We start from the raw sequence: 266549 nt of genomic DNA, 5'->3' as shown, positions 1-266549 counted from the left end.
ACATTTCAGCCTCAATGAAGGAAAAAGTCAAAAGTGACACAAAATGTTATTGTGCTGCTAGTGATTAATAAAAGAGTATTTGTGGCTCCAGTGACTTTGACCCATTATTGTTTTTTTTGTTAAACTATTGATAAAAAATAAATGGTTTATATCACCTATTGCCATTTTGAGTAAAAATATAGAGATATGAATATTGGTCCATATCACCAAGGCCTAATGTAACCAAAGCAGTAACGTTTTATCTTGTAAAGGATATGATTGTCTAAACTGTGTGAAATGAGGCGTTCAAACACTGATTAAAGTAGGATTTTATTAAAATGAGTGTTACTTCAATAACAAATGGAAATCACTAGACTGATCTGCTGTCTTATGTAGCAAGTGTTGCTAATGCTAATGCTACACCACTTGAGTTCAAGTAAAAAGCCGTAGAAAGATCCAAACAAAGCTCCATTTCTCATCTTTCAGTGCGCTAAGCAGAGCCACAGCGACAGCGTGGATTCTCTCAATGACTTACGCCTCAATCATTATTCTTGGAGTAGATTAGTGGAGCTGATTACATCACAGCTCTGTCACATTAACGCATCGCGGCGAGGCGAAGCACTTCATCATGCGGGACGTAAATTTCCCGGCCGGACGGATTTACATTGATTAAGCGCACAGAAATGAGCAAGGCACGCCCCTCCAGGTAATAAAGTGCCACAGTCAATCACCCATGATGACCTCATCTCAGCGTTCACGCACCATCCGACAGGTTTACCCCCCACAGAGGTCTACCACTGGGGAGACTGCAGAGAGAGTTAAAAAAACAAACAAACATAAAAATACTAAATCAGCTTCTCTTTTTAAACCAATTTATAGAGTTCAGTTTGTGCTGCTCGTGCTTCAGTACGTTATAATAATATTAGTATTATACTAATATTATAACGTACTGCTTTTTATAGACAAGCTTTTTCTGCTGATCCCCCCCTTTGAAGAATGGAAAACTGTCGGCGCCCCCCCCCATCGTGAGAAAGTGTAAAAAATGGCGGGAAAAAGTGTCATTTTTTTGGAAAAAACTAAAATGTATTATTTTTTAAATCATAAAAATTAAGTAAAATTTGCAATAACATATCTTAGAACAGGAATAAAGCTCTTTATTAATAAAGCGCAAAGTGAGGCCTTTCTAATGGGAATCCCCCCCTCATCACGTCAAGGGGCGTGCCCCCCCGTTTGGGACCCACTGTCTTAATCAAACTAGATTATTTATTTCTTATCAGAGACATTGATGTCAGTCGGTTTATAATAAAACAAAGTATGGTCTGTATTTCTACATGGATTGTAAGCTTGTGTTATTTATTTTAGTGGGAGCGTTAACAACATCGGATTTATCCATCGCATGGTTTACACTGGCTCTGTTCAATTCTGTTTAATTTTGTGCAAAACCCTTTTTATACCATGGTCAATAAATTAGCATTAATTGTTAGGTTGTTTTTCTGTATAGATTACTCACAGAAATAATATGTGCTTGGAAATGATCTTAATGTTTAGTTTTTAAACCTCTTCCCAAAATATTTTATTATTTTCCTTTATTCCCACATGCAGTTTACTAATGTTCCTTTGGCTTCAGCACATTTTACATGTGTCTGGAATATTCTTATTATATTTGTTCAGCTTTTTATGTGTACATACAACATTATACAATTATAATAAGACAATTTAAAAAAAAAATGTTTACATTGAATGTAAAAGTTTAAAAGCTCTTTTCAGTTATTATAAACAATTTTAATTTATTTTATACAAAAGTAGTTATTTTTACCAATTTGAGGTTGTGCGCGTGTGCGTGTGTGCGCGTGCGTGTGTGCGCGTGTGTGTGTGTGCGTTGTGCAGACAAACAAACACACATCAACTAAATGCAAAGCTGACATCCTCTGTCCTGGGAGGAGCTGTTGCCTAGCAACTGGTTTTCAACTAAAGCATGTGGTCATCAAGCAACACACACACACACACACACACACTTTATTTAGCATATCTCATATATTTATAGTTTAATTGTTGTTTTTTTATAGAAATGTTATCATGATATTAGTTAAACTGAGCCGAGAATTAAAAAACACGTAAAATACAATATCAGATTATTTCTATTGACCTTTTCACTCCAAATATTTATTATATTTAAATATCAAAATAAGATGCATGTGAAGTGAATGAGATGTAATAAAAAGTTATTATGACTCCTCTCGTACCTGTGTTTCCATGGTAACGGCAAACAGTTATCATACCGTTGTAAATGAGTTTTAATAAAATGGGAACTCAAACTATTTATAACTTTATTATTGGGGGGAAAAAAGGCTAGAATTACAGTAGGTGTATAAGTAACCTAATGTGTGTGTGTGTGGGGGGGCGGGGGTCACTGCTGTTGATTTATACACATATTTAGTTTGTTAGTTTTTAAATTGTTCAATTAATCGGTCATTTCAAGTTTTATTTTCTATATTTTATGAAGGTTGGGTTCAGTAAGGTTTGGGTTCGATTCTAAACTACAAAATAAACTTTAACATAAGTGTGAAATAAAGAGTAAAGAGTATTTGTCAGAAAGGTTGATTGAAAATTGGAAATTAGGTTGAAGTGTAATTTTAAAATAAAATTTCTTTTCAATAAAAATCAAAATGTTTATTTCGTGTCATTTTCTTTGTAAAAGTAATTTTTTTGTATCTTCAATAAAAAAAATTAACAAAAACTTTAATTAAAAACTTGTTTTTAACTTGAATAATATGTAAAAGTAACATTAAAATAAATAAATAACAATAAAAACAAAATAATTAAGAAGAAAAAAATATTTTTAACAACTTTTTCAATACTTATTTTGAAAAAAATTTTACACTTACTTGATATTTGTATATGATGACATTTTTATGTATTTTCTGGATATGACCTGATAATAAAATGTTTCTTGGGTAAACAAACATAATAATATAATTTTCTGAGCGCTCCAACACAAAGAAGCAGGCAGCGCGCGGCTCTTTATATGTTTACTCGTATATTTTCACCGCTCATTCCCACAGTGGTTATTTTATTTATCTGGCCTTCATCGACAGGCGGCAACAGATAAACGATCTGCTCTCCGAACAAGACGCCAGGAATGAACTCATAAAAAACGGAGCGTCTTATGCTTTATAACAGATTAAATCACCGCTGTCTATGAAATTTTATGCAGACACCAACAAAACACAGGTTCCTGTGCATCAAAGGTAAAAGAAAAATGGCAAAAAATGATCTGGTCAAAGGTTTTAATCCCTACTTTAAGTTGATAAGATTCAAGCTAATTACAGTAAGTTAGCGTTAGCGTGACGTAATTAGCATTTTATAAACGTTCCTAACAAACTAAACTAAGTAAAACACTGCTTCTTTTATAGGTTATGTTCACAAATTTAATGCATAAATATTATTTATGTCCTCAAAGTCAATTGCTCTACTCTGCTCTACTAAAGGTGTTTGTTGGATTGTCGCTCCCGCGTGTTTCTGCCATTTTTCATTGGAGGTTTTTGTTTAATCCTAAATTGAAAACGCTCTAAATCAAATGTTCTCGACATGTGAAATTGTGCTTTTTTTATGAAGGAGATTTATTTATGTAGCAGATGCTAACTTTGCACACTGGATAGCGAAAATTAAGTGCTTAATTCTTCCAAAGTGTAACTTTACCACCTAAATGAGACAATTTTAAAGGAAATATTCCCTGCTTTAGCGTTATTACCTGCTAGTAGTCCAAGTTTAATCATAAACGTTTTATTTAACAATAAATCAATGGTTCGCAAACCTTTTTTGGCTCAAGTACCCCCTTTTTTTTATTTCTGAATACAAGTTCCCCCGTGTGGTATACCAACACTGACACTTGTCTTTTCAGTTCATGATCTAATCAGTGTCATTTACATCATCATTACTGTTATGATTATAGTTTTTAACTAGAAATAAACATTATAAAACCCCATATATTGAATTTTTAATCTCAAGTACCCCCTGCAGTGTCATCGTGTTCCCCTAGGGGTACACATGCCCTTATTTGAGAACCACTGACGGTGTAAAGGCTCCTTTTTTAATTTGAATTTATTCCTTTGTTTGGGTCACTTGTTATTTAGATTTAGGGAAATGGTGAGTCACGAACCAATCACATTATATTAAAGCTGCAGTATGTAGAATCCTCTCCGCTCCGTTTTGAAACCGAAACAAAAACTTAGCGTCCCTTACCGGTATATTTTGGCTCATCCCCACCAGAGAGCTCACAGAGACGACTGTAATCTCAGCCGTATCCAGACTGTAAAATTAATTCACTTTGAATAAGCTTCTCTTAGGTTTACGCGTGATTTATCCCATCTGTTCTCACTATCTCTCTGAAGTTGTACGATATAAAACTGAACTATTATTATTATTGAAAAAGAATATGAAAACATTTTAAAATACACTTTTAATTAGTATTTTTTTATTATTATAAATTGTTAGACATTTTATGGGACCCCATTTGAATTCCAGGCATCCCCACATGATGTCACGACCCCAAGTGGAAAAACACTGCATTACATAATATGTATTTTGTATTAAGTGTGCAGCATTAGGGGGTACATATGGCTTTAGGTTAAATGTCTGAAGGGGGTACTTGACTGTGAAAAGTTTGGGAACCACTGATATACAGTGTGATGGAGCTGCACACACTGGTTTTAGGTGATAAAAGACCAAACTGTGACCACTTTCTTTAAACACGCACTGACCTATTCGTTCGTATTGGGTCAGATCCCCCACAATGACAAGCTGTCGCCTGTGGATGGATTCCTGAACTTCATCTGTGTCTGCTGCCACTGATGGATGCTCCCTCCTCCCTCCTCCCTGTCCTCCATCACTGCTGAGGAGGAGGAGGAGGAGACAGAGACCAATCCAGAATCAATATTCACTGTGAATGAACGGGCTCGATGGTCTTGTTGTTTTACAACGGATGGAGACGTATCGTCTTCCCACCACTCACCTGTGGAAGTCTGCTAGTGTCAATGCTCAGTGTCAGATATGGATGTGTGGTTGTAGTGACTGCCCTCCAGGGGGAGCTCTACAGTGTGTCCAGACCCATCAGGTAGAAGATATACGAGCGTTCTGTGTCTAACAGATCCAATAGATAGTTACCACAATATTAGCCGGTGTGCGTTTTTCACTTCCGCCCAACATTTTGTTTGGCATTTCACAATTAGACGCATTAGACAAATTCTCAGAAGGATGTTAACAATGGGCAGCAGTGATCACTCAAAAGGTAAAGTCGTACCAGGAGAGCCTCCAGGCAAAGGAACTCCAGCGATACGATGAAATATGAATATGAAAATAGGACTGATTAAGGAGAGAAATCTCTATAGAGGGTTTCCACGGTGCGTCATCAACCCGGAAGTCGCCATTTTGGAGATAAGCAGCAGGTTTACAAACCGCACACACACAAGCAAATCCCAAATTTTCAGAGTAAATGGTGAACGACTGTCATGTTTGTGGCTGTACTAAAAACACGTGGAGTTTTACAGACTGCCCACAGTTTTCCCGTTCTTGTTTCCCATGTTATTTGTGACTGTTCTTCCATGTTCTCATTAGACGGGATGATACTGACATTTGTGTAAAGCACTTTGTGGTTTTTACCTGTGAAAAACGCTCTATATATAAAGATTACTTACTGATCAGTCCCAGCTCTGTTAGCACACCCAAGTACCCTGCACAAAATAACACTTATCTGCTGCAAATATGACTAGAGAGCGTATCTGTGTCCGTAACCATAACCTACTTTGCCAAAAAAAAATAGTGGACACACCAACAAACCGGACGTGATGACGTCACACGGCAGCTAAGTATAGATGGGCCTGGACAGGAAGTGAAGGAGCGTGCTTGTATTGATTCTCCTCAGGGCTTCCTGTGAGCAGCAGAAAGTGCTCATGAATAAAACATGGCTCAGAATGTAAACGTGCAGAGAACAGACAGTAACTGTACGCTTTTCTCTCTACTTTCTTCCCAGATCTTTAATTGAACAGCTCAGAGAAAAGATGACACGAGTAGTATTATTTCAGTCTAGTTTATTCTAAGGATGCGTTCACATATACCTCTTTGGTCCCCACCATGCTTCTTTTCCTCGGATAGTCTGGTTCGTTTGTGGTGGTGTGAAAGCTCAATCAAAGTCTGGTGTGGACCAAACAAGCTCATTCTGGTCTGCTGTGTTTGTGTAGTTTCAGAGTCAATTGTGTTTTTTTGTTGCCATTTTGTACATTTTCTTGTTTAGTATATTGTTGTTTATCTATATCGTTGTTGTTTTTCATATTATTGTTGTTTTATGTATATTTTGTTATTGTTTTCTATATTGTTGTTGTTTTGTATATTGATGTTGTTTTATGTATATTGAGTTGTTGTTTTCTATATTTTTTTATCTTGTTTTGTGTTTTTATGTTATTCTGTATGTTTTTGATGTTGCTTTCAGTGTTTTTGTTGTGGTTTTGGAATAATTTATTTTGTAATTTTGTGTGGTTTCTGAGTCAAAATCTGCGTTTCTGTTTTTTTTTAATATTATTGATGTTGTTTTCTGTATTTTTGTTGTTGTTTTGTATTTTAATGCTATTTTGTATGTTTTTGTTGTTGCTTTGTGTGTTTTTGTTTGTTGTGGTTTTGGAATCATGTCATAATTTTGTGTGGTATCAGAGTCAATTTGTGTATTTTCGTCTTTGTTTCGTATATGTTTTTGTAGTTACTTTCTTGTTGTTTTGGGGGCCGAGGGTCCCGGCCTGCTCACATGGTTCTAAACTAAAGAAACCATTCTGCTTTGTCGTGGGTTCATAGCTTTGTATAAAATCTATAAAAGGATATGCCAGTAACTTACAAACTTAATGCGTTTCCCGATCATTTATCTCGACCACACATTACAAAGGTAAACCAGGCGTGGGCAGATGTAAGATTCCTCTGAGTGGATCTTTCCCATTGCATTTCCTTCCTTTTCATTTAAACCTCATGGTGATGTAGGCGGACTATACGCTGACACTGTGATTCTCCTTCTTCTCTGACTCTGAGGCTCAAACCCAGAGGCCGTTGCCAACACTCTGACAGATACCCCAGGCTTAGATTACTGCCTTGGACTCGGCGCTATCAGTCACTTTCAGGCTAAAGCTCAGTGTCCCACAACCATCAGTCTGGCCCAGCTCCACCAGAGAATTTTCAGAGTTCAATTCAATGAGGAAACTCTGCTCTGAGTCAGCGTTACCTAGAAATGTGATTTATCACAGCCTGTACATGGGAATGAAAGCCCACTGCTGTAGGAAAGCTGCATGCTTTCAGTAGCATTACATACAAAGTGTGTGGCATGAGTCGAAAGGATAAAAAATGACCAATTAATTGCAAATAATTCAATAAGATTAGCAATAAGTGTATTATTGCATTTGTTTTTACAAAGAAAAATAATGAGTGCAAACTATGCAGACGTCAAAGGTTTTGGCTATGTTAAAGATCAGTCTGTTGTTATTATCAGAAAATATGACTTTCTGTTTAAAAACAAACAAACAAAGATAGTCCAGTAGAAAGAAGTGCACAAAGAATGTAATTATTACATTTAGAAATTTTCAGCGTCAATATTTGAGAACTGCTGAATAAATGTAAACATTCAAATAAGAAGCCTCCAATTTTTGTTTACAAATTTCCCCAATTCTGTTGAACACTTTAGTCATTTCCACGTTAGTTTACATATTTCCGTTTTGTTACCGTTTCTTCCTCTTTCCCTATCAGATGTCACTGCAGGCTATGAAACTTTCCGTAATTGTGCCAAACATGTTTTTTTGTCAGCTGTAGAAGTACCCTGAAATCACGCAGCTTTATCCAACTCGTAATGTGTCCATAGTTGCAACAGTTGCTAAACATTGAGACAAAGATATGGTGTAAATGTGTGAGATAGTCCCAAAACATTCACGTGAGGGTACATTCTGTATCATATTGCCATTAATTGCCTTCATTTTGTTACAATTTCTGTTTCAGGAAGTGAATTTCGTAATTTCCGTCCGTTTTCTGCGATCCAGTAAAATCAGAGGCCGTATACAAAGCGGACACAAATTATTGCTCTTTTACATTCTGCTGCTGAGGCACAGCAGTCTGTCCAGATTACAGGAGAAAGGAGCAGCTCTTTTTTTCTAGATTACAGAATTATCTGCAGTAATCTAGATGAATATTACTTGGACCTTCTTGTGTGTCGTGTGTTGTGATTAAATTAGCATCAGTTGTAGATTTTGTGGCTTCGTAAAAAGCCTTGTATTTTTTTAACCTGGACTTAAGTGTATTTTCAACTACACCATTGTGTTTTGATCTTTATTTAAGATACACACATAAAACTTTGAGGACTTAAAGATCTGACAAGGCTTTGAGATCTCTGGTGCCCCCCTGTGGGCGGGTAGGGAGCCACAGGGTTAAATTAAGGAAAACTTAGTGGATTTTTTCATAAATTTTATGTTTATTAGATTTTCATATAAATGTTAGATATAGTATATTTTTATATGAATTTCATATTTTTCATATTTTATTTTATTATAATTTAGTTTATTTATTCATCATTTGTTATGTTATTTATATTTTATCTTCTTTAATTATAGCAAAATACTTCCAATATTGTTTTTTTTTGTTTCCCATATCCCTTCCCTCCTACAACACACACACACACACACACACACACACACACACACACACACACACACACACACACACACACACACACACACACACACACACACACACACACACACGTGTACATATTGTTTATTGTAGAGTTGATCATTTGTAAATATCCTTTCCAGTAACTTCTCCGTCTATTGTATTGTGTTATTTGTCTTCGTCTTAGTTTTTTAGAGAGAGAATGACGCCCCAAACCAATTCTGACCCACAAAGCTTGTTTACATCAACCCTGAGTTTTAGTCCTGAGAGCCAGACTGAATCTAAACCTGTCTAAAGCCTCAGTTGCACACCTCCATCCTAAGAACCAGAGATTTGCAGGTTTCCAGTCTCCCTGGACCCCATGGGTGTATCTGATACCTTGAATTATTTATGTCTCCTCCATATTTGCCCTCTCGGTGGTGCCGAGACACTTTACCTTTGAAACGGAGAGCGCGGGATGCTTTAAGGAGGAATAATGTGTCGTTTATGCCTTTTAAATAGTCATTTCTCCAAATGAGCTGCCAGGGTCGTTGCTTTAATCGCTGTTTATTAAAGACAATGAGATCCTTTGTATTGATTTCTAAAGAGTGAGTAAAAAGGCAAAGAATACGCTGCTGATGATGGAGGCGGCGGGTGGTCCGTCATTACATGAATCACTTCAGGTGAGAGTACAAGGCCCTTTGACATTAGCCTCATAAAAGCTTCATGGAAAGCCATCAATCTGCGGCTACTGCAAGGAATGCTGGGAGATCTTGTGCGGAGGAGGTCTTTTTTCTCTCCCACGAGGCCTTGAAAACTGGTGTATTCCATGAATGAAAGTGGTATAACTGGGGGGGCGTCATGGCTACCAAACTCCAAGTGTGGGATTTGAAGGAGATTTGGTCAGGTTGATTTAGAAATGGACGTAAAGCCTCATTTAAAGGATGGTTTCACGTGAAATACAAGGGACCAAAGATACCAACAAGTACTAATGGTTGTGGATTGTCTTAATGCTAGTACTTTCCAAGCATAGCGACTTAGCTTTGGACATTAAAGGGACAGTATTATGAAAAAAAAAAATCACTTTATGATGGTTTTGCTACAGTGATAAACATCCTTTTAGCCTTATTCAGAGGGCCAAAGTTGAAAAAGTTCTGCTTCCTTCCCCCCTTGTTATTCCACATTTTGTAAAAAGTCAGCTTCAAACGACCAAGTTGGATTTACTAACGGAAACTCCTCCTCCTGACTACCCTATAGGAATGTGAGCTCCTCCCTCTCAAACTACATCACGGCTAAAACAAACACTGCAGTTTAATATAAAATATACATCATACTTTATTGCCATATATGTAAAGCTACATACACAAAATGTGTTCTCTGAATTTAACCTTTCCCTGAGGAGCAGCCCCTGTGGCATCACAAGTGAACTCTGTCACTGCCTGATTGGCTCGATAACAGAGATGAGACACGTCGGAGAGATGGAACCGAGAAAGGAAAGGATTACAGGAAGCTGCAATCCTGCAAAGCCTTATATCTCTCTGGGCCCGTGGGAAAGTAAAGGTAATGCACCTCAATACGTGTAGAGACACAGACAGGAGCCCAAACTGTGAAAAACATCCAGACACAAAGATATGGATTTCATGTTGGTTTAAAACAGGGGTGTTGAACTCATTTTTGCTCAAGGGCCAAATCCAGTGCAGTTTGAGCTCAAGTGGGCCGCAGATTAGTTTGAAATACAGTGCAATTTATGCAATAATGTGCCCTAGTTTTCACTTTCACGTCTAACTGATATATACAGTTTGAAAGGCGCCGACAACATTCAAGCAACAAGTGACGATATCAGTACCTGCAAAACAGTTTTGAAGAGTTTTGTGGGAAAATGCTGGAATTCAGAAAAATGTAGTGTTATTTTCACTATTTACAATAAAATAAGACTGCAGTCATGTAATATAGGCATAAAACAACAATGTTTGCCCCTGCAAGTTAAATATTTGGTAATTTATGCAATAATTAATGTTTTCTCTTCCATTTTTACTTTTTTCCTGTGGGCCACATTGGATGATCTAAAGGGCAGGATTTGGCCCCTGGGCCTTGAGTTTGACACGTGGTTCAAAATGACAAAAAAATCTAAACTTGGTCCAGACTTTCAATTGAGTATTAGCTCCTGATCTTTGAAAGATTGTTTCTTGACAAAAGACAAATGTTACTTGTAGTATCCTGGGAATTGATATGCATCTAGAGAGAGCTCAAGGCGCCATCTTGAGTTAGCCTGACAGGAAGTTATAAAGAGCAAGAACTGCTCATGTCACTCTCTCTCTGTGTCTGATGCTGTGCTACCATGTGCAAGTAAAAGCCAGTGCAAGTTATCTTTGGTCTCCTGTGTCTTCCATGGTTTTTCTGGGCCATGATGTTATATTGGCAACGAGGAAAATCTGGAGAATCGTTTTATGGATTCTTTTTTTTTTTTTGCCCTCCTCTCCTGTTCTGTAGCCACAGTGGAAGGATTGAGTGCATGATTGGATGATTGGACTCCAGGTGAACAAAGGTCTTAGTGACGTGGAGCTGAGATGGCAATAAATGGATCCCTGCCACCATTTGATTCAAAAGTACAAGCTCGGGAGGAATACTATGAAATTGTGGAGCACTTCTTTACTGCAAATGATATCAATGAAGAAGACAGAAAGAAGTCCATATTGCTCAGTATGGTAGGAGCACAAATTTAGACAAGACTTTTGGTAACTTAACGAACCACTTTAACACCAAACCAAGTGAAATCGTCCAAAGATTGAAATGACGTATGAGAAGACTTCTTGAATCAGTGGCTGAATATGTGGCTGAGTTGAGGAAACGAGCACAAGATTATAATTATGGAGAGACTCTCTCACCACATACAGAGAAGATTAATGTCAGAGACTAGTCTCACCATTGACAGTGCCTTGTCTATGGCACAAGCAATGGAGGAAGCAAAAGCTCCCTCATAAAAACAAAAGCAATTATATATTTTACATATAGAAATCAAACATGTATTTAATTTGTTTTGCAAGAGGAAAATATGTGTTTAGTATAATTTGTTAAATTCTTCTTTTATTGTAATTATAAAGGGTTCAGTTTTGGTCAAGAAAAATGAGAGGCAGAGATTGAGGAGGCGGAGCCTCAGGCCTCTAAGGCTGAGCAGGAAGTGAAGGTGAGGAGAGGAAAAAAAAAGCCAAAATGGCTCCTGCAGCACCTGGAGTGGAGATGTTTGAGCAGGTCTGAGCTGAACACTTTGTTGGATAATTTGTTTTTGGAAGATTCTCCTCTTTTTCCTGTTGTTCGTAGAACAAATGCTGTTTTGGACTGAAAACAGAAAATAAATCGAGTGATTTTTGGAACCTGAATTGCTCCCAGTATTTTTGTCCTAAGCTTGCCATGACACAACCCTTTTGCCTTGTAACACTGCCTATAAACAATGTGCAGGACTTCTAAGTTAAGACAGCAACCATGTCTCTGTAATGCAGTGAGGAGTAGTAGAGAGAGAGCATGGAGTAGTAGAGAGAGAGCAAGGGAGGAGCAGAAAGGTTATAATCGATGTAAAGGTCAAAATGCACCTGAAGAAAAAAGAAAAATGTCACACATGTGGAATGACTGGACATATAGTTCGAGCCTTTTGAAATAAGAAACAACTGTGGGAAAGATTTTTACTTTTACGTCAGTAATAACTTTCATTCAAAGTTCTAAAGCATCAGATAAGACAGTTTGGACTGATTTTAGTGGTTTCTGGGTCAACATTGAATTCATTAACAAATCATTTTCAGACAATTGCTGCTGAAAGAAATTTAATTGTAACTTCTTCTCCTCCTCCTTTCTTCTTCTTCTTCTTCTTCTTCTTCTTTCTTCTTTTCTTCTTCTTCTCTTCTTCTTCTTCTTCTTCTTCTTCTTCTTCTTCTTTTCTTCTTCTTCTCTCTTCTTCTTCTTCTTCTTCTCTTCTTTCTTCTCTTCTCCATCAAACACACACGTGTCAACTCAGGCTCAGGGGCCAAATCCAGCCCTTTAGAGCGTCCATTTCGGCCCCCATGAGACAGTAAAACAGTCAAATCATGAATCTTTTTGTAAATTACCAACTTATTCATTTGCAGGTATCTTAGCTAGATATAGCTCAAATAATTCCAAAATTCAATGAAACTTTTCATATTTTCCCCATGCTTATATGACATTCATGGCAGCCAACTTTACATTTTTCCAAAATCCTTCAATTTTCTTGAAATTATTCTACAAAATGTCCCCAAATTACAAAAAAATTGGCCACAAAGTCTGAAAATTGTGATGATCCTGCAGGAACTGATATGTGTCACTTATTGCTTTGATATTATCAGTGCTGTACATATTTTCTCTTCTTTATACGCGAAGGTGAAAGCTAGAGCACAATAATGTTTAAATTCTTATTTTTTTTGCCTAAAATATGAGGCTGACTTAAGATAAAGTGCTCTGTATTTGGCCCTTACACTAACATGACACCCCTGATCTAACACATGACACGTTACGTTTTCAGTGGTTGGTTTCAGATTTGAAAGAATAAGAATAAGAGAAATTGTTTTTTCAGTAATGCCACAGATGGATGGAGCTTGAAAGTTTTATCTTCTGCTTTTATGTGAGTCCATGCATGGCTGCAGGTGTGTTCAATCCCTGTTTACCCTTTAGGCCGATTGACGACACATTGTTCAGATCTGAAGCTTTTCTCGTGGCTGAAGTCTCTTGGCTCTGAACATCTGCTCCGTCTGTCCTTGAAGTGAAAGACATCCTAGCTAAACCAATGGCACTGAAGGACCCCTCGGTCTCTCTCTTTCATGAGCTGAGGAGAAAAACTCCTGTTGCTTCCGGCCCTGATTGGCTGAGCGGGGTCCCAGTTGCCAGGCAACCACCCAGCGGTGTATATGGGGCTGGTCTTATAAGGCAGCTGCTAATGAAGCCTGGGCGGTGGGTGGATGCAAGAGACTGAGAGCTGGTCGACCTCCGTTGTCAAGGAGACGTGGGTGTTTACATCTGCAACCCCCCCCCAATAGTCTTTGTCATGGCACCAGAAGCTTCTCCAGAGGGAAATCTCACATGAATGGATGTTTCATGTGCACCTTTACCTGTTACCTCCCCCCCCCCCCAAACATCCAGTGGATGACTGATGTTTCCACAGCTGACATAACACCATACAGAGAAGAAGTCATGAGGTTTCCTCCCTGAGTCACATATTGAACCGTCAAACTCTGCATCTTCCAGAATCACCTCAGGAAGTCAGGCTTACGTCACAGATGACGTTAGCGGTAGTAAATAAATGGGCGCCATCTTAAAATGGGGGGAAAACGACTCGTCCGCCTCCTGTTTGTGTGATGACAAAAATGTCTTTATTTCACTACAGGTGTGATTTATATCCCGGTATGGCATACAACCATCAAGAAACACTAGCAGAGGAGGCCAGGAGCCGATATAAGACTAAGCTATCAGTGCTAGGGATATCTGAGTGTCCATACAAAGTCCCAGCCAACACTTGGATGAACAATCCAAGACAATGGCCCAGGTTCACCTTTACCCAGATCTTTACAATGACCTAAATTGTAAAGATCTGTCTTGTAGCGTCCGTCTTCAACCTGATCCCACTCCAGCAGGTTGTCAAACAGCTTCTTCCCCTGGGCCATACAAACCTCCATCACCCATGGACTCAGACACGCATAACCCCCACCTCGAAGCCCACCTGCCCCTACCTGCACTCCTGCAAAACTACAGTCACTTTAAGATTTGAATGCACATATTATTTTTCAACACTTTTATTGTATACATATTATTCCTGTTTCTTCTTGTTTTTGTGTGCACGGCTTGATGTGAGGTTTCCTATGTGATGTAGTTGAACACAAAAATCAAACAAACTAAAAAATGACAGCGTTCCAATTGAATAATCACAGAACAATTGGTAAAAATTTCTGAATATTTTTTAGACCAAAGTATGTGGGTCATTTGTGAAATGACCCGGTTTTACCTCCTCCTGGCTGTATTACAAGGACTTTTAAAGAAATTAACCCGACAAAACATCTAGTTTGATACATGATCTTTCAACGCAATTTCACGGGGAAATGTGACACACGTGTTTCCATTATCCTTGGAAATGCGTAAAATCTAAATAGCGCAATCAAAACTAAAAACTAAACAAAAAATGTTCATGTTTTCTTGAGGTTTTTCAGGTGTTGAAATGTAAAAGCACAAAGGACACACTTTCTGAGGCTCCAAAACAACCTTTAATGGAAACACGTTCAAAGTGCAAATACACTTTATCGAAACTTTAGAATTATCGCTTTTATTTTGCAAAAAAAACTGTCACAGCGACTGTCAAAAAAAGAAGGGTTTCTATTTTATTTAATATACACCAACACAGTTTACATATTCCTTTTGTGATGCAGGACATGATTTTCAAACTCAAGTGTTTCGATTGGAAGTTATTTTGTGCATTTTCATACGTACATCTTCTTCAGACTTAGGTGATGCATAATGAAAACGAAATGAAAACAATAGTTTTTAAAATGATAATAATGATAAATATTTTAGAAAACTACTAGACACTTGTTTTCATGACGACTGAGGACACTTTTATGACGTGTGTGAGACTAAGAATAGAATCTTGTGACTCAAACTCTTCTTTGTGATCTGAATGCTAACTACACTATGTGTGCATTAGCACCATCTGCAAGTAACCGTACGAGCAAAAAAAATGAGATAATATTGTCTTTTAAAGTTAAACAAATGCATTTTTTTTTTCCTACCACGAGGACGATTGGCCTTTTAAAAAGAACAAGCGGGAGTCTCTGGTTTTGTTTTTGGGAGATCGTAGGGAGGTGTAAAGACACAGATGGCATCCAAGCAAATGTGATGAGCATGAGTCACGCTCAGGTCACACGTACAGATCCTGCACAGCGAGCAGTCGCAGTGAAAAACAGTTTAGTGGAGGACTCTTTAAAGGGGCGGGGCAACAGAAACATTTTCAGAACCACTGCCTTAGATGCATATTTTTGGACAATATCGCACATACACACTCTCTTATTCCCCAGAAAATGGGTGACTGAATGTGTAGCAAGTGTAGCAAACAGAAAAATATATCAAAATTCACTCATAATCTCATTTAGAATCTCGCACAACGTAACCACATGGCTGCGTAGGATTTTATGTAAAGTGAAATGGAAACACAAATTAAATCCTCACATGTTTTGGGACAATATCACACTTTTCCATGGTTTTTTTCTCATAAAATGAGTGTCCTACCCCCTGTACTACACACTCAATGAGTATATAGTCTACTATATAGTAAACGAATGATTAGGATGATAAGAATGATGAGCGTTACCATTACAGTATACTTCCAAGTTTCCCAAGATGCATTTGGACAAAAACCGTTAGCACACTGAGGCTAAATACTGTTGATTCTCCACCTTTACTTTGAAAGTTCTGAAAACATTTGGAGTGAGAAAGGGACCAAGTAGAATATCAACATGTGCTCATTTCATTCATAAAACTCACGTAGACCCTCCATTGTGCCTCTTTATGAAACTTCCTGTTAACTTCAAAATAAGAGCCCTATTTACAAAAGGGTTAAAAAACTAATGGAAGACGATAAGTAATGCTTTTGTTTTGAGTATACATTCTGCTCGCAATGCATCATGGGACAGTTGAGTATGACTTGTGTGCCCACAATGCATCCTTCAAAAATGTCCCAATGTAGTATACATCCAGGTGTTTCTCGCATACTCAAGCTTTCCATACTATCTAATGTAAATGCACAACATACTAGATTTCACGTCAAACTTAGTGTGAGTAGTACCTTAGTATGACGCAACACCAGTGACGTGCCATCAGGGTAGGCAAGGTAGGCAGTGCCTACCCAAGGGTGAATTTATATTTTAATTATTTGTTTTAATTATAATTATTTTATTTTATTTTATTTATTTATTTTTTAATTTTTTAATTATAATATAATTATAAATTATTTATTTTTCATTTCCAATAGCCTACAGTACCTATAAGTTTGAAAGTGTCCGCATTTTGTGCGTTTCATAGCCCAAATTACTAAACAGCGCTATTTCCTGGAACAGCTGCACAGTCTTTTTTTTTTTTTTTTTCACTCCGCTATAAGGCAGAGGGAGGCCACGCCCCCTCACAAAGGCAGGTTGCTCCTCTGCCTCCGTTCCCATTGCATGGTTTTACGTGTTTGCGCATGCGCAGTCAGGTCCCCAAGATGACAACCATTTACGTCCAAACTCAGTGTAGAGAGCTGCCTTTGGATGCAACCGCGCTATGCTAAATGCTATACTAAGTTCACAGTGCATTAGTGAATAGATGCCACGTGACCGCTGCTGCTATGTTCTCTAGCTAATGGGCGGGATAACAGGATGACAGCGCTAGAGATGATAGAGAAACTTTTTTTTGAGGAAAAACGTCAGCTTTTAACAGATGGGAGACCAACACCTGAGCTACCAGACCTTCAGCTAAGTTAAGGTCAGAACATGTTTTGTGTTTTATACAGTGAATGGTACAAAAACAAGGATTGACTTTGCGGATGCTATTCACTGAGGTTGTTCTGAGTTGTTGTTGTTGTCATTTTCTCCATGTTTCTGTGTTTCCAACACAAACAACAGATGTGCTGCCGTGTCATGAGATGTATCTTGTTGTGAGAGTATGGAGGCTATATTAAATAATTGTTTATGTTTCTTTAATGGTGTTTATGATGTTGATTTTGTTAGATGGCTAATCACTTGTTCATGTGGATCTTGTTGGGTTTTTTCTTTCTTATTATTATATATAAATTGATTTGAATTGAATTAACACTTGACAGCAGAAACATATGAAAATGTCATTGGTGGTCTCGATTTGCAACGTGCCTACCCAACCCTAGTGGTCACTGCTCGTCACTGCACAACACAGCATAAAACTTGTTTCATCTCGCGATAACGTGTGGACTAGGGAGATCTCCTTAGTAATAGAGATTCCTGCTTTCAGTAGTTTACTCTTTTAAACCTATTTAGCATGTTTGGTACGATTTCAGGAAGTTTAATAGTCAGTAATGTAGACTAATAATTCCAGCAAGTCAATTTTGTCTGCTTTATGCAAGAAAACATCAAAGCAATTAGCAGACGCCTCTGAAGAAGACTGGCAGTTGACAGTCAAAACATGTCAGGAGATCAAAGTAAATTTTCTGGAAGAAAAGTTGTTTGAATAAATGAAACCATAACTTATGAAGTGTGTGTGTGTGTGTGTGTGTGTGTGTGTGTGTGTGTGTGTGTGTGTGTGTGTGTGTGTGTGTGTGTGTGTGTGTGTGTGTGTGTGTGTGTGTGTGTGTGTGTGTGTGTGTGTGTGTGCGTGTGTGTGTGTGTGTGTTTTCCACCTTGTGTTCAGGTTAATTTGGATTCATTAAAGTCCGTTCACTGTCTGGGACAAATATTTGCATAACATGACGAAAGTGTGCATCCTCTGTGATTGGTTGTGAGGACACACTGTTAGGAGAACTTTAGCATTAGCATTAGCATGACGTAGAGGAAGGAGTAGACGTGCGATTGACTTAATGACACTGGCTCATTGAGCGTGTGGAGGGATGAGGAGGAGGAGGAATTAACGTCACAGGTTTCTTTAGCTTTTCATAGACGTCTTTTTATAGCTTTTTCGTTTGCTTTTTTTGTCGCTTTGATCTTGGCTTTTGAACCGTTTTGGAAACATTTCACATTAAAGGATCCACTGCGACTAAATACCTGACAGACAGCTGGTGTGTGAGACATTAGAGCTTCCAAACATCCAGATAAAAGACACTTCTCTGCCTGTATTAGAGGCTTTTACATGCAGAGGGACTGATCTAATCCTCCTGGGACGGGAATGTGGATTAGATAGTGATGAACATAGTGAGCACATACAATCACCACCTGTACTATGAATACAAGGAAATAACACATTTTATGTCAAAAACATACATTATTCTTAAATTTTAAACCAAAGATGGGAAACTTTTATCACAGCTCTGTTCGCAAAAATGTTAATATTCATATCAGCAGATAGAAAAATTACCAATCTGAGCATTAACAAAGAAAGAAAAAATTGTTTGTGTATGTGTGTTTTAGCTGTAATTCATTTTCCTATATTTTTGTTAATGTTCTGTTTTTGTTTTTGTGTAATTTTTGAGTATTTTTGTGTATTTCCTTCTTGCACTCAGAGGAGACGGACGCTATTTTCCCCTCGCTCCCTCTTTTTTCCTCCTCCTGCTCTTTGTCTTGTTTTTGTCTTGTTCAAATCTAACATTAGCCTCTGTCAGCATCCCGATCCTGAATCTAATCATGAAATTGATTATCTGGTCTTTCTTCTCTTTTGGTCAAATCTCTCTACTAGAGCAATGGGAGAGTCCACAAGTCCTGAGGACGTAGAAGACATCCACCACCAGATTGGAATTTATGATATCAGGTCTTCTGCTGATTGGATCTGGCATTTTCCTGATTTATCACAAAATTGGATTACGTTGGCAGCACTATTGGAAGCCGCAGTCATCGACGAAAGCAGCCAAACTCTCCGAACTCTCTCAGAACTCTCAGATGGATTCCACCGTGGAACTTTAAGAGGAGTGGATAGTTTGTTTCACAGGAAATGGCCACACTATTGGATTACTGATTGAACTGACCAGGAACAGTAGGGCTGGCAGTCATGTTATGGCTAGCCTGTCTCAAAACACCTTCTCTAATCTCATCCCTAATTTTACCTTTTTTTTACCTCTTCTTCTTATTTCTATTTTCATTTTGTAAACTTTTCTCTCAATTTCTGTGTTTTTTTGTTGTTGTTTTGTCCATCCATCAATTTTCTAATTTCAGGGTTGTCAATGTCTTGTGTATTTTTTGTTGTTGTTTTTACTGTCATTTCTTGTGTTTTTGTGTCTTTTTGGAATTATTTTGTATATCATCATATCAACATACTGTGTATTATTTTATCATTTTGTGTATTTCTGTTCTCATTTTGTAAACATTTTTCTCTCAATTTCTGTGTCTACGGACTCAGCGATGATGTCATCACTCCTCGCTCTACAGTGATGATGTCATCAGTTAAAACATGGAAAATGGGCGGTAATGCTCCTTGCTTTGGTTGCTAACAGCCGTAAAACTACACAGAAGAAGAAGTAGAACATGTGATGATGTCATCCCTATGTTCCGATTTTCTAATGTTCTAATATTCCAAATATTCCAATGTTCCAATGTATTATAGAGCAGTATGACAGCAGACTTTTTTTTTTTTTTTTTTTTTTTTTTTGCAGTCAAGAAAAGAAAAGATTAGACTGAGCAGAGACTTTCAACACGGCTGCTGCTTGATTCAAGAGTGCGCAACGTCGGATTTGTTTGGACTACAATGATACCGTTAATAAATTATTCCATAAATGCTTTACAAATTCCGTGTGCATCTAAACTGACTGTTGTAGATTAATGACACCAAACGAGTCCGGACCGAGTCTGTTCTGGTCTGACGAGATTCGGATCCGCGAGGACAACAAACTGGAATGACAATAGATGGAGTTCAACTCCCTACAGTGTTGTTGCTAAAAGCCAAAATATATGAAAACACAATAGTTATCACTCTACACATTTCACAACAAACCTAAATGTCCCTGACGTCCCACCTTCAAACACAACCTCATTTAACATCCATGAAAAAGAAACAGAACCTCCCACTTTTCTATAGCAACACATACTGTACTTCCTGCAGACACTGCACTAGTGATTTAAAAAAACACAACTAGTATCTTCTCGTTGTTTTACTCAGGATGGCTGTAGTCTCTCCAGTGGTAATGCAAATAAGAAACATTTGTTAATTTGTTTGTGTGATTTTGTGTACTTTTATGTTATTTTGTGTATTTTTTTTAAATAATTTAGTGTATTTTGGTTGTTGTTTTTTGTATATATTTTGCATAATTTCCCATCATTTTGCATGTCGTTGCTGTAGTTCTGTGTGTTTTTGTTGTCTTGTGTATTTTTGTGTGTTTCTGTTTAAAAAAAAAAAAAATTGTGTGTTTTTGTTGTTTTGTGTACTTTATGTCATTTTGTGTGTTTTTTCTGTCCTTTTGTGTGTTTCTGTAATTGTCTTGTGTGTTTTTGTTGTATATTTCTGGGTTTTTAATGTCAGTTGCTCACATAACGGGGACAGAAGCAGCTTTTAAGACTTGTAACATAAAAAATTAGATTTTACACATTATCTCTTGCTTTTATGATCCCACCAGTGGCTCCAATATGGAAACCTGTGTTTTCCCGCTGGAAAAATTCAGCGCGGCTCTCACTTTATCCCTCAGCGCTGAGTTGGTTTGGTTAATTTGTCAAACAAGAGAAGAAGAAGAAGAAGAAGAAGGAGGGGGAGAGACTTCAGAAAGACTTCCTCCTGCTGGGATTTGATGCTCGCTAAAGAGGGAAAATAAAAACAGTAAACTAGTGCAAAACACATGTTAATTAAACATCTGAGCCAGAGACAGACGGGCAGAACAGAAGGTTTTAGGAAACAAGGAATGCAATTTCTCAGCAGAGGGGATTCAGCACCACGGACAGAGGCAAACCTAAAGAGCTTCATGGATGGAGGTCATGTGACCGTGGAGCTCCTGGAGGTCAATCAACCTTCATGTGGACGAAAGCAATTTGAGATTGTTTCATCCAGCGCTCCTCAAACTAGGGGACCAAGACCCCCAGGGATTCTCAAACTTGGGGTTGTGACCCCGTTTTGGGTTGCAAAACACTAGGAGGGTGTCTCCAGATGCTTTTAAAGGGATTCTCCACTGTTTTTACAAATGTGGCATAAAACCTTTGAAATGTCCTTATTAATTCAATTCAATTCAATTCAACTTTATTTATATAGAGCAAAATACAACAAAGTCATCTCAAAGCGCTGAACAAAATATAAAGTCCATAGTAAAAAAGAAGAAAGAACCCAAAAAAATCCACATGAACAAGCATTTAGCGACAGTGGGAAGAAAAAACTCCCTCTTTTTTATAGGAAGAAATCTCCAGCAGAACCAGGTTCAGAGGTGGCAGACATCTGCTTCGACTGGTAGGGGTTAGTGAACAGAGGGACAAACAGTATAGGATAGAAGGATAGACCATCCAAGTGTTCCAGATTAGTTGTACCGTGAGCCATCCATCAGGAACCGCTATCTCCAGCATCAAGACACCTGAAAGAGAAAAGAGAGCGGAGGGCGAGGAGAAGGCACAGACTGCAGAAAATAAATAAATAAAGATATATATATATATATATATATATATATATATAAATATGGTGGGATGGATATCAGTGTAAATGGTGTGAAGCAGTGTGAGCAGTATGGAACAAAAGTGGGGGGTTGTCTACAACCTGGCACAACCAGGTCATAATAACAAGTTGTGCTGCTTTGGGTTGATCTAAGAATCAGTAAAAGTTAAAAAAGTAGATGTAAACCTCTTTTGTTTACCAAAATGTAATAAACAAAATCTGTTCCCCGAAAACATCTGTGACCGCAGGGGGCGACCGTTCAAACTCTGCTGTTTCGTAGACGGCATGAAGAAAAGAAGAAGAGCAAAAAATCTGGACTTAAACCATTAAACCAAACCTTCAACCATTTCTGACAAGAACACCAGTTCTTTGCAGCAGGTTGATTTTACTTGGGTCGGCATTAATGAGCAGCAGTGGATCCTGGTTTCCTGTATTTACATGCATGGAGCTCTTCTTCTCTTCTTCATGATGCCGTCTACGAAACAAGCTCTCAAACGGTAAAGTAGTCCCATTTTTAAAAGTGAATAAAACCAATATGGTGCAAAGTAATGTGTTTTGTTTGGCATAGATCTTCTAATAAGTAAATTTCAAAGGATGATCCCTTTAAGAAACAGAATATTTTCTGAACAATTTGAGTCACTTTTTGCTTATTTTTACCCTTTTTCTGCGACTACACCAAACTTGCCATATTTTAACTTATTTTCATCACTTTTTCTTGCCATATTTTCCTCCTTTTAATGCATTTTTGCTACTTTACTCCCATTTCTGACACTTCTCCATCAAATTCCAACACGTTTTCTGCACCTTTTCTCCACTTTTAAGACATTTTTTTCACTTATAAACCCTTTCCACCACTTTTCCACCTAATGTCACATATGTTGACCCATTATTGTCACTTTTGACCTCTTTTCACCATATTTCAGCATTGGTTTTTTTTTTTTTTAATTCATTGTTCCAATATTGACACTTTGAACTCTTTTTCCACTTTTTCCGTCTGTTTTTTCTGACTCTAATTTGCACATTTTCACGAATTTCTGTTTCACCACCTTTTCCAGCATTTCTTTCTCACTTTTAACCCATTTTATTTCTGATTAAAACAATGATTTCCATCTTTAAGATGACTATAATAATAATAAACATCCTGGATAACAGTGGATATTATTCAGATGAATAAATAAATGTGGTTATCACAGATTCATAGAACAATGGACCATCATTTTACTGACTTTATGGATTGAAATCTCCCCTTTATTCCCCCTTATAGATGGTCCTGTCTCCACATGACTGTTCTTCAATGTTCATGTCTGTGTTCAACCACCTTCAGCTCCACTGGGGGGTCCCCACTCTCTGGAACCTTTATTTTGGGGGTCACGGGCTGAAAAGGTTGAGAACCACTGATGTAGACAAAGTTAATTCTGGCTCAGTTACTTTAAAGATTATGTTAGGTTTAATAAAAAACAAGTCTAGTTAATTTATCTCCATCACCCACTGAGTCTTGGTAAAATATATTTTTTTAATTCTCACATCTTTATTTTTAAATTGATTAATTACCCATTTATTTTAATAATATCATTAAACATGTTTTTATTGTAGTTGTTTAAATACGACGTCACTGTGTCCCAGAGCATTGATTAGAAAAGCCTTTATTAGGATTATTTATTTATTGATGATGATGATGATGATGATGATGATGGTGCTGCTTCTTTAAGACCCCCCCCCCCCCCCTCCCCCTCCTCCTCCTCCAATGCTCTTCTCCTCCTCGTGCTGAGCTCATCACAGCCTCTCTAGTCTCCACCATGCCATCATTTCCCAGCCGGCGTGTGCGCGTGTGTGCGTGCGTGAGTGAATGCGTGTCCCCCGCCATGACCCCACGCAGATAATTAGCCCCCCCTGTGTGTGTGTGTGTTTTCTCCTCCTGGACTAATGGGGACCGACCGCGCCTTCACCGACAGACACAGAACCGGAGCACGAGCCGCGGAGGAGACGCGCGGGGAAGCGTCGTAGGACGGAGAGGTGACGGAGAGGAGACGGAGAGGTGACGGAGAGGAGACGCGGACGTGGACGCGGACGGTCCTGCATGTGGTGATCGAGAATCCCTGAACTGTGAGTATCACGCACCCTGTTGCCTCTGTTGCCGTGACCTACATTGCCCTCGTGCTGCGGTGCTCAAGGTGATCTCTCCTCCTCCGTGTGTGGATGGATGACGGATGGATGATGATGGATGGATGGATAGATGGAGGTTGGAACCAGAACCCTGTGCGTGTTTGGCTCTGCAGCAGCACAGAGGGAGGGGGTGGGGGGGGGGGATACATGAACGGATGAGAGATGGTTGGATGAGAGGATGGTTGGATGGATGCAGACTGAATGATGTAATGCACTTGAGACAATGGCCAAGGATTCTCCCCCTATTACCATTTACACAGGGTTCAGATCTGCAGTGTGTGTGTGTGTGTGTGTGTGTGTGTGAGCACCAGCTGACCCTCACATTAACATCACTATTACAGCCTATTATGGAGATACAGGCCGTCATATTGGATCCTTGATGAATGAATGAATGAAACACATGTATGTCTATCTGCTGACGTGCCATTGGCTGCTGAAACTGCTTCCAGCTCTCTTTGATCTGCTGAAGTAACACTAATGGTGATATTTCCGATAGTGTCGTATATCTGTCTTCTATTAGTCAGACTGATGTAGACTGTGATCCAACCAGGGCCGTACAGAGGCCCTTTAAGGACAGGGGCTCTAGGAGCTTTTATAATATATTCTCTTCTTGTCTAAAGATCAGTTTAACAGAAGAAAAAAGGTTTGCGCTCCAACAGGACCAAGTTTTTAGGAGGAAATCCACACATTATGTCAATACGTTTAAACCATGCACACACATGTAAAAGTCAATGTGGACCAATTATCCAACTCTGACACACACGTATCCGTGAGAAAAGCTGCATTCACACTGCAGGTCTTAGAGCTCAATTTGGATATTTTAGAAAAAGCCAATTTTTTTGTGTGCTCGTTCATATTTACACATTAAATGTGTCTTATATCAGTTTGGAGTATGAAAGGAATGCAACCCTAAAGTGACCCGCATTGGCAAAAGGTCCTGAGCTACTAAATAAGGCACGCACTGTTTACCGAAGTAAATATGGAGGCGTCTGGTCTCAGCATGTCTGTAGCACTGATAATATGCAGAATAAAATAGATATTTAATAACTTTAAGAATTCCCTCTCCTTCCTCCGTCTACTTTTCTAGTCACGTCCTCCACCAGGGTCCTCCCCCTCCGCCGCTCCGTCTAGGACACAGAAACATAACTCTATCGCATTTTTATGACATAAAGGTTGGATAGAATGCGACCTGGCCGTTCAGACAGCGGTCGCATCGCAAACTATCAAATACGTATCCGATTCATATCCACATCTGAAAGTGGCCTGGGTCGGATTTGAAAAAATCTGAATTGTTCATTTGACGTAGACGTGAAAAAATCAGATACGAGCAAAACAATGAAATGTACCAACAGTGTGAACGTAGCCTAAGAAAGAACGTAATGAAGAAGATTTTTAACACACATTCGTGGAGGTTGACGTGTTTGACAAACTGTGACGTACTGATTACTCACAGAAGTGCTACATTCACTGAACTCACACTGGTTGGATGAGGTTAAAGGCATCCAATGGTTGCCATGGAAGCATAGACTTCCTGTTTTAAGGTGTCTTCTTTGTTCAGCTGAAGGCACGCGTGGATCTGTAGTTAGGGTGGATGATAGTGACGTCCAAATGCTTTGCTCACTGCCATTTTCAACGTCCAAATCTACCGTAATGTTCTTGGTCTTCTTTGGAAAAATGTGAAAATGTTGAAGGAACAGGATTTAAAGCCTGTGATTTTGTGTTTTCAGAGATTACACTTTTTACGTTTTGCAGAGGTGAAAGTAATGGATTACAAGTACTCACGTTACTGTAATATAGTTACATTTTTTAATCAGTCATTTTACGTGTACTTAAGTTGTTTTTTTGTTCTTTAATAATATATTTATTAGGTTTTTAACAGCTTAACAAAACACACACACACACACACACACACACTTGGCTCATACGTATATACATTATGATCAGGGCTTTAAATTAACACTCACCAATTGCGGTTAAAAATGAACTTTGGCGGGTAACGTTGTAGCGTTACGAGCCATTTTGGCTGATGAAGAACAAAACAAATACCACTGTGTCTGTTTGAATCGACAGGCTGCAGAAACGATGCAACAAGTCATTGTTGCCAGTTTGGGCTGTTTTTCCGCCAAGAAATTTGAGGGTTTTTGTGTTTGTTTAGATTTTAAAATGTCATGTATACCTGGCAACACTGCTTGTTGCACTAATCCTACATTTCCCATGAACATCATATCGTGACGCGTCATACAACAATTGGCTAGGTGCTTACGTTAGCGTGATTGTTATGGTTTGGTATCGAAGAAGACAAACGGAACGGCGCAAAACAAACAGTAGGAGCTGAAATGAAGTTGTAAAATTAGTTTGGAAAAACAAATAAACTTGTGGAGATGTTTATCGGGTGTTGAAAAACCTGAACTGTAAAAAGGAAGGATGCTGCTGACTCAGGGGAAATGAAGACGAAAGAGGATCTGAAAAGAAGAAGAAATTGAGGAGTTTTATTACTAAATGGATGTCGGGTCGTGAGTTGCTGGTATTCTACCAATTGTTCCCCTTTAAAATTTCCACTATACAGTTTGTTTACATTTGAAGAGCATGTATGTTAGTAAAACATGTTTTCTCTACAGTACATGTAATTCTTAGTACTGTACTGATTACTTCTATTCTTTCTAACTTCAAACAGTGTTCCAGTGATCCAATTTTCATCTGAGTTAGTTTTAGTGTTTATGAAGTTTTGAGAATATACTTTATAAAAGATTTACTTCTCAGACACACCCAAAGTTCCATATTACACCTTTTAGGCATTGTTACAACACTGTTTGTAAATTACTATTTTAATGTATTTCTGCAATCAACTAAAATAAAAACTATCTTAGGAAAAATGAACGCTTAAATCTACTCTGTGGCTCATAATGTAGTTTATTTTCACTGGAAAATAATTTGGCTGGTTGAAAAACACTTTATAATGGTTTTGCTACAGTGATAAACATCCCTTTAGCCTCATTCAGAGGGCTAAAGTTAAAAAAATTCTATTTCCTCCCTCATTTGTTGTTCCACGTTTTGTAAAAAGTCAGCTCCAAACGGGCCAGTTGGATTTTCCCCGTCTCGTGATGTCACACACCGGGAACTCTTCCTCGTTTCACCTTGGACAAAACAGTGGACTATCACCTTGAATGGACTATTCCTGTAATCAGTAGTGGAGATGATCACACGAAAGCTACTTAGCAGCTCCGCGAAGCGTTTGAAGTGTTCGAGCTCCTCTGCTACTGCTGCTGCTCTGGCTCAGCAGACATATAGTGTTTTTCTGACTCACAATCACAATAGCCGCTTAAATAGCCTTGTGTTTTGGCTGAAAACCACAAGAGTGTGTGGATAGTAAAAGAAAATCGTTAGTGATCAGCTGTTGTGTGGAGTCAGCATCTACAGATAAGCCTACAAATGAATATGAGTAGGCCCCAAAACAGCTGTTTTTAGAACTGCTCAGAAAGTCTAAAACTCTAGAGGCTAAAACTCCAGAAAACAGGCGAGTTTGGGAAAATAAACCTCAAATACTATGTTGTTGGAGTTCTTAGACCAAATGGACATGTGTGAAAAATAGCATGATATTTGACCTTAAGGATGTTCGCATTCTTCCAAGCATCATCCAAGTTTTAATCTGTTATACCAACTCTGAGTTATCTCTCCCACATGCCTTTCAAACATGATGTATTTGTCGTGTACGTCTCTTTAAGTGTGTTGTAAAAGAAGTTAACAGAGTTGGTATTAAGGCTGAAGGATTAACCTTAGTCGCATTGATATTGAGGTTTTCACTACTGCGATAACCTAACCTCATATGCTGAGGTTTTTTTCTTCCGTCTCCATCATTTAAATGACATATTTGTTCACCAATCAGAATCGCCAAGAACTGCCTTCCTGGGCTGCTGGCCAATCAGAGATGGTTACAAGACGCAAGCTTGGGTGCGCTGCAGCGTTACCCCTCAGTTAAGTGCGCTAACAACAACTACACTGGGGCCCTATAAAATCCAGGTTAACGGAATCACGGAATCAACCAGTGAAAACGGAATCTACAGTTGAACGTGGAAATGGACAGAATCGGGTTGAAACGCCGTCACCGTGAGGAAAATGAAGTTTTTTTATGGGGAAATGTTTCTGATTAGATGCACCGCCCTCCCCCCTCCCATCCTGTCCCCTTCAAACACCACCTAAACCACCCAAAACACTGTCTAAACTGCTAAAAAACTATGCAAATCATCACTGACTCCTACATCATTCTGAAAGAGTAGGTGGAGCTGTATTACTACACCACATTTCAGTTTCCTATGTGATGTAGTTCCTGAGATATTGGAAGCTGAAAATGGAAGAAAAATAATGACGCGCGAAAATCGACACATACCCCCCCCTCACTTAATTGTTCATATCTCAAAAAGTCTTCATCAGATCACACTAAGAAAATACAGTGTGTTTATTGAATAATCACAAAATAAGTGGTAAAAAAAATCATAATTTTTTGACCATTACTCTGTATGGGTGAATACATTGGTACTTTGTTTTTAAAGAATTGTATCAGTTCTTAGTTCTTACCATGTTAGCTTTTGTCTGATGCCCAGACAGACGGTGATGCTAATGCTAACGCTAACCTGCGGCGCAGTCTGAAGCCGCTACAGCTCCAGCTTTATTGCTTTTTTAAAAAAAAATTTCATCACCTCATTGAATCAGCATCGATTCACGGTTTGCGTGACCTTGCTTCAGGGGGATTGTGGGCGAACGTTTAAGGCTGCGCTCGTGTCCTTTTATCCTTTCATGTGACTTATTCTTAATACAACACACACACACACACGTGCTGGGGCTCACACACAGGTTGGAGGTAAAGTGCACTCTAAAGACAAAGGGAGACACACGCATACACTTGATGCTGGGCCTGCTGGGTGTAACCCGACACCCGTCTCAGCCTCATTCACATTTTCCTGCTCAGCGTTCACACGAGAGCATCAATGAGTGCAGCAGAGTAAAGTAGTAGTACGCAGTTTTTAACCCTTAAAATCCTCTTCTGATCCGTGATGCCTTCAGGCTCCCTTTGTCGGCAGTTGAGTCATCCGCAGATCATTTATGGAGTGTTTCTTTGCACCATTGTTTGGGAAAACTGAGTAAAAAAAATCCCTCGTGACTAAAAGTCAGAGACAGATGAAGCTTGTTTTACTTCTTTCAAATTTTACTCCACTTCGTGACAATGGCTTTAATTTGAATGAATCTGATCTCATTACTGGTTATTAAACATCCCTGAATCAAGCTAAACATGCTTAACTTTTTCTTGTTTTGTGTTTTGCAGTCATATTGTGTATTTCAGTTGTCGTTTTAGTTTTTGGAGTCATTTTATGTGTTTTTCAAGTCCTTTTTTTTGTGTGTTTAAAGCTTTCTGTGTGTTTTATGAATCATTTTGTGTATGTTTCTGCCATTACGTACTATTGTGTTGTAGTAGTGTGATTTCTCTGTATTTTTCCTTTTATTGTGTGTGTTTTTGTCCTATTTTTGTGTATTTTTACTTGTTTTGTGTTTTTTTCAATTCATTTTGTTTGTTTTTGGACTCTTTTGTAATTTTTTATTATTTTGATGTGTTTTTGGATTCTTTATGTGTATTTTTCTATTGGTTTTATGTATTTTTGGCCTCTTTTTAATGTATTTTTCTAATTATTTTGTGTGTTTTTGGCCTCTTCTTGTGTAATGCTCTATTTGTTTTGTGTATTATTGGACTCCAGTGTATTTTTCTATTTATTTGGTGTGTTTTTGGCCTCCTTTTGTGCATTTTTCTCTCTAACTGCTTTCTAAGCTCTTACACTTTGTGTTCAAACGTGTGCGTCTCACACGTTTGAACGTGAGAACATGTGTGTTATCGTGTTGTGACTAAATCAGCTGATCAGGTTCTAACAGAAAAAGTCAAGCTTACATTTACTGGTTTGTCTCGACACTAATGAGTGATTTGTTCTTCTATATCATCAATAATTCACTGCCTCGTGTTACCAAGGCCTTTAAACACACTATTAAATAATAGTGCTTTTACTGTACTGTCTCCTAACAGGCGTACAACACGGCCGCTTATCTCCAAAGGCGCAGAGTGTGCACGTTGCTCAGAGTGTGCACGGTGCTCAGAGCGTGCACGGTGCTCAGAGCGTGCACGGTGCTCAGGCCGGCGCTCCTCGTGTCTCTTGATGTTTCTCAGGTGGTGATTTGTGCTGAGTCGGCGTCCCTCGCTCGTACACAAGCGCAGAGACACGCAGCGCTGCTGTTTGGTTAATCTCATTAATGGGAACAATAGTGTGAGTAGATAAGGAGCAGAGAACCAAAGACGTTGGGGAATTAGCTGCAGTTTGCTGATTCGCTCTCACAGAAACGGCGTAAGTGGCAAGAATTTACATCTGTCCTGGAAAGAAGCTCAGCTCTGCTCAGCAGCCTGAGTTCATCCTTTAATCAGTGTCTGAGTCATTCCAACCATCAATAACATCAGCTACAAACTCAACTTAGCTTTAACTGACTAACATTGTTTCCCTTTGTCTTTGGGACACTCATCATCACCCTGTAAATAACCCAAAAGACGAATGGAAGGTAAAGTTATAAGATGTCATTATTCCTGACTGGAACTGTTATCTCGGGCTGGGCGGTATGACCAAAAATGTATATCGCGATATTTTTCAAAATTCTAACGGTTTCACGGTTTATGACGGTATTTTTTTATGCATAATCAGCATTTCCTACTGGTTGAGAGAGGAATTACTGCAGTAGATTAATTTAGTATGATCTATTTCACTGTCATGATGAGTGAATATTGTAGAATAACTCCACACTAGTAGTAATACAAGTTTACAACAGCAGCCCAATGGCTCTTTGCCGCACTAGCTTAGCTTTAGCATTAGCATGATTTCTAGCTTTAAATGCACATACTCAGTGGTTTCTTGTGGTGAATAAAGTAGCGTTTTGTTTCCACCACAACTTAATTCTGCATTATAGGAATTACAAATGGCGATCCTTTGCTCTCTTTCTTTTTTTATCACAGCCAAAGTGCTGACATGCTAAGCTAACCGTGCCTCCGTGTCCGTGAGTGTTGTTCTCCTGTAGCAGAGGCATGCGCACGCAGTCACATGCTGCTTCACAGCTTTCAATTGTGTCTTTCTGATCCATTTACACGTATGATTTACACCATAACTAACACCAGAGCGCTACTGTTTACCTTCATATTTAGAAGTGCAACGTTGAAAAGGGTCTGGTCTGAAACGCAGCGTAGCATTCAGAAAGTTGTGTAATCAAATACACCTGTATGGCAGTATATTAAAAATTCATATCATAACAGAAATATATATCTGTATTCGGTATGAACCGGAATATCGCCCAGTCCTACTGTTATCACAGCGAGGGCAGGAACATGTGATTATATCTGATTTGAGGGTCACATGATCAACATTCATGTCAGCATTTAGAATAATGACAAAACATTAGCATTAATACAGTTTGTGTATTTTCTGAGTCATTTTGTGTTTATATTGTTGTTTGGAGTTGCTTTGTGTATTTCTGTTGTTCTTGTGTGCGTTTTTCTGTCATTTCATCTATTTTTGTTGTGTTTTTGGAGTCCTTATGTGTATTTTTCCATAACTTTGTGTATTTTTCCATAATTATATGTACTCTTTCATAATTTTGTGTTATTTGAGTCATTTTGTGTGCTTTCAGTGTTGTTTTTAAATATTTTTGTGATTTTGCAAGTTTTTGTGGTGGTTTTGTGTATTTTTGTGGTTGTATATTTCATATATTTTTGTTGTTTTATATACATTTTGTCTTATTTTGTTGATTTGCACATTTTTGTCATTGTTTTGTATATTTCTTATGTTGTTTTGTGTATTTTTGTGTGTTTTGTGTATGTATATATATATATATATATATTGTTATTTTTTGTATTTTTAAGGTTTTTGTGTATTTTGAAGTTTTTTGTGTAATTTTGTTGTCATTTGTTGTTGTGCTTTGGTCAGATTATTTATATGCCTCCTATTGGTCAAAGAGAGATAAACACTTCATAAAAAGCACAAAATCTCCAGGTTTAGCTAAACTGAGCGGTCGATCGCGATCTCGTAAGATTTGCTGTGATTTGAGCGTAATGTTTCTACTTCTAAATCATTGTAAAAATAAAACTATTTACCTTAGATTGAACTCATTTATTCCTTCTATGTAGACCTTACTCAGGAAATGACTCAGCAGTTGTTTGAGGAACAGATCCAGTATGTTCTGGGATCTTCTGACTGTAGAAGTGAAGTCAGGTCTCAGTAACATCACAGATCAGTGATAATCCAGCATTTATCACTAATGAGTGAATCTGAGTTTGTTTCACGTATCAGTAAAAGAAACATGTCCTCCTGCTTCATCTGAATAATTTATTGTATGGCATCTGGTGTGGAGAGAAGATCCCAGTATGTCCGTCTGCAGCTCAGATGATGATGTTTAACGTCCTCAACCTGCTGCACTCATTGTTAATGTTTCACTTTTCTAGTTTTTAGACCTTTATCAGACTCAAAACGCCCTCACTTTGTTGTTGTTGTTGTTGTTGTTGTTTACATGAGTTAAAATCACTACTCCTCTGTTATTCGTGAACAGATCGTGCTGAAATATGTTAGCTATAATCTATGGATGTGTACGCATCGACCCTCGGGGTCGATTTCTCATTTATTTGTGGACGGTTGGTGGCACCGAATCATTGACACATACCAATATATAAATGGGGACCATTACCCCATATGGGTCACGGGGTGCCCGGTGGCCCCATTTTTCAAATGACTACTCCTCCGTTAGTTCTCGTTAGATCAGAATGCAATTTGGTATGAATACTTTATGAATGAATATGATGAGACGCTCTGAGCCCTTTTTTGGTCATTTCCAAATGCATGGGAACATAGTTGTGTGATATATCATTTCAAAGGTAATTCAACGTAGGTTATGATTAAGCCTCGCACAATTTGATTAGGGGCCCGAGGGGCACCCCCCTTTTTTCAGCAATTTCCATTAAAGTCATTTTCCAATTAATTTGTGAGTCAAATATTGCGACAGTTGGTGGTAACGAATCATTGACACATACCAGTGTATGAATGGGGCCCATTACTCCGTATGTGCCACGGGGGCCCCGTTTTTTTAGTCGGTGCAACCGAGTCACATGACTGAATTCTCAGAAACCGTGCTATTTGTCGTGGAGACGTTGCGCGAACCCGGCCGTAGTTCATCCAAATTGATGATTTGGTTGCTACTAGCATCCATGTCCCAGTGCAGATACAAATCTTCCATATTCATGTTGGGGCAGATATTTATGCAAAGCCATCTACTGACGTGCTTGAGGAATTTCAAGGAAGCTTCTGTGGTCTGAATTATCATAATGAGCCGTGAGTGGAGACGAGAACAGAGGGACAGACGCTTCTCAAGGTCGTCTACACCAGGGTTTCTCAAATAGGGATACGTGTACCCCTAGGGGTACGCAATGGCACTACAGGGGGTACTTGAGAGAGAGAGACAGAGACAGAGAGAGAGAGGAAAATTAACAAATAAAGAGTCTGTCTTGGTCCCACTCCACATGTGAGATGGCTGGAAATGATAAAAACTATTGAAATAAATTTATTCAGGAACCACTACATCAGTGTTTTTCAACCTATACACATGTATACATATATACTGTATATATATATATATATATATACACACACACACATACAGAACAGACCATTACACCCCAAATCAGCAGCTTGGGTTCTGTTCCTCGCCCGACTTCCTCCAAAAGAGGACCATGGACCACTGACCAACAATCCAGTCCTTCTTCTCCTCTTTTTTTCTGCAAAATTGAGAAGTAAATGGTGATTTCTTCACAGTGTTTTTTTTTATTCCTGTTTTCGTGGGTTTTATGAGCTGGAAGCCCAAGTTATGTAAAAATAAACAAATAAATACTTGAAATCATTTAAATTGTTGGCCCTGAATCTATAAATGGTAAATGGTAAATGGACTTGATTTATATAGAGCTTTATCACCACTGAAACAGTCTCAAAGCACTTTACATATCAGCTCATTCACCCAATCACTCTCACATTCACACACCAGTGGGACAGGACTGCCATGCAAGGCGCTAGTCAACCATTGGGAGCAACTCAGGGTTCAGTGTCTTGCCCAAGGACACTTCAACACATAGTCAGGTACTGGGATCGAACCCCCAACCTCTCGATCAGAAGACGACCCTCCACCACCTGAGCCACGGTCGCCCAATATACGCGCCATATAATCTATGAAAGTATAAACCTGAATCACACTCACTGTCCTCCAGTGTGGGGGTTCTCAACCTTGGGTCAGGACCTTATTTAGGGGGTCGTCAGATGCCTTCAAGAAACTAAGAACAATTTTTGAACAATTTGAGCCCATTTTTGTTCTTATTTTTACCTTTTTTTTGCAACTACACCAAACATGCCATATTTTTGCTCCTTTAAATGCATTTTTGCTACATTTCTGACATTTCTCCATCACATTCCAATGTCTTTTCTGCACATTTTTTTCATTTTCAAGACATTTTCAGCACTTTTAAACCCTTTCCACCACTTTTTCACCTAGTGTCACATGTTTAACCTCTTTTCACCATATTTCATGCTTATTTTTGCCAATTTAACCACATTCATGATTTGTCATGACCATTATTTGCCAATTTAAACAAATAGTTTCTTCTTTTTCTGCCACTTTTAAGCTATTATTGACACTTTTTACCAGCTAAGCGTTCAGGACTGAATCAGCAGAAACCACCGTGGTCGTGTCTCTTTAAAGTCTGGATCTCTGATAACGCTCAGAATTCAGTGCGATCATGAAATAATGATGATGTGTTTGTTGTGCAGTGACTGATATAAAAACCAGTGAATAACACATGACTTTAAGCTTTGGATGAGCGTCAGCAGACTGACAAACACAGAACTGTTCCTCATCACCACAACAACATCGGTTCTCAACCCTGGGGTCAGGACCAACTAAGATTCTCTGAACAATTTGAGCCAATTTTTGCTTTATTTTACCATTTTTCTGCAACTACAGCAAACTTGTCATATTTTAACCTATTTTCATCACTTTTTTCTTGCTCCTTTTAATGCATTTTTGCTACATTACTCTTATTTCTGACACTTTTCTATCACATTTCAATGCCTTTTCTGCTCATTTTTTCCACTTTCATGACATTTTCACCACTTTTCCACCTAATGTCACATGTCGTCCCATTTTTGTTTTCTTTATCTTTTTTTAACCATATTTCATGCTTATTTTTTTGCCAATTTAATCACATTCATGATTTTTCATGCCCATTATTTGCCAGTTTAAACTAATTGTTCCAATATTGACACTTTGAACCCTTTTCACCACTTTTTCTGTCCGTTTTTTTCCCACTCTAATTAAACTTTTAACGAATTTCTGTGGTTTTTAAAATCCTATTTCACCACCTTTTTTACCATAATTAGTCATATACTGTATAATCATTGGTTCTTGAGTGACAGTCTTTTGAAATCTGTCCATAAATGATCTCTTTTTCAATTTATGATATCCAGATTAGTCTTTATATAGAACAATTTTTCTTCATGAGACTTCTTCATTTTTATTTTTTGGATCCAAACTTTGGGTTATTTTACCACTCGTGAATATTGAAAATCCTTTACATGAGGACAATAAATAAAAGTGGTTCCTCAGAGTTCTACACAGGACGTCATATATGGCAGTATCAAAATATAATAAATTGCAAATTGAGAGCGTTCCTGAAGCCCCAGATACAGTGTGTCCAGGCTAACGTTAGCATGACGTTTACAGAAGCTACACATTTAAACTTCCTGTTTGCTCTATTGTTGACCATCTAAAGTCAAGTCTCTACTTTAAATGCAGCACCAGGTCCTCCCACAGGCCTCTGGTCCTGGAACACGACCTGGCACCGACACACGTGTGTGTGTGTGTGTGTGTGTGTGTGTGTGTGCATGTGTGTGCAGTCTCGCTAGGCTAAATGGTAGCGGATGGTGTCTGAATGGTAGCTGTTGGAAGCCTGGCCTGATGCCTGGATGGAGAAGGTGGAGGACCGAGGCTGCCATCCCAGAGCTCCCAGTCTGGGCACTGGGAGCTAGAGCTGGTTTAGAGCAGGGATGGGACCAGTTTGATCACATTAGGGGCAAAAAAAATGTAAATGTGAGCGTCACGTTATTAACGTTTATTGTCAGTATTTAGAATAATGACCAATCTGAAGATTAATAAAAGAAAAGGTTTGTGTGTTTTTGTTGTAGTTTTATATATTTTTTGTAATAATGTGTTTTTGAGTCATGTTTTTTATCTTTTGTGTTTTTGGAGTCGTTTTAGGGTTTTTTTTGTATATTCTGTGTACCTTTGTTTTTTATATTGTCTGTGGTTTGGGAGTCAATTTGTGTTTTGCTTGATTTTTGTGTCGTAGGAGTTTATTTTCATGTCGTTTTGTATAATTTTAACATAATTAAACTTAATGGAGCCTAACTTAACCAGAATTCACCTAATATTTGCTGCTTGGGGATCAACAACTTAGAGTAACAGGATAGATTAAACAGGATTATGATTGGCTTAACCAAACCTAACTAGTGGTAGTTGATATTAAACTGGTGGATTTCTTCCCTGTCGGTGCTGAAAACGTACACATGGGTAAATATTAGTGGACGTTGACGTTAGCATCACTGTGCTACAGTTGAAGCTCACCCATTGGTTGTGATGACTGGTGAAGCTGCTCCACTCTAGCATAGATAGTGAGTATTATGTAAGCGTTTACTGGGTCGGTCCATTAAGCAGCACAGGCGTGAAATGTAGGGCAGAATGCTTCCAATCCCAAGACGTTTGTGTCGCTTTGCTGCTCAGAGAGAGCTGCAGGACACGCGTGTGTGTGTGTGTTCAATTACAATTAAATTACAATTATTTTTATCCTCAGAAAGACGATTAAGTTCTCAATTACAAAAGTTCAATTACAATTAATTAGGGATGTAACGATTCACTCAACTCCCGATACGATTCGATTCACGATACTGGGTTCACGATACGATTCTCTCACGATTTATTTTACAAAATGGGACTGTAGACAATTTTTTTGGGGGGAAATACTGTATTATTTTCCTTTTATTTTTCATTGTCAAAAGAATTCCTTGATGAACTATTCAAAACAATGCAATTTAACTAAAAATAAATCTTGAATGAAATAAATAAGGGAATAATACAAATGAAAATGAAGCCTATTAATTTAAATTCTGGTTCTATAATAAACAATGCAAAACTGCATAATAGTTCTTTTTCTTTTTAAAAGTGCAACTGAAAATGTATTTTGTGCCTTAACAATTGGACTTAAAAAAAAAAATTACGTCATATTTGTTTGGACCAGCAGAGGGCGCTGGTAACACAGTGGTCGGTTGGCATGCAGATATCTTGCAGTGAAGAAGAGAAGCTATGCTAGCAGACAGAGCTAATAGAAAAACGTGACTTTTACAGATATTCAAGTAATATTACAGATATTCTTTCGGTGCTAAAGGGGTAATGAATCATTTATGAACATGTTTAAGAGTAGAAGGCAGCCAGAAAGAAAGTATTAGCAGACTCCGCCCGCCGCCTACACTTGTGGTCAAAAAAAGTACTGCAATTCAATTTTCAGAAAATCGATATCAACCGTGATACCTATGAATCGATTTTTAACTGCCTTACGATTAATCGTTACATCCCTATAATTAATCACAATTACTGAGCCTGAAATAAATAACAATAATAAAAGTGAAACTTCCTGTTGTGTTAGCTTTCTGTTAGCATCGCTGCTCCTAAATCAGCTGTAAAATACATTTAAAACAAATATTTATCATCTAATTTACATGTGTAAAACTCAAGGCCCGGGGACCAATTCTGGCCCTTTAGGGCAGCTATTCTCAACTCGTGGGTCGGGACCCAAAAATGGGTCGTGAACCTGTACTGGGTGGGTCACAGACAGCTGGGCAAAAATAAATAAATAAATAAATACTTAATGTCGTTTACCTTGGATTTGACTTTTATTTTGAAAGAAACTTTTCTTTTGACAGGCATGCAGTGAAATGCATGTTGCACAGGAAAATATATAGTTTTATGTTTTAGAAAAGATTGTATGGGTTTTGAAAAGCTATTTTTGAAAAATTACATTGGTTGGTTGAATTCAAAAAAAAAAAAGAAAAAAAAAAAGTGTGTCGTGATTTAACGACCGTGGCAAAATGTGGGTCCCAGGGTGAGTTGAGAACCCCTGCTTTAGGGCATTACATTCAGTCCACAGGAGAACGTCAAAATGATGCAAAAAACATGAAGAATCAATGTGTAAATCACTAACTTCATTCAGTTCTAGATATTAGTTCCTCAAAATACACAAATTTCATGAAACTTTGCAATATTTACACTCACAGTTTACCCATGTTTATATCACATGATGGAAATGATTTTTAGAAGCAAACTGTTAAAAATAACTCTCAATTTTTCCCAAAATTCTGCAATTTACCTCAAATTAAAAATGTATCACAATTTACAAATGAAGTAAATTTAGGTGATGATACTGTAGGGACTGATTTCTGTCATTTATGATTTGGATATTTTCTGTGCCTTACATCATTTAAAGGTGGAAGTGCAAAGTAGGGCATTTTATTGTTGAAATTCTTTGTTTTCCTGCCTATAATCTGTGGCCCACTTGAGATCTATCTATTGATTACCTTGTTAGGATTCCTAATCAATGGAAATATAGATTTTATTATTTTTGCTGTGGGCGTCTGAGTCTTTTTTGTGTCCGTAAACCCCTAGATTTAATTTTTTTTAATGGTAAAATGTGAGAAAGCTTGATATGAATCATATTTTAATATTTGTTAACTACAGTACATATGTATTGAACTGTAACATGGTTCCCCAGTTTTGCGTTGTTATAATTGACAATTTGTATTGAATTTTCATAACAATTACAAAGTAAATTATCTGAACTCAATTACAATTTCATTACAATTACGGCACGACGTGTCTCACCCGTGGGGAATGTGGGTGATGTGACACCCACACTTTCATAAAAACAAAAATTCATCCCCCTCACTTTTCACAGAAAGATTCATTGTTGAAAACGCATTGATCCAGTTAGATGTGATTAAATGGTGATCAAACCAATCGCAGACATTTGACTAAGTTGCTGTTCTGAGAAGGTAAACAAAGGGTTAACAGTGATGAGTAAAGTGACAAAAATGAGTAACAGGTGGCGAAAACATGGCAGGAAAAGAGTGAAAAGTGACTAAAATGGGCCAAAATCAGTCAAGAGTGACAGGAAACAGGTGATATGTTATATTGGCAAAAAGTCGCTTAAATGAGCAAAATGTGGCAAACGATAGTGAAAAAGGGACAAAATGTGGAACATAAAGAGGCAAAATGTAGAGAAAAGGGGAAAAAGTGTTATTTATTGAGCAAAAGTTAGCTTATTTGGATGAAAAGTAGCAAAAAAAAATGGTTAAAGAATCAACAAAAATTGGATAAAAGTGTCAAATTGAACTTGCAAAAATGGACAAAAATGAGGAAAAGGGGATATTTATTGGCAAAAAGAAGCTAAAATCAAACAAAAAACTAAAAAAATTGAAAGTTTTTGGGAAAATGGGACAAAAGAAGTAGGAAAATATCCAAAAAAATGGGTAAAAAGAGGTTAAAAAGTTTCTCCCTTTTAAGGTTTCTGGGGAAATAATGCATAAAATGAAGACATAAAGAGCCACATGTTGAGAATCACTGACGTAATTACAGTTTTATAATAGTTTTAGTTAATTAATGTAATCAACTAAAGTGGGAGTTGACAGTTGCCGTACACGTACAACACCCTCACTGCTCCACCCCTGACGACAGCAACAGATTTTAAACATTTCAATTACAATTATAATTACAGCATATTTGTAATTAATTATCACTTCATTGATTACAATTGTATTTGACCCTAACCCATGTATAGGTGTGTGATTAAATGTCCTCTCTGTGGTCGTCCACAGAGCAAAGATGATGTGCGAGGTGATGCCCACCATCAGCGAGGACACGGCGCTGAGTCAGCGCGGCTCTCAGAGCGGGGCCTCGGACCCCGACTCACACTTTGAGCAGCTGATGGTCAACATGCTGGACGAGAGGGACCGTCTGCTGGACACGCTGAGGGAGACGCAGGAGAGTCTGGGACTGGCTCAGCAGCATCTGCAGGACGTCGTCTACGACAGAGACGCCCTACAGCGCCAACTAAGCTCCGCCCTCCCACAGGTAGGGACCAACCACGGCTGAGTTGGAAAGATCATCCTAACGTTCTACTCATACTAAGTATGAGTAGAACGTGTATGTGAGAAATACGTGGATGTATACTATATGGGGACATATTTCAAGTATGCACGGTGGGCACACTAGTTATACTCAACCTCCCATGATGCATTGGGAGCTGAATGTAAAATGGTCCTGGGACCGTTGTCACGGTCTGAGTTTACCTCCGTACTGAGATTATAACCAGAAACTAACCCAATAAACAAATAAAACACACGTCTGTTCACTTTGAAAACAAAAATAAACAAAAATGAATATTTTTTTTTAGCAAAAATTTATTTTCCTGAGTAATTTAGTGTATTTTTGAAGTAATTCAGTGTATTTTTGGAGTAATTTAGTGTATTTTTGGAGTAATTTAGTGTGTTTTTGAATTAATTTAGTGTATTTTTGAATTAATTTAGTGTATTTTTGAAGTAATTTAGTGTATTTTTGGAGTAATTTAGTGTATTTTTAAAGTAATTTTGTGTATTTTTGGAGTAATTTTGTGTGTTTTTGGAGTCATTTTAGTGTATTTTTGAAGTCATTTTGTGTGTTTTTGGAGTCATTTTGTGTATTTTTTTAAGTAATTTAGTGTATTTTTGGAGTAATTTTGTGTATTTTTGGAGTAATTTTGTGTATTTTTGGAGTAATTTTGTGTGTTTTTGGAGTCATTTTGTGTATTTTTGGAGTAATTTTGTGTGTTTTTGGAGTCATTTTGTGTATTTTTGGAGTCATTTAGTGTGTTTTTGGAGTCATTTTGTGTGTTTTTGGAGTCATTTTGTGTATTTTTGAAGTAATTTTGTGTATTTTTGAAGTAATTTAGTGCATTTTTGGAGTAATTCAGTGTGTTTTTGGAGTAATTAATTGTATTTTTTAAGTCATTTTGTGTATTTTTGGAGTCATTTAGTGTGTTTTTGGAGTCATTTAGTGTATTTCTGTAGTATTATTCTGTTGTTTAGTATAGTGTCGTTGTAAATAAGTGTATATTATTATGTTTTATATTTGTGGACTATACCATTGTCAACCTGAGTGGGGGTGAATGAAGAGAAGAAGTCAAAGGTGAAGGACAGTAGACCCCCCCCCCCTTCTGTTGCTTGTGTTACTTGTGTATGAAGCCCTGTGGGTTCCCACACACACACAGTCAGCTGGTTTCTCACATGACTCCATCATTACTGTGTGTTCTGTTGTTTGTGCTGAATCCGCTGCAGGCTGGACGTGCAGCTGATCCACGCCACACACGGGTCAGAGCGAGGAGCTAGGAGTAGAGAGGAGAGATTTAGAAACATGAGATGGATTTAAGAGCAGAGACAGTGATTGTTCAATACGACTGATTATTTTAAGTTATTTTGTGTTTTTCTGTCATTATGTGTATTTCTTTGGCGTTATTTTGTGTATTATTGCAGAAACTTTTGTTTCCATCATGTTGTATTGTGTATTTTATTATCAATTTGTGGATTTTTGTTCTACTTTTGACGTCATTTAGTGGGTTTTTTAAGTTGTGTGTGTGTGTGTTTTGGTGGTGTATATCTTTGGTGTTCTCTGGTTGGTATTTTGTGTATACTCGTTGTAATTATTAACAGTAATAGTAATGCTTTTGTGTGATTTTGCTGTCATCTCTTTATTTTGTGTATTTTGTTATCAATTTGTGTCTTTTGTGGAATTTTGTTGTATTTTTTAATTCGTTTTTTGTTTTTTCTGTCATTTTGTGTATTTCTTTTGTGTTATTTTGTGTATTATTGTAAATATGTATTTGTACTTTTGCTGTCTTCCTGTTATTTTGTCTATTTTGTTAACAATTTGTCTCTTTTTTGGATTTTTGTTGTATTATTTGAGTCGTTTTGTCTTTTTCTGTCATTTTGCATATTTCCTTGTCATTTAATGGATTTTTATTGTAATTTTCTGTATTTTTGTGGGTTATTGGTGTCATTTTGTGCATTTTTGTTTGCAGCTTTGTGAGTGTTGCCTGCTGAAAATCACATGATTTGTGCTACAGATAATGAAAAACAAGCAACTCTTTACGCTGTCGGAGTTTTAAAAAGACGGCCGAGACTCATCAATGCAGGCATGAGATTTATAGCCTGGAGCGACTTAAAATCTTTTAACTCTAGATAAGAAGATAAAACTTTCATTTTCACGTGTCTTCCTAAAATAGTATGTTTCATAGAAAGTTCATTTCTAGTGAAACTAAGTAATGAACTATTTCTTTGTGCATTTATTTATTGATTTATTCATATGTCAGTGAGGAACTATTTTTTAAGAACACATAATAACACAGTTTGCATGTGTTTTACTGCTTTCGGTGAAGCTGAATCCACCAACTTCTGTCATACACGATGGGAAAGACTTCGAACACCAGAAAGAGCTGCAGTGTTCTGCTGACTCAGCGATTCATTGTAATATCATCGACTGTAAACTGTATCTGGTGTGTATCTGGTGTAGAGTGACAAGATGAGACAAAATGAAACAAGACTTGAATAACACAGAATGAGAATAGACGAGATAAGATGAGATCATTTGTTTTGTCATATCCTAAAATAAAGCAACATCACGGAGCATCAGAAACAAAAATGATCAGAAGTGAGTTAATAAAGTTTCTAATCAGGTGCTTTATTCTCATTGGTTGTTGGGAGGATGTGTCACATTTAGAGGAAGATGAGCTGTGTGTGTGTGTGTGTGTGTGTGTGTGTGTGTGTGTGTGTGTGTGTGTGTGTGTGTGTGTGTGTGTGTGCGTGTGCGCGTGCGTGCGTGCGTGTGTTACATGCAGCTGCTCCCATTAGTGAGACGTTTCAGCGTGTCTTTGCTCTACTTGACGGCCAGAAATAGCTGTGATGTCAGTGGCTTTGGCTCCACTGACCAGTTTAGTTCAAGGACTCACAGAGAGCCAATCACATGATAACGAGCCTATCACATGATAACGAGCCTATCACATGACAACGAGCCTATCACATGATAACGAGCCAATCACATGATAACGAGCCAATCACATGATAACGAGCCATGATAATGAGCCAATCACATGATAACGAGCCAATCACATGATATTGAGCCAATCACATGATAACGAGCCATGATATTGAGCCAATCACATGATAACGAGCCATGATAATGAGCCAATCACATGATAACGAGCCAATCACATGATATTGAGCCAATCACATGATAACGAGCCAATCACATGATAATGAGCCAATCACATGATAATGAGCTAATCACATGATAACGAGCCAATCACATGACAACGAGCCAATCACATGATAACGAGCCAATCACATGATAACGAGCCAATCACAGGACAACGAGCCTATCACATGACAACGAGCCAATCACATGACAACGAGCCAATCACATGATAACGAGCCAATCACATGATAACGAGCGATGATAATGAGCCAATCACATGATAACGAGCCAATCACATGATATTGAGCCAATCACATGATAACGAGCCAATCACATGATAATGAGCCAATCACATGATAATGAGCTAATCACATGATAATGAGCCAATTACATGATAATGAGCCAATCACATGATAATGAGCTAATCACATGATAACGAGCCATGATTATGAGCCAATCACATGATAACGAGCCAATCACAGGACGGCGAGCCTTCACACTTTGGCTCATGTACAGTATCATCTACACACACTGTGATGCTCAGCGTTGCTGTTTATCACCTGTTGGTGTTCAACATAAACACTCACTCACACTAATAAGTCAATTAAGCCTGAAATAACAAGTGAGACGAGATAGAATGAGATAATAAATATAAAACTAGATTAGATGAAACAGGATGAGATAATAAATATAAAACTAGATTAGATGAAACGGGATGAGATAATAAATATAAAACTAGATTAGATGAAACGGGATGAGATAATAAATATAAAACTAGATTAGATGAAACGAGATGTTGTGTATTTGTGTATTTTTCTGTCATTTTGTGCGTTAACTTTGGGTGTCGTGTGTGCGTTACAGTGTAACTTGTGTTTCACTGCAACATCACACAGAGTTTATTTGTCACTGTGGGGGCGGGGCTTCACTGTGTCTCTGACACTGCCAAAGATCTTGTATTTATGAAAGATTACCACGCTTGTTCGTATTGATGAGATGACTCTGCACACACTCGATGGTCAGAGGGACGCAGTGATTGGTCGACGCTTCTTATAGTGTGAGAACTTCTAAAAGTGCTAATAATGGTGATCAGCTGACACTGATGGAACCTCACACAGCCTGATGTGGCGTTTATAGCTGTGATTAGAAGACTGCGCTGCTGGTGGCGCTGGTTAATCAGCGCTAATTATTAGCTGCTTGGTTGGTTATGCTAGCAGCGCTGTGAGATAATCACAGCCTGACGGCCGCGTCCCTCCCATCGCTCCAAACAGCTGCTGGTTTTGTTCCCAGTGGTGAGGAAACGTCACTGTGGGAGTGTTTGATTCACACCAGTGGAGACTCACACACATTTAGAAACAAGTAACATTAAGCTAACGGCTAACTGCTTTTATCACAGCTGGACCACAAACATGTAACTGTATCTGATGTGATGGTCACATGACCAACATTTATGTCAGCATTGAAAATGAAGACCAATTAGAGCTTTAACACAGGAAACAACAAAGAGTTTGTGTGTTTTTGTTCATGTTTGGTTCATTTTTCAGGTTTTTTTGGATGTGTTTTTGGAGTCACTCTTTTTTATTTTTGTTGCTGTTTTGTGTGTTTTTGTAGTTATTTTGTTTAGTGATAGATCGATAATATTGGCCGATTTTTGCGTTTTTAACGTGTATCGGCATATGCGGCCTGCTGGATTTGCCGATCCCCATTATTTACAGAGAGCAGAAATATTTTTCACTTGTCCTACATCACCTGTGTTTAATATTTGTTCAATATTTTTTACTTGTTGTCGCTCTACCTCACTTTTGTTAATTTGAATAAATGTTGAAATTGAGTCTTGTACCATTTGTTATTGAGGGAGAAAAAGTAGTATCGGCTCCAAATATCGAAATCCATAAAAAATCCATATCGGTCGATCCCTAATTTTGTGTATTCTTTTGTTGCCATTGTGTGTTTTTGTTGTGATTTTCAGCATTTTTAATTTGGGGTATTTTTCTCCCATTTTGTGTAGTCTTTTGTGTGTTTTCGAGTCATTTGGAGTCAATTTGTGTATTTCTTTTGTCGTTTTGTCTATCTTTCTATGCTTTTGTGTGTCTGTTGAAGTTTTGTGTGTTTTTCATACTCGTTTTGTGTTTCTTTTGTATTTCTTTCCTATTTCTGTTGTCATTTTGTGTGTTTTAATTTTGTATTTTTTTGTTTGTTTTGTTGTCATTTTGTACATTTTTGGTGGTGTGTGCCGTTAGCGTAGCCTTTAAACGGATTGAAGTAGCTGCTTGATGAGGTCAGCTATTGCAGTGCATTCTGGGAACTGTAATACCAATAGGAATCCGACCAGTTCTCACTGGTCACTGGCTTTGTGTGGATAGATCTGATATATTTGATATATTTTATGTGTTTGAGTTGATTGTGGAGGAGGAAACAAACTAATCTGAGTTATTGGATCCATGCCAGAGGAGATGAAGAACACGTCGGTGTTTCGTATAAATATAGAGTCGTCCGTGGCCGTGTTCAATGTGGCGTGAAATGATGAAAGCTCCGTCTTTGTGGTTCCTGCTTTCATCGTGAATCCAGATTCTATAAATAGATCTGAGACGTAGACAAACGGCTTTGAACCTAAGAAAGAAGAAGAAGCTTCACACGTTCACACACTGAGCCTCATGTGTGGTATCACTAGGACTCCTCAGGACTCAGTCACCTGAGGCTCCTTCATCATGTTTCAGTGTCTATGTGTGTGACATCACATGCTCAGTATTTAGCGTGAAAATGTTCCTAAGTTTTTGGATTTTTCCCACCCAATGAAAACCAGTGGAATAAATGCTGACTCATCATTTAATCTGATCTAATCTAATCTAATTACATATAAATGGTAATATGACTCCATCTTAATCAGATCTTCTTTAGAACTAGTGTTGATGTGCATCCGTGTGTCCTTCATTTCAACACAGTGGTCCTGGTCAGGGTTGCTAGGCAACGCAGGCTGTGTTTTATGGCTCTGATTAAAGCAAATCAAAGGATCAAAGGAGCTCGTCCAGTGTTAACAGTGACTTATGAGGAGCATCCAACCATCCATACATCCATTCATTAGTCTGTTCATCAATCCATCCATCCATCGATTAGGCCGTCCATCCGTATAGCCACCTATCCATTCATACATCCATCCATACATACATCCATTAGTCCATTCATCCATTCATACATACATTCATTAGTCCATACATACATACATCTACACATTCATCCATTTATCCATCATCCATTCATCCATCCATCGATTAATCTGACCATTCATCCATCCATACATACATACATACATACATCTTCACATCCATCCATTCATTAAAGCAAATCAAAGGATCAAAGGAACTCGTCCAGTGTTAACAGTGACTTATGAGGTCACAGGAGCATCCAACCATCTATACATCCATCCATTAGTCTGTTCATCAATCCATCCATCCATCGATTAGGCCGTCCATCCGTACAGCCACCTATTCATTCATACATACATCCATTAGTCCATCCATACATCCATCCATACATACATACATCTACACATCCATCTATTCATCATCCATTAGTCTGTCCGTCCATTCATCCATCCATACATACATACATCCAGTTATCCATACATACATTCATTAGTCCGTCCATCCATCCATTCATCCATCCATACACACATCCATCCTTTCATCCATCATCCTTTCATAGGCAGGAGGGGGAGGGAGGTGGTTCTGGGAGGGGTATTGGGGGTGAGGGCTGGGCGGAGAGGGGAAGTGGGTATCCAGCCGCCAGTGGGCGCTCCTCCAGAACCTTCCATGGGCACAGTCGGGAGGGAGGACGAGTGGAGGGCCAGAGAAGGCGTAGACACAATAAACTTTGCTCTACTCTGATACAGTCAGATGTTATGGTTTAGAAGACGAGAGTCCAGATGGTAATCGGGATCGGGGATCTGGGGGGGAGGAAGAGGACAAAGCGTCAGATCTCTAAACATCTTTGTGAGATTGAAACATCCTTGAGCTGGCGAGTTGGGGAGGCTAATTGGTGATAATGAGTTGTTTTCCGTTCAGGCTAGCATTCATTTCAGTAGCCTTAAAAGTCCTGGTCACAGTAAAATCCAATATTGTGGATCAAACAGTAATTGGCCGAGACATCCTCTCCATCCTTTCCAAGATCGATTTGATTCCAGCGTTCCAAAGTAGTCTCTTGCTTACTTCTGAGTTTGTTCATCATGATAATCTGAGAGTTCATGTCCTGCTCCATCCTTCAGAGATGACTGCCAGCCTTCCCAAAAACAGCTGCCAACGTAATACACACTTTAAAGGGGCCATATGTAGAATTTGAAAGCAATTTCTACCACCACCAGGAGGCGATACGCCGCTGAGGCGTCTAGTCTGCCGGAAATTAAAAAGAAGAAGAGGAATCCTCCACTCTCAAGCTCTCAAAACCTCAACCGGACGAATACAAGTGCATAGTTATTTCAGAAGATGACATCTTCAAGTATTTCACCTCCAAGTGAACCAGTAAGTAACCTGCTCCCAGCAGAGGCTGAGAAAAATGAGTTCACGCCCGAAATGGCCTAGTTCAGGGACGGCTCGGCTGTAAATAGGCTTAAACTCACCCTGGCTGTGTTTCTTAACACACACATTTTTATTTGAGCTTTTTCAGACATATTTAAAAGTTGAAAATTCACAATAATTCTACATATGGCTCCTTTAAGATAGATCAGATAGTCGCCAGCATCTCTGCTACCATGATTCCAATCATGTAAATATCCTTGACGTCCTCAACGAAGAATAAAGCCAAGCACACGACTTTTCACTGGCTCCAGGAATCCATCGTGTATCCAACTGCAAACGTTCCATCAGGACACGCAGGCTCACCTCGGCCTGGTCTTCTCATTGAGAACATTTGATCAACAGCATTAAGTGACCAGCCGACCAAATCCATCGTTTTGGTTTTTAGATGAATACAGAGATAATCTCTAATTAGCTTCACTAGACAACAGACAGAACAAGCAGCGAGGGCAGATAGGGGAGGAACGCAGGACCAGAAACATGTGACCGCCTTCACGAGAAGCAGAAGAGAAGTCAATGCGTGCTGTGGTTTTTGTGACTGTGTGTTTTTCCTGACTCTGTTTTTTTTGTATGCCAAGAGGTTTTCTCCTGGTCGTGTACTTTACTGTCCTTTAGGGCAGTGATTCTCATCTGGTGGGTCGGGACCCAAAAGTGGGTCGCGGACCTGTACTCAGTGGGTCGCAAACAGCTGGTCAAAAATAAATAAATACTTAGTCTCTCATGTTGGACTTGTCTTTTATTTTGAAAGAAACTTTTGGTTTGACAGACATCCTGTGAAAATATATAGTTTTAAAAAAGAGAATGTGTGTTTTCAACAGCTATTTTTGAGAAAAGTGGGTCGTGATTAAATGGCTGTGGAAAAATGTGGGTCCCAGGGTGAGACCAGTTGAGAACCCCTGCTTTAGGGAATTCAGTTCAAAACCTGCTTTTTCCCCCTCACCTCTCCTTTTGTTGTTTTTCCCATTTTTCATCTAAATTCGAGGCGCCTCCAGGGCCCTTGGCGACCCACAGTTCTCCCGTTCTTGTTTCCCATGTTATTTGTGACCGTTTTTTCATGTTTTCTGTAGACGGGATGATATACTGAAACGTTTGTACAGCACTTTGTGGTTTTTACCTGAGAAAAGCGCTCTATAAATAACGTTTACTTACTTACTTACATTGATCCATTTGTCCGTCAGTCTAATCATCTATCCATTAGTCCATACGTCCATCCATACACCCCTTAGTTCATCCATCCATACATCCATACATCCATCCATCTTTTAGACTATGCAACAGTGTGCCACACACAGAGTGTCTCAGTTTGATGAAGGACTGCGTGTGTGTGGTGTGTGTGGTACTCAACCACCTGCCAAGAAGTGATGTCACCATCTGTGTTTAGACACACATTAGCCCTCTCTCCTCAACCTCAACAAGGACAAAGCACAGCCAGCTCCCTTTGTCTCTCACACACACACACACACACACACACACACACACACACACGCACACAGGTCGTTGTGGTGACACACTGACATGCTTCTAAGGTTTTTCACTGACCTTATCTGAACTGGTGGTGATGTTTGTTCCCAGTGAGTCACTGAACACAGGACGAGCTGATGTGATGTTTGATTTGACACTTTAACACTGAACAATCAACCAATCACTGCCCTCTAGTGGTAGACCTGTCAACAACATTCTGTGTCTCTTACTATTACTGGACAGATCAGGTTAGTTAAGGCAGGGGTTCTCAACTTTGGGGTCAGGACCCACTAGGAGGGGGGTCACCAGATGCCTTTAAGAAACTAAGAATATTTATTTAACAGTTTTAGCTCATTTTTGCTTATTTTTACTCTTTTTTACAACTACACCAAACTTGCCATATTTTAACCTATTTTCAACACTTTTTCTTGCCATAGTTTTGCTCTTATTAATACATTTTTGCGACATTACTTCCATTTCTGACACATTTCAATGCCTTTTCTCCACATTTTTTCCACTTTCTAGACATTTTTCAGCACTTATAAACCCTTTTTACCACTTTTCCACCTAATGTTGCATATGTTGACCCGTTATTGTCACTATTAACCTATTTTGACTATATTTCATACTTATTAATTTTTTTTTACCACTTTTTCTGTCTGTTTTTGTCCACTCTATTTTGCAACTTTTAAACCAATTTCTGTGCTTTTTAAAATCCAATTTCACCAACCTTTCCACCATTTTTGGTCACTTTTAATTTTATTTCTGATTAAAACAAGAATTTCCATCTTTAAGATGACTATAATAATAATAAACATCTTGGATAACAGTGGATATTATTCAGAGGAATAAATAAATGTGATTATCACAGATTCATAGAACAATGGACCATCATTTTGCTGACTTTATGGATGGACCCCAAAAATCTCTCCCCTTTATTCCCCCTTATAGATGGTCCTGTCTCCACATGACTGTTCTTCAATGTTCATGTCTGTGTTCAACCACCTTCAGCTACAGTGGGGGTCCCCGCTCTCCGGAACCGTTATTTTGGGGGTCGTGGGCTGGAACGGTTGAGAATTGGCTTAAGGAATAGGGATATAACGATTAATCGTAAGGCAGTTAAAAATCGATTCATAGGTATCACGATTCACATTGATACTGTGAAAATTGAATTGCAATACTTTTTTTATCCAGCAGAGGGCGCTATCCAGAAGTGTTGGCAGCGGGCGGAATCTGCTAATACTTTCTTTCTGGCCGCCTTCTACTTTTAAACATGTTCATAAATGATTCCTTACCCCTTTAGCACCAAAAAATATCTGTAATATTACGTGAATATCTGTAAAAGTCACGTTTTTCTATTAGCTCTGTCTGCTAGCATAGCATCTCTTGTCCACTGCAAGATATCTGCATGCCAACCGACCACTGGGGTACCACCGCCCTCTGCTGGTCCAAACAACTATCTGACGTAAATACAGTGAAATGACTGTTTGTTTTTTTTAAGTCCAATTGTTAAGGCACAAATTATATTTTCAGTTGCACTTTTAAAAAGAACTATTATGCAGTTTTGCATTGTTTACTATAGAACCAGAATTTAAATTAATAGGCTTCTTCTTCATTTGTATTATTCCTTTATTTATTTCATTCAAGATTTATTTTTAGTTAAATTGCATTGTTTTGAATAGTTTATCAAGGCATTATTTTGACAATGAAAAGTAAAAGGAACACAGTATAGTTTTTTATCGTCCCATTTTGTAAAATAAATTTTGAGAGAATCGTATCATGAACCCAGTATCGTGAATTGGGAGTTGAGTGACTCGTTACATCCCTATTAAGGAACGATTCGGTTTAAAGAGATGAATTGTTGTACTGAATCAGGATTCACAGTGTGTTTCCATTAACCCAAATCCTCTAAAGCTGCTGAGCAAACTTGATATTCTTATGAAAACACCATTTACAAGCAGAAACAAATCAGAAGGTAAATGATGTGGTTAAAGGACTACGGCTCATTTGTATCACACTAACGTAGTATTCATACTAGGTCTGATGTCAAAATGAGTATGTAGTGTTTGAGTATTGAGATTGAGTACGTGAGAAATACCAGGATGTATACTTTACTAGTCATACTCAACCACCCATGATGCATTGCAAGTGGAATGTAAAATGGTCCTGGGACCAGCTTCAAGCTAAAAATCAAACATCCACTTTTCAGAATAAAAGCATATCTTCTTGTCTTCCATTAGTTTTTTTGTTTTTTTTTTAAACACTTTTGTAAATAGGGCTCTTATTTTGAAGTTAACACAATGGAGGGTCTCTGAAATGTCAACATGAAATATGTAAATGTTGCTTCAGGGGCGTCAAATCCATTTTAGTTCAGGGGCCAAATACGGATCCGTTTCAAGTGGGCCACAGATTTTAGGCGGGAAAATTAGCAATTTCAACATAAATGTGCCCTAGTTTGTAAGGCAACAATAATATCCAAGCAGTAAGTGACAGATATTAGTCCCTGCATGATATTCTCTTTTAAATTTCATTGATTTTGTGACACATTTTTATTTAATTTGGGCATATTGTGTTAAATGATTTAAGAGTTCTTTGAACAAATTGAGATATAAAATGCTCTTAGGTTTGAATTAATGTTTTTTCTGTCATTTTAATTTCTCTTTGGGGCCGAATGGTATGTTCTAAAGGGCCGGATTTGGTCTCCGGGCCTTGAGTTTTACACATGTATTCTACTTGCTCACTTTCAGTCACTAAAGTCCTGAAAGTGATTAGTCAGAGAAAGTCACCATGATGCACCACACATCACAGTTGTCACACTCTGTCTGAACAATGTTTTTCTTCTTCTCCTCCTCGTTTTATTGTGTGTCGTCCTTCGTTGGATGGCTGCGTCCTCTGACCTCGTCCTCCACCCACAGGTAGGAAACCTTTACACTTTGCCTGATTCCCTTTGAGTGATGCTGTTTATGTTGTGTGTGGTCTAGTTGGAACGCTAGCTAACTCACCTCAGTATGAATAATCATTGGGTGTGTTAATATGGTTAGGATTTATAATATCAATGTTTGACGATAGTATAATGTAATTGTCATTCGTGAAATTTAATCATTTAGCAATAGAAATCTCTCCATGTAGTTTAGTGAGGAACGTCCTTAAAAGTGCCCTTAAAATGTCCTTAAAGTGTTGTCAGTTCCATGTTGCACCTTATTGTGAAAAGATATTTATTATGTATTTATTGACATGAACTTGAAGGCAGGAAACCTGAAGCTCTTCATCTACTCGTGTTATGGGTTTCTACCTCTTTCTCTGTTTTGTTGTGCTACACCGCCCTCTTGTGGCCCAGTTGTGTAGCACAGTCACAAACTGTGTCCTGAGGTTTTGTTTATTTACCTTTTTTAGGCTTTTTTTTAAAAAACAGGTTGTTCGTAGTTCATCTACAGAATGTTTGAGCTCCAGCACCATTACAGTAAAAAGAAAGGACACTGTATCAGATTTGTTAAAATACAAGTGTTGCACGTCCATGCTATAATATGTCGTCTTATATTAAACAGAGAAAATAATATATTGTACAACTTAAAGAAAAATCCTAGAGCTTTTATTGTGGTAGGGGGTGATTTTCTGGTCTTCGTGCATAAGAATGAGGTGGACTGACATTATTTGATGAATTTTGGATTTATTATGTATTTTTATTGTAGCTGTTTTTTTGTTTGTTTGTTTTTTGTGTGTTATTTTTATCCCCCACCACGAAGTAAAAGGGAATTTAGGTTTGAGCTCCGTCCGTGCGTCCTTGAGTTAAAGTGGACAGTAGGGATGTAACGATTAATCGTAAGGCAGTTAAAAATCGATTCATAGGTATCACGGTTCATATCGTTGCTCTGAAAATTGAATCGCAGTACTTTTTTTTATCTATTTATCCTTTTCTTGTCCAGAAGAGTAGAGGGCGGGCTGAATCTGCTACGACTCTCTTTCTGCCCGCCTTCTACTCTTAAACATGTTCATAAATGATTCCTTACTCCTTTAGCACCGAAAGAATATCTGTAATATTACGTGAATATCTGTAAAAGTCAGGTTTCTCTATTAGCCCTGTGTGCTCACGCGTAGCATCTCTTCTTCACGAATATCTGCATGCCAACCGACCACTGGGTTACCAGCGCCCTCTGCTGGTCCAAACAAATATCTGACGTAAATCAGTGCAATGACTGTTTTTTTAAGTCCAATTGTTAAGGCACAAAATACATTTTCAGTTGCACTTTTAAAAAGAACTATTATGCAGTTTTGCATTGTTTACTATAGAACCAGAATTTAAATTAATATGCTTCTTCTTCATTTGTATTATTCCTTTATTTACTTCATTCAAGATTTATTTTTAGTTAAATTGCATTGTTTTGAATAGTTTATCAAGGGATTCTTTTGACAATGAAAAATGAAAGGAAAATAGTACAGTATTTTCCTGAAAAAAATAAAGGAATCGAATCGAATCGTATTGGGAGTTGAGTGAATTGTTACATCCCTAGTGGACAGCTTTTCTCAGAAACTGTTTAAGATAGGATAACCAAATTTGGTATGTGGCTTCAGGGTATCAATACCTTGATGGAGTTCGAAACTCACATATGTCCGCCAGCAGGTGGCACTATAACCAAGGTCAATGTGGTTTGGCCTATAACTCCCGCACCGTATGTCACACATTCAAAAATTTCATATCCACAGATACCCTGAATAGCACTGAATGAGCTCAGCTAGGCCACGCCCATTTCCGCCTGTAATGTTCTTGGCGCAAAATCGCAAAATAACTCCTCCTTTGAGGTTTTGTCCATTCAGCGTGAAACTTTTGAATTGTATACATTGGGTCCCTCTTGAGACTATATCTCGGAGTTAATCACGATTGGTCAAAGTGGGCGTGGCTTATTACGACAAACATAAACAACAAACATTTATTTCAGCTGAAGTATTATGTTGAGGGCTGTGTAATTTACAGGGTATGTATAGACGACCACACTGACCACCCACACCAAAAGGTGCGTCACTAGGTGGAACTATAATGGGTAACTTTCACATTCTAAATCACATGTTCATAGATTTTATATCCACCTGTTCACTGCAAATGGCACGTTGTCCTGTGTCCTGACGCTCAGCCAAGTCTGTCATCCTTTGTGACGTAAATACTTAGGCTCCGCAAATCCTGGTGGCCGAGTCGCGCGGGAAAGCTTGGCCCCCTTTCATAACTGCTTGCAGTTCTAGTTATTATTATTATCCAGGGGGATATAGGTTTGAGCTCTGTTTGTCCGTTTCAGATAGTAAGATAGTTAGTATTTAGATATTCTGATAAGATAATATTCTCTTATGTATACGTATAAGTTCTTGGGTTTACTACATTTAGGAAAAGGTTGTGAGTTATCATGACAACCAATCTCACGAGGGATGTTGATGACTATGTCTTCTTGTTTTTAATGCAAATGCAAATGCATTTGTATTAGGGATTGAACAGACTATTCGATTAGTTGACTAGTCAACTTTAGTGTTGTCCGTGACGTCGACTAGTCGCAGTACCTGACTTTTGCCCAAGATGGCGGCGCAACACAGCAATCGAGGGTCCTAGTACCTCTGCACGGCAAGGCAGCACAACATCAAGTGTTTCTCGCTCCTTCCTGGTTTATACTCAAACTGCAGCTGGTAGGCAGATACTACGGCTAATATACTGTACATGCTAGTGTTAGCTGTAGTGGTAACATGTCTTTGTATTAAGGAGATCTGTAAAACATCAATAGCACAGGACAGAGGCTACGCTGTTGACTGCTGTTGTGCCAAAATCTGTGACCCAAAAAAAATCTGTGACCACAGTTGGCGACAGGTCCAACCCCTGCGGCTTCTCTGCGGACATTTACTCCCCGTTAAACACATTTGTAATTCTTCTCCAGTCTGCATTTACTTCACCCACTGGAGCGTCATGTTTAAGGGGGAGTAAATAGCTCCTTAGTAGCTACAACGAGGTTTAGAACTCTTCTTCTCTACCGCTGAGAAGCCACAGCGGTCACAGATTTTTTCGGGTCACAGACTTTGGCACAACAACCACCAGCCCCTGGAACAAGGGACATGCTATAGAAGCTAAGTAAACCCAGGAACACTGCCGTTTCACCTCCCGTGAGTCTACGGTAACTGTTACGCCCCAAGGCTTCCTCAGAGCCGGGCGTTTAGACTTTGTTTTGGCTGTTTTTACGGTAGATTCAGCTTCCTTCACAGATTTTGGCACAACACCGGCACTCGGCTGCAACTCGGCTCGGCTTCGGCTCTTGGTGACGTCATCGACTAGTCGACATCGACTCGACTAATATGCACATAGAGTCGACCTTTAAAATTGTGAAGTCGTTCAACCCCTAGTTTGTATGTGTATTATCTATGTATCTATACATTTATTTGTGTGTTTTTTTTTGGTTTTCTGTAAATACATCTATAATTTATAAAAAAGTATGACTGAGAAAAAGAAGATAGGACATTAAAAAATACTTAATTAATAAACAAATATGAGCAGTTTTTGTGCCACAATGACAGAATAGTACACATAAGATATGCATAATTAATAGAAATAAATTGTGTAGATGTTAAGTGTAGTTTTAAATTGTTGAATATAAGAAGGACTTTTTCAATAAATGTTAATATTATATAATAAATTAATAAAACAAGGATTATTCTTTAGTGTTGTTGGAAGATTCTCAGATAATAATAAGTTGTTGCACCCAGATTTAAAATTTTAGTTTTTGAGTTTCTCTCCAAGTTAAACATTGGATATATTTTATTTAGAATATTTAATAAAAATTGATTTGACGTTTGGAAGCAGAAAGAAGGCTAACGTCTTTTTTATAATTATATATTTGATTCTACATTGGTAACTTTGCTCTCACAGAAGGATTTTATTGTATAATAAGAATAATATAAAGGTTGTACTTTGTGTTTCGTGGGCCATACCCAGTATTACCAGTAGAGGGCGCTACATAACAACAGTTTTGTATCAAATGTTCTGCAGGAGCTTCACTGTGGATGTTCATGCAAAACAAACTCCTTTTTCTCAAATATTGTATTAATCCCATAATAATATCTGACTAGATTTGTGTAGTCAGACTAATTTTAATATCAGGTATCTGCAGCTTCATCTTTTCATTGTGTAAATATTATATATATATATAAATTGAATCAAGGAATTTAAGAAATTATTTTAAAAATTACTAAAAAGATTTTTTAATAAATGGATTCAAAAAAAGTAAAATCAAGGATTTAAAAAAATAAAAATAAAATTAAAGAATATTTAATAAATTGATTAAATTTAAAAATAAACGATTGAATTAATTAATTTAAGAATTAATTAGAAAATATACTAAACATATGTTTACTGAATTATTTAAATTGAATAATATAATTAGTAAAATATTAAATCAAGGAACTTTAAAAATTTATGTTTATATTAAATACTTAAAATAAATGTTTAATCAATAGATGACATTTTGAAAATATAGTTTAAAAGATGTATTAAATAAAAGAAATAACTTAAAAAAACTAAAATAAATGTTTAATAAATTATTTAAATTAAAAAAAAATAAAATAATAATAATAAAAGATTAAAAAAGGTTAAAAAAATTACTATAAATAAATGTTTGATAAATTGATTAAATTAAAAATTGAGTTTAAGAATACATTTAATAAAAAATAAAATAAATGCTTACAAAATTATGAAAAGTGAATTAAATAATAATAATAATAATAAACAATAAGATAACATGGTCAACTGAAATAATTAAAAATTAGACAAACAAAATAAGCACTTCCTTGGCTTCCCTCCCACCAGGGGGCGATAAAGATGACAGATTAATAACAGCCTAATAAAGAGAGAAATCAAGAAATATAACGTGTAATAACTGCACCTCCACCCACGTTGAGGCCTCAGTGAGGCGTTAATGGTCTCTGTGTTCGTTAATGACTGTGATTTGTCTTCATATTGTACGTTTCTGCTCATCCTGTTGTATTTTTCTCTCAAACTCACCCCAAATATTCCAACGGCTTCAAATCTGGGAGGATTTTAACCTCGTTTCCTCGCGCTCCGACGCTCACTAACTTAATGAGCTCCAAAGTTACAAGACAAAAAGAAAACATTTGGGTTTTAGTGATTATCATCCTTCACTGGGGCCGGGGGCGCTAATGAGAGACTTATGAGATCGCTGCAGAAGAATGATGAGGCGCTGTAAAATAAGGTGAAAACATGCAGGGACACACACACACACACACACACACACACACGGCAAATAAAAGGGTGTGATTTTATCCTTGTGGAAAACTGATTGTGTCATTATTCACCTTCTTTTATCACTGATTTACTCTATTCTGTTGTTTCTTATGTTAAGGTTTCATTTATTCAGACAAACAGTTGTTGAGGAAATTGACTTTGATCTTCTGACATGTTTCGACTGTCTGGAGATCAAAGTAAAATACCTGAAAAACAAAAACAGTTGTCTGAAAAAATCAAACCGTACAGTATTATGTAAAAAGAACTTGCTGCAATTATTACGCGGAAGTCAAGGAAACATCAAAGCGATCGGCCGAGGCCACTGAAGAAAACTGGCAGTTGAAACATGGCAGAAGATCAAAGTAAATTTCCTGAAAAATAGTTGTCGAATTAAATGAAACCTTAACATATTATTCAAACATATCGAGTTGGAAATATTACACGGAAGTCAAGGAAACATCAAAGCAATCAGCAGACATCTCTGAGGAAGACTGGCAGTTGTCAGCCGAAACATGTCAGGAGATCAAAGCAAATTTCCTGGAATAGTTGTCTGAATAAATAAAAAGAAAAATAAGACAAAAACAACTTTTATACTAATTATTCTAATTCTAATCTTTTATTTTTTTGCATCACAGCATTGTAATTTGACTCCTGCCTCATATTCTCTTTTAAATGACTTTAGAGAAATTTTCACAGTCTAACGTTGGTTCTTGGAACATTTTCTCTCCACAAATGTCCAAACATGCAACATTGAGTTTTTGTAATTTGACTCCTGCCTCGTTTATTGATGACATCCTATTGATTCACAGGACATTGGGAGCTTGTTATTTGACACCAGCATCAACTTAAATGTATTGATGCATAGATATTTAAAACAATATTTTAAAGATCCCATAATGGTTTAATTGATGCAATAGACAGCATCCAGTGTTTGTAATTGGACACCAGCCTCACCCTGTCACGCCGTCGTAGAAAAAAGAAAAGGGAAAATCCAAATCAAGTCACATGACTTCACTGCATTTACATGACAGCGTTGTGTGTGTTTGTGTGTGTTTGTGTGTGTTTGTGCATGTGCAAACGCTCATTAAAGCTTAAAAAATGACTCGTCGTTCAGCTCCACGTCATTATGGATGTTCCCGATAAGACGACTCAGGCTGATGGCGTCGTTAGAGCGAGGAAACGGAGGCGATGAACGCACGTTTTGAGGCGTAAGCGTCATTCAGGGGTGAATTATTTACTTCTGAAGCATTAATACCATCAAGCCTGATTGGTTTTGCTTTTATAAAAGTGTTTTTGGGTCCAAATAAATGACAGGTTTTTCTTTTTTGAATCTTATTATTACTCGTTTCCTTAATTTGACATAAAACCTCATAAGACCACACAGTTGTGCTCAGTCGTGCTAGATTTGTGCGTTCCGTTTCATCATCTAAAGCATAGAAAAATGCAAGATTCAATGTAATGTGATTAACGTACAATTAAGAGAAAGCCAATAAAACAGAAATGAAACAGAATTCGGATGCAAAGAAGCTAAATATTCCCAGTAAATTCCCACGAGAACTTAAACTCGTGAATTTTAGGAATATTGAAAAATATGAGCTTTTCATGGGAATTATTTATTGGGATTAAATGGAAATTAAAAATGTATTAAGTAACTGATGCTTGATATGTTAGATGATGCTAAAATATATTTTCCCAACTATATTTAACATTCCACACGTTCCATGAAAAGTTTATATTTTGGAATAATTGCAAAAATTTTTCCACCCCTTGGTAACCATAATTTGATGTAATCCTAAAATCATTCCACAAAAGCTTAATGGGGATTAATTTTGTTAAATAATTTCAATATTTTAACTTTTCTTTGCTACAGAAGTTGAAACAGGACCTTAACATCTCATCAAACAGTTTTGGGAGATTTCGTTGTGCAAGATTTTTTGCATTATTTAAGTCCATTCATTTATATTTTGAAATACTTGCTCTACATTTAATCATAGATTTAACAGGAAATTATGGTGAAATTATGGTTTATTACATGTGAGAAGATATTTTCGTTTCAGGAAGTCCATTTCTGCAGTTTTTGTTCATTTAACTCAATCAGAGTCTCTACAGAACAAGGTTTTACTGGTTTTTGTAGATGCTGAGAAAAGTGAGGGCTTTTTGTTGCAGCTGATGAATTAATCAAAGTGGAATTCAATCCAAGAAGAAGTTCTTTTTGTCACATTGAGCTTGTTTTTCTTCTTTGGTCGATCTATAAAACATCCTGATAATGAATGAAAATGAACACTGAACAAAGGTTGACGATGCAAAGCAAAAAAGAAACATAAAGTCCAATCTGAATACTATTGAAGCCTTTAAAAAAAAAAAAAAGAGAGAGATCAGCGTGAGAATCATTTCCTGTCAGATGTGCATCAGACGTCACGCACCAACGTCTACGGCTAAAACAGATTGACGGTTTGTATCGCTGACTCAGCATGCTTCCTAAGAAATGCTGAGTGTACCGAAGTGTTGGACGTGACGGTCACAGGCACGTTTACAAATGCAGCGTCGATTGTCTTTTCCAGAGACGCTCGCTTCACATTCATGACAGAAGCTGTGGCTCGTGTTTATTCACAAAAACAAACAACTGTCACTGATATATTTATAAAGGAGGTAAATCAATATGTCAAAGAGCTCAAAGAAAAACAGACACGCGTTTTATTATCGTAGTTTTCAATCTAAAGAAAAGGCTGAGAGAACAGATTTATTATTAGTCATTGGTTGCAAGAAACATTAGCGTAATCAGCTGCTAACATCCTACTACCTAAAGCTAACGCGCTAGCACAGCCAAGCTAGTCTTACAATGTGTAGCAAAAACATGGGAATATTTTAGAAAACTTGGTCGGTTGGTCGGATGTATTGGCAAGTAGGTGGTTGGTTGGTTGGTTTGTTGTTTGGAGGTATAGATGGTTTGTTGGTTGGTTAGTTAGTTTGTTGGATGTAGATATATTTGGTTAGTTAGTTTGTTGGATGTATAGATGGTTTGTTGGTTGGTTAGTTAGTTGGTTGGATGTATCAGATGGTTGGTTGGTTAGTTGGTTGGATGTATAGATATTTGGTTGGTTTGCTGGTTGGATGTATAGATATTTGGTTGGATGGTTGGTTGGTTGGTTGGTTGGTTGGTTGGTTGGTTGGTTAGTGGGATAACCTTGCTGCAGAATTGCTGCAGCTAACAGAAATAATAATATTAATATAAATATTATTAATATTAATTATATTTTACCTATAGCGCAAATAAAACAATTTCTTTTTTTTCCCAATTTAAAAAATATTAAAAATTATTTTTAAAAAAATGTATATTAAATGTGATTTGTCATTAAATTTTACTTTTTTCTTTTTAATCTAAAAAAGTAGTAGCAGATAGAAATGTTTAAATAACCAACTTCAAACCTAGATTTAAATGTTGATTAATATTGTAAATATTTTCCAAACTTTTGTGCATCATATTATCTAATTACAGCCTTTATTGCCTCGAAGAAAAGAAGATAAAATAAAAATACAGTTGTTTTTTTTAATAAATAAGCAGTGAAATATGTCGATTTAAATAAATGACTGGAGAGAGATAAAGAGAGAGAGATGGTTTGAGTGTGATTGGTTGGAAAAGGCCTGACATCATTATTTGTTGATGGTAATAAAAACTGTAGAAACTGGAGAGTTTTACAGCTGGAAAAAAAACAATTAGGCTGAGACGATTGTGTTAACAGGAGGTGACAGAGTTGTGAAGCCTGCAGCGAGCCACTGGGCACACACACACACACACACACACACACACACACACACAGCAGAAATTCAGGCTGTCTTGTGAGATACAACACAACTCCTGCTGGATGGATGGATGGATGGATGGATTATTTTTTGGTTTTGGTTTGGTATTATTTGGTTGGTTGGTTGGTTAGATTGTGGAATTGTAGGTTGGCTGGTTAGTTGGTTGAATTGTTGGTTGGTTGGTTGATGTGTTATTTGGTTGGTTGGTTTTGTTGATTGGTTGGATGGATGGGTGGATGGATGAATAGGTGGTTGCTTGTTTGATTTGTAGTTGGTTTGTTGGTTAGTTAGTTAATCAGTTAGTTTGTTTGTTGGTTGGATGAATGGGTTGTTGGTTTGCTGTTTGGTTGGTTGGTTGGTTGGTTGGTTAGATTGTGGAATTGTAGGTTGGCTGGTTAGTTGGTTGAATTGTTGGTTGGTTGGTTGATGTGTTATTTGGTTTGTTGGTTTCGTTGATTGGATGGATGGGTGGATGGATGAATAGGTGGTTGCTTGTTTGATTTGTAGTTAGTTGGTTAGTTGGTTGATTGGTTGGTTAGATGTTATGTTCTGTTGGTTAGTTTGGTTGTTCTGTGTCTTTGTTTATTTTGAGTTTGGTTTATGTTTCTGGTGTTCCTGTTTGTGGCTCCACCCCCAGTGATGTCTGTGTGCTTGGTTGGTGATTGATTAGCTCCCTCGTGTTTTCAGCCAGGTGTGGCCCATTCCCAATCAGGCCTCCTCTACTATTTAGCTGAGTGTTTGGACACAGTATGACTGCGGGATCATTGTGTTGGTGTGTGTGTGTGATGTCAGGTTCGTTGTCGCCTTCCTCGGGTCTGGTCTTGCTCCCTGTTCCTACTCCCCTGTTTTTTGGATTTGAGTTTAGATTTTGGAATTTGCTTTACTAATAAACATGGACTGGTTCCAAGAATGCTATTCCTGCATCCTGCCTCCATCTTTCCCTGCATTTGGGTCCATACCAACAACAGACCGTGACATTAGATTGTTGTTTAGATTGTGGAATTGTTGAATTGTTGGTTGATTGGTTCGTTGGTTGGTTGGTTGGTTGGTTGTAAGTCATTTAGTTGTTTGATTGGTTGTTTTTGGTTCTCGTTGTGTTTCATTAATAATCATGTGTTTTAGATTCACTGGATGGTCTCAGCTCTAAAGCTTTGATCTCATTGGTCCTCTGGTTATAAACACATTGTACAGTTTCATTTATAACTACAGTATATATAGTGATGCAGTCCAGGAGAACTTCTGATCTGTCTCTGAACCTGTGTATCAACACCTGTGTTATCTGTACACACACACACACACACACACATCCATCATGGCCGCTGCTATCTGAACTGTTCTCATAGATTAGCACAGGCTAGCGCTACAACACGCGCTTTCACAGAACTAATCAATGAGTTTGACTGGTTTGATTGATTAATGGAGGCCGTGTGTGTTTTTCCCTCTCGGACGACTTAAGATAGAAAATGGGACACATTGGACGAGACACACACACATGTACGGCCTCTTTGATGATCATTTAATGGATATTTATACACACTGTAAATCAGTTTAAATCAGGTGAACAGTAAACTGTAATTACCCACTCATACCTCTAGGGGGCGCCTGTATATACGCTTGTTCTCTAAAGGAAGAAGTTTTTTATTTATTTAAAAGCTTTGCACTTTATTAGATTTATTGGACTCTCTACCGCCACCTGTTGATATGTTGGAGTATTTAGGACAAAACTGTGAGTACAAAAGTGTTTCCCGTAAGTAATATAGAACATTTATTATAGATATATAAAGTCACATTGTTAAAAAATTAAACAGTCAAAAATGTAATTTGCTCATTTAATTACTTTTCATATAATAATGAAATAAATAAGTAAATAAGATGGATTTTAGAAATAAATAACATTGAGGACTTGAAGGAAAATAAAACATTTTCCCATCTATATGATTTGTTTTAATTTGTCTAAATTAAAAGACGTTGGGTTTTTATGTGTAATAATAATAATAAATATATAAATAAATACGCTGGATTTTGGAAGTATGCAAAAGTTGAGTTCTCAAGGAAAATTAAATATGAAAAAAAATTAAATTTGCCCCTCTATATAACTTATTATAATTTAACATTTTAGACATTTGGTTTTTATCTGTAATATTGATTATAATAATAATTATTAAATAAATGCACTGAATTTTGGAAATATGCAAAGATGAGGTAAAATTAAAAATGAAAATACATAATGTTCCCAACTATAAAACTTATTTTCATTTGTCTAATATTTTAAACACTGGGTTTTTATATATAATAATATTAATTATAATGATATAATTATTTGAAATAATTTGAATGCAGTGAAAATGAAACTATATATATATATATATATATATATATATATATATATATATATCTACAGTGTGCTTTGTCCAAAATAATTATTTCTAAAATATATTAATATATAATAACAAAATATAAAATCTAATACGTTTCGGGTACGTATGCCTGTTTTTATTTTTAAAGTCAAATAAAACATAAATTAATAAGTAGTATAAACTTTTATAAAAATCTAGTTTTAGAAAAAAATTATTTAATAATAATAATAATAATAATTGTTATTATTATTATTATTATTATTATTATTGAGGCTGGTGCAGGAGGAGCTGTGATTGTGAGCATCCAGAGCTGTGGGTGATGCTCTGCGATCATTGGTGAAGAGGATGATGAAGATGAAGAGGAGGGAGGTGATAATCCTCTGCTGTCACAGAGCTGCTGCTGCTGCCGCTGCCTCTGCCTCAGTCTAACAGTCTAACAGACTCACACCACTACCATGGGGCCGGGTTTATTCCTCCCTGTCCCCCGATAAGGACGCAGACCTCCTCTTTGTTTCCTCTCTGAGTTTCCGGGGCTCCCGGGGCTTTGCGCACCGGCACCGGGAGCGCCGTGTCCGCTCCGGGGCTGAACCGGAACCCTCCGTGGACTGTGGATTATTTGTTTCTCAAACAAACGGATTATTATGATTTTCTCCGACATGAGCGCGGGGACGAACTCCCCCAAGGTTCACCCACCGAACGGGACCCGGTTTTACACCTTTCAGGCAAGTGTGTGTGTGTGCGTGTGTGTGTGCGTGTGTGTGCGTGCGTGTGCGCCGTTACGCATTTCATCAGCGGTGTTTCCCTCTCGTGCTGATGCGCTACTTTTTTTCTGTGCTTCTCAACTGGAGGGTCGCGAACCTGTTTTTGATGAAAAAATAATATAATGATCTTTAACTTTTACCTTTATTTTTGTTATCGGTTAATAAGGATACAGGAAAAACATTTTTCTTGTACTTTTTTCTTTTTTTTTGTACATTTTTCTGTCATTTTGTGTTTTTTTTTTTTGTCGTCTTGTGTCATTTAGTGCTATTTTTTGTCATATTGTGTTTTTGTAGTCATCTCTATACCATTTTGTTGTTGTTTTGTACATTTTTCTGTCATTTTTTTGTATTTTTCTAATCATCTTTTTGTCATATTGTTTTTTATAATAACTATATTTTACCTTTTTTGTGATTGTGTATTTTTGTTGTCGTCGTGTGTGTCCTTTTGTGCTCTTGTTTTGTCATAATGTGTATTTGTTGTCATTTTTTGTACCTTTTTGTTATTGTTTGTGCTGTTATGTTCTCAATATGTGTGTTTTTGTGTCCTTCTGTTGTCGTTTCCTATCCTACAAATATTAAAACCAATACTGACTGATACTGATAAGGGGCCGATAATATCTGGTATCACTAATCATCACTACTTATTTTTGTACATTTTTTTTATTTATTTTTTTTGTCATTTTGTGTATTTTTCTAGTTGTCTTGTGTCATTTTGTGTTCTTTTTTCTCAAATTGTTTTTTAAGTGTAATTTTTATATCGTTTTGTTATTGTTTGTGTAGTTATGTTAACAATACGTGTGTTTTTGGAGTTTTTTTGTGAATTTTATTGTTATTTTGTGTTTTTGGAGAAATTTTTGTGTACTTCTGTTGTCGTTTCGTTTTCCTATAAATTACTGCCTCATACAATAATTGCCGATACGTATCACGGGCCGATAATATTGTGCATCACTAACCATAGCGTAAAACCCTTTAAACATCATATTTTACCTTTGCAGATATTTTCTCTTTTGTTGTCATCAGAAACTCTTTAAAGGTTCTATTAACTCTTTCATATACCTAAAGAAATGCACACATATGAAGAAACATATTATGTGCATTTGCAAGGTCAGGCACTGATGTTGGACGACAAGGTCTGGTCTAAAATCTCCATTCTAGTTCCTCTCACTTTCACAAAGCGTTGACTTTAACACATCGTTTGTGATAATTTCATCATCGTTTCACAGCTTACGCAATAAACTTAACTTTTAGCCTCTTTTAAACACGCTTTCATTCAACTTTTATTTATATTCACAATCTTCTATTTTTCTGCAGAATTTCCCCCAATATTATATTTTAGTGGTCGGGTTTCATGCAGCTCTGTTTTTAACAAAAGAAATATAATTTCCCTGAATCCTCACACTGGTGCTTATTGAATAAAACATCTGAGAGTGGAAATGTTAAATCATTGATTAACTTCCGTTCTCACCCACTCGCCGCTAACGGAGCACATCCCTCCCTGCATGAGACGACTGACTGACGTGCTCCACATTGATTATTATTAGCGTGCAGAATCCAGCTCCGCCCACAGTGAACGCAGGGCATGAAGCTGTCAGCGGGCATCGATCCAGCCGAGGTCGCTCGTGTCACTTATTTAACGTTTTTGTTTTCCTGTGGGAGGAGGAAGTGGTTCAGACTGTGTTTGGTCTGCTGAGCGATGGGAAAAGGTGATGACGGGTCAGCGGTCTGTTATTGTCTGTCATTGTCTGTCAATGTCTGTGGACAGCGACTCATACTGCTGGGAATTCATTTTTAAATCCAAAACTGAAAGAAATGCTACAAAATGTCCACACGCAGTAATAAAACTTACTCTGGATAAGCAACATTTTTTCCAAACAGTGCCTGTCCTGATACTTTTGAACATGTTTTCAGGAAAAAAATTACCAATTGAAATATCAAATGTGTGTTGCCTAATACAGGGGTTCTCAACCTTTGGGTCAGGACCCCATTTGGGGTCACGTGACACTGGGAGGGGGTCGCCAAATGCCTTCAAGAAACTAAGAACAATTCTTGTACAATTTCAGCCCTTTTTTGTTTATTTTTACCCTTTTTCTGCAGCTACACCAAACTTGCCATACATACTGTAAACTTATTTATCACCTTTTTCTTGCCATATTTTGGCTCCTTTTAATACATGTTTGCTACATTACTCCCATTTCTGACACTTTTCTGCACATTTTTTCCACTTTCAAGACATTTTCAGCACTTATAAACCCCATTTGTTAATTTCTCTCTCTTAAGTACCCCCTGTTGTTTTTATCCGTAAGAAAGAAGGTGAAACTTGCTCTAACGCAATAAGCCAGTGTATGATTATTAGCCTCCTCTTTGGTTCCAATGCCCTTTAACTACTGAGCCACTAACGTGTGAAGATTACTCCTTGTCGTGTTTCTCTGCGGCACCAGAACCTCTGTTTTATTGTTTCATGTCGAATCATTAGTGCAGAGAAACTCCCCGAGGGCTCGTAGCTACCTGCTAGTAGCAGTGAAACCAAAGCTGGCTGATTACAGTCCCAGGAAAGAGCCTCCATAGAAATCTGTGTACCGTTCCTTCTTTGGTTATTTCGTTTTAAAACCAAATCAAAAGTGTGGTTTTCTTTTTTAAACTAACTTAAAACCAGTTCCTAGTTTTGCGTTGTGTGCAGTTCCTATTTCTATCCACAGTGCATCTTAGTGAACGCGTCTTAGCGAATGCAGTTTAGCAAACGTAGCTTAGTGAACGCATCTTAGCAGGCGCATCTTAGCAAACGCATCTTAGCGAGCGCAGCTTAGCAAACGCAGCTTAGCGAATGCAGCTTAGTGAACGCAGTTTAGCGAACGCAGCTTAGCGAACGCAGCTTAGCGAACGCAGCTTAGCGAACTCAGTTTACCGAATGCATTTTAGTGAACTCAGCTTAGCGAATGCAGCTTAGTGAACGCAGTTTAGCGAACGCAGCTTAGCGAACGCATTTTAGCGAACGCAGCTTAGCGAACGCAGCTTAGCGAATGCAGCTTAGTGAACGCAGTTTAGCGAACGCAGCTTAGCGAACGCATTTTAGCGAACGCAGCTTAGCGAAAGCAGCTTAGCGAACTCAGTTTAGCGAACGCAGTTTAGCGAACTCAGTTTACCGAATGCATTTTAGTGAACTCAGCTTAGCGAATGCAGCTTAGTGAACGCAGTTTAGCGAACGCAGCTTAGCGAACGCATCTTAGCGAGTGCAGCTTACCGAACGCAGCTTAGCGAACTCAGTTTAGCGAACGCAGCTTAGCGAACTCAGTTTACCGAATGCATTTTAGTGAACTCAGCTTAGCGAATGCAGCTTAGTGAACGCAGTTTAGCGAACGCAATGTTAGCTATACATTCTTTTGCTAGCGTCCTTCATTCCTCCCACTTTGTGTTACCATGGTAACAGGCCTTATATATATACAGTATATATATATATAAAGAAATAAGATGGTAGTACCACGTTTTTGTTTCATAGTTTCGCGTTGTGGGCAGTTCCTATTTCTACCTACAGTGCATCTTAGTGAATGTAGCTTAGCGAAAGCAGCTTAGCGAGCACAGCGTACCAAAGTTAGAAGTAAATAAATGCTTAATAGGATTTCTTGTCTATATCCTGAAGAAAGTGAAGTTAACGTTTAAATAATTTGTCTTTTATTCTTCCCATGATGCGGTTTGATGGTGTCACGTCTTCAACAAAGGACAGAAGGCTGTCTAAGCCACAATGACTCATCACGACACAACAGAAATCAGTTTGAATGACAAGCTGACACCTTTCCTTTCTTCCCCTCATCTCTGCAACACTTTGTCCTCCAGCTGATTATCACCGTTTCTACCTAACGTCTACTTTCTTTCCTCGCCCTCGTGTTTTGGTTACTGCACGCCTTCAGAATTTGGCAAAATATCAAGAACATCTCAACAAAGATCTTTGGCTCTAGAGCAGCTGAAGTTCCTTTGCAAACATTTATTCATCACATTATTATAATTATTTATTGTTTGTTGTCAGGCAGCTATATTTCCCAACCCAGTGCTTTTTCTTCTTTGATTTACTGACTCATCAGCATCAGTTAGCATAGAAACTGTAAACAAGCAGTGCTTTGATGCTGTAGACAGGAACTCATTAGGTTTGAGCAGAAAACACTACAAACCTTAAAGAGGACGTAGCATCTCACGCTCATCTACGGCAGGGATAGTCAACTGGCGGTTCGGGGGCCACATGTGGCAAAAGAGACACAATGACTACAAATACCACAACCCACAATGAGAGTAAAACATACAAAATGATACCAAGATCACACACAAACAACAATAAATACCCAAAATAAGGATCCCTCTAGGGACATTTTTTATTGTCAACACATTTCTTACAATGGAAATTTATTTTGAAGCAAAAATATTTCTGTACAGGACATTTGTTTGTAAATCTTTTTGGTGATTTATTTTTATTTATTTTTTTGTCATAACGGCTTTTTTTTCACAGTGGAAATTTATTTTGCAAGAGACGTTTTTCCGTCACTGGCATTTTTGTTGTAATGGATATTTTTTATATTCTAAACATTTATTTTGTAAAATAATTGTAGTTTTGTCTAAGAAAATTGGTTTTGGAATAAATAAATGAGTCTGACCAGGCACTTTTTAAAATAATATTAATATGATAAAACACCTGGTTATGATACACCCAGAAACAGAAGCTAATCCTCATGCTAACCACCATCAGCACGTCACATGACCAGTAACGGTTAATGGGGCGATATTATGCTAATTAGCTCACGCTTCACAAACTGATGGTGTCGCCAAGTTTGACCTTTTCATTTGTCAGCTGTAATATGCCACGAACAAACACCGCTGCTGTTTGTTTTCCATGATGTGTCCAGTCTACAGTCAGTGATGTGTCCAGTCCACAGACAGTGATGTGTTCAGTCTACAGTCAGTCATGTGTCCAGTCTACAGTCAGTGATGTGTCATGTGTCCAGTCTACAGACAGTCATGTGTCATGTGTCCAGTCTACAGTCAGTCATGTGTCATGTGTCCAGTCTACAGTCAGTGATGTGTCTAGTCTACAGACAGTGATGTGTCCAGTCTACAGTCAGTGATGTGTCTAGTCTACAGTCAGTCATGTGTCCAGTCCACAGACAGTCATGTGTCCAGTCTACAGACAGTGATGTGTCCAGTCTACAGTCAGTCATGTGTCCAGTCCACAGACAGTCATGTATCCAGTCTACAGTCAGTGATGTGTCCAGTCTACAGACAGTCATGTGTCCAGTCTACAGACAGTCATGTGTCCAGTCTACAGACAGTGATGTGTCCAGTCTACAGTCAGTCATGTGTCTAGTCTACAGTCAGTCATGTGTCCAGTCTACAGTCAGTCATGTGTCCAGTCTACAGACAGTGATGTGTCCAGTCTACAGTCAATCATGTGTCTAGTCTACAGTCAGTCATGTGTCCAGTCTACAGACAGTGATGTGTCCAGTCTACAGACAGTCATGTGTCCAGTCTACAGTCAGTCATGTGTCCAGTCTACAGTCAGTCATGTGTCCAGTCTACAGACAGTCATGTGTCCAGTCTACAGTCAGTCATGTGTCTAGTCTACAGACAGTCATGTGTCTAGTCTACAGTCAGTGATACAAGCATTTGTCCTATTTTATTTCTTCTTTTTTTCCTGTTTTTAATCATGCTTTTTAAACCCTGCCGGGGCAGATGGGAAAAGGAGTCTGACCCACTTTGGTGGATTCCACAACGATTAAAAGGATGAGCTTTGGGAATCACCAGGATCACATGACGAGTACTGTACTACAGCAGTTCTCAACCCGCGGGTCGGGACCGGAGTCGGTCCGTCAAAGATGTAGGACTAGGAACTTGTGATTCCTTTGAGACCGAATAAAAAACCATAGAATGATGTTTTATTTTTGGACAGACCTCCTGACCTTTGACCTGCAGCTCTGTAGCAACGAGCTAACGTAGCGGTAGCGTTGACTGACGACCGGTGATAAAAAGCGTCTCCACTTCAGGCCTGATCACCATCGACCATGTGTCACACACAAGTTTTACAGCTCAGCCCTAAAGTGACCTAATATCACACAATAGAGGATAAAAAGTCCTGCAACATGAGCAGCAGTAGATTTGATCAGCCTTTATATCTACATCACTTTATTTTTATTCTCTTCTTATTCCTGGAGATTCAAACTTAAATCTAGTTCACCACAGCATTTTCTTCATATTTTTTGTGCAATTTAGAACAAAAACATGAATCGTTATATAAATCCCAATCCATTCAAATTCACAAAATTGCTGACATACAATTAGGGCTGGGCGTTATATTGAGATTCAAGATAAATCGAATTTTCTTTTTTGGCGATACAGAAACATACAATATCACCTATATTGATATATATATATATATATATATATACAGTATATATATATAGCTTATTTTGTCATTAAAAGCACAGTTAGATAGATTTCTGAGTGTGTTCTAACACAGACCTTCCCCTAAACATCCACAATACGGAACTCACTCACACGTGCTGTCCCATATCTTAGAAAAAGCCAGAAGTGGCTCATATTGTGCAGCTGTTTATTATTAAATGTACCTGTGTGGCATTTTGCATCAGGGACTTTAACCTAGAATTGTCTTTTTCTATGACTTTTAAAGAGGAATATTCAGGAGTTAATACTATCTGTAGCTGTGTTTTCATTACTCTTGGACATGTAATTATTTCAATAGAAACACCTGAATTTAAAAAAAAAACACTTAAATATCGCTAAAAGTTTTTAACGCTTTCATGAGGAGGTTTTTCAGACGTTTCGATATTGAAATGTATCGTGAACACTTTTTCAACAAGACGTTCCTGGTCATGTGACCACTAGGTTTTTAACCTTATAAAATAAATTTTTCTTGATGTTTTTCTTCATTTGTTAGACACCCACTGCTTTATACTTCCTTTATACTTCCTTTATACTTCCTTTATACTGTCTATGACTTTAGTTAGTATAAGAGAGTGAGGAAATCCAACTGCTATAGAAGTGGTGTTGCTAGGTCGGGGTTATTATGTGTGAAAGAATGTTTTTAATTAAGAAAGTAAAACGTCCAAAACTTTCCATATTTACACAGTCAGCAGCAGTTTTTAATCGAGAAATTAAACAAAAGATAAAATAGGTAAGTTGAGAAAAAATTACTTTTATTGTGAATTTCCTTTTGTTGTAATATCACTATAAAACTAAGTATATATATTGAATATAATCTGGTAAATATTAAAATGATCATTTCTACACCTTTTTAAATCTTTGTACCTAAAATAAAGTTTAGGCGTTGCCAGGTTGGGCAGTTTTCTCACTTTTTTAAATCTCTTTCTATACCGTTGTTTTTTTGTTTTCCTGTTTAATTCCAGAAGTTTCTCTTGTTTCTTTGGCTTTCAAATCGCTCCTAAACTCGTCCCATGTGCCGTGTTGCACTTCCTTGATTTTCTTGCTAACGCTAGCATAGCCTGTTAGCATATTGGTTTTGATCGTCCCTTAAACGTCTCGTTCTTGACTTGCTTTTTCAGGCTTTTCCACTTTCACCACTCAGCACTGTTTGAATCATTGTGATTGGACTTGTGCGATGTTTAATCCAGCTGTAGCTAATTTTAAAACTCTTTTCTTTCCACATTTCACAGCTATTTAAAAAAAAAAAAAAATTGATCTCCTGTGTCTGGGAGTCTGACATCTCCTTTCTTGCTCGTTTCATTGTCCTCGCTGTAAATTCTGTTACGTCCACTCTGACCTTTAGCATAGATTTCACCGCTGCCCCCAGGAGTCGATAAACAAATGAGCTACAGAGCGTTCAATTAGCAGGACAAGCACACGTAAAGTGAAACGTCTCATCGATGCAGTGACAAAGAAGTTTAATAATACCAGCAAAACCGTTTTTTTTTTAACATGTGGTCCTGCCTTGAGTTTTGTGAGGCTACCAAAGTCCATGCACAAAATGACTCATGAAAACACACAAAACATTCACAAAAGGACAACAGAAGAATTCAAAAATGACTCAAAATGACCCAAAACGACAACAAAATATGCAAAATGACTCACAATATGGCATAAAAATATGTAAAAGAACACCAAAACCCACAAAATGACTCAAAAACCCACAAAATTTAAGAAAAATAACAATAATAGTAATATTAAGGATAACAAAAATATACAAAATGACCAAAAAAATACCACCTTACAACAAAAATACACATATATGATTCCATAAGCACAATAAATGACAAAAAAACACTCAAAAAAATAACAAAAATACACAAAAAGAATTCCCAAAACTCAAAAAATGACAGAAAAATGTGTTAAATTACTCCAGAAACACCCAAAATGAAAAGAAAGTTATACTGAAGGACCACAAAAATACACAGAATGACACAACCAACCAACATCAATACACAAATATGACTCCGAAAACACACAAAATGAAAGGAACATATCACTAAAGGGCAACAAAAAAACATAGAATGACCCCCAAAATCCCAAAATGACAACACAATGCACAAAATGGCAGAAGGAGTTCAAAACATCAATACACATATATGTCAGTGAGTCCAAAAACACACAAAAGAACATCATAAATACACAAAATGATTCCAAAAACCAAAAACAACAACAGAAATGCACAAAATGTCTCAAAACAACACAACTAAGTTGCTCAAAACCACAAAAATACACACACAAAAAGCCTTTATTTGACCTCTATTACTGCTTAGATTGGTCATTATTCTAAATGTTGATAATGAGGCCCTTGGATCAGATACAATCTTATTTTGTGGCCCCTGCTGTGATAAATGTTTCCCACCTCTGATCTGGAGAATTGTTGCAGCTGTTTGTAATCACTCGTATCTGTGAGTACACAGTCTGTAATAATAACTGAATACAGTGAGTCACTACTTTAACCTTTACTTTTATACACAAGTACCACGTCTAATTGTTATAGAAATGAATTCTATCACAACGTGTATAAAATTCTGCTTTTAAACACAGCAGGAAGCCATTGTTGTCGCCTGCGGCTTTGTTCCCTGTATCACCGCTGATATCAAACCTCCCGCTATCGCATTCAATCAATACTGGCATGGAAACAACTACATGTGTTCACACAGCAGGAAAGCACAGACTACAGAGAAGAGACAGTGGGTGGGGAAAAGTTGTTGGTTTGGGTGACTAAACACTGCTTAAAACCAGAGTGACTGTTAAAAACAAACCTAGTTAACCAACAAACACTCCTTAAGTAGTGAGGGAAGGTAATCAAGAGAAAAGGAACAACCTGGGCGGAAACAGGAGGGACTTTAAAGTACCGTATCTGTAATATTAGCCCTATTAGAGAAAATCTAACGGTTTCAGAGAGATCAGATGTTGCTTTTTACAGCCAACATCATGTCATTACAATAATTCAGCCACTTTGTTTGGTGAGCGGGTCAGAAAAAACAAAAAACACAACAGGGTAAAGAAAAGTAAGCAAATATCTACACATTATGATAGTTTTTTTTAAATGACAGCGAATATACTGAGTTTAGTTACTTAGTGTCTGTAAATATGTTTGCATAACAACAGAGGTTCTCAGCTTGTGGGTCAGGACCCAAAACTGGGTTCCACTCGGCTTTCTGTGGGTTATAGGCAAAAAGTGATTCCAAAGGTTTCCGTTATTGCACAAAATAACAGAAAATAACTCAAGAAACACACAAAATACACAAAATGACAGAAAGAAAAAAAACACACAAAATGATATACGTACACTTGTACAAGTTCCATTTTCTGTGATTCTAAATGCACTGTTGTGTATTAAAAAAATATCCAAATGGATGTCCTTTATTTATTTTTGCGATATACATCGTGATAACTCGTAATATCAAGAATTACGAATTTCACCTTTACAAGTACAAAATGGTATATTTTTTTCAAACTTGCGAGAACAAGTTAATGATAACTAACTGTAATTCAAGTACAAATATCAAAAACAAGTGGTATGTTTATCACACTGTCAAATGACATTTAAAAAATAAAATAACTTTTGCTTCTACAACAGATTGTGATTCTAAGTTCTTTTTCTTTTTTTTAAGTAACACATACATCTATAAAAGTGCCCAGTATGTTTTATGAAAATGTATGTTTTTTCTAAAAAAACATGATTAAAAAAAAAATTGGACATTTTTTGGATCGATACGATAATCGCGCCGTGAAATATTGCGATACATTGTCAAATACATTTTTTCTTGTACCCCAGTATGCAGTTGACTAATGCTATCTCTGTTTTTGTGTTTCCATTCTTTAAAAGCATGTTTTTTTTTATATGAAGAGCTTGTCGTGCTCCTCCGTCTCCAAAGCTTAAGATCGTGGACCGCGTTGGTCGTGCGGCTACGCTAAAGGTGAAGTGTCTGATCAAGTGCCTCCTGAGGAGCTAGCAGACGCCGACTGTGAAAGCTGCACTGTTGCTGTGTTCAGGGATAGACGTGGAGGGATTAAAGCGCAGATACACAGGATGACGACGAGGAGGGAAAGCCCTCGTGACTCTGAGCTGACTGATAGTGAAGCAGACGATGCCTCTGTATTAACCCTGATGTTGACGCAAAGCAGGCCGCCAACCAGCACTGCTAACCCTTAGCTAATGTAAGCTGACGGCTAACACAGCCCGGCCCCGCAGGCTGAAAATGCTCCCTGGACGAGGGAGACCACCTGCTACATCACACGCCGCTGTCTCTACGTCGCTGTGATGACTTCTAACATTCACACGACATTTAAGGATGTGCACAACTAGGCCAGACATGCAGCGTACACACAAAATGACAGAAAAATACACAAACTACCACCAAAACACACAGAAAGACTACAAATGTAACTAAAGTAAGAGAAAAATATAACAAAATGACAACAAAAGTAGTCAAAATATATTAAAACACACTAGACAACTACATAAACATGACTCCAAAATACACAAAATTACATTAAAATAACACAAAATGATAGCAAAAATGATAGAAAAGCACACAAAACAACAACAACAAAAAAACAGCAAAAATGAAGTTAAAAAACTATTAAAATTATTCCAGAAACACACAAACTGTAACCAAAATGACAGGAAAACACACAAAATGCGACCAAAATACACAAAATGACAGAAAAATCAACAAAAGGACAACAAGAATAGGAAAGATTACCCCAAAAAACACACAAACAGATTACAAATGTACACTAAAATAAAGGAAAAATATATATATTTACTAAAAAAAACTCATCAAAATAAATTAAAACACACAAAACAACTACAAAGAAACAATAAAATACCTTGAATGATAGAAAAACTACCAAATAACAAGAATAAAAGCAATCCAAAGAGTTAAAGCACTCCAAAAACAATCAAAAGTATTCCTAACTAAGATTACACAAAATGACAGAAAGACACACAAATAAACAACAAAATACACTAAATGACTCTGACAACACAGGAAATGACTCCAGAAACACATAGAGTGCAACCAAAATACACAAAATGACAGAAAAAAACACAGAAAATGACAGAAAAAAACACAGAAAATGATATATATTCAGTTTGAAGTCAGTCAGCTCTTACTTTTCTCAGCATCAAACAAAAACAGCCACTAACGTGACAAAGTCATGATAAATGTGAGTTAATTTTCCTGTTAATAATGTATTTAGTGATGATGTTGTCGAGGTGAACGAGTGATATTATATCTGACTGTATTGGCTGATGCCTTAGCGTTGCCATGGTAATGCGACACAACAGAAGCACGAGTCGATCCCAGAACAGCTCGTGCTGTAAACAGGACTTCAGGAGCGTCCGTTTTAACCGTATTAGATGCTAACGTTAGCACAACAAGCTGCTGCTACTTTCATTAACTCCATGAATGTTAGCCCGTAATATAATCAGTAAATCATTTAATATTGACGTGTCTGTGGATGGGGATCAATGTAAACAGTACAATTAGCTTTATTAGCTCATCCTTCCCTTTTCTATTCTATTATTATCTTGTTAGTCATTCTTTAGCTTCTTTCAGATAATCAATAGTTTAGCTAGAGCTTATTGTAGCTAATGCTATCTTGACTTGTTTCCTTGAATTGTTTGTTTGTTTGGGTTTTTTTTACAGCTGTATCATTTTATATGATGTAGCTAGCTCAAGCTGGTTTAACACGTTCTTTTAGCATTAGCTTGTCTCTGGCTAATTTTACCCTAGATTAAATTAGGACTCAATGTTTGGTTTAGCTAAAACATTTTTGTTTGTTTTGTTTTTTTCTAATTGAATATTTAGCTCATCCTAAATTTTAAATATTTGACTAATCTTCCATTTTAAATATTAAGCTAATCCTAAATAGTTAGTTGGTTGATTATTGGGTTGGTTGATTGGTTGGATGGGTAGCTGGTTGGCTATTGAGCTAGTTGGTTGGTTGGTTGGTTGGTTGGCTATTGAGCTAGTATGTTGGTTGGTTGGTTGGTTGGTTGGTCAATTTGTATTGAGTGGGTTGGTTTGTTAGTTTTTAAGCTAGTTGATTGCTTGCTGGTTGGTTGGTTACCTGGCTATTGAGCTAGTTGGTTGGTTATTGAGCTAGCATGTTGGCTGGTTGGTTAGTTATCTGGCTATTGAGCTAGTTGGTTGGTGGGTTGGTTTGTCGGTGGGTTGGTTGGTTATTTGGTTATTAAGCTAGTTGATTGCTTGCTGGTTGGTTTGTTTGTTGGTTGGTTGCCTGGCTATTGAGCTAATTGGTTAGTGGGTTGGTTGGTTAGTTGGTTATTGAGCGAGTATGTTGGTTGGTTGTTTATTTGGTCGGTTAGAATAATGTTTGGCTGTAATATTTTCTTGATAGTTCGTCAGTAGGTTATTTGTTTGTTTATTGGGTTGTGTGTTTTCGGGTTAATCAGACTGGTTTAGGTAATTGTTCTGGTCTGTTACATCACACGGTGCGTGCTATGATGTACTCCTTAATGTCAGTAGGTGGCACAGTAGCGCTGTAAGGCTGTGGTTTGGTATTTTGTGGATATGTAGACACAACAAACAGAGTCCAAGGTTAAATTGAGACAATAGTAGCTGCTTGTAATGAGAAAGTTTGTCTGGTTTTATGCTTTAATTCCTTTACTGTAACTGAAGGAATGCAGAAAACGTCTGAATACTCTATGGTTGCACACCAGCCGGAGCCTCTGGTCCTCTGTGGACTCAGACATCCAGTTGATGCATGTCTTTTTCTTTGTGTCCTGACGCTATTGAACTTCTTCGACCTGATTCTCCAGCTGCACACGGCCCGGGCCCCGGGGCCAGAGCTGACCTTTACTTTGCTCTCAGACCCACGTGTAGAGAAGCTCAGCTGCACTTTGGTTCCTCTGCCTGGTTTTATGGATTCTACTGTCTTCGATTGGGAGACTCTTATTGTGCTGTGGGTAATGCTTAGCTCAGCACTTTTGTTATAGCACACAGACACACACACACACACACACACACACCCTTCTGCAGGATCATTATAATGTTAGGAGACTTTTTCAATGAGGAAACGTCCTTCAGGCGTCCAAACCTGCATCTTATTTTCTGAGCCTGTTTTATTCAAATAATTCATCAGCCAATCATTGAACGGCTCCACAGTCACCTGACCTTCATCCAATGGAGCAGAGGTTCCCACAAAGTGAGTCGCGAGCATGTTTTTAGGGATTATTTAGCAGTTGCAATGACATAAGTCACACGTGTCAAACTCAGAGGTGGTAAAAGTACTAGTCTACAGTGCTCAAGTAAAAGTAGAGATACTGGTAAAAGTCAAACTGAAAAAAGCTCAAACTATCGAAATTTTGCATCTTTTTATGTCGTGGCGTCATCTTCGAAGTTCTTAAAATTAACGAGCTTATTTTAAAATGTAAAGAGTAGAAAGTACAGATATTTGTTTAAAGAAGTAAGAGTAGAAGTAAAAAGTTGCCAAAAATAAATAATAAATACTTAAGTAAAGTTTAGATACCCAAAAAAATGACTTAAGTACAATAACACAGTATCTGTACTTTGTTACTTGTCACCTCTGGTCAAACTCAAGGCCCGGGGGCCAAATCCGGCCCTTCAGAGCATCCGATTCGGCCCGCTGAAGGAAGTGAAAATGACAGAGAAAACATGAATTCAATTCAACTTTATTTGTATAGCGCAATTTACAACAAAGTCATCTCAATATGCTTATCAAAATATAAAATTCATAATAAGAAAGTGAAAACCCTTGTGAATCATTGTGTAAAAAAATTATAATTCAGTTGTAAATTGTTGTTAAAAGAAATGTTTCCAAAATCCTGCAATATTCCTCAAATTATTCCACAAAATCTCCTCATATGAAATTAAAATTGGTTAAAGAATAAATCAATCAAAAGTCTGTCACTTATTGCTTAGATATCGTTAATGTTTTCTATGCTTTACGTTTAATTTATAACTGGAGGTGCACACTAGGCCACCTTAAACCTGCTTTTGATCAAACTGGTCCCTATTTGGCCCTTGAACTAAGTGTTTTAAAAAAAAACTCCTTCTGCTTTTGTTTTGAAGGAAAGTGTCTTCCAGTTGTGCTTTTAACAATAGGAGGTTGTCATGTGTCTTTGTTTTGAAATGTTTGATTGATTTGTTTTGAGTTTCTGAGTGAACAAAAAAAAAAAAAAAGATTTTCAAAGTAAAAGCTTGTATTACGTTGTGTCATCCCAAAGACAAAAAGCTAAAATAAAAACACCTTTGGGATGTGAAGGACCAGGATGTAGAACGTGAGCGTCACCAGTGACTTAAAGCATCTGCTGTGACAAGAATTAATGAGGATCAACATCAAAGCTATCGTCAGCGTATAAATACACACAGCAACTAAATTTAACTTTGAGGGGAACACACACACACACACACACACACACACACACACACACACACACACACACACACACACACACACACTTCTGACCTAATTACAAAGCAGCACTTTAAAAGAAGGGGATGCAATAATTACTAAAGTGAAACCTTTGTTTCCATTTCCTCATCTTTCCCAGTTTAAATGACTTCACAGACGATTAAACCTCCTGAAAACTGACCAAACATGCTAACTTAGATTAATAGAATCAACTACGGTTATTAATTTAATATTTTTATGCTTCAGATGGCTTACGGAAGTCCCGACGGTTATGTTGAAATTACGCAAGATTACGTCGCATAAAAACCGACATGTACTGTACATTTGAAATACTGCCAACAGGTGAATCGTCCTTAAGTTTTGGCGGAAATCCCGTCAGTCAGCAGTTTTAAGGGGAAGTACCGTGTAAAAAAGTGATGCATGTGAGGTATTTCTGTGTCATTTTGGGGATTGATTTAAAAAAACAAAACAACAATAAACGGTTCAGATTGGTTTTTGCATTTCAGAACGTGAATTCCGGGTTTTCCAGTTGTTTTCAGTGATCAGAAAAGATCAAAGTCCTTACAGGTGTTAACAGACGTTATATTTAGGATTACAATTTCCCATTTAAATTTATTCCAGTCATGAAACCATGTCAAAAATCCTCAATAGGGTTTACTGAGGGGAGACATAACCTAACTCTCACAAACTCTAAAACAGTGGATTGGGATCCAATATTTTTTTTCGAATACTAAACTCTGACGTTTTCCCAAAATTAGGCTACGTTCACACTGCAGGTCTTAAAGCTTCATTTGCATATTTTTTGTTGTATGCTCGTTCATATTTGTACATTAAAGCTGAGTTTCTGATAGAACATCTCCATGTCCCGCCCTCAGCAGCTCTACTTCCTCCCCTGCCTCTGCCAATCTACCAGAAGCCACGCCTCTACGTTTGTGCACGCGCATTGCAAAGCATAACAAAGTCACATGACTACAAAAACTACACATTTATTGTTAGTGTCATAATTTGCGGTTGAAATATGTTTATTACCAAAGTCACCAAATCCTGGAATGTTCGGAATCCTTTTAAAAGCAGCAAGCCCCTCCCCCTTTGAAAAGCAGCTCACAGATAAATTCTGTTGCGGTCACGAAGATGTTGATCTACAAGGTTTGGATCAGGACTTTTCTTTTCTTTTTTAGTAGAAGCTTTATATGTTGGCAATCGTGGAATGTTTAACTGGAGTTTCCTCCATGACGCTACGCTGCTCAGTGATACGTGGCTGCTGTTGTGACGGTGCACGCGTATTCACTTTGATTGACAGTGGCCCGCTCCAGGAAGTCGAAGCCTATTGGCGGGGCTAAGTCAACGCTTTCTTGCATTTGTATAGGGGTCTATGGACGAAGGCGGGACTTATATACATTAATGTATATGAATGACCACCGGCATTTCAAAAGAATGATACATAAACATAGATTTCTCAGAAATTTCAGATATCAGCATTAAATGCATCTTCTATTGATTTGGAGTATGAACGGAATGTGACCCTGAAGGTGCGTACGCAGGCACGAGCTGTTTACGGAAGTAACTATGGAGGCGTCTCGTCTCTGCGTGAGAGGTTCTGGGGCGTAGAATTATGACGCATTTTGATGACGTAAAGGTCGGACAGAATGCGACCTGGCCATTCTGACAGTGGTCGCATTGTAAAATATCAGATGCGTATCAGATTTATATCCACATATGAAAGTTGCATGGGTCGGATTTAAAAAAAATGGAATTGTACTGTTCACATAGACGTGAAAAAATCAGATACACGTCACATGTGGGCAAAAAAATGGGAAGTGACCTGCGATGTGAACAGATAAGACCTCAGTGTTCACCTGTATAATACCAGGTAAACGTTGATGTGTCAGAAACAGGTAAAATTGAGAAACTTATGGACCCTGTAGAACCAGTTTGAGTCTAAACATAACAACCCTGGATCAATCTGTCACTGAGAATGTTCATGTACATACTATTTAATTTAAATGTTCTCCTGCACTACTCATCAATGCACTATTATCTTATTATTATTATATTTTATTATTATTTTTATTTATTTTTTATTTTTATACTATTATTATTATTATTGTTATTATTATTATTATTATTATCTTGTTATTTTATTTAGTTTTGCACATTGTAGTCTAACTACTGTTTATATTTATGTTTATATTTATTATTATTTTTTCTAGTTATTATTTAATGTTTACACTATTAGAGAGAGCACAGTTCACCAAGTCAAATTCCTCGTGTGTATAACTTACATTACTTGGTCAATAAAGTTGATTCTGATTCTGATTTTTGGAGGGAAAGTTAAAGCGTCAGATTCGAACAAATATTCCACCAGTTCACTGTGGGAGTCCATGTGTGTGCACGTTGAACGAGCAGCGTGATCCTTCACAAACGACATGTTACACTCTTTTTTTCCTCTGAATTTCCAGATTTACGACACTAACGTTTGTTTAAATCCATCTTTTAATCGTCAGCGTGTATTTTTAGCACATGCAGAGCGTTTTTCTGCATCCAACCTCTCTAACAGGCACACGATATCTCACCTGTGTTCGCTTTTTAACACACCTTCTGTTCCTCGCTCTTCTCCTGCAGGGAATTCACAGATTTATCTGCTGGTTATTCAGAGATAAAGCTGATGTGAAATATTCAACCTGTGGTCTCCGTCTTCAGCCAGGGTCCTCTCTTTCTTTCCCTACCGTTGTGGATTAACCTGGATGTAAATTCCATCTTTCTTTTTCCCCCTCACTGCGTTGGAATGTCACCTTGGGCTTAGTGTGAGTTGTTCCTGAGATAATTGCTGTTTTGATGTGGTTGGTAATAATTTACCGTAGGAAGACGAGGAGAAGAGGCATGTTGCTGATGAGTTCTCTACATGTGGGCCGAAACACACACAGAAAGGAAAAAAAAACATTGTTACCAGGGAGACCAATAGTTGTGCATCAGAACATGTTTTCCATGATAAACAAAGGCTGGGAGTGAAGTGCATGTCCTTGACTGGTTGAAGGAGCTCTCAGGCATCAGTGAGAGCTGCACAACATGTTGATATCAGCTGATTTAGGACTGATAATGAACATGTGGCACATCAACATTTACATTTTGTCCCTGTTTCATCGTCTTTCCCCGTTTAGACGACTTCACTGTCTATTAAACATCCTGAAATCGTCCCAAACACGTTAAATAAGATAATTTACTATTAATTTTTACATGCATTTGCTTTAGAGCAGTGGTTCTCAACCTTTTCATCCTGTGACCCCCTAAAATTTATGTTCCAGAAACCAGGGACCCTCACTGTACCTGAAGGTTGTTGAACTTATTTATTTATTTATTTATTTATTTATTTATTTATCTGAATTTCTGAATTCTGAAGTTTATTATTATTTTAGTCATCTTAAAGATGTAAATCCTTGTTTTAATCAAAAATATAATGGGTTAAAAGTTACCATTTAGAGTGGCCAAAACTGGACAGAAAAAGTGATTTAAAAAAAAAAATGTTCAAAGTGTCAATATTGGCTTAAAAGTGGCAGAAATGGGGGGGGGGGTAATGCAATTAAAAAAGTAGGAACAATTAGTTTAAACTGGTAAAAAAAAAATGGGCATGACAAATTGTGAATGTGGTTAAATTGGCAAAACTAAGCATGAAATATGGTGAAAAGAGGTTAAAAGTGACAATAATGGGTCAACGTATGCAATATTAGGTCAAATGTCAAGAGGGTCAGATGTCATCACGCCCCTTTGGTCTTTGTGTTCTTCAAATGTTTTTTTACTTGATTTTATTTGCTGCACCATTTTATTTTATTCCACTGTTTTTTATTGCGTGAAATTTTGTTACATTCCAATTTATCAGCGACAAATATCGTTGAATCGTTCTCAAGTTTTCTACAAAATCCCACTCAGCCAAGATTTTGAACGAGATTATGAGTGAACTTTGACACATTTGTCCGTTTGCTACAATCGTTAGACATTCAGTCACTAATTTTCTGACGTAAAATAGCAGGTAAAGGAGTGACGTTGAGGTATTTAGAATGCTTTTTTTTTTTTTTTGGTTTGTTTTTTAACCTAAATTATATGTTTTTCGTTGAAATCCAAGGCTCCACATCCATTGCTTCAATGAACTTCCTGGCTCTGATTTAGGAACATTTTGAAGGAGCTTTACAGCAAAGGAAGAAGAAGTTAATGACTGACTTTGGTGTTGAAGAAGCACAAACTCTGATGATAGAACTCCTTTTGGGTGGTTGTCCTTCAACAGTTCATGATTTACTCACTAACTTCAGCCACCAGAGCTTCAGCCATGCACTGTTTAAGGGAGAGTAAAGGTCCCTTAGGAGAGCTCTTCTTCTCTGCTTCATTGTCTACTACCAAACCTCAGAGTTGGAAGTGTACCCCCCTGCGGTCATAGATTATTTTTCAGCTCACAACTGTTTTTATCCACTTTCGGTAAATAAAAGAAGTTTACGTCGATTATTTAGAGCAACCAAAAACAGCACAAGTTGTTATTTTGACTGAAAAAACTGCTAAATGATCTAAAAAGCTGCTAAATGATCTAAAAACATGCTAAATCACCTAAAAAGCTGATATAAATGAACTAAAAAGCTGCTAAATGATCTAAAAAGCTGCTAAATCACCTAAAAAGCTGCTAAATGATCTGAAAAGCTGCCAAATTACAGGCTGAATCTTTCACTGTTTTAATGTTTCATAGAAAACAATGGGATGTTTTTGTTTATGGGGCCGTGTGACATCATCAGTCACATGATTTCAAGATGGAGGAACACAGGCTCTAAAACTGTAAAGTAGATCCAATTTTTAAAAGTTAATAAAATGAATATGATGAAAAATAATGGGTTTTGTCAGGCAAAGCTCTACTCTACATTTCAAATATTTTATATCAAACTTTATTATATGTTATTGTTTTTGACTGCGGACCGGTCCGCGGCCCAGTGTTTGGGGATCGCTTTAGTAGATGTCTTGGAGTATTGGAGGGTGAGACTCTACAGGTAGTTTTTTACAGTGTAATAAAACAGTGTGAGTGTGAAGGACTTCCTGGTTCCCACATAGTGCACCATGGGAAGGACCTGCAGCTCAAATGGAGGTCGAGGTCACATGCTTCACTATGGTAACGGCGCTCACAGAAGACGAGCTCTTGTTTCCAAGGTGATTTCCTCCATCAGCTCGTCGTGTCATGGCTGATCAGAGCTGATCATCTCTCCGTGGAATCATCCTCCACGTGGGAAATGTGTAATTCCGTCTTTAATCTGAGGACGATCACAGGATTGAAACTCTGAGGAAGAACAGATCGGAGTGTCGGTGAAATCCAGAGAAAAGTGGAGAGAGCCAGAGGAGAGTATCAGAGACGGAGATGATGGAGAGTAGAACACGCTGCCACGCCCTCTACTCATCAATATTTAATATACTCTATTTAAGTGGCTTTGATTTTATACTGGAAACATTTTGCTCTGAAGAAAAATATCAATATTTAGTTCAAATAAATTCAAATTCAATTAAAAGTTGATTAAAATGGATATTGAATTAAATATTTCAAAAGTATTCAATCGAATCAATTTAGGTTAAATTGAAGTTAAGTTAAAATACATTTAAATTACCAACATTTTAAAATTAGTTAAAGTAAGTAATTAAAATCAACCATTTAGATTAGATACATTTTACATTAGCCTAACATTAACATTGACCTAGTATTAGCATTAACCTAGCTATAGCCTAGCAATGGTAATAACCTAGCATTAGCATTGACTTAGCATTAGCTTTAACCTAGCATTAGTATTAACCTAGTATTAGCCTAGCAGTAACATTAACCGAACATTAGCAATCACTTAGCATTAGCTTTAACCTAGCATTAACCTTGCAATAGCATTAGCTTAGCATTAAGCTAGCATTAGCTGCTCTATTTATATTTTAGTTTCCAATGTTGTCAGTGTTTTTAATTTTCATTCACGTACCCCCTATGACAATTTCGGTACCCCTGGGGGTACCCGTACCCCACTTTGGAAACCTTTGTGCTAAATGATTACTGCACTGACTATGTACGTTCTTCTGCTGCACAAACACACTTAATACCAGGCTCGCTGTCATGTGACTCCGACCCCTGAGGGTTAGTTAATGCTGCTAGATTCAACACAACGTGACCCACTTTTAAAGTTTAAAGGACTGGTGATGGTGTCGCACTAGGAGTTTGTTTCTCTGTGTTTATGCTAATCACCTACGACTCAATCCAACAAAGGTTTTTGGCTCTAAACCCGACGGGGAGTCCTCACCGTGCTAAGCTGCTATTTGTATCCTCCCATGTTTACCCTGCGTGGCTACGTCAGGATTCCCCAGAATCAGGGACAGAAGAAGAAAAAAAACACTCAGATTTATCACTCCCTCACTAACTGTGATGCATGCTGGGAAATCAGAGAGAAATCACAGAGGTTTCTCCAAGATTGGCGGTTACATGATGTTTTTTAATTCGGAATTAGTTATTCTGTATTAAATTATTCAGAATTAAAGCGTTCTGCTTCATGTTTACATGGAAATAATAATTCTGAATTGAGGTTTACAAACTGGTATTCAGTTCTGCTTTAGGTCTGGGGGTTGGGAAGGGTTCTGATTGGACAGGGGGCGAACATGACGTATCATGTCTATCGGGGAAAAAAACACACAACAAACACTTTAATTTTCGGCTACAACACAGAAGACCACATGAGAACTGTTTATACGTTTATTTTGATTGTAATTTTGAAGCTCGACAGTAACACACTTGGGTCCACAGACCAGAAGGGAGCTCGGAACTAATCACCGGTAAATAAAGCCCAGTAAAACCACGGAAAACAATAACCAGGAATAATATTTGCTCTCTATTAAAGACAGTAGCTCTAACAACTGGTACAATGATAAACGTGGTGATAATGCAGTACGGGGACACATTTACTCCGTCTCCAGGTTTTAGCACCAGCCGTTTGGTGAAGCCTGATCTGTTCGCCGATGTGTGCGTAATAAGTCCGTGTGAATGTCTGCATGTTTATGGTTCCGTCTATCCACTCTTTTTATTATATCCATATCTTCTAAGGCTCTTATTAAATAAACAGTCTTGGCTCTAGTCCGGGCGGCCATCTTGGATATTGTCATCACCAGCGCGTCATCGCGGCAAGTTGCTCATGCGCAGAAAGACCGGAATTAACTTAAAGCGGAATTAAGTGTTAGCCACCTAATTCAGATTTAAGTTTCATTTGGAATTAATTAGCATTAGGAATGAAGTGTTTACAAGGTCAGTTTAAAGAGGATTTAACTTTTATTCTGAATTAAAGAGGAATATGTCTGAGCTCCCTGTAATTTGATCAGCTTAGAGCTATGGACATAGACTGTTCACATCACCAATGATTAGTCACACATCAGACCCTCCAGGAAATCGCGACGTTGCGATCGCAACTATTAATGCAAATTCAGCCAATCCCCGCAAATTCTGCGCTGCCCTGCAATTCTGTCCAATCAGCGCAACATTTACGCAATTTTAACCAATCTGATTCCGGTCAAGTCGGCGGCAAAACGTGGCTTAAGTCCGTCCGCCTTGTCAAAGCCACATCAACTTCTGAAGCCGGCAGCCGCCATCAGCCGCTGGGAGTCCCCCAGTGTGAGTGGAATCACCATTTAGTCTGATTACAGACTGTGTCGCAACAGCCAAACTGACTCTTTAAAGCAAAATATCGTCAAACGTTTCTCATGAACACAACTGTTTAATGATCTCCTGCTGCTCTAGAAGGACTTTTAAAGAAAATAACCGGATTAAACCTTTACTATTATTTAAGATCTATGAAAAGACACAAATGCACAAAATGACCATCATAAGACTAAAAAAAAAATACACAAAATTACCACAAAAAATACACAAAATTACCACAAAAGTCCACAATAAGGAAAAACTAAAATACACAAAATGACCACAAATATAGACAAAATGACTAATAAAAACACACAAAATGACCTAAAGAATGCACAAAATGACCTAAAAAAATGCACAAAATGAGCACAAAAAGGACAAACAAAATTGAACAAAATGAGCACAGTAATGCAGAGGAAATGATGCCGTTCATCCATCATACGAGTGGAGAGACGCGTCGCTTTAACAGAAGCTCGTTACTCTGAGTGCGTTGACCTTTAAAAGCTGCAAATGAGTTTTTTTCTCCGCTTTGCACAGACACCATGTGTGCATCTGTCTGTGAACGGGCGTCGCCGCCAGCACAGCGGCGTGCCACAGATACACTCACACACACACACACTGAGTCTTCAGTCAGCGGCTACATGAGGGCGGAGCTATGAGGTGGCGATAGCGGACCAACACGTGGAAGACGTTTCACTGATGACCTTCATTCCCGTCAGACTTTGTTCAATTCTCTCCATTTTTACCATCAACCTGTGAAATATCGAGACTTTTAACGAGTTCGTCTCGTGGTTTTTAAAGTTCAGATTCAAATGTTTTCCCTGCGAGTCTCACATTAAGCACTTTTCTTTATAAGTTTTACTAGAAAATTGGTTGTGAGCTCTTTTAATGTTGCAATGTTTGGAAACTTCATGTATTATCAAGACACAAAAACAAAGTAGAGTACACACAATGACTTCTAAAGTAGAAGAAGAAAAATAAACAAAATGAAACATGTATACCCAAAATGACTGGAAAAATATACAAACTCACAACAAAAACAGACAAATCACAACAAAAACACAAACGACTCCAAAATTCAACAGAATGACAAGAAAAATGCACAAAATAAAGAATATATACAAAAATCACTCCAAAATACACAGAAAGACAACCAAAAATGACATAAATACATAATCTGACTTCAAAAACACAGAGAACGACAAGAAAAAAGCAAAAAATGACCTCTAAAAATGCACAAAATAACAACAGAAGCACACATTAAAAACATAAAAAATGCACAAAATAACAAAAAAATATAAGACTTTAAAATACACAGAACAACAACATAAATACACAAAATGACTCCAAAAACACAAAACGTTTGCTGTTTCCTGTGTTAGTGCTCAGATTGGTCATTATTCTGACATGAATGTTGATCACGTGACCCTCAGATCAGACACAATCACATTTGTTCTCGTATTTTTGATTACTATGATCCAAAGTACTCGTCTTCAGAAACAGGGAAAGTAGGAACTCTGAAAACTTAATAACAAAATAAGCTTGAAAATGAAGCTACGTCTACATAAATGATCGTGTCTCGTTTCGTGTGACGTATGAGGAAGAAAGACTTTGCTCTAATCCTGTGTAAACTGCTTCTGTGGCGGTTGATGTTGCGTTGATCTTTGCGACGTGTGGGAATCGGCTCGTCTTCCTCTCCATGTTGGAGAAAAGATGATGGATGGTGGCTTCTTGTTTGGATGACAGACGGAACAATGCACGCGGGAAACCTTTGCCGACCTTTTTAATACTAGCGCTCAATGGCCACGCCCACCAATCTATCACCTCCAGCCTGGACTGGGATTCTTTCCTCCACCGCCTCATTCTCATTTCCCTGATGAAAGAGAAATCATCTTTTTATAATACGAGGCTTTATCTTGACCTTGACCTCAGCAGACTAAATATACACTTATTGCACACACACATACACACACACACACACACACACACGCGCACACACACATTCCATATGTGCATATAAACCAGAGGGCGGTGCTGAATCAGTTCCTCCAGGAATGTAATATGTAAAGCTATGATTTAACACGAAAGCACGTGAGAATAACTGTTTATACAGTTTTTTTTTTTTTCAGCTTTACTCTCACCTTTGAATTAAAATGAATTGTAATTGTAACCTTTGGGAAAACATTTATTACCACTGCCATATTTTCACTGGTGTTTGTTTGTCTGCTCGCAGGATTGTATCAAAATTTTACCCAAACATAGACCTTACGCCAGGGACGGGAAACACTGTTACTACAGCAGGGGCCACAAAAATGTGATTGTATCTGATCCAAGGGCCACATTATCAACATTAGAATAATGATTTATTTGAGCATTAATACAGTTGCTGTTGTTTTCTGTTTTCCTGTCATTTATGTAATTTTTTTTGACAGTTTGTGTTTTTGGAGCTATTTTGTGTATTTCTTTTTTATTTTGTGTGTGTTTTTGTGTCAATTTTGCAGTCGATTTGTGTGTTTTGGGAGTTATTTTGTGCATTATGTTAAGCTTTATGTTCCCTCCAACTTCTTGAAATACAATTTTTGGGGATTTGTTTAAGGGGCCACACAAATTTAGACCAAGGACCACATGTGCTCCCTGTGCCGCCAGTTGCCTATGTCTGCCTTACGCCATGGAAAATTCCATTATGTTTTGGAGGGGAGTCTGGATCAAGATATTGATTCTGGATCAGTTTGAAATATCAAAATCATTGGTGAATTTTCAAAAATCCATATCTTAATTTGTAAAATATCGTACTTTTAAAAAATTTGACTGGATTATGTTGGGTTTGTTCCAAAGACACAAAGTTTCAAGACTGGAATTGGAAATTGTCCGTTCCCGGTGGACAATTTTATGAAATTATTTATTAACATTGCAGTCCAAACAAATCCAACATCGCACACCTTTGAACCAAGCAGCAGCCATGTTGAAAGTCTCAGCTCTGTCTGTCCCTGAACCGCAGATATATTTGAGCCACACACACACACACAGTCAGAGATTTCTTGCTTTATATATATAGATATGACCCTTTACTGGACAAGGTTTATAATGTATGACTGTGTGTGAAGTAAAAACCATTGGCTCTTGGCTGTTTCCTCTTTCTGCTGGTGTTTCCATTTTATCTTCCTCCTACACTCTGTGCTTCCTCTTACAGGTTGATTGATGTTGTTTATAGGACTCTATCTAGTCCTTTTCTCTGTTTACTACCCATTAAACCCACTGCTTGATGTCACAGCTCGTAGTCACAGTGTGATGGAGGTTTCTCGCTCCTAAAGTGCAGTAAAATGAGGATTTTTTTAATTGGACCCATAAAAGGGAATTGGAAATGCTTGAAGTTTACGGGTCAAACTGAAGGTTTTTGTTGTCATGTTGACCTTTGATTGGAAAAGAAACAAACAACAAGTGCCTGGAGCTGGAATTCAGATACTGGCGCTCAAAAAATGCAACGATGACTTATTACCACCTGTTTTAAAGTCTATGGTTACGATGGGGACAGATGAGCCGAGGTGTTTCTTCATCCAAGACTTCCTCCAATTTCTCTCGTTTTTTCACCCACTTTTCAACACGTAGACAAATCTCAAAGTATGGGATGTACATTCAGCTGGTCACGTAACTTATGATGACGTTGAAAATGGCACAAACAGTGCTTCAAACGTACAAATTATAATGTGTGTGGACCTTAAACGGAAAAAAAACTTTATGCTCTGTAATTAATTTACTTAATTAATCTCATTTTTAATCTCACTTAAAAATCAAAAGACTGATAAATAATAAAGTGGATTTATGAAGTAATGTATTGTTTTCAACAGACTTGTTGCACATCATAAACACTTTTCTGAGTAATACAATTATTCAACACCAAACTTGTTGCTTTTTTTCTCCTTTAGAAAATATAATTTATCACTGACTTTGTTCATTTGTCACTCATTTATTTATTCATTTTGGTTCTGAACCCTGTCTGAGTGTCTAGTGTGGATTGGAGACACTGTCTGCTCCACTAGGACCGTTGTCCCTGCTAGCTGCTACATGGTTAGCACTGAAGTGCTAAATGCTAAATGGTTAGCACTGAGGTGCTAGCTGAGGCTGCAAAGCTCTAGTGATCGACAAACTCTTTTTGCACACAGCTGAGCTTTTTTTCTCCACCAGGTGTTTTTATAAGCCAAAATTAATGCTAACAAAGCTCAGCATTCTCCCGTCTTGTATTGTAGTCTGTGCATCAGTATTATGGGTTTACTGGGAACTCTTGAAATGATAAAAGGTTCCGCGCTATAACGGGTTTTTTGTTTTTTTTTTTTTTTTTCTGTAATTAATTAATCGCAATTGATGCATTAAAGTCCCAGTCGCATATTTTATTATATTTAATATTAACATTTTCCAGTCTGTAAGAAGTTAAGGCACACGTTTCTGTCACAAGACTTGATCATTGGTTTGGATGTTGTTCAGAGGTGGTAGCGATGGATTTGTTCTCCGAGTCCGCACTTAACAATAATTTACACTCTCGTAGCAATCCTTTCACTTTCCCTCCCATGGACTCATCCGGCTGGTCTTTGCTTGTGCCACTCACAGGAATTAAAGATCATGAGGGGTAATTAGTCACCCCGCTACAGCTGTGTCTAATAGCCCCCTATCAGCGCTGTTAGCTGAACCGTTGTCCCCTGTCCGTCCCCATGGCTACACAAAACAATGTACCTAAGTGCGTAGTTCTTGCTTCAACTACTGCCACCTACTGACGTGGAGGCTAACATAGACTTAGGGACTCTGTCTAGTAATAGTGAAGGCGCTGATGCTGTGATTATTTATCACTTCATGAGGTCGACTGGTGGTTGAAAAACCCTGATGGGAGCGCCTTTACCGCAGTGTGTGTGTGTGTGTGTGTGTGTCCTCTCTGAGAGGCCGACTGTCGGCACAGATTACAGCAGCGTCCGCTCCACTTCTGCAGGAGAATCTAAAACCCAAACCCCGTCAGGGGTGCGTCAGCAGAGCCGGAGTGATTGACCGCGTGCTGAGTCAGCAGGTGATGATGTGACAGCTGCACAGAGGCTTTGGGGAACGCCACCTGAAGCAGGAAGTGACAAATGCTGCTGACAGCATTGTTTATGAGCTTTAACAACCAGGAGGAAAAACAAACATCACTGGAACTATTTTTATTCTAAGACTTAAAACTTTTGATCAAAAATAGTGTCAGCATTTGGAATAAAATTCTGTCTAATTTTATTGTAGTCTTGTATATATAAAGTCATGTTGTGTATTTTTGCTGTCATCTTGTGTGTTTTTTTTTTTTGTTTTGTGTGGGTTTTCTTTGTCATTTTGTGTAATTTATCTATAATTTTGTGTACTTTTTTGTATTTTTCCACAATTTTGTCTAATTGTGTCTTCATTTTCTGCATTATTCCTTCATTTTGTGTATTTTTATTGACATTTTATGTTTTTGTTGTTAATTTGTCCGTTATTCTGTCATTTTTCTGTCGTTTTGTGTATTTTAGTTGTTGGTGTGTGTGTTTATAAGTCATTGGGGGCTACAAACACAACATGTTCCCATTTTTTATTTAAATGATGTACATAATGTAACATGTGTGTGTAACGTGTTAAATAAGCTGGACTCGTCTTAAAGGGACAGGAATCCCTGCGCCTCGTTGTCAGTGAACAACCTTCATAGAAAACATTTAAAGACCGAGCTCCTCGGTAAAGTTCTTCCCGTCCTGGGGGGGAACGTGTCTTAAACTGACTTCATGCTAATGGTTCACTCACGCCTGGACATCAAGGAGCCACTTAGACCTCCAGGCTCATTTCGCCGACCGTTAAAATATTCAAGACGGCTATCTGTGCTGAGCGAGCACTTCTTCTTTCACGCGTCAGGTTTGAAGGTCGTGGACTCGCGTCACAACATCGTCCTACAGGCTCCACGAGTGACTGCTTCACAAAGTACTCTTCAAATGTTGAGTAAATTCAATAAATCCTTGTCCACCATGTTGATGTTTCCCAGTGAAGGTAATCAGTGGATTTTTAAAGCAGCTGTGAGGAAGTCAGAGACCTGAATATATTTGCAGATAATTGTTGTGTTTCAAATCATGTGCTGTGGTTTTTGTTCTGACGTAGCCATTGTGTTAGCTATAGTCATTGTGTTAGCTATAGTCATTGTGTTAGCTATAGTCATTGTGTTAGCTATAGTCATTGTGTTAGCTATAGTCATTGTGTTAGCTATAGTCATTGTGTTAGCTATAGTCATTGTGTTAGCTATAGCCATTGTGTTAGCTATAGTCATTGTGTTAGCTATAGTCATTGTGTTAGCTATAGTCATTGTGTTAGCTATAGTCATTGTGTTAGCTATAGTCATTGTGTTAGCTATAGTCATTGTGTTAGCTATAGTCATTGTGTTAGCTATAGTCATTGTGTTAGCTATAGTCATTGTGTTAGCTATAGCCATTGTGTTAGCTATAGTCATTGTGTTAGCTATAGTCATTGTGTTAGCTATAGTCATTGTGTTAGCTATAGTCATTGTGTTAGCTATAGTCATTGTGTTAGCTATAGTCATTGTGTTAGCTATAGTCATTGTGTTAGCTATAGTCATTGCTTTGCTACATACTGTAGTAATGCATGAAGTTGGAAGCGTCTAAAACATTTATTACCGCCGTCAAAGAGGAAATATTTTCACTGGTGTTTTATTGTCTGTTAGCAGGATTTTGACCAAACAGACCTTAGGCCGTGGTAATTATTGGGTTTTCTATTCCTAGCGTAGCATTTTCTAACTGCAGAATCTGATCTTTGGATCTTTGTTGGTGGTTTCAGTGGAATCATGGAGAACAGGTAGTTTAGTTTGTGTAAGGTTTTCATTTAGACATAAGCAATTTAAAAGTTTATTTACTAGTACATATTTTTGAGAAGTTGCAGATTAGATTAAATACAGATTGTAGTGAGAATTGGGTTTGGAATATATGTGTTTTTTCTTTCATTCAGTGTGATTTTTTTAGTCTCTTTTCAGTGTTTTTCTAGACATATTGTGCATTTTTCTTGTTGTTTTGTTCATTTTCTTTGTCGTTTTGTGAATTTTCTGTCAATTTGTGTATTTTTGCTGTCATTTTATGTGTTTTTTCCTCATTTTGTTTATTTCTTTGATCATTTTATGAATTTCCATGTAATGTTTTGCATTGTTTTGTCTATTTTTCTTGTCTTTGTATGTATATTTTATCATTGAGTGTATTTTTTTTATCATTTTATGTATTTCCTTGTAATTTAAAAAAAATAAATTGGTCATTTTGTGCAATTTTAGTATAATTTTGTGTATTATTTTGGAGGCTGGGGGCACCTGGAAATTAAAAAATAAAACAAAAGGTTGGATTTATCTAAATACAGTGAAGTATCATCTGCATATACAGTAGATAAACTTTGTGTTCTGAGATCAAGGAGTGAATTTCTTTTCTGCTCAATGAATACATTAAGTTCTTTGCCAAGTGAACACATTTATTTGGAAATTGAATAAAAGATATTCATCCTTTTAACGTGTATATTTGTGTTTCGATCTCCCGTTAAACTTTCCCGACACATTTCAAGGTGAAATCAGCCTGAAACTCTGCTGAAGATGCTCTATCACGCACACTCCAGGGTTGTCATCTTCAGTCTTTATTTATACACCAGGCCTGCGCTCCTCTCGTCCACTGCAGTGCCTTTATTCCCATCTCACTGTTCATTTTTCGGGTTATTTATGAGCGTGGCATCGGAGGCAGCGTTTCCTGGGAATACAAACCCAGCAGGTTGTGTTTTCCTGGAGAGATTGAGTGATATAAATAACAGCAAGTTGAAACCAACGTCCATTTGCTGCTTTTTGGTTGTTGTGAATTATTCAGGGTGAAGGAGTGAATACTGTAAACAACCTGGACGACAGCTTTATGGGTTTTTTACTTCATTTTTATCACCTTCATCAGGGACAACTGTTTCTAGGTAAAATATCATGGGAATACATTATTTTGTGTAAAACTTGTGGTCGAGGGTCTGGTTTGTATCTTATGGGTATTTTCATTTATGGAGGTGAAAATCTAAATAGTGTATCTTCAGATTTTACCTTTTCGGTCTCTGCTATGATTCAAACATCCGTTTATGGGCAAACTTAAGAGTAAATTTAGTGTTTTTGTTATTGTTTTGTGTGCTTTTGGAATAATTGTGTGTATTTTTTCAATATGTGTGTTTTTCTGTCATTTTTTGTGATTTTGTATTTCTAAAAAAAATCTTTTTCTTGTTGTTTTCTGTACTTTTTTGTCGGTTTGTGTATTTTTAGTTACATTTTATGTTCTCTATAGGTTGTTTTGTCTGTTTTTCTTTGTCATTTTTTGAACTCTTGGAATTTGTTTATTCTTTCATTTTGTGTCATTTTGTAGTTTCTCTTTATTATATTTATTGTCATATTGTGCATTTTTCTTATTGTTTTGTACATTTTTCTTGTTGTTTTGTGTATTATTTTTTAGTTTCTGTATTTCTGTTGCCATTATGTTTTTTTGGTCATTTTCTTTATTTTTTGATCATTTTGTGTGTATTTTGTCTATTTTCTTTTTCATTTATGTATTTTTTTTGTTATTTTTGGGGGTCTTTTGGTCTTTTTTTCTTCAATTTCTTGTCATTTTGTGGAATATTTGTCATAATTCGAGCGGATCTGCTCATAGAACTACAGGAACGACTATTTTGTCTTAAAAAAAGAGTGTTTCATGTGTCTACAGCACATGTAAGAAAAAAGGAAATGAAAGAAGCCACTAAACAATGAATCTTGATATCACAGTAACATCGCATGAAAAAGAAATAAAGAGTGAGATTAAAAACAAGATTAGGAGAAATGAAAAAACAATGACGGACACTGGTTATGATGCCATCCATAGGATTGTGATAATGTTAGGACTTTGGTAGAAAATGAGGATTTTTAAAGGAAGGAGGAACCAGTAAGTCACGTTTAATCAGATGTCCAACATACGGACAAAATTAACAATTTTAAACAACGTTTATATACAATCAAAATGTGACCTTTTTCCACATTTTATAAATAAACTTTAAGGATCAATGCTACGGTTTTTAGTTCCAGTGTCTACAAATTATAACGAGAATATACATAGTTAGTGTGACTTGTTTTTTTTAAAAGGGTTTAGTGTCAGCAAGTAGAGATTGATTTTATTTATGATTTGATACATATTATTAGTATTTATATGAGTGTGTATGTGCGTGTGTGTGGGAGTAGGACCTTGTTTTATTTCCTATTTCTATATATTTTCTATGTGAAGCACTTTCTGTCCTTTATAAATAAAGACTGATTCAATGTTAGCATCCTGACCAGTGGGGGGCAGTAGTGTGATTAGAGTTACTGCCAACTGCCAGAAAACTGAACGAGAAGAAGAATAGGAAGAAATGCTGAGTCATTGGGTGCATCCGAATACTCCCTCCTATATCTCCTTTCCTATCCACTTTTCCTTAACCTTGTGGATGATGTCACAGGGTTAAGGAAAGGTGTTAGGAGACTTCCTAAAGGAGTTAGTGAAAGAGCATCTTGATGTTTTGACAATCAGACACACTTTCACTAAGTGACATAATAATCTATTGGTGGTGAAGATTAGTGACGTCTGCCGTGGTGAAAAAACTACACATTTATGACACTTTCTGTTGATATAATTTGAAAAATCACAAGATTGAATGTAAATCAAAGGAAAAGAGGTTACCATGGCTACGAGGAACAAAAGTGAAACTAAAAGAACGTCACATTGAGAATGGTTGCTCACACCTTCCACTCACTCATCAATATTAATTCAAAATAAGTAGGATTTTATGAAATTGTTACATTTATGCCAGATATAGGCCTTTACAACGTTATAAACATACACATGTGCAACCACACAAAACATTCCTAGGTGAATTATATATGTTGAATAAAACATAATATGGATAAAAATGTCTCTGATCCCTTTTTCTAGAACTACAGTGTCTGTTTTATGTCAGTTTTAATCTGATAATATGTCTGCATATCCTAAAATATGGGTTTTGGATTATTTAAAGTTGTTCAAGGCATAATATTGCATTGGTAATTTACATAATCTGCCTCCTTTTTTCAGTCTTTGTGAGTTTCCGTGAACACTCTGATGAGTGGGCCCCTTTAAATGTTGTCGCCACAATGAATTGTGGGTCAGAATTATGTGGTCTCCTTTGGTAAAGGATGCGTCAGTGTTTCCTAGGCTAAAGGAGGTTATAAAGGAAGCATTGAGCCTCCTTTCCTTAACTTTTAGAGAATTGGAACACTCCTTATCATGGCCGCCACTTAAACACTAACTGGGGTTAAGGAGAAGTGGATAGGAAAGGAGATAGGAGGGAATATTTGGACACAGCCATTGTTTGTCATGTTTTCTCCGACTTTTTTTTCCTTTTCTTTTCTTTTTTTCTTCTAAGTTTTTTTTGTTGCGTGGTTTTATTAGTTTTATTGGTTTTATGGAGTTGTATAGTGTGCCTAGAGTTGCATGCTTTCTCCACCCGGACGTGTCTTCATGACGTTTTTCTGGTTGGTCTTTGATGTATGTATTTTTTCTTCTTCTAGGGTTTTTTTTTTTGTTGTCTATTTTATGGACACACTGCTGCCTCTTGCCTTTTGTCCACCATCTTTCCCTTAGATCCTGCGAACAACTTGTCTCCCTTAGACAGATGAACTACTGTCCACGACTGTACATCAGAGTTATGTTTGGATACCTGTCGGCGTTCGTTGACAGATATTCCAGGTGTCACATGTCGCACACATCTTTTCTTTGTTTATATTTAAACTGAAAAGCAAACACACCTTCTTTATGGATTATGGTTTATTCACACCAGGCTTAATTTAGACCAGAGTTTTGTGAGTGACAGTGTCGTCCATCGTTGAGGACGTTGATGTCACAGTCATGTGAGCGTACGTCACATTTATAGATCTAAAGTGTGACTAAGGATGTAGATTCAATGCATTCTTCTCTGATGGTTCTTTGATGGACTGTGTTTGTAGCGTGTGTCGTTTTTAATACAGTATTTTTGTGTTTTGGGACACGAGTTTCTCATCTTTTGTATTTTTATTTCAAATTTGTTATATTATGTTATTATGAAAATAGAATAAAAATAATACAGAATGTAATTTTTCTTTTAAATGCTTGACACTTGTTTATAATTTACAAATATTGCAAAATTTCACAAAATGGTTCTTTAATAAGAAGGTTTTAATAGTAGTCCTGATTATTTACATGGACAGAAGCAAATATTTATACTATAATGCTAACTAACGCTCTTTTAGCTTTATAATAACTGTGTTTTTATTCTGTAATGCTGTCAAGAGGCTCTTTTTTAGCTTCTATGCTAACTGTAATTATATCGTAATGCTAACCAAAGCCCCTTTAGCGTCACAATACAACTGTATTTATACTATACCTTTAACCAACACTCTTTTAGATTTATAAATTATGCTAACTGTATTTATACTGTCATGCTAAACAAAGCACTTTTAGCTTTATAATGCTAACTATATTTATATTGTAATGCTAACCAATGTTCTTTTAGATTTATAATGCTAATTATATTGATTCTGTAATGCTAACCAAAGCCCCTTTAGCTTTATAATGCTAATTATATTTCTACCGGAATGCTAACAAAAGGTAATTTTAGCTTTATAATGCAAATTCAATTTATACCGTAATGCTAACCAACACGCTTTTAGCTTCATAATGCCAGCTGCATTCATCCCGTAATGCTAACCAATGCTCTTTCAGCTTCATACAGCTAACTATATTTATACCATAATGCTAACCAATGCTTTTTTAGCTTTGCAATGTAAACTGTATTTATACTATAATGCTGAACAATACTGGTTTAGCATCAATATGCGAACCGCTGTCAAACAATAATGCTAACCACCATTTTTTTAGCTTTATAATGCTAACTGTTATTACACCTAATGCTAGCCAATGCTCTTTTAGCTTTGTAATGCTAACTCTATTTATATATGTAATGCTAACCAAAGCCTCTTTAGCTTCATGATGCTAACTGTGTTGGTACCGTAATGCTAACCAAAGTTCTTTTAGCTTTACAATGCTAAATGTATTCATACTGGTTAGCATGATGATGCTAACCGTGTTGCTAACGTGTGTCTCCAGGAGTTTGCGGCGCTAACGAAGGAGCTAAACGCCTGCAGGGAGCAGCTACTGGAGAAGGAGGAGGAGATCTCTGAGCTCAAAGCTGAGAGGAACAACACCAGGGTGAGACACACACACACACACACACTTATTTATTGTTGTTCAAATATTTAAAAATAAAATAAAACAACCATAAAAACTAAGAATAATAAAACAGAAAATGCAAAATACTTTTATTTTTATAGTTATTGTTGTTTCAAGTAGACCCTGCACAATATTTAAAGTGAAAATAAATCTACAGAGAAAATAAAACTCCTCTTCAAATCTCATTATAGGTGGACTAATAATTTCTAAAGACTTTTATTGAGGATCAAGAGACTTTCTTTTTATTTTATTGCACTTTTTGTCTGGTATATATTTACATACATCTGTGGAAAAATATAAATAATTATTAAATATATTCAATAAAGCCAGCCAAACAACATTGCTCCTGAATTGACTGTATTTTAGGAAATAAAATCAGGCAAAAATTGACTTTTTTCTTTTTTTTTTTTGAAAAAAGAAATCTGTACACATATTTAGTTTACTGGTAATACATTAAACATATTTTACATTATTTACATTTCCACCACAGGTAGCCTTTGATAGGCGATAATTTGAAGTTTTTCACCCTTTAATGAACCAAACCCAGGCTGTGCACATACAGTGTTGATTAAGTGTGGATTCACTCGTGTGAACTTTTCCTGTGGCAAAGGAAACTAAAGTTATTCTCACTCTCGCGCTTTATTATCACTTCAACTTCAAAGCCAACTTTCCTTTGGACGCTTGTTGTTGATGTTTTTACAGCTGATAATTAAATGTGGAGAAAGGCGTGTGCGGACCGTCGTCTGATGATGATGAACATGTGACCTCACAGTGTTTAGGGAAATGATGATAATATTAGCACAGATTTACCAGATTAAACTGGGACTTTGTCTTTGTCCACACCAGTTTGACTGAATAAATAGGATTTTAACTATGGGGATATCAAATATTAGATGTTACGGTGGCATCTACAACAGTAGGACTGACATGGGCTACTGTTTTCACAGCAGGGGCCACAAATATGTAATTGTCTGATCTGAGGGCCACATTATTATAACACTAATGTCAGTATTTAGAATAATGAGCTTTGTTTTGTGTGTTTTTAGGATCATTTTTTGTGTGTATGTATTTGTATGTTCTTTCTGTTTTTGCATTTTTGGAGTCATTTTATGTGTTTCCATTGTTGTTTTGTACATTTTTGGAGTCATTTCATTGTGTTGCTGCTGTTTTGTGTGTTTTTTGGAGTCATTTTTTATGTTTGTAGTGTAATTTTGTGTGTTTTTGTTCTTTTTTTGCTCATGAGTCATTTTGGTGTGTTTTTGTGTTGGGCATTTAGTAACTTTTTGTGTTTTGTTCGCGTTTTGTGCATTTGTTTGTTATATTTTGTGTATTTTTAGATAGTTTGTGCATTAACTCTATAAGATGACAGGAAATTTGACCAGTTTCCCATGTCTTTATTGCGACGGCTGATGTGGACACTAACATATATTTATGCTCCTCAGCTGCTGCTGGAACATCTGGAATGCCTGGTGTCCCGACACGAGCGCTCTCTCAGAATGACGGTTGTCAAAAGGCAGGCTCAGTCCCCGTCGGGCGTGTCCAGCGAGGTCGAGGTCCTGAAAGCACTCAAGTCCCTTTTTGAGCATCACAAAGCCCTGGATGAGAAGGTGAGTGGACCTTTTTACTGAAACATTCACATCTGTAAGGGCACGAACCTCAGCTTGGATACACTGATTGTGCATTTTTAGAGTAATTATGGTGTCTTTGGAGTTATTTTGGTGTGTTTGTGTTGTCATTTTGTGTGTTGTTGCTTTTTTGTGCATTTTTTGAGTCATTTTGAAGGTTTTTTGGAGTCATTTTGTGCGTTTTTGTGTATTTTTTGGAGTCATTTTCCTGTGTTTGTGTTGTCATTTTGTGTGTTGTTGCTTATTTGTGCATTTTTTTAGTCATTTTGTGTGTTTTTGTTGCTATTTTGTGTGTTTTATGGACTAATTTGTGATCTAGTATAATTTTTTGTGTTTCTGACATTTGTTGCTTTTCTGTCATTTTGTGTGTTTGTGAGTCCTTTTGTGTTTTTGTTGCTTTTTATGTATTTCTTGACGTCTTCATTATTCCTCACAGCCTGTTGACAGTTGACCTTTGACCCCTGTGTGACTTCTTTAGATCTGGTAAATGTTTGACCTTCACTTCCAGGTACGGGAGAGACTACGGGTGTCACTGGAGAGGGTGTCTGCCTTAGAGGAGGAGCTTACAGCAGCCAATCAGGAGGTAAGCACTGTTAAAGCCAGCACTTTTAATCATTTTTTTTGGAACAATTTGAGCTCATTTTTGCTTGTTTTTACCATTTTTCTGCAACTACACCAAACTTGCCATATTTTAACTGATTTTTATCACTTTTTCTTGCCATATTTTTTCTCCTTTTAATGCATTTCTCCATCTCATTTCAATGCCTTTTCTGCACATTTTTTCCACTTTCAATACATGTTCAGCACTTATAAACTTTTTCCACCACTTTTACACCTAATGTCACATATGTTGACCCATTGTTGTCACGTTTAACCTCTTTTCACTGTATTTCATTCTTGTTTTTTGCCAATTTAACCACATTCATGATTTATCATGCCCATTATTTGCCAATTTAAACTAAGTGTTCCTACATTATGAATGACATTATTTTAATTTGTCCGCGTGCAAAAACTAGCATTTAAAGTGTCTCTGTAAGTACTTTAAGACGTAGTGCAAGAGTTAGCCACATGCTGTTTCTGAAGCAGGTCAGAAACACAGAAGATCTTACAAAGCAAACGTAAAAGGTCAGATATTGAAGTCTTTAGCAGCATTCAGAATGAGCCCAAACAGAGAGTTTTTCTGGCCCGACTCTTTCCTCAGCTCTTACACTGCGGACGCTCTCACTCAGGCTGCCACTTCACAGCCCGTCACACAACAGTGTGACAACAGCACAGGGAATAAAAGTCAGCCATGAAGAGGAGGAATCACATGATTCTATTCTGTAGATAAATACACAAAATACCTTAAAAACGACAACAAAAAAACATAAAAGAAGAGAAAATTATATGAAATGATGGAAATTTACAAAATGACATCAAAATGACAACAAATAAATAAAAAATGACTCCAGAAACACACAAAATGACAACAAAAAGCACAAAATAAGAGAAAACTATACAAACTTACAAAAATGATGACAAAATACACAAAATGACAATAACAAAAAAAACACAAAATGAGAAAAAACTATACAAACTAGAAAATTGCAAAATATCAACGAAAACAGAGAACAACAACAGCTATACACAAAAATGATGTAATGACGACAAAAAAAATACAAAATAAGAGAAAGATTTACAAGATGACAGAGACATTTAAAGAATGACAAGATAAATACACAAAACTACCAATAAAGCCAAATACAATAAAAAATTACTTAAACATCACAAAATAATTTCCAATTATACACAAATACAACTCCAAAAAACACAAAATGACACAAAACTACACAAAAAGAACTCCAAAAACAAAAAAAAAACTACAAAAAATACACAAGACAACAACAGAAATGCACAAACTGAAGAAAAATACACAAAACAACTACAAGATTTCACAAAATAACACCAAAAACACGAAACAAGAACAATATTACAACAAAAACACACAAATCCTTTGTTATTTCCCGTATCAATGATCAGATCAGTGGTTATTCTAAATATCTGTGATCAAATGAGTCGTATAGTCAGGTTTCCCACTCCAGCTTATAGAGAATTTTATCCGTGCGTCGTTCAGGAAATGGTTCCCATCGCTCTGTCAGAAGTGGAGACGAGGGAGCGTTGGGAGGTTTAGAGACGTCCACACCTCAGAGGCTCCTGGGAAACGGGTCAGACTGCCAGTCTGCCAAATGGTAATTGATTTGGGAAGACGGTCTGATCCGAGGTGGCGTTCCCCGTGGAGGACACGCCCACGTCTGATGAAATGATGGAGCTTTGAGCAGGTGGTGAAGTGGCTGTGGTCTGATTACAGCTGCTGGTGGAGTAGAAATGAGAATCAGTCGTAGTGGTTTCATTTGTTTATTTATGACACGGACATGGATCATAATCAATGCCTCCCTGCTCCCATCAGGGATTACAACCATTGATTACTCAGGGTTTTAGGAGGAGCGGGGGTCGCAATAAATAGGATTATACCACCAATTTTTAACATCGTAGTATTCATTTTGTTTTGCAAATATTTCATGTTTACAACTAATTGTAAATGCAGTAAAAACCCTCCTACACATGGTGGCGCTGTTTTGTGTTGCTTGTTGCTGCGGTGATTGGTTACCAAGTAAAACATAACACCGGACGTCTACGCACCAGAATACTGAGACTTCTGATTGGATCCTTTTTCAGCCAATAGCGTGCCTTATAATAAAATAACATAAGTTCAGCTTTGAAAGTTATCTTACTACTGTACATATTTTAAACCAGACATGCACACATTCAATCCGCGATGGCGTTTTGCGAGGGCACACGTTACGTTTCCTCTTTTAAATTTTACCATTATCCGTTTTGGGGTAAACCCGTTTTCGATTTGTTGGAGTTTTATTGACTTTCCCAAATTTTTATCTTACTAAATTGCCCCAGAATCATGACAGAAATGCTTATTGAAATGATTGAAATCATTTTTCTATGCCTCGGAAGTCCTAAATCTTACCAAATATCAGGAGATCAATCACAACCGAGTAGTTTTGTGATATTTATCAACAAGGGCCTCTAATTATTTGTGATCGCAGAAAACATACAGAAATTATTCAATTCACAATCTGAAATGCAACTGGAATTTTGTTTTGTGTTTTTCAAACACTCTTAAAATTAAAATATGGTTAAATTAATTATGATTAATTAATTACAGAAAAATAGCGCACCAAATTTTTTTTTTTTTAAATGTTGCACTCCTAACAGCGCGAAACCAGAGGAGAAGTAATTGCTGTGCTTCGTGGGCATTAATTTTAGTTTAAATAAAAACACCAGATTAAATTAAAAGCCTAGTTTGGTGCAAAGAAAGAGTTTCCCGATCACCGGAGTAGTCAGCTAACACCTCAATGCTAAATATGTAGCAGCTAACACTTTAATGCTAAACATGTAGCAGCAAGCATCTCAATGCTAAACATGTAGCAGCTAGCACCTCAGTGCTAACATGTACCAGCTAGTACCTAACTGCTAAACATGTAGCAGCTAGTACCTCAATGCTAACATGTAGCAGCCAGCACCTCAGTGCTAACATGTACCAGCTAGTACCTCAATGCTAACATGTAGCAGTTAGCACCTCAATGCTAACATGTAGCAGCTAGTGCCTCAATGCTAACATGTAGCAGCTAGCGCCTCAATGCTAACATGTAGCAGTTTACAAAAAATCCTAAAAAGCATGAATATGACTTTGTAAAATTTAAGTTAGTGCTTTGTGAACAATAAAATCATAATAATCTTTATTCATATTACACATTATGTTAGCACTGTTTTTTAGTTTAAGCTGATTTATTATTTTCATTGATTCAGTCTTACAGAAAAACATTGCTTATGGAAACAAACATTGTTTTGAGATGAATTTAGATGAATTCATTACTATTGTTCTAATTAATTTGATTATTTTTTAATGGAGTCCCACCACTACTTGTTACACATGTAAATGTTCAATATGGTTAAAATTGTTGAACCTGTGATTTACTTTAGTCAGTTTCTCACAATCAGGGGCTAAAAAAAAGAAATGACTTTCAGATGGAAATAAAATGCCTAAATCATCATAAATGTGACTGTAGGAAAGACTAAAACTAAAATGTCCTTGTGCCACGCCTCATTATAGTTGTGGAGTTTCTACATCTCATTATCTGATGCAATCGTCTCATGAAGATCTTTTCATCCCACCTCTCTGTCCGTGTCCATCAAACGTCTGCCTTTGATTGGAGGAGGATCAACAACATCAAACAGAACGACACGTCAGATCTGACAAACGTCTCCATTCTGTAATATTTAGAGACCTTTGTTTGTTGCTTCGTCGACATCGTTTGAGCTCTGAACTGGAAAATTACAGAGAATTTGGGAATAATCATTATCACTGATGGTTATTACAATTATTGTTATTACAAGGCAATGAGAGGCAAAGTGTGTGAGTGAATAATTATTTTTAGCTGCACAATCTTAGAAAAAAACTGCAAAAAATCATTTCTGTTTCATCTGTTTATAGTCACTTTTATTAACAGCAGCTGCTCAATATCAATGTGTGAAATTGAATTAGATCAAATAAACCAAATCAAATCTAATTAAATCAAATTCAGTAAAATGAATACACCGATGTTTAATTAAATCAGATTTTATTACATAAAAAATATATAAATACATTTCCTTTACTGGAATATAGAAAATATAGCATGAAATATGGTGAAAAGAGGTTAAAAGTTACTATAATGGGTCAATATTTAACATTTAAAAAATATTTTTAGTTTCTTGAAGACACCTGGAGACCCCCTCCCTCAAAAAAAAAATACACAAAATCCAAAAAAAAACTAAACTAAAATAATTCAAATGATTTTAAAATTACAAAAAACACATTTAGCATTTTTTGAAATTACACAGGACTCCAAAACTACACAATGTGAACACAAAAACACAAAGAGACAACAAAAATTCACAAAATTATAAAAAAAATTACACAAAATATAAAAAAAAATACACATGGTTTAAAAATACACAAAATGACCAAAATAATACCCAAAATGATTAAAATTACACAAAATAATTCAAAAAATACACATCATTAAAAAATATACAAAATGACTCAGAAAATACACAGGACTCAACACACAATGTGAAAACAAAAACCCAAAAAGAAAACAAAAATATGCAAAATGACTCAAAAAATGCACAAAAACAAAACAAAAATAATCAAAATGATTTTATAAAATACCAAAAACAAAAAGTACAACAACAATTGTCAAAATGACCAGAAATAGGTTGCGGTGGCTGTGCACAAGGATGGAGCAGAGGTGAGGAGGGGGCTGTTAAAAGGGAAATATGATGGAATCGTGACCTTGGGCGAAGCTGCTGAAACATCTCTGAGAATGTGATAATTACTGTGATCGTCCACTTCCTGCCGTGCAAACTTTAAAATAAATGAGGAAAACAACACTCAGGCCTGTCGCTGCGTGTCACTAGCTCTGATCCTGATCTGTGCGTCTAAACGTACTCTGTGTGTGTGTTCTACAGATCGTGGCCTTACGAGAGCAGAACGCTCACATTCAGAGAAAAGTAGCATCTGGAGACGGAGCGGACGACATCCTGGATGGAAGTGAAGCACAGCAAAAGGTCCATGGAAAGGTAAGCCACGCCCCCTTAATTCAAAGACTGCTAAGTATGACTTTTACATTTACTTATTTGTTCTTAAACACATCTTGATGTTACTGGTTCGATGCACTAAACATACATTTAGGCTTTTTTGTAATTCCAGCAAGTTACTTTTGTTTTTCAGGAAATTTACTTTGATCTGTCAAATTATGTCTTGAGATCAAAGTAAATTTCCTGAAAAATAGTACTCTCAATAAATGAAACCTTAACATATTATAAAAAAAGAAGATAAAAAGAACTTGCCGGAATTACTACGCGGAAGTCAAGGACACATCAAAGTGATCAGCAGATGCCTCTAAAGAAGTCTGGCAGTTGGTAGTCTAAACATGTCAGGAGATCAAAGTAAATTTCCTGAGAAACAATTGTCTGAATAAATAAAACCTTTACATATTATTCAAAAAGAACTTGATGGGGAATTACTACGAGGAAGTCAAGGAAACATCAACGCGATTGGCAGACGCCTCTGAAGAAGACTGGCAGTTGACAGTCGAAACCTGTCAGGAGATCAAAGTACATTTCCTGAAAAATAGTTGTGTAAATAAATGAAACATGTAAAGGGTTATTTTTCTATCTGTTCATGTCTTGGACCAAGCAGTGGTTTGTGTTTGTTTTGATGTTGCCGCTGTTTGAACCTGATGTTGAGGACGCCTTTCATAAGCTCTGGTCAGGTGAACGCTCTGCAGCGGTTTTTCCCTTTAATGTAAGCTAGCTGAACACAGGCTGCGGCGTGCTCGATTACTTGATTATCCTGTTTTTATGTCTGGAACATCAGAGTTGAAGATGACCGCCCTCTGTCAAAGTGGACGCTGGAGAGCGGGGAACCCTGGGGGGATCAATGGAGATGCTATTATGGGCTGGCCTGTGGTGTGTAGGAGCGATAGCAGCGCTAAAAAGACAAACATGATGCATGCTGGGAGAGACGCAAATAAGAAACACCTATCAGCTGCTGCTCGACTGTGGGTCAGTTTTCCTCGTCTTTTGGGAATGTGGAAAAATCAACCAGTTTTGCAACTATAGGATGTAAACCAGCCTACTGTCAAGGTCGTGGGAAAAACATGCTATAGAAAACTAATGCTAATAAACTCCATCCCACACTCAGGAAGAGAGCAACAAAATATCCTAGAAAGCATAACAGCAACAAATATACACAAAATAAATCCAAACATACAAAAAACAACAAGGAAAATACACAAAATAACAGAAAAACGCACCAAACGGCAACAAATAAACACAAAATGACTCCGAAAACACTACAAACGACAAAAAAAATACATGTAATGAATCCAAAAGTACACAAAACAACTAGAGATAAACACAAAATGACAAGAAAAATACACTAAATAACAGAAAACACATAAATGTGCAACAAATATACTGTACACAAAATGACTGTGAAAAAAGGAAAGATATTCAAAATGATGACAAAAATAACACAAAACGGCAACAAATATACACAAAATAAAAAATAAAAAAAAATACACAAAACGAGAAGAAAAATACACAAAACAACAGTTTAAGTTCATACAACTCAACTAAAATCAGCAAAGTCCTCTAATGTTTAATCTCTTCAAACAAATTATGAATGGATGACACTTAAAAACTGGAAGAACAGACATTTAAGAAATTAGGGAGGTTTCTTCATGAATATATGGGAAGCATTTTTGGACCATTTTTGTAGTTTTTTTTAGTCGCTTCTTCTGTTTTTCTGTTTATAGCATAAAGGCAGAGGCTCATGCATTTAATTACATTATATATCCAGTTATTCAGAAGTTTCTTTCACTTTTAAACAAGGTTATGTTGGTAATGTTATTCTGAAGTTTTTCAGAGAAGATGTTGGTCAAAACCAGCACAAAAAGCATGTCATACGCAAATAGTATGTGGGCGTGGCCATTTTGGAGATTTCCGCCAATCAGCCTTCAAACCCTAACCTTCCCACGTGTTCATATCTCTTCCTGGTTGGATGAAACCCTTGTGCTCTCCTGCCCATCTCTCACCCTCAGCGTCTGTCCAACGGCGCCCTGGAGTCGGCCCACGAGGCGTCGCAGGTGGTGGAGCTGCAGGACCTGCTAGAGAAGCAGAACTACGAGCTGGCCCAGATGAAGGAGCGCATGTCCTCGCTGTCCTCTCGGGTCTCCGAGGTGGAGCAGGAGCTGGAGACGGCCCGCAAGGACCTGATCAAGTCTGAGGAGATGAACAACAAGTACCAGAGGGACATCAAGGAGGTTGGCAGCACACACACACACACACACACTGACTTTCTTTACGATTGTGACACCGTCATAAAAATAGAAACAGAAATCAGACAGTTTGAGGTTGTGTCTGTGAAATGTCGGCCATCTTCCAGGGACTAACTGCACACAGCAACCACCATGTAAACAGTCTGAGTCCAGTTATAACTAGATTTTTAAATGTATGGAAACAGGTTAGCTAGGCTGGAATTAGCTTAATTAACAAACTCAGAGTGTTTGACAATCAGGGCTTATCGTGCATATAGAAAATTTGGTTTTCATAAGTGAACCCTGTAGACCAGGGGTTCTCAACCTTGGGGTCAGGACCCCATTTTGGGTCACGAGACACTGGGAGGGGGTCGCCAGATGCCTTCAAGAAATGAATAATATTTTTTGAACAATTTGAGCCCATTTTTGCAAATTTTTACTGTTTTTCTGCAACTACACCAAACGTGCCATATTTTAACCTGGTGGCCCCATTTTTCAAATGACTACTCCTCCGTTAGTTCTCGTTAGATCAGAATGCAGTTTGGTATGAATACTTTATGAATGAATATGATGAGATGCTCTGAGCCCTTTTTTTAAAAATGGGGCCCGGGGGCCCACCCCCCATTTTTGGTAATTTCCAAATGTATGGGAACATAGTCGTGTGATATATCGTTTTAAAGGTAATTTTTTAGGCAATTTCTATTAAAGTTGTTTTCTCATTTATTTGTGAGTCAAATATGGCGACGGTTGGTGTTACCGAATCATTGACACATAGCAATATATGAATGTGGCCCATTATTCCGTATGTGCCACGGAAATGACTAATCCTCTGTTAATGCTTGTTGAATCGGGCTGTAATTCCACATGGATAATCCATGAGCAGATGTCAAGAGCCTCTCGGAGACCTTTTTGAAAATATATCGGAACATAGTCATGTGATATATCGTTTCAAAGGCAATTCAACATGGATTACGATTTTATGTCGCACAATTTCATTTGTTTTACTCGGTGGAACCGAGTCATTTCATGGAATTCTTGGGAACGTGGTACGTGCTTTTCATCAGAACTTGTTCCAGAGTAAAAGACAGGTTTCTGGGCTAATTCTGCTACATCCCAGATCCAGATCACACCTCCTACTCTCGAATCCTTTTACCGGTTTTATTTACTTCCTGGTTTTGTGCATTGTTTATCTGTCCGGGTGCAAAAACCAGCATTTAAAGTGTTTCTGTAAGTACTTTAAAGCGTAGTGCAAGAGTATGCCGGTATCTGGCAACTTTATTTTAGCGGTCGCAGGCTGAAAAGGTCGACAACCACTGCTGTAGTGGACTGATTATGTATTATGGAGACATTATGCTATGGCTAAAGGCTAAAGGCTAAGCTATCACATAGCTGTAAACACATCCCATAAACGCACAATGATTCAGCAGCACAAACCTCGGGAGTGTATAAACACTTTTTATGAACACGCTGCTATAGAATAACCTCCTGGCTGTTGTTCCTAAACTACTGGTGGACCAATGATTCTCTCTCTGAGCGATGCACACAGGATGTTGTCTTCAGCACAGGCCCCTGATGGACCCTCAGCTGAAATGACTATTGATTGCCTCATGAAGTCCAGCATGAGGCAATTACTGCTAACCACGCCAACGTGAACTCATCACGTCGTCCTGGGATTATCACACGGCACGAGAACAAAGGTTTATTTCCACAGTGGATGATTTTACAGTCAGACACAAAACAGGCAGGAAATGAACTACAACATCCACAGATAACATGGCCAGGGACGGGTTACTTTTATCACACAAATGTGTTTAATCTGATCAAAGGACCGCATTCACATCAACATTCATGTTAGCATTTACAATAATGACCAACCTGAGCATTAACAAATGAAACAACAAAGAGTTTGTGTGTTTTTGTGGTTGTTTTGTGTGTTTTTCCATTGATATATTTTGTTCTGGCATTTTTTTATGTTTCAGGAGCTTTTTTGTGAATTTTTCTTGTCGTTTGGACATTTTTGGATTAGTTATATGTATATTTGTTGCCGTTTGGTATGTTTTTTTGTTATTTTGTGTATTTTTCTTCTCATTTTGTGTATTTTGTATTTTTGTCTGTGTATATTTGTTGCCATTTTGTGCATTTTTACAGTAATTTTGTGCATATTTGTGGCTGTTTTGTGGGTTTTTCCATTTTGTGTTTTTTTATTTTTTACGTTTATCATTTTGTGTATTTTTATTGTCGTTTTGTGTATTTTTTTAATTCATTATATGTATCTATTTGTTGCCATTTGGTGTGTTAATAATTTATGTATTGTTTATTGTAGTTTTGTGTATTTATGGATCGTTATAAATTTGTTGCCGTTTGTAGTACTTTTGTGTATATCTGTTGCCGTTTGGTGTGTTTTTCTGTTAATTTGTGTATTTTTAGATTTTTTTTGTGTATATTTGTTGCCGTTTGGAGTGTTTTTGGAGTCATTTTGTGTGCGGTATATTTGTGGGTTTTTCCATTGATATGTTTTTGACATTTTATGTATTTTTGACATTTTGCCCGTTTATGGAACTATTTAGTATATTTTTCTTGTCATTTTGTGGATTCATTATATGTATATTTGTTGCCGCTTAGAGAGTCATTTTGTATATATTTGTTCTTTTTCTGTTTTAATATATTTTCTTGTTGTTCTTGTAAAAAGCTGAGAATCTCGAAGTGAAGGGGGTGTGTGTGTGTGTGTGTGTGTGTGTGTGTGTGTGTGTGTGTGTGTGTGTGTGTGTGTGCGTGTGCCTCAGGCCATGTGTCAGAAGGAGGACATGGAGGAGAGGATCGTCACGCTAGAGAAACGCTATCTGAGCGCCCAGCGAGAGTCCACGTCTGTGCACGACATCAACGACAAACTGGAGAACGAGTTGGCCAATAAGGAGGCTTTCCTGAGACAGGTGGGAGAGAGCTCACGTTACACTGTAAAAAAGTCTTTGATTTTTTGAGGTTTTGTAAACTTAATGTTTTTTTAAGTTGGCAAAAATAAATATGGTGAAGTTGACCTAATGTACTAAAGCGTAGAGCACATGGGAAAATATCTTTTGGATCATTACATTGTATAAAAAATTTGATTATATTGTACAAACATGATATTACTTTCTACGTACAATATACTATCATCATCATATAGTGAAATGTTCGTACAATATAAGCATGTTGTTTGTACAATATGAGTACAATATATAGGTGTTAATATTTCTGGGTATTATTATTTCTGTTATGAGCGTCTGGGTCTTTCTTTGTGTCAATAAACCTCTAGATTTCATTTTTTTTTTAAATAGTAAAATGATCCTGAAGAGAAGTGACAGGTAGTGGGAAAAGTTCATATGAAATATATTTTAATAATTATTAACTACGTATGTGTGCAAGACATAGAACTGTAACATGGTTCCCATGGTTTGTGTTTAATTACATTGTATTTTCATGACATTTACAATTACAAAATCATAATTCAATTATGATTACAACAGCATCATATGTTTACAATTACAATTACAATCATAATTACACCACAATTGTAATTAGTTATCTATTGCTCGATTACAATTATAATTGACCCCAACCCTGGTTCACGCTATACTTCCTGTTACTGTTGCTGATGCTGTGTGTGTGTGTGTGTGTGTGTGTGTGTGTGTGTGTGTGTGTGTGTGTGTGTGTGTGTGTGTGTGTGTGTGTGTGTGTGTGTGTGTGTGTGCGTGTGCGTGCGTGTATGTGTGCGTGCGTGTGCATGTGTGTGCGTGCATGTGGTCAGATGGAGGAGAAGAACCGGCAGCTGCAGGAGAGGCTGGAGCTCGCTGAGCAGAAGCTCCAACAGACCATGAGGAAGGCCGAGACCCTCCCTGAGGTGGAGGCGGAGCTAGCTCAGAGGATAGCGGCGCTCACAAAGGTAACAGCGAGTTAAATTTCACCCTAACACACGTGTTTAGATTGTGAGAACATGCAAACTCCACACGAGAAGGTCCAAGAAACCCAAGTTGTTTTGCTCCACCCACGCTGCGTTTCAACTGTTTGTGAGTTTTGGTAAAAACGAGTGAACAACGTACTGCCCCCTACTGTTAGAAATGAGAAAAACTGTTGCTACGCATGAATGTATGCCCTTCAAAATAAAAGCACAGTAGCTTTTTTTATTTTAATGCCCATGACACATTAAAAATAGTTTTGCGACCCACTTTTGAGTCCTTGAAACCCCCATTTAAAAATAAGTTAGAAATAAGAATAGCTGTTACCATGCTTGAATGAATGCCCTTCAGAATAAAAGCACAGAAGTTTTTTCTTGAATTTTAAGTCTTTGAAATTCCCGTTTTACGAATAACTTAGAAATAAGCATCGCTGTCGCTATGCGTGAAAACATGCCTTTCAAAATAAAATCACAGAAGCCTTTTCTTGAATTTTAATGTCCATGACACATTAAAAACAGTTTTAAGACCCACTTTTGAGTCTTTGAAAGTCCAGTTTTGGAACCCTGGGCCTGTCTTTACATCAACTTTGAAAAAAAAAAAAAAGTTTTTCCTATGTCTTCACTTTTATCTGCTTCTCAACATCAACTTTTTCTGTAAATCAATCGTTTCAAACAACGAGAAAATCCAAGAAATGTTTTTCCTCCACCCGTGCTGCGTTTCAAATGACCAAATTACTGCCCCCTACTGTTAGAAATAAGAATAGTTGTCGCTATGCGTGAATGTATGCCCTTCAAAATAAAAGTACAAGAGTTTTTTTCTTGAATTTTAATGCCTGTGATCCACTGAAAACAGTTTTGTGACCAACTTTTTATGTCTTTGAAACTCCCGTTTAGAAATGAGTTAGAAATAAGAATAGTTGTCGCTATGCATGAATGAATGACCTTCAAAATAAAAGCACAGGAAACTTTTTCTTGGATTTTAATGCCCATGACACACTAAAAAACAGTTTTGTGACCCACTTTTGAAACTCTAGGCCTTCCGTTTCATCAACTTAGATAAAACCTTCAGTTTTTCCTCCGTCAGCTCACTTTTATCTGCTTCTCAACATCAACTTTTTCTGTAAATCAGGCGTTTCAAACAAACTCCAGTGAAAACATGAATCCTTATGTCAGGGATTCTATCAGCTCCTCTATACTCACAAATTTAAAAAAAACATCTTGCTATGATTGCATTTATTTATTTGGTCACCATGTATTTACAGGAACGCTCAATTGTTTCTAAAATTATTCCCAAACACTATTTCCACATAAAAATTGTAATTTTAGCAAAAACTGGTTAAATATTGAAGGGATTTTGACTTGTTTTGTAACATTATGGTTCTTCACAGTGAAACAAAAACTGGGGCACAATATTGATGAAAAATCTGTTTTTCGTGCTATCAGACTTGGTCGTATGTCGTCGTCTTTTGTTTGTTGACCTCTGAGTGTGACTCACCCCCCCCCCCCCGTCCTTGTCCCTATTATTAGCGTTCTGTCTGTGCCGTTGTCCGTCCACAGGCCGAGGAGCGTCACGGGAGCATCGAGGAGCGAATGAGGCACTTGGAGTGTCAGCTGGAGGAGAAGAACCAGGAGCTGCTGAGGGTGAGTCAACGTAGCGCCGCCGTTAGCCTAGCATGACCCCACACAGCTGACAGCTCATTGTTGCTAATGATGGATACAGTCATGGGCAGCACATGTCATATTTATCTGATTTAGATCAAAATAAGGCTTTTTTTTAAAGAAATCAACAAATTACAGATAAAATTATCTTTTTTTTAATTATTACTTGAATGTAGTGGTTGAATTTAAGTCTAATCACATATTTTGTGCTGTCAAAACCATGGGTTCTCAACCTCAGGGTCAGAACCTCATTTTGCGAGACACTGGGAAGGGGTCGTCAGATGCCTTCAAGAAATTAAGAAAATTTGAGCACATTTTTTACTTATTTTTACTATTTTTCTGCAACGACACCAAAATTGCCATATTTTAACCTATTTTCATCTCTTTTTCTTGCCATATGTTTGCTCCTTTAAATGCATTTTTGCTACATTACTCACATTTTTTCACCTTCAAGACATTTTCAGCACTTATAAACCCTCACATATTTATTTACTCATTATTAGCTACTTGTTTTTAACAAAATGGAAAACACATTAAAAGTCTTTGTTACACTTGAAATAGAAAAATAGTTTTTGGTCAGCATTGGATATAAACTAAATTCTAGCAAGCTAGTTATCGATTAGCAAAAACATAGAAAATGACTTTGAAAATCAACTTAAAAAAACACGACTTCAAAGACAGAAAATATCCATAAACACAAAACAATTAAAAAACAGAAAATGACTTTGAAAATAGACAAAACAGCTTCAAAAACACACAAAATAACTCCAAAAAGACACAGGACATAAAAAACACACTAAATGCCTGGTTGTGTAACTAAGGCTTGTGTTTCCTGGTCCAGGCTCGTCAGAGGGAGAAGATGAACGAGGAGCACAACAAGCGTCTGTCGGACACGGTGGATCGACTCCTCACTGAGTCCAACGAGCGTCTGCAGCTGCACCTGAAGGAGAGGATGGCCGCCCTGGAGGAGAAGGTCAACCATCATCACTTTGACCTTTGACCTCTGAGATCCTCACACCATGGACCTTCTGTCATGTCTCTGCAGAATCTGCTGATCCAGGACACTGAGGGCTACAGGAAACAGTATGAAGACTCCATCCATGAGAAGGTAGGTGGTACCTATGCTAACTCCTCCCCCTCACTGAACTTAGGGTCATTAGAGACCAGTAACATGTTGGTGGTGTGTTGGTTTAGTCCCAGTTGGCCGAGGAGATGGAGAAGCTGCGAGTGGAGCTGGATCAGTTCAGATTGAGGGCAGGATCCCTCACTGAGCCCACGCTGTCACGGTAACGGTCACTGTTTTCTGTATTTTCTGGCATTTTGTTATTTGTATTTTTATGTAAAGTGTTGTTGTTTTATGTGTTTTTGATGCTGTTTAAAACACTTTACTGTCATTTCTGTGTTTTTCTTCTCATTCTTTTTAGTTTTTGTCATTTCTTTGTTTGTTTTTGTCATTTCTTTGTTTATTTTTGATAGTTTTATGTATTTTCATGTCAATTTTGTGTAATCTTTTTATTTTAAGTGTTTTTGAGGGCGTTTTGTATAGTTTTCTGTCATTTTAGTGAGTTGTGCTCTAGATTCGTAGGACAGCTTCTGTGTCTGACAGAGAATGTTTGGTTAGGTGAAGCTATCGGAGATAAATCCAGGATATACTTATCTAGCTTCGTAGTACAGGCTCACTGTATCTTATCGCGCTAACTTCTGGGATTTAATCAGAGTGTGCTAGACTACGAAGCTAACGTCTTACGGAGCTAAATCACCATGGTAACTTAAGCTAAATCACCATGGTAAATTACACTAAATCACCATGGTAACTTAGGCTGAATGACTAATCTGGTCGGGACCAGGTTTTGTTCTGGATTCTTCAATTGTGACTTAAGTTGCTCTCCAGTTTCGCTGTGATTGTGATTGGTCTGACGCTGCAATCTCCTCCTCTGTTACTAGAGCGCGCACGTAGCCAGGCTGAAATCACCTCGTTTAACTTAGTTTGTTGTAATCTAGATTCGTAGGACAGCTTCTGTCTGACGGACAATGTTTGGTTAGGTGAAGCTAACGGAGATAAATCTAGGATATAATTATCTAGATACGACATTCTCTGGTCTTTGGAGACAGCAGACGTGTTTTCGTTTGCTCCGATAACACGACCTTGGCTACAGCTGGCTACAGCTGAACAGCCTGAACAGCCTGAAAAACTGGGCCCAAGACTGAAGGAAAATGGTGAAAAAACCGCAGGGAGGCCCTTCAGAACCCAATTCGGGTTTGGAAGAGGTCAAGGAGATGATACGCGAGGGTCTACAAAACCTATCTGCCGAGATAAAGTCGTTGGAAAAGACGCTGGAAAACTCACTGGAAAGACTACAAAGCGAAACAAAGGTACTGAAAGAAAAGAATGAAAGAAATGCTGAAGAGATAAAATTGTTGAACGCGAGGGTTGAACAGCTGGAACAAAAGGAAAGAGAGAAAGATGTCATCATCACAGGCCTAAAGATAAAACCCAGGAGTGACGAAGAAACAAAATCGATTGAACAACAGGTCGTTGACTTCCTGAAGTCGAAGGACATTGTCCTGAACCCTGACATCATAAACTCCTGCCATCTCCTACCAAAGAGAAATGATACCAGAGCTGTAAAAATAACCTTCACGAATATAAAATTCAAAGGAGAAATACTCAAGCAAAGAAATAAACTCAAGGGAACGAAGGTGTACATCAATGAAAACCTGACGAAACAAAATGCAAGCATTGCATGGAAAGCACGCCAAATAAAAAAAGAAGGAAAGATTATGAAGACTTGGTCAAAAAACTGCAGGATTTACATCCTGGAAGAAGAGGACGGAAAACCAGTTCTCATCAAAACGATGGACAACTTGGGAAAATACGAAGGATCCACCTAAACAACAACACTACTGATGGTAATCATGGATATGGACCCAGATCTATATAAACACAGGAAACAAAACTCAGACTGTAATTATTTTACGGAGACCGATTTAAATGTGAAACCAAGAGTAAAAAAGGTCTGTCATTTATTCATTTCAATTGCTAGGTGGTGGGGTGATTAAGGATTACATTAAATTTAAATTCAAAGTGTTTATTGTCATATGTGCAGTTAGAAACACGTTTTTTTTTATACAATGAAATTACTGCCTTGCTTATGAGCTGGGATATAATAATGTGTTTATACAAGTTAAATCTAAAAGTGGAAAATACAACACTGCCAATAAAACTAATAACAGCAGTTAGAAACACGCTTATGAACTAAGATATATTACATTAAAATACTGCCTTGCTTGTGAACTGGGATGTAGTGATGTGTTTATACAAGTTGGATCTGATCCCATCATCAGACAGTGGAGGATACAACACTGCCAATGGAACTAACAACAGCTGGATTACCCTTGATGTAGAGACAAAACAAGGTGACATTGTGGATGAAAAGGGAAAAACCTTCCAAACACCTTCGAAAGAGGAACTATTCTTGAACTGGAGGAATGCTAACAATGTCTGGCAGGGAACAAGGTCAACACAAAAAAAGATAGAGAGGACAACACTGACTACAGATGGACGTTCAGAAGAAATCAAGAATGTTTGACCAGAGAGACATGTAAACCCATGTAAATTTGCGATGGTAAAACAGGGGACGGGACCCGGATAAGCAAACTGCTTCTCTCGTCTCCTTTTTCGGCATGTACAAAAAAAGAAAAAAAAAAAAAAAAAGTGAATGTAACCATGTCGGAAATAAACTGAATAAATAAATAAATAAATACGTAGTACAGGCTCATAGTGTCCAAACACAGGATTTGACTTGTTTGCACAAACTCTTATTTTGGCGGTTTGTCTTTTACGGTTCAACGCCTTGCTCATGATTTGAGGTAGAGATGGGCAACTTTTTTCCACATCAGGGGCTGCAAAAATTAGATTTTTTTAAAAAATCCCAGATCCAAGGAATAGAATATTGACCAATCAGAGTATTAAGAGTGTGAATTTTAGTTGTTTTGTCTGTTTTTCAAGTACTTTTGTTGATTTTTGTTGTGATTTTGTGTGTTTTTGTCGTCGTTCTTTTGAGTATTCCGTCATTTTGTGTAGTTGAGACTTTTTGCGTATATCATCTCATTTTGTTTGTTTTTGTCATTCATTTGTGTATTTTGGTGTTTTGTGTACTTTGTGTACCAGAGGGGTCTTTTCTTCTTCTGTTCTTCTGTTTTTTATCCTTTTGCTGTTGTTCTCTTACATATACCGGTAGGTCATGCTAATGTTTAGGTCGCGTTTCACGAAATGTAGGATTTCTTTGAGGATTTATGTGAGAAGCGACTCAGCACTTCCAGGGACATGCATGTTTTTAGCCACTAGATGGCACTGTCGGCTGAAACATCCTCAGATAGGATGATCTGATCAATAATAATAATATGGTAAATATACACCTTTTAATGGATATATACGCATGATTCTTATATAACACTTTATAATCAATTCACATTTTAACCACTAGGTGGTCCAAAATAATAATATGAAGGACGCATTAGTGGATAAGTCAAGTATGAGATATAAGATTTAAAACCAGTTGTGTCACGATACAACTTTTTCACTTCCGATACGATACCGATATTGCCCCCTTGGGTGTTGGTCGATACCGATATTAAACTGATGCAATATCAGCACTTTTATGACTTATTTTTATTATAAAATGTTAGAAAATACTTGACCAAGTGATATTAGTCAAACAGCAAACAATAGTTAGCAACAATAGGTACGAGAAAAAACTGACCCATTTATTATTAATCAATAGGTTACAGATATTTTAACCTTAAACTGAAGAATATTATATAATTAAATTAAATAAATAAAAATATAACCAAGAAACCTTGAAAAAATAACATTAGTAAGTACAATAACGAAAGAAATCAGTTTTTAAAATGCAAAATAACTGATAGTTTAACTTGAACATAAACATATTCTACAATTAAAAAAGAATAAAGAAAAAATAACCTCAATAAATCCAATAAAAACTAATTATGATTCTGATATTTTAGGTGTAATATTAAAGCATTATCTGACGTTTGATGCCTTTATAACTGGTTGGTTGGACCTTAATAAGTGTATTAAAATGAAACGACTCTCCATCCCTCAGTGACTGACGCTCTATTGTTAGAAAGTGCAGTTTTCCTGAACTCTGGGAATCTATTCTGGGACTTTTTCCCTCCTTCCTTTCACGCTGCATGAAGCTCTAATATTATCTCTGGAATTATTAGGCAACACCAAGATTTGACTTGATTGCACAAACTCTTATTTTGGCGGTGTGTCTTTTACGGTTGATTTGAGGTAGAGTTGGGCAACTTTTGTCACAACGGGGGTTGAATAATGACCAGAGTATTAACACAGGAAAAGGACAATAGTTTTTGGAGTCATTTTGTGTATTTTAATTGCTTTATTTGTTTTTCAAGTACTTTTCAAGTATTTTTGTTGTCATTTTATGTGTTTTTACTGTACTTTTATTTGTTTTCTTCATCATTTTGTGTGTTTTTGTTGTCTTTTCTGTGTTTTAAAGTCGTTTTGTATATTTCACTAGTTATGTCTGTTTTACAAGTACTTTTATTTATTATTGTTATCATTCTGTGTGTTTTTGTTATTATTTTGTGTGTTTTGGAGTCAATTTGTGTATATTTTTGGTTATTTTGTGTGTTTTGTTCTCTTTTTGTTGGTTTTTGAGTCATTTTGTGTATTTTTGTTTGTATTTGTCTGTTTAGGAGTCGTTTTGTATGTTTTGGTAGTCATTTGATTTATTTTTGTTGCAATTTTGTGAGTTTTTGGAGTCACTTTGTATATATTTTTGGTAATTTTGTGGGTATTGTTTTCGTTTTGTGGGTTTTTGTGTATTTTTGAGTCATTTTGTGTATTTTTGTGATATTTTTGTGTGTTTGTGTCATCATTATGTGTGTTTTTGTTGTCATTTGTGTGTTTAGGCATCATTTGGTGGATTTGTATTTGTTTTGGGGCTGCACAAAGGTAGAGTGAGGGCCAATGTGGCCCCCGAACCTCCAGTTGCCCCTGTCTGATTCAAGGTTGTGACATATGATTAATGTCTTTTTAAGGTCTCATCTGGACACCTCAGGAGAGCTCCGGTTCTCCTTAGGATCCCTGGCTGAAACCCAGTCTGACCATTACCGCTCAGCCAAGGTCGTCCGTCGACCCAGGAGAGGTCGGCTGGGCCTGCGGGAAACTAAGGTGGGCCCCCGAAAACCAGCTGTTGACATCAAGGCGTATAGAGTCTTTGCCTCATGTGCTCTCTGTCACAGGTTGATATGTTTCCTTTTTCAAGTCTGCATTTCATTCAATAAAAAAATGTTTTTATTTTACTGTAATCAGGCTGCTTTACTTTACCATTGTTAGGACTTGAAGGAGCAGCAGCTCTACTCTGAGCTCCTCAAAAACAACAAGAAAAATACTCAAAACGGCTCCAAAAACAATGACAACAAAACCACACAAATCGACAAAACAACAACAAAAATACCGGACTTGGAGGAGCAGCGGCTCTACTCTGAGCTCCTTACCCTCTCTCTTAGGCTGCCGTCTCTCTCTCTCTCTGTGCACAGGCCAAGTCTCTGGGGGAGCACGAATGGCGTTCGCAGCAGTTAGGGGTCCTAGGGGGCCATCACTATGAGAGCGACACGGAGATGTCGGACATCGACGACGACGACCGTGAGACGATGTTCAGCTCCATGGACCTGCTGTCACCTGGTGGTCATTCAGACGCTCAGACGTTAGCCATGATGCTACAGGAGCAGCTGGACGCCATCAACAAGGAGATAAGGTACACACACACACACGCACGCACGCACGCACGCACACACACACACACACACACACACACACACACATCTGAAGTTGCCATTTATTTCCATTGACCATCAACCAGGGTTTGCTGTCTAATGCTAATGCTACCTTAATGTTAATGCTAGGTTTATTCAATTAAATTAAATTCGTCTTTATTTATATAGCACTAATTACAACAAAAATGATCTCAAAACGCTATCAGTAAATAAAAAGGAAAAAACCCAACAAAATGGTTTTTTTTTATTAGCAAAATAAACACAATTTAGCATTAGCAAAATGACTTTATGCTAATGTTAAGTTATTGCTAGCAAATGCTAATGGTATGTAAATGCTATTGCCAGGTTAATGCTAATGCTAATATCAAGTTATTGCTAATGTTAGGCTAATGATAATGTTAGCCCAATGCTAATTTTAGGCCAATGCTATTACTAGGCTAATGCTAATGCTACATTAATGCTAATGCTAGGTTTATGTTAATCCAAAGCTATTGCTAGCTAATAGTAATGCTAGGTTAATGTTAATGCTACGCTAATGTGAAAGCTACATTAATACTATTGCTTGTCAAATGCTAATGCTGTGTTATTGTAATTGCAAGGCTAATGCTAACGCTGTGTTATTGTAATTGCAAGGCTAATGCTAATGCAACTTCAATGTTATTGCTAGGATAATGCTAATGCTAAAGCATTTTTATTGCAATATCTAAGCTATTTTTTGACCAATTTGCACCAAATTACCGACCCCGGCCGCTTCTCCAGACCCCACAATGCCGCTTGCGGCTTTAATTGAGAATGTAATTGTATCGGACATTCACAAAGATAATAATAATTGTAATTTTAATTAAAAAAAATTCTAAATGTTGGTTGCCATAATTATTTGAGTTGTAATAGAATACATAATTGTAATTGAAACATGTAATTGACTCCAACCCTGGTCCAGGTTGATCCAGGAGGAGAAGGAGTCCACGGAGCTCCGGGCAGAGGAGATTGAGAACCGCGTGGCCAGCGTTAGCCTTGAAGGTCTGAACCTGGCCCGCATGCATCACCACGGGGCCATCACGGCCTCAGCCACCGCCTCCTCCCTGGCCTCCTCCTCACCCCCCAGCGGACACTCCACCCCAAAGCTGGACCCCCGAAGCCCCGCAAGAGACATGGAGCGTATGGGAGTGATGACGCTGGTGAGACGCAGTAGATTTAAAAGGTCACGTTCACGTGTGGGGGGGGCTTAGTTAGTGTGATGGATGCAGTGAGGTGGGACGCGGGAACAGGATAGACCTGACTCAGCATGTGATAATACATGGGTACCTGGCAAAAAAACAAAATTACTCAGAAAACACAAAATTACATAACAACACACAAAACAACAAGAAAAATAAACAAAGCAACAAGAAAAATACGCAAAACAGCTCCAAAAACATATAAAATGACAAAAATAATCACACAAAATGACAGAACAACACACAAAACAACAAGATACCAGCCTGTCATTGCCTGATCTGGTTAGATCTCTGAAGCTAAGCTGGTCTGGGCCTGGTTAGTAGATGATGGAGACCACTGAGAATTCCAGGGGCCACAGTGGGGGACAGTCATTGTAGTGGTATCTGTCATTGTGTCCATGAATGTAGTGTGTGAGTGACTGTTGGTGGTGGTGGGAGGGGCCGATGGCACACCATGGCAGCATCACCTCCATCAGTCTGCCCCAGAGCAGCTGTGGCTACAATAGTAGCTTACCACCACTAAGTGTGGAGTGAAAGAATAATGCCTTAATTCTGTAAAGCGACTTTGTGTGTCTATGATAAAGTGCTATATAAAATTGATGCATTATTATTATTAAGAAAAATACACAAAACAAACAAAAAATATGCAAATTAGCTCCAAAAACATTCCAAATGAAAACAAATTCACACAAAATAAAAACAAAACAACAAGAAAAATACAAAAAAAGGCTCCAAAAACATGCTAACTGACAAAAAAGTCACACAAAATATGAAATTATTATGTTAATTTGTTAATTACGATGTAATGTGAGGCTTATCAACAGAGGAACAAAGAATATGTAAAAATAATAAATATACGTCTAACATCCACTTTTTAAAGGCTGTATTCTGTATTTCTGTGACTGAGCTGATGTTTCCATGTGTGACACACTGACTGACTCTGGTGTTGTTTTCTTCTCTATTCTCAGCCCAGTGATTTACGGAAACATCGGAGAAAGGTTCGTCCTCACGTTAACGTTTTCCATCGTCTGCTCTGAGGACATGATGACGTGTTTTTTTTTATTCTTACGTCCGTCAGATCGCAGCCGTGGACGAGGACGGACGTGAGGACAAGGCCACCATCAAATGTGAGACGTCCCCGCCCCCCACGCCCAGAACCGTTCGGATGACGCACACACTGCCAGCCTCCTCGCACAACGACGCACGAGGGTGAGTTTCACAGCCCCAGAATTATGACCAATTAATGAGCATTTATTACAGGAACGGACAGAATGTTTGTTGATCTTTTGTATTTGGAATTCATCTTTTGTATTCGGAGTAAATTTTTGTGCATTTGTGTTGTTGTTTTATTTACTTTTCTGTTATTTTTGTAGTTGTGGTTTTTTTTGGTGTAATTTTGTGAATTTGTGTTGTCATTTTGTGCATTATGCATCTGTTTGTAGTTTTGTTTCTTTTTGTATATCTTTAATCGTGTTGTCTTTTTTTTAGTGTAATTTTGTGTTGTCATTTTGTAAATGTCTCTGTTATGTTTGTGTATTTTTACCCGTCTTTTGTGACATTTGTGTATTTTTGTTGTCATTTTGTGCATTCATCTGTTTGTATTTATCTGAATTAATTTGTGTATTTTTGTAAATTCCTCTGTTTTTTTACATATATTTTTAGTAGTCCTGTCTGTAATTTGGATATTTTGTTGGAATTTGTCCATTTTCTATCTTTTGAGTAATTTTGTGTATTTTTTGTTGTTATTTGGTTTATTTATGTATTTGTATTTTTCTGAATTAATTTGTGTATTTTTGTTGCCATTTTGAAAATTTCTCAGTTTTTTTGTATGCTTTAGTTGTCTTGTTTGTTTTTTGGTTAATTTTGTGAATTTCTTTGAATTTTTTTATTTCTCTGTATTGTTCTGTGTTTTTTAGTAATATTTTGTATTTTTGTTGTCATTTTGTGTATTTATGTATTTGCATTTTTATCTGTTTGTATTTTTTCTGAATTAATTTGTGTATTCTTATTAACATTTTTATAGATTGTTAATCGTCTTGTTTGTTTTTTTAGGTAAATTTTCTGTATTTTGTTGTCATTTCTTAATATTTTTGTTGACCCTTTATAAATGTATTTTGTATTTTATTTTTCCATTGTTTTTTTTCTACCCCAGTTGCCCATGTCTGGTGTAAATGGGAAAAACCTGCATCTCTGACACTTTACACTGTAACATCTGGGGGCTTGTCCAGGATCTGAACCGAGAACATAATATTTTACATGGAGTCTTTGGGTGATGGGGACGTCCTGCAGACATTTGGACCACAGGCCTTGGTCACTATTGAATAGATGTGAATAATGTTGTTTTGTTCCTACCCAGGATTGTTGCCTCTCTGGAGGCCGAGGCCAGCGCCCTCAGTAGCGTAGCCAGCAGCCAAGACTCCCTGCACAAACAGCCCAAGAAAAAAGGCATCAAGTCCTCCATTGGACGTCTGTTTGGCAAGAAGGAGAAAGGTCGGCTGGCTCACCTCGCACACCGACATGTCATGGTGGATCCTCAAGGTGACTTCTGATGATAATAAATGTGTTCATGGGGTTTTGTTGAGTGTGCTGAATTCATTTTTAATGGGATCCACTCTGGCAAACCAACGGTTCCCACAAGAACCAAAAAAACATATAAAACAAAAACATACAAAAGGACAATAAAACTATACAAAATGAGATAAAAACACACAAAACAACAAGAAAAATACACAGAACAAGAGGGAAAATATGCAAAAGGCTCCAAAAACATACAAAATAACTAGAAAATCACACAAAATGACAGAACACACAAAACAAAGAGAAAAATATGGGAAAAATGGCTTCAAAACCACAACACATAAAACAACAAGAAAAATGCACAATACACCAAGAAAAATACACAAAACAAACAAAAAATACCCAAAATGACTCCAAAAAATATACAAAATGAGAACAAAATTACACAAGATAACATAACCACATAAAACAACAAGAAAAATACACAAAACAAAAAGAATACACTTAATAATAATAATAATAATAATAATAATAATAATAACAATAATAATAATAATACATTTTATTTAAAAATGCCTTTCAAAACACCCAAGAATAAACCAAAAATACCCAAAAGAGCTCCAAAAACATACAAAACGAGAACAAAATCACACAAAATAGCAAAAAACACTCGAAACAAGAAAAATATGCAAAACGGCTCCAAAAACATACAGAATGACAGAGTGGCTAATGATCAACATCACTATTTCATACACGTCATCCTCAGGCAGTGTTCGGCCCTTTGGTTGTACAGTACGGGCCAAGGTTTCAACACCAACCTCGACCAATGCAGACGTCCCATTTCTAGCTCAGCTGGCATCGCTGATAGCATAAACATACGAATGTGAGTGTGAGTTCTAATTTGTTCTGTTTCGTCTGCCCTGGCAGCAACGATGATGGACGTGGACGCTGCGGGCCAGGAGGTCGGCGTGAGCAAGTTAGGAACGCAGGCTGAGAAGGACCGCAGGTTGAAAAAGAAGTAAGTCCAAACCCAAAACACATTTCCACCTAAAAACAGCCTGCAGGAAATGTAGTGTAACTGTAGGAAGTGTAGTGTAACTGCAGGAAGTGTAGTGTAACTGTAGGAAGTGTAGTGTAACTGTAGGAAATGTAGTGTAACTGCAGGAAATGTAGTGTAACTGTAGGAAGTGTAGTGTAACTGTAGGAAGTGTAGTGTAACTGCAGGAAATGTAGTGTAACTGCAGGAAGTGTAGTGTAACTGTAGGAAGTGTAGTGTAATTGTAGGAAGTGTAGTGTAACTGTAGGAAGTGTAGTGTAATTGCAGGGAGTGTAGTGTAACTGCAGGAAGTGTAGTGTAACTGTAGGAAGTGTAATGTAACTGTAGGAAGTGTAGTGTAACTGTAGGAAGTGTAATGTAACTGTAGGAAGTGTAGTGTAACTGTAGGAAGTGTAGTGTAACTGCAGGAAATGTAGTGTAACTGCAGGAAGTGTAATGTAACTGTAGGAAGTGTATTGTAACTGCAGGAAGTGTAGTGTAACTGTAGGAAGTGTAGTGTAACTGTAGGAAGTGAAATGTAACTGCAGGAAATGTAGTGTAACTGCAGGAAGTGTAGTGTAACTGTAGGAAGTGTAGTGTAATTGTAGGAAGTGTAGTGTAACTGCAGGAAGTGTAATGTAACTGCAGGAAGTGTAGTGTAACTGTAGGAAGTGTAATGTAACTGCAGGAAGTGTAGTGTAATTGTAGGAAGTGTAGTGTAACTGCAGGAAGTGTAATGTAACTGCAGGAAGTGTAGTGTAACTGTAGGAAGTGTAATGTAACTGTAGGAAGTGTAGTGTAACTGCAGGAAATGTAGTGTAACTGCAGGAAGTGTAGTGTAACTGTAGGAAGTGTAGTGTAATTTTAGGAAGTGTAGTGTAATTGTAGGAAGTGTAGTGTAACTGCAGGAAATGTAGTGTAACTGCAGGAAGTGTAGTGTAACTGTAGGAAGTGTAGTGTAATTTTAGGAAGTGTAGTGTAACTGCAGGAAGTACAGCTGGATTATACACTCACCTTAGAGGAAAATGCTGTAGTGTGTGTGTGTACGTGTGTGTGTGTGTGTGCGTGCGTTTGTGTGTGTGTGCGTGTGCATTTGCCATGCCCCCTGTGCCAAATGATAGATGTCATTTGCTCGACGTGCACAATGAAGTTGTGACGAGGGATAACTTTGCGTCCCCCGTGTAGCGAGTATTGTTTGTGGTTCGTTGACCAAGGTGTCGTTTTCCTCCTGCCACGCCGTCGCCTCACAGCAGACGGCCCCACAAGCTCCGCCTCCACCACTGCCACCGCCACCTCCTTTTTGCATCTTAGCCCCGCCTCCTCCTGCATGCAATCAGGCTGCCTGCTCTGCCTCTTCATTCCAGCATCGTGGTGGATGGGTTTGGCTGTGCTCTCGTTGGTGTGTCGTGGTGTTCTCTCTCTCTCTCTCTCTCTCTCTCTCTCTGTGAATCTGAATCTGATCTGAATGTAAACCAGCATCTGAATGTTTCGACCAATGAGGAGGAGGCGTTTTTCCCGTGCATTTCTCTCATTCCCTCTGCTGCACGCGTTGTGCTCAGGACTGCATTGTAGAAGATCCTGAGCGCTCTACAGATGCTCCTGTCAAACCTCCATTGTGAGACCTTCTTGTTTGTGTGTGTGTGCGTGCGTGTGTGTGTGGGTGTGTTTAGACACTAAGTGCTTAATAAATGGTTAACGTGTGTATTTTTGTCTCCCCGTGGCGCTCTCTCTCTCTCTCTCTCTCTCTCGTCCCTTCCTCTCCCTCTCATCACCCTCTGACTCTAACAAAGCGGGTAAGTCGTGAGGATGTCTAACCAACCTCCCTCCTGGATATCAACCATTGTCCTTGGCTGTGTTCCAAATGACATACTAACCTACTACCAGGGTTGGGGTCAATTATAGTTGTGGTTGCGTAGTTGATAATTATATATAATTATAAATGTAATTGAAAAAAAAAATGTTGCTGTTGTAATCGTAATTGAGTTCAGGTAATTTACTTTGTAATTGTGATAGTCATGTAAATTCTATAAAAACGGAATACAACTGGAATATTTGGATTTCCTGAAGAATGCAGGTGCTGGCCCGCATCTTCGAACACTGCATTAGCGTTAGCATTAACCTAGCATTGACACTAGCTTAGCATTTATCTTGCACTCGTATAGCATTAGCCTAACATTAGCATTAACCTAATATTAGCATTCACAATAGCATTAATGTTAGCGTAGTGTTAGCTGATCATTAACTAGTGTTAGGTAGCATTAGCATTAACCTAGCAGCAGTATAGCATTAGCTAGTATTAAGATTGGCATTAACCTAACATTAGCATTGACCTTGCAATAATAACAAAATAACATTAACATAGCAATAGCATTAACCTAGCAATAGCATTAGCCTAGCATTAGCATTGATTTAGCAGTAGCATTAACCTAGCATTAACATTAGCCCAGAATTATTATTAACCTAGCAATAGCATTAGCCTAGCATTAGCATTAACCTAGCAATAGCAATAATCTAGCATTAGCATTAGCCTAACAATTATAATAACCTAGCAGTAGCATTAGCTTAGAATTAGCATTAACTTAGCAATAATAATATTCTAGAATTAGCATTAGCCTAACAATATAAATAACTTAGCAACCGCATTAGCCTAGCATTAGCATTAGCCTAACAATATTTATAACCTAGCTATAGCATTAGCCTAAAATTAGCATTAGCCTGCATTAATTAGATTAAACACAAACCAGGAGAAACATGTTACAGTTCTATGTCTTACACACATACATAGTTAAATATTAAAATATGTTTATGCTATCAGCACGCTACCACAAGAGGAAGGTTACATTTTATGGGGTTTTTTAATATAGGCTCAGTAATTGTGATTATTTGTAATTGAGAATGTAATGGCAATTGACTTTCAGGGAGAAAACAATATTTGTAAATGTGATTGTAAATGGAAAACATGCTATAACGGTGGACACACTACTCATACTCAACCGTCCCATGATGCATTGCGAGCAGAATGTAAAACATTCCTGGGACCAGCAAAAATCCCCATTTCAAAATAAAAGTCTCTCTTCATGTTTTCCATTAGTTTTTTTAAAACTGTTTTGTAAAGAAGGCTCTTGTTTTGAAGTTAACTAGAAGTTTAGTCAGTAGCACAATGGAGGGTCTACCAAAATCTTCAAAATGTCGGAATGAAATGTGTCTACGTGAGTTTTGTGGATGAAATGAGCACATGTTGATATTTTACTTGCTCACTTTCTCACTTCATATGTTTTCAGAACTTTTAAAGTAAAGGTGGAGAATCAACAGAGATATTTAGCCTCAGCGTGAACAAGGTTTTTGTCCTTGTAGGTTCCAAATGTATCTTGGGAAACTTGGACATATACTTCAGTGGAAATGCTCATCATCCTAATCATACTAATAGTATATAGTAGACAGAGTAGGGAGTGTGACATTTTGAACACAGCCCCTGTCTACCATCCCTCCTGTCCGTCCACCATCCGTCCCCTCAAACAAAGACCGGCCACAGCCTCTTTATCTGTCTTTATCGATCTATCCTTCATGGCTGATGGTGATGATGATGATGTCGTTTTGCTTTTATTTTTATTTTCACCATTATGACCACGTCCCTCTTTACAGCCGGACTGGGAATGTGCCGAGGCCTCGCTCTTTCAACCCAGAATGTCTTCTTCCTCTTCCTTATCCGTGTCTCTTTCTATCTGTGTCGATAAGCAACTGGTTATGGGAATGCCAGCGGTTTTTCTTTCTTTTTTTCGTCCTTACGACTCTTCATAACTGTTTCCTAACTTCCCTCTTTCCCAGCTATGTTCAGTGGAAGTATTTCTCCATGACCTGAACATAAGACATCAGATATCTCTCCATGCGTTGGATAGATGAGGTTCCATCACCTCTTATGCTTCTGTAACCAGTCATGTTTCGGGGCAGCACGTGTCGAGTCCTGCACTCGCCACTTTTCACTCTTTTATTCTGAAATGTTTCCACGGTGTCGAATCAAAGCGTTTCCCTGTTGTATCTAACGTGTGTGGGTGTGACTGTGTCGTCGTGTGACTGAGGCTCATTTTTTTTTCTCTGGTTCAGGACTAAAACCATGGTCTGAGAGCAGATGTTACTTTACAAAACCCCGTATCAGAGTTTACACTTTTACGTTTCGTCATCTTTCCATATTTAGATGACTGACATAGAGTTCATGATACATACAATAGACCCTAGGTTCCTAAAGTGGGGTACGCATATTTTTAAAAAAGTACAAATAAAGATTATTTTTTCACTAAAAATGGCAGTAGGCTAATTAATTAAATAAATCGAGTGATAATTCTGAGTAACATGTTTTATTGTGTGCTTACAGATTATTATTCCTCAACTGGATAGGTATAATTCAGAGCAAAATTCACTGTCGGGCTACAATGTACTGTATATGACATTACATTAATGTACTGTATATGACATTACATTAATGTACTGTATATGACATTACATTATTGTACTGTATATGACATTACATTAATGTACTGTATATGACATTACATTAATGTACTGTATATGACATTACATTAATGTATGGTATATGACATTACATTATTGTACTGTATATGACATTACATTATTGTACTGTATATGACATTACATTATTATGTTTTTAAGTGAGTATGGCGATACAGGACTGTGGAAAGTTTAAGAACCACTGCAATAGACAATAGCTGTGTTTCTATTACAGTGATATTACTAAAGTTTCGACAAAGTAAAATTGCGCTTTGAACGTGTTTCCATTAAAGGCTGTTTTGGAGCCTCGTATCTCCTGTGAAATATCATCTCATGGATGCTCAAAACCTACGTACAGTATAACATTATATTCCTTTGTTATTTAACGTCTAATTTAGCACTAATCATTTTTAAGTCTAATGCTGAGAAATGTCTGGGTTTCATCTTCTGTCCACACGTACCGCGTCATGTTTTCTCAGAGAGAAGTGGTCATGTATGTCACGTCATGTGCAGAAAAAGAGTTTCCGATACCGATACATTTCAATATTGAAACGTCAGGAAAAACCTCCTCGTGAAAGCGTAAAATACTTTTTACCAACATTTGAGTATTTTTCAAAATTGAAGTGTTTCCATCAAGAGTTTTTTTTGCGCTAATTAGATTTTACGCATTTCCAAGGGTAACGGAAACACAGCTAATGATGTTTTTTTTATAAAGGAAAAACACCAAAAATATTCAACTCAAACGGATTATTAAAAAAAGTTACAGATACATTTGTGGAACAGTTGAGCCTGATTTTAAATAAATGAATGAGGAAAAAAAAAAAAAAAAACTTTTTACCGTTTCCTAACTTTGAAAAGGCGATGATCTTAAGCACCAAAACATATAAATATATTGTCTGAGATAAACTGTTACAGGAAAATAATCAAGATGAACGTGAGAATGATGAATGCTTAAATTTTCAAGGGTTGCAAGCAGTAGTCATGGCAACAGTGTTGGAGTTGCTCTTTTTTACTCAGAAAATATCTGAATTTGTGCCTTAAGAAAGTTAGCTTGCTGGAATTACTACGCGGAAGTCAGGGAAACAGCAAAGCGATCAGCAGACGCCTCTGAAGAAGACTGGCAGTTGACAATCGAAACATGCCAGGAGATAAATCTAAATTTCCTGAAAAGCAGTTGTCTGAATAAATCAAACCATAACATATTATTCAAAAAGAAGACAAAGGGAATTTGCTGGAATTATTACGCGGAAATCAAGGAAACATCAAAGCGATTATTAGACGCTGCTGAAGAAGACTGGCAGTTTGCAGTCAAGATATGTCAGGAGATCAAAGTACATTTCCTGAAAGAGTTGACTGAATAAATGAAACCATAACCTATTATTTAAAATTAAGACAAAAAAGAACTTGCTGGAATTATTACGCGAAAGTCAGGGAAACATCAAAGCGATTAGCAGGCACCGCTGAAGAAGACTGGCAGTTTGCAGCCGAAACATGTCAGGAGATCAAAGCAAATTTCTTCAAATATAGTTGTCTGAATAAATCAAACCTTAACATATTTTTATTCAAAAAGAAGACAAAAATAACTTGCTGGAATTATTACGCTGAAGTCAAGGAAACATCAAAGCAATCAGCAGACGCCGCTGAATAAGACTGGCGGTTTGCAGTCGAAACATGTCAGGAGATCAAAGCACATTTCTTGAAAAACAGTTGTTTGAATAAATAAAATTTTAACAGTATTATTATTATTCAAAAAAAAGCTTGAATTAAAAACAATCTGTGTAATGCTTGCAGGTGCAGATTGGTGCAGAAATACCTGTGAAAATACTTGATTTATGTTCTTAACTACAAGTTAAAAGTTTATGTGACTTGAGGCTCTTTGAGGTTCTTTGTAACTCAAAATAAAAAGGTCACAAGTGTTAGAAAAAGTTACGAAACAAAAACCGCTGATTGTGTATCAGCAGCTTTGTGATCTCTCTGTAGACGTCCTCGTGTCTTTTTTTATTTCTTACCTCGCCTCCATGTTGACGAACGTGTTCGCCTAATTGTAAATGTCAGGCGTGAAGATATGACACGAGGCAAATGGCACGTGAAATTAAAACGATGTAAGTAGGGAGACGAGTCGAGAGGAGGATGATGAATTAGATTTGTAACGGTGTTAGAAAGCCCATGTTTACACGACTGAGTGTGTGTGTGTGTGTGTGTGTGTGTCCACAGCCTCCCAGCCTCTACTACAGGGGTGTCAGAGTGTGTTAGTGTAAGCTACGATGTAAGATGGAGTCTTAATTCCATCTCTGCTGTGTTCCTGCCCTCAGACACGAGCTGTTGGAAGAGGCCAGGAGGAAAGGCTTACCCTTCGCCCAATGGGACGGCCCCACTGTCGTCGCTTGGCTGGAGGTAACCAACACCACACAGACTCAGGGGTGGACAACTTTTAGCACAACAGGGCCACAAAACTGTGTTTGTATCTGATCCAAGGGTCACATGATCAATATTAATATTAATGTCAGCATTTAGAATAATGAGCAAACTGAGCATTAACACAGGAAACAACAAAGTTTGTCAGTTTTTAGGAGTCATTCTTTTTTTTCTTGTTGTCTTATCAATATTTTGCTTGTTTTTATGTATTTATAATTTTTTTAATTTCTCTGGTATTTTGTGTGCTTTTGCTGTGATTGTGTGTACTTTTGTGTCATTTTGTGTAGTTTTTTGTTGTTTCTTATGTTTTAGGAGTTATATTGGTGTATTTTTGTTAACGTTTTCTGTCTTTTTGAAATTAATTTAGCGTATTTCATGTTTTTGTGTGTTTCTTGAAGTCTTTTGTTTGTTTTTGTGTATTTTTTGTCATTTTCTTAATTTCTCTGGCATATTATGTTCGTTTTGTGCGCTTTCGTTGTGTACTTTTATGTCATTTTTTACCTTTATGTGTATTTTTCTTGTTGTTTTAGAAATCTGTTTATTGTTTTTGTGTATTTGTTGTGATTTTCCTAATTTCTTTGGCATGTTGTGCACTTTTGTTGTAATTTTCTGTGATTTTGCTGTGATTGTGTGTACTTTAATGTAATTTCTTTTACATTTAAGTGTGTTTCTGTTGTTGTTTTGTCTGTTTTTAAGAGTTATTTTTGTGTATTTTTCTTGTTGTTTTAGAAATATTTTGTTTGTTTCTGTGTACTTGTCATTTTCTTTGTTTGTCTGGCTTTTTGTGGTCATTTTGTGGGATTGTATGTGGTTTTGCTGTGATTGTGTGTACTTTTCTGTAATTTTTTTACATTTATGTCTATTTTTGTCTGTTTTTAGTCATATTTTTGTATTTATCTTGTATTGTTGGTGTCCTTTTCTGCTTTTTCACTCATTTTGTGTATTTTTATTGTTGTTTTAGAAATCTGTTTTTTTTTTGTTTTTGTCATTAACTGTTTTAGGAGTTAGATTGGTGTGCTATAATTTTCTGTGTTTTTGGAGGTAATTTGTCTGTATTTCTGTATTTTTGAGTCACTTTCTGTATTTTTCTTGTTTTAGACATTTTTTGTTTGTTTTTGTGTATTTGTTGTCATTTTCTTAATTTGTCTGGCATTTTGTGGGTTTTTGTTGTGATTTCGTGTGGTTTTGCTGTGATTGTATGTACTTTTATCTATTTCTTTTTTTTACAATTATGTGAATTTTGGTTATTGTGTTTTTATAAAAAATTTGTTGTTGTGTGTTTTTTGAGAAATTATTTTGTATTTTTGGCATTTTCTTGTTAAAAAATAGTTTGTTTAATTTTGTGTACTTGTCATTTTCTTAATTTCTTTTTGCTGTTTTCTATGTTTTGGTAGTTATTTTGTGTGTATTTCTTGTTTTTACATCTTTTTGTGTGTTTTTTGAGTGTTTATGTGTATTTGTGTTGCTATTTTGCATGTCTGTTGTCTTCTATATCTCTGTTACTTTATCTTATTTTCATAATCTATAGTATAGTATTTTTGTTGTTGTTTTGTGTGTTTCTGGTGTCTTTTTCTGGGAAGATTCTTTTGGCCATTTTGTGTATTTTTGTTTTGTATTTTTCTTGTTATTGTGTATGTTTTTCTGTATATTTAATTTTAATTTTTATTCATTTTGTGTATTTTTGTGGTTTTTCTTGTTTTTCTTATTTTTTTCAACCTTTAGAATAATCAAATCATGTCTTACGCCCCCTAGTGTTCAATAATGGCTCAGACTTGGACTGATATTCAAGCTGCTGACAGACATTTGACATTTTTTAGCTGTTTTGTATTGAAATAATTATTTGTCCCTGTTTATAAGTCATATAGTGAAGCAGAATTATTTATCTAATGTCAGCAACTGTAGTGATCTTACTGGTACATTTTCTATCTTTAAGTTGTGGTTAGGAATGCCGGCGTGGTACGTAGCGGCGTGCCGCGCTAATGTGAAGAGCGGTGCAATCATGTCGGCTCTGTCCGACACTGAAATCCAGCGGGAGATCGGAATCAGCAACCCTCTGCACCGGCTCAAGCTCCGCCTCGCCATCCAGGAAATGGTCTCCCTCACCAGCCCGTCAGCCCCGCCCACGTCCAGAACCGTGAGTCCGACAGCATGTTTGGTTGCACGGAAGCAGCCGGAAAATAGTCCAACAAATATTTGCTGTGTGGTGTTTGAAGCTTGGGATTAAAATGAGATCAGGGAGTATTCACACCACCACATTAACATTCAAACGTGTGACTTATATCCAGGTGCGACTACTTTGTTTGGATTTTTGCTAAAAAATGACACATTTCATGTAAATATTGATTAGAAAATCCCAAATGTATCCAAATATCTTTATTATTTCACTTTGTCCTGTTTTCTACTTACATTTTACAATATTATAACACGTTTCAATTGTAGCACGTTAGCAACTTAGCTAATATAGCTAGCTCAGTGCAAAAACCCAGACTTTTTGAGTCTGTCCTGTTTTACCCGGACATGTCCTCTTCTGGCTGGATTTTAAAATGTCCGGGTTTCCCAGGGACCCTGAATGCATCTCAGGAACATGTTACTTTAAACTCTGCTACTAATTTGCTCTATCGGAGAAATTTCACCAGTTTCTGAAAGCTGTGAAGTTGCTATTTAAAGCCAGTATCATGTCATTACGGTAATTATTTGGACACGTGAGGGAATCATTAAAGATGCAGCAGAGAGAAGAGAAAGACTAAGGCTGTGTTGTAAATATCATACTCACGTACTAATCATAGTAAGTCTGACGACAAAATGAGTATGTAGTGCGTTCACATTAGATACAAGATGGATTGAAAGAGACCAAATACTGGTGGATTTAATGACAAAATGTTAGCAGGAAGATAAAGGAGAGGGTTTGAAAAAGAAGGAACCACTGGGAGAAACTTAGAATGTATGAAGTTAGGGGTAAAATAAGGTACATTTCTGGATGAATATATGTTGTTTTTCTTTTCTTTAGCTAGTATTTACATGTGTGTACATTATTTTTTTTATGCTTTTTAAACATTGTGTACAAGTTAATTATCTACTATATTGTATTTTGCCGTAACAATGTAGATTCAAGAAAACTACCCTAACGTTTCTACTGCTGATTTTAATTCAGATTTAAATCCTGGTTGTTTTCTGCTGCATTATTTAATCACGTAAAGCACATTAAAATGCCTTGTGTATGAAATGAGCTTTACAAATACATTAGCCTTGCCGTATGTGAGCGCTATTAAAGCTAGCTCAGTGCAAAAATTTAAATTATGCTAAAATGTACTTTTCCCCTTTTTAAAAATGTTTTATTAAAATTGATAAACTCTTTCTATCATGGCCTGAACAAATAAAATGTAAAAGTAACTCAGCACAAATCCTTTTCGCAGACATCCACATTGTAATGCATGCCGCTAACTAGCTTATCATGCTAAAATGATGCTAAAATGAGTAAATATGAGAACCCTAGAGATTTAGCTTAATTTTTCTCAACTCGATCTAGTTTATTCTAGATTATTCTTTACTCTATACTTCATAGGCTACATATAAAACCTTTCACTTCAAACTCTGTTACACAAACTTTTTTTTTTGGATGTTAGCAACAAAAAATGGGTCGCATTTCCTGTCCCTGAAGCAAATGTTTGTTGAACAGAATGTTTTTGGGCTTCCTGCACCACACCTTCACACGTGGTTTTCCATTTGTCAGCACATTTTTTTATCTTATGCTTAGTCATAAGTAAACGAATATTACTGTGGGACTGTGGGAAACCTGCCTGTAAAGCCCCAGTGTGTGTGTGTGTGTGTGTGTGTGTGTGTGTCCACTCACTTTAGCTCTGCCGTTAGCTTCACTGCTCCCTGTTGTCATGGTAATTGCATCCTTCCTCCAAAGACTCTGCACTTTCTTAACGATAGTACAGCAGAGACTAACATGAACACACACACCAACTGTGTGTCCCATTTATCATCTTTACACTGGTGTGTCTGCAGATACAATGTTTTAACTTTAAACCCAAGTCTGACTGTTTTCCCCAAAGTGAAGCTTTCTTTTAAAATGTTTTAATAATGCGTCTAAACTCTGTCGTTTTGGCCTCAAAGCCACACAATTAAAATGTCAACTTCTGAACCCAAATATTTCATCATCTTTAAGCTGATGATGATAAATAATGAGTCACAATTGTTTCCATTTAAAATGTATATAACGACTTATACAGCAAAGCGACTTAAGTGCCAAGAACGGGCTAAAAAAAAGCAAAATCAGATAAAAATTTCACAAATTAAATTAAATTAATTAAACCAATATACAATATAATGTAAAATACAATACAGTATAAAGATATGTATATATATATGGTCTACAAGATATACAGTATCTAACAATATTCACACACAAAATACTGAAAACAGCTACTAGTCTGTGACTTTATAAAGATTTTAAGGCCTGTATCGCCATCTAGTGAGTAAAATGTGAATTGGCCATTTTCGTTTTGGTCGCTCCTTTATATCAGTGTTTCTCAAATGGGGGTACATGTAGCTCTAGGGGTACGCGATGGCATTACAGGGAGTACTTGAGAGAGAGAGAGGAAAATTAACAAATGTGAGCATGAAAAATATGGATTTTATCATGTTTTTTTGTTAAAAATGATGATCATAATGATGATGGAGATAATGTAGATTAGAACATGAAATGAAAATATAAAAGGTCAGTGTTGGTCTCACGTTGCAGGAGGGAAACGATCAGAAATGATAAAAAGTATAGAAATAAATCTATTCTGGAGGCACTAAATCAATGTTTTTTAACCTTGGGGTTGAGCTTTTTTGAGCTTTTAACCTTGTTACAATGTTAATTCCTCATCAAAAACACCCCCAAAGTATTATTGAGTTTTCTCCCTGCATCTCTGAGCTGCTGCTCCGCCCTTTTCTGAAAAACGAGCGGTCAGACTTTTGTGACATCACAAAGAACAAATTATTCATTATTTTCATTTTTCTTTAGTCAAAGAGAGGTTAAATATATTCTGATATGACTTATAGACCAAATATTATGGCAATAAAAGGAGTTAGAATATTATTGTGTTACTTCCTCTTCTTATCTTAGTGGTGTGATTGAAGCTGTTATTCCTGCCAGCAGGGGGCAGTGCTGACTCAGCTTTATTTTGCCTGTGCGGTTATTGTCACTAACATGTTGTGTGTTTGTTGTCGTGCATGCACGTGTTGTGTACGTGTGCGACTCCCCGTGCAGAGCATGTGTTTGTCTGTTTGTTGCCCTTTGACCTCTGACGGGTTACCATTATCTGACCGTGATGCTACGACGCTATTGGCTTACAGTGGTGCTGCTCTTCTTCTTTAACACTGCTTGCCCCTCCCACCGGACTCCGCCTACTACCAATCCTGCTGCTCCGTCTCTCTGGCTCCGCCCCCTCTGTAGCCGTCAGGCAACGTGTGGGTGACCCATGAGGAGATGGAGACCATGGCGGCTCCTTCCAGAACGGTCAGTGTGTGTGTGTGTGTGTGTGTGTAGTTTGGGGGGAACTGGAAACTCTGGGATTAACAAAGCCTGGATTTATTGAGTTAGACCAAAGATGAGCCCACTATTCTTATCTTTGTCAACATTCATGTCAGCATTTTTGGACTAATTTTGTGTATTTTTGTCATACTTTTGAGGGGTTTTTTCTATAATTTTGTTATGATGTGTTTTTTGTCTTCAACTTGTTTTTTTCTTTCATCTTCTTGGTTTTTGGAGTTATTTTGTGTATTTTTAATGTTGTTTTGTGTTTTTGTGTGTTTTTTGTGTTATATGTCAGTTTGTGTGTTTTTGTTGTCGTTTTGTTTTTGTTTTTTTAATTATTTGGTTTTGTGTGTTTTTTGAGTGACTGTTTTTTTGTTGTACTTTTGAGGGTATCTTTCTCTAATTTTGTTTTGCGTGTTTGGAGTCATGTTGTGTATTTTCTGTAAATTTTTTATGTTTTTTTTTGCATTTTGTGTATTTCTGCTGCTGTTTTTTTCTTTTTGTGTATTTTAAGGTTTTTTGTGTTACGATTCAGTTCGTGTATTTTTGTTGTCATTTTACTTGTATATTTTTTTCTTATTTATGTTGTCATCTTGTGTATTTTTGTAGTACTTTTAATTTGTTGTTTTTTCTGTCATTTTATTGTTATGCATGCAATGAGTCATTTTGTATTTTTTGTCATCGTTTTCTATATTCTTGTGTATTTTAGTGCTTTTTGTCAGACTTTCAAGTTTTGGTTTTTTTTCTGTAATTATGTTGTTTTGCGTTTGATGAGTCATTTTGTATTTTTTGTGTATTTTTTTTCTTCCTGGTTTTCTAGATCCTTATGTATTTTTTTATCGTCTTGGTTTTTGGAGTCATTTTGTCTATTTATGTTGTCCTTTTGTGTATTATTGAGTCATTTTGTATGTTTTATTGTGTATTTTTGCTGTTGAGATGTTTGTGTGCGTGTGTTTTTTGCAATTCTGTGAAAATTAGACCATGTTTGATTTACTTACTTTGATGAAAAAAAATCAATCTTTAATGTAATCTTTTCCATCAGTTTAATGTGATGTATTTTTCCTCTTTTGTCTTGTGTTTGACGCAGAAATCTCAGTCTGAGGAAGGAAGCTGGGCTCAGGTAAACATTAACTTAACCCTGTTTTTTATTCCTGTTAATAATGATCAGAAAAGTGAAAACTTTAATTTCAGTCCATCTTTTAATTTTCATTAAATCCTACACATTATATTTTGACTTATGCTACTGCAGCTAAATACGCTTTGTTTTTGTTAAATGCTGAGGAAAGTAAGGGTTTATTTTCCAGACTATACAACGTTGATACATTTGTTACTTAAAAATGAGGGAGTGCCTAATATTCTGAAGCGACTTATCTGTGAGATGTTTGTCAGATGTCTTTGTGAATGCATAGTGGCTTCACACGTTGCCGTGGCGACGCCCTCTAACCCCTCAGACCCTGGCGTACGGTGACATGAACCACGAGTGGATCGGGAACGTGTGGCTGCCCAGTCTGGGTCTGCCCCAGTACCGCAGCTACTTCATGGAGTGTCTGGTGGACGCTCGCATGCTGGACCACCTGACCAAGAAGGACCTGAGGGTCCACCTGAAGATGGTGGACAGCTTCCACAGGTACGTGCACACACACACACACACACACAATATTATTATTGTATTACAATACATTTTCACATTTTTTTAATATTTTCTTAAATATCTAATTTAATATATCAGGTATTGTATATTTTTTCAATATAAAAATATGTATTCAAATGTTATAGAATTATATATATATATATATAGTAGGGATGTAACGATTAATCGTAAGGCAGTTAAAAATCGATTCATTGGTATCACGATTGATATCGATCTTCTGAAAATTGAATCGCAGTACTTTTTTTAACCATCAGGGGGCGCTATCTAGAAGTGTAGGCGGCGGGCGGAGTCTGCTAATACTTTCTTTCTGGCCGCCTTCTACTCTTAAATATGTTAATAAATGATTCATTGCCCCTTTAGCACCGAAAGAATATCTGTAATATTACATGAATATCTGTAAAAGTCACGTTATTCTATTAGCTCTGTCTGCTAGCATAGCATCTCTTCTTCACTGCTCGATTTGCTGCATGCCAACCGACCACTGGGTTACCAGCGCCCTCTGCTGGTCCAAACAAATATCTGACGTAAATACAGGGCAATGACGTTTTTTTTTTTTTTTTTTTTAAAGTCCAATTGTTAAGGCACAAAATACATTTTCAGTTGCACTTTTAAAAAGAAAAAGAACTATTACGCAGTTTTGCATTGTTTATTATAGAACCAGAATTTAAATTAATAAGCTTCTTCTTCATTTGTATTATCCCTTTATTTATTTTATTCAAGATTTATTTTTAGTTAAATTGCATTATTTTGAACAGTTTATCAAGGGATTCTTTTGACAATGAAAAATAAAAGGAAAATAGTACAGTATTTTCTTAAAATAAATCGTGAGAGAATCGTATCGTGAACCCAGTATCGTGAATCGAATCGTATCGGGAGTTGAGTGAATCGTTACATCCCTAATATGTAGTGATATGTTACTTTAAATTAATATATAGATATTATAATAATATGATTTATTATAGTATAAAATAAAAAAAATATTATACCTGTATTAAATTAAATTATATTTTTTGTCTTTTTTGGAACTCAAAGCTGCTTTACATAAAACCAACACAAATAAAGAAAAGAAAGAAAAAATAGGAAAAATGGGTTATTGGGGTTTTTAAAGTAATTATTTTATTATCTAGTATTTTGAATATTTGTACACAAGTTTTGGAGTAAATATTTATGCATTTAAAATGCTCTTAGAATTCAAAACAATGTATTTTTGTGTGTGTGTGTGTGTGTGTGTGTGGTAGGACCAGTTTACAGTACGGCATCATGGGTTTAAAGAAGCTCAACTACGACAGGAAGGAGCTGGAGAGACGCCGTGAGCAGAGTCAGCACGAGATGAGAGGTGCGTTCCCACAAAACAGCCTGAAGGAGGCGCTGTGACGTCCAGTCTGAACCCGTGTGTGTGTGTGTGTGTGTGTGTGTGTGTGTGTGTGTGTGTGTGTGTGTGTGTGTGTGTTCCCACAGACGTCCTGGTTTGGAGCAACGAGCGTGTGATCCGCTGGGTGCAGAGTGTGGGTCTGAGGGACTACGCCAACATCCTGTTGGAGAGCGGCGTGCACGGAGCGCTGGTCGCACTGGACGATAACTTTGATTATAGCAGCCTCGCATTACTGCTGCAGATACCCAATCAGAACACTCAGGTACTACATAGTACACTCAGATACTACATAAAACACTCAGGTACCACATAAAACACTCAGGTACCACATAAAACACTCAGGTACTACATAGAACACTCAGGTACTACATAGAACACTCAGGTACTACATAAAACACTCAGCTAACCTGTTTTCTTGGTTCAGGCTCGTCAGATCCTGGAGCGGGAGTACAACAATCTTCTGGCTCTGGGAACAGATCGCAGACTAGACGAGGTGAGGAAGTTAGTTTGTAGCTGATACTCAGCATTGCTGGGTGCGTCTTTCAGAATAAAACGTATTCTTTCACATTAATCCTTCACACTGTGGGTAATCTTTGCATGTCATCAAGTTTACTGGTGTAGTGGTGAAACCGGTGTCCTTTTTAACTGATGACTGAGTTTTGAGAACAACCAGCTAATATTCAAGACACCAGTCGATTCTAAACACCAGTGGGGCAAACTTGTCAATACTAAATGGCACAGGTTGTGCTCCTCACATACATCAGCCTTGAAATAAAGTGCTGAGTCATTGTTTGTGTAATTATCTTTGTCAGTGCGACGACAAAGGTTACCGAGGTCCTTCGTGGCGACGACAGTTTCCTCCTCGGGACGTGCACGGTATCAGTATGATGCCCGGGTCCGCAGAGACGCTCCCTGCAGGGTTTCGACTCACGGCCACGTCGGGTCACTCTAGAAGGCTGCCCCCTGAAGGTGAGCCTCTGTCATTACATCTATAACTCACTCAGTGGTTCCTTTATTAATGAGGATGCAGGTGCTGGCACGTCATTGAACACTGCATTAGCATTAGCTATCATTAACATTAAGCTAGTATTAGCATTTACGAGCATTAGCCTAACAATAATATTAACTAGCTTTAGCACTAGCTAGCATTAGCTAACATTAGCATTGACCTAGCATTAGCATTTGCTAGCATTAGCCTAACATCAGCCATAGCCTAATATTTGCATTTGCTAGCAATAACCTAGCATTCGTTGAACATTAGCATTAGCCTAGTATTATCAATAGCCTACCATGAACATTAACCTAGCAATAGCACTAGCTAGCATTAGCTAACATTAGCATTAACCTAGCATTAGCATTTGCTAGCATTAGCCTAGTATTATCGTTAGCCTATCATTAACATTAACCTAGCAATAGCATTTACTAGCATTAACCTAGCATTAAACAAACATTAACATTAACCTCGTATTAACATTAACATTAACCTAGCACTAACTTAGCAATAGCATTCGCTAGCATTTACCTAGCATTAGCCGAATATTAACATTAGCATTGTATTAACATTAGTCTAGCATTAACATTAACCTAGCATTAACCTAGCAATAGCATTAGCTAGCATTTACATTAACCTTGCAATAGGATGCAGGTGCTGGCCCGTGTCATTGAACACTCCATTCACCTATTAGTATTCGTCTAACATTAGCATTAACCTAGAATTATCATTAGCTGGCATTAACATTAGCCTAGCATTAACCTAGCAGTAGCATTAGCTAGCATTTACTTAGCATTAACACTAGCCTAACTAAGCATTTGCGAGCATTAACCTAATATTAGCATTAGCATAGCAATAACCTAGCAGTAGCATTTGCCTAGCATTAACACTAGCCTAGCATTAGCCTAGCATTAACATTTTGTTCGCAAAGATTTTTAGGTGAAAATTGGACTTGCTCTACTCTAAAAATGAGATCGTAAAAAAAAAAAAAATTTGGTCAAAAGCGGAAGGAGTTGAAACGCGCCAAGATTCTGTGACGGAAGAAAAAAACGTATAACAATAAATTTCTTCTGTCAGAATGTTGACGCGTTTCAACTCTTTCAGCATTTTATCAAGTTTTTTTTTTTTATATAATTTTTTGATTCAAACATTTCCTCATTTATTTCGATTGGGAATTTCAGCGTTTTAAGAATTAACGGTTTCAACTTTGAACTTCAGCTGTTCGGCCATTCTTCAACGGATTTTAACCATTCAATTTTTTAAATATTTAGCTGTCGGTTGTCTTTCAACTGTAATTCAACTTTTATTTATCATCAACAGTTTTTGACCTACAGCCCTTTATCTGCAGTGACTTTTCAGATCCAATCCCGTTTTTTAGAGCCAAGAGCTTGTTAAGCTAGAGTGGAGCAGGTCCAATTTTAACCTAAAAATCTATGTGAACAAATTGTCATAGCTTCCAAAATCTTCAACCCAGAGTCCTAATTTTCTCAAAAGTAGTAGCTATATCTGTCTAGCCGCTCACTATACCACATTTTTTATGATAAATTAACTGGTTTTTGAAATATCAAGCCTTAAATTAAGCTAATCCCACAAATCTGCAGGTTTTTTTTTTTCATTTATAGATTTGTCAGGCTTTAATGCTACTGTAGGCTAATGCTAACGCTTGGTTAATGCTAATGCTAGGTTAATGATAATGCTAGCTAATACTAATGTCAAAGTTAGGCTAAGGATAATGCTTGGCTAATGGTAATGTTAATGCTAGGTGAATGCTAATGCTAGACTAATGCTAGCTAATGTCAAAGTTAGGCTAAGGATAATGCTTGGCTAATGGTAATGTTAATGCTAGGTGAATGCTAATGCTAGACTAATGCTAGCTAATGTCAATGTTAGGCTAATGCTATGTTAATGTTAGGTGAATGCTAATGCTAATGTTAGCTAATGCTAAAGCTAACGCAGTGTACAATGACAAGGGCCAGCGCCAGCATTCTCACTTGCATTTTCTTCAGGAAATGCAAATATTCTTTTTGTTTATCTTCTTGTTTTCTCTTTAACTAAACATTCACATTGAAACAGTAATTGTGTGTTTACTGTGTACTTCAGTGTACATGTGAATATATACAGTATGTGTTGTGTTGCTAAATACAACTGATGATTCCACATCAGAAGAAATACCACATTTGCAGGCACAAAGAAAACCAACCTGGCAACGCAGCTCCTTCAAACAGTGACGGTTTATCTCCTCCGTAGGGTTAAAGAAAGTAACAAAGTTGATTTTAAAAAGCTTGGTTGGATGGAGTGAGGAAGTATTTGTACTGTGTGCTGACTGTGTCTCTGTTCCTCAGTGCTCTATGAGCTGGATGACTGTCCTGACGTCGTGTATTTGGATTGGTTTGAAGGTTAGCCACGCCCCCTCTGAGGGCCGAGCTCATTGGTCCTTGACTTCCCCACGTGTGCCCTCATGTTGACTGGCTCTGATGTGTGTTTCCTCTCCTTCATAAACCATCCAATCATCCAGTCTCTCCCTTTATTATCCAAACACAGTCGTTCACTGGGACGATCAATAAATAGTTTGACCCTGGTTTGACCTTGCAGGGTGTGATGACATCTTTAGTCTGTATTTAGTCTGGTTCTTTGTCACTTTTTAGTCTGTTTTTATTCAGCTTTTTGTTTGTATTTAGTTGGTTTTTACTCTGTATTTAGTCAGTTTATATTCTGTTTTTAGCTTGTATTTAGTCAGTTTTTAGTCTGTTTTTAGTTTGTTTTTAGTCTGTTTTTATTTGGATTCAGTCTGTTTTCAGTCGTGTTTTTTTTTTGGTTTCTAGTTTATATTTAATCTTTTTTTCAGTTTGCTTTGGTCTGTTGTTACTTGTTGGTCGTTTTTTATTTTGTATTTTATTTGTATTTACGATGCTATCAGTTTGCATTTTGTTCATTTTCAGTCTGTTGTTGTTTGGTCTGTTTTTAGGTTGAACTGATTAAAGGCGTAATGACTTCTACGTGTCTTAATAGCAGGAACGTTTACTGCCTAGCATTATACACATATATTTACAGTATATTAATTCACCTTTTACTCACTAGATGGCACTGCTGGACACATTGCGCCACCAATTTTAAATTAAAAAAAGTTGTAAATATGAACATTTCAAGAGTATTTAATGAAATATCATTTGATTTAATGATATATTTTGTGTCCCAGGTTTAGATAAGCCTGCTGTGTGAAACCAGCTGTGGATTAGTTTAGTCTGTGAGGATGAGGGAAGCTGTTGTTGTGCATCATTACTGTGACGTTAAAAGAGTTTTCTGACTTTAATCACAGGATGTCGTCAGTGATGAAGCATCGTTTTGTCTCAAAGCTTAAGATTTAAAACTCAACGTAAAACAATGACATCTGTGATGTTTGGTTAGAGTTCTCCTTTAACTCTGTGTGTGTGTGTGTGTGTCCTGTACTCACTCCTTTTCCCCTGAAGGTGGCGCTACCAGACATTACCGTCACATTTCCTTTTTCCACATGTTCCTACATAAAGAATGTAATGCTAACTTTTGACCTTTGGTATAAATGATGCCTGAGGTGTTAGCGGCTAACGATTAGCGAACCATCCTTTCGCTGAATTACATGTTAAACTCAAACTCGTCGACTTTTACGTTTTAGATACTTTTGTTTAAATGTATAAACAATACACATTTATCATCTGAGCAACGTGACACAAACGTGTTTTTATCTGATCTGACGGTCACATTTTTATTTTTTTATTTTGTCATTTACGGCAGTCACTTTACGTGATTTTATATTTTTGTTGCCATTTTGTGTGTTTTGGTTTAATTTTGTGTATTTTTCTGTCATTTAGTGTATTTCTTGTTGTTTTGTGTGTTTTTGGTAGTAATTCTACTGTGTTTTTTAATTCTGTCATTTAGTGTATTTTTCCGTCACTGTGCAATTTTGTATTTTTATTGCCATTTTGTGTTTTAGTTTAATTTAGTGTAGTTTTCTGTAATTTTGTGTTTTTGTTGCCATTGTTTTGTGTATTGTTTGATTCATTTTGTGTAATTTTTTCTGCCATTGTGTGTATTTTTGTATGATTTTTTTTGTTTTTTTTATATAATTTTTGAAGTAATTTTGTGTTTCTCTTATTTTCTTGTTTGTTAGAATATCAATTCTTATTTTAAAAAGCATGTCATTTCTTTAGAATGTAATACATTCCCCTAAGTCTTTTTTTTTTTTTTTTAAATAAATTACCTTTAATAACATTGCTGATCGTTTTTTATTTTCAGTGTTTTTGAGTCGGCAACAATATTTCTGCCTTTTTTTTTGACTCTTTTTCCTTTTTTACGTTGTGTTTTTCATTTTTTTGTCTATTCACATTTTTGCTAAATTCGCAGTGTTCGCGACACTAAACACTAATGCCTTTTTTCCTAACGGGAACACCTTGACCATAAAGAGCTCTCCTGTGAACGTGAATGTGTTTGTTGTTGTTGTTTGTGGGCGTGGCCTAAACATAGCTTACGCCCTCCGTCTCCCCCTGCAGTCGGATCGTCGACGGTGCAGCGACTGGACAGCTCCACGGTGAGAACCTACTCCTGCTGAGAGGATGAACCAGACCTTAAACTGTACGCTGTATGTAACCCCACGCCGACGCCTGCTTTGTCCAACTCATCGCTAACGCTAATGCTAAAGCTCGCTAAAAATAAAAACACCTGGAGAATCCAGGACGGAGGTTTTCTGGGACAGTATCTTGTCTAATCTTCAAATTTTTACTAAATAACGATTAGCTACAAAAAAAACGCTGAGTCACTTATCAACATACAAACGTTTTTTTTTTTTGATGAATCAACAGGAATTTCGTGACATCAGACTGTGATTTTTTTTTTTTAAATTAAAGTACATTGTTTATTATTATATAATATAATTAAAAAAAAACATTTATGATGCTGAAATTCTATGATGTTTAAATAAATATTGTACTATTGCAAAAAATATACATAATTAATAATCTTTAGTTTCCACTCTGCAGTTTCTTCAGAATATTACCGGTTGATTATTTCAAATCTTTCCATAAGATTTATCTTAGTTTTTAGAGAAAAAAATAAAATGAACATATTTTTCAGCAAATAAAAATATATTAAATAGTGATTTAAAAATGTGAGGTTAAAAAAAAAAGTTAATGCTTCTTTGCGAAGAAATAAAATAAATATATCGAAAATTATTCAGTTAATTTTTTTCTGTAATCCGTTTTAATTTATATGAGCAAAAATCTTATTGTACGATTATTGTGATGTTTTACAGCTGTTTTTATTGCTTGTTTTTTTTCATGTCGTTTTTTATTCATGAAAGTTTAACAGTATTAAAGTCCATTTTTTAAATTGTTTATTCTAAATCTACACTTTGAGTTTTTTTTTTTTTAGACGGAATTAAATTAAAAATAATAACGTTGGACTATTCTTTGACAACCATGTCATTCTCAGCTTCCTTTCTGAACGCTGACGTTTGATTGGAGCTGCTGGACGGGCTGATCCGAGGAGGAACCAATCAACACACTGCCAAGAAGCTCCGCCCCCCTCGGTACCAACAGGTGCTATTGTGTCCGTTTCTACCTTTTACGTGTACAGTTACATGTCCAAACATTATGTTCTGTGTATTTCCTCGACAGGAGACGTGTTGCTTTCATGTAAATGATTATAAATACACAGTTTTTAATATATAAATATATGTATATGTATAAATATATAAAAAAAAATATACATACACAGGTCTATGTATAAAGATATTCGTCCCTGCCACCTCATTTAGTGGACCATAGATTAATATATGCTGCTCTTTAAACTCCCCACATACCCTCGGACTTCTCAAGACCATTTTTGTACATAATATGGTTTTATTTTTTCATTGTGATGATGATGATGATGATGATCCATGTGTGAAAGTCTGACCCCTGGTGGTCAAGAATTACACTGTAAAACTCTGAGAAACTGCTTTTCTTGAACAAAGTGGAACAAAAGAGAGAATAGAGGAACGTTTTTGATACGTCGTTATATCGACTGCGTGTGAACAAAGTCAAGAAAATATCGCACAAAACCAGGGATGTGTAATATTTACTTTTATTAGCCGATACTGTCCAACACTTAACACGTCTGATTTGGATATTGACGATATACGTTGGCTATTTTACCCCCAAAACTAATCTTCAATCACGTCATGGATTTGCAATCTAGACGATGTTTTATCGACAGAAAACCAAACGATTATTATGCTAATATCAGGCAGAATGGTGTTGTCGGACATCTCTTCGTAAAAAGGTAATAATGACAATGAGAAAGTCTGCCCCCTGGTGGTTAACGATTACACTCTGAAACCCTGAGAAACTGATTTTTTTTTTTTGGAAAACAAGTGAAAAAAAAGAATGAATCAAGACGAGCATTTTGATATGAACTTATCAGAGCGTGTGCGAACATACTCAAGAAAATATCGCACAAAACCAACACTATCCGATATTGACTTTTTCCGCTGATATACCGACACCTAATTGCTCTATATCGACCGATACAGATGTACGAAAGTTTTTGAAATTAAAATGAGGTTACATTAAAGATCTCCAATCAAGGCTTTCGTTTATCGGATTTACATTTTTGACAATAAGCCCTGATGTTGATGTGTAACAATGTTACCTTCATATACAAATATCAGGCCGATATTATTGTTTGGTCAAAAACTTTACTTTAAAACTCTGAGAAAAGAGAAAATCCAGATGAGCTTTTTGATAAATCTTCATCAAAACTGTGAACAAGCCCAAGAAAATATTGACCGAAACCGGCGACATCCGATATTTACCTTATTGTCGATAGTGTCTAAGACTTAAGTTCTGATTCAGACATCAACCCGTTCTGCTATAGGCAGGCTTTTTTTCTGCCTAAAAGTCGAGCTTTCTGATACATCGTAATCAAAACTGAACAAACCCAAGAAAATATTGACCGAAACCGGCAACGTCCGATATTTACTTTATTGTCGATACTGTCCAACACTTAGGTTCTGATTCGGACATCAACCCGTTTTGATATACGCAGGCTTTTTTAGCCTAAAACTACTCTAAGGTCCTATCGTTGATCTCCAATCCAGGCATTACTTTATCTGTCTTTCATTATCAGAAAAAAAAACCCAATATCGATATGCACAACTAATATCAAGCCAATAATATCAGACATTCCTAAAAGAAATGTGTTCTCAGAGAACAAACGTGTCAGCAGTACTGTAAACCTTTAGGTCAACTTTGAGCCGAGCTGGCCTTCTTCCCCTGAAACCCTGAAATAACTGAAAGACTGACGCGCGGGCTCGTGGCGTGCGTAGAGTGTAAATGACCATGTTGAATTGAGGTAACTTCTTAAGTATTAAAAAAAAAAAGAAGAAGAAGAAGAGTTTCCTGTTGCTTGCTGTGACTTACATTTTGGTGTAGCTTTGTTTCCGGCCCGTGCCTTTGTCTTTGAGTTATTTCGGCCTCACAAACTCCTGTTTTTACATTTGCACGAATGATGGGTCTTTTTTTTTTTTTTTTTTAATTTGTGTCCAATTTCTTATTTTTAAATTATTTATTACTTCTTGTACTTTGGTCAAACTAAGTGGTGAGCAAACAGATTTTCATTGTCAATAAAAAGAAAATCTTCTGTCACTTAAAGAGTCAAAAATGTTGTTTTCTTTGTGTTAGATGACATCATCTGCATATTTGTTCATGTTTCATAAGAGCGAGGTCCTAAAACACCACCCAACTAAATACAAGAAAAATACTTTTAAAATATATTTTACAAACCCAAAAAAGTGGTTAATACAAAGTGTATGACCTTCTGATATTAAATTGGAAACGAAGCCTTTAAAAAAAATGGAAACCATTTTTTAAAAAAACATGCAAAGTAATATAAATATTAATATGGTACATTAAAAAAAAAAAACAATGATATGATTTTGCTCTGAATGTCAAAGTGAATTTCTGTGATTGCAACCATGTCGGAAATGAACTGAATAAATAAATTTTAAAAAATGATAATACAAAAGAATACAAAAAACAAAGAAACTTATAAACAAGGTAAAATTCTAGTGTTGCGTGACAAGACATTTCTTTAAAGGAAGTGCATGATTACATAGTTTCTTTAGGGAATAAAATGCTAGAAACATCAATTTATTTTTTTAAACAAACATTTATTTTTAAAACAGGAATGCTTCAAATTTATTCAGATATAAACTAAAAAAAAAAATCACAGAAACAGAAAAAAAATCAACACAAAAATGGTGAAATTCACAGTAAAAAATCTTAATTGGGCAAATGACCTTATTTCAGGAGATTTATCTTTGCCAATCAAGACACATCATGCTGACATCACAGCATTTGTCCAATCAGCAGTCACATGATTTATATGGGGGAGTGGTGGCCTAGTGGTTAAGGAAGTGGGCTTGTAATCAGAGGGTCACCAGTTTGAATCTCTCCCAGACGGTGATGAATTAAGTATGCAGTACATTATTATTAAAAAGGCCTGAAAACAATAAAAAACCAACAAGTTCAACTTCAAATATCAGCCTCTAAAATAATGTATTAGATTTTATAAAGCATTTTATCATAGACACTTTACAGAATTAAGGCATTATTCTTTCACTCCACACTTAATGGTGGTAAGCTACTATTATAAGATAAAGAGTCGTGACCGTTGGTTTTTCTCCATCTTTCATCAGACACTCATGGATTTATTTTTTAACTGCCTTTCGATGTCTTTAAATACCTCGGGGTCTTCGATGGTCGGAGTGATCTGTGAGAAAGGATTGCCTGATTAAAAGGCATAAAAAGAGCAAAAGCCTTGAAAAATTAGGTAAGTCACTAAAACTATTGGAAATATGATAAACACACTTAAACAAAGGTGAGACTGCGAAAATTTAGATAAAATAATAGTAAGATCCTAAAAACTAATGCAAACATGACATAAACACTTAAATTGGGTTTAAACTGCAGTAAGCCTTAAAAAAAGTGAAAAATATCTAAAAAAATACTGAAAACATTTATTGAGGAAAAATGACACAAAAAACTTTTTTTTTTTAAACTTTTTGTTGAGAAAAATGAGAATGAAATCCTAAAAGCACAGTTGAACAGGGATGAGACTAATAATGTAGAAAAAGTTACAAATATTTGTCAGACACTCTAAATCTGAGGTATTCAAGTGTTTTATTTTGAAAAGAAGTATAAAAGTATGTGTGTAGTTTGTACCTTGTAGGGTTTTCCGTTGACCAGGTCAGAGAGCGAGGAGCGAGGAATCTTCCCGGATCGTGTCTTGGGCAGTGCGTGCACAAACAGAACGTCCCTGAAGGAGGCCAAGGGCCCAATGGAGTCTCTGACCAGCTTCACCAACTCAGACACCACCTCCTCATGAGGCTTCTGCACACCTGGAACGAACACACACACAAAGATTTTTTAATTATTTATATGTGAATGTAAAGAGCCCTGTGTGAAAATAAACTGGTTGTTAAGCACATTTTATCACTAAAAACATTTATTTATGCTGCATCAGGGCCCTAATGGTACGACCCGCATGTGCTGTGGCAGGGAGTCTGATCTGTGGATGTGAGATAGACAGCAGCAGGAAACCATGTCTTTCCTCAAGAAAGGAAATAAAGGAAAGGGAGAGAAGGTGAAATGAGGGAAATCAACTGTTTAATCAATTCTTCAGCTTAAAAACACGTCTTTTTTTTAGGTTATATATTATTTCGATTGAAATTAACTACGTGCACCTTTGCGCGTTTAAATGATGGAACATTCCCTTTGCACGTCAAATCTTAATTGGAAGTAAAATTATATTTAAAATTGATTTTGAAGACTAAATGTTGTAGGTGGTCAGAGTGTCATCATGATTCTAGTCATTTTATAAATAAATAGTCACTAAATTGTAGCTAAAGTCACAAACACAATATAATAAAGCATTAAAATATACAGATTTAATAAAATACAAACAATGGATATTATGGAGTCATTAGGTTTTTGTGAAGAAAAAAAGAAAGATTATATAATAATATAAGAATACTAGTATAGTTTACGGGGGAAAAATAGTGTTCTTAACTTACAGTAGGGACCCAACACACACACACACACGTTCTCACCGTTTTTGAGCACACACAGAGCAAAGGGAACGTGGCCCTTCAGCTGGTCCTCCAGTCCAACCACAGCACAGTCTCCCACTGCAGGGTGAAGCAGCAGCGCCTGAACAACACACACACACATTAACCATTATACACACACACACACACACACACACTAACCATTATACACATACACGTTAACCATTATACACACACACACACTAACCATTATACACACACACACACGCACTAACCATTATACACACACACACACACTAACCATTATACACACACACTAACCATTATACACACACACTAACCATTATACACACACACACACACTAACCATTATACACACACACTAACCATTATACACACACACACACTAACCATTATACACACACACACTAACCATTATACACGCACACACACACACACACTAACCATTATACACACACACTAACCATTATACACACACACACACGCACTAACCATTATACACACACACACACACTAACCATTATACACACACACTAACCATTACACACACACACACACACACACACACTAACCATTATACACACACACTAACCATTATACACACACACACTAACCATTATACACACACACACTAACCATTATACACGCACACACACACATGCACTAACCATTATACGCACACACACTAACCATTATACACACACACACCACAAACTTTTCATTCTCAATAATAATTAAAAAAACAAAGTTTTTTTTAAAATTATTTATATAGCGTAAATTACAACAGTTTCATCTCAAAGCGTTTATCAAAATATAAAATTTGTAAGAAAAAAAAAACGTATTATTCTGTATTTTTGTTTTGTCCACTTTTGTAGTCATTGTGAGTATATTTGTTTTAAATATGTGTATTTTGTAGCTTTTTGTTGTTTTGGGTGTTTTTATTTTCATTTTTTAATATTCGTTGTTGTTTTGTGTATACTTATTGTTGTTTGGTAAATCTTGTAGTTGTAATGTCAATTTTCCTTTCATTTTGTGTTGTCGTTTTGTGTATTTTTATATCATTTTGCATCCTTTTTTTGGCACCTTTTCATATTTTTTGTGTGTGTTTTGTTGTGTTGTGCAATCTTCTGTCATTTTGTGTTTTTGTTGTCATTTTTGCGTTTTTATTCTGTATTTTTGTTGTTGTTTTGTATATTTTTGTAGTTTTTAGTGTTTTTTTATTCTCAATTTGTTCATATTCGTTGTTGTTTTGCAGGTTTTTGGAAACATTCTGTGTGTTTTTGTGCGTGTCAGTGTCACACCTCCTCCAGCGCTCCTGTAGACAGACGGTGACCGGCCACGTTGATGACATCATCAGACCGTGACATGATGTAAAGGAAGCCATCCTCGTCTAGGTAGCCTGCGTCCATGGTGTCGTAGAAACCCTGGAAGAGGTTTCGAAGCTTCCTTTAGACAAATGATCTCCACTATACCAACTTTAACTCTATACAGTATATACAGTAGATGTTTTATAATAATCTCAGGTACTTGTCTTAAAATATCAATATTTGCCTGATTGTTGTCTGGTCATTTCATTTTTTTATGTTTCACAATTACTATTACACAAAATAGTGGTTTACTCAGTAACTGTTAGGTGTAGAAATGTACGTAATTACTTCTTTTAAAACGTATTTAACCCTTGTGTACTCTTTTAAATGTACAAACACTTGGACACAAACGATCCGTCTCATAAAATTGCAATAAAAAATGTACTCCATGAAGTTTATTTATTTACTTCCACCGCATCAGATTTTTTAAACTACTAGTTATAAAATGTATTATACATTTCAAACCCTGTTTATGTTTCCATGGACTTTTTATTGTGAGAAACTCAAATTTTTTCAGCAAGAAAAAAAAACTAAATATGCAGTATTAACTTTTTTTTTTTTTTGCGTGCGCCTGCGTACGCACCGTCGCCCCCTCTGCCAACCTGCAGTACTGCAAGTTTGACGATAATGAGGTGTTTGTTGGAGTCAACAATGTGACAATCGACCTCCATTTCCTGTGAAAAATCTATTCCTGAGTCTTTTCCCGTTGAGTCTGAATTTGCACTGGAATCCAGAACGGTTACACTCATTTCCTCTACTTTGCTATCAGATGCTGTTTGCTGCATCACTTTCTCCATCTACCTGAGCCAAATATTGCTGACTCTGCAAACACAAATCCTGTTTCAAAGCAAAGCAACTTTATCTGATTGACTGTATTGTCGATTCCTAAGCACACGTGGCATATCAAATTCAATGAGTCAACGTTCAATCAGAGCTTCAGAGAACATGGAGCAAAGTGTGTTAGAAATAAGATCTCGTCTCTCATTGGCCACCAGCAGAAGGCGTGGCTAACAGCAGCTCCTGGTTAAAGTTAAAGTTTGATTCTTAAAATTGACAGAACAGCATTAAAAAATACACATTATACTGTACATCTGGAAAAGGATAAGATTACATTACATTTTTTGGGGTGTTTGGGACTAAATGTTCATATTTCACTTTAACCTGTGAATACAGATCAATTCATCCAACAATTGGATTTTGGGATCATATAATATGTTAGGTTGTCATTCCAACCAATAGGTTGGTATAGGCGGTCATTACACCTAAAACATAATTTACCTTAGATATATTATGTGTTAATTGAAAAATCATTATGATACATCATGATTACAGTGTATGAAAAAGGTAGTCAATGCAACAAATATGGTCACAAGGTTATTAAGTGTTAGTATGATGTATAATATACTGTATCTCCTTTTCTATATACTTCTAATACACACTAATAAAAACAATAGTGGTAAAATATTATACAGCTAGCCTTAGAAATGACTGGAATATTGAGAGGCAAAATGTCACTTTTGGTCACAAAGTACAAGTAAATGAAATTACTGATTTAAAAAAGTGCCCATAGAAGCAACTCCATTATAGTAATGTGAGTACTTGTAATCCATTACTTTCACCTCTAATATTTAATGTAGCAAACTTGCAAACCAACGACAAAATATTGTTTTTAAAGCCGTATTATTATCTTATTTGAAATATATTGAAAAACATTTAAGCCCCAAAGTCAAAAAATTTTATCATCTGAGATTTATTCATCCTTGAGCTCTATTAGAGATATGAAACTGTCTTTTATCCTGAACACTTCTGTACTTTTGTGTATATATTTTGTCAATTAAATAAATAAATAAAAACGCACCGGGAACTTTGTGAAGTAGAGTTTCTTGAAGAGATCGCGGTTTTTCCACAGAGACAGAGCAGCACCGGGAGGCAACGGCAGCCTGCGCACAGAGCCAGGAAACAAACTCTATTAAATCATCATCATAACAGCAGAAAAACACTCAAGAACTGCCAAACCTGAATCCTAATTCCTTTCCTATCCACTTTTCCTTAACCCTGGAAGTGTTTAATCAATAAGGAGCATTCCAATTCTCTTTAAGCTAAGGAAAGAAGGCTCAATGGTTCCTTTATAACCTCCTTTAGCCTAGGAAACACTAATGCATCCTTTACCAAAGGAAACCACATAATGATGACCCACAATTCATTGCGGTGACAACATTTAAAGGAACCTATTTATTTATACTCGTGTTTCTCAAATGGGGGTACGTGTAGCCCCAGGGCCACGCAATGGCGCTACAGGGGGTACTGACGAGAAAGAGAGAGAGGAAAATTAACACTGAATATACCAATAAAAAAACAGACAAACAACAACAAATTACACAAAATGATAACCAGAAAAATACTTAGCATTACCAGCAACACGCAAAACGACAAAAATGACACTAAATAAGAGAGAAATACACACGTTCACTACAAAATACACAAGAATGACAGAGAAACACACAAAACAACTAAATAAGAAACACAAAAAATAAGAGAAAAATACTGAATGATGAAAAAACAGACAAACAATAAAAAAATACACAAAATGACATAAATGATAAAAACTATAGAAATAAATCTATTCAGCAAACACTGAAAAGTGTTTCAGTCCACTTATTTACAAAACTAGTACAGTGCCTGTCGGAAGTATGTATTCATATAGTGGGAGGAGCTTAAGTAGAATTGTCAATTATGGTCATATGAATATGTGTTTTAAGGTAGGATGTACAAAGAGGTGTACATACTCTGTACTCTGTGTTCTAAAGGGGTTTATTTGTAGGTGAAAAGTAAAATAGTGTGTGTGATTTCCCTGCTTTAATTTTATGTGACATGTGCATAATAAATGTGTTTGTTTTTTACTCATTTATATATTTTTTTATTTGGTGTATTTTTTTTTCTATTTTAGTTTTTTGGAATCATTATGTGTATTTTTGTATCTTCCTGTTGTGTTTTTGTGCATTTTTTGTATAATTATTGTTTTTTGTTGCCATTGTAGTGATTCTGGAGTCATTTTGTGTATTTTTGTATCGTTTTAGTGTAGTTTTGTGCATTTCTGTTGTCATTTTGTGCATGTATGTATAAATATTTTGTTTTGTGTATTTTGACTCATTTTCATATTTTTGTTGTTGTTTGGTGTATTTTTCTGTAATATATGTTTTTTGGAGTCATTTTGTGTGTTTTGGGAGCCTTTTTGCTTATTTTTGTGCATTTCTGTTGTTGTTTTGGGTAGTTTTCTAATTTACTCATTTAGTATATTTTTATTATAAATACTTTATGTGTGATGAGGGCGTGTTTTGAGATGTGTGTGTGTGTGTGTGTGCGTGTGTGTGTGTGTGTACACGCAAAATTACAAAAATACACAAAATGAAGGATAAATATGAGAAGACGCAAACAAAACCACTCAAAATAAAACCAAGAGACACAAAAAGACAACAAATATAGGCAAAATGACAGAAAAGCAACAAAATACACATATTTACAACAAATGTACTCACAAATGACTACAAAAGTGGACAAAACAAATAAGACGCACTTCCACTATGTGACGTAATAATCAGACGATGGTGAAGATTAGTAACGTCTGCCGTGGTGAAAAAAACTACACATTTCTGAAAATGAACTAAAAGCACATTTATAACACTTTCTGCTGATATAATCTGATAATTCACAAGGTTTGAATATCAATCAAAGGAAAAGAGGTTACCATGGCTACGAGGAACAAAAGTGAAACTAAAAGAACGTCACATTGAGAATGGTTGCTCACACTCACCTCACTAATATTAAATATGTTGAAAACATAATGTGGCTAAAAATGTCTCTGATCCCTTTTTGTTGAACCACAGAGTGTCTGTTTTATGTCAGTTATAATCTGATAATATGTCTGCGTATCATAAAATATGGGTTTTTGGTTATTTAAAGTTGTTCAAGGCATATTATTGCATCGGTAATTTACATGATATCCATTCCTCGTCAGTCATCGTGAGTTTCCGTGAACACTCTGATGAGCGGGCCCCTTTAAATGTTGTCACCGCAATGAATTGTGGGTCAGCATTATCTGGTCTCCTTTGGTAAAGGATGCATCAGTGTTTCCTAGGCTAAAGGAGGTTATAAGGGAAGCATTGAGCCTCCTTTGCCTCCTTAGCTTGGAGAGAATTAGAACGCTCCTTATCATGGCCGCCAATTAAACACTTTCTGAGGTTAAGGAAAAGTGGATAGGAAAAGAGATAGGAGGGAATATTCAGACGCAGTCTAAGTGAACATCAGGTAAATAAACAAATGAAACAACATTAAAATGCAGCAGTGTGGTTCTATCACTACCAACACTAGAGGGCAGTGATGTGTCACATGTCTTTTGTACTAAAGTGGTTTAAAGTGTGTATTTTTTTACACACATTCCTTTTCATTATAAATGAAACACAATCTTTGACAATCTGTCATTAGTGAAACCTCTAAATTCTGCCTGTACAATAAAAATGAAGGTAGTAACATTAAAGTTCTATATTAATCATAATATCTTACAAAAAGCCAACCTGTATTTAAATAGATTTAACTCTGAGATTATAATCACACCTTTTATAACTTGTTCCCAGAATCAATAACTCACGTCTTCTTTCAATGTTTGTGGATGGATGAGGAAAATATATTTAATAAAACATAAACATACAGAACAATAAAGTAAGGATAGATTTTAAAAATAGAAAAGGCCACAACTCTATTTTAGTGTGGAGAAAATATAGATAATAAATTAAAACATTATGATGAATCTGATTATTATAGTGGGCAGATATTATATTCTTAAATCTAAATGGGCTCAAATAGAACCTAAAATGACATTATTTCACATTGAAATTAAAAAAAAAACCTAGACATTTATAATTCAATGCAAATTTAATTATATGTGGAAACAATAATCATAATAATGTTATTATAATAATGATTGTAATTATTTTATGGAGCCAGAACAATGACTTTAATACTCAGCATCAAAAAAGAAAACTGAAAAAAAAAACTTTTGGCATTGAAATTAATAACTGGCATCAAAAATACAATGTTTGCACTGAATAAAATAAATCTAATTAATAAATAATATGCAAAGGAAAGGTGACATAAGGTTTATCGTAAAAAACCACAAGTAAGCATAAAAAACTGTGATCAAAAGAGAAAATTGTCATTGAAAAATATATTGTGTCATTGATAAAACGGTGACATCGAATAAACAAATATGATTTTCATTCAAAAATACATCAGTAAACAAACAAATACAAAATAATATTAAATTATTAGATTTTATTATACTGGATTTATACATTTGACATTTAGATTTAGATTTAACATTTAGAGTTAGCTTTTAGATTTACATTTAGATTTGGATTTAACATTTAGATTTACATTTAACATTTAGATTTAACAGTATCTACGTCCAAATCATATATATATATATAGTACATATCTCTAGAGTGATGAGGTCATCAGAATTTATTTTGTAATCTTTTCATTTTATAAAAAGTATTTTAAGTTTATTTAATTCATAGTTTAAGTTTAACATTAAATCATTTCCATACTTCAATGGGTGTAAAATTATGATTTAAACCTTTAAAAGTACTTTTTCTTTCATAAAATGGTACGTGATGGAGGTTGTGGGCGTGGCCTGTTGTCAGGGTCAGGGAGTGTTTTATGGGATTGTTTGAGCTGAATTTGCACCTGTTTCTGTGCGTTTATGACCCACTCTGTGTTTAGTAGAAGTAAATTCACTGGGAACGCGATGATAAGGACGCAAGATAAGACAATTGCGAAAGGATATTGAAGTTATAGTAACGCTTAGTTGGCAAAAAAAAAAAAAATCACATGAAAAGTATTAAACTCGACCTGTTATGATCCTGTCAATAAAAAGGAAAAACACGTAGAAAGTGTGATGGATGAAATATAGACACAGAAGGTTTTACCTCACAACGATATTTCCCAGAGTTCTCGGCTTCACCTCCTGCATGTCATCATCGATCACTGTGACTGATGCAAAGGCAGAGAAACACATATTTTATATTAAGCAAAGAATCATCAGTAGACAGAGTGAGAAACAAAGTGTGGGGGTGAACAACCGACATATTTTAAACATTTAGATTATTTTTATTTCATTTGCAACAGAAATGCAGGTAAAACAGCATGTTGATACATATAAATGTGTACACATGAAAAATAAATCTACTCTAAATGTTAAATGTTAAATGTAAATGTAAATGTAAATGTAAATGCTAAATGTTAAATGTAAATGTTAAATGTAAGTCTAAATGTAAAATTTACATCTAAATGTTAAATTAAGTCTAAATGTAAAATGTACATCTAAATCTAAATATTAGATGTACATCTAAATATTAAATTTACATCTAAATGTTAAATTGACTTCTAAATCTAAATGCTAAATTTGAATCTAAATATTAATGTTAAATTGGAATCTAAACGTTAAACCAAAATCAAAACGTTAAATTTGAATCTAAATATTCAATCTAAATATAAATGCTAAATTTGAATCTAAACGTTAAATTTACATGTTAAATCTGAATCTAAATATTAATGTTAAATTGGAATCTAAACATTAAACCATAATCGAAATGTTAAATTTGAATCAAAATGTTAAATCTAAATTTTAATGTTAAATTTGAATCGAAATGTTAAATCTAAACCTAAACATTAAATCAGTTGTCAAGTCTAAAGCTAAATGTTTAAAAATCATACAAAGTGGGCAGGTCAGTGCCTGTCAATGACGAGGCCCCGCCCACACCACCGATTGTGGCTTAGTGAGTGAGAAGAGGAAAACAGGCAGAGACATGGTGGGATCATTTCAACCTCAAAAAAGCGGTAATGAGTGGTGTACGGGCTGCACATCAGCCAAGGAAATGTGTGGACCAGTGCCCTCAGACAGTTTAACAGACATAGACTCACTCACAGTAACGCTAAGTATTGCTGTACATCAACTCACTTTTGTTAGTGGGCGATGTGAGGTGACCTGCCCACTTTGTACAATTTCTAAACGTTTAGCTTTACACTTGTCGACCAATTCAACATCTACATTTAGATTTAACATTAAGATTTAAATTTAACAAGCGAAGTGCAGCCACGGCGGTCGCCGAGGCAAAAGCCCGGACATGGGAGGAGTTTGGTGAGGCCATGGAGAACGACACCCTGATGCCCCCTGAACGCCTCACTAGGGAGGCGTTCAGGGGGCATCAGGGTCCCTTCCTCCGGAAGGAGGCCCCGGGGAAGACCCAGGACACGCTGGAGAGACTATGTCTCTCGGCTGGCCTGGGAATGTCTCGGGGTCCCCCCCGGAAGAGCTGGAGGAAGTGGCCGGGGAGAGGGAAGTCTGGGCCTCCCTACTGAGGATGCTGCCCCCGCGACCCGGAAACGGCTAAGCGGGAGAAGATGGATGGATGGATGGATGGATTTAACATTTAGATTCAAATTTAACATTTAGATTCAAATTTAACATTTAGATTCAAATTTAACATTTAGATTTAACATTTAGATATAGATTTAACATTTAGATTCAAATTTAACATTTAGAACTTAGATTTAACTTTATTTTTCATGTGTACACATTTTTAACAATGATATAGAACATGCTGTTTTACATTAAAAATTGAGTTAAACATGGGGAAAGTGAGCTAAATTTTTATATTATGTCAGCTATGAAACAGTGAACGGGTTTTTACATTCGACGCCCCATTAGCAAGAAAACAAAAAATAAAAAATATAAATCAAAGTATTATTCAGTTATCTACAGCTAATACCCAGCAGTTTAAGTGTTTCAGACATTTATGACCACATATACTGTATGTGGTCACTAGCTGACAAGGCATCAAGCTACTGCACAACACCAGCATAGCAAATTTGTCAACAAAACACACAAAATGATAAGATGTTAACCGACTGACTGCTTTAATGAGTGCGTGCAGCTTATTTTCAGCTCCTCGGCCAATTGTTAGTTTATTAAAGTCTTCTTTCGCTTACTTAAAGGCTTAGAGTTCCATAATAAATGAGCATTTACCTAAAAACATATAGAAAACAAAGTAAGTAATATTCCATGTATTTACGGCTAATATCCTGCATTGGTCTTCCAGTGCTGTAGGGGGCAGTGATGTCACCGTTAGTTGGTTTTAGTTGTCCGTCACAGCAAAGCAATAAACATTAAAATATCAGAAACCTGGCGACCAACTTACTGTACATATCCTCATATTCATGTATCTTAGGTTTAGCAAAATGTTCAACTAAACAAGTAAAACTATGAATATCTGTTATATTTTAAATGTCAGACTACTTTAATAAGTTAGTTAGCTTAGCTTTAGCTACTCGGCGTAACCTTCATTCGTAGAAAAAGTATGTTTCTCTCACTGAAAAGGTTAATAGGTTAAAATAAACTGAATGTGATGTTTGTATAAATCCAGTTTTGGATGATTAAAGCACTTTTAGAACTTTATAATAAGGTAATAAAACTTTTATTGCATTAAATGAAAAAATGTTTTGGAAGGGTCATTCCATGTCATTTCAACACATTTTCAGGACATCCCACTCACTTTGGTCTCGAACAATTCTGAAATTTTCACCAATTGTTCCCTAATAATTCAATAGGCACACTGTGAATTTTCAGTTTAATCTGATGAATACTTTTGAAGATATGGACAATTTAGTGAGGAACTACATCACATAGGAAACTGAAATGTGGTATAGTAATAAAGCTCCACCTACTCTCTCAGAATACACAAAAAGATCTGCTATACATCCTATCTGGTATACGTACCCCCCTCACTAAATTGTCTATATCTCAAAAAAGATTCAACCTATTAAATAAAAAAATACTGTGTGCATATTGGATAATCACGGATCAATTGGTAAAAAATTCTGACTTTTTTTTTAGACTGAAATGCGTGGTTAATTTTTTGTGAAATGACAGAAAATGACCCGGAGCCAAAAGTCCTCATCAGGAAAGGACAACACATAGAAATCAGTCATAATATGAATCGTTGTGATCATTTTGAGAGACTCTTACCATTATAACCTGGAACAGCTCTCCCAGCCTGACCTGCTGGGGGCGATAGTGAGTTCCCCAGCCCGACACAGGTGGAGGTGATGGCTGAGCCTGTTTCTGAGGAGACATAACATAAGGGTCGGTTAAACATAAGGTAGTTTTGTATCAACAGTGAGTTAAAACCTTTAAAATCCCAGCTGTGATCAAAGCGGTTTCCCCCGTGAGCTGCTTTACAGTGAACTCTGACAGCTCCCACAGGCTAGGCTGCGATTACATCAAAGGAAAGCTCAGCAGGCCCGCTGACTTCACTCATCCACCTGCTCGACAGACGATTTCATCAGGAAACACAGGCCTGCTCTACTGAGGCCTCTGAACCAAAGGAAACACCAATGAAAGCTCCATAAACATATACTTTATACAAAACATATCAGGGTTGGGGTCAATTATAATTGTAATCATGTAATTGATCATTAAATTAAATTATGTTGTAATTATAATCGTAAATGTACTTTTAAAAATCTCTTGCAGGTGTAATTGTAATTGAATTGCAAATGCGTTCAGATAATTAGGGGGCCAAGCCCACGGGGCCTGGCGGGAGCCGTCAGAGTTCACTGTAAAGCAGCTCACGGGGGAAAACGCTTTCATCACGCGGGGCATTTTGACAGCACCTTAACACCTACAATAAACAGCACTAACCATAATAAAACACACGCACACACGATAATCACCCCTGCACTAAGAAATGTTAAATGCTAAATAAATTGTCTTTTACCAGATTGTACCAATGCGGCAGTTTAGGTAGAAACTTTATTTATCAAATCGTTATGCACATGTCCCATAGAATTAAACCAGGAAATCGCACACGCAAATAAACCCCTTTATAACACTACGGAGTACAGAGTATGTACACCTCTTTGTACATCCAACCTTCAAACACATACTCATTTGGCCATAATTGACAACTGTACTTAAGCTCCCACATGAATACATACTTCCGACGGGCACTGTACTGGTAATAATAATAATACCTTTTATTTCTCAGGCACCTTCCAAAACCTCTCAAGGTCACCTTACATTGAAAAAAAAAAAACAATAAAATATATGTATACAGTGGGGAAAATAAGTATTTGACAGCCATCGATTGTGCAAGTTGTCCCACTTAAAATGATGAGAGAAGTCTGTAATTTTCATCATAGGTATGCTTCAAATGTGGGACAGAATGTCTTGAATGTGACTTTTAAAGAACTCATTTGTATAATGGTGCAAAAAATAAATATTTGGTCAATAACGAAAGGTCAACTCAATACTTTGTAATGTAACCTTGGTTGGCAATGACAGAAGTCAAACGCTTCCTGTAGGTTTTCACCAGGTTTGCACACAGTGCTGTGATGTTTTTGGGGCTGTTGCTGGGCAACACGGACTTTTAACTCTCTCCACAGACGTTTGATTGGGTTGAGGTCTGGAGACTGGCTAGGCCACTCCAGGAGCTTGAAATGCTTTTTATGGAGCCACTCCTTCATTGCCCGAAGGGGGGGGGTTCATCTGTTCCTTAATACGGATCAGTCGTCCTGTCCCCTTTGCAGAAAAGCAGCACCAAAGCATTATGTTTCCACCCCCATGCTTCACAGTGGGTATGGTGTTCTTGGGATGCAACTCAGCATTCTTACCCCTCCAAGCACGGCGAGTGGCGTTTATACCAAAAAGTTCTCTTTTGGTCTCATAGGACCACATGACATTATTCTAGTCCTCCTCTAGATCATCCAGATGTTCACTGGCAAACTATAGACGGGTCTGGACATATGCTGGTTTAAACAGGGGGACCTTTCGAGCACTGCAGATTTTAATCCATGATGACGTAGTATGTTATTAATAGTGTCCTTTGTTACTGGGGCTCTCTTCAGGTCATTGACCAGTCCCCCCGTGTAGTTCTGACCTGATCCCTCACCATTCTCAAGATCATTTGTACCCCAGAGTGAGATCTTGCATAGAGCCCCAGACCAGGGGAGATTGTCAGCAATCTTGTATTTTTCCATTTCATAATAACTGCTCCAACAGCTGATCTCTCCTCACCAAGCTGTTTGTCTATTGTAGATTGGCTCATCCCAGTCTTGTGCAGGTCTACAATTTTGTCCCTGGTGTTCTTAGACAGCTCTCTGGTCTTGGCCATAGTGGAGGTGGAGTCTGACTGTTTGAAGGTGTGGACAGGTGTCTTCTATACAGATAACGAGTTCAAACAGGTGTCATTCATACAGGTAACAAGTAGAGGAGCTTCTTAAAGTAGAAGCAACCGGTCTGTGAGACAATATATCTTGCTTGTTTGTGGGTGCCAAATACTTATTTTATGCAAGAATTTACAAATTCATTCTTTAGAAATCATACAATGTGATTTCCTGGATTTTTTCAATATCAGTGGCTGTCAAATAATTTTGTGCCCCACTGTATATCTGTATACTAATATATATATATATATATATATATATATATATATATATATATATATATATCTTCGAGTCTGCTTGCACATGCTTCATCACCATTTTGGACAGTCCTTCTTTATCTCTTTTCCCTGTAACCTTTGTCTTTGTTCCTCCCTCAGACCTGCAGTGTGTGCGTGGGTGTAACCAGGAAGTGCTGAGCGCTGACACATGCTGTAAAGTAACTCTGCACTCAGTCTGGTTTCAGGGAGTGACAGTGACAGACTGCTGAAATGGAGCAGCAAGGAGCTGAGCTACAGACAGAAACCTTTTCCTGTCCCATTTGTGTGGACCTTCTGAAGGAGCCGGTGACCACTTCCTGTGGACACAGCTACTGCAGAACGTGTATCAGCAAACACTGGGATGCAGAGGAGGAGAAGCAGACCTATAGTTGTCCTCAGTGCAGAAAAAGGTTAAAAAAGAGACCTGAGCTGGGGAAAAACATGTTAGCAGAGTTAGTGGAGGAGCTGAAGAAGAACAGACTTCATAATGATCCTGATGATCAAAGACTTGCTGCAGCTGAAGACGTGACCTGTGATGTTTGCACTGAGAGGAAACTGAAAGCCTCCAAGTCCTGTTTGAACTGTGTGGCCTCTTATTGTGAAAAACACCTTCAGCCTCATCATGAATCTGCTGCATTAAAAAGACACAAACTGGTGGATCCGTCCAAGAAGATCCAGGAGAAGATCTGTTGTCGTCATGATGAGGTGATGAAGATGTTCTGCCGCACTGATCAGCAGTGTATCTGTATTATCTGCTTCATGGAGGAACATAAAGACCACAACACAGTTTCAGCTGCAACAGAAAAGACTGAGAAACAGAGAGAGCTGCAGGAGAGTCTAGCTGACATCCACAAGAACATCCAGGACAGAGAGAAAGATGTGGAGCTGCTAAAAGAGAAAGAGAAGACCATTAACCTCTCTGCTGATCAGACAGTGGAGCACAGTGAGCAGATGTTCACTGAGCTGATCCGTCTCCTCCACCAAAGAAGCTCTGAGCTGGAGAAGGAGGTCCGATCCAAGCAGCAGACTGAAGTGAGTGCAGTCCGAGCACTTCAGGAGAAGCTGAAGCAGGAGATCAGTGAGCTGAAGAAGAGAGACGCTGAGCTGCAGCAGCTCTCCCACACTGAGGATCACATCCAGTTTGTCCTCAGCTACAGCTCCCTGTCAGCGCTCAGTGTGTCCACACACTCCTCCATCATCCACAGAGGTCCTGGAAGCTGCTTTGAGGAGGTGACAGAAGTTGTGTTAGAGCTCAGAGAACATCTCCACAAAGTCCTGATGGAGGACTGGAACAAAGTCTGTCAGACTGTGGAGAGAGTGGATGATATACTATCACTAATGACCAGAGCTGGATTCTTAAAGTATTCACAGGAAATCACTCTGGATCCAAACACAGCTCATAGAAAACTCAGATTATCAGAAGGAAACAGGAAAGTAACAAAAATGTTTGTAGATCAGCCTCATCCTGATCATCCAGACAGGTTCACTTTTTGGCATCATGTCCTGAGCAGAGAGAGTCTGACTGGTCGTTGTTACTGGGAGGTGGAGTGGAGAGGGAGAGGAGTTTGTGTATCAGTCACATACAAGAGTATCAGCAGAGCAGGGGAAGGGAAGGAATGTTTATTTGGATTTAATGATAAATCATGGGTGTTATTATGTTCTCCAAACAGTTACACATTTTATCACAACAGCATCAAGTCTCCAGTCTCAGGTCCTCAGTCCTCCAGAATAGGAGTGTACGTGGATCACACAGCAGGTATTCTGTCCTTCTACAGCGTCTCTGAAACAATGACTCTCCTCCACAGAGTCATCACCACCTTCACTGAACCTCTACACACTGGAGTTTATGTTATTGGTTGTTATGGAGGAAGTGCTGAACTCTGCAAACTGAAATGATTTTATAGGCACGCACACACACCTGTTAATGTTCTTTTGTTTATTTTATTCTGTTATCAACACAATTGGTTTTAATTTTGCTCCTTTATTTGACCTGTGTTTTCCTTTGTGTTAATTTTGGTTCCTTTATTTAACCTGTATATACTTTTTAATCTTCATTCAATAATATGTATAAGTTTAGAGGGATTTAAAAATCCAACAGCCAATTTTCATTATCTTAATTTGAGCTCAAAGTTAATCATTAATTTCTTCACCTCTCACATGTGTTTTAGTTATACTGTATAATACCTGCTTCACTGATTTTATTATGCACTGTTGAATTTTTTATAGTAGATGGTAAACCTTATTCTTGGTCTGGTTAAAGTTAATGATTTTTTTCTGGTTATTAAAGAATAGATAGAGAGATCAAACTCTACCCTAGCTCATTGGAGTTTAATTGTGATATCTTTAAAAACATTTTTCTTCCCCAAAAGGGAAGTGGCACCCGGCATTTTAACATCATAATGTATTCAATTATATCATAGTATTAATAAATATCATCTAACCCTTACACAGACTGTGACTGCAGAGAGTGTTTGATTCTCATTAAATCTGGTTTTTAAGTTTCACCTGTAAAAAAAAAAATGTTTCTGTTTATTCATCAGCTTGAGTTTTTGTCCCAAACAATTAAACATTGATCATTAAATGAAGTAAAACACATGTTGTTATTGTTATTGTTGTTCACTCACAGCTTCACCTGAGGTCTTAGGCAAAACAACATTTCATACACAAGGAAACTCAATGTGCTTTACATGATCAAAAAGTGCAACAGAAAACATTCAACAGCCTAAAAATCAACCAGAACATTAAAATCAGCAATAAAAACATTTTAAATCAGCAACAAACAAATTACATTAACAACATGACCAAAAATCTCCCTCTTTTACTACGTTAAATCACCATGGTAACTTATACTGAATGGATAACTTGTTCTGGAGCAGGTTTTGTTCTAACAAAAATGATCCGCGAGTATAAAAACCATTCCGTTCTCTTGGAAAATTCTGCTGAAATCAGGCCTCAAAAGTTAGACCCGAGCATGGGGACTGTTTACACTGTTTAAAGGCAATGAAAGGTCCCTTAGAAGTATCACAGACTTCATCCACCCGAGGTACCAGATTTGGTCTACGACATACACTGCGGCCGCTGTTTCTCACAGACGAGCCGGTTTTCCTCCTCCTGGCTGCTCTACAAGAACTTTTAAAGAAAATCATTATTATTATTATATTGTATATGATCTTTTGATAGAGTTACCCTTTAGAAGCCTCATTTTTTATTGACTATGTAATCGGTAATCCCTAATAAACCCAAAATCCACATTCAGAGAAGAAAAACAAGTTTAACTAGAATATTTGCATTTCTTTAAGAAAAGGCCAGTGAGTATGCAGGTGCATTAGCACTGCATTCGCTTAGCATTAACATGGCATTAGCATAGCATTAACATTAGCTAAAATTAACATGAATCTAGCATTAGCACTAACCTAGCAGTAACCTAATATTAGCAATAACCTAGCAGTAGCATAGCAATAGATTTAACATAGCATTAGCATTATCCTAACATGAATCTAGCATTAGCATTAACCTAGCATTAACCTAAGATTAATCTAGCATTAGCATTGACCTAGCATTAACATTCACCTAACACTAGCACTAACCTAGCATCAGCATTTGCATAACTATAGCATTAACCTAGCATTAGCAATAACATTAACCTAATATTAGCAATAACCTAGCAGTAGCATAGCAATAGATTTAACATAGCATTAGCATTATCCTAGCATGAATCTAGCATTGACATTAACCTAGCATTAACCTAAGATTAATCTAGCATTAGCATTGACCTAGCATTAACATTCACCTAACACTAGCACTAACCTAGCATCAGCATTTGCATAACTATAGCATTAACCTAGCATTAGCAATAACATTAACCTAATATTAGCAATAACCTAGCAGTAGCATAGCAATAGATTGAACATAGCATTAGCATTATCCTAACATGAATCTAGCATTAGAATTAACCTAGCATTAACCTAAGATTAATCTAGCATCAGCATTGACCTAGCATTAACGTTCACCTAACACCAGCACTAACCTAGCATCAGCATTTGCATAACTATAGCATTAACCTAACATAAGCAATAACATTAACCTAATATTAGCATTAATCTAGCAGTAGCATAGCAATAGCATTAACCTAACATTAACATTGGCATAACATTAGAATAGCATTAACATTAGCATAACATTAACCTAACATTAACACTAACCTAGGTTAGTGCAGCTCTGCCTCTCAGTCCTTTCTGCTGCAGCTGATACTGTGTCGTGGTCTTTATGTTCCTCCATGGAGCAAATAATACTTTAAAGTGATATTAGCATTCACTTTGCTGTAGCATAGTAATAGCACTAATCCTAACAATAGCATTAGCCTAGCATTAACATTAATCTAGCATTAACTTAACATAAGCATTAACCTAGCATTAGCATTAACATATGTTACGGCTGGTGCCTCCTGGCCTCTCAGCCTGCCCATCCTCTCCTCTCCTAACACACCAGGCTCACATCAGTAATCAGGTAAGAGAAGGAGGAGGAGCTTATGAAGGGCTGAGAGGACCAGAAAGCGGGAGGCACAACAACTGACCAGTAGCAGACATGTGGGGAGAGTTCTTCAGCTCCCCACTGGACATCTTTGTAAGTTTGTTGTTTTAGTTTGGACTGGAGATTTCTGGTAGTCCTGTTTTCGTGTTCCTGTAGTTTAGTGTTTTGTATGTTTTTGTAGTTTAGAGGGTGGACGCTGGGACGACGGCCCTGTATAGGGTTGGCCCAGTGTCCTCCCTACTTTTCTTTAGTTTGGCCAGGGTCTCCAGTCCCTTTTTAGTTTGTTCTGTTGATACTTTTAGAATTTTGTTAATAAATACTTTTGATAAACCTTTGATTTCTCTGTGGTGTCTTGTTTATGTTGCGGCCCCTCAAGCCTTGACATAACCACATAACATTAGCATAGAACTAACCTTAGCCTAGCATTAACACTAACCTCGCATTAACACTAGCATTAACCAAACACTACCATACTGTAGCAATAGCACTAACCCTAACAATAACGTTAGCCTAGCATTAGCGTTCGTCTAAAATTAGCACTAACCTAACTTTATACATTAACATTAATCTAGCTTTAGCATCAACATTCAACTAACATTAGCACTTACCTAGCATTAGTATTTGCTGAGCTTTAGCAGCCATGAACCTAGCTTTAGCATTAGCCTATCAATAGCATTAGTCTAGCATTAGCATTAACCTCACATTAACAATAATCTAGCATTAAAATTAATTTACAGTAGCATTAACATTCGTCTAACATTAGCATTGACCTAGCATTAGCCTAGCAATAGCATTAACCGAGCATTTGCATTAGCATTAACCTAGCATGAGCTAAACATTAGCAACAAGGTTGAAAATGTGTAAATATGATGAACATGTTAAAGGTTGAGTGGTTTTTAATGTTCGTTAAAGATTTGAAGGTAATCTCTAGAACTTTCTCAATGTTTTGATGGATTATTTGTCAAGATGCCTCCTGCATCCTCACTCATAAACAATAATCATCCACACACTGATGTTCCTCTCATTCTCGTGTCTCTGTAATGTTATTTCAGCCTCTCTGTCACACGTGCACAGACCTAAACAAACGTGCACGTGGGCCCCGCCTTCGCACCACCTGATGCCACCGAGCAAACCTCTGCCCTGATGAAGCCTGATCATAATCTCACTGCTATTTTAAGCGTTTAGAGGGGGATGGAGGGTTGCTGAAGTCACCGTTGTTGCTTAGCAACAGGTGTGTGTTGTATTTCCAGCAGATTTTGGCTGCGTCGTCATTGGTGACGGTGATGGATTGACCCCCCCCTGCCCCCCAAGCACGTCTCTTTGTTTTCTCAGTTTCATTTCATCTTTTTTTATTATTATTACAGATTAGCATCAAAAGATAAAAACACAAAGTAACGAGACAGAAAAGCTTAGAACTCTATATCTAATCTCTTTGTCCATCTAGTCATATATTTATTTCTTATTTATTTTTTTAAGCATGTGTAAGATTTTCATATTTATCAATTTGTTTATTGTTTTTCATGATTTATTTTTTAAGTGAACTATAGTATCATGTTTGCTCTATAGAAAAATACCCGTTACCCTTTATTTTTCTATTTATTTCTTTATATACTGTATGTCATTCATTAATTTATGAATTTTATGAATTTGTTTCTTTAATAATTTATTTTCCTATTTAATAGTTTTTAATTATTAGTTGGTTTATTTCTACATTTACTTTTGTATTGAATTGTTCTTTTAATTGTTTGGTTCTTTCTTCAGTTTTTTCTATTTAATTGTTTTTTAATTATTTGTTTTTGTCTATTCATTTATTTTTATTATTTTGTTTCTTTATTCATTTATTTTTCTATTTAATTGTTTTTCAATTATTAATTTGTTTCTTTATACATTTATTACTTTCAAACACAAAAACGTTTTTTGGAAGAGTGTGTGTGTGTGTGTGTGCGTGTGTGCGCGTGTGTGTGTGTGTGTGTGTGTGTGTGTGTGTGTGTGTGTGTGTGCGCGTGCGTGTGTGCGTGTGTGCGTGTGTGCGTGTACACGATAACTTGAAAAGTTATGAATGGATTTTGATTACATTTTCAAGAAATGTTGATAATGGGACAAGGAACAGCTGATTATATGTTGGTGATGTTCTGTCAACCATAAGAAAATATATAGATATATATTCCATTTATGTTCCCATCCACACTGTGGAACTCCTGTTAAACATCATCGTCATCATCGTCTTCAACAGTGATGTCATCATTGTATGTATGTATGTGTATCGTGTACACACACACGCGCGCACACACACACGCACACGCACACGCACGCACACACGCACACACACACACACACACACACACACACACACACACACACACACACACACACACACACACACACACACACACACACACACACACACACACACACACACACACACACACACACACACATTTCCGAAAACCGTTTTTGTTTTGGAACAGTGTCTCCGTGGAGACGTACGGATCCGATTGGCCGTTTTCGTAAGTCTGCGCTAAATGAGCGCGGGTTAATTTTAGTATGTAATTGGTTTTTTTTTTTATTCATAGTTTAATTCTTTCTTCATTTTTTTGTTTTGTTTTGTTTTATTTAACAAAGAGCTGAGGTTTTACACTGCGTTTATTTGTCTGTTAGCTAGATAACTTATGGTTATGAATGGATTTGGATGAGATTTTCAGGAAATGTTGATAACGGGACAAAGGAACATGTGATTCAAATTTAATGATGTTCTGGCTTACCATAAATGTGAAAATACCACTCGTTGATACAGTATGACGATGTGGATGGACGTGAGCTTTGCCTGAGCCTAGTCCTTTAAGCGCGGTGGCTTATGGGTAATGTAGTAGTGGTAGGGAAGCTAGTTCATGTGATACCTGCATGATAGCAGAGACGTTAGACGTAACCAGCCAATCCGGATCCAGATTTTCTGCGTGATTAGTGAGCAGGAGTTTGTCTCCACACTGGACAGCAGAAAGCGACACACCGAGATCACGATCATTACTGGGCTGTGGAATGTAGCACAGAGGTTGGATCTTTTCCCTTCTTCTATGAGGATATATATTTTTGTTGGAATTATTATGAATTTGTGTTGGACGGGTGAAAATTTAGCCGTTGTGTGTGGCGCAATTTCAAAGGAGATGTGACTGACTTAATGTTGTCATCTTGTGTGTTTTTTAGGTGAATTTGTCATTTTAATGGTCCTTTAGTGTTTTTTTTTTTGTTGTGCATTTGTGTATTTTGTTGTTCTTTTGTAAATTTTTCTATCTATCCTGTCATTTTTGTGTATATACTGTATGTTGTCGTCTTGGGTGTGTTTCGATTGCTTTTGTCTTTTTCATGGTTCATGTGATGAAAGGAAGACGGACAAACCTTTGTGTGTCATTATAAATATAAAGACCTAAACCACAGCCTCAGATTTTCCCAAGTCTGTTTAAACATTTCCTATGTGTTTTTGTCCGTAATAATCAGACTCATTACAGGCCCAAAAAACCTTCCTGAAATCATCATTAGCTTCAGTGTCTGGTTGGAGTTTCTTAAAGCGTTCCTTTTAAAATCGACGGAAGATATAGAATGAAAATCCTGCAACTGAAATGGCAACGTTCTTATTATTTCTAAAGTTATTTTTATAGTTTTTTAGGCAGAAACTGCATGGGTGGAAATGAGGTGCGTGGTGGAGGTCTGCGCTCTCCGAGTGCTTTTCTAGTATATTCATGTATTTTCGGTATTTGTCTGTATTTTTAAGTGGACATAAATGAATTAGTTCACCAATCTATTAAAAGAATGCATTAAAGGTAAAGTTACTAGCTTTAAAAGTAATGCAGTTTCTGTAACGTGTGAACGCTGCATTTTAGCCACACTTATGTGACCTTTGGTATGATGTTTGATGCAGGATCTTAAATTCATGAGAATTAGCCGCCATCAAACATCTCCAGAGGGCAACGGATGAACGCGATGTTGCATCAAAGCTCCGTCAGAAACAATCAAACTCTCCATCCTGATGAAATCCTCATTAAATCTGACCCAAAGTGCATCATTCCTGCACTGATGTTCACTTTTAGGATGTGTAACCTCATATACGAGGGCAAAAATAACTGAAGCCATGGACAAAATGAGGTTTAAGTTGAACTTCTCCTTTTTACGAATGATTTATCTCAGTCCTCTAGGGCATTTATTCTCAACCTTAATTTTTACCGTTTTTCTACAACTACACCAAACTTGCCATATTTTAACCTATTTTCATCACTTTTTGCCATATTATTGGTCCTTTTAATGCATTTTTTGCCAATTCTCCATCAAATTTCAATGCCTTTTCTGAACATTTTTTTCAAAACATTTTCAGCACCTATGAACCCTTTCCACCACTTTTCTCATCAAATGTCACATATGTTGACCCATCATTGTCACTTTTAACCTCTTTTCCTTATATTTCATGCTTATTTTTGCCAATTTAATCACATTCACGATTTGTCATGTCCATCATTTGTCAGTTTAAACAAAATCGTCCTACTTTTTTCATTGCATTACCCCAACACACCTTCCTCCATTTCTGCCAATATTCTGTTTTTGGCCACTCTAATTTGGAACTGTGGACTGAATCCAGGACAAAACTGGTGTGAAAGCACCCTTAGATGCTACAGGAGGAATCAGGAATACTGCTTCTATGTCAACAGATCTACACTGAATGTAAACTGAAGGTTCTTCTAACTAATCTGGCATCAGAAACCAACGTTACTCCTGAATAAAAGGCTAAAAATCAACACAAACTTATTGAAAAGTGGTGATTCAAGTGGAAAATATTCAAAACAAACAACCTCTTGATGCCAAATCACATTCTCTGAGGTGGAAATTCTCCTAATAGATGCTAAATGGAGCAGCCATCGGAGCAGAGTGCATTTCCTTTGGTCGATGGATTTTCCCACAGTCCGACAACCGTATTGATTCCATATTCATTCTCTTGTCCATCAATCAATCCTCCATCAACAGAACAAGGCTATTACGACAATAAGGCCTCAGATTGGGCTCCTGAGTGGTATTCCATAAAGCAGGTTATGTTCAAACTCTGAGTATGTTCAGGCTCAAATGAGGGAAACTCTGAGTATCTCATTCCTGAACGCGAGGTATGTTCTTCTCTGAGTATGTTACCATGGCAACATTGTCCATGAACTAAACTTGCTTGCTGGCAGGTTTTATCAAAGAAACCCTGGGTTTCTACCTGGCTCCGCCCACCTGAACACCATTTCTCAAGGAACACTTTTTTTTTTACTGTAACTTGACACTCTTCTCTGACACACATTAGTGACATCACACACCACAGACGTGCTCACATCCTTACTAACGTTGTGTTGCTTTACTTTTTTTTGTGCAAACGGTAGTTTTCTTTATAACATTGTGGATGCAGGACATTTAGTGAAAGTCACTGAGAGGTTGATCTGCATTAAAACGTCTGCTGACGTCAGTAGTAAAGTTCCCTGGATACAAACCCGTGGAGAATGGCAATTATATCTATATAGATCTATAGATCACATAACTTTGGAGTTATGATGGTGCAGTGAATTATGACACCGCTCTTGGAAGCAATGTGTCGCGGGATCGCGTCTCGCTTCAGTTTTTTTTTATGACATAATTTTTGGATGTTGAGATGACTGGTGATAATATTACATTAAAAATCAATATAAATGATAAATGAAGCGGCAGTCAATGTCTTTATATCCAGTGTAACAGGAGGGCTCTCTATGCAGCCATCCTATGCTCCTATGCTGATTCTCTGCTAGTCACGTCACTGAAACAATAAAGTGATGAAGCGACCACAAAGCGAGACTAATCACGGGTGATTTAAGCCACTATTATCACTAAAGTGGTGTTCTGTGTGAACACACCTTTAGAACAGGCTCATATTCCTCAAACACCGGCTCATTTCACGCATCAGGGTGAATAAATCACTCTCTATATCTATATATCCAACTGCTTCTCAGAGATGGGTTAAAATGCAGAGGACAAATTTCATATATGTGTAACAACATATTTATGACCAATAAAGGCAAAAAGCCCAATTTAAAAAGCTCTTCCGGGTGGTTACCATGGTAGTTCGTGTAACCGTCGATCCATTGATGATGGCTTTTTATCGTGCACATGCACGTCAGTAACCCAAGGTTTACATACTCAGGGTTGATTAACCCACTTCACACCAGCTGTAATGGAATCAGATACCCAGAGTTTCTAATCGTGGGGTACGTTGACCCAGAGTTTATGGATAGACTCAGAGTTTGTTAACCCTCCGTTATGGAATACACCTCAGCACATTCATCAAAGTTCACCAACACTCGGAGAGGTGATGACAGAGCTGCTGCGGAGGCTCCAGGAGAGTTTCATCCTTTCATGATTCAATCAGAACAAAAAGGCTTTAGAAACAACGCCGGTGGAAACAGTGGAACAGGAGTCCAATCACCGAAGCCCGAAGAGCGTCACGACGTGTTCACGGTGAGAGGAAGTGAGATTGACAAGCAGAGAGGCTGTTCACACCTCATATTTCTAAAAATAAAACTAGGTTACAGCCTTTGAAATTGTACTCACGCCAGCGTTGGTCTAGACATCAGCCGTAGTGAGGAGATTTATAAACAGCAAAAAGAAAGAAAAATGAACCACAAACGACTTTAGTCATTCACAGGAGTTGAATAGAATTTGTGCCAATGTTTGGGGTCAATTGTAATAGTAATCATGTAATTGATAAGTAATTACAATTATGGTGTGATTGTAATTGTAATTTAAAAAATCTGTTGCTGTAAAAATCGTTATTAAATTGTAATTGAGTTTAGATAATTGACTTATTAATTGTAATTGCCATGAAAATTCTATAAAAAATGTTAATTATAATTTAACACAAAACTGAGGAACCATGTTACAGTTCTATGTACAGTTCCACACATACAGTATGTAGTTAATCATTATTACGATAAATGTAATATCAAGTTTTCCCACATTTTACTATTTTACAAAAATTGAAATCGAGGGGTGTACTGACACAAAAAAGGCTCAGACGCCCACACCAAAAATATGAAAACCTATATTTTTATTGATTAGGAATCCTAACAAGGTAATCAAGAGATAAGAAAGAACTTAGGTGATAGATATTTGTTTTTAATGTATTTTACAACTGTTTATGACCCGTTAGCATAAGAGATGCTAACAGAAAGCTAACACAAGAGGAAGGTTAACTTTTATTTGGTTATTTATTTCAGGCTCAATAATTGCATTTCATTGTAATTGAACCTTAAAATAAATAATCAAGCCATAAATAAATAATAAAGCCATCTTGGATTAATAAATAATCCAAGATGGCTGCCTCGACCCAAGCGTTGGGACTCGAGCCGAGACTATGTATTCTATTAAGATTGGACAAAGTACGTCTTATATCAAAGTGAAACAGTATAGTACAGTATAGTATAATAGTCTAACTGCTGCTTCAAAACTACAATCAAAACTACAGTTAAAACAGTTCTTATTATGTGGTGTTCTATGTTGTAGACAAAAATAAAAGAAAGAAAAAAATTAATCCAAACATCTCCATAAGTGATGACGGAGAGGAAACAGGACCGTTAGCAGGAACCTTTAGAAGAACCCTTCACTCCTACCTGTCTGCCACCAGTGATCCAGAACCGGAACCCCAAAGTGCTTCTTGGCCCAGTCCAGAGTCTCCACGTCACACCGCTCTCCTGCCACAAACAACGTCCGCAAGCTGCGAAGAAAAATCATTACGATTACCCCGACCTACGGATTCAAATGTCATTACAAGCAGATTAGGCTCACTCCTGTCTCCACTCAGGTGTGCCTCATCTCCTGATTTCCTCCCTCCATTAAAGTAGTGTCTGACCACTGAGTGAGTGCTGAGGAATTGTCCGCCATGTCTGTTTTTAGTTTTGATCACTTCGTAGGAAGTCTGACTCACTCACTTGGACAGAGAGTATTTCTTTCCCACGGCAGCGTGCGGGTCCTGCTGGCGAATAGCTCGGATGGCGGTTGGAGCCGTGAACATGGAGGAAGCTCCGTGCTCGGACAAGACGCGGAAGAAGGCGCCGGGATCTGGAGTTCCTACAGGTTTACCCTTCAACCACAACGCAAGGCAACGTTACAGGTTAGCAAAGGAATAGTACATAGAGTACTGGATGGAGAAATACTCCCTTTAAATTACAAAGAGCACATGCTTACATCACACCAAAAAGGCTTGGATTTCATAAAGGTGTGTGTGTGTGTGTGTGTGTGTGTGTGTGCATGTGTAAAATGTGCACTAACTCGACACACAAACATATAATCACAGACGCTTGAGTTTCCTTCAGTTTCTGTGGTTTTGTTGCTGTTTCATGTATTTCTGTTGTTGTTTTGTGTGTTTTTGCAGTCATTTTGGTTTATTTAGGTTTTTTGTGTAGTTTTTGGTCATTTTGTGTTTTTTGTTGTGATTTCTTTGCCGTTTTGTCTGTTTCTTGCTGTCATTTTGTGTATTCTTGTTGTTTTGTGTTTTTTTCTGTCATTTTTAGTTTTTGTTGTCATTTTGTGTATTTTTGTTGCAGTTTTGTAAATTTATTGTTTATTGTGTGTGTGCATTTTTCTGTCAATTTGTGTCATTTTGTGCATTCTTTGGTGCATTTGTTGTCCTTTTTTATATTTTTGTTGCTTTCATATATTTTTTTATATATTTATTTATTTTGGGTCATTTTGTGTATTTTGTGTTCTTTTGTGGTTTTGTGTATTTTTGTTGCCGTATTGTGTGTTTTTTGTTTTATGTTATTTTCTGTCAATTTGTTTATTTTTTGTGTTGTTTATTTTTGTTGTCATTTTGTGTGTTTTGTGTATGTTAGTGCATTCTTTGTTTGCTTTGTATAGACTTCTATCATTTTTTATATTTTTGTTGCTGTTTTGTGTATTTCTTGTTTTATTTATTTTTGTAGTAATTTTGTGTGTTTTTGTTTTATTTTCTGTCTATTTTTTGTAGTGACTGTTTTTTGGGTCATGCTGTGTATTTTTGATGTTCTTTTTTAGATTTTTGTAACCGTTTTGTATATTTTTTGTTTTATGTGTTTTTCTGTCAATTTGTGTATTTTTTGCTTTGTTTATTTTTGTTGTAATTTTGTGTGTTTTGGGGTCATTTTGTGTGTGTATTTGGGGGGAAGCTGCATGTGGCCCCCGGGTTGTGTACTTGGACCCCTGTGGGGACGCACCTCGTAGAGAATGGTGCTGTTACCATGGAGCAGGGGGCCGTAGCAGATGTAGGAATGGCCGACCACCCAGCCCAGGTCGGACGCCGCCCACCACACCTGCAGCGAGCGGAGACGAGACGAGCACACGCATCAGCAGTGTAACAAACCACGTCTGAGAGGAGGATTTTGATTGGCTCACGTCTCCAGGCCTGAGTCCGTAAACGTTGGACATGCTCCAGTTCAGAACGACGGCGTAGCCGGCCGTGTCTCGCTCCACGCCCTGAGGACGGACAGGCGGTCACTTAATGCGGCGGCGGCGTCACATGGAGGCTCTGATTGGTCGTACCTTGGGTGTCCCAGTGGTTCCAGATGTGTAGAGCACGTACAGGGGGTGGTTGGAGGGCAGGGGGACACAGTCATGGGGCCGAGCCGAGGCCATCTCCTCGTCCCAGTCCAGACTCAGCTCAGGACCCAGTGAGACCCTGTCCTGGAGGCAGAGGTGAAAGTAATGGTTTACAAGTACTCACGTTACTGTAATTAAGTAGCTTTTTAAGCATATTTCTAAATCAGTTATTTTTCTTGTACTTAAAGAGTAACTAAACCTCTGCTTTCTCCTGATCGGCCACTAGGAGGGGAAAAAAAAAAAAAAAAAAAAACCTTGATTATGGGCGTGGCTGCTGAAGCAGTTAAGACACGCCCACTCTACACTATAAAATCTCCAATGAACAATCTATGCTATGCAGAGGTGACAAATAACAAAGTACAAATACTTTGTTACTGTACTTAAGTAGTTTTTCTGGTATCTGTACTGTCCTTGAGGATTTATTTTGTTGCCACTTGTTACTTTCACTCCTACTTATTTAAACAAATATCTGTACTTTCTACTCCTTACATTTTAAAAATGAGCTCGTTACTTTTAAGACCTTCGAAGATGATGTCACAACGTAAAAAGGTGCCAAATTTTGGTAGTTTTGGAGCTTTTTTCGGTTCGTCAGGTCCTTTAGTTTTATAGTTAACGTTTACAAGTTTTTAAAAGTGTTAAACTTAAAGCTGCTCTGGGTTTTATTGCGCATTTGCATTTTTTTTTCCTGACACATTTTATTTACAAATTGTATTTATAATGAATGCTAAATTCTCCAGATGTTCAACGGTAAGAGATTGAACTTGTTTCCATGAACCAGTTTTTTTTAAGTTCTTAAAAAAATAAAAGATATGGAATTTGCTGGTTAGACGGTTCAAATCACTAATGATTAGTCACATAAATGCACTAAATAACACAGACGTGATGCAGGGGGACTCACCATGTTGGGCCTGTTGTAGATCAGTACTTTGGACGGTTTGTGAGAGCTTAGCTCCAAGGCTTTCTGAACCAGAGGGATGTACTCCACTCTCCTGCTGGGCTCGATGCCAAACGAGGCCGTGACCATCAGCTTGGGCTGAAAACCAAAAGCACACAATAATAATAACAATGAATACTCCATTTCGCTAAATTATGACACCTTCAAATGACCCCAAAGTCAGTGTTCCTCTAACTTAGCGTGTTCAGTGTTCCTCTACCTTAGCGTGATCAGTGTTCCTCTACCTTAGCGTGAGCAGTGTTCCTCTACCTGAGCGTGGTCAGTGTTCCTCTACCTTAGCGTGATCAGTGTTCCTCTACCTAAGCGTGATCAGTGTTCCTCTACCTGAGCGTGATCAGTGTTCCTCTACCTGAGCGTGATCAGTGTTCCTCTACCTTAGCGTGATCACTGTTCCTCTACCTTAGCGTGGTCAGTGTTCCTCTACCTTAGCGTGATCAGTGTTCCTCTACCTAAGCGTGATCACTGTTCCTCTACCTTAGCGTGGTCAGTGTTCCTCTACCTAAGCGTGATCAGTGTTCCTCTACCTGAGCGTGATCAGTGTTCCTCTACCTGAGCGTGATCAGTGTTCCTCTACCTGAGCGTGATCAGTGTTCCTCTACCTGAGCGTGATCAGTGTTCCTCTACCTGAGCGTGATCAGTGTTCCTCTACCTGAGCGTGATCAGTGTTCCTCTACCTTAGCGTGGTCAGTGTTCCTCTACCTTAGCGTGGTCAGTGTTCCTCTACCTTAGCGTGGTCAGTGTTCCTCTACCTTAGCGTGATCAGTGTTCCTCTACCTTAGCGTGATCAGTGTTCCTCTACCTAAGCATAGTCAGTGTTCCTCTACCTTAGCGTGGTCAGTGTTCCTTTACCTTAGCGTGGTCAGTGTTCCTCTACCTTAGCGTGGTCAGTGTTCCTCTACCTTAGCGTGGTCAGTGTTCCTCTACCTTAGCGTGGTCAGTGTTCCTTTACCTTAGCGTGGTCAGTGTTCCTCTACCTTAGCGTGTTCAGTGTTCCTTTACCTTAGCGTGTTCAGTGTTCCTCTACCTTAGCGTGTTCAGTGTTCCTCTACCTGAGCGTGGTCGATGCGGACAGAGAGCTCTTTGGAGGCAAAGCCGCCAAAGATGAGACTGTGCGGCGCTCCGATCCGTGCGCAGGCCAGCATGGTGAACATGGCCTGAGGGATCATGGGCATGTAGATGACCACCAGGTCTCCTTTCTGAACCCCGTTCTTCACCAGGACTCCAGCCAACCTGGACACCTGCTCAGCAAGAGAGAGAGACACACCTGAGTGAAGGAAACACACACTTTAAAGCTTTGGAAGGTGAACCTGCAGCGACCCGACCCTTTTCCACATGAAGACAGAAGGTCAGAGGTCATTTCAGCGTGCCCTAGAGCACACGTGTCTGACTCAACATAAATAAACGTTACAAAGACACACAAAGACTCCAAAATACACAATAAAAAAGAAAAAACACACAAAATGACTCAAAAACGCACAAAACCACAAAGATTAAAAAATTCACAAAAAATACACAAAATGACTTCAACAAATCACACACAAAAACAAAACATAAAACCCTGAAAAAAAACCCACACAAAGGGATTTAAAAATACACAATTTTACTTCAGACACAAAACCACCACCATGACAAAAAACAAACAGAATGACAAAATGATACACAAATCGAATCTGAAAATACACAAAATGACTGAATAAACAAACAAAATGACTCCAAAAAATAAACAAACAATATACAAAGTGACAGAATAACACACAAAATGATACACAAAATACAAAGAATGTTAAAAACAACTAAAAAAATACACAGAACAGAACAAAAACAACCAAAACGACCAAAAAAAAATAATACAAATTGACTTCAAATAAACACAAAACCACAACAACAAAACACAAAATGATTGAATAAAACACAAATATATTAAAAAAATAAAGAAAAAGTTAAAAACTACTCAAAAAATACACAAAATTATTCCAAAAACACACTATTAGGACAAAAGCAGAGAAAATTAAAATGAGAAAATAAAAAATAACTCAAAAAAACAAAACCACAACATAATTACATAAACCAGAACTAAATGATTTCAAAAACAATCAAAATCACAACAAAAATAGACAAATTAACACTTGAAATGCAAAAAAAAAAAAAAAAAGACTACAAAACACACAAACGATTCAAAATATACAACAAACTGACAGAAAAACACACAAAGTGACTCTAATAAGACCCAATAATAATGACTCGTCACATTAGAAGCATTGCACACACACGTGCTGATCAACAGGTGTGTGTGCTGGGTGGGGTTCAGGTGGGGTGGGTGGGTGGGGGGATTAACCTGCTGCTGCAGCTCCCTGTAGGTGATGAGCTGCTTGGTTCCTGTCACTGGGCTGTCGTAGATGATGGCGGTTTGATCTCCACGCCCACTTTCAACGTGACGATCCACAGCGTTGTAGCACATGTTCAACCTCCCTCCAATGAACCTACACACACACATCATGAGAGCACACACACACACACATCATCATCATCATCATCATCATCATCATCATCACGTGTGCAGAGCAGCTTCAAACAAATGTTGTGATTACAAATAAACTCCTTTTAGGGCAAAAATTTAGCTTTAAAAGTATAATTTTCAAGTTTTTATCATTAGAAATATTTATATTTTGTTGATTTTATAGGAGTTACAAGCAGATTTGGATACTTTAATAATAATAATAATATAAAATTGAAAAGAAAAAAGTCTTATTTTTATTAAAAAAAAATATTCACATATTGTTAAATTTAAAGGAGTAATGAGTGGTTGTGGACACAAAAAAACACTGAAAAAACATGTTTAGTGTCAAACTGAATTAGAAAAGCATAATTCTATTGTTCTTATCATTTGTACTCTTACATAGATACATATTTTATTTAATTAAGGAGTTACAAGTAAATCTGGGCACAAAAACTAGTTTTTGGAGAATAATTACAAAAATAACCTAAAATTCTTAAAAATATCCTCAACTATTGTTATTTCTAAAATATCTCACAAAATGCACTAAATGACTCCAAACAAACACAAAACAGGGAAAAATAACACATTAAACAACAAAAACGTACAAAGTATTTTTAAAAAAGGCGAGAAAGACTTTTTAACATGTTCAATGTATTTATTTATTTATTAACTAAAAATACATTTTAAACACAAACAAAAACTCAAAGAAAAATTAAAGTGACACACAAATGTACTCGAAAATAAACAAATATATATTCATACTTAGTTGAGTGAAATAGTCTGAAGTGTAAATAATTTGGTTTTTGTAATAAAACATCTATATTTATTTATTTTCAAGGAGGTTTCAGTGGATTTTGACAAAAAAAAATAAAAAAAAAAATAAAATAAAATAACTAATTTTGAGTGTGAAATGTATTGAGAAAAACATGATTTTCTTTTTGTTTGTGGTTTGTTTTGAATAAATAACATGATGTAAGTTATGCTTTAAACCCAGTGCAGGTGAAACCTACCAGTTTGGAAACACTGGGTCTTCAAACTGCAGGGTTTTCTTACTGGGTTCGAACCAGTGGAGGCCTGTGGCGGCCTCCTCCCAGTAGCTGCTGGGCTGGTCCCGGGCTGAGGCGAAGGCTCGGCGGTAAGCGCAGTCAGACACGGACCGGCTCTGCGCCTGCGCGGACTTGTTGCTTCTCCGTCCATGAGTTTTTAATGAAGTGTTTCCCAGGCGGAAGCCTCGCGCACAGCGGAACTCTGTCAGCCAGTGCTGCAGCCGCAACAACCGCTGCATCCGCATCGTAGAAAAGCTTAAGACACGAGGATTGTCACTTCTGCACGAGGAGACGTCACGGACACTACCTGAAGAGGAAACGTATGGCGGTGCATTAGTGCCACAAGTAGCACACGCTAGATCTGTGGGAGCAAAAATAAATAAATAAATAAAAATAAAAATAAAAAAAATGTCTGAGGGAGAAAAAAAAATATCTGCGGGAGAATTATATATATATAGATTCTAAAACACAGGACAAGATGTTAATACCCTTTTTGTGCGAGCACGTACAAAAGTTGATGAAAAGAGCTTGACCCAGGGAACAGAACACCCATCCCCCCACAGGGCAAGCAAGGGCCTAGGATGCATCATCAGTAGTGTTCCTCCGGATCATAGGGTGTTTCGGCCATTCACTATACACCCTCCCTTCCCCATATATCATTTAAAGAAAAAAAACCTGAGGGAGCAAAAAAAAATTGGGGGAGCAAAAAATAAATTAAAAACAGATCTGTGGGAGCAAAAAAAAAAAGATCTGGGGAGGAAAAAAATAATTAAAAAAAATATCTGACGGAGCAAAAAAATATATGCGGGAGAATTATATATATATATATATATATATATATATATATATATATATATATATATATATATATATACATAATATTTCAAGATCTGAGGGAGCAAAAAAAAAGAAAATAAAAAGATCAAAGGAAGCAAAAAAAGATATTTTCTTGTGTGTGCAAAATTTGTCTAAAATGAACATAATTTGCTCTCGGTTGATCAGAATCCGTCTTCTCTTGTGGAAAATTTGTTTCTGCACCGAATTGTTTTATAGTCTTTATTTACTTACACAAAATAGATTTTTTTCTTTCACAGAATCAGTCTTTTTTTTCATGCAAAATTAGTTTTTGCTGTTTGTTGGCTTTTTCTTGTCTAGTTGGGATTAGGACAGTTTTGATGGAGAAAATAATTTTAGGCAAATCAAGAATAATCTTGTCTTTCATTGTGAAGAATTTATGTTTACTTGCACAAAACTGGTCTTTTTTTCACTTTTTTGCACAATATTTGTGCTAGAATTTTTTTTCACGTGAATAATTTGTCTTTGCTCATATTTTGCATTTGCAAATTTTTTGGTGCAGAATTTATGTTTACTCGCACAAAACTGGTCTTCACTTCACTTTTTTCTTGAAATTTTTTTTGCACCAAAAAGTCTTTCTTTATCTCCACTTGCACAGATTTAGTCTTTGCTTGTGTTGCGTTGCCTTTGCTGGTGCTGGATTGTGGCACAAGTGTAACACCATACGTGCCGACACGCTCTCAAAGAACTGAAGGAATGTGAACTCTGACCCGGATGTGCTTGAGGCAGTGGGCGGAGCCTCTTATCAGAGTTCTTGCTCAGTTCTGCTCTGTTATCAGTGTGGGGAAACAAAACCAGATGGAATCATAAGAAAAAGGTTGAATTGGTCAGTTGGTTTATTGCTTTGCTGTGATACAAGATGTTTCTCAGTGCGAACAGGGTGTGGCACATGTTACACATGAAACCCAAACTCTTCAGTGTGTGTGTGTGTGTGTCTACACTACTTTTTCCAGTCTATGGTCTAAACGTGATCAGTGGTCGTGTCTCGTCCACCATCGGTCATCATCAGAGCGTTGTAATCCCACCGTATGGATGAGCCAGTAATCCTGCCGTGTCCTCTTTCTACGCTCTAAGCCTTCCCCTCAAACATCTGTATGCTGGTGCATGATGGGAGCCACATGTGGATTCCAAAAGCACACAAATAGACTCTAAAAACACACAAAATCAACAAGAAAATACACAAATCAACTCTAAAAGCACACAAATAAACTATAAAACAACAAAATCATTCTAAACGCACACAAATTGACTCCAAAATCACACAAATAGACTACAAACACACAAAATGACAGCAAAAACACAAAATACCTTTAAAACAAACAAATTAACAAGAGAATACGCAAATATACTCAAAAACACACAACATGACTCCAAATACACTTAATATGACTCCAAAAGCATATAAATCCACTAATAACACGCAATATGACAGCAAAAACAAACAAATCAACAAGAAAACACAGAAATAGACTCCAAAAACACACAAATAGACTATAAATACACACAAAATGACAGCAAAAACACATAAAATACTTTAAAAACACTCACTCATACACATCAACAACAGAAACACACAAATTAACTTTAAAAACACACAAAATTATTCCAAAAAACACACAAATCAGCAACGAAAATACACAAATTGACTCCGAAAACACAACCCTTGAAAACAAAAATACATGAAATGATTCCAAAATGCCCCAAAATCTAGAAAATAATTCTAAAAATACACAAAATGACAAAAACACACAAATCAACAATAAAAACAATCAATAAAGTCAATAAAAGACACACAAATAGACTCCACAAACACACAAATAGACTCCACAAACACACAAAATGACAGCAAAAACACACAAAATACCTTTAAAACAAACAAATCAACAAAAAAAATACACAAATCCACTCAAAAAAACACACAAAATGACTCCAAAAACAAATAAATCGACTAATAACACAAAATGACTGCAAAAACAAACAAATCAACCAGAAAATACACACATTGACTTCAAATCACACAAAATGACAGCAAAAACACATAAAATACTTTAAAAACACACACTCATACACATCAACAACAGAAATACACAAATCACTTCTAAAAACGCACAAAATTATTTAAAAAAACACACAAATCAGCAACTAAAATACACAAATTGACTCCGAAAACACAAACATCAAAAACAAAAATACACAAAATGATTCTCAAAATACACAAAAATGCCCCAAAACCTAGAAAATAATCCTAAAAATACACAAAATGACAAAAATACACAAATCAATGAACAATGAAAACATCTAAAAATGAAAAAAACTCCATAAACACAAATTGACTAAAATACACAAAATGCTTCTGATAAAAGCTGCCTGTGTTGTTCTGGACTTTTTTCTCTCAGTATTTCATTTTTTGATTTAAAAATAAAAAAAAAATCTCAAAATAAAAGCTGACATTTTATGGGTTTGTTTTTGCCTCGTGATTAATAAAATATGTTGAATAATATTTTGATCTCCTTGATGATGAAGCAGGTGATGAGATGATGAGGATTAACCAATCACAGCATCCTCTCTCTCTGTGTGATGCTGCAGCTCTGCTCTCCTCCTCCTCCTCCTCCTCCTCCTCCTCCTCCTCCTCCTCCTCTTCCTCCTCCTCCTCTTCCTCAGTCAGTCCTCAGTAGCAGCAGTGATGGCGACACTAGTCCAACCGCTGTCTCTGGATCGAGGTAAGGAACCTCTGTTTTTCCTCCTCAACGGGATCATTAGTGCAGGTTGGTCCCGTGCGCGCGGTGCGTGTGCGCGCGGTGCGTGTCAGTGCAATTTGCTTGGTTTTCTCTCCGTCTGTTCCGTGCGCGCTCCCGCAGGAATGAGCGCTCCCTGCTGGGTTTTAATACGCGGGCGCGTGCGTGGGAAAACAAGCATCTGTGTTGTGTTGTGGAAGCTCTCGTGCACACGCCTGGTGCTCGTGTGAGTTGCAGAAGTTTTGGGTGAAGCAAAGTCCAGATGTCACACCTCCCGGGCTCGTGCACGAGCACCGCGCGTGCACAGTGTAATTTGGTGCGTAATGATGCTGCGCGTGTTGTGCGTGCGAGAGGAAGAAGGGAGGTGTGTGTGTGTGTGTGTGTGTGTGGGGTACTACAAGGGATGCTAAACCTGATGCTGCAGCAGTGGGACCTCATGCACGCGCACTGAAGGATTAACTAATTAATTAAAAGATGAGGTTTTTAATTAGTCATGGAGCAGATATTCTGATAACATAACATCATATTTATATATTATACAAACTGACTCTGATTGAGTTTAACCGACTCGTATTTCAAAATAAAAGACAATTTCAACCACTTCAATGCAACACAAAACAATTATTTAAATGTAATGAAGATGCAAAATAAATAAATTAGGATTTATTTCTAGTTAAAGCTGTTGTTTGCAATCAATCGGCCCTTACTTTTTTTTTTTTAGCATTTAACTGTATCCTATAAAGCAGACATGGGAAACTATAGAGGCCCCCGGTCCAATTCTGTGCAGCACAAAAAAAACACAGAAAACACACAACTGAGAGAAAATTACACACACACACACACACAAAAAAAAAACTGACGACTATAAACATATATACGTATATATATATATATATATATATATATGTATATATATATATATATATATATATATATATATATATATATATATATATATATATATATATATATATATATATATATATATATATATATATATATATAAATAACAAAAATGCACAAAATTACATCAAAAACAAAACAAAAACTAAACCACACAAAATTAGAGAAAAATTCAAATATACAAAAAACAACTGTAAAATATTCAAAGGACACCAAAAATACAAATAAATGACAACAAAACTGCACTAAATTTACTAAATGAGACCCAAAAACATGCAAGATGACTTCAAATGTACAAAAAATAGCTGGAAAATATACAAATTGACACCAAAAATACACAAAACAAAAACTAAACCACACAAAATTGGAGAAAAATTTACAAAATGAGTCCAAAAACAAACAAGACAACTACAAAGGGACACCAAAAAACACAAAAGACAACAAAATACACAAAATTACTCTAAAAACATACAAGTCGACCACAAATATGCAAAAAATAACTGGAATTTACAAAATGAGACCAAAAACATGCAAGACGACTTCAAATATACAAAAAAATGACTGGAAAATATACAAAAGGATGCCAAAAATGCACAAAACAAAAACAATGTCTATACAAATGGCTTTAAAAACAAAAAAAATTAAAGCTGCCAGCAGCGATGAACGAGTCGTCGCAACCACACGCATGTCGGGACGTGGCGAACGTTGAGGTGTGTTGCAGGTCGGGGTGTGGCTGAAATGTTGAAGTGTTGAGACACAGCTGACCATTTTCAAGGATTATATCACTAACTTTCCTGCATTGTTCTGTGATAATATAATGTCTATGATTTCCTTTTACCAATAGGTGGCGCTATGACTGTCAATGGCGGTTGGGTTTAACCATAACTAATTTTTTTGGCAAACTCATAATTACCATAAGCTTCACGCACCACGCGGTCCCTCTATGCTGTGAGAAATTCCTGTTGTGGTAGAAAGAAATAACAGTATTTACCCAGATCAGGGAAATCCTCAGTGTACTGAAGTAATAGTTCTTCAGTACACTGAAGAATTCTGACATCACTTTCTACAGTGATGATGTCAGAATTCTACAGAATTTCGTAGAAGTTCCACAGTGATGATGTCATCAGTCCAAGCTGGGAACCAGTACAATTTTCAAGGGGGCGCTATTGAGTCATTTTACCATTCACATGTGCAATTACCCCAAAATATCACATTTTTCGCCAGTCCTAAAATGCGTACACATTTTAATTAGTTTTTGAATGTGTTTAGGCCCTCAAAAAATGCAATCGTTTCCTTTATTAGAAAAATAATAATAAAAACGGTGCATTTCAATAGGGTCCACGCACCGTTGGCCCTAATTATTCCATAAACGCACAAAACAGCAACAAAACACATAAAATGACTAAAAACTTCATCAAAATCATACTGAGACGAGCTGAAATGTGAATTTGACTCTTAATAATGAAGAATAATGTGTTATTGTTTATTTATTACTTAAGTTGATGTGCTTTGGTGGACCTTCACGTCTTCTCTAGAATCACCTGGACCTGGAGCTCTTCTTTAACTAAGCGAATATCATCTCTCCGTCTCTGCTCTCAGCCTCACTTATGAAGGTCTTTGAAGGCTTCACAGACATTGAACGTTTCACAGCTTTCACTAAAATGTCACATCTTCATCCTCCCTCCATCCTCTGGACAAAAGAGAGAAAGACTCTCCTCCAAAGATCAACAGATTAAAAGACGAAGCTAATCTGACATTTTCACACCAATCCTTTGATTATTATCTCACTTTAAAAGATACATTTTCATCAAATTTATGGTTGATAATCTTGATTGATGATCTCGTCCTCGTTCCTGATGATATGAGATAGCGGTGTTGTGATTCAACTGGTAGACATTATTAATTAGTGATCATATTTCATCAAGTGGTTGTTGCTGCCGTAATAATACAAACATACGGATGTAATAATACAAGAAAACGTTTTTTTTTTATTAATACAAGAATACACTTGTAATATTACAAGAAATATGAATTTTACAAAAATAGAGTTGCAATAATTCAAGAATTTTAATTGTAATTTTATAAGATTAAAGTCAGAAAGTACACAAATATACTTGTAATATTACAATAAATATGAATTGTAATTTTACAAGAATAAGGTCACAATAATATAAAATATAAACTTGTAATATTACAAGATTTTTTTTTACATTTACAAGAATAAATTCATAAAATTACAAGAATAAATTCATAAAATTACAAGAAAAATATGTTGTTGAATTAGTTAATAATACACAGTGAACTTGTAATATTACAAGAATGTTTTTTAATTTTACAAGATTAAAGTCAGAAAGTACACAAATATACTTGTAATATTACAAGAAATATGAATTGTAATTTTACAAGAATAAGGTCACAATAATATAAAATATAAACTTGTAATATTACAAGATTTTTTTTTTTTTAATTTTACAAGAATAAATTCATAAAATTACAAGAAAAATATGTTGTTGAATTAGTTAATAATACACAGTGAACTTGTAATATTACAAGAATGTTTTTTAATTTTACAAGTATAAATTTTTCACATTTGAAGAAGAAAAAAAAATTACTTTACAAGTTTTTTTACTTGTACAAGAATGAAGTCCTAATAATAATAAACTACATAAAAGGAAAAAATGTTAAACTTTTTTTTTTAATTAACTTTACAAGGAAAAAATTCGCAATAATTCAAGAACAAACTTGTAATATTAAGATATATTTTTTGTAATTTTACAACAATAAAGTCACAATAATACAAACATAAACTTGTCATATTAGAAGAAGAAATTGTAATTTTTCAAGAATATAATTGTTAAATTTTACAGATTAAAATTACAATAATTCAAGAATAAATGTGTAATATTACAAAAAAAATTATTTACAAGAATAAAGTCATAATGATATACAAATAAACTTGTAGTATTACAAGAAAAAAAATGTTAATTTAGAACAATTTTTTTTTCTTTTTTATTTTATTTTACAACAAAAAAAAATTATTTTAAAAGAACACATTTGTAAAAGTCATAATATTACCAGAATATAGTAATTCTCATTAAATGATGACTTTCTTCTTGTAATAGGACTTTAATCTCATAAAAATATGACTTTATTCTTGTAAATTACATGTTTTTTTTCTCATAAAATGAGGATTTTTCTTTGTAGAATTATGAATTTTTTTTTCTTGTGACTGTAGGGTTTTATTCTCACACTAAAATATGTTTTTCTTCTTTTAAATCAAGACTTCATTCTCAAAGTCAATTGTTGTTTTTTCTTCCAATGTGGCCCTAAAACGTCATCGTAGACTTTTGGGTTAGTGCATAAACATATCTAGTAGTAAACCATAAACATGTTTATGATCACGTACAGTAGGAGATCCTTTACAGTAGCAACAGCCACAGCATCATTTCATTTGTGACCCTCATAGCACTGACCTACATGTTCTAATTTAATGCACTGCTGTGTAAACTTCAATGTCTGCGTGCAGCCGAGCTTCACTGATGCCCAGTCTGTTTGCTTCACTGAAATGAATAAAACTAAAGCACCGCCCACCGACCTCACGACTGAAGAGAAAAAAGGCTTTTAACAGCCATAATTTCAGCTTTCAGATGAAATAATGAGGTTTTTGTTGAGTGGAAATGGTGAGTTTGCAATAGATTGATCCATAATAATCACATGATGCTGTGGCAGGGATTCAAGCGGTGACTGAGCAGGCAGCTGTAATGATAATAATCTGTCAAACAGGTAACATTAAAGGCTTCCCTTTGGAGGAAACACTATTATTACTGATGTCTGTTGTTGGACTCAGGCTCATCTCAGGCCTCACAGACACATAATGTGATTTAATGGTGAGCCAAACATGACCTGCCTGAGAAAATGTTTTTTAACTTAAAGGGGCAGTAATATGAAAAATTAACTTTCTAATGGTTTTGCTACAGTGATAAACATCCCTTTAGCCTCATTCAGAGGGTCAGAGTTGAAAAAGTTCTGTTTCCTCCCTCCCTTGTTATTCTACATCAGCTTTAAACGAGACAGTTGGATTTTTCTCACGTGATGACGTCACAATGCGGAAACTCCTCCTCCTGACAATCCTGGCTCCTCCTACCCTAAAAGAATGTGAGCTCCTCCCACTCAAACTACCTCACAGCTAAAACAACGTGATTTAATATAGAATATATATTATACTTTACTGTCATATATGTAAAGCTACATACACAAAATGTGTTCTGTGCATTTAACCCCTCCCTAAGGAGCAGTGGGCAGCCACGGTGTAGCACCCAGAGCAGTTCCATTTTTGGTATTTGTATTATATCGCCTTGTTTCTCCTTTGACAAGATCTGACGTGTTTGTGACCCAATGTGACGCAGCGGTTGGACAAAACAGTGGACTATCACCTTGAATAGACTAATCCTGTAATCAGTAGTGGTAAGGAGGAGAAGAAAGTGACGTAGCAGCTCCAGTGAGTGCTTGAAGCAGCTGACTCAGCTGATTGACTCTGCTGCTGCTGCTGCTGCACACACACCCTGAAACAGTGTTTGACTGACTCACAATCACAATAGCCGCTTAAATAATCTCGTGTTTTACTGTTATGTGCAGTTTTTTTGGCTAAAAACAATGACAAGAGTGTGTGGATAGAAAAAGAAAATCGCTAGTGTTCAGCTGTTGTGTGAAGTCAGCGTCTACAGACACGCCCACTCATGAATATGCATAGGCCCCAAAATAGCCTGTTTTTAGAACTGCTCAGAAAAGGACTTTTCAGAGGCTAAAACTCTGGAAAACAGGCGAGTTTGGGAAAATAAACCTATGTTGTTGGGGTTCTTAGAACAAATGGAGAAGGGTGGAAATTAGCATAATACTGGACTTTTAAAGAGGCGGTATTAGAAAAAAATCACTTTATAATGGTTTTACTACAGTGATATACATCCCTTTAGCCTCATTCAGAGGGTCAAAGTTGAAAAAGTTCTGTTTCCTCCCTCCCTTGTTATTCTATATTTTGTAAAAAGTCAGCTCCAAACGGGCTTTTTTCTCACGTGATGATGTCACAATGCGGAAACTCCTCCTCCTGACAATCCTGGCTCCTCCTACCCTATAAGAATGTGAGCTCCTCCCTCTCAAACTACCTCACAGCTATAAACATAGCAAAGGCAGGTTTATATTACAGTTAATCAGACCAGCTACATTTAATAAAAGGAAAATCATATATAAGAAGTTTAACTTAGTATAGTTAGAAATAAGTATTTACTGAATATTCAACAAATTTTAATAGAAAATAGTTTCAAGGACAATGTTTAAACGTAAATAAAAGCTAGCATGCTAAGTAGCATATGGGTTAGCTAAGATCAGCTACATTTATGTAAAAATGAAAGGAAATCAAATATAAGAAGTGTAGCTATGCATAGATAAAAATAAGTATTTATTGAATAAACAAAATAACTTTAATAGAAAAGAGATTTGGGGCTGAAGTTCAAATGGAAACTAAGAACTAGCATGCTAGTGTTACCTGAGATTAGCTAACTCAAATAAGTCATTTTCATGTCGTATAACTTTGGAATTCCTCAAAATTACAAAAAATTAACACATTAAACTAAATATGTAATACAAAAATGAATAAACTATTTTTACTGAGTTATGAGACAGAATTTTCAATGTAAACAAAAGAAACTAACATGCTATCTATGGGTTAGCTAAAGTAGAACAGAAAGGAAGGAGTTAACAGATGTGGGTTTCCATGCGGCTCAGTGACCTCAGCGCCCTTCCTCTTATTGTTTGATAAGTAGTGAACTTCCCTCTCACTTTGCTTCAAGAAAAGCTGTCATGTGTTTGTGTGGCTAATATTTACCTTCAGATTAACCTTTAGAGAGCAATAACAACATGTTCAGAAGGCAGGAACTTTAACTGCTGGGATAACAGGAATGTCCAGTGGGAACGTTAAACTTTTACCAATAGGCATGTACAGAACAACCAAAACACCATCGGTTTAAAGGTCCAGTATTATGTAAATTTTCACCCGTCTCCATTTGTTCTAAGAACTCCAACAACATAGAGGTTTATTTTCCCAAACTCGGCTGTTTTCCAGAGATTTCTCTGAAAAGTGACTTTCTGAGCAGTTCTAAAAACAGGCTGTTTTGGGGCCTACTTATGCATATTCATGAGTAGGCGTGTCTGTAGATGCTGACTCCACACAACAGCTGATCACTAGCAATTTTCTTCTGCTATCCACACACTCTTGTTATTGTTTTCAGCCAAAAAACTGCACATTACAGTAAAACACATAGATATTTAAGCAGCTATTATGATTGTGAGTCAGACAAACACTGTTTCAGAGCTGCTACATCGCTTTCTTCTCCTCCTTACCACTACTGATTACAGGAATAGTCCATTCAAGGTGATAGTCCACTGTTTTGTCCAACCACTGCGTCGCATTGTGTCAAAAACACGTTCGAACATGTCAAAGGAGATACAAGGTGATATAACAGGTACTAAAAATGGAACTGCTCCGGGTGCTACAACCTGGCTGCCCACTGCTCCTCAGGGAAGGGTTAAATGCTGAAAACACATTAGGTGGATGTATCTTTACATATATGACAATAAAGTATAACATACTGTATATTTTATATTAAACCGCAGTGTTTGTTTAAGCTGTGAGATAGTTTGAGAGGGAGGAGCTCACATTCTTATAGGGCAGGAAGAGCCAGGATTGTCAGGAAGAGGAGTTTCCGCTAGGTGACTTCAAGTAGCGAAAAAAAATCTAACTGGCCCGTTCGGAGCTGACTTTTTACAAAATGTAGAATAATAAGAGAAGGAGGGAGGAAACAGAACTTTTTCAACTTTGACCCTCTGAATGAGGCTAAAGGGATGTCTATCACTGTAGCAAAACCATTAGAAAGTGATTTTTTCATAATACAGCCCCTATAAACAATATTAGGTTATTTTTGAGCTTCTCTGTCTGTAAATTCTATCTCAGAAAATCTTTCCAATATTGACATCTTTTGATGGTAAAGACCTACAGTCAACTAGAGATTCATGCCAACCACAATGTGTGTAAAATATACAATAATGCAAAAATGATTAGTAACAAATGATAATGTTGACAACAAATATTTGCGTCAACGCATTGCTTAATGTTGTAAATCAGGCCGGTGGCCGCTTTCTGCTTCAGTTTTGCTGCAGTACCATAACATGAACTGCTGGGTGCAGTGTCGCTTCACCATTTACATTGTGAGGAAGATTTGTGCAACAGAAGAAGAACCAACCTAAAGTCTCCTGTCAGTACCCAATCCTTTCACAGGCCTAATCGTTTCAGATCCTTTCAACGTATGCGCTTAGACACGTCACTTCCTTCACTCGCAATTTTTACGACAGAGCTCCTGGGAAGTAAACCAACCATATGACGTTTGTTAAATATTTTAATAGTCACAAATATGTGACTGTTTTGTGGCGTTTTTAATTGTCAATTAAAAAAAACAACAACAAAAAAAATGGATAAAAACACAACGTTGACAATCAAAAACCAAACAGAAAATAAAATAAACACCAAAATATATCAGAATTCACTCAAAACACATGATTTCTTATTATTTTTTGAATGGCATGGTTTCAACCTTTTAATAGTGCACAACCTGCCGTAAAATAGGCCGACCAGATGTAGACGCGTTGACACATGCATTGAAAGGATCAAACCATCAGGCCCGCGAAAAAATTGGACACTGACGTCTCCAAAGTTTGGGACCATTTCACTGAAAACTTATAGTACACACCTGAGGTAGAACTAACATCTGTGACATTAAACTAACAATGAAATGTTAGAATCAAAGCAGCAGAAAACTATTTTATATAAACAGTATATTTATTAAAAAAAATTATCTCAATAACATTTCAACATGAGTGAAGCCTTGAAAGAATGAGAATGAGAATGTTGACTCGAGCGCCAACAAATAACTTGTAATTTTAAAATAACAAATTAATTCATATATATTTTTTACAGTCACTATGTTTAATAGTACTTCAAATATTTGTATATTCTGTACATTATATTAAAGGCACACTGTGTAACCTTTGGCCACTAGGGGCACTAGACCTGTAACTTTCACGTCAAGCGCCCCGAGTGGCCACAAGCGCTGCAGCACTGTCGCAAAAATCAGTCAGTGCCTTGTATTTTGATTGTGTATACAGACAATAGTTGACCTGTAACTTCGGGATAAGGATTGGCTCTAAGGGCTGGGTTGGTCGGGCTGGGGTGCGAAGCGGGGCTGGGCTCGCGTCGCAGCTGGCGCTTTAAACTTTGTGCTTGCCTCGGCCATGACCAGGAGTCGAACAGGCGGAAAAACCTTTTAGCCCAATGAGTATATCCGAGCCTGTGGTCACGTGACTGCCGTAAAGTGATACGTTCCCCAGACTTTCTCCAAGTCACATGACCTGGCCAAAGACGGTCCGTCTCTCCAAACATACATGGGTGGTATTTTAAGAGGGAAGCCCCGCTCGGAGCATTGATACTGTCATATAAAATAACTCCTATTGGTCAACTCTTCAGGTCAAAAAGTCTGCGGTATGCCTTTAAGAATTGTATTTTTTAGAATGAAACTGTAATGCAAACTTTTGACCACTAGGGGGGAAATGCTCCCCCTGCCCCCGCAAACTCTGCGTATGCTGCCAACATGATGCAATTATGATATCTTTACTCACATGTTTGAGGGAAGCCCTGAATATAAGTGCTTTGTATTGTTTTCCGCAAAGTGAAGAAAATACTTTGTTTATGACTATACTGTAATCTATTGAACTTTATTCATATATTTAGAAGGTTTGATTTTATAGGTTTTATATACTTTTAATACTATTGCTTCTTTTTTTCATGTACTTTTTGATTAATTTATTTGTAATTTGGTTACTTTTTTTTAAAAAGAAGAGTTAACTCTTACTAATAGTGTGATGACTTCTTATTTTTGGTGTCTCTGCTGTGATTTTCTGTGATATCTCACCTAATAACTGCTCCATATTTAATACTATAGTTGATTTATTTCCTCAGTTTGGTTTGTGTGTGTGTGATATGAGATATATTTCGGTACATGTCCAGTACTTTTTGTGTATTCCGATGTGACTTCCGCACATTTATCACAACACCAGACGTTACACCATAATCACACCTTGCACATTTATACTCAAACAGTCGTTTCATGTTTCCTTCTCTCCATAACAATGAGGAATATCTTTTCTGTGCGTCATTGTTTGTTAAAAACCTCCTCATTAAAAAAACTGCAGCGTCACCGCTCTGCTGTCGGGGTGAGACATAATTGCTCTCCATCTGTTTCGCTCGGTCGTGCAGCGCATTAGGAAGGATCGCAGAAGGTTCTCGTCGAATGGTGGGAGAATCTTTCCAGATGTTTTGCACATATGGATGTAGAAAATTCCCTGGAGTGGTGAACGTGTTTTCCAGGTTGAGGGGGAATCTGAATTCTTGTTTTTGGTTTTACTGGCAACCGATCTCTGAAATAGGAAGAATAAAGCATTTTCTCTGACATTCTAAAGCTAAAAATCTATTGTGTTTAGAGATGAAAATAAAAAATACTTAAGCTGGCAGATCCTAAAGCGTTTCATCTGCTCACTTTTACATTCAAACATTCGCCAGGTGCGACTTATTCTTTATTTTTCTTGAAAATAGTAAATTTCTTGGAAATTATACACGTGTGACACATTGTCCAGAAATTACGGTAATGAACTTATGCATCAATAACTTATTGTAACTTAAATTACATTTTAAAAATGCTTCATTGAAAAGAGTTGTTTCTTTTTTGCGTGACATCAGATCTTTTGTGTAGGAATAACAGTGCGAACAAAATTTACCAGATTTACCAAGTTAAAACAAAGCTGCCGGTTGTTAATTATCTGTACTTTGCTGTATAAAGAAAATCCTTTCAAAATAAAGGCACAAGATGTTTTTCTTACAACTATACACAAAATTAACTAAAGACCACATTTATACAGAAGAATGACAACAAGTAATCACAAAATAACTGAAGATTTTTCACAAAATATCAACAGAAATACACAAAATGACTCCAAACATCTGTCTATAAAAGCAAGGAATCTTTCCCTCTCTCTCTGTGTGTGTGTGTGTGTGTGTGTGTGCTCCTCAAATATCGCTGCAAATCAGGCTCAGACCGACCTGAGACTTTCAACATGGCTGCTGCTTGGTTCAAGGGTGTGCAACGTTGGATTTGCTTGGACTGCAATGATACAGTTCATAAATTATTTAATAAAATTGTCTTAAGTGCAGCTTTGCAGAACAGCGCAATGTCGACAGGTAGTCATGTTACTCAGGACAAGTTGAAAGCTGCGTAGAATCTACAGGAGTGACTGCACAAAGGGCTTTAGAAACAACATATTTAATACAATATTCGACCATTAATACCCTTTAATTATCCTCAAAACAGAAATGTAACCAGATTCAGCCTTCAAAAGACTTTCAACTATCATGCTGTTGCATCACTGTTTTTGCTTTTTCCCAATGGCTAAAAAAGCAAGTGGTACTTTCACGTTAATGGAATGGGGTTCAACTCCCTACTGTGTCGTTAAAAGCCTAAATATATGAAACACAATAGTTATCACTCTACACATATAACAACAACCCTAAATGTCCCTGACGTCCCACCTTCAAACAAAACACAACCTCATTTAACATCCATGAAAAAGATACTGAACCTCCCACTTTTCTATAGCAACACACACTTCCTATGGACACTGCATTAGTATAGTAAAATACACAATGTGCCTGTACTACAAAGCTGGATTTCCTCTTATCGCGCAAACTTCCAGGATTTCATCAGTGTGTGTTGTATCATGGCGCTGGCTAGCTTCTTCTGTGGTCAGGACCAGGTTATGAAGCGGATAAGATCTTAGTGAGTACTAAAGTCCCGCCTCCTGAACAATCACTTATTTTTTTTATCATCCCTAAGATTCGTATTGTCTCATCTCATGCTTTTACGCATTAACAGTGTCAGCAGCTTCCTGCCTGTGTTCTTTTCTCAGTGTTGTTTTTGTTCTGAATTATGGCTTTTAATTTTTCACATTTTTAAAGAGTTATTCATCAATTGTGATGTAAGTTGCTCTACAGTTTCTCCGTTTGTGATTGGTCTGACACTGCAATCTCCGCCCATTTCATGTGAACGCGCCCGTAGCCTGAAATCACCTCGCTTAAGTGAATGTGTTTATATCCTGCTTCATAGTACAGCTGCCCTCTGACAGAGAATGTTTGGTTAGGTGAAGCAAACGGAGAGATAGCCCAGATTTACTTATCCAGCTTTGTATTACAGGCCCAATATAACTACTATGATATACAAATATAACTGAGAATATTCAAAACATCAACAAAAAATACATAAAATGACAAATATTATACACAGAAATAACTAAAGGACAACTATTATACACAAAATGACAACACTTATGCATAAAATAATTGTAAAATACACAAAATGTTATGAAAAATACACAAAATGTCATGAAAAATACACAAAATGACTCAAAAAACCAACAAAACAAACACACTTATTCTAAAACAAATGTGTTATTGCTCAGATTTGTCATCATTCTAAATAATGACATGAATGTTGATCATGTGACCCTCAGATCAGAGACAGCCACATGTTTGTGAGCTTCCCTGGTGTTTTGTCTAATCAGGAACTCCTTGGTGTCGTGTCCGAGCACATGAGAGCTTTATTTCTGTGGTGATTCACTCAGCTGCTGGTTCTACGCTGCGTCACCCTGGGGTGGCGTTTCTAAAGCCGTGCTATGGCCAGCAGAGCTAATCTGATGGCCCACTTTCCCACACAGCACACAGCAGAGTGCTGTTAAATGCACTCAAGCCAAGGCTTTGTTCTCGCTCCTTTCACTCAGGGTCATTCCAGTTGAAGATGGAGAAAGTTATAAAAGAAATAAATCACCACACTTTATAAATCCATGGAAATCTCTGGATTTCCACCCAAATGTGTTTCTGGCACACTTAAAATGTCCAAATATGCGCTATGGGAATAAATCTAGCGTATATGTGAAAGCTGAGATGTTGAACTTTACATCTATGATGTAATTACACTGGTTTTATTCTCACGTGTGAGGGAAACCTTTCAAATCACCGTTCAGGAGTGAAGAAAAAAATAACAGCTGGTTTTTAAACTGACCTTCTAGATTGTATATTTCTGTTACAGTTGGGCTACTCAACTGGTGGGTTGGGGCCCAAAATTGGGTCGCCGACCCTTTTCTCAAATAAATTTAAGATTGTTTTGCTCTTATTGTTAAATTCTCTCTTCAAATACAACACCCCAAGAGGGCGAGAGGAAGATTCTTTAAAATGATGAACATATACAGTAAAAAAAACTATTTATTTTATTTTTATTTATAGATTAAAAAATATTTAATAAAAATATTAATGAAATATTTGAATAAATTTATGATTAAATGATAATAATTGCAAATGTATAAATTATAGATATTTAATAGGGTAAGCATGTGATTGAGGGATTTTAAGGGAAGAGGGGGGATTAAATGACTCAAATGAATTGGATCAATTTAGTCAGTTTGACTCAGATAAACCTGGATCGGTGATTTAAAGGGAATTTAACGGTGCACTTTTGTAATAACCTTAGACGTGGATGTCAGAACATGGTTTTAGTTAAACATGAATCTCTATCAGAAAAAAAGAGAAAGGTATTTATAATTCACTTACATATGTGGAAAACTTTAAGGGACAGATGTCAGTCTATCTCCGATTCTGACTTTAAAATTCCTTGAAATTTCGACCAATTTTTAAAAAAAATTTGCAGAATTTTTGTGGGATAATTTACGAGAAATTACAGCGATTTCCTTTTTTTTTCTTCTTCTTTTTTTAAAGGAAAGTTCTTGCAAATAGTCTACGATTAAAAACATTTTTTGAAATTTCAACCAATTTTTCCCAAAATTTGCAGGAATCTTGTAATAATTTAGGAGAAATTAAAGAGATTTCTTTATTTTTCTAATAAAGGAAAGCTCTTGGAAATATTTATGATTAAAACTTCAAAATTCCTCGAGATTTTGACCAATTAAATAAACATACAGGATCTGTGTGATCATTTAGGAGAAATTACAGGGATTTATTCATTTTTTAAATAAAGGAACATTCTTGGAAATAGACTATTATTAAAAAGAGAATTTCATTGTTTTTTGTGAATTTTACACCTGTTACCACTGTCATTCTTTTCCGTACTGGACTCTTTAGTTTACCCTGGAAGTTTGATGATCCCTGTTTCCTGGCTCTGCCTGTCGACATTGTCCACTGCACACTGAGGGATGAGGCCACTTAAAACCCTGACATCTATCGACTGGAACAGGCTTACACTGTGTACTTTACTTCCCGTTAAAGCACTTCATTGAACATGTGAAGCTGCTGCTTGATGCAAAGCCTGTGCAATCATCACATTCCAGCGAGGAAAGATCCGATCGGGAAAGGTTTGGGTTTGTTTGTGGAGATTAAAGATGAAAACGTCAGAGGTATGTGCGGTGATGAAGAAATGGCTCTAATGAGGAGTGTGTCAGAGCAAATGAAGGCAGAGAAAGGACAACCAGGCCCTCGACCTCTGTGTAATGAGCAGAAAATGGTGGTATGTCTGATATCGTCATAATCCTTTTATCTTGATGAAATGTATTCAGACTCAATCAGCTGATATGAACCAGGAATAGACGGACAGATGGGAGCTAAAAACAAACCTAATGGAACTGAACAATGTATAGTTTCTCATTATCCTGTGAATTAGATACATAGTGTTAGTGGGTCAGGTTTGTTTATTTATAGTAGTGGTGCGACTCAATTAAGAAAAAAAAAATGTAATTCATTAGAGATTTTGTAATTAATTAATTAATTAATTAATTAATCTAAATAAATGGCCAAACAAAATTTGACGCAGGTTCCAACTATTTTCCAGTTTAAATGGATGTTGGTATATGACTGAATCAATGAAAACAACAAATGAGCTTAAACAACTTAATAGTGTTTATTAATTCCATCACTGAATGCTAACATAATGTGTAATATGAATACAAAATATTATGATTGCATTGTTCACATTGTTTTTAACTAAGATAAATTTATGCTTTTCTGGATTTTTTGTAAACTTTCTCAAACAAATGTGTTTTTGTATTAAAGGGGACATATCATGGTTTTAAATCCTTCCTTTTTACATATAAATCATACAGTTGTGGTCTATATAAAGCGGAACTGCAATGCTTGGGTTTGAATTCCTCATTATTATAGCTCCACCCCTTTTCTACCCCTTTTCTGATGTGCTTCTGAGAGCAACTCGTTTTGGTGCTGTCTCTTTAAATGCAAATGAGACACTTCATACCCCGCCCCCTCTTCAGGTGACACTCGGTTCAACTCCACCCTGCTCGGCCATTTTTGTAGTTTGATAGAAGAGATACGGCTATGTAGCGGAGCATAAACTTTTTATTCAGAGGTTATTTACACAATGTCAACAACGTTAGACTTGTCCATCCAGCTTTACATGTTCCAGCCAGAGTCTGACCCAGCGGAGCGAGATGAAAATGAAGATGATGAACCTGCAGAACCCTAACAAGTGAGCTAGCACAAGCACCAAGCTAAAGCTAGCGCCAAGCTAACGTCACAAAATGCATTTTAATACAGTCTTTTCAAAGACAAAAACGGCAAAATAAAATGACTAATGAAAACTTTAGACTTAAATTAAATCACGTAGGCCATATTATCAAGATTCTAAAACGAGCACACAGCGCTAACATATGAAGTCTGAAGACGTGCAACTGCTAATGCTAACAAAACAATGACAGGGACGTCTTATCATCACACTTTTTAGCGTTATTTCCAGCTTACAGAAGTGCTCTGTTCATCGTCTCCAAAGATAGAAGGAATTGAACCCTCAATCAGACAAAGTCTTTCTGTAAATCCTTCTTTATACTGGTGGAGGTTGATGAAGCAGTCATCCTTGAAGTGCTTCACACACTAAAATGACCTTACCCACAGATGTGGGTACATTTCTGTGAAAAATAAAACTCAACCAGACACTTTGAAAAGGTTCTGATGCTGGGAGACGGTGTAATGAAGCGTGTGGGTTACTACATCCAACAACCAAACATTTTGACTTATCCTCTCGTAACTTCAGCATCCTTGAGCTTGGACTACAAAATAAAAGCGAGAAGTAAAAATGGCGGATTGCTCGAAGTGTTGGACCTGGAGTTGATGAACTAATTTGGCAGTTCAGCTGCAAATACTGTGATGTAATAGTTCAAAAAACATAATATAGAATAGAAAAATCGAAACAGATTGAAAAATATGAGCAAAACAGAATATAAAGATATCTAGGCAAGGCAAGGCAAGGCAAGGCAAATTTATTTATATAGCGCATTTCATACTCAAGGCAACTCAATGTGCTTTACATGATAAAACATTCAATTGTTTAAAATCAATAAGAACATTTAAATCAATAAGAACAATTAAAATCATCAGTAAAATCAATTAAAATCATCAGTAAAATCATCATTACATCAACAACATGACAAAAAATCTCTCTCTCAATCATATGCAGTAGAGAAAAAAAGTGCCTTTAACTTTGATTTAAAAATGTTCACATTGGATGCTGACTTCAGCTCCGCTGGCAGTTTGTTCCACTTCTTTGCAGCATAACAACTAAAAGCAGCATCACCATGTTTACTGTGAGCTCTTGTCTCCACTATCTGACCTGTGTCCATAGATCTGAGAGACCTGCTGGGTTCATACCTGACCAACATGTCACTGATGTATTCTGGACCAAACCCATTCACAGATTTATACACCAGCAGCAGAACCTTAAAGTCTATTCTGAGGCTGACTGGGAGCCAGTGTAAAGACTTTAAAACTGGAGTAATGTGCTCTGACCTCTTTGTTCTGGTTAAGACCCGAGCTGCAGCGTTCTGAACCAGCTGTAGCTGTTTGATGCTCTTTTGGGGGATTCCTGTCAGAAGACCATTACAATAGTCCAGTCTGCTGGTGATAAAAGCATGGACCAGTTTCTCCTGATCTTTCTGAGCCATTAAACCTTTCACTCTGGAGATGTTCTTTAGGTGGTAGAAGGCTGTTTTTGTGATAGATTTGATCTGACTGCTGAATGTAAGATCTGAGTCAATCAGAACACCAAGGTTTTTGACTTGGTCTTTAGCTTTTAAAGATCGAGACTCAAGATAATTGCTGACAGCAGTCCTCTTTTCCTTGTTACCAAAGACAATCACCTCCGTCTTGTCATGGTTTAGTTGAAGGAAGTTTTCACTCATCCAGCAGTTTACTTTTTCTAAACAGTCACACAACACCTCAATGGGACCATGGTCATCTGGGTTCAGTGATAGATATAGTTGTGTGTCATCTGCATAGCTCTGATAATCAACCTTACAGTTCTGTAAAATTTGTCCTAAAGGAAGCATGTAAAGGTTAAACAGAAGGGGTCCAAGAACAGATCCCTGAGGAACCCCACAGGACATTGGTAATCTGTCAGATTCAAAGTTTCCAATGCTTACAAAATAGCTTCGCTCCTCCAAGTATGACTTAAACCATTGCATTACTTTTCCATTTAGTCCGACCCATGTTTGCAATCTGTGCAACAAAATTGTATGATCTACAGTGTCAAATGCAGCACTTAGATCCAACAGAATGAGAACAGATACTTTTCCTGAATCAGTGTTCAACCTTATGTCATTGATCACTTTGATAAGAGCAGTTTCAGTGCTGTGATGAGAACGAAAACCTGACTGAAATTTATCAAATATTTTGTTGAATGTTAAGAATTGACTCAGTTGGTTGAAGACCACCTTCTCAATGATCTTGGCCATGAATGGAAGGTTGCTGATTGGTCTATAGTTAGCCAGTATAGAGGCATCCAGTGTTCTCTTTTTTAACAGCGGTTTCACAGCAGCTACTTTCAGGGATTTTGGTACGGTGCCTGATTGGAATGAGCAGTTAATTATCTGACACAGATCAGTGACAATTGACTTTACAACAGTTTTAAAGAGTTTGAGGGTATTGTGTCAAGGCAACACGTTGATGGATTCAGCTGCTGAACAGTTTCCTCTATTGTTTTTGGGTTCACTGTAATAAACTCTAACATTGTAATTGACTCATCCCTCAGTGGTTGAAGCTGTTCAAGCTTTTTGTGATTTTGCTGGTTTGTTCTGATGTTTGACCTTATTGATTGTATTTTTTCATTGAAATATACAGCAAATTCATTGCATTTTCCAGCTGACAGTAATTCAGGGGCTATCTGATCTGGGGGGGTTGTGAGCTTTTCAATTACAGAAAACAACGTGCGAGAGTTGTTGACATTTTTGGCAATAATTTCAGAAAAGTATTGCTGCCTTGCTTTGAACAAGCCATCATTGAATTTTCGCAGACTTATTTTGTATAGTTCTAGATGAATTTGGAGTTTTGTTGATCTCCATTTACGCTCAGCTCTTCTACAGTCAGATTTCAAATTCTGCATTATCTCAGTCCTCCTCCAAGGTGTTTTCTGTGTGTTTGGTTTTCTCTTAGTTTTGATTGGAGCCACCACATCTATGACATTACAGACGTTTCTATTATACTCATCCAGAAGATCATCAACTGTCTCAGCACTCAATGTTGGTGTCATTGCTATGGCTTCCATAAACTGTGCACTTGTGTTCTCATTTATGTACCTTTTCTTTAAACACACATAACTAGGGGGAACAGATGTTACAGTCTCTAGGTCAAAAAAGACACAGAAATGATCAGATAGAGCTAAGTCTCTTACATCAACAGCAGAGATATCAACACCTTTAGAGATAACCAGATCCAAAGTGTGACCTTGAGTGTGTGTCGGACCAGTCACATGTTGTGTAAGACCAAAAGTATCCATTAAAGCATACAGTTCTTTGGAAGTATTGTCCATGTTATTGTCTACATGAATATTTAAGTCACCTGTTATTATTAAAAAGTTGTATTCAGTGCATACAACTGACAGCAGTTCAGCGAACTCATCCATGAATTCTCCAGAATATTTTGGGGGTCTATAAATGACTAAAAACAGAACTCTTGAATCACCCTTCAGTAAGAATGACATATATTCAAAGGAGATAAAATCACCAAATGTTATTTCTTTGCACTGAAATATTGATTTAAAAATGGCAGCAACTCCACCACCTTTCCTGCAAGTACGACACTTATTTAAATAAATAAAGTCTTGTGGCGCACTTTCATTGAGAATAGTATTACTGATACCATCATTCAACCATGTTTCATTAAGAAATAAAAAGTCCAAGTGATGTGTCAAAATAAAATCATTAATTATTAGTGACTTGTTAACAAGAGATCTAACATTAAGAAGAGCTAATTTTAAAGACTTTACTGGAGACACTGGTGGACTTTTTGGATGACATGTTATAGGAGTCAAATTTTTATCTCTATAAAGCTTTTGCTTTTCTTTAATTTCACAATTTTACCTGTGTTACCTGTCACCACAGGAATTAAAGAAGCTGCATTAACTCCATAGGGCCCTGACTTTTTCTGGTTGTTCCTAAAAATAGAGCTATTGCAGTCTGGACCCAGCACACATCAGGCCTGTGTCGCTCTAAGTTGAACACAGCTGGCCTGAGGAGAAGAGTGATCCTGAGCCTGGTATCTTCGAGGAGGGATGGGTGGTGCAGATTGACCATGGTGGGGTAAAGGGTGGGGTGTTAGTCTTGTGCCAGCCAGAACCAGCTCGTTCATCTGGGCAGTTAAATCCAAGAAGGCAGGGGTAGGAGAGAAGCTGGATGAGGTGGAAGTAGGTGAATTTTGGGGTGAAGCAGGTGGGTCCTGAGATGCGGGGGTTGGGTTGACCTCTTCATTTTGGCGATTTTTATTTCTTGCTGGAAGCTCATTGACTCCATGTTCTTTCCTTGTTGTTTTGTTCTCCGATGGTACATGTTGTCCTCTGTCTTTATCAGAACTGATAGCAGTGTGACTGGTGAAGTAAAACAAGTTGGATGTGAAGAGTTTTACTCCAGCCTTGTTTAGACACAGTCCATCTGCTCTAAAAAGATGACGACGTTCCCAAAAAATAGGAAAATTTTCTATAAAATTTAGTGAAAGGGCAGCACAAGCCGAAGACAGAAATTTATTCAAAGAGTAAATCCTTGAGAATTTCAGATCTCCTTTGCGGACTGGAGGTATCGGGCCACTGATGAACACTTTAGGCTGTATACAGCTCACAGTTTTTAGCAGATGGGTGAAATCCAGCTTTAACACCTCAGACTCCTCCTTGGCTAAATCATTTAACCCAAAATGAATCACAACATTTTTCAAATGTGGGTAATCTGCAACGATATGCAAGATTTTGTCAGCCAGGTCTGATACTGTGTCATTAGGTAAGCAGATCACTTTCACGTTGCTGCTAAACATCTTCTGAGCATCTTTAACAGAAACGTCTCCCACTATCAGTGTGTGAGGTTGTTGCTTTGGCCTACCATGTCGCTTTTGTTTTCCTGAAGCACTTTCAGTCTTCGCAGTTCCAGAAGGTTGTGTGTTGACCTCATTAGAGCCAGATCCTAGGTCATTCAGCAGTGGGGCGAATCGATTACCCAGTTCTACATGAAACTGGGTTTGTGACTTGGTGATACTCCTGCCTTTAGCAGATGTCCACTTTTGTGCCTGGGCAGACAAGGGAGTTGATGTTGAGGCTGCAGTCTGCGAAGCCAGTGCAGGCCAGTCCGTCTCATTATTGATATCAGGGCGCTTTGCTCGGCCCGTTAGCCTTTGAAGTGGATATGACTTTTTCTTAGGCTTAGCTCCCAGAGTATTCCAGGGAGGACTCGCACCTGTTGGCTTATCAACGGGAACAGGATCCTCCCTAGGCCTGATAGCTTTGTTATTCTACGGAGCACCTGAAGAGACTAATTTGATTTTTTCTGTACTTCTAAGCACTCTAAATATACAACAAAATGCATTCAAGGGCTAAAAAAGTGGATTTAGCATGATATGTCCCCTTTAAAATTTAAAAAGCATCACTTAGCCCAGAACATTCCAGAGAAGTGTAAACTGAACAGTGTAAAATAGTTAAAATATCTGTAGATATCATTAAATAAACAGAGCATCTGATGAAGCTGATGAATGTTTAGCATTGAGGTCCGAGCTGCTACGTGTTTAGCATTGAGGTGCCATCTGCTACATGTTTAGCATTGAGGTGCTAGCTGCTACGTGTTTAGCATTGAGGTGCTAGCTGCTGCATGCTTAGCACTGCGGTACTAGCTGAGGCTAGCAGAGCTCCTCTTTCTTGCACAATTTTCACACAACTGGGCTTTAGTTTTCCATCCAGTGTTTTTATTTAAACTACAATTAACGTCCAGAAATCACCGCAATGACTCTCCTCTGGTTCTCCTGTTTCTTGTATTGTGGTCTGTGCATCATTATTATGGGTGTACCGGGAACTTGTGCAATGAGAAACGTTCTGCACTGTTTAGAGTGCAAAAAACTTACTTTTATTTTTCTGTAATTAATTAATCGCAATTGATGCAATTAACGCAAGTTCCAGCACTAATACAAAGTTTTATTTTGTTATTGTTTAATTTATTTTTTTATTTTTATTTTATTTTCATGGTAAATTAAGATACCAAACGTCTTTTTATTCGTATCATATATTGCCTAATATTTTAACCCAACACAGCAAATATATTAGCAGAGGTTTATTCTGGTTATTTTTGTCTAAAGTCCTTGTAGAGCAGAGCTTGACATCTCTTGTCTGCTTTCAATGAACCTTTTCTCTCAAAATGAATCTGCGTTTCCAAGAGGATCAATATAATCCACCACGCTTCAGTGCACGGTGCTCGAAATGGAAACAAGCATTGGATTTCTGTGTGGAATGTTAATAATGTCCGTGTGTTAGTCAGAGGTGAAGCGGTTTGTGTTTACTGTTTCCTATTTACAGCCAGGTCGGATATTCACAGCAGTCTGAGTCCCACGCTGCTTTTATCGTGGCTGTAAAAGCCATATTCATATTCCCCCAAATTCAACACTGTGGTGCAGATATAAATGTGGAAACTTGTTTTCATTCTCAGCAGTTGTTTTGAGCTTTGAGAACAAATTCACACACGTCTCACCATCCTTTCGATAGCTTTTCTTCAGCCTGCTCTTAACTAGTGCGGCTCCAGGGCCCCAAAAAGGACTTTTACAACCAAGTTGAGACTCAAAACAAAGAACAGCTTCTAAGTTGGAGCTTTTTAAGGAAGAAATAAAACAGAATTTTATAGTGCAACCTCACAGAAAATAACTATTTCATCTCGGGAACACAAAATGACTCTAAAAACAACAAAAGTAAAGAAAAGAAAAAAACACAAAACAACCAAAAAACTACAAATACCAAACAGACTTCAAAAACCCATAAAATGAAAATCCACAACAAAAGTACATGTAATAAAAAAAATTTAAATAAAAAAACACACAAATTTACAAGAAAGATAAAGAATATATGGTAAAAACTAAAACATGGAAAACAAGAGAAACACAAAATGACTACAAAAATACAAAAAATTACAAATAAAGACAAATAAAAAACAGACTTCTAAAAAACACACAAAACCAACAAAAGAAAAAAAATATGCAAAGCAACCAAAACCCACAAAATTACTTCAAAAACACACAAAACAAGGATAAAAACACACAAAAATACCCCCAAACTAGACAAAACATGGACATAACACATTAAATGAGCACAAAAATACACAAAAGGAAACATGCTCAACAACAACAAACCATAAAGCGACAACAAGAAATAAAAAGTTTCATCTCTAAACAAAAGTATGTTCACGACCCACTGAAAACAAAGCTGCCACCCACACCATACCTAGGATCCTAAAAAAAATATTTAATTTTTCCAAATTAGGTTTTATTTTCTCCCAAATTCCATGTTTTCCACTTTAAATTTTTAAAATTCAGTTTTCTTAGAAATATTAATAATTTTTTTCAGAAAATATTAGATTTTAACTCCTGTGAGGAAACTAAATAAATACTAAAAAATAAAAAACCCATAATAAAACAAAAATATGTGTCAAAAATAAAGTAATATACAATTAAAAGAGAGCAGCATTAATGTCACCTGATTTCCTCTCAGGGATCAATGGTTTACTGAATCTGATCAGGTTTATTGATTAAGTTTTGATCAACTTAATTTAAATTAATCTAATTTAAATTATCCTGATGACATCATTCCAGACCGTAATGATTAAACAAAACTAAAAGGATGCAACAGTTATTTCACCACTAGGGGTCAGAATATTTGACAGTGTCAGAAGTTATCAATAATCTACAATGTTTCAGACTCTACAATCACTGGCATTGGTGTTCTTGTCCACAACAACAGAACAACTTTATCCACAGAACATCTGTAGCTCTGATGAGATGTTGTTTAAACACACTGAGCAGGTGAAACTGATGAAGCTGACTCATGTTTTCATGAAGTGATGCAGCACTACATGAGAAACGAATGGAGTTTCACAGACACAGTAAAGTTAAGCGGGCACTGGTGGCTCTGGATTTAGGAGTCAGTGATGATTTGTGTAGTTTTTTGGTCATTTAGATGGTGTTTGTGGTGGTTTAGACATTGTTTGATGCAGCCAGGATGCACCTAATGAGGGGTCCCTGGAAACATTACCCCATAAAAAAACGTTCTTTGCCTCATGATGATGGCGTTTCAATGCCGATTCTGTCCATTTCTGCGTTTAATCGTTTTCATTGGTCGATTCCGTGATTCCGTCCGCGATTCCATTAACGTGGATTTTATAGGGCCCTACATACCAAACCCACGTGTAGAGAACCTCTGCTTTAAACTCTTCAATTGTTCTTATTTTTCCTTTTTGACAGAGGAAGCAGAAGTACGCACTTCCTTCATTTCAGTAAAAGTTAAAGTGCTAACATGACTTCTTTTTACAGAAGTTGTACCTAAGTAATGGTTTGTTTATTGATTGTTGATTCACATCTTTGTAAGAAAGTATTTATACTCTTTTTTTTTTTTTTTTTTTTTGTGACTGTGTATGGTTTCTGTATGGGACCCATTTAAACCCACAATGACCCACTGGGAGACATGTGAACAATCCAGGGATTTAAACTGTTCCCTTCGCTTCTCCAGATGTTGCCAGAGCGATCGAGCTGCTGGAGAAGCTGCAGGAGTCCGGGGATGTTCCCGGCCACAAGCTGCAGTCCCTGAAGAAAGTCCTTCAGAGCGAGTTCTGCACGGCCATCAGAGAGGTGAGTCACCCACATGTTTCGAGACAACGGCTTTGATCTGAAGTTATTCAGGACAAATCTAAAGAGCGTTAGAACTGGTTAGATCAGCTGACTCGCCTTGAGATTTCATCTTTGCTCAGGCATGTTCAGGTGACGCTCTGAGAGCAAAACAGCAACAACAACAACATGTGGTTTCCTGTACCAAGAAGCTGGATTTCCTGTTATCATGCTAAGTTCTGGAATTCATTCTCGTAATAGAACAACGCCCAACAATGGGTGGGTCGTTCTCGTCACGCATTGCTGCGTGGATCTGATCTGACAGCTGACAGGAGAGAAAGAATATATATGGGTTAATGCAATTATTTTATTTACAGAACTCAGACTGTTGCTGTTTGTGGTACTCAATCAACTCCACTTATGATAAAAAAAAACGGGATGCCGCAGGGGTCTATCCTTGGACCATTGCTTTTTATCATTCTTCTCAACCAATAATTCAATGTCAAATGTTTTGCCCATGATTGCATTTTATTCCAGCTCAAGCCCTGACTCATCTAAAGACTGCTTTCAATTTCTCTACAATTATCTCTCCAAAGGTATAGATTAATCTTTAATTAAGAAAAAATCAAATACATGGTCTTTTCGTCTACCCTGTAATTATGACACACACATTACTTTCACATATTCTTACAAATACCTTTGCATCTGGCTTGATAACACTTTAAAGTTCAAAACTCACATTCAACAGAAATAAAATGAAAAATCAAACTTTGATATTTATACCAAATCAAACACTTGCAACAGTTAGGCACCTGTCAAGTTTTGGATTTGAAAATATGAGCCGTCCCACCACCCCAAACAAGCTCCAGTATCCCTTATATTTTAAGACAGGTGTACAATACATCTAAAGTACCCACTTGTCAACCTCTTACTAAATACCATTACATTTAGATTTGATTAGATACTTTATTAATCCCTTGGGAAGGTGCCACTTTTGGCTTTTTCTCCTCCAAGAGACAGCATGTGTGAGTGAATTCTGTAGTGTGGCTTGTTATGAGGAAGGTCTTGGTTAGGATACAGTCATTAATCCATCTAGCTGTGCTTTTCATGTTGTTCTGAGAAGTAAAAGCAGCGACTCCGAAAACACATTGTAGTTTTCTATATCGCCAAAATACAAAACTTATATATCTTGAATCTTGATATATTGCCCAGCCCTAATTCCTAAATTATACTACAGCCTAAATTAAAACATAAATGAGTATTTGAAGCACATTTGTTTATTTAATATACTTACAGTTCATATACAAGTCAACACACTGCATATTTACTGTTAATTTCACGTAGCTTGCTTTTGAGTTCGCTATTTACATTTTATTTTCATTACATATTTTCTTTTAATTTATCATCCTTTAACACTTTTTGAAAGGAGTGTATATTTGTGACGCTTGTGCTTGGCTGATTTTTAATGTTGACCTATGTCGTTCCTTCCCCTGTGGTAGACGCTAAAATCTCAGTTAGTAATCGTGTCCCATCCTGCTGTTCTTTAGGAAGGTAAACTCTCTTTTACAAGGTATTGACACAACTTCTTTGTTTTGTTTTGTTTTTTTGCCGTAAAGTCTTCTAACATCCATCCATCTCTCTTCTTAGTTGTTTCTGGGTTTGTTTTTTCTGTCTGCACTAATCTCGTGAGAACTGCCACCAAGGCCATTTCAGGTGGCAGTTCTCACGAGGCTAGTGACAACTTTCAGTTTAGAGAGGTAAAGGAATGTTTTTAATTTTATTTATTTATCTTTTCATTAATACTACATTATAATACGGGATAATACTAAGACGGGAAGATGGCGGGAAAGGGGGGTAAAATACGTGAGTTTTCCGGCCAAAACAGGATACTTGACAGGTATACCCCCGTCTATCCTAGTGCACTGCATCACTGCTTGTTGTATCAAGGAGTTGATATGTCCTCCCTACATCCCAGAAGAAATATTCACCTTATGTTATTCATCTACAAAGCACTTCTTAATAAACATCCAAATTACCTCACTTTTCTTCTGTCACAAAAACCAAACTACTTCACCACACAATCTGGCAACTATCTAATTTTAGACTTTCTATTCACACGCACAAACGTTGGTAGAACCGACTTACGTTACTATGCACCATTCAAATGGAATGAAATACAATCTGCTCTCAAACTTGAGTCACCCATTCCCTGTGTAGAGTTTAAGTCCTTATTATCTAATTATTATTCTGATTGTTGGAGCTGTCTCTGTTACAGTCATTTCGGTTTATTCTGTTTGCTGTCTATTCTGTTTGGTATCGGCTAATTGTAAATGTTTATTATTGCCAGATCTGTCTTGTACAACGTATCTTGATCTCAATGACTCTGGTAAAAAGAAAAAAAAAACATTAAATAAATGAATAAAATACAGTCAGCTGTTTCAAATACCGTACTACCAAGATGAAGTTACACTGCTAGTTGTTCAAACTTGAGATTGATCAGAGAGACAGAGTCAGAGGTTTAGCTTTCCTTGAATCAATCAATCGTTTAATAACAGACTTTAAACCAACAGAATAGGAATCAACAAGAATATCATGTCAATAGAAAAACAAGGCATTCATCTAGTACTGCTGTGGTCTGGAGAGAAGACCCTCTCTAATTGGACAAAGACTATTGTCTGAACCACAGGCCCAGGGTCCGTCACCTCCAGGCCTTGATCGTAGTCCTCCTCAGCATTTTATCCAGCAGTCGTTATCTTGTCCCTCCTTCTCCTTGGCATGGTTTCTTCTCTTCGGCCACCACCTAGGATGTGCGCTATGTTCTAAACCGTGCTACGCAAGAGATTCTGATTGTCAGAGTCAAAACATTTGGTCTGTCTCCCATCAAGGAGGAAGAGATAAAGATATACACACATTTTATCTGAGCCAGGCAGAAATAAAGTTGTTTATAGGCCTATGTAACATTGTTTTAATTAGAAGTCTAAACATGTAATTGTTTTATATGATAAGTATAAGTATTAGGAGAGAAGGCAAACTTTATTTATTCATATTTCTTCTGTCTTTAGTGATAAACTGAGCATCCCTGGGGTTGGCATATCTCACGTCTCGTTGCTTACGTACTTGTTTTGACGACGAGATTTGGTCGAAATCAGATGTTTTAAAACTTTTTGATCTTCTCCCAAAAATTAGGCGTAAAAAGTAAAAGTTGAAATGACTTCTGTCTAGGTCTAAACAATTTAATATAAGGAAATTGATAATGTCAAACAAAAAGAGAACATGTCAACTCATCCGATAAAAGTGATACAAGCAGAGTTTGCATCCTAAAAATGAAACCATATTTCTGAATGAACGTTGTGCTTTGATTCAACCGTAAACTGAAAGCAAAAATATTAATAGTGGATGTGAAACACATATAAACGACTAAAAGAACTATTGATAACAATTACTGCCCCTGACCAGCCTGTTGCTCTGGAGGTGATGTTTTGGATCTGCAAGAGCTGTTTTCTTCCTTACGTAGTTTTGAGATTGCCAACATTCAAACGGCCATAACTTCTTCAAATATTATTTCATTCATAAGTGTGTAACACTATGGAAAGCTTAGACTTTAGACTTAGATAACTCACTTGTTCATTTCTCTCTCATGGCGTGCACATTTATCCGGCTTAGTAGTATAGGCCCTTATTGATTACAGCTGGATCTTTTGGTGACAAAAACAGAAGCCGATGAATAAACAGAGGAATATTTTTTTACAGGTGACGCCTAAAAACCAGATTTGATGAGAATGAAAGAGATTTACTAAATGATCGTACAAAGCAGACAAACAGGTTTCCCTCACAAACCCCAGTCAAAGCATCTCTTAGTATGTTTATATTAAAGCATTTCTGTTAGTTTGCAGAGTTTAGCACTACCTCCAATATAAATAATACAAACTCCAGCGTGTAGAGGCTCAGTGAAGGTGGTGTTGACTCTGTGGAGGAGAGTCATTGTTTCAGAGACGCTGTAGAAGGACAGAATACCTGCTGTGTGATCCACGTACACTCCTATTCTGGAGGACTGAGGACCTGACACTGGAGACTTGATGTTGTTGTGATAAAATGTGTAACTGTTTGGAGAACAGAATAACATCCATGATTTGTTATTTAATCCAAATCCACATTCCCTCACTCTCCCTGCTCTGCTGATACTCTTGTATGCAAACGATACACCAACTCCTCCCCTCCCACCTCCACCTCCCAGTAACAACGACCAGTCAGACTCTCTCTGCTCAGGACCTGAGACCATTCAGTGAATCTGTCTGGATGATCAGGATGAGGTTGATCTTCTTCCGTTCTTGTTACTTTTCTGTTACTTTCTGATAGTCGGAGCCATCTGTGAGCTGTGTTTGGATCCAGAGTGATTTCCTGTGAATCCAGCTCTGGTCGTCGGCTCTGATGGTAAAACATCCACTCTCTCCACAGTGTGAGGGACTTTGGTCCAGTCCTCTATCAGGACTTTGTGGAGATGTTTTCTGAGCTCTGACAGGACATTGTCGAGATGTTCTCTGAGCACTGACATAACTTCTGTCACCTCCTCAAAGCAGCTTCCAGGACCTCTGTGGATGATGGAGGAGTGTGTGGACACACTGAGCGCTGACAGGGAGCTGTAGCTGAGGACAAACTGGATGTGATCCTCAGTGTGGGAGAGCTGCTGCAGCTCAGCGTCTCTTTTCTTCAGCTCACTGATCTCCTGCTCCAGCTTCTCCTGAAGCGCTCGGACTGCACTCACTTCAGTCTGCTGCTTGGATCGGACCTCCTTCTCCAGCTCAGAGGTTCTTCGATGGAGGAGACGGATCAGCTCAGTGAACATCTGCTCACTGTGCTCCACTGTCTGATCAGCAGAGAGGTTGATGGTCTTCTCCTGCTCTTTAAGCAGCTGCACATTTTTCTGTCTGTCCTGGATGTTCTTGTGGATGTCAGCTCGACTCTCCTGCAGCCCTCTCTGCCTTTCAGTCCTTTCTGCTGCAGCTGAGACTATGTTGTGGCCTTTATGTTCCTCTATGGAGCAGATAATACAGATAAACTGCTGATCAGTGTGGCAGAACAGCTTCATCACCTCATCATGACGACAGCAGATCATCTCCTGGAGATTCTTGAAGGGATCCACCACTGTGTGTCTCTTTAATGCAGCAGATTCATGATGAGGCTGAAGGTGTTTTTCACAATAAGAGGCCACACAGTTCAAACAGGATTTGAAGGCTCTCAGTTTCCTCCCAGTGCAAACAGCACAGGCCACGTCTTCAGCTGTAGCCAATATTTGATCGTCAGGATTATCTTGAAGTCTGTTCTGCTTCAGCTCCTCCACTAAATCAGCTAACATGATGTTTTTATTCAGGGCAGGTCTCTTTTTTAACCTTTTTCTGCACTGAGGACAACAATAGGTATTCTTCTTACGCTCTGCATCCCAGTGCTGGCTGATACACGTCCTGCAGTAGCTGTGTCCACAAGGAATGGTCACCGGCTCCTTCAAGAGTTCCAGACAGATGGAACAGGACATGGTTCCTGTCTGTAGCTCAGCTCCTTGCTGCTCCAATTCAACAGTCTGTCACTGTCACTCCCTGAAACCAGTCTGAGTGCAGAGTTACTTTATAGTGTGTGTCAGCGCTCAGCACTTCCTGGTTACACCCACGCACACACTGCAGGTATGAGGGAGGAACAAAGAGCTGTGAGCTCAGAGCCAAGTATTCCAGGAGGTGAACTGATTTGACAGATAATCATTTTAAAGTCTCTAATGAGAGAGTGTTTTAAGGTTTGAAGCTCACAAACTGTTGAAGACTGACTTTATGGTTGAAGAACCCCCGAAAATCTCCAAAATTAATTAAATACACTCAAACATCTGCACTGACATGAACAATCATATCACAACCCAAAGGGACATATGTACTTGGTGCCTGATGCAGATACTAAGGCAGACGCAAGGAATTAAGGCTGTGCAAGAACACGGCAGCAGACGTGACAACAGATGTAAGGCCAGGTGAAAGGATGGATACGGCAAAGGACAAAAAGACAGACGACCAGAAAGTCAAAAGGTCAAATGACAGAAAAAAAAGCAGCAAGTGAAAGGACCAATGAAGGACAGATATAGCAAAAGATTAAATAACAGAGTGATAGAAGAAACGACACAATGACAAATGCAGTAACACACAAAAGCACAGACGAATGGACTGACAACACATGCAGCAACAGAAAAGCGGACAGACGAAAGACAAAAAGAACACAGGCTGGGTTCATACCGGAGTAACATCTTACTGATGAATTCTGCAACAAACCCATTCACAGATTTATACATCAGCACAATAACTTTAAAGTCTATTCTGAGGCTGACTAGACTAATGTGCTCTGACCTTTTTGTTCTGGTTCAGACCGAAGCTGTAGCGTTCTGAACCAGCTATAGCTGGATTCCTGTGAGAAAACCATTACAATAGTTCAGTCTGCTGGAGATAAAAGTATTAGACCATGGCCCAGACCAGATGTCTGTACCACCTGAGGTGACCAAACAGGAGTAGTACTAAAATGTTCTTGGGGTCAAAATAAGTACAGTAGTCCCTCGTTTATCGCGGGGGTTACATTCTAAAAATAACCGGCAATAGGCGAAATCCGCGAAGTAGTCAGCTTTATCTTTTACAATATTATACATGTTTTACAATTGTAAAACCCTCACCACACACTTTATACACTTTTCTCAGACAGGAATTAACATTTCTCGCAAAGTTCAAACCTTCGTAGATTTTAAAACATAAACCTGTTTTCAAACATACAGCACTTCAGGGTCACACTGCTAGTGATCAGACATTGATGCCGAACGCATTCAGAGTCTTTGTTGACGCTGACATCAGGCCGTCAACACGGACACCGTTCTGTTCACCCATTCAACCATGGAGTAGAAGCTGTGTGTGACCACCTGGAGCTGTCTGACTCCAACTTCAACCATCTAGACTGACCGTTGCCTAGAATCAGAAAAGATAAGGATGATGTCCAGTCCCTTGTTCAGCTGATGGCGACCACTGTAACTGCAGCACCACCAGAAGTGGCCAAAGACCTTCTCAACGCCTACATGGTAGGAGAGTGGGCATATCAAGCTTTTAAGAGCAATCATCTGCACAGTTCCATGACACACTGACAAAGAACAAACTGCAAACCTTCTCTGATGTCAAAAAGAAGCCAAGCAGCCCAGGAGGTACTTCTAAAGGCTGACAGGAACCTATTTGGCCAGATGATCCTTGTTGTAAAGAGGATAAAGCTACAGATGAATGATGTCTTGGCTCATCCCCTGGAGCCTCTGCCAGGGGATGAGTGCTAATGCTAACCACTCCATATAAGGAATAGACCAAGTAAAAAGAACACGTCTAACTGTCACAAAGCCACAGAGAGCCACTGATTTGTTTATGGTCAGATTTAACACTTGTATGGAAGAATAAAAGCTAAACATAAATATTAACATAATAACTAATGTCACTATTCATTCATCCATGTTTACAAGGTGTTGACGAGATGTTCATCAAAGATGCAGAATGAGTCAACAGAGGTACAGACACAGGGATCCATTTCAGGAACATTTAACCATGGGCACAGCATCCAGTTGTGGAGAAAGCTACTCTGCATCCTTCCAACAAGACAAAGCTCATCAAGTTCCAGGTAGATGAATGGAAGGGGCCACTAGAAGGGGGAAGCTCAAGGACAAGGTGCTGTATGTCACATGTGAACAGCTCTGCTTCAAGGTCACCAAACAGCAGTGGAAAGAGGCTGCAGAGCTTCAGTCCTCACAGGAAGAAGAAGATACTCAACTGCTGCTCCATGCTGTTTATGAAACAAAATCTGGCTACAAGTCCGTCGTCATAACTGCTGAGGATACAGACGTCATGGTCCAGTGTCTGGGTATGTGCAGCAACATCTCATGTCTCATCATGTAACAGAAGCGTGGAACAAAGAACCGGATTAGGTTCCTTGACATGACCAAACTAAGCCTTGTACTGGGAGTTAGTTTCTGTCCTTGCGAGGACTGCCTCTTCATGCATGCCTTGCGTACCAACTACCAAGCTGCAATCTGGAGGAGAAGTCTGCAGAGCCAGTCCTTTGTTCCAAGCCCAGAGGACTGTGTCTGAACAACAGATAATGATGCAAGCTTGCTGTCGACTGGATGCTTGGCTCATCTGCACCAGATGTTGTTCTCCAGTTACTTGCTTGAGAACAAGTATGTGCGCTTGCTCATGCCAACTTCCTCACTGTACTTGCCTCAACAGTGGCCTGAAGTGAATGGAAATGGTCAGGTTACAAACATGCAAGAACCAGGCCAACGAGGAAAAGCCAATACCACTACTGTCAGACTCTGAGTTTGATACAGATTATCTACAGTAACTTGCCATAATAATATGAACAGGTCTACGGTAGGCCTAATAACACTGTAATTGGCATTACAGACTATTTGTTTTTACATGAACAACTTGTGAAAATGAGCAGAATGACATATTGTGCTCAATTATTGTATTTGCATTGCTTGAAATAAAGGTGACTTTTACTGCAGGAATTTATTGAAGTTTTGCCATCACCTCTATTAAGCTGGCAGTCTGCAATGGCTATCACAACAAAACATAAACTACAGCATAGATTTAAAAACTCATCCCAAGTGGTACTTATATCCCAGATCTGGGCTCATGGTCTACATGGACAAGCTTCTCCTGATCTTTCTGGGTCATGAAACCTTTCACTCTAGAGATGTTCTTGAGGTGGTAGAAGGCTGTTTGTATAATTGGTTTGATCTGACTGCTGAATGTTAGATCTGAGTCAATCAAAGCACCAAGGTTTCAATCTTGATCTTTAGCTTTTAAAGATGGAGACTTAGGGTACTCGCTGACCAAAGACAATCACCTCTATCTTGTCATGAATTAGCTGAAGGAAAAAAAAAGTTCACTTTTTCTAAGCCTTTATGGGACCGCAATCATCTGGGTTCAGTGATAGATAGGGGAGTGGTGGCCTAGTGGTTAAGGACGCTGGGCTTGTAATCGGAGGGTTGCCAATTCAAGCCTCACCTGGGCCATCACTGTGGGATGTTGAGCAAGTCCCTTAACCCTGAACTGCTCCCCAGGCAGCCGCAAAAATGGCTGCCCACTGCTCCTCAGGGATGGGTTAAATGCAGAGGACAAATTCCATGTATGTAACAACATTACATGGCCAATTAAAGGCGAAAGCCTTTTGTAGACATTTCCTAAAATAAGCATATAAAAGCTAAACAGAAAGAGTCCAAGAACAGAGCCCTGAGGAACCCCACAGTACATTGTTAATCTGTCTTAATTCTAAGTTTCCAATGCCACACATTGATGGATTTAGCTGCTGAATGGTTTCCTCTATTGTTGAAAGGTTTAATGCTATCACCCAGTGTTTACATGAACCTGAACCAAAACAACACACTTCAGGAAACAGCTGTGGTTTCATTTTTACTGTTTGTACCATGTGGTGGGCATAGTTTACAGCCCTGTCAGAAAATAATCACCAGATATCACCACTTGCACTAACACAAACATTCAAAGCAATCATTAATGGCCTGTACTATGAAGCTGGATAAATATATCTGGGATATCTCTCCTGTAGCGTCACTTAACCAAATATTTGCCATTTGCTTAAGTGTCGGTCAGTCAGTCCATCAGACAAAAGTCTATGTCCAATATGTCCAAAGAATACAAAAAAGGACAAAGGGATAAGTCTTAACTTATATTTATCATCATGAATGCACCATGTAGGATAATTAGCAGAACTTCAGCTAAAAACAAACACAAGTTGTTGCTGTCGGCATTTGGAATCAGGATTAAGGCTCACTGCTATTTGATATTCGGGCTAACAACGAGAAATGACTGATTGTGTTTCTGTGAATACACCTCAGGCTAAGATAAAAGAAACATTTTAGAGATTCATGTGCATCATAAATCATCGACTACACCTTAATGGAACTGTCAGACATGTTTGCTCCGTCATTTCGCTGCAGGCAGAAAGCAGCAAAACTGGATGTTTGACTGCAGGAGACAACGTTCTTAAAGAATCCCTGGAATGGGAAACATCATGAGCGTTTCATCAGGCTTTGATTAGCTGGTTAGAGTACATTTTAATCAGGCACATCTATGGAAAATCTGATCCACCACCTGAAACCTTTTCTCTGCCACACAGGCTGATAAGCACTGACTGAATGGCTGTCCTTGATGACACTTTGTCAGGCTAAAAGACATTTTAGAATCAGGAAAAGTGATGACAGACACCACAATGGTAAAAAAAAAAACACAAACTCTGCTGCAACCTGATCGTAAACAAATGTGAATCTGCATTTTGAGACAAAGAGTGGAGCTGATCTGCATAATGAGGAGGGCTTTGCTTCAAAGAGACGATGTCATTGAACCTCTCACCAATGACCTGATCATACGTTGTTCCACAACAAACAATAAAATGCCCTAAAGTCTCATTAATTAGATTTATTTTGCTCTCTTTGTGGGTGCAGCTCTGAATGGCGTATTTCTTATGTACAGTAGCTCATGTATTTTCATAGACTCATGGCTTAAGTATTTTTGCAGTTATTGTTTAAAAGGTTTTGCAGTCATGGTGCGACTATTGCAGCTTAGTCATGATTTAAATATCTTTACAAATTCATGGTTTGAATTTAGCAGGGTCATGACGTGAGCATTTCTGCTGAGTCATGGTGTGATTATTTTCACCTTTTTGCAGAGTCATTGTTGAAATATTTTTACAGAGTTATGGTAAAAATATTTTGTGCAGACTCATGGTGTGGGTATTGCTGCTTAGTCATGGTTTAAGTAGCTTTACAGATTCATGGTTCAAGTATAATTTTGCAGGGTCATGGTGTGAATATTTCTCCAGAGTGGTTCAGGTATTTTCATGGAGTCGTGGTTCAAGTAATTTTGCAAAGTCATGGTGTGAGTATTTTTCACATTTCACTGAGTCATTGTTTAAAAACTTTTACAGTCATGGTATAAGTATTTTAGCAGAGTATTGTTGCTTAGTCATGGTTTAAGTGTCTTTACAGATTCGTGGTTTGAGTACAATTTTGTAGGGTCATGGTGTGAATATTTCTGCAGAGTGACTCGGGTATTTTCATGGAGTCGTGGTTCAATATTTTTGCAGTCATGGTGTGAGTATTGTGAGACCATGTTGAGAACCACTGACCATCTCATCTCTCTGAGGTGGTTTCACTTCCTCATTGAAGGAGCTGTGAAGGTGACGTCCTCGTGTAGAACCTGTTTTAGTGAATATTATGAGCTTGTTTCCAGAACCTTGCAACAGATCAGTGGTTCCCAAACTTCTCACAGTTCCGTAGCTCTTCAGACATTTAACCTGAAGCCATGTACCCCCTATGGGTGACCCCATGTGGAGTCGCCTGGAATTCAAAGGAGGTCCCCTGAAATGTATAGTAATTTACATAATAATAATAATAATAATAATAATAATAAAATACTGATTAATAGTGTATTTTCTGTTTAATGTTTATGGGGTAAAATCAAATAAAATGTAAAATTTGACATATGTTTATTGTAAATTGATACATTGTTCAATAAAAAGGCCCTTGAAAGAAAGAAAAATGTATTTTTTAAAGATTTTAATTATTATTCTTTTTCAAATTTGAACACCACTCCCACAATAATTTTAAATAACTGTATTCTATGCTTTCTCTTTCCTAAATATAAATCTAGTTCAAATAAAATGCATCTTGTGACTTTGTGCACTAATTCTGACAACAACAAACATGATCAAAAGCTGATTCTAGAAAGAAAGAAAAAGTCTCTGGAGTTGCTAAAAAAATATGTGACATTAAAATGGGGTCACGACTGTAAAAACCCCACTTTGGGAACCCAGGAGATAGATCATATGAGACCAGAGTGTAAACACATCGTTCCCAGTGCTTTCCAGGTTTGATGATCCAGCAGCAGCGTCTCCTGCTGGCTCTGGGTTTTTAACGTTTTTATTGCATCGCAGTAAAAAAAAGCTCCAGGGGGGAAATAACAGATTTTCTCAGCACTGACTTTCCTTGATGCTCTGTTTAACGACGGTTTATGTTTCTGTTACCGAGACGACGCCCAACTCATACCTAGTGAATGTATTGCTTTGATATGTTTAGTTTTCTAATTGCCTTTCAGGCTGCGTATTTCAAAAGCTTTCCTAATAATTAATAATAAACCAAATGTTCAGCTTTAGATGATCAATAAAACTCTTGTTAGTAATTTGTAGTTATTAATAATGTTGTTGTCACGTTAGTTCTACTCTTTGTTTTTGCTCACATAGAGTTTACAGTGAAATAGTGTTTCAATCTGAGGTTTTAGTGCTTAGTTTCATGTCATCCATTTTTGTTGTTTTTACAGTTTTTTTTTTTAGTATTTTTATTGTCGTTTCATATTTAGGTGATCAAATTTGTGTAATTGTATTGTCCTTTGGAAATTTCATGTTATTTTTTGTGTTTTTGGAGTCTTTATTTAGTTTTTTTTTCTTTTTTCATTATTCATTTTTGTTGTTTTAGAGTCTTTTTTGTGTATGTTGTTTTTTATTTTAGTTTTGTGCATTTTTGTCATTTTGTGTATTATTGTCGTTATGTGTTTTTAAAGTCATTCTTGTGTTTTTTTTTTCTTCCTGTTTTGTATTTTTCTGTCATTTTGTGAGTCTTTTGAGTCCTTTTTTGTATTTTAATTTTAATTTTGTGTGTTTTTGGAGTCATTTCTTTGGATTTTTGTTGTTATTTTGTCCTCTTTTCTGTTATTTTGTGTTTTTGAAGTCATTTTGTGTATTTACTTTAGACAGTGTGACCTCAGGGCTGCACTTTTCTCATATCTAACCTGTAGTAATGTACCGGTACACCTACACTTATTAAAAACAAGTCATATCTGTACTAAAGGGTTATCTTTTATGTAAGCACCTTGTATCGTGTGATATTTGATTTTCCAGCTCGGTGGAGTTTTTCCATTAGCGTGGATGAATGCGGTTCATATATATATTAAAAAACTTGTGTTAATCCGTCTTGATGGCTTTACTTTCACATCACATTAAGATGAAAGGTGTTGTTAATTTGTGGTTCGTGTGCAGAGGTGTTTTAAAGTCCTTCAAAGCAGGCTCACACCTATTTTTACCCTCCATTCATTTCATCTCTCAGGTTCCATGGTTACAACCAGCATCTGATTTATGGCCCAAGGCATCCGTCGCTGTTCTATCCTCATTAGGTGCTGCTGCTGCAGCTGCTGCAGCTCAGCAAAGATAAGCACACATATGGAAGGAAAGGAGGCATCGCAGACAAGTTGTGGGGTCGATTCCTTCAGGAGACCTAGATCGTTAGAGTCTTTAGAAAAAAAAAATGTGTGTTTTCGTTGTCGCTTAGTGTGTCATTTTGTATATTTTTGGTGTCGTTTTATATATATATATATATATACAGTTAATTTTTGAACAATTGTAGTCATCTTGTGTGTTGTTGGAATAAATTTGTATATTTTTAAAATATTAAATATTTTAAATATTCATTTTTTTGTCATTCTTTGTGATTTTGTGTTTTCTGGAGACATTTATGTGTATTTTTGGTGTAATTTAGTGTATTTTTTGGTTGTCTTTTTAATATTTGTAGTTGTCTTGTGTGTTGTTGGAGTAAATTTGGATATTAATTGTGTCAAATGTTTGTTTTTTGGTGTCATTCTTCGTTTTCAGTATTTTTCAGTGAACTTTTTATATTTGGAGTCGTCTTGTTTGTTGTTGGAGTAAATTTGTATATTTTTTGTGTCACATTTGTTTTTGTGTAATTTCTTTGTGATCATGTGTATTTTTGGTGTTGTTTTGTTGCGTGTGTGTGTCTGAGTGTCTCTTACCTGCTTTTATAAATTAAAACCAAAGGCTGAGGCTTAGAATTAACTCCCTCTATCTATTATAGTTAAGAATAAAGCTAATATTAGACTTCAGGGCTGTAATGTTATCTTTAAAATGTGGTTATTAAAGTGAGCTCAGCTCTTAAATAGTCTCAGTTATTGTACGAGGATCTGGATCTGATGTCAAGGTGAGTTCAGGGTCAGAGGTTAAAGGTTCAGGTTGAGTTCAGAAGGGTTAGTGTTAAGGGTACTAGTAGAGGTTTGGTTATGGGTGTTAGTGGGTTAAGGTCAGCATTTAGTGTGAGGTTAGGGATTGATTTAGAACAGAGATTAATAACTTTTAGCACAGCGAGCATTAGAAAAATTACCAATTTGTATGTCTTTATGTGTCATTTTTGTTGTTCCTCAGTGTATTTTCTGTCACTTTGTCTGTTTTTGTTGTCATATATATATATATATATATATATATATATATATATATATTTTTTTTTTTTACAGTTGTTTTTGTGGTTATTCAGTGTATTTTTCTGTCACTTTGTCTGTTTTTGTTGACATATATATATATATATATATATATATATATATATATATATATATATATATATATTTTTTTTTTTTTTTTTTTTTTTCTTTTTTTACAGTTGTTTTTGTGGTTATTCAGTGTATTTTTCTGTCATTTTGTGTAGTTTTGTTGTCCTTTTGGTAATTTTTCTCAAATATTTATGTGATTTTGTTGCTATTTTGTGTATTTTTTGTGTTGTTTTGTATATTTTTCAGTTTGTTTTTGTATATTTGTATTTGTCTTGTGTGGTTAAATAAATTTGTACATTTTCGGCACCAAATTTTGTTTTTTTTTTCTCATTCTGTGTGATTTATTTGTGATTTTGGAGTCATTTTATATATTTTTCCATTTATAGTCATCTTATGAGTTGCAGTACATTTTGAAATCTTTGCTATCCTTCTGTATCTTAGTGTATAAAGTGTGGACTCAGCTAAAATGACTCCGTGTCTGTCTAGAAACACATTACGCCCCCGTCACCTCAGGGTGAATAAAGGTTGAAAATGAGATTTTCCAAAGATTGAATTTCTATTTTCTGTCTCTTGTCATTGTCCTGCAGGTGTACCAGTACATGCATGAAACCATCACAGTGAACGGATGTCCAGAGTACCAGGCCCGAGCAACAGCCAAGGTAAGAACGGCTGAATCCACGCCTCATCAGCACCAGGAAAACGAAGGAAAGTAGCTTTAGTGTGTGTGAATGATGCGAGTCATAAAATAACACGACTACTGAACACCGCAACACAAAGTTTGGAGGGAATTAACTGGAATTAGCATAATGAGTGTTAGCACAGCGAGACGCGCACCTTTAATCACGGCTGAATCTCAGTAATTAGCACCGATTTTAGAGTTTGTGGAATCAATAAAAAGAGACTGTTTCTGTTCAGTGAGAAAGCAGAGAAGAGAAGCTGCTCAGAGTCTCTGCATCAGTAGCTGGGTTTCCATTACAGATTCACGCTAAATAAAAGCGATATTTCTAAATATCGACAAAGAAAAACTGTGCTTTGAATGCGTTTCCATTGAACGTTGTTTTGGGGAAGATCCTCAATCCTCGTAACTCATTAAATCTCATCCCACAAGACTTTGCTACAGGAGGACGGACGCTCCAAAGCTCCTTAAAAAACTCTGCATTCCTTTGTTTTCTCATGTTTAATGTGGCACTAAAATTATTAAAGTCTAATGCTAAGAAATGTTTGGGTCTTCTGTTTACACGTACCGCGCCATGTTTTCTTGGAGAGAAGTGGTCATGTGACCAGGTATGTCACGTTTTTGCGTCACATTTCAATCTCAAAATGTCTGAAATTCCTCCTCATGAAACCATAAAAACATTTAGCGACATTTGAGTGTTTTTTTTTTCAAAATTCAGGTGGTTTCATCTCCAGTTTTGATTGCGCTATTTAAATTTTTACGTATTTCCAAGGGTAATGCAAACGCAGCTAGTGAAGAGGAGAATCTGATCTGTGCTAATAATGGTAAAGATGTGGTAGAATGGATGGAACCTGAAGAAGAAGAAGAAGAAGAAGAAGAAGAAGAAGAAGAAGAAGAAGAAGAAGAAGAAGAAGAAGAAGAAGAAGAAGAAGAAGAAGAAGAAGAAGAAGAAGAAGAAGAAAGGTACAGCTACAGGGCCCAAAAATATCTCCAAAAATATGTGCATCATCAACAAAAACAAAAGGAAACTGGAAACACACACAATGACTCCCAAAACACTTAAAATGACACAAAACAAAACAAAAATGACTCCATAAACACGCAAAAACGTACTCCAAAGATGCACAAAATATATTGCTAAAAATAGACATGAGGACACTGAAAACACACACAATGACTCCAAAAACTCATAAAATGACAAATACACACAAAAAAAACACACAAAAATTATTCCATAGATACGTAAAAACTTACTCCAAAGATACACAAAATATTGCTACAAATATAAAGAGAACATACTGTATAATGACAAGAGACAGAAGGATGCTGAAAAAACACAAAATGACTCCAAGAAAAAAATAAAAATAAAATGACGATAATAGACTAAACAAAAAAACATAGAAAATTACTTTAAAAAAAAAAAAAAAAAACACAAAATGGCAACTAAAATACACAAAAATGACTCCATAAAAACAAAAAATCGAAAAAAATATATCTTAATGACAACAAAATCGACCTTGAACACACACACGACTCTAAGAAATACACAAATATGACAACTACGTGTTCACGACACTAAACACAGAGCCGAGACCCATTTTTGGGTCCTAACCCAAGAGTTGAGAACCACTGCTCATGATATTGCTATTTTATTTTCAGCTCAGTTTCTTCACTCATTTATTAAGTCCTTGTCTGAAGCCTTTGTTTCAGGTCATGTGACTCTGGGTTGGTGATGTCACTGCCCGTGTGCGTTCTTTCTTCGCACAAACTCAGATAAAATAATGAAGGTCGATGCACCGTGAGGCCAGGACGAAGCTGCAGTGCATGCTGAGAAGCTGTTGTTTCACTTCAGAGCAGAGAAAAGAAGGGAGGAAGATGAAGCTGATCATCATCATCATCATCATCATCAGTGGCAGAGTTTGAAAGGAAGCCGATCTGAGAACAGGGACGATGCAGCCTGAAGGGAACGTTGACGACCTCAAAGTGTCAGACAGTCGTGTCTGGGAATCTTGATCTTCTGACAGAGCTGTGCACGTTTTGATTTCTTCTCTCTCTCTTTATCCTCCACTGAGAAAACTAATGCTGAAAATGTTTGCAGTAAAATAACAATTAATTAATACGCGTCAAACCTTTTAAAAAAAATAGCAGGACACAGCAGGATTGTCCTTAAAGGAGCATAAGGCAGGATTTGTAAAAAAATAAAAATAAACATACATTTGAAGTCTTTTAATGCTAATGGATGATGAAACGCTCTAAATCAAAGAGAATGAGTCCACACACATATTTCTATCTATTGCTTTGAACACACTGTGTGATACATGTTGTTCAAATTTCTCGTGCAGTTCTGCAGACGTGACGTCAAATGACGCTGATGCACGTTCTCAACGGCTTGAATAAAGGAAGTAAAAAGAATGAGAAGAAGACGTCTTAGACTGTAAGAAGACAAACACAGTGGGCTAAACTACTGTTTGGTTCCACAGAGGCATGTGCACAGGTCTTGCAGTAAACAGTCACATGAACGGCCAGTAAATAAATAACCGTGTCATAGTTAGAGAACGGATCGGGACGCATTTTCTCGTCCGAGTCCGAAACAACAGTGAAAACCTCATTTTTTTTCTCAAAGAATAAATGACATATTTATTTGTTTTAGTGGTAAACACTGATTTTATTAATAAACAACTGTTAATGTCAACATCGGATCAGCTCACGGGTAACAAGAGAAAGTGCGCAGTGCACGCAAGAGACCCATCAGATCTATTTACATAATCTATGTATGAAAGATAAGAATAATCCATGTTATTGTGCAGAAAAACGAATGTTTCAACGATGTATTTCTTTATAATTGTTCTCTGCTCCATCCTCCCTGCATCGTGGATCACTGGTCTCACTGTTACAGTTACAGCTGCATTATTCAGGGCTACAGCAGCTGCAGCAGGAAAGGAAGAACGCTGCGTGCAAACAACACTATGTGACCGAACCCGACCACCAGTTATAAATATCTGTCTGAACCCGACCCGTCCAGTGACGTTGAGTATCCATCATCTAGTTACAGTATCAGCTGTGCTCTGGTCTGAGATATTTACAACTGAATGATTTGGTGAAAAGACAATAATTTACGTGTTTTCTGTCTTTTTAACTTTCTCCTGCCATACAAATTGGATGGTCTAAAGGGCTGGATTTTTGACACGTGCTCAACATACTTTTACATCATTTTTACATGGAAAAAGTGCTAAGTAGCGCTAATATTGAGATCGTTCCATTCCCATTCTCTGCGGCCCACTTGAAGTCAAACTTATCCGTGTTTGGCCCCTGAACTAAAATGTGTTTGACACCCCTGTTCTCAAGGTTTGGACCCCGAAATGAGACTAAAAGTGGAGGACAACTAACCCTTAAAAAAACCTACGGAAGATGCAATAATAATATGTTTTTAAAATGGTTTGAAGCTAAAAATGATCAAAAAAAGAAAACATCAAAGTGAAATTGACAGTTGTCTCATTTTGGAGCTTGTTGGGATGTTTTCTGTAAAACCTTTGCTGTGTAACTTATTGATCTGTTTTTCTGGTTTCTCTCTCCCCGTCAGGCCACGGTCGCGGCCTTTGCAGCCAGCGAAGGTCACTCCCACCCACGGGTGGTGGAGCTCCCTAAGACGGAGGAAGGCCTGGGATTCAACGTGATGGGAGGCAAGGAGCAGAACTCCCCCATCTACATCTCACGCATCATTCCTGGAGGCGTGGCCGAGAGGCACGGCGGTCTGAAGCGAGGGGACCAGCTGCTGTCTGTCAACGGCGTGGTGGGTCTCTGAACCATAGATAGAGAACCTCCTCTAGGACGCCTTCAGGGCCCCAAAACCAGAGGCGGAGTTTGAGATTCTTGCCAGGGAGGCAAAAAACTAAATATAATTAAAATATTAAACCGTCTCAAGATTCACACCAACCACAATGTGTGTAACATATACAACAATGCAAAGATGATTAGTAACATAATTAATAATGTGGACTATAAAGATTTGCGTCAAAGGGTCGTTTAATGTTGTAAATTCATGATAAAATATTTCTGTTTCATTTCTGCTGTAGTACCATACATGAACTGCTGGGTGCAGTGTCGCTTCACCATTTACATTGTAAAGAAGTATTGAACAACAGAAGAACCAACCTAAAGTCTCAAAAGTTTGGGACCATTTCACTGAAAACTAATACACATCTGTGACTTGACACTAACAGTAATACATACTGTTTCATGGCAATTCAACTATTTGTATATTATGTACATTATTTTAATAATTAAAATAAAACTGTAATGAAAACCTTTGACCACTAGGGGGGGCAATGCTCCCTCTATATCTCAGCCCCTTTAAATTCCTAAATTGTATTTCATGTTTTGCTGTCGTGTCTAAACAACCAACTAACCATTTATAGAGGTCTCTCGTAGTCAAACGTGACAATTGGGAACAGGCAGAAGAAATGCAATTACTATCTATATTGTACATGTGGTTTGCTAGGGTGACCGTATTATGATTTCCCAAAAAAAAGAGGACACTTGGGCCGACCTCAGCATACTCACAAAGTACTCAATATTTTCTTGAATCTACCTTGAAACGGCAAAATACAAGATAAATAACTTGTCATTATCAATTAGGTTTAAAAGTATAAAAAAATAATGTGCACAAGTAAAAGAAAAGGTTAACAACATTTATTTATCCAGAAATTTAACTTTTCTTCAAAAGAAAATGGGCATCTTTATGGATTCCATCACGTGCACGTAAAGTTCCCGCATTGACAGAAACTAGTGGGATTTCTCAGGTAGAGCAAATATTAGTGAAGTTACGGCTTTTAAAATATATGTTCCAGAGATGCATTCAGGGTCCCTGGGAAACCCGGATATTTCCATGAGTGTAAGTCTTTATATACAATAATACATATATGATTATGTATGAAGTAATATAGTTTATTGATCCTAGTCCCACTCTTCACATTTTAAACCAAGTATTTCAATTTAGCATTTTTAGTTGTAAAATAAGATCAGTGACATCACTAATTGTCACTGTTGGCCCCGCCCCTTTTATAAAAGATGGCAGTGGTTTGGTCCTCTCACAGCTCTCAGTGAGCATTGATTGACAGCTCCATGTGGAACTGTGGAGCGCTGTGGGGGCGGGGCTGCTGTGAATGGCCGTGTTTTAACTACACTAAGAGCCACGCCCATAACCAAGACATTTTTTGAATTTCCCCCTAGTGGCAGGTCAGCAAAGACCCGGTGTACGACTTACACTTTAAAGTCTGGCCGGTGTCACGGTCTGAGTTTATCTTTATACTGAGACTATTACCCTAACCCTAACATAATCCAATAAACAAATAAAACATGTGTCCGTTCACTTTGAAAACAAAAATAAAGAAAAATGTTTTTTTGTTTTTTTTAGCATTTTTCGGTAGTGCACATGTGCGCACATACAATCTCAGTACGACGTGAACTCAGTACATGACACCGGAAAAGTGAAAATGTTCGGGTAAAAGCGGACGTATGGTACCAGCTAGCTAAATACAGCATTAGCGGCTAATGGAAACACCATGAAGTTTGCAAAACTTCCTCAAAGTAATAATTCCAAACAACCTAATACTCACAAAGATGAAGATTTCCCAAGATTCAACATTTCAGAGCCAACACAGAGAATGATCCTGTTGGGACTGATACCTGTCACTTATTGGTTGGATATTCACTAAATTAAATGTTCTGTATTTTATGTATACGTAGAAGTGCAAACTAGGGCACAGTCAGGGTTAGGTCTTTTGATGCCCTGGGAAAGAGTGAACTTTGTCTTTGGGGGGGTGCTATTTGGCTCCCCTCCAGCAGATGACACCCTAGGCGGCCGCCTGGGTTGCTTGGTGTCAAGGCCGGCCCTGGGGACAAAACTGTTGAAATGACTCGTTTATGTGTCACGTGTGAGGTGAATTAAACTGTGTTGGTGCTTTCTTTGCAGAGCGTGGAGGGTGAGCACCATGAGAAGGCGGTGGAGCTGCTGAAGGCGGCCAAGGACAGCGTGAAGCTGGTGGTGCGCTACACGCCCAAAGTTCTGGAAGAGATGGAGGCGCGTTTTGAGAAGCTACGCACGGCTCGACGACGGCAGCAGCAGCAGCTGTTGATGCAGCAGCAGCAGCAGCTGAACCTCAGCTCACAGCAGAACCACATGTCGTAGGTGAGGCGCTTCATCGCCTTCAGGGGATGGGCGGGGCGGGCGGGGTCAGGGACACCAACAGAACCAGCACTCCTGTTACCATGGAAACGATGCGCTTTTTCACCAGTATTTCAACCCTTTCAAACACCAATACAGGACCCGAGGGTCCCATTATCAGAAAATTAAGTCAGCTTTTTGATTAATGACCAATCTAAGGATTCATACACGGTTTTTTGAGTAAATGTCTGGGTTTTTGCTGTCACTTTGTAGCCTATATTGGAGTTCTTTGTCATTCTGTGTATTTATTGTTGTGGTTTTGTGTTTGAGTAATTTTTGTTTTAAATAGTTTTTTTTATTTATTTATTACTTATCTTAACATTTTACATGATCTAAATGTTGTTTTTCTGTTTTTTTTCAGTCATTGTATGTGTTTTTGGACTAAATTTGTGTATTTTTGTTGCTTTTCTGTTTTGATTTGTGTGTTATTGGAGTGTGTTTGGTCGTTTTGTTGTTTTTCTGAGTCATTTTGTGTTGAAGTCATTTTCATTCTCATTTTTTTCCCCTGTTGAATATGTAATATTTGGAATATTCTATTTGTGTATTTTTGTTGTTATTTTGTGCAGTTTTTATAATAATTTGCATTTTATTTCCTTTGTTACAAATTTTTTATAACTTTTTAATGTCTTTTTGAGTAATTTTGTGTAATGTTTTCATCATTTTGTGTGTTTTTGGACTTCTTTTTTTGCAATGACTCCTGCATGGGCCACAGACAGGTGCCCACGTCTGTCCTAAATAATCTAAATGTAGAAGAGAAGTTACTCACTCCTAATAATTACAGATCAAACCCTTCTGTAACCTCCTGTTACATCTATAATCTCTCTCCTCCTGTGTGTGATGTTATCAAAGCGTCTGATTACTGAGTTCAGATGCAGACTCTGGCTTTTCATGCATTTTTAAAAGGATGAGTCTGATAAATTCCCAGCGCTGCTCACTCATCGTCTTAATGTGGAAGCGTTTGCTGATCCTCCAGAAACTCCTGCTGGCACAACGTTTTTCACCGTTTGTATAAAACGGCCCATTTCTTAATGGCCCTGATAAGATGTTGGGTCATTTCGTCTCTGGTGGCAGAACGCTGACGCTTTTCAGTAAAAACTCACGAGTTGCAGAAACAGTGTAAAAAGAAGCAAGGGCCACATCCAGCTCCCCTGTCTAATTTTATGTGGTCTCCAAGGTAAAAGTACAGAATGACAGAAAAATGCACAAAACAAAAGCAAGAATACATAAAAAAAATACAAAGAATTACAACATTGAAGGAAAATACAGTAAAAGAAAAGAAAAACATGAAAAAACTCCAAAAACACACAACAATAAACAAAACATTAACAAAAGCAGACAAATTTACTAAAAAAAACATACAAAATTACTCTAAAAAATATACAAAATTACAGAAAAAAACAACGAAAATACACAAAAAGACAAGAAAAACAACGAAAGTACACAAAAAGACAAGAAAAACACAAAAAACCACTCAGCAAACCCACAGGACTAACAATTAACTGAAACAACAACAAAAAATACACAAAAATTGCTCCAAAAAGCATTAATTTTGCTGGAAAAATACACAAAAGGACAACAGAAATGCACAAAATTGCAATCATAAGTAGCAAAAGAACAACAAACATACACAGAATGACAGAAAAACACAAAATTACTGTAAAAACTCTTTAGTTCTTTCCTGTATTAACGCACGGATTGGTCATTATTCTAAATGCTGACAAGAATGTTTATAGTGGCCCTTCGATCAAACAAATACGTTTTTGCGACCCCCGCTGTTTTCCTGAGTCGTTTTGTGTATTTTTGCTCTCATTTTGTGTTTAATTCATTAATTCAATTAATTTTATTTATTTCATTGTGTTTTCATTAATTTCTTGTTTATTTTACTATTCATTTTGGGTATTTTTCTGTTATTTTGTGTGTTTTTGGAATACATTTGTGTATTTTTGTTGATGGTTTGTATTTTTTCACTCATTTTGTGTGTTTTTGTTGTTTTCCTGAATCATTTTGTGTTTAAGTCATTGTCGTTCTCATTTTTGTGTTATGTTTGGAGTCATCTATGTGTTTTCTGAGTAAATATTGTGCAGTTGTTTGTAATAATTAGTATTTCATTTCCTTCTGTGCATTTTCTTGTAATTTTGTATGTTTTTTTTGAGTAATTTTTGGGGTATTTTTCTGTCAATTTTGATGCCCACATCTGTCCAAATAATCTAAAGATTCAGTTCAGAAATCTCGTAAGAGATGTATGCCAAAAGTGTTTCATTATGTGAATACTTTCATTTTTTATTCTTTTTTCCAAACTTTTTTGAGTGAAACATACATAGGGTATAAAAATGTGTTTGTTTGATCGGAGGGTCACATGATCAACATTCATGACTCAGCATTTAGAATAATGAGTGATCTGAGCATTAACACAGGAAACAACAAAGAGTTTTTATTGCAATTTTGTGTGTTTTTTTCTCATTCTGTTTGTTGTTATCTTGCCCGTTGTGAAGCTTTTTGTGTATTTCTGTAGTCCTTTTGTGTATTTTTCCTTTAAAATATATGTTTTTTGGAGTCATATTGTGTATTTGTGCTGCCATTTTGCATTTCTTTTTTGAGTAATTTTTGTGTATTTCTGTTGTCGTTTTACTTGTTTGTTAGTACTGTGGGTTTGCGGAGTCATTTTTTTGTGTTTTTCTTTTGTTGTCATTTTTTGCAATTTTGTATATTTTTTTGAGTAATTTTGTGTATTACTGTTGTCGTTTTGTTCATTTTTCTGGTAGTTTTGTGTGTTTTGGGAGTATTTTCTGTGGGTTTTTTTCTTATCTTTTACTGAATTTTTCTGCAATGTTGTAATTCTTTATATTTTTTAATGTATTCTTGCTCTTGTTTTGTCTATTTTTCTGTCATTTTGTACATTTACTTTGGGGGCCGCATAAAATTAGACCGAGGGCCGCATGTGGGCCCCCGGGCCGCCTGTTGCCTATGTCTGTTTTAGGGGATCAGTCGCCTACTCTTCCTCAAACGTTTCTCTCAGCTTGTTTTTCTTGTCGTTTGTTCGTCTGCAGGAGGTTCCAGAAGAAGGCGAAGTAAAGGATGAGAGGAGAAGCACAGATATCTACAGACCGTGTTTGTGTTGAAGATCTCTGAGGTAGAACCAGAAAACTCGCTCTCCTTCTTGGTCGTACCAGCTGTGACCGAGCAAGAAACCAGAAACCAGAGGCAAAGTCTGGGAAATGTGGTGCTTTTAAAGATTCGTCTTGCCCAAAGTCATCCATTGGAACCCTTTTCTGAGTTCTTCTTTGTACCTTTGATAAAGTTCCGGTGTAGCGTAAAATAATTCTATGGGCGCATGCGCACTAATAGCGTAATAAATATTTACACATATACGTACAATATTTGGCTACACTAACCTTTCTTTAGCTAATGTACCATCATCAACGACAGGACGTTGGGAATCCATCTCTGACACCTGTTTTTTTTTGACGTGGTATCCAACACGACGGACGCGCATGCACAGTTCGCCAGGTGCGCATGCCCATTGTCGACCGTAGGATTATTTTGACGATAGGGTTATTTTACACTACGCCGACTCTTGTGTTTTCGTCGTTTGGTTTTTGTCGCTCCCGTTGCGTATATGTTTTTTCGCTTTCGTTATTTACCCCGTCTCCGTCCCGATTCGGAGAAACTCTTTTCTATTTTCTATCTATATTGTAGCAAGAAACGGTTTTCTATCTGCTAGCGTTAGCAATAACACACGCCCTTCACTCTTTGTACATGACCACAATAAAAGCGTATATTCCATGCAGTTTAAATCCGGTCTTCGGTGCCATTTGAAGAGATTAATGATTTACAATAATAATTACTGTGCAATAACAACCCAGTCTCACTTCCTACGTATGCCTCTGAGGGCGTATAAATGCTACGCATCATTTGTCCAGTGTTTTCTACGAGGCGTACATCAGGTCACGTGACCACCACATCCCAGTTTTTATTAAGGAAGAAAAAACTTATTATTTATTTATTTTTAAGACCTTTTGGGCACTTACAGTATATAACGTTTAGCAACAAACCACGTTTAAAAAACGTGTGTTGTTTTTGAACAGATGCTAAATCTAAATCCTAAATGTTAAATGTTAAAATATAAATCTAAACTTTAAATCTAAATGTTAAATGTTAATTCCAAATGTTACAGGTGAAACTAAATATTTAGCTAATATGCAAATTCACCGGAAGTACCAAAATAAAAGCTCATTGAGGGAATGATAGACGGAATAGATTTAAATTTAACCATTAACATTTGAATATAGTATTTAGCATTTAAATGTAACATTATATTTATATTTAAATGTAACATTTATATTTAACATTTAACATTTAAATTTAAATGTAACATTTAGGTTTAACATTTAACATTCAGATTTAACATTTAGATTTAGATGTAACATTTAGATGTAACATTTAGATTTAACATTTAACATTTAGATTTAAATGTAACATTTAGTTTTAACATTTATATTTAAATGTAACATTTAGATTGAACATTTAACATTTATTTTTAAATGTAACATTTAGTTTTAACATTTAGATTTAAAAGCAACATTTAGTTTTAGCATTTAACATTTAGATTTAGATTTAACATTTAGATTTAAATGTAACATTTAGTTTTAACATTTAACATTTAGATTTAGATTTAACATTTATATTTGGAATGTAACATTTTGTTTTAACTTTTAGATTTAACATTTAGATTTAACATTTAACATTTAGATTTAAATTCAACATTTAGATTTAAATTCAACATTTAGATTTAAATTCAACATTTACATTTAACATTTAGATTTAACATTTAAATTTAAATGTAACATCTAGATTTTAACATTTATATTTAAATGTAACAGTTTTAACATTTAGATTGAACATTTAGAGGTGGTCACGTGACCTGCCATATGCACCGTTGAAAACACTGAGCAAATGATTCGTAGGAAATCTACGCGTTGCGCAGTGGACGAACGTAGTTATTCTACGCTTTGGAGCGAGACTGCGTTGAAATAACCGTGAAGTTACATGTCACAGACATTTCAATCAATCCCGACAGATTAACCGAATGTTGTGGAGAATTTTACGGTTGAAGAAAAAAATGATGCGAGAGCTGTTTATTTTTCAGAGATCTATTAAAAGTTTTACGCAGATTCTTATTTTAAACATACGTTACATCCGTTTCCGATCATTTTTGTCAAAAGAAACTAAACGTGTTTGATTGTTTATCCTTCAGTGATGTTTTCAGATTTCTGCAGATTCTTTGTGTTCGTTTTTGTGTTTCTTTTGTTTTGACGAGTAGATCTTTTTCTCAAACACTCTGTTTCTCTGATTTAATGTAAACAATGAATGAAATCACACAGAAAGTCACGATTGTGCTCCAGAAAAAGCAAACGTTCCAGTGTTTCAGTGTCAAATTCCACAAACTCTTGTGTCCGTTTTTGTATCTTCGTTGGAACTCTTTCTGAATCACTTTTTTTCGACACAGATGGTCTCGTCTGGCAACAAAACTGTTGATATGCAATTGTTATATATAATATATTTGTATAAATAAATCTATGTGCTTGTGTACAATGTGCTCTTCCTGATTTTCTGTTCTTTGGGGGTTCTCTATCTTATTAAGTTCAATGGAAAGACATTTGTCATATTTCCATCAGGGTCCCAAAAACAGCCTTTATTAACTATAAACTTTTAAATTGTTTTTAAATTTGTGATGTGAATAGGTGGAACAAACAGAATGTAACAACATTAGAGGGGAAAATAAAGATAAAATTACACAAAATGAGGACAAAAACACTAAAAAAAAAAAAAAAAAAAACTATTACAAAATGACCCAGGAAATGTCAAAAAAAAATAAAAAACACAAAATTAAAGCAGAAATATGCAAAACAATAAGTGCGAAAACAATTCAAGAAACACCCAAAATGACAAAATTGCACAAAATGAAACAAAACAAATATCAAAATAGCTCAAAAATACACAAAACTATAACAACAAAACGTTGTTAAAAAAAAAAAAAAAAAGAAAATGAATAAAAATGTCATCTTGAGAATAAAAGTTTGTTTTGGGGGGATCAAAATGTCTCCAAAATAAACAAAATGACAAGAAAAACACACTAAATGAGAACAGAATTATAAAAACGATAAATACACACAAATCAAGAATCACACAAAATGAAGAGTGCACAAAATAACAAAAATATGTCAAAAAAATAAAAACAAATCCAAAAAACATGAAACGACAAAAACAAAGTTTTATCTTAACAACAAAAGTTTGTTCTCACAAAACTGCAAAATTCTACAGGGACCTGACCCACATGTTGAGAACCTAAACGTTGGACAGGGCTCAGGTCACGTGCAGGTGCAGATCAATATTTATTGGTTTTTGAGGCCTGATCAGACAAGCAGCACACAGGTGGTCAGTACAGGGAGGCAGAAATAATCACAAACACATAAAGGTAAAACCCAAAAACACAGAGCGGAAGTAAAACAAGGAAAATGTCCAAAAGGACCAAAAAAAACACTTGTTATAGAATCCAGGAATTACTGACATGAAGCCCAGAAAACAAGTGAGAACCCATAATAAACGTCCCAGCACTGAAGTGAACCAAAGCCTCCTCATTTATACTCAGCAGCTGATCAATTGCAGCTGGTGATCGATCATCAATTAGCAGGAGGAAGCGAGCTTCCTGCCTGCCCTCCAAAATAAAACCCCATCCTGACAGCTCAGCTTTAGAGATAGAGTGAGGAGCTCGGAGTGGAGCTCTTTATATATATATATATATATATATATATATATATATATATATATATATATATATATATATATATATATGTGTGTGTATTTTTTTTTTTTTTTTCTAACTTTCTTTGTCTGTTGTTGTAATCCACGTTATTTAAATATTGTGAATTTTTGTAATATAATCATAAAATCTAAAGATTTTTTAAAATGATTGTTATTATTCTATTTAATAAACCTACATGAATGTTTTATTGTTTTGGAGATTAAATATAATTAACTCTAACCAGTGGAAGTGAAATAAACTCTCATTGAAACACCGCCACCATGTGGTAGTTCAGCTCTTTGTGTCACATTACACAGTGATTATTGTGTGAATGATGATGATGATGATGATGATGATGATTGAGGCCAGCCTCCTCCTCTTCCTCAGGATCACAACAGATGTAATTAGAGGCCATTTGTTTTCAAGGCAGAGGTGTTAATGACAGCCTGCATATGGTGAACACACACACACACACACACACACACACACACACACTGCAGTATCTTTTGTAAATTTGTATATTTTTGTTGCTGGTTTGTATATTTTTACTCATTTTTTGTGTTGGTTTTGTTGTTTTTCTGAGTGATTTTGTGTATTTTAGCTCTAATTATGTGTTGAAGTAATTTTTATTCTCATCTTTATTCATTTATGTGTGTTTTTGGAGTAAGTTTGTGTGTTTTTGTTGCATGTTTGTATATATTTCTCCCATTTTGTGTGTTTTTGTTGTTTTACACAGTCATTTTGGGTTTGTTTTTTTAACTGTCATTTTCTGTTTAAGTCGTTTTTGTTTTTTGGTTTCTTTCTGTTATTTTGTGTTTTTGGAGTAAATTTGTGTATTTTTGTTGCTGAGTTGTATATTTTTCACTCAGTTTGTGTGTTATTGGAGTCATTACGTGCATTGTTTGGGTTGTTTTACTCAGTCATTTTGTGTGTTTTTGCTGTCATTTTGTGCTTAAGTCATTGTCAATTTGTGTTTATATTTGGAGTCATCTTATGTGTCTTTTTTAGTAAATGAGTATATTCTGTTGTTAGGTTGTGCAGTTTTTTGTAATAATTAGTATTTAATTTTCTTCTGTGTAATTTTGTATGTTTTTTTTAGTAATTTGGGGTATTTTTCTGTTTTCTTTGGTGTTAAATTGTGTAGTTTTGTTGCTGGCTTGTATATTTCTTTACTCATGTTCTGTGTTTTTTGTGTGTGTTTTGGAGTCAATACATGCATTTTTTGGGTCATTTTGTGTTTTCTTGTTTTTCTGAGTCATGTTGTGACGCTGCAGTAACTTCAGTGATTGTGTGAGTGCTGTTGACGTGTGTAGCTCGTCTTGCATCTAAAAACTGGAGAAACGTCGACACAAAATGGCAAAAAAAAGAAATAAAAACATAGAAGAAGAAGAAGAACAGGAAGTGCAGATTTGGTCCCAAACCTCGGAGTGTTTAATGTTGACAGGTTACAGCTGAAGACAGAGTAATTAATGTACGATTTAAATATGCTGACACAGAACAGAGAATAACAGACTAAATAATAACATATTTACAGACACATGTACAGTTCACAGGTGGTGATACACAGGTCGTGACCCCGGGCTGTTCGGCCTGCTGGGCTCACACTCACAGAGGGAGGAAGAGGAGGAGGAAGAGGAAGAGGAGGCCACACCGCTCCGTGCAGCTGACTCCACCGACGACAGACGGTCCACGATGCTGGACAGGCACTGGAGGCTGGAGGCTCCGCCCACTCTATCACCGTCTGTGGGACACACACAAAACTGTTTTCATTACATGTATATATATATATATATATATATATATATATATATATATATATATATTTATTTTTTTTTTAACCAAAATACATACAGACAAAAACAGTCTTTTTAAAAAATCATATTACACATTTTAAAATTAAATCAATTTTAATTACAAATGTATCGCACTAAAAATAATTTTCTTCATCAAAACATTTTAATTAATTTACCTTTTTTTTTTTTTAAAGATTCACGTTACAAATTTTAAAATTAAATCCATTTCATTTTTTTTTTAAAATATCATGACATGAAATAAGCAAATTTACATTTACAGACATATTTTTTTAAATTTATCAATTAAATAAAAGGTCAAAATAAATGTAATCAAATTGAACTCAGTCAATATATAATAATAATAATAATAATAATAATAATAATAATAATAATAATAATAATAATAACATTCAATCAAAATTAGCTTTCATTTTGTAAAATCAATAAAGGTCCTACATTTATATCAAATTATATTCATTATTGACTATTACATTGTTGACATTTTGTATAAAATAATAATAATAAAACTACTGCATATTGATTAGATTCAAATGAAGTTTAAAGTAAAGACATGATAAAGTTTTTTATGATGCTAAAGGCTCTCACCGTTCTTTGTGTACGTGTAGCTGCTGCTGTAGTTAGCATTAGCATTTAGCTGCTGCCACACCGGACTGCTTCCGTCCGCCTGGAGGAGAAACAGGAAGTCAGGTTACTCTCAAATCCCCGGATGTAAACATCCAACCAATCCCCGTAAATTGAAAAAATAATTACAACTTTGGTGGAATCAGATTACGTCATAACCGGTGTTCACATGTATGGCTAAAATTATGTCTCAAAATGTTATGATTAATCTCCAAAAGACGATACATTTACGGGGTAAAATAACCAGCTCTGACCGGTCCGTCATAGTAAATGCTCCGGGCGGAAACATGAGGGTGGAACCATAAACCACACTGAAGGACCTGATCACAAGAGTTAATACAAAATAACAATTAAATAAAATAAAAACGTACATTTTTGTCCATAATTTACGGTTTTCAGAGGCATAGTTGTTGCTTAAAGTCAGATAGAGAAAAACAGAGGTGTAAATAGTACTGATGTATCCTAGAAGTAGAAGTACTGATTGAAATTGTACTCAAGTACAAGTAAGTCAGAGAAAAAATACTCATGTACAAGTAAAAAGTAGCTCAAATAAATAGTACTCACAGTAAAATTTACTAGATACCCATGTTTATTTTTGGTAATAAATCTTGATACGGTTCCCTTGCATACAGTAAACATCTCGTGTATAAAAAGGATGAGATTAAATCTTACACAATTAAAATTTTATTTATTTTCCACAAAGGCATTTGTATAAAATAAAAGCTTTGTCAAAATGTACAATCAGAATAAGAATCAAAATAAACTTCAGTTATTCCCGTAGGAAGAAAAAAATAATAATAGAAATGAAAACGACACTGGTATTAATAATAATAATAATAATAATAATAATAATAATAATAATAATAATAATAATAATAATAAAATAAAGTGTATATATATACAGTAGATATGTAAACAGATGTTCAGTAAATGTAGAGAGTGATTATAGTCTTATAAGTCCCAACTGTGTAAATTTAATATATAATTCTTTTTAAAATAAAATAACACCAATGAATTCAATTCAAAATAATAAAAATTCTCAGATTCTAAGTATAACTACATTTATGAACTTTAAAAGTGAGAAAATAACCTCCATTCAATGCTGTTTTTGGCGCCATGCATTACTTGTAATCTGATTGGTCGGCTATGATGTGATGCATTTGATTTCATTTTTTATGGTTTTGATCATTTCAAAAACAAATGACAATAATTTACTCAGTAATGGTTGGGTGTAGAAATGTAACAAATTATTTATTTTAAAACATACTGAAGCACAAGTCAAATTAGTGATTTAGAAATATACAAAAAAAAAAAGCACAAGTATCCATAAAAGCAACTCACTGACTTCAAACAGTGTCCTAGTTGTTGCCAAACAGGCAATAATAAACAGTGTTATAGATGTGTTCATAATAACATTTGGTAAACAATAGTTCAATGAGAAATAGTGCTCCCAGACTAATTAAGGAATGAGGTTTTTATAATGTGTTCTGTAATCGTTGATTGGCCCTAAAAGCTGTGAAACAAACAGGCAGATGTGATGTGTTACGACTAATAAAGGAGCAGAAAAAGAGGGAAAAACATGCCTTCATTTTTCCCCGAACAGGCTCATAAATCCCAAATCCCAAAGTTGTAGGCCTCTTCATTTCACATCCCTGCCTGGCCCAGAGCGTGCCCAATCGATTGAACCAGTGGAAGCAACACCAGTTTGTGCAAGATGACACTTTAGTGCCAGTAAATCTGCAGAAAATCCTGGCAGGGCAGCACGTCAGCGCTGGAATGTGGAGGGGAGAAGGCTGGCAGACTGACTCAGGTGGGGTGAGCGGGGCTTTATGGGGGGCTGTAAAGTGTGCAGTGGTGGGAAAGACATCAGTGATCCTGGGATGGAGCAGGACTTCCCAACTTAGAATATCAACAGTAACCACAAAGTTAAATGTGTTTTTTAGTGTGTTTACCTGAGATTTAACGTTAATTAATTGGAAAAGAAACAAAAAAAAAAGATTTAGAACGTTTTCCAAAACTAAAATCTGTCAGGGATTAAGTGCAGAGTGATGCAAACCAGCAAAAATACTGCTTCAATATATTTTTGTTGCTGTCTTGTGTGTTTTTAGGGGAAAATGTGTATAATTATTATAATTATTATTAGTTATTTATTTTTTGTCATTTTGTGAGTTTTTAGAGACATTTTGTGTATTTACTTTGGGGGCCACACAATATTAGATCGGGGGCCGAATGTGGCCCCCATGGGATACAACACACTCCGTTTGAGGGATGGAGCAGTGTTTCCCAACTTATATCAACAGTAACCATAAAGTTAAGCTATTTTTTTTACTGTTTAAATGAAATTTAATGTTAAACAATTGAAAAACAATGTGGAGAGTGATGTGAACAAGCAAAAATCCTCCTTCAATATATTTGTTTACATATAGTTTGTGTGTTTCTGGGGTTCATTTTGCATGTTTTTGTACTTATTTTGTGAATTTTTGTACTTTTATCTAGTTTTCTGTTATTTTTCTGTATTTTTTTTTTTGACGTCTTGTGTGTTTTTTGGAAAAACATTGGGCAGGTTTTTTTTTGTCCTCGTACTGTATGTTTTGAGTATTTTTGTGTATTTTTGTTGTTTTAAATTTTTGTGTAATTTGTTGTCATTTTGTCAAGTTTTTTGTTATTTTTCTGTATTTTTGTTGTTGTGTGTTTTATTGAGAAAAAAAAAATTTTTTTTTAGAGTCATTCTGTGTATTTATTATGGGGGACGCACAAAATTTGATTGGGGGCTGAATGTGGCCCCTCCGGACCACCGTTTCCCATTTTTTTTTTTTTTTTTATTACAAACTGTTATTAATCATATTTACTGTATATGTATTTAAACATTTCTCAGACATGAAACATGCACCAAAGACCTGACGGATTCATGTGAATAGATTCAGTTCCTCGTGCAGTGAGCTGTGGTTCCTGGAGGTGTAGTGTTCCGCCTGCTCGTGTGTGTGTGTGTGCTCTGAGCGTGGACTCAGAGCAGCCCATGGTGTATAATTCATATATTAACGCTTGCTGCACAAGCTGTGCAATAATGTATAGATTATTGACATATAATGAGCAACAAAAGGGACAAAAGATCTTTAACAAAACTGTTTTTTGTGATTTCTTTCAACTTGTGATGCAAATTCAATAACTTACATTTGAATGTCACATTAATATGTGAGAGGATTGATGAAACTAAAGGTTTTTTTGTAGAAAGTGTGAATCAAAAGTGTTTATTAACCCATAAACAGAAGAAATTTGTACATAAATGTTTAGAATTATTTTTAAATGTGTAAAAATCACAATATTCATTATATTTGATTTGAAATTTCCAATTTCCTGGACAATTCTCTGTGTTCTCCTTAACAATGCAGCATTAAACAAAGTTCCCATCACACATATTAATGCTGTCATAATTATTTATATAATATAAGTGCCATAAGATGACTTTGTTTGTTGAGTTTATATGAATTGTTTTTCGTTTATTTCAACAAAAAGGAAAGTTTTGAATGATTTTTAAAGAACTTTAAAACAAATAAAATGTAGATACACAACTCACATTTTAACTTTTTATGGATATTAGTATGTTTGTAAAACCGATGTTTTAAACAAAAATATGATAATGTGATCTGAGGGTTACATTATCAACTTACACGTCAGCATTCAGAATAATGACTGATCAGAGCAGTAATACAGGAACGCACAAAAGGTTTGTGTATTTTTGTAGTTATTTTGTGTATTTTTTGTGTTCTTGTTCCTGATTCCTGTTTTATTTTTTTATTTCTTTATCTTTTTTGGGTGTATTTTTAGGCATTTTTTAAAAAAAATATATGTTTTTTTTGTGTATTTTGTATAGTATTCTGTAATTTTTCTGTTTTTTTGTTGATGTCCTGAGTTTTTTGCAAAAAAAGTTGGTTTTTTTTAATCATTCTGTTTGTTTTTGAAATAATTATTGTATTTTGCGTGTTCTTGTTCTCGTTTCTTATGTTTAGTTTGTTTTTTGTATATTTTTATGAATTTTTGTTATTTCATATTTTTTGTGTATTTCATACACAAATACACAGTTTTATATACACATTTTTCTGTATTTGTGTTGATGCCTTGTGGGTTTTTTGAGGAAAAAAAAATTGAATGTTTGTCTTTTTTGTAGTTATTTTGTGTTTTTGTATGATTTTGTGCATTTTTGTATAGTTTTCTATTATATTGTATGTATTTTTGTTATTGTCTTGTGTGTTTTCTGGAAAATTTTTGTGTAATTTATTTTGTCATTTTGTGAGTTTATGGAGTAATTTTGTGCATTAGATTGGGGGCCGAATGTGGCCCCCGGTCGGCCGTTTGCCCACGGCTTCCCTGACTGTTATCGTGAGACTTTTTAAAGTTATTTTGTACGATATCGACTAAAATGTTACGATACAGACTGAAATGGTCAGATTTCTCAGTGAAATCTAATGCATTTAATCATATTTATACATATTTAAAACCTGCACCAAAGACCTGACGGATCCATGTGAAGAGATTCAGTTCTTTGTGCAATAAGCTGTGGTTCCTGGAGGTGTAGTGTTCTGCCTGCTCTTACCGTGGGCTCTGAGCAGCTGGACAGCGGGCTCCCCGGCTCGGAGCCGCTCTCTCCGTAAAGGTTCTCCACGCGCTCTCGCAGCAGCTCCTGCAGGCTCTCGATGTAGTGGATGGCGTTGCGGAGGATCTCCACCTTGGGGAGGCGCTGGCTGGGGTTGGCCGACGTGCAGCGGCGCAGCGCCTCAAACGCGTGGTTCACTTTCTTTAGGCGGCGCCGCTCGCGCATGGTGGCGGCCCGACGGCGGTCCACGAAGCTGGACTTGCGCTTGCAGGCCTTGCAGGCCCACTGTAGGCAGTGGCCCGGCTGGTGGGGGGCCCCGGGGGCCCGGACGTGCTCGTCCTCCTCTGAGCCGCACATGTCGGCGCCGAGGCCCAGGTCCTCGCTGTCGGGCGAAGAGGCGTAGTAGAGCTGCAGCGGGGAGAAGGCGTCCATGGTTCAGGAGGACTAGAACCCAGGAAGAACCAGATCCAGGAAGAACCAGAACCAGGAAGAACCAGATCCAGGAGGACTCAGGAGGACACGGGAGGACTCTGAGGGCTGCCAGGGGTCTCTCCCCCCTTTTATGCCCCCAGGCCCGAGCCCCAGGCCACCATTGGTCAGATCTAATTACCATAGCCCGGCTCGCACCCCCCAGGACCTCACCCCCCTCCCCCCCACCCCCTCAGTGCCCTGCAGAGTTCCCACATCTGCACTTTGGTCTGTTTTCACAACTCATCAACACTTCTCAAGCCTCGGGAATCTCTCCCTCAACCTCCAGGAAGGAACATCTGATCCTTCACCAAAACCTTCAAAACGCTCTGCAATGATTCACAAAAATCTATTTCACCTTAAAAAGTGACTTTACGTTGAAAATCAGGCACTAATGAAGTGGCCACATGTTGTTTATCTGCAGGAAGTAGTGAGAAAAGTCTCCTTTAACGTCACTTTGATGTCACTAATGAGCTTCCCTGATTTGAACAACAACACTTGAGTTTATGAGAGATTTTTACGTTTGTTTGACGATGATCGGAGATTTATTTGGTGATAATTCATTTACAGGTAAAGTTTACTGATGGTTCTTGAGGAGAAACCAAACACGTTTAATCTGTCAAATAAGATCAAACTCACGCTAACTCAGCTAAAAAAAGTTCATTTTGTTGAAAAAAAATCTAAATTTTAAATGTATAATCTGTACTGACTTATGTTCAGTTTGGTTCAATTCTCTGTAAATACTGTTTTAAAAATGATTCATGTAGGAAATGAGGAAGTAATGAATGTTTTTATTGGCGGGAGTTTCCACGAAATATGTCGTTAAGGGTCAAAAACGACACAAAATTCCCCTCTGATGGAATTTATTGAGATTTAAAGCTTTATTTCGGACTTTTCTCACTTAGAAAACGTGTTTTTCTCTCAGGTTTATTTCAACTTTAAAGTTTTGAGGACAAACAATCTTTAAATTTGAGTCCTAGCACAAGTATTTAAATATTTAAAATAACTTTTTGTCTGTATATTGTCTGCATTATTAGAGTTGTTTACTGTATTTTTCCAAAATTTTGTATTTTGTTTTTGAAGTTATTTCGCGCTTCTTTTATTCTACTGAATTGTTATATTTTTTGTGTATTTTTGTTATTGTTTTGTATATTGTTCTGTTACTTTTGTATGTTTTTGGAGTTATGTATTTTTTTTCTAAAATATTTTACGTTTTTTTGAAGTTATTTTTTTTTTTACTGAATTTCATGTTTTTTGTGTATTTTTTGTAATGGTGTATTTTGATGTTGGGGGTGGCTTAGAATTTGGCCCACTGACCGCCAGTTGCATCTTATCAGACTCTTTTTAAGCAATTTCTCGCTGGGATAAATACAGTATTTCTGATTCTGATGCTTTCTAAGGATTTCCTAAACACTCCTTTACCTAAAAAGAGTTTCTATGAAGCTAATGACGTTCCCATCTGTCGTTTTTGTGCTGGAATTAATGAGAAAAAAAGTCATTTAGAGTAAAAAAACTTCTCCTCAGTGTCACTCGGCTTCATTTAAAGACGTATTTCTTACTTTTCTCACTGAGAAAGTTTTTTTTAACTTCAGGTTTCTTTAAATCGAGTTCGGAAAGTGAAACTCCAGATCGGCTTTGTTTAACCCTTTATTGGACCCTCACTGAAGTGCAGAGAGCGTTACTCTGATGTCTTTGCTTAGAAGTGTAACCCTGTGACCCTTTGGATGGGATTCAGGGACGTCTCAGAGAGATAAAAAGTCACCAAACGATGCCAGAGTTACCAAATCTGAGCTTTGAAAACGCGTCCGTGATCAGAAAACGGGCTTTAGTTAGAGATTTTCCTGCAAATCAAAAAGATTTCTTAGAAAAACTGCAACAAACTGGAGGACAGAAAGTTTAAATACACTGGTTACACCTTTATTCATGATGAGGGTGTAACCAGGGGGGGAAGTGGTGCTCGTGAAATTTTTTAAAGATTGGACAATTAATGGGCTCCCAACATTCAAAGGGGGGAAAAAGGCATAATAAAGGGATGAAATCACATAATGACATCATATTGAATGTAAAGTGAAACATCTTAATTAGCTTTGAGACATAGTTTTTTTGCAATAGGCCAAATATTGACAGAAACACAGACATTGACTTTCAACAGTGTTTGATTTTCAATCAAATAAAATGACAAAGTGGGTTATGAGTCACTTATCAGTTCAAAAAGCAACAAGCTAATGCTATAGCTATAAATTGCTATACATAACTCCAAAAACACACAAAAACAATTGAAATATACAGACAAAAAGTTATTTCAAATCTTTAAATATTTGTGCAAAGTCTCAAATTTAAAGCTATAAAACACAGCTATAGGCTATAGTTATAATTTTACTTTTGTTTAAGAAATCCTTCAAACGCATCTCAGAGTCTGATATGCAACTGGCAGCTCGGGGGCCATATGTGGCCCTTGTTCAAATTTAATGTAAAGCACAACATCAATGTACAGAATTAGACAAACACACAAAACGACTGAAAAAATACACATAACTACTACAAAACAAACAAATAACAGGATTATATGTAGAAACAAAATACACAAAAAACATACAAAATTCAGTTCAAAAACACACAAAATAACTTCAAAAACATACAAAATAATTTACATGAAAAATACAAAAAGTGACAGCAAAATTACACAAAATCTAACATAAATACACAAAATGACAAAAAAAAACCACTCAAAACAACAGCTAAAACACAAAATGACAGAAAAATGCACAAAATGAGATTTTTTTTAACAAAATACACAAAATGACAACAAAAATATACAATTAGGAAAAGTTAAGAATTAAAAAGTATTGTTTACAGCAAAAAAAAATCCTTAAAATTTAAATTTACAAACTTTTGCCATAATTTTTCACAAATTTCTCAAAAAAAAATGTAATGTTTAAAAAAAAAAGCAAGTTTGAGGCCCAAAAGTGTTGTTTTTTTCACCCGCTGTGTGTGTGTTTAACTGTGACGCACAAAGTGCGACGACGTTAAAAGCACAAACGTCCTGTTTCTGTCCCCACGTGCAGCAGCATGCGAGCTGATTTTCACGCTGCAGACAACGGCGTTACAGATGCGGCCCAGCTGCAGACAGAGGTGTAACATTTCAACCCCCCCCCACCCCCCACCCTCTCTGAGTGACCCCCAACTCATCATCATCATCATCATCATCACTGGAGGCGACGCCCTCATTAAAAACCCTCATTACACCACAGAGCAAACTTTAGCCGTTAAAACACACTGACACCAGGGACAGATGGTGTGTGTGTGTGTGTGTGTGTGTGTAGTAGCTTAACTTAAGTTATCTTAACTCATATCATCCTTTATGATCTTAGCTTAAAATATTTGGTCTTATCTTAACTGAAATTATCTTAACTTATCTTATCCTAACTTCTAGTCTCTTATTTTGGCTCATCTTATTTTAACTGACGTTCTCCTCACTAAACACTAATAACTTATCAAATTTATCCTTGAATTATCTTGTCTTTTTCAGATGATCTTATTTTTATCAAACTAAATCTATCTTACATGAACTTATCTTAACTTATGTAAACATATCTAAATAGTATTTTTTGTATCTATTTATTTTATTTATTATTATTTTTGTCTTATGCCATCTGAACATATACTATCTAATTTTACGTCTTATCTTATGTCACATTATACGTTTTCTGAATGTATCTTATATCACGTTGTCTTATCTTATGTTAGAATAACTTATCCTATATCTGAACTTATTTCATGTTGCTTTAACTTATCTTGCCTTACGTTACCTGAACTTATTTTATGTCATGTTATTTTAGCTCATCTGAACTTATTTCATGTTGTCTTACGTTATCTGAATTCATCATATACTGTATAATATTACCTTAAAGGTATTGTGATGTGGAGGATGTAATTTTGGCTTCAAATTCCAGGTGGATCATATAAACTATTGGTCCTCCTTATTGTCAATCATTCTGACGTAAGGCCGTCGTACGTGCGCGCCCCTAGCTACTTTTTGCTCGCTGCGCATGCACACTTTCAATTGTTTGTGTCTCGTGAGCTACGGTTTCAGCCATTCATTGAAGCTCGCTTTTCTCACTGGGTTAGGAGATTCTTTTACACGATGGCTTGCGCTGAAAGCACAGGTTGGGCTTCTCACTGATGCCTCAGTCGTAAGTAAAGTAGCCTTGTATGAGCGATGCCGACACCAACTTGTAAACTGAGCTGTGCACGAGGAAAACTGGGCTCCTGCACGCTCTCTCGCGTCTTCTGCGGCACCAGACGCATCTGCTGCACAAAACGTTCCGCAGGTTTCGCGGGATCAAAAAATTTCCCCATTCGCTTCATATGCTGCGTTCCTTTTTTTCCTCCCATAAACATAAATCACCAGTGAAAAAAGCCGGTGTGATTAGCGGCTAATGCTATGCTAGCTCAGTGCTACAGAGAGAACTTTTACCTGCTACTACCATCTCCTCGCTGATTCACCTCCGTGCCAAATCCTTCCTAGTCCAGTCCCGGTTATAAAGGACGTGTCATACAGCTCCAGGTGGTCACACAGAGCGTCTACTCCATGGTTGAATGGGTGAACAGACCGGTGTCAGTGTTGGGGGGGCCTGACGTCATCGTCAACAAAGACTCTGATTGGCTTTTGTCATGCGAAACAGCTGCAGGAGTTCAATATTTTCAACTCTTGTTAATGTGTGAATATGACAAAAAACATGAAGCACGCTCACACAGCCAACGCTCTTGATGCGCGAATCGGACCTCACCACAGCACAGGAAATATTTTGCAGCTGGGACGCATCGATCCATTGACATTGTATGAAATCTGGACGCACGAACATTTTGTGACGTATCCGGTGTGAAAGCAGCATAATTGGCGTTCCCTCTTAAGAGCAGGTAGAGTTGCGCATGTGCATTTTTTAAAAATGTGGAGAGGGCGTTTCTTTTCTAAACTTCGGGAAAATCCTCCTCTATACCTTTAACTTATCTCATACCATGTTATCTGATGTTATCCAAACTTATCTTATATCACGTTGTCTTATCTCATTTTATCTTACATTATCTGAACTTTTCTAATATCCTGTCATTTTATATCTTGCTATACTATATCATGTTATTTTAACTCTATCATCTTATATCTTTTGTTCTGTTATGTGATCATGAGGTGTGATGTGGGATGTGAAATGCATGTAGCTGATGTTTGTGGTGTAATTCAGGAGCTGATGGATCTTACAGCTTTGCTTTGAAGATGACTAACCTCTGACTGAGCGTCTGTCGACTCCTGCTTTATTCACAGGATAGGATTGCATCACGTGTCCATCTCTGAGACATAGGTGCTGAATCTCCAGTGAGACTTTTAGAGGAAGTGCAAACAGCAGCTCACTGACTCTGAGCACGAGGCCGTTTAGAAGAAATAATGTTTTCAGACGTGAGCGAGGGAGGACATAAAAGCATCACCTCCTGCCCTTCACTTAACTCCGTCTGTGACCCTGAACACAACGACCGCCTCCCCACGGATCTGCACTCACACCACTGTGGTAAAACATGCCTATCCAGGCCATTCAGGGCCAAACCAGGCCAAACAGAACCAGGCCAAGCCGTGCCATGTGCTGCTCCCATCTTTGATGTTTTCCTCAGCTGCAGCTCTGCTGTTATTTTAGTTGTGTGACAAACAAACTGACACACTGTGAGAAGTGTCTGCTTTGTTTCCCTGTGAGCTGAAATTACAGAAAAGGATTAGGGCCAATTTTGATGAAGAAAATAATGTTGGGCAAATCAAGAATAAAGTTGAAATGTCAAGTTTAAAGTTGAAATTTCGCGGATAAAGTTGAAATATAATCTCGAGATTAAAGTCAACATTTCAAAAATAAACTTTGAATACAATATTGAGATAAAAGTCAATGGTTTGCTGTTAAAGTCAAATCTACGGAAGAGGATTAAGGCCAATTCACAGTTAGTTTTACCCTAATGATGACGTGTTGTTGCATTCGTAATCTTCCACCGTTCACGTCAAACTAAAAAAAAAACATTAAAACACGTTTTAAAAATCAGGCTGACCATTAGCTGACACGAGTATTAGCTAAAACTTAGCTCACGCTACTAACTCACACTTTTAGTTGTAACAACAGTAGCACACTACTAGCTCACAGTATTAGCTCACACCTTTACACACAGTAGCACATACTATTAGTCCGTGCTATAGTCGATAAAACTATTAGCTAAAACTATGAGCTAAAACTATTAGCTTAGGGTGACCAGACGTCCCGTGTCCCGGTCAATTTCCCTCAAACCGTTGATTTGTCCTGGTTTTTCACAAACTCAGTCTCGTTTCTTGAGAAATAAAGGTGTGATGCCACAGACAGAAAAGACCCTGAAAGCAGCAGCGCTTAAAACGTGATCTCTATGGACTGTGAGCTGTCAATCACAACAGTTGCCATAGTTGCACTAAATCAATTAAAAAGCTCAAAAGTCTTCCACGCGTTTGCAACTTGATGCTGATTGGTCGATGGCATTGACAATATCACCCATTAGCTTCCTCTCGTGCTTTCTCCTTCAACACGCCAGAAAGAAAAACAAGTTTTTGTTTGATTATTCAGAACAATTTTACGTTATATGACTGATGGGCACTTTAAATTTGGTTCAGTCGTTGCAATAATACATTTTATCCAAAAGAAAGAACATTTTTTTTTATTACAAATAAAAGCAAATAGCAAATAGTTTTCTAATAATCTTCTTTGGTTAAATTACTGTCCCTATTTTGAGTTTCAAAAATCTGGTCATCCTCTATTAGCTTCAAACTATTAGCTCAATGTATTGGCTATAAGTACTTGTTAACACTATTAGCTAAAAACTTTTAGCTAAATCTAGTGGCTAAAAACTATTAGCTCACACTATTAGCTAATAATATGAGCTAACAGTATTAGCTACAACTATTAGCTCACTCTATTAGCTAAAACTAACTCACATTATTAGGTCACAGTTTTCAATTCAATTCAATTAAACTTTATTTATACAGCGCTAAATACATCAAAAGTCATCTCACACAATTAGCTCAAAGTGTTAGCTCACACTATTAGCTCACACTAAGGGCAAAAGCTATTAGCTCACACTATTAGCTCATGTTACAAGCTCATACTAATAGCTCACAGTAATAGCTCACACAATTAGCTCAAAAGTGTTAGCTCGCAGTATTAGCTCACACTATTGTTTACAGTAATAGCCCACGCTACTAGCTAAAACTATTAGTTGAATCTATAAGCTCACACTATTTGCTAAAAATATGAGCTCACACTAGTTCACAATATTAGCTTACATTATTAGATAAAACTGTTAGCTAAATTCATTAGCTAAATTCATTAGCTACATTTTTTAGCGCACATTAGCAATTTGTACAAATACCTAACCATTTTAGTTTACATTGTTAGCTAAATTTATTAGCTACATTAGCTACTTATAATACTAGCTCACAGTATTAGCTGAGCTCACACTATTACTTACAGTAGTAGCCCACGCTACATTTTTTAGCTATTTTTTTAGCTAAATTTATTAGCTCGTACTATTCGAGCTAACGCTATTAGCTGTATTGTCCTGAACCTCAGTGAAAGTGCGTTAGATTGTGATAGACTGATGTATCCTCCTAAACCTTCTCCTGATAAGCGGGTAGAGAAGATGGATGGTGTTAAATCCCAGTTCGACCACTTTGATCCACATTAAATCCTCAGCAGTTTTAAAATCCCTGAAGAATGGAGGGAAACAAAAGGAGGAGGAACGAGTTGAGTGGCACCAGCATTTGTTTGGCTTGTAACAGCGTCTTCCCAGCACTGAGAGGATGATACGCTGCCATGTGTAACATCCCTCAGGCTGGGAGTTTTCACTATAAACACACACACACACACACACACGCACACACACACGTGTTGTGGTGCGTTGGCAGCAGCACAAAGAGCAGAGCGGAACGTATCAGTGAACACACACGCACACATTTTATGTAACGCTTTACATTGATGTGCATTATTCTTTCACTCAATACACAGTGGTGGTAAGCTACTATGTAGCCACAGCTGCCCTGGGGTAGACTGACGTAGTGCACCATTGGTCCCTCCGACCACCACCAACAACACTCACGCACACACCACATTCATACTAGGCAATGTGGGTACAGTGCCTTGCCCAAGGACACAACGACAATGACTTGGCTAGAGCGGGATTCGAACCCGCGACCCTTCGGTTATTGGACAACCAACTCTACCACTGAAGTACAGGAACAATAGTAGTTGTAGCTGTGTATACGTTTCTACAAGTTTTTAAGGAATAACAAATGTGTATTTTCTGATCTAATTATTAATATGTCTGTTTATTTAGGCTTCAATTCTATTTCTTTATTCCTCCATTTATTTATATATTTTATTGAGCCTTTACATTTATTTTTTTACTTACTGGTAATTATTTATTTTTAAATTTATTTGTTTATTCAGCTTTTTCTTATTTTTGTTGCTATCGTTTTGTTTATTTGCTGCTTACAACAAAACATTAAAACTAAATTTACTCCAAAAACACAAAATAAGAAAAACCCCTCAAGAAAACCAAAAAGACGTAAAAACCAATAAATAAATAAATAACACAACATTATTCGTAACACACACAAAAACAGCAAAAACACACAAAGAATGAATCCAAAAACAGACAAAACAACAATAAAAACACACAAACTCTTAGTTTTTTCCTGTTTTTTTTTAAGAATTGTCAAATATTGTGAATGCTGACGTGAATGTAGATATTAAATGTGGCCCTCAGGTCAGATACAATCACATTTTTATGGCCCTGGCTGTTATGAAGGTTGTGCACCATTTGTGAGTAATTATTCTGTCTATTACGGACACTTTATCAACCTAACCATGCACACTCTGTGATGTCTTTAACTGCTGATCTATCTCACGCGCTGTCCAGCATCTGCAGACCTGAGCCGTGACCTCGACTCACAAAGGTCAACAAGGGCCGCACGTCGTCTGCTGAGATCTGAGGCTGGACCCCACCCCCCAAACACACCCACATACACTGCAACCACCCTGTTCCCGTGTCACTAACTCTCAGACACTGTGCACGCTACTGCAACATTTCGCACCAAACTTGCAACATTGCAACCAATCACGTTGCTGCTTTCTACACTTAGCTCAAAAACTGTTTCGTGCATCTTTTCTTTGTAGCATTTAGAGGCGTTTGACAAACCGTGACATAGTGATTACGCAAGATAGTGCTTCATTCACGTAACTCCAACTGGTTTGATGTAGTTAAAGACATCCAATGGTTGCCATGGTGGCGTAGACCAGCGGTTCTCAACCTTGGGGTCACTGGCAGACACTGGGAGGGAGTCACCAGATCCCTTCAAGAAACTAAGGATATTTCTGAACAATTTGAGCCCATCCATCCATCTATCCATTTTCAGACCCTACTTGCTCCTGTTATTCAGGGTCGCCGGGGTCTGCCGGTGCCAATCTCCAGCTCTCATTGGGCGCTGGGCGGGGGTACACCCTGGACATGGCGCCAGTCCATTGCAGCAATTTTAGCCCATTTTTGCTCATTTTTTACCTTTTTTCTGCAACCTACACCAAACTCACCATATTTTAACCTATTTTCATTACTTTTTCTTGCCATATTTTTGCTCCTTTTAATGTATTTTTCGCTACATTACTCCTATTTCTGACACTTCTACATCAAATTTCAGTGTCTTTTCTGCTCATTTCTTCAACTTTCAAGACATTTCCAACGCACTTTCCACCACTTTTTCCACCTAATATCACAAATGTTGACCCATATTGTCACTTTTAACATTTTTTCACTGTATTTTATGCTTATTTTTGCCAATTTAACCACATCACAATCTCACACCATTATTTGCCAGTTTAAACTGTTCCAACATTGACACTTTGAACCCTTTTTACTGCTTTTTCTTTCTGTTTTTGCCCACTCTAATTTTCAACTTTTTGTCAATTTCTCTGTTTTTTAAAATCCCATTTCACCACCATTACACTTTTAACCCATTTTATTTCTGATTAAAACAAGGATTTACATCTTTTAGGTGACTATATACTATGGCTTAAATAATAATAAACATCCTGGATAACAGTGGATATTATTCAGATGAATAAATAAATGTGGTTATCACAGATTCATAGAACAATGGACCATCATTTTACTGACTTTATGGATGGACCCCAAAAATCTCTCCTCATGTCTCCAACTGACTGTTCTTCAATGTTCATGTCTGTAGATGTAACTAACGAAGGCTAACTGGAGCTAACTGAACTGAACTGTTGATTAGGGACAATAAAACTCAGCAAATCTGTATGTGTGTGCATGGCTTTGAACCCTTAGCTGTTTTAGCAGACGTGTCATTTAACCAGAGACTCTCTATGGGAGCGGAAATATAAAGAGTAATCCTGATGTGACGAGAACATGATACGTGACGAAAATAGTCCCACTAAATGGCTTTGGCAAAGATTGTGCAATACATGGACAATATCTTCTTCTATTTCTGCTATAAAACAAGTAAAAAATACTTGCATATTCAAGCTCTTTTTCATGTTTTATCAGGTTAAAAAACACGCTGTGTGTGTTTGGTTCAGACTTAAAGAAAAGGATGAATATGAGTCTTCCGGCCTGACCTTGACAGATAAACTTTCCGGACTGAGCAGCTGTGGGACCTCAAACTAATATGTTTCTATCTGGCTCCAGCCATCTACTGAGCACAAGGACACAGCGTAAAGTATCCATTGCATTCCCAAAGACTACAGCCTGAAACAACCAAACGCTCAGTAGGAGGACTGGAAAACCACCAGAAACACTTCTGCAAAAACTCTGGCACAGTTTTATTGGATTGGTCAAAATATACAAACATCTAAACACCAATGGTCATATAAAATATGTACAAATGTGAAGCTCGCGCTGTACAAATGAAGACGGGAAAGAGTCGAATGGTAGAATGAATGCAGTGGGGGAAAATGAGAAAAAGTTTAACACCAGCGTCAGTTTTCCGAGATCCCCTCCGATAATCCAGCTTTCTGGTCGCTGTCGATGCTGTCCACGATGGAGGAAAGGCGGAGCAAGCTGGAGGACGCCGAGGAGCCTGGGAAAACAAAGGACGTCTGCTCCACTGAGTATTGCTGTGATTTGTTTTTTTATGTGGTGTGTTTGTCAGTACGAACCTTCTTGTGGTTCATCCCGTTGATGGAATGGTCAGCAGAGGTCGGCCAGGTCTCCGATGGCTTCTCCAGCTTAGATTTTCATTCTGAACCTGTGGAGAGACCACGACATCTGAAGGTTAAAGAGTTTCTACATATTATGAAAATGTTTTTGAACACATATGATGGTAACTTGAGTGTCCACCGGCACACACAATGTGAAATAAATCCATCCAGTCCTTTGTATGTGGTCTGTGTAAATCTTATAACACAGAGAAAAATGCTCCGTTAAAATGTTCTGAGTTGTGACATCACAAGTTGAATCGGGCTTTGCCTCGAACTCCTTCTGCTGAAGACACAAGAGGAAGTGGCTGGATTTCATTTGTAATGGCAATGCCCCTACACAGTTGGGAAATACTTGTTAGTGTGTGCCAAGCACTTCACCCCCCCGACTGTATCCATGACCTCATGACTCGTTTTGGGACACCCCATGGAAGAGAGGGGTGGGGGAGGGGGAAAACTGTGCTCTCTGAAAGAGCTGTTTTAAACCTCCCCCTTTTGCTTGATTCATGTTGAGTTTTGATCAAACCCCAGCACAGATATGTCATTTAGAGCACAGGGAACTGTTTTAAAAGGTAAAAAATGGGTAATAATAAGATGTCCCTTTAAGAAGCACTGATCTCTGAAGACTCAAACCGTCATTAACCGATGGGACACCAAACCAATCACGTACAGTCAGGGTAGAAACTACAGGCCTGACCTGTTTGTTTTATTCATTTATTTACCTCTTAAATTCAACTATTTCATCATCTTTAAAAAATAAAATTTAGCATTGAGACAGCTAGTGTCATCACAGGTTTAGTGCCTATAGTGTGCCTGTGTGCCTCACTTACGCTTTGACTCAAGGTCAAGGAGCAGAACTCAAGCGGAAGTGGGCATTTTTCAAAATAAAGTACTCAGAACTCTGCTGTTTTAACTGAATAGTTTCACAATATTCTCATTTCTATGATTCATTTTAAAAGTTAAAAATTGTTTCGCCCCTCAACACACCAAATGACAGAAAGATACACAAGATGACTACAAAAATACACACACAAAAAAGAATAATTTACAAAACAACAACAAACAAAACACAAAACTGAAAACAATGCGATACATTTTCACTAAATGATACGCATACACAACATACACAAAATTACACTAAAAAGGCACAAAATCAGATTTAAAAAAAACTTTCAAAATGATCACAGAATTACACAAAAAAAAACATACAAAATGACAACAAAAACACATAAAAGCAAAGGAAAATACACAAACGGCCACAAAAACACACAAAATGGGAGAAAACTTTACTAAAGGACACTGAAAACACACAAAATGACTGTAAAAACACACAAAGCAATGACAAATATATACAAAAAATGACAATAATAATCGGATTGGTTTGATTCTAAATGCTGAAGTGAATTCCCTAACTGTGATTAAAGTTGCCCATTTCTGGTTTAGGTTAAAACCAGTCTTTAAGAGCACTTTTTTATCACATGACAAAAATTCCAACTTGTCAAGACTTAACGAAATTACCAAACAACGCTGCTCCATCACAAAACTATCAAACACAGATTGAGAAGCTTGTCTAATTATTGGTGCCGGATTCTGATCTGATTACCTTTGATTACCCTATTCCGTGGCTCATTAGCATACTTAAAGATCAGATGACTCAATCAGATTGTTGTTGAGGCTGGGGAATGAAGAGATGATGAGATTATATAGATAGAGAGATAGAGAGGTGATGTCTCAATTTTACACACCTGTTTCAAACAGCTAAACCACCAGAATCAGCATGACCAGGATAACTGGAGCCTTCACTGTTTTCTGTACCGACTTATCCTCTACAGCACAGATGGGCAGCTTTTATCACATGCCACAAAAATGTGATTGTATCTGATATGAGGGCTACATTATTAACGTTCATATCAGTGTTTAGAGTTAATACTGCATTTTGTGTTGTTCTTTAAATGGTAAAAATGGTAAATGGACTAGATTTATATAGCGCCTTATAACCACACTGAAGCAGTCCCAAAGCGCTGTACATATCAGCTCATTCACCCAATCACTCACACCAATGGGACAGGACTGCCATGCAAGGCGCTAGTCGACCATTGGAGTGTGTTTCTTTATCATTTGGAGAGTTTTTTGAGTAATTTGGTGTATTTTGTTGCCTGTTTGTCTATTTTTCTGTCATTTGATGTGTTTTAGGAGTTAATGTGTGCCTTTCTGTTGTCTTTTGGGTTTTTGCAGACTTTTTATGTGTTTTTTGTCAATTCATTTGTATTTGTGTGTTTTTTAAGTCATTTTGGTATGAAATTTCTGTCATTTTCTGTTTTAGGAGTCATTTTGTGCCTTTTTGTTGTCATTGGGGGGTTATGCACTCATCTTTGTGTTTTATTTTTCTTTTGTTTAATTTGCTTTTGGAGTCATTTTGGGCATTTATTTTGGAGACCATACAAAATTTGACCAAGGGCCGCCTGTTGTCCATGTGCTGGGTTGCAGAAGCCTATTCTAGCTGACATTGGGCATAGGGCAGAGTAAACCATCTACAGGACACCAGTCTATCGCAGGGCATGACAGAGACAAGTTCAGTGCCACCAGCAGGACTTGAACCCACACAGAGAGGCAGACAGTGTGGGTTCCACCAGTTGAATCAGTCTAATGTAAATAATCCTTAGGGAGCAATAGAAACAGTTTGAATTCTTCTGGAGGACTGAAGGAGAATCCAATCCCAAACAGACAGATGACAACTCCCCCCCCCCCCCCCCCCCCCCCTCCTCAGCACAATAAACATGTCAGTCCAAACTGAAGTAAAAATATCACGGCCAGGAACATAATGTAAACTCTGCTGGGACATGTGTGTAGGTTGTCATTCAGAAGTCCTTTTAAAAGTCGTCCACGAAGGTCACACTTTGCTGAGCGTTCTTACCAACCCTGTTCAACACAAAGCTGTTTAGAAGAGAGGTGCCCTTTGAAAGCGTGCCTTAGTTTGAAAAAATACCAACTGGAACCAGTTTCTGCAGCAGTGAACACATGGTATAATAAAAGCGACCTCTAAAGTTCCTCATTCTTGGAAAAAGTCGTTACATATTTCAGTCTAGATAACTTCAACTTTTTCGTGCTAAGGTTTTGTCGAAAAGAGTTTCAACCTGTTGAAGAAGAGCTAAAACACAGTCATCTTCCAGTAAGGCAATAAGTCTATACTGGTCCTGATTGGGACCAGTTTCTATAGCAGTGAACACATGGGTACAGATCCTGGTTAGACAACTCATGGAGGTTTAGGAAACTGGCACAAAAATTAATATATCATTTGTGCACTACCTTTGTCCGAACCCCAAACTTAGGTATGAAGCATAAAAATAAACCCTAAAGGTTAAACCTGACCACTAAACACCAAATCCTAAACCAGAACCTTAATCCTGCCTAACCTAACAATAAAACCCAGGCCTTAAAACCTAGCTTTATGTTAAATGCATTCTGTAAGTAATCTGTAATTTAAATACATTAGTTTCAAATTGGTTCAAAGCAGCGCAGAAAAAAAAGAGGAAATCGTGATTAATTTTGGTGACAGTTTCACAAACCCCATGAGATCATGCTAGAGCAGATGGATGGATCGAGAGAAGGTGAAAGAAACTGCCCTTGAACAAGCTTATCGACCATCTATAATCCAATCATTTGTTCACTCTGTCCGATCCCAGGTAGCCTTTAACATTTAATGAGCCACAAAACAAGCTAATCCAGGAATCCCTAATTTAAACTAGTCAGTTTTGGTACTTGGTCCAGTTGCCTCAACTAAGCGACTACAATCAACATCGGTCCTTCAAGGTTCCTCATTCTAATCAGATCTGTGTGTTTTCAAGCTGAGAGATTGGGTAAACTGGTCCCAATGAAAGCTAGTCAGACTGATTCTCACAAAGTTTTTGTATATTTTGGCTGCAATAAGATCAACTTTTGGAAAGGAATTGTTTAAACCAACGGTAACAGTAACCAACACAGATTTTCCTTAAAGTTTAGATGGTAAAACTGGTCCTAATTGGTACAGTTTCTGCAGTTTTCTGCAGCAGTCAACACATGTCTACAGTAAAGTGGTCTGACCTAGAATTTCCTAATTTTTAGAAGGTTTTTGTTGAGATATTTAGAAAGAAAAGTGGTTATCAAACAAGGTCTACCTTCCAGAGCTATACTTGTCTAAATAGGAAGGTTGTCTTGTTATGATCTGTAGAAATGAGTCCGAACCAGCAGTAAAGTGTTTCTTCTAACAACAGTGAGAACATGGATATACTGTAAGGTATTGGGACCTTCTAAACTGTTTGTGTGTTTTTAAGCTACGCTACCTTTAGCTTGTTCTAGCTCAGGTTTGACAGAGTGAGTTCAACCAGCAGTTAGAAGGACCACACCCAGTCTACCTTTCAGTAAGGCATGAACGGCCATCTTACATTGTGTTTCTTGGCGTTAAATGGAGACCCAGGTTTCTCCTGGTCATCCAGGGTGTGTAGAAGGTCCTGGAGCCTCTCGATGTAGCTGATGGCGCTGCGTAGAATCTCCACCTTGGGCAGCCTCTGATTAGGGTTAGCCACCGTCTTCTTCTTCAGTGCGTCAAAGGCCTCGTTAATCTTCTGGAGCCGCCTCCTCTCCCGCAGCGTGGCAGCCTTCCGGCGGTCCGTTGGCGCTGACTTCCTCTTGCAGATCTTGCAGGCCCACATCAGGCACTGACCCTCGCAGTGAGCACGGAGCGACGGGGGAGCCAGGACGTGCTCCTCCCCTCCACTGCTGTCCTCAGACGGGGCATTGTCCCGACCCGGGGACAGCGGGCTATCGTTGCCGTTGTAGAGCGGCGACACCTCGGAGATGTCCAGGTGCTGCAGCGCTCCATGATCTCCGTCCTCCAGGTAGCGCAGGTCATTGAAAAGATAAGTGTTGGTCTCGAAAAGGTCCATCATATTGTTGCTGCCGTCCGTGTGTGGTGGCAGCAGCTCTGAGGCGTTTAAATAGAGTCAACAGGCTTATATATAGAAGCTGAAACCCAAGCCAGGCTTTGGTGTCACCACACGACCAGTTTCTCTCTCTGCTCTAGTCTGATCATCATGGAGACTTTGTGAGAGAATCAGTGATACGACTTTGTTAAACTCTTCATTACCGACAATTACAAATCCTCCATCTTTTCTCCTCTTTTAATGCTGAGATGTTTACTTCACGTTCATAGCTTGGGTTCATGACAACAATTGAGCCAGATAGTGAAGGGAAACTGATTGGTCAAATGTTCAAGCACAGAAGTCAATTGGTTAAAGTTGCCATTCAAAGGGACATTTGAATAATTTTACAGATCTGGGTAAATCTGAGTCATTAACTTTATCCGGTTCTTTTGAGTCCTGACTGTTTCTGCTTGTTCAGTTCTGAAAACAAGGAGTTCTCAGGTCTTTTTGTTGGATTGGGTCCTGAAAGTTTACCCAGATTTAGTCCTGAGTTTTCTGTTAGGCAAAGTTCTGTTAGTCCAAAAAATTGGTGTTCTGATTGACTCAGATCTGACATTCATCAGTCAGATCAAATCTATCACAAAAACATCTTCTACCACCTAAAGAACATCTCCAGAGTGAAAGGTTTAATGACTCAGAAAGATCAGGAGAAACTGGTCCATGCTTTATCTCCAGCAGACTGGACTATTGTATATGGTCTTCATCAAACAGCTACAGGTTGGTTCAGAACAAAGAGGTCAGAGGTTCATTGGTTCATTTTTAAAGTATTTCCACTGTCTGCCAGTCAGCCTCAGAATAGACTTTAAAGTTCTGCTGCTGGTGATATATCTGTGAATGGATTTGGTCCAGGAATACATCAGTGAGATGTTAGTCAGGTCTCTCAGATCAATGGACACAGGTCAGATAGTGGAGCCCAGAGTTTACAGCAAACATGGTGGTGCTGTTTTTAGTTGTTTAGATGCTGCAAAAGAAGTGGAACAAACTGTAGCAGAGCTGAAGTCAGCATCCAATGTGAACATTTTTAAATCAAAGCTTCTGTTTTTGTCTACTACGTATGACTGAGAGGAAGATTTTAATCATATTATTTAATGTTTTTGATTGCCGATGTTATTGTTCTTATTTATTTTAAATTGTTAAATGTTTTCTGTCACTTTTTAATCATTGCATTGCCTTGTGTATGAAATGTGCTGTTTTCTGGGACTCAGTCAGTGAATCGATTCATTTGAATCCCTTAAGCCTGCCATGTTTTTTGGTGAGTTTGCTGACTTTACCTTTGACCTTTGAGTTCTCAGCAGCAGCAGCCTCTCGACTCAGATCCAATGAGTTACGATTCAGTACAAAGATTGGAAATGCTAAAGAGCCGCATGTTAAAGGAAGAGAAGCAGTGTTTTTTTTTTTTCTCACCAACCCTAAAATACACACACTCCGTAACGTGCTGAGACCGTTCGGTGTAACATGTGGAAGTCCCAACACAAATAGCCGGGAATGTGCGGAGTCAAAGCGACTCAGAGACACTCGTGCAGTATAAATAGAGACATACTTGGTTCATCTTGGATCCATAAAGCAGATAGAAGTCAGAGCGGAGAGGATTTATGTTTGTCCCAACCTGAGCGCTCTGTGATCGGAAACATGTCGGTCGGGAATGTGAGGGAATCCTATTCCTGTCCCACCGTGTGACCTTGTTATGAAACCAGACGTAAAGCTTCACACAGGAAAGCAAACGTACCCAGAAAGATGAAAACACCCGCTGATGACTGGACCGTCACTTCTTTAATATAAGCAGATCTCAGGGGATTGGATCCAAGTGGACTTTAGAAGCAGAGGAGACAGAAATCTATGAATATATAAATATAAATGTGTAAACAGAGCTTCAGGAAAAGACATTTTTATTATGTGAGAGTTGTCCAAAAAGTTTGTATATTTATCTATATTTGTTTGTTTTTATATTTTTGATATTTATTTTTGTATGTTTATTTATATGTATTTATATGTATTTATATGTACTGTATATGTTTATTTATATTTATTTGTATGTGTATGTTTATTTATATTTATGACTGTTTGTACGTTTATTCATATTTGTACTGATTTACACTGATTCGGGAAAAGTATCTGTTCTCATTCTATTGGATCTAAGTGCTGCATTTGACACTGTAGATCATACAATTTTGTTGCACAGATTGTAAACATGGGTTGGACTAAATGGAAAAGTAATGCAATGGTTCAAGTCCTACTGGGAGGAGAGAAGTTATTTTGTAAGCATTGTAAACTTTGAGTGTTGACAGATTACCAATGTCCTGTGGGGTTCCTCAGGGCTCTGTTCTTGGACCTCTTCTGTTTAGCCTTTATATGCTTCATATAGGAGAAATTTTACACAACTGTAAGGTTGATTATCAGAGCTACGCAGATGACACACAACTATTTCTATCACTGAACCCAGATGACTATGGTCCCATTGAGGTGTTGTGTGACTGTTTAGAAAACGTAAACTGCTGGATGAGTGAAAACTTCCTTCAACTAAATCATGAATGTCTTGTCAATGTCTTTGGTAACAAGGAAAAGAGGACTGC

At 37.1% G+C, this 266549-nt stretch overlaps 6 protein-coding genes and 1 pseudogene across 15 annotated transcripts; 3 read left to right on the top strand and 4 right to left on the bottom strand.

Annotated features, from left to right (window-relative positions):
- The first annotated feature begins 23656 nt into the window (after positions 1-23656).
- On the top strand, positions 23657-150414 carry ppfia2 (PTPRF interacting protein alpha 2). Of its 8 annotated transcripts, XM_028451220.1 has the most exons (33): positions 23657-24009; positions 40098-40353; positions 99449-99550; positions 101014-101178; positions 101705-101779; positions 106762-106872; positions 108900-109121; positions 111899-112045; positions 112900-113034; positions 114604-114687; positions 115547-115678; positions 115751-115813; positions 115900-115991; positions 120793-120925; positions 121294-121511; positions 122471-122708; positions 123716-123745; positions 123826-123956; positions 125104-125285; positions 126192-126282; positions 128091-128093; positions 133116-133197; positions 135152-135352; positions 138665-138727; positions 139833-139865; positions 140197-140372; positions 141635-141732; positions 141855-142030; positions 142193-142261; positions 142581-142737; positions 145102-145155; positions 147283-147371; positions 148220-150414. In XM_028451220.1, the coding sequence occupies exons 2-32, from the start codon at positions 40105-40107 to the stop codon at positions 147339-147341; spliced, it is 3771 nt and encodes a 1256-aa protein (XP_028307021.1). In that variant the 5' UTR covers positions 23657-24009; positions 40098-40104; the 3' UTR covers positions 147342-147371; positions 148220-150414. The 8 variants fall into 8 exon arrangements, with proteins under 8 accessions (XP_028307021.1, XP_028307018.1, XP_028307017.1 ...); XM_028451217.1 differs by lacking the exon at positions 145102-145155 and having other exon boundaries at positions 139842-139865; XM_028451216.1 differs by lacking the exon at positions 145102-145155 and having other exon boundaries at positions 147283-147320.
- A 534-nt stretch (positions 150415-150948) lies between these two features.
- On the bottom strand, positions 150949-184706 carry acss3 (acyl-CoA synthetase short chain family member 3). Of its 2 annotated transcripts, none has more exons than XM_028451222.1 (16): positions 184370-184706; positions 183198-183342; positions 181912-182100; positions 180806-180940; positions 179851-179991; positions 179704-179784; positions 179526-179621; positions 178263-178414; positions 177945-178048; positions 163308-163403; positions 160210-160273; positions 156084-156165; positions 154160-154282; positions 152880-152979; positions 151993-152168; positions 150949-151557 (listed from the first exon to the last, which is right to left on the bottom strand). In XM_028451222.1, the coding sequence occupies exons 1-16, from the start codon at positions 184648-184650 to the stop codon at positions 151486-151488; spliced, it is 2037 nt and encodes a 678-aa protein (XP_028307023.1). In that variant the 5' UTR covers positions 184651-184706; the 3' UTR covers positions 150949-151485. The 2 variants fall into 2 exon arrangements, with proteins under 2 accessions (XP_028307023.1, XP_028307022.1); XM_028451221.1 differs by having other exon boundaries at positions 150949-151540.
- LOC114465894 (E3 ubiquitin-protein ligase TRIM16-like) lies at positions 165846-168357 on the top strand. Its single transcript, XM_028451224.1, has one exon. It carries the CDS (start codon positions 165994-165996, stop codon positions 167656-167658), a length of 1665 nt encoding a protein of 554 aa, XP_028307025.1. The 5' UTR covers positions 165846-165993; the 3' UTR covers positions 167659-168357.
- Positions 184707-187918: 3212 nt separating the features above from the next.
- lin7a (lin-7 homolog A (C. elegans)) lies at positions 187919-237627 on the top strand. The gene is made up of 6 exons (XM_028451247.1): positions 187919-187980; positions 212073-212191; positions 227150-227221; positions 230819-231028; positions 233210-233425; positions 236509-237627. Exons 1-5 carry the CDS (start codon positions 187944-187946, stop codon positions 233423-233425), a joined length of 654 nt encoding a protein of 217 aa, XP_028307048.1. The 5' UTR covers positions 187919-187943; the 3' UTR covers positions 236509-237627.
- Positions 214894-217902, bottom strand: LOC114465910 (tripartite motif-containing protein 16-like; annotated as a pseudogene).
- Positions 237628-241689: 4062 nt separating the features above from the next.
- myf5 (myogenic factor 5) lies at positions 241690-247890 on the bottom strand. The gene is made up of 3 exons (XM_028449673.1): positions 247290-247890; positions 242663-242741; positions 241690-242004 (listed from the first exon to the last, which is right to left on the bottom strand). Exons 1-3 carry the CDS (start codon positions 247719-247721, stop codon positions 241811-241813), a joined length of 705 nt encoding a protein of 234 aa, XP_028305474.1. The 5' UTR covers positions 247722-247890; the 3' UTR covers positions 241690-241810.
- Positions 247891-258622: 10732 nt separating this feature from the next.
- myf6 (myogenic factor 6) lies at positions 258623-265534 on the bottom strand. Of its 2 annotated transcripts, XM_028449492.1 has the most exons (4): positions 265520-265534; positions 263443-263981; positions 258983-259071; positions 258801-258922 (listed from the first exon to the last, which is right to left on the bottom strand). In XM_028449492.1, exons 2-3 carry the CDS (start codon positions 263944-263946, stop codon positions 258994-258996), a joined length of 582 nt encoding a protein of 193 aa, XP_028305293.1. In that variant the 5' UTR covers positions 263947-263981; positions 265520-265534; the 3' UTR covers positions 258801-258922; positions 258983-258993. The 2 variants fall into 2 exon arrangements, with proteins under 2 accessions (XP_028305292.1, XP_028305293.1); XM_028449491.1 differs by lacking the exon at positions 265520-265534 and having other exon boundaries at positions 258623-258903.
- Between the last annotated feature and the right edge of the window lie 1015 nt (positions 265535-266549).

The sequence above is a fragment of the Gouania willdenowi genome, chromosome 6, assembly GCF_900634775.1.
Source record: "Gouania willdenowi chromosome 6, fGouWil2.1, whole genome shotgun sequence".
NCBI lineage: Eukaryota > Metazoa > Chordata > Actinopteri > Blenniiformes > Gobiesocidae > Gouania > Gouania willdenowi.
This window is presented reverse-complemented; position numbering and strand designations above follow the sequence as displayed.

Coding starts and splice junctions, on each gene's coding strand:
- ppfia2 (XM_028451220.1), top strand. CDS start 40,105: ATGATGTGCGAGGTGATGCCCACCATCAGCGAGGACACGGCGCTGAGT. Junction 142,031..142,192: donor TACCCAATCAGAACACTCAG/GTACTACATAGT, acceptor TTCTTGGTTCAG/GCTCGTCAGATCCTGGAGCG. Junction 145,156..147,282: donor GTATTTGGATTGGTTTGAAG/GTTAGCCACGCC, acceptor CTCCCCCTGCAG/TCGGATCGTCGACGGTGCAG.
- lin7a (XM_028451247.1), top strand. CDS start 187,944: ATGGCGACACTAGTCCAACCGCTGTCTCTGGATCGAG. Junction 187,981..212,072: donor ACCGCTGTCTCTGGATCGAG/GTAAGGAACCTC, acceptor TCGCTTCTCCAG/ATGTTGCCAGAGCGATCGAG. Junction 227,222..230,818: donor AGGCCCGAGCAACAGCCAAG/GTAAGAACGGCT, acceptor TCTCCCCGTCAG/GCCACGGTCGCGGCCTTTGC.
- acss3 (XM_028451221.1), bottom strand. CDS start 184,650: ATGCGGATGCAGCGGTTGTTGCGGCTGCAGCACTGGCTGACAGAGTTC. Junction 179,992..180,805: donor TCTACAACAGGCCCAACATG/GTGAGTCCCCCT, acceptor CTCTGCCTCCAG/GACAGGGTCTCACTGGGTCC. Junction 154,283..156,083: donor TCTACTTCACAAAGTTCCCG/GTGCGTTTTTAT, acceptor AACCTCTTCCAG/GGTTTCTACGACACCATGGA.
- myf6 (XM_028449492.1), bottom strand. CDS start 263,946: ATGATGGACCTTTTCGAGACCAACACTTATCTTTTCAATGACCTGCGC. Junction 259,072..263,442: donor TTAACGCCAAGAAACACAAT/GTAAGATGGCCG, acceptor GTCTCTCCACAG/GTTCAGAATGAAAATCTAAG.
- LOC114465894 (XM_028451224.1), top strand. CDS start 165,994: ATGGAGCAGCAAGGAGCTGAGCTACAGACAGAAACCTTTTCCTGTCCC.
- myf5 (XM_028449673.1), bottom strand. CDS start 247,721: ATGGACGCCTTCTCCCCGCTGCAGCTCTACTACGCCTCTTCGCCCGAC. Junction 242,742..247,289: donor CCAGCTGCTCAGAGCCCACG/GTAAGAGCAGGC, acceptor TTTCTCCTCCAG/GCGGACGGAAGCAGTCCGGT. Junction 242,005..242,662: donor CTACACGTACACAAAGAACG/GTGAGAGCCTTT, acceptor TGTGTCCCACAG/ACGGTGATAGAGTGGGCGGA.